This window comes from Pagrus pagrus (genome assembly GCF_965226575.1).
Source record: "Pagrus pagrus genome assembly, chromosome: 21".
Lineage (NCBI taxonomy): Eukaryota > Metazoa > Chordata > Actinopteri > Spariformes > Sparidae > Pagrus > Pagrus pagrus.
In genome coordinates this window covers 17723309-17997114 of record NC_140208.1, presented here as the reverse complement: position 1 = coordinate 17997114, position 273806 = coordinate 17723309, and the positions used below count along the sequence as shown (strand labels likewise).

The window sequence follows — 273806 nt, the reverse complement described above, 5'->3', positions numbered from 1 at the left end:
GTTTCCACATCAGCGCCCTGGTGCTTTTTCAGCCAAGGCCATGCTGAGGGCAGTGACTGTATAGTCGTGACATCACAAACTTACTGAAGTCCTGAGGGTTCATTTAAAGGATAACTACCGTTTTTTACAACCTGGACCTTATTTCTAGCAAAATATATGATCATTTACTCACCCAGATAACTTTGGTGTCATTTGGCGTCGTTCGGACGAAAATTAGATCCAGTGGAGCGCCGATATATCCATATAATGCGAGTGACGGGGCATTGACACACAGCCTCTATATAACGCATTATCTGCCACGAAACTAGTTCATTTCACAAATATTTTGTTATGATACGCTAGTGCTATTCCCCTCTGAGTCCGGGTTCGTCTATTGTCAACATCCGGGGTCTGTAGGTTGACCTACTCTCTCTGAACTGGAAGATGTCGTCTCTGAGCTGCGCGCGCACCCGCGACAGCTCAGCTTGTTTACCTGTAGCTGCTACTGCTAGTTTGACCCCGGATGTTGATAACGGACGAGCCCGGACTCAGAGGGGAATAGCACTAGCATATCGTAACAAAATATTGGTGAAATGAACTAGTTTCGTGGCAGATAATGCGTTATATAGAGGCTGTGTGTCGATGCCCCGTCACTCGCATTATATGGATATATCGGCGCTACACCGGATCTAATTTCGTCCGAACAACTTCAAATGACACCAAAGTTATTTGGGTGAGTAAATGACCATGTATTTTGCTAGAAATAAGGTCCAGGTTGTAAATAAACAATGAACAACAATGAACAAACATGAACACAGATGGTTTCATTATTCTATATCCATTACATTGTGCAATCAGCATTTATTTCATAATATGTTGAAGTAGAAAACTTGTCTATTGGCAATTCAAGTTTGTTTCACTGCTCCAACTTTATTTTGGTGATAGTTTATTGTTAAACTGTAAATTAGCTTGCCCCCATTACGTTTGTATCTTTTCACAAGTGTTTGATAACCACATTTGAGGAATCATTGCAAAGGATGCGTATTTATGTATATTCTTTGTAAACAATGTCAGCCTATCGATTGATATTGCCAATTTTTTAACTCCCCATTTCGGTATCGGCCTAAAGAATCCTGCATCGGTAATTCAATTGTTGTAGTTATTTATTAATCTGCAGAAAATATCTTGCATCAATATGAAAAAAGAGGCAACAATCAAGACTTTTTTCCAATGGTACAAACATACTTTATTGTACAATTAATTTATTGGCAAAAAACAATCAGACCACCAAAATAACTTAAAAAAAGAAACTAATGAAAATGGAGCAACAGTTATTTTTGCTTTCTCTCAGCAAGCACCAAAATTGTTAACAAGAGGAACGAAAAAGTGGTCAAAGATTCCATTTGAATACTAAACAAATATTTAAATAGTCTTATTTCCAGTCTCTTTTAAGGAGAAGAAATGATTAAAACATAACTATTTGTTCAGTTGCCATCGGTTTGTACAGTGATTCAGTATGTTTACAACTATATTCATGTACATGAAACATTTCTTAAAAAGGATGGTATAATATACTCCGCGGCCTCCCCAGGGCAAACTGAATGACTGTCTGCAGTGTCTTTTTGCATCACCATAACATCTTTAATACAAAACAAAACGTGTTTTTATCTAATAATTCCTGTAGCTTCAAGTTTTATTTCCAAAAAATAAAATTAAATAATATATCTATATATAAAAGACAGTTTTTCCTTGTTTTTCTTATAAAATAAGTCTCAAGATATATTGCCACCTGGTTCTGATGCGTCCCCTCCCCATACCCAGCAAGCCCAACATTTTGAGAAAAATAGTGAGTATGTGAATAATGTGTCTTCAGTCCTCTCCATAAAAAGCTAAGTGACCAAATTTAAACTCTTTCAATCACACCTCTAATCAACCTCTGCATCGGCTCGACTTCATGTGGATTCCATGTCTACGTTTCGAGATTGTTCAGGTGTGTGACTTGTTGCAATAACCCCTCCCTCCCTAAAACCTTGTCAAAAATACACAGAAAAAGGCGCATTGGTGCTTGTGACCTACTACACCCCATACTGTACCTTTTAGAAAAAAATCTCAATACTGTACAGTAGCTCAGGAGTACTTTTTTTTCTTTTACAGATACAGCAAATATCCAATCAAACAAGAGGGGAAACGAGCAGCAGAAAATAGTTTCTCTGCTCATAAGGTTTTAAAGTATGTACAGGTTGTTTTTTTTTTTTACATCTTTCACTTTCATTACAAAAAAACAGTATCTAAGTCCACCATTTCTTACTTTGTACAGTACTAACATTGAATTAAATTTTGTGGCTGAGAGGCAGTCATGAGATACAAAGGGGAAGAAGAGAAAGAACTGCTGAAAGGGAAACCGTTGCAGGGGGGGTGAGGATACAGGCAGGATTCTCTTAAACCTCTGCAGCCCAAAAAACAGACAACTTTCTCCATGTCACAGTTCATAAAAAAGGTTGTAATATATGTACACGCACAACCTTTTAACATCAGCCAGCTGGAAACAGGGGCACAATACACCTCTGACAGCTAGACCATCGGACATCAACAGTTCATCCCTCCATTTTTAGCAGGGGGGGTCGGGGGTGGGGTGAGGACAAGGGTAAGGGTAAGGAAGGTGTGCACATTCATAGAAGAACTGAAGATGGAGGGTGGAGAGGTGGCCCACGGGTGCAAGGATTTGTTCTGCGGATCTGGCCATCATTTGCAGAAAAATACGACCAAAACCACGGTCATTGTCACCCACTCCCCAAAACACTGTTGAGGTTTAATTTCAACCTATAAACCCTGTCAAAAAACAAGTAAACTATGAAACCTGGCAAAATCAAACTGCATTTACCGCACCCTCCCTCCCACCTATCAAATTAAATAAATTCTATATGAGTGAATTGTTGCAGTCGCTGTAAAATGTACATTTGCTGTGAAAACTGTCCAGAAGATGACTCCCGTAACAGAAGATATGTTGATGCTTGTTTTTACGATCCATCGAGGGGGAAAAAAAAAAAAAATCAGAAATAAAATATACTTAACTCTCTGCAAAATAGATACAAGTATGACTGGGTATTTGAAGAGGAAAACGGAACAATAAAAAAGGTACATCGTGTCAACTCACTTTAATTTTTAGCCACATTTAAAATCTTAAAAATATTCATAAAAAGGCAAAATTCTCAGTCCCCAAAAATATTGTGTCATAGACTAAGGAAGAAATATCTTCAACCTGAAACACTGCCCTTCCACCTTTTTGTACACAATTGGCAAAAATATATAGATATATATTAACAGCAATAACTTACCATTGTTTTAATTTATTCATTTATTGACTTCTAAGATTTATGTTGCATCTCCCATAGGAAGGAAGCTTCAGTTCTTATTTATACATCACAAAAATATTTAAATAAAAAATAAAAACTTCTAAAACCCCAAAGCCGTAGTCCCACCTCGCTCTCCTTTCATGGCAGTTTGTCGTTTGGGGCAACTGATCAGAGCATCAAGACAGAGAGACAGTATGGAGTCAAGGCTACATCAGGTCTAAACTGTTGTGGTTAATGTTCGTTCCCAGCTCCTGGTTGTTGTTGCTGCTGTTATTATTCCCACCCAACATGTCCGACTGTCCTGCCTGCCCACTATGCATCCCTGTCATCCCGCTCAGCTGGGACATGATGGAGGACTGGTCTGAGCTGAACTGACCGGGATCTACAGAACTACCCGACTGCTGCTGCTGAGATAACGCTTGCTGCTGGGGCTGTGGAGGTTGGGGGGGTGCCATACTGGGGTGGTGTTGGCCTAGGTGACCTGGGTGTGGTGAGCCAGTCTGGGTCTGAGGGGAGATGCGATGAGGTGAGGGCTGAGGCTGAGTTTGGGAGGAGGGCTGCATGCGTGGGGACGGGCTGGAGTGCGGAGGCTGTGACTGCGGCCTCGGCGATGGCTGAGGTGACCTGACCTGACTGCTGAGTGACCCTGCCGGACCAAGTCCTCCCTGTCCTTGGAGATGGGGGTGAGGGGACTGCGCCATCTGCTGTTGGGGACTCATGGGACTGCTGTGCTGGGCTGGAGAGCCCCCACCAAGGTGCTGCTGCTGCAGGAGCCTCTGGTGGATGTTCTGGTGAAGCATGCCTTGGGAAGTCTGCGGCAGTGGGGGCCCGCCACCAGCTCCACCCTGTTGTTGTTGCCCCTGTCCTGGTCCACCTTGTCCAGGCTGGAGTGGAGGTCCCCCAGGTCCTCCAGTACCTCCACCAGGCCCTCCATCCTGTCCTTGATGCCCACCCATTGAATTTTGTTGCTGCTGTTGTTGCTGCTGCATCTGCATCTGATGCTGAATCCTCTGCTGGAGCGCTACAGCTACCTGTGAAATGGAGTTGGGATAGCCCTGCTGCTGGCCTAGCTGTCCTGGCCCACCCTGTGGTCCTCCTTGCTGCTGGGGACCCCCAACACCTCCACCCCCAGGCTGGGGTTGGGAAGAGGGGGGTATCCCTGGTTGTCCCTGGCCAGGCTGCATGAAGCCTTGTTGGCCTGGCTGCTGCTGGAGTCCTTGAGGCTGCTGAAACTGCCCATGGTTCCCCATCTGCTGCTGCTGCTGCTGCTGTTGCTGCTGCTGCTGCTGCTGCTGCAGGTGTCGTCTCATCAACAACTCTCTGAACTGTGGGCTCATGTTGGTCATGTTGCCTTGTTGCCCTGTTTGCATTGCTCCCTGTTGTTGTTGTTGTTGTTGTTGCTGTTGTTGTTGTTGCTGCTGCTGTAATGCAGCAATTTGCTGTTGCTGTAGATTCCCAGGCAACATTGGGCGCTGTTGTTGCTGCTGCTGTTGTAACTGCTGAAGCTGAGCCATGGTGGGCATATTCCCTCCACCTGCTCCACCCTGAGCCATGTTCATCCCCGGTTGTCCTGCCTGGTTCACATTAACCTGCTGTTGTCCATCCATGGTAGCCAGCTGGTTAGCCCCGGGCCCTCCAACACCAGGCAACCCTCCAGCAGCCCCTTGGAACCTCACACCTCCAGGGCCCCCTTGTGGAGGCCCTCCTCCTCCAGGGCCACCCTGACCACCCTGATACCTGGCTGCTCTCTGTCTGATAAAGGCGGCCATTAGGGTTGGGTTGGAACGAAGGATGTTGAGGACTTGCTGCTGTTGGAGGGGTGAGCTCGGAGAGCGCAGTGTTCTCAGGAGGTCTTGTAGTGCTGCCTGGGGTAGGTTTCCTGATGCAGCAGCGCCTGCTAGTGCAGCAGGTACTCCTGCGGCCCCTCCCGATACACCCATTACCTGCATCAGCCCACGGTTTCCCGGTTGCGGTTGTTGCTGATTCATCGGCTGTTGCTGTTGCTGAGCAACTGCTGGCTGCTGCTGTGGTGCCATGTGAGCCATCATGCCTGGTCTTTGTTGTGGGTTCATGGCTGGTCCCCCAGCACCCCACTGCTGGTTTGCTGACTGAAGTTGTCCACCACCTCCCTGCTGGACTTGTTGGAGCTGCTGCTGAACTTGAGGTGGCAATTGCGACTGAGGGCCACCTTGCTGCATCCCTGCTAGCATTCCCTGTTGCTGTGGGTCTAACATAGTCCTGCCAACAACTCCCTGAGCCTGGGGGGGCATGCCCTGGGCCCCAATGTGGGGCATGCCCATCTGGGCCTGGGTGGTCTGATGGTGAGGATGTGGGGGTATCATGCCCCCCTGACCCAAGCCACGAATCTGGGCCTGGGCCTGAGCCATCTGTCTCTGTGTCTCTGCTAGGCGCTGGATTTTTAGGGCTGTCTCTACAGCAGCAAGAGGGGGCCCTTGCTGCTGACCTTGTCCAGGCATGGAGCCCTGGCCGGGTTGTTGCTGCTGTTGGGGTGGGGTGGCTGGACCCAGTCCAGGTTTGCCCAGGGACTGGTGGAGAGGTGAAGCTCCAGGTGGTCTGGGGTTGTACGGAGGCAAACCACCAGGGTGCTGCTGCTGCTGGAGTTGCTGGACATTGGGAGGCTGCTGTTGGAGCTGAGGCACCATCTGCTGCTGGGGAGAGTTTATCATCCCCCCTCCACCTCCACCACCCACTTGCTGAAACTGATGGAGATGGTGTTGTGGGGGCATGGCCCCACCTTGCTGCTGAACCTGCTGCTGTTGGACTGGAGCTCCCATTCCTCCCATTCCACCCATCCCAACTCCCTGCTGCTGGGGAAGTGCAGGCATGTTCCCCTGGGTGGGTGTCTGTGGAGTTGGAGGCTGCGTACCCACAGATGTAGGCGTGCCAGGTCCAGTAGCTCCATTGTTGGCTCCTGGAGAGGGCAGGCCATTACCCCCAGGAGCTCCTCCAGGTGTGGGCTGGCCCACTCTCTGCATGCTGGCCATCCTCCTTCGTAGCATCTGGGCTTGCTGGAGCCTGTGCTGCAGCTGCTGCTGGCGGAGCTTGTGCTTGATGTTTAGGCAGAATGGGACTGGACACTTGTTCTCCTGACAGTGCTTAGCATGGTAGCAACACAACGCGATAAGCTGCTTGCAAATGGGGCAGCCACCGTTGGTTTTTCTCTTGCAGCTTTTTGTGTGCTGAACAACACGCTTCATCTTCTGACAGGACGGTAGAGAGCAGTTTGCATTTCGACACTGGCAGGCGTGGACAAGGGACTGGATGCAACGCTGGATGCTGAGGCGACGAGAGTCTCCAGGGCTCTGAGTCGTAGCGGCAGCCTGGTTGCTGCTCTCGTCATCCAAACCAAGGCCTAACTTCTCCATCTTGTGCTCGTGGCCCTTAGTGTTGTAACATGTGATGCAGAGGTCGTAATCCTGTAAGGGATGGCATGAATAATGGTTAAAAATGTTTAGAAGTGAAAATAAATTCGACAAGCTTCATATTTTCCTACCGGTTATCAAAAATCAACTACCAAAACAACTTTTCCCCATCTCACCTCACAGACGGTACAGTGGAAACGAGTCTCCACATGGTGCTTGCACTCGTTACAAGTGTAGACGAAGCGGTCCTGACTTTGGTTATGCAACTCCACCAACATGCACATGGAGCTCCACTTGGACCTCCTCAGCGAGCTGAACTCCAGGTGTTTGTCCCGGGCTATTGTCAAGAAAGCATCACGGCCATCCATGAGGTCACATGCCATTAGGCCATCAGGGTCGGCAATAGGGGGCAAGGCATTTGCCATGGGGCCTGCAATCAGCCGGATCACAAAGAACACCTAGGACAGAAAAAAGGTACAATGGGTGAGGGATGGGTGAAATGTGCTTATTAAACTTTGTGATGGCACCGATGCCTAAATTAAGAGAAAAATCTGGAAAGTCGAGTCAATGATTGAGCCTTCTTCCAGTCCACTCCTTTCCTTCAGTACTTTGCTTGAAAGTGATGAGTTTTAGGCATTTAAGTATCATTTATTTTTCTCATACCTCTTTGTGTTTTTCCATAGTAGCGTAGAGTTTCTGTGAAAGGTCATTGGAGACATTTGGCATTCCTGGCTTCTTCTTATTGGCTCGGCTCAGGCTACTCTTGTTCTTACTCGTCTTCTTGTTGTTCTTCTTCTTTGCGTTTTTACTGTCACCTTTTGAGTCCTACACAAGAAAGAAGGGGTAATTGTCAATGACACACACCAACAAGCTTTTTTCACTTTTTTCAGCCATGCACCACGTAGCAAAATGTATACTCATCAGGAACATATCGATAAGTCATAGCATTCTTACATCAATACTCTCATTGGAAGTGCTGTTCTCCTCCCGTTTCCTCTCCTCCTCCTCCTGCTCCAGCTCTTTGATGCTCTCCTCCAGCACATTGGGCCAAAAGTCACCCTCAAAGTAAGGCAACTCCTTGGCACTGGTCAAACGATCCTCTGTCGCCTGCTTGAAGATATCCTTTTGGGGTAAATTGAAAATACAGTTAGTGTTTTGCATGGATAGTAATCAAGCAATCATTAATATCATCTATACCATTATACATATACTTTATCACTGTGCTTCTCATAACTTCTAACCTCAAATCTCAAAAGTTACCATTCTCTAACAAATGAGTATGAATATGGCCTCTCTACCTTGTAATCATGCACTATCCGCTCTGCCACAGCTTTGTCTAACATCTTCTTGTACCACTCCTGGAGGCGTTTGGGCTTTGGAATCTTCTGATCAGCAGGGTGACAGTGGAAGATGTAGTCGTCCCCTTCACTGGGAGGGCAGGCCCAGATGTGCCCAGTGGTGTACCTAAGGAGGACACGCAAAAACAGCACACAATAAGCAAAATTGCATAAGCATTCAGATAGTCGTGACCAAAATAAAAATAAATGTTTAATTTGAAGAGCAGCACTCACCCCAATTTCTTGACATACTCCAAGTAGCCAATGAGGACTTCATGGTAGACTGCTGTTCTTAGACTGCGAGGCCGGAAGAAGTGTACACTGTCCAGGTAGGAGATGTATACTCGTCTGAGTGAGTGAAAGAAGAAATATTAATGTTTTAAAAAAACATGACATTTTTCAAGAAAGCACGTGTTTAACTATGCTTCTAATATGGAGATGTCCTTACCTCTGGTTGGGCTGAGGGCAGTCAGATCCGTACTCTTGAACATGCATACCAAAGAAGCAGACTTCTGCTCCGTCAATGTCCTCAAATGCAAAAAGGGCTTTTGTCCTGTATGGAAATGATTCCGACATCTCTCCGCTGTCCACAAATCTGTTGACAAAAACGTGAGTATAAACTTCATGACTGTAAAATAAAAGAAAATATATCTGCATCCCTCAAATCATAGCAAATTACTCAATACGACACAAGTTCTTGAGATTAAAGAACCCTACTATTTAAAAAGGTTCTCACCTGGTGACAGGTCGAACAGAAAATATTTAATTTGATTTTGAATACAAACACGTTTTCTACATTTATATAAAATTCTGAAGGAAAAAAAAAAAAAGTAAAATAGGCTTGTTTCATGATTTATCACATTGAATATGATGACAAAGGTTTGACTTGCTAATAGCTTCCATCTGAATGCAATTTGACAAATCTGTTTATCTATTTGACAAAAATGAAGACATCTCGAACTCTGAATGGGAAGAGCAGGATTTGTTCACGTTCAACTTCGACAATGTGTCTGTTGTTGTACCTGGACTTCATGCCTGGTTTGACCTCCACAACTTTGTCAGAGACGTGGACAACACGGATGGTGACTTCCCCCGACTCCGGGTGGTTCTGTCGCTTCAGAAAGTCGTTTATCCTCGTCTCCAGGTAACAGCCCAACTTTGTCTGTGGCAACCCTGTGTAGGGAAGAGCCAGGCAATGCATTTTAGTTTTAGCTTAGTTTAATTACCTTAACAACGGCTAAAAAAAAACAACAAAAAAACAAACAGGCAGAAAAGTAACTTGTGAAACCACATTTGGAATTCTGCTTCATCCAAATACATATGTAGGTATACTTGTGACAAATTGTGCAAAGCCATTAAGTAACCAAGTTACAGTGTCAGAGACACTACACTACAACTATAATTTTATTTGGTACTGATTTTATACAATTCTCTGGCTAAGCAGTGATGGAACTACAGTTGAAGACTGGTAAATGGTGGTGACATCAGATGATTTTGTGTGACAGGAGTCTAAAATGAATAGGTCACACGTTCAGTACACCAGGTTTCTGTATGAAAGGGGTACACACGAATAAAACAGAACATTTGGATATAACTGGATAGAAGAACAAGAAATATCCAGCTTACTTTTGGCAGAATACTTGTTCTCTTTCCTCGTCTTATTTGCCTTCTTTAAGCAGCCGTCACAAACAAAACTGTAGACAAAAAAAAGAGTTGAATTACATGAATTGAATTTGGCTATTACTATTTCCAGTTGTTCTCAACTCAGGTTGTTTTTCGCTAAACATCGCTTAATGCCTCTCACCCCGCTGGCCAGATTGTGTCATTGTGCAAGACACAAATCTGATGCATCCTGCGCCCACAGTCCATACATTCAACAAGCCTGAAAAGTGGACAGAGATGAAGATACAAATTACACACTTTGGTCCTCTAAACAAAATGAAATTTCATTTTCCTTCCGGAATGCTAAGATTTTATATTTGGAGATCAACTTACAGCTCAGGGTCCAGTGTGTCATTCTTCTTCTTCTCAAACTGCTCCTTGTTTATTGATCTGAAATTAATTAAGAGGGGGTGTAACAATGTGTAGGCTAACAAGAGGAAATTGTCAAAATACAGTAAGAAAACAGTTGAGTACTTGAGTGCTGTAAAAGTTTTAATAGTCGAGTATGATTTAAGAGTTGATAGCACATAGCTATACTATTGGGATAAGATAGTACATGAAAATAAATGCCAGGGTGATCACTTTTCAAGTAGATACAAGAATTTTAAGCTGGGGTTATCTTGCTTAATACATGGACTAATACTCACGTCTGTGGCTGGGTGGGGTCATCGCCCAGGGAAACCGTCTCTCCCTGGATCTCGTTGAAACACTTCTCGCAGAAGTGGTACCTGTTAGCAATAAGCCCAAATGTTGGTGATCTACACCGTTCCCCACAGCACAGTCAATCACAGACAGCGCACGGGAGGGCAGTCACCAATTGGTACAGGACATGGGCATGGTAGGGTGCCACAAGTGGAGCAAGCAGGAAGTAGGAGCGCAGGACAGCAGAAGTCGTCATCGCAACAGCCAGTCATGATTTTGAGGGGTGAGGGTGAGGGGATGGGTTTGGAGGTGCATGGTTGGTCAAGGCAAAAGCAAGCCAATGTTGATATCACAGCCATTGGAAGGGGAAGACAGACAAGTCATATGGACCGGGAACAAGAAGAGACGAACATCCAAGACAACACACAGCAGAAAGCCGAGGCAAAGCACTGATTAGCAATTTGGACATGAGGATGAGCAACAACAACAACCAACATCACAGTTGGCAGAGCAGGAGCAGAATCAACGGGGGCTAAACGTGAGGAGGGAACTGGAGCAGGAAGTTGCAGCAGAGGACGTAATGCAGACACTGAACAAATGTGAACAAGAAAGCACAGACGACTGCTGAGCTGTCCATTCATTCAAGCTGTTCATTTTAAAGTTGGTCCTTTCACATTCCATTAAGACCTTCATAGGTGTGTAAAAAACCAAAGACAGCAAGAACTTAAGATTTTTGCATTATTGCTGCATCTTCCTAAAATAAAGTTTACTGTCTGTTTAAAAGGTAATCTTGTGCAAATGCACACAGCACTAGAGAATCAGGACATTTGTATTGCTTTGTCTGTGAAGCCTTTTTGTATTATAACATTCAGTGCTGAGGTGATATTTATAGTTTCATGACACCAAGAACATCTTAAAGAACGTGAGAAGAGAGGACCGACTGTTAAAATGCCAGTGCATTAGGCGCCACACAAAGGTAAAAAACGGGGAACATGAAGTGAAGGGAAGCGTTTAGAGAAACAATTTATACAATGATGACTTTGTAAGAGAAAATGAGGTGTACAATTCAACATGTACTTTTTTTGTTGAAATCTTTTACAATGAATCCCTTTTAAAATCCCTTCCTCTTTAAGTGACCCATCCATCCACCAATCTAGTTGCCCCTCCACCATTAGTTTCCCTCCATACCTGTTCTGATAGCTGAAGTAAGCAGCGTCTCGGGGAATAGTGCACAGCTGCTTTCCATAGCAGCACAGTGTCTGAGGAGAGAACTCCAGCTAATGGACAGAAACAAAAATGAACATATTACTCTTAACTATCGTGACGCTCACCTCAGCTAATCAAGGGTCAACACACCCGTAGTTAACATTAACTGGTGCTACATATGAGTTTATGCAAAACATAAAGAAGGTTTTCCCAACAAGACTTTTACAGACTTGTTATAATTGTTATAATCCACCTGTATTACGTTATCATTTATACTGACAAAATAATGATTATAAGCACAATGTAAGATTTGTATGGTCAAAAATATTGACGGGAACACGAGCATTGCAAAATACGTGATGATATTTTCAAAATGAAATATCATTAGCGAGGAAAGTCCTGCTGTGTGAGATGAACCTACATCCACATTATAGCTGGAAAAACTCCCCCAGTGGAGTGCTTAAGCTCATTTGTTTTTGGCTTAGTTATTTAAAAAGTAATTAAAGCTACTTTGCGTTTCTCATTGTCAGACCCTTCAGCAGGCCTCTCATAATAAGGGCCAATCAGTTTTGTTATTTGTCTGCAAAACCAAAAATAGCAGAGTCTAATGAGAGCTGAAATGTGATATGGCGGTGGTATGCCCAAGGCCAAATTTAGCTATGAACCCACTTCACTGCTTCCATTTTCAGATGTGAATGATGAGAGTTAATTTCTGTAGCTGAAACATAGTCAAAACATTTCTTCACACCTTATCTAGACATATTCCACTTACAGACACGTTCTCAATATACATAAACTCAAACATTCCCTCTCATAGGAAGGCTCTGTTCACCTGATGGTGAGTTTACAGGCTGAGCAGAACTAGAAATGACTGAAGTTGGTTTAGAGACTTTGAAAAAAGTTTGAGGCTGGGAGAATGAAAACTTTTTGGGTGTTATCAGCCTGTCAATTTATCAAGTAAAGCTTTAATGTGGTGAACAGAGCAGTACCACAAAATGCAAGAAAAAAGTTTAATGGCCTAAAAAGGCAAATCAGTCTATTTTAAAATAATAAGATGAAAATCAAAATCAACAAGTCATCCTTCAAAACTAAACAACATGTTACCTTCAAAACATCCTCACTGATTTTGACAACATTGCCTCTCACCAACATACATTTCAAATTCCACCCATCTGGTAATTAATCCAGCACTCTGTCTCACCTTCCTCCCACAACAGTAGCCAAGGCTCTGCATGACAGGATCAATCTCCTGCTCGAAAACCTCAGCCAGCTTGGAGCAGTACTTGTAGACTCTGGATGTTTTGCGGTTGTACAGCCAGGCGTTGTTGAACATCAGCCAGATATCATCCACATACTGCCAGGGATCCTGGTACTGACCTACGACCAAAACACAAAGCATGGGATGACAGAATGAGAGATCTCTCCAAACTTAAGATATGTGGCTGACAGGATCATCTCCTATAAACGGGCTGCAGGTTGGTTGTACTGGTCTCCAACCAAGAGGGAAAAAAACCTGATGAATTCATGTGAAATTGGCACATCATGTCAAATAAAATAAACAGAAACTGTTCTTTCAAACACAGCACAACAAAAGGAGCAGTAGAAAAAAACCCTTTGGTTTTTACATTTCTTACTGTACATTTCTTCATGTACACAAATTAACTTACAACTTCACTGAATATATCTACATTTTGTTTAATTTTGGAAAGAACCAAAGCAAATTATAATGTGGTACCTGAAGTTTCCCTGGAGTTACGAAACGTTTTAATATTTAGCATCAAGTACAAACCTGTGTCCAGCTTCCGCTTGATAGTAGACAGGTCCATGGGGTTCTTTACTATCTCAAAGTAGTCCTGCAAGAAAACAACAAGCATGTATTACAGCTGAGCAGTAGTAACTCTTGTCCCAGTCTCTGAGAGACAATTATATACACAAGTAAAGAGGGAAAGGTGGAAAGTACATCATTGTAAATATACCACAAGTAAACAGCAGTCAAGGTATGCTGGGTTTTCATCCAAGATCTCACAAAGTGAGGGAACTACACCAAAGACGGTAGAGACAGTGGCAGTTTCAATTAAGCAAACACGGAGAGGAATACAAGCAGAGACATTCGGAACCATGACGGAAACAGTGCGGTTTAAAACAGGAACAAATACATCTCAGCGTCAGCAGGGATACATACAGGTATGCACAGCAGTTGTGGGTCCACAGGCATTCTGAAAGGCAGAGACTCTGGATCTTGTCTGTAGAGAGATTCAAGTGTGGGCATCAGGGCCTGACGGAGCTCCTCTGGCTTGAAGACTGGGAAGAAATAAAAATCAAAGAGGCGAATGAAAAAAATATATATACACAAGGGGACAGTAAGAACGTAAATATACGGTCAGAAGTTTTCTAATAAAAACTTAAATCCTCCTTACTCTTCTTTTTCACTGTGGCCTGTGGTGTAGCTGTCTCCGATGTCTCCTCTTCCTCTTTCACCTCCTTCTTTATCTCTGGTTTCCTGTCTTCTGTCTTCACGCTGGCCATCGGTGTTGTTGTCGATGTATCCATGGGAACTCCTTTACCTCCCTCTCCAGAACACTCTTCCTTTTTCAGCTCTAATTTCACAGGTTTTTCTTCTGTTTTGAGGTTGCTGAGCTTGCCTCCTTTGGAGCAGCTGCCAGTATCACTCTCGTCCTCCTCATCCTGCTGCTTGACCTCCATCTTGGGGTCGAGGTTGGCGGCTGAAGTGTTTGACTGTGGCTGCTGGGAGGAAGTGTCCAGGCTGCTGACAGAGGCTGGAGTCAGGGCCTGACTGTCTGCTGGAAATGAACCCTTTTGGGACAGCTACAGAGGGACAAAGTAACAAAGTCAGGTGCATGGAAATAATGAATATAACACTGATGCACAGGAGTGAACAAATTATTAAATGACAGGATACACTGAGAAGATTATGGTCTTGAGTAAGGCAACAGTAAAATGTTCGGTCTCATGATAAAGACAGAGCAATATACAAGGAAGAGGGAGAGATTAAAATAAACTTGAAGGACATTAGTTACTGCTACAGGATCAATAGGATCTGTGGAATAAGGTGGAAATGTGTAAGATTATAAAAGGTTAAATCCCACTGACCGGAGTGCGTGGCAGCTGGGCACTGTGCGGTGTTGAGCTCGAGGCCAGTCCAGGGTGAGACGGAGTGGTCGAACCAGCTGGCCCCATGTGCTGCTGCTGGAGGGACTTATTGGAGCCGGGGCCCTGGCTGTGCTGGCTCTGCGGGGGGACTGAAGGTGGAGCCAGCTGTGGTGCGTTAGGGGTGTGTGGCTGTGGGGTCTGGGACCCAGCGTGTCTGGGGGGTGTTTGGTGAGGAGTAGGAGATCGGCTGTGAGCAGGGGAGGGCGAGCTGCCGCGCATGGCAGCTAAATGGGGGATGGAGTTGGGTTGCTGGTTTGTGTTCGATGGAGTCATTGAGGAAGCAGGTGCTCCAACGGTTGAGTTGGGACCTCCTCCACCCACGCTCTGAGGACCCATGGGCCCCACTGGTGGGACACTACCTGGACCACTGGCTGAACCTGGCTGTGCTAGAGGACTAGCAACTGGAAGAGAGGGAGGAGTGCCCATCTGCGTCTTAGGATAGAAGAGGATGTGGGTGAAGAGAGGAGTGAAAGAAGGGAGGGTTGCAAAGAAGGAGTGTCAATAAAAGCAAATAGGTCAAGAAGAATAATACGCATTTATACTCACTCTCCGAGGATTCCCTATAAATTCATAATATGCTACAACTTTAAAACAGAAATGCCCAAGGAGAAGAAGTTGTTTACCAAGTCTTCAGTGTTTAAAATTTAGACATTTTTACTATAGGAGCATTTTTAAGAACTATTAACTATATATTTCTATTTGTAGTTCCTGGGCCAAAACTCTTCTCCCTGGGAGACTGATAGTGCTCTCTGATGGCACAGGAATAACTTGGATGCCATTTGCTGTACCAGGTGTTCCTGGTCAACACTTGCATTTTAAAAATGACATAATTTTCCTACCATTACTTTTAAAAACAGACAACAGCATTTTTTTCTGAATGAATATTTGTGCTTCAGTACTAACAACTTGCTACACATCTAACATTAAGATATCTCTAACAGGAAAAATAACTTTATGCCAGCTTACCTGTGCCATGCCTGCCTGTGCTCCGGGTTGACCCATCCCAGGCTGAGCGGCTCCAACTCCTGGTCCTGAGCCAGGAAACTGACCCTGGGATAGATACTGATTCTGAAGCTGATTGACATTGGGCTGCCCCATCCTGGGTCCGACCATACCCATCTAGAGGTATAAAGAGGCATGGGCAGGGTTCTTAGACATGTTTATGCAATGTTTTCTGCCAAGCCTTTTGACTAGTTGGGGTAGCATTTTTGTAAGCTAGTTTGTAACAATTCATTTTCACCTCATTTAAATTCCACTGTGTAAGTGTATAAAACGACTGAGGGCAATTAAGTAGATTCTTAATTGTGTTTATGGGCATTTTAAAAACAAAACACTGTGACACATTGTGAGCTCACTACTGACCTGGTTGCCAGTTGCTCCCATAGGGAGAGGAGGCGTGGACCTCTGGCCCATAGACTGCATCCCCATCTGATTGAACTGATTCATACCTGAGAAAAACGCATGGACTATTAAGATATAACACACAACATTTTATGTGTGAACATAGGTATATAATGTAGTTTTTTCTTGAATAGATCCCATAAATGTGCAGTGAGGTTTTTATCTTGTTATGTGCAAGCGTAAAGTGTTCTGAACACAATGCAGTGTCAACACCTTTTTGACCGAAAGTAAGATTTGGGCTGATACAATAAACACACTGCGTTAAATTGTTGGTCGTTTTATGAACTGATGAATTAAAACAATCTGCCCTGGTTCCCTATGATTCTTTACCTGGGCCTTGCATCCTGTTGACCATTTGATTGGGGCCAGTTGGTCGCACCATTGACGGGTCAGGGAGGGGACCGTCTGTAAACATAGAGATACAAGATTAAGAAAATCAAACTCTCACTGTGAGAACTGGGAGGGGAAGATATGGAAATACCCCCAACCAAGCATGTGTGGAGACAGACAAAATCTGACCCAAATCAAGCAACAGACAATACCAGACAGACTGACACAAGCTCTCTACTCAGAAGACCTAGCATGACAAAATTAAGAGTGAAAAAAACATTGGACAAGAGGAAAGAATCAGATAGATGTCAACTCCCCTTTTCAGCTATAACGAAACTATGCAATGAACAAGCTGGGCAAGTCTTAAATTTCAATGTATGAAGTAAGAGATATAAAACAATGCTAAAATGTCACAGTCTGCCGGGTTATCATCAGTCTACATATACTGTATGTCCACTTACTCGGGGGCAGTCCAGTGGGGGGCTGACCCATGCCAGCCGGACCGAGGCCCAGACCCTGTTTCTGGAGCCGGGTCCGCCTCTTCTCCTCCAGCTCCTTCTGGATCTTATAGATCTTCTCCGCTAGCAGGTGATAGTACTCAGCCTACCAAAAAGAAGGTAACAAAATGAAGAAAATGTGGCAACGGTAAAAGTCTTAAACATAGAAGAGCAGTAGAAAATAACTTTTTGAATATCTACTGTTGAAATAAAACTACAGTAAAAGTTCCTTGTGGACCTCTTATTATTAAGGAAAAAGGGGTTGTGGCAGTATAATGCATGAAAAACTTTAGCTTAAAGTAATTCAGCTGTCAGGCTCCAATGCTCTAGGTCTTTACCCTTGGCCCACAATGGCACATGAATGAAATTTTAAATTTTTAGGCTCAATTTATGAGATAATAAGTGACAGGCAGCCAACAGTTTCCCCGTTCTTTTCTGAAATTAAAGAGACCAACTTACTCTACTGTTGGCTGACTCATACATGTCTCCCTCAACCTTTCTGGCATAGGCCACCAGGTTCTCCATTCGACGGTCCTTGAGGGCAGCAGGATCTGGAGTTGGAAAGATTGCCTGAACACTGTGGGTGGAGAAACAGAGAGGGGAAGCAAAGGAAAAAGGAATGTGTTAACTCCTGTATTTGTGCACCTAAACCTTAATTATAGTCCCTGTGAGAGAGCTTCTATATGGCTACCTCTGTTGTAGCTGGGATAGTAACTCACTACCCCCTGTGCGCACATGTCTCCGTGAAGTGTCAGAGCATAGTCAAAGGCCTGCTGTTTAAGTTAACATTACTGTTCATCAGCAATAAATATCTTGTCAAGCTCTGAATATAGTACAGTTATCAGCAGGTCCATGTGTTGCATTATTTGCCACAGAAGAGGAAAAAATCCCTTGCTCATGTACAACATACTGCAAGAGCTTTGTGTGTGTTAAGTGAATATGAGCATGTAAGAGGTACAAGCTTAACTGAAGTTTTGAATCAAAGACACATACAAGCTAGTTTTGAACAGCAATCATGTTTTTGGCATTGGAAAAAAAAACTACTTGAATTAATGTAATACACCAACAAGATCACATTCTTGTTCAGAGCAAACAAAAATGCTGTCTGTGGTGGTTCTTCTTTAATACTTACAGTTTGTGTACCAAGTGGTTTCGTAGGTCCTGCGTGATGTCCTCATGCCAACTTTTCCTCATGCCTGAAGCTGAGGGAGGGCCTGCTGTGGGCATGGAGCCGACCCCACTGGCATCATTCATCAGACTAGAAGGGGTAGGAGGGCACAATTTTAATTTTTAACTTCTAATAATACCATAGATGGTGGCCTGCAAAACTGATTAGAAGCACCTATCACAGAGCTCAGGAGTTTTATTCAAGGTATCCACAAAATGGCATGTTTGCAATAAACAAGCTGGACAAGTCTTAAACAAGTTTGCGTTCCCTCTTACCCTTGGCTTGTCACGTTGAGGTGCATCATGGTATCCTGCAGCAGGCTGGCTTGTTGGTTCTGAGTGGGAGTTCCCACACCTCCATTGACTCCCATAGGATTTGTACCTATGCAGGGAAAGGACAGGGCATTATTAAGTAATTAGTATTAAGTGTCTATTCCTTTCCTATTGATAATAGCACAGTTATATATCCATCTCTGGGATATGTACCTTGTAGTGTAGTTAAGTTACATGGCATCAAAAACATATCTTTAAGTTGCTGATCAGACTGCTATATCTCCCCTATCTTTGGGCCCTTTGAAATACGCTTTTAGTGGGCACTTTTTAGAGTTCTTTCAGGAGAAACAATCACCGAAAGGTAACTTAAATTCCAATTGTCTAAAACAAAAAATACCTGGAGAGTGAAACAAGTGAACATGCTAGTTCAAGTAACAAGTTTCCAACCTAACTCACCCATTGGGTTCAAAGGCCTCAAGCCTGCCTGGCCTTGGAGGCCTTGGTTGGACATATTAGGCTGGCCAGTCTGAGCCTGGATCTGGTTGCCCTGGTAGGTGAGGCCCAGAGCTGCGTAGGCTCTTTCTATGGAGCTTGGGTCGATCTGGCTCGGCGGGTTGAGGTTGGGAGTAGTTGGTTGGCTACCAGGTACTGCACCAAGGGAGCTGCCCAGACCTGCAGCAGCACTGCCAAGTAGAGCTGTGAGGACATAAGAAGAGGAGAGGTGATGGTTAATAATTAATCTGATCTGTTCATATACATGTATAAACTGTGACTGAATATTCAGACAAAATGCAGCCAAAGATCATGCTGCAAGTCAAATTATCATTTAGTCATCTATAGATTATGTTTAGCTCACTAATAATGCCAAGGTTGCAGGTTCAAATCCAGCAATTTTTCGCAAAAGTTACATAAAATAAGGCAAATTGTGAGAATAAAGGGGATGTATGGCATTGTTTGGTCAGATACAGACACTCACACTGCGGGTTCCTCTTGTCCCCAGCATTCTTCAGCGGCAGACAGACAGGACAGTCGTGTCGCGTACAGTTCTTCCAATGGGAGATAATCTGCCTTGATGATGCACAGTGAGCAACTGAGGAGGAAAAGGGGCAGGAAGAGTTGGGAAACCCAGAGGTAAAAGAAGCAGAAGAACAAGAATGAAACAAAGTGAGGTCAAGGTACAAAAAGATGAAAGATGAAATTAGAGATGCCAGCCTATGACCTAAAAACAACTGCTGAATCAGCAAGACACAGAAAACTGTTGTCTAATGCTGCTGTTATTGTATCTTTTTACTACTACCCAAAATTATAAAAATCTATCAACAAGCGTTCTCTGTGCAGTCACACACTTTTATAATTTACGCCTCCTGTGCTGTTTGCCTAACAGCTATACTGTCACATCGGGATACATATACCTTCACTCGGCCATTGTATTGAATTGCCCTCAGCTCGTCAATCTAGCAAATCAGTGTTAACACTGAATCTCTTCCCTGAGCATGCCAGGTGACATCAGCCCAACAGAGCTTCTCTATAGAAAGTAAGTTACAATTATCACAGTGTTGTTTCAAAATAAACTATGCTGGCCCTACCCATTATAATGAAGAAATATGTCAACAATTTGATATGATTTCCTAATGTTAATATCGTACTTTCCAGACAACAATGGATTTCTATAGCAATATCAAAAGTGGGATACAGACAACATTAGTTAAGTGGATAAATAAAGGCCAATTATGAGCTCACTAGGTTTGGTGGCCAAGATATAAAAGATAAAGTAACCCTGTGTTAGCCATGATAATGTTAAAATATCTCTGTAACAGCCTGCTTGTCAAACACAGAGACAGATCATAGCTATCCACTGAATGCAGGAGCATGCAGCATCCCTTCTACTCACCCTGACAGGACTTGCCAGCCTGGCAGTGAGTCATGTGGTTGAGGACGTTCTTCATAGTGCGACAGTGGGGCAGGTTGCACTGCCGGACTTCACCATTGGCCTGCTCCCGCCGCTGGCACTTGTGTGCATGGAGCAGGAGTACCAGTTGCTGCTGGATGAGCTTGCGCTTCTCAGGGTCGGCTGTGGGTGGTGCAGCAGATGCTGCAGATGCTGCAGAAACCTGGGTACCGGGACCCACCAGACCTGCCTGAGCATTGGGCACCATCCCTGAGGCGCCTCCCACAGGGGCACCAGAGGGACCGCTGACACCCGTCTGTGACTGCTGGGAGCCCTGGTAAGTAAAGTGGGAGGGAATAAGAAGTGAGGGCTCATTCTTGCACCTGACACACAAACATTTTTTCCAAATCGGTTTGTATTTGTTCCCTACCAAGGCAGCCATTCCTTGCAAGGGCTGATTCTTCTTGTCTACATTGAACTGGGCCAGGCTGTTGGCCATGGGACCTTTGTTCTGGAGCTGAGGGCCCAGCCCTGCACCTCCCAGACCTTGATTGCCCTGCCCTGCATACGGGCCACCAAAAGGCCCCCCTGGGTTCCCCATCATCCCCATCTAGGAGAAAAAAGAAGAGGGGAGTTGGTTATAATTATAACAAACCTTAAAGAATAGAAGAGAGTGATGCATCATGCAAAGTAAGACAGGTTAACAATTAATGATGTAGTTACAACCACACTTCACTGATGTTATAAGTGATAGCTTTTCACGTGGATAAACAGTATCTTGTATTCTGGCAGTTTGCAACCTAATTTTCCAGTCTCTTCCAGAGATCTCAAATCGTAGGTGTTAATTGAGCAGGACCTGTAGATATTTCCTCACAACATGAACTTCATCAAAGCCAAAGTTAAAGAAAAGATTTAATTTCACCAGGGGATATTAAATGTCTATTTTTACCACTTGAATTGTCTATTGCTCAAACTCAACAGCCATCAAGTCACACTAATGAAGGGAGAAAATGTACTTTAATTAATTAATCTGGCTACAATATCAAGTTATGTGTAAATAAAGTATTTGAAAATCACCTTAAACTTAAGCAAACCAATTACTTTCATCAACAGCAGTAACATTGACTAGCGGAGTATGACAGCAATCTGACATGAATAGTTCCCCCTTTCTCCCTGCACACTGAGCGGGTTATTTGACTTTTCTTTTTTTTTTTTTTTAAATCACTGATCTATTCATCTTCAGTACCCTTGTTTTTTTTTCTTCCATCGCCTTCACAAGTTCCACTGCATTTTTATTTTATCTCTTCCTATACCTTGCCAGGGAACTCACTGCTTTTGATCTCTATGGCTAACTCAAACATCAGCGTCTCCACCACATTCATTCAGCAGCATCAGCCTGCCACTGCAACATTTCTTCTGTCACTCCTGTGGGACTGTCAATCACATGAGCAGAGCAGCTTTCCTCCACTTCAACTGCAAGCACGAGCATGGTGTGTATCACTCGGTTGTTAAAATACGTTCATGGACCCATAGCAATACTTTGCTGATAGAAAAAAAGCTAGAGTATACAGTAATGTAGCTTAGGTTAAAGGGAAAACAACAGCAAAATATAATTTGCGATGAGGTTTTCTATTGACCTACCATCAATTATACAATAATAAGTTTTTTGCCTGTACCACCTGTACCAAACGATATAATGTAAGCAATGATGATGCCTTTTACGATTATATTATACATTATATGCCTTTTTACAAATTAAATGGAAGATAGCGGGAGTTCTACAAGTAAGAACAACACTGAGCAACTACTTGGAAAGAAGGATTTTATTTTTACCCAATATGGCATTTACTACATTGTTTCATATAAATTTTAAAAGTGCATACAACGGGATAATATGCAATGTTTAAAACATGTCCATAGGAAAAGAACATTTCTATAATTAAAAAGGAGTTCCTACCTTGTTCATCGCTCCAGGTTGCTGGCCTCTCATCCCGGCCTGGCCCCCAGCTCCCTGCTGCTGAAGGGTCTCAGCCAACAGGTTGCTGTTGCCACCCATCCCCTGATTCCCAAAGCCCATCCTGGGGGAGCCATTCATCACCTGGTTCCCAATCATGCCTGGCTGCTGCTGTCCATTATTGCCTTTCTGCTGCGCTCCCATCATGGCCCTGTTCATGCCACCCATCATTCCAGCTGCAGCGTTCTGTTGCTGCTGCATCATGGTGGCCTGCTGCTGAGGGGAGAGGTGTTGCTGCTGCCCCTGGCCCATCATCTGTGGAGGGCCCTGGCCAGGAGACGCCTTCATGTTCGCCAGGTGTTGCCCCATGGTGGTGGGACCACCTGGGCTGCCCATGGCTCCTTGGTGCCCTTGTTGGGTGGAGGTGGGTGCGCCTGAACGCAAAAGCTCGGACAGCTGTTTGTGCTTGGCCACTGCATCCTGACCCCCAGGACCCCCACCAGGACCAAGCCCAAGACCCATTCCTCCTGGCCCTCCACTGCCTCCCCCAGGACCCAGCCCTGCAGGTCCTGCTCCCAGTGTGGTGTGCAACTGGCTGAGGTCCCCACCATTGATCAGGCCGGGTTCATTAGAGCTGATGAGCTCGTCTGGGAGATCATGCTCCAAGTCAAACAGTGAGCCGAAATCTAAAATGGAAAAGAAATACAAAGTTTAGGAGGAGGAGACAATGAGATGGGAGACAGGGAAAGGGTGAGAGGAGGACAAAAAGGGCCACAGCCATGTTAAGCTGGTATAATCCTTCATTTTTCAGCATGACTGACTGAAAATGCAATTGCATGCTTGTCATTAAAAACTGATAAATGCTGTTTAGAGGTGTATGACCAATTTTCTCCCATCAGAAATGAATAACATGCCACCACACACTACAACTGAGCACTAAACTACAGGTGAGATCCAGAAGAAACTTGTGTGTGTGATCATTAAGACATATATGCAAACAAACACGCCCACATGGCCTGTTCGCACACAGAATCCTTGACCAGTAAAATGATTCAACATGTTGGAAAGACAGGTTTGTACAGACATGGTGACGAATAGACCATTTCATACTAGTAGTGATGCCACAAAATGGAGCCATGTCACTAGAAATGCACAACGTTTGTCTGTATGCACAAAGTTCAACAGCACACAGTTTAGGCAATCAAGAAAGATACGCGCTGGGCATCACATATCTTAAAGACGGACATCACGACCAAAAGTACACACCCCCAAATTTCTCATAGCACAGACTTCAGTCTTGATGTCAGTTCTACCATTAATCAGTGTGTCTTCTAACACAGCTAGGTACCACAAAATCAACATTTATGCATCAATTAGTTCTTCAAGTCATTTCTTTAAAGTAACAAGACAATTAGTGTAGATCACAAAAGTGACTGCTTCAGATTTCTGGTTACAGGTCAGATAAGTTAAGTAAGCTACGAAGACATGAATATAGGTTCAGGCTTGTGATGGTCATGTGCCATTAGTGTTTTTTTTAATTCGTTTTGATGAACTGTGACTATGTTAAATGATTGATCTACAGTGAAAATAATCTGCATTGGATGATTTTAGGCACAAGACCAGAAATAAGTGTGCCAGAGGTACACCAATTTCGTGTCTTGTGATTTTATTACTCAAATTAACTACAAACACCTTGCATGTCAGAGTCACAAATAATCTGAGAAGGCAACAAATATGTGTAATAAGGTGCATCCTTTATCCACAGATCATTTACTTTACAGCACAGCTCTGATCGTCAGTATATATCATGCAAGGTAACACAAACGTGTGCGACGTCTGAATGATTTACCAGTTACAGTCCCTTTCCCCAGATGTTGACTGCCACTGACAACCTTAGCTAACTGTACAGCCTTATATGCAGCCGATCGTGGTAAAATGACTGAGTGAATGATCAAGTTATACAATCTGGTTGACTGTTTCGTGCTTGGAGCAGCATTTGCTTGATAACTTGACTCGCTGGTTAACATCGCAGTGGCTGGGCATGGCGCTGTCCATGCTCCACAGTTTTGTTCGCAGGCCACTATTCCAGCTGCTGTCACACGCCATCCACAAAAAACACACCAACAATGGCAAATTGAGCTTAACAATCAGTCGGACCTGTGGGCCTAAATTTAGCTCTCCCACAAGGCTATCACCACCATTGGCAACCTCTGATTTCAGTAATACCATCAGCGGTAGCTAGCTAACGTTAGTTGGGAAAGGGTCCGAGTTATGATGGGGCAACACAACAGATTGTTTCAGACGGTAGAAGCCTCAAAACTCAAATAACAGGATGGGGCTAGCTGTAGCTGACTGTCAATATGGCAAAACTGGAAGATACCAAAAACTTTATCATAAGTTGGCTTGGCATTGCGCTTATTATCAGTCCGGCTAAAGTAGCCATTAGACACGGGACCGTCAGATGAGGACCCGCATTCGGTTAGCCTAGCGTTAGCCGAGTGGCTAACCTCAGCTACCTCCGGCTAAAATGGCTGTTAGCATGCGAGCTAGCTGGGGGAGCTCTTCTTCACGTCCGACACACACTCACTACTAGCAAGCTAACATTAGCAAGCTACGACAAAAACAGAGGAGTAATCCCGCGTCTTCTTCCTCTTTCAAGTAAACCCAAGCCGCCGAAAAATAACAAACTGAACGAATAACACCGTAACAAATGATATCATTAAACAATACTTACCATTTCCATCGCTGGCGGAGGCGGAAAGTGCCGGAGAGGAGAGTTTAGGCCTCTTGGCTGAAGGCGGGCCAGAGTCCAGAACGTTCTCGGCCATATTTTTTCGAAATAAAAATATATAAAGTATCCACAATTGCAGACGTTTTCACGCCGTTAGAAGCTCATTCCTTTTCGTTTCCAATATTGCGACTTTTCCCCCTCCTTTTGGGGGACTCAGAGGGGGAAAGTCCCGTGTACAAATTACTCCTCTTTCCCTAGGTTCGCCTCTCGATTTCAGCCTCGGCGTATATCAACCCCCCTCCCTCCCTCGTCGGATTTTTTGTTCTTTATAAATTTCTGCCAGCGGAGGAGGAGGGGGTCGGTGAAAGTAAAGAGGGAGACACACGCAGCGGCTTCCCTCTAAACTTACACAGCCTCTTCGGATGTAAATAAACTGTCCCCGCGTCTCTCTCCCATGGTTGCATCCGTCATTTCAACCTCCTTTCCAGCGGAGTCTGGATGGAGATAATGTCGGGCAGAAAAGGCTTGTTTGCCTGCGAAGTGATGGTGGTGCTGCTGGTGGCAGCGGGTAAGGATGAGGGGATGCAAATAAAAAAATAAAGCTGACTACTGTGCCGCTGCAATGGTGGATAAAGTAATATGCTTATTCATTAGACTGAAAGGAGAGAGAAAAAAAAAGAAAAGTTATATATCAGGAAATCCATCCGTGCAGCAAACCTGAGCTTGCATCTGCTTTTTGGTGAGGTCTAGTTGCAAAGATTAAAGTTGGATTGTGTTTAACACTTATTTCATGTTTATAATCTAACAGTTTATCACTTTTGCAGCCAGTAAAAAGAGCAAACATAGACAGTAACTTTAAAAAGAGCAGACTGAGGTCGATTCACTAACACTGAAAACTGTATCTGGAAAGATTTGGTGGAACTTGATTCCTTATTAACTGACGTTCACTCAATTACAGACCTAATCCTGTCATCCTTATCTTAACTCAATGCATACATGTGTAATTTTATCATACAGTACAACAGAATTTCCTCAGTCTGGTGTGGTGTCGGCTCCACGACCAGTCCCACAACAGTCACCAGCCTGCACTCTGTCACTTGTTGTTGACTGTTTATTCAGCCTGTAAAAGTACATTTCTCTGCTTATCTTTTTCTCTCATGGACCCCCCTAAATAATTTACTCCAGGGAAAGACTCCAAAATCACCCCATAGTCTTTTCAACTGCAAAACAATGACCAGTTTGAAAAGCCAACATTTTCTTCTCAACCTTCACTTACAGAAGCACAGGAGCTCTAATACACTAATCAATGTAGAGTTACTGCTTCACACCCATTCACTCGCTTACCCATCAATTATCAATGTTTCCCAATATGTTCTCCATACATACTTGTGTTTTTTTATTTTTAGCCTTGATTTTGACACTCGAGATCAGAGAGTTAGACAGGAAAGGGGGAAGACATGCAGCAAAAGGCCACAGGTCAGGATTGAACTCAAGGCCACTGCTGAGGACTCAGCCTCCATAGCACACTCAACCAGGTGAGCTATACGGGCACCACAGAGATGTCATTTTTAAGAGACAGACACAACAAACCAACATCAAAGAACTAGTAGTGCAGAAGGCTGACTGTTACGCTGCCTTACACGCCTGTGTCTCGGCCAAAAAGCTGCATTTGAACACACCACAAAGACCACAGCTGATGACCAACTGCGTAAGAGGAAACACCTCTCTATACTACCAGGTACAGGTAGTCCATAGTGGTTATTCAAAGAAAGGGAAAAGGGACCTTTTGGGCCCTCTCATGACCCAGGGCCCAGGACAACTGACCTGGTGTCCCCCCCTTGTGGGTGGCCCTGATGGGAAAGAGATGCAATGATGAGGAGTAGAGGACTTTACACACACACACACACACACACACACACACACACTGCCAACTGTATCTTTCTAAACTGTTTTTATTCATTATTATGGGGTTGTGTGTTCATGTAAGTTACTAAATGGCCTGTCAGGAGCAGAGTGTAAAAATATACGCTGCATGTGATCATTATTTGAGGAAACATGGGCCTGTGTGTCACTGTGTGTTTTGGTTGCCACACCCAATTTACCATCTTTAATACACATGGCAACATTTCTTTAAGGTGAAATTAATGTGACATAAAAAGGATGACTGCAAGTGATTCCTTTAGTGGACTGCCTTGCAGGTTTTATGAAAAATAACAACTCTTTCTTCACAGATCATGGCCACAAGGTACCAGAGGTCCTCTATCCATAGATTTTGGTTGTGAACAGATTACAACCAGAACTTTTTCTAAAAATCCCATGTATCTTCTAGACACTTTTATGTTATGCTGCTGCAGCCACTGTCTGCTCTACTCATATTTTGCAAGCTGACACAAACATTAACTTGCATTATTGCTATCAAAAAGTGTTATTCCACTGCAAGGGAAAACTATAGGCTTCATCAAACTTGTTTTACCATTTGATAAACATCACTCATCCATGACACTCGGGGAAAGGACCATACAGTCCCCTCCAAAACTATTAGAACAGCGAGGCCAATTCTTCTATTTTGGATGTACACTGAAAACATTTGGGTTTGACATCAAAAGATGAATATGAGACAAGAGATCAACATTTTAGCTTTCATGTCCAGGTATTTACATCTAGATCTGTTAAAAAACTTAGAAGATGGAACACCAAATTTTAGACTGAAAGTAGACAAGAGTGAATAATACTTAAAATTTAGTTGCAAATCCTTTGCTTGCAATAACTGCATCAAGCCCACTGACATCACCAAACCTTTGCACTCTTCTTTTGTGATGTTTTTCCAGGCTTTCACCGCAGACTCTTTCAGTTGTTGTTTGTTTCGGGGGGGTTTCTCCCTTCAGTCTCCTCATTAGCAGGTAAAATGCATGCTCAAGTCAAGTCCGGAGATTGACTTGGCCGGTCTAAAACCTTCCACTTGTTTCCCCTGATGAACACCTTGGTTGTTTGTGTGTTTTGGGTCGTTGTCTCGCTGCATGATGAAGGATCTCCCGATCAGTTTGGTTCCATCTCTCTTTAAATTGGCAGACAAAATGTTTCTGTAGACTTCTGAGTTTATTTTGCTGCTGCCATCATGTGTTACATCATCAATGAAGATCAATGAGCCCGTCCCAGAAGAAGCCATGCAAGCCCAAGCCATGACATTACCTCCACCTTGTTTCACAGATGAGCTTGTGTGTTTAGGATCATGAGCAGATCTTTCTTTTCCACACATTAGCCTTTCCATCAATTTGGTAAAAGTTCATCTTTGTCTCATCAGTCCATAAAACTTTGTCCCAGAACTTTTGAGCCTCGTCTCTGAACTTTTTGGCAAATTCCAATCTGGCCTTTTCTATTCTTATTGCTAATGAGTGGTTTGCATCTTCTGGTGTGGCCTCTGCACTTTTGTTCCCGAAGTCTTCTGCGAACAGTGGATTGTGATACCTTCACTCCTGCCCTCTGGAGGTTGTTGGTGATGTCACCGACAGTTGTTTTAGGGTTTTTCTTTGCAGCTCTCATAATGTTTTGTCATCGACTGCTGATGTTTTCCTTCATCTACCAGTTCGACATCTGTTGCTGAGTACACCAGTGGTTTCTTTCTTCTTCAGGACATTCCAAATGGTTGTACTGGCTATGACCAATGTTTGTGCAATGGCTCTGATTGATTTTCCATCTTCTCTCAGCTTCAAAATTGCTTGCTTTTCTCCCATAGACAGCTCTGGTCTTCATGTCGTTGACACCTTTTTAACTATAAAAGCAGTCTACCAAAGCAAAACCCAAAGCTGAAACTGAGAGAAGACATTCTGTGCTATTTATTGTTTGAATAATTAATTTCATAGGATACACCTGGGCAACAAAAAACACCTGTCAGTCATATGTTCCAATAATTTTGCACACCTGAAAATGGGTGGGTTCAAACAAAAGGTGCTATCTTCTAAGTTTTTCAACAGATCTAGATGTAAATACCTGGAAATGGATGCTGACATACTGATCTCTTGTCTCATATTCATCTTTTGGTGTCAAACCCAAATGTTTTCAGTGTACAGTAAAAATATAAGGAATTGGCCTTTCTGTTCCAATAGTTTTGGAGGGGACTATAAGTGCAAGCATTACACTAGGAATCAACTCGGGCAGTGTATGTATCATGCCCAAGCACAGGATAAGGACCATGGCTGGATGAACCCACTAGGGGGCCCCAGGGCAAAACTCTACTCTGCCCCCAACTCTGCCAGTGATGAGCACTAACTACATTGTTCATATTTCACATAAATATATGTTGAAGCAAAATTATCCAGCCCTGTCTGTAAAATATCTAAAAAATACAATAATGTTTGCTGACCATGTTATTATGTGCTGTTGTTTTGACTAATCTTTACATGTCAGGGCCTCAATCAAGTTTAGAACTTATTCAAGTGGTGCACATTCCAACACAAATGTGCATTTAAGCAAATTATGACAAACCAATTCACCTGCGGCCTTCAGAGCCCTGTGGCAGTGGCCACCTCTGCCAGGTGAGTAATCCAGCCATAACCAGGAACCACACATTTCACAAATGTTAAAATACAAAGAGACTTTTTTTTTTTTAAACCTTCGCCAACTGTTGGCAAATAGCAGTGTATGGAGTCCCAGAAATGACAACAATAAGCTTATCTGACCAGTTAGTAATTACATTAATTAATGACATAATTGAATGAAAAAAAGTTAGTTTAAGGACATGAAAAGCAAACAAAAGTGAATGTGAAGTATTAACATTAGGTTAATTTATGAACAACTGGGTACTGCACCATTATTGAATACTTGAAACCTGAATTGAGAAATGATTCACTTGAAGGAGGCTGGATGGATTTTAGAATTGTTTACAAGAAATGGAGGGACAACATTGTAGCCCCAGTTGCCAGAATAAAATCTTGGGCATTTTACATTTCTGCAAACCACATATATGTTCAAATTTGTACCTATCATATGCTCTATATCAACATTTCTACAATATTAATTCTACATAATGTTCACACAGCACGTATATGAGCTGAAATCCATGTTGTGAGGTGAAGGGGATGGCTGCCAAGCCAGAGACTGGTGTTTGAGACAGCATTTCAACACTTGTAAGTGTGAAACCACTGGATACTTCCAGCTGTGTTTGTGGCAACAAAACCAGGTAATTTTGATGAATTGTCTAAAGTTTCCAGCCCTGGTTGTGGTGAAACAATCAGGTGAGCCAAAACATAGTCTTTGTCTAATCCTGCTCAAGTAGTTTTTGTGCCTAAACCTAACTAGATCATGAGCACAGCATTGTCACAACATAACATTAAAAAATGTTACTTATGCAAAAGCATACATTAAAAACATGTATTGTGGTGATTAGGCTTTGTAACATCACTGCAATGTATTCTAAGCCTGAGTGCTACCTCCAGTCTATAGTAATCAGGTTGCTGATGCATACCATGGTTAGCCGATCATGTATCAGATAGTATCTTCAGATTTTTAAGACACACCTTCTCATTATCAAACGACAAAAATGTGAGATATTGTGAGGAAAATGCATTTCTGGGTTTTCTTCCTGAACATTTTTAATTTCTTTTTTTCCAGAAACTAAAAAGTAATCTTTCCACACATTGTAATCCCTTTGTTCTCACACCCAATAATGTGCTGTGTTGCACCTTTTAACACAAACATTACTGGCTGTTTGGCGCTCAATATATCACACTTGCAAGATGAAGTAAATCACATTATCACATTACCTGCATTTGCAGTGCATTACCAGTGTATTGCTTACATACTGTATGTGTATGAGTGTATGTATGCATGTAGTTTTATATGTATACATATGTGCGTGTGTGTCTGTATGTGTGAGAGAGAGAGTGTGAATAATGGCCTTAAGTAATATGTAAAGTAATCTTTGCAACTGTCTGTGACTGATTTTTTATTGATGATAATGTAAAGTAAATAAAATAAAGTTGACGATATGATTGGTAATGTTGACTTGGAAATGCTTTTTTGTCATCACACAAGTAATGCTATGTTTACAGTGGCATAAATTCCTGTCTAAATACTTATGCCCAATTTAACTTATCATTCCTTGGTTAATTAGATAAAATCAGCAATGCTATTTGGAAATAATTCTTTTTCACAGAAGATATTTTGACATGTCACAACAGGAAAGGCCCAATGATATGAATCAGCTTCAGTGTTATGGTATGCAACCGTCACACTGTCATGGCTTATTGCAATATTTACTACAATAGTAGTGTACATTATTGGATTTAGTCGTTATCTTGCATTGGTCCCTACATCTAAGCAATTTGAGAATAATGGCAGTTTCCAATACTATGTTTATGCCTCCACAAACAGGAGTTGTGTTCTCAGGTTGTCTGTCCATCCGTCGGTACGTCCTATTGTTGTCATATTTTAGGAATTTCTTCAAATTGGGTACAAATGTTCACTTAGAGTAAAGTATGAACTGATTAGATTTTGGTGGTCGAAGGTCAAAGGTCAAGATCATTGTGACCTCATGGCACCCCATTCTTGTGAACGCGATGTCTCAATAACACACTAAGGGAATTTCTTCAAAATTTGTACCAATGTCCACTATGACTCAAGCATTAACTGATTAATTTGATGGTCAAAGGTCGGAGGTCAAGGTTACTGTGACCTCACAAACCTATTTTTATGGACATAATTCAAGAATTCATATGATAAATCCATTCAATTGTCTATTAGGATAAAATGGTGATTTTATGTCATTTGATGTCTAAAAGGTCAGAGGTTAAATGCTCTGCAACATCATGATATTCTGCAAAATATCTTGTGATCATTATTCAACACCACAGCTCTGTAACAGCAACTTGGCTGGTGCGCGGAGGCATACAACCGCAATGCCATAATTCTAGATTTACTTTTAGATCTCAGATTGGACTTTCCATCTGGTACCATGGACAACAAGACTAAAATTCTAAACCCCAAAATCTGAGCCCAAAAGTTTGTGAAACTCTTTAGTGTGGAAGTAAGAAAAAGCATCAGGTAATTTAAGTTTAAAAGGTTCAGCTTCTGGTGGGCATGAATATACTCAGTAGATTTGATGGAAACTGCCCGTTAGATTTTGATATTTCTTGAGTGGAAAAGTTGGCCTTAAGGTGGAAGCAGGGAAGAAGTCTGGGCGTCACCCAAAATATTAGGATTCTTCCTCTGAGGACCATTAAAATGCACAGCAGGTTAAACTGAAATCCTGCCATTAGATTTGGGGGACAGCTTGACTATTAAAACATGTTGCTCAAAGGTAAATTTTTGGGCTGATGGTGGCACAAAAGGAAAGGTCACAGAGTCCACAAAATTACAGGGAGTAAACATAACCATGAAAGCCCTACAAATCCAAGAGCTATTTTAATGTTTCAAAATATAATATCTTGCTCCACACTGAAGTTGTAGACAGACTGACAAATGTTTTCCCTATGGCCTGCCACCAAACGAGAGCAAGGGCAGTTCAGCGCAGAGCCCATAATTATCAAACCGCGTTGATAAAATCCTCTGAGAATAAACTGCTGTGATGTTTGCACAGACAAGAAGATGCTGGAGAGCAGGAGAAGAAAACCATACAGAGATAGCTAACTGAACACCCGCACTTATTTCAATCCCAGGTGTAGATTGAGAGAGCAAAAACTATTTTGTTGCACAGTGTTGCATGTGTGTACAATTGGACAAGTATAAACTAATATGTAATTGAAAATGATATTGATTGTAATTTCAATAATATGTATATTTGAGGCCCAAACTCTAGACAAATTTTCAAAATGCTCACAAAAATTGGCCTAAACACTGCCTGAGTAGTGAATACATAGGTTCCTGTTGGGCTCATGTTAATGTGCAGGCTTTACTATAAGTACATGTAAAGGTTCAAGCTGGGGTTTAGATGTAGTTACACTGGGTTTAATCAATAAGGTATTTCCACTCAAGATGACTCAACCGGAGAAACTGTCTTCATGTTACCAAAGATCTTCTTTTATTATTGATGTACATGTCCTGAGAGAAAAGGAAATATCTTACTCCTCACTGTCTTAGTAGCAGCCAATATGATATGATATGAACAATATGGTAAAAAAAAAAGAAAAAACAACAACATATTGCCATTATTTTGATGGATGTTGCGATAAGATTCAGGATAAGTGGTTATGATAATTTTGGCATCACAATTTATAATCTCCCTGGTAAAGAAAAAAAAATTGAATCATGATGATGTGACATGTTGAGGTTAGTCCAAACAAACTTGTTTTCGGGAGAACAAAATTGCAGCTGAATCTCTGCAGCGCTACCTCATTATGATGCTGTTTTGTCACACATTTTACCTTTATCAAAAAATTGCAGCTTCTTGCAATTACGATATTGCACTTTCCCATATTACAACTACTGCCCAATCCAAAGCCACTTTGGTAAACACCAACATACCCCTGGTGCTCCAAACTCCCAGTCTGTACTGCAAGCTGAATGGATAACTGAGCTAACTAGCTAACAGCAGCTACAGTTAAGCAGTAGTAAGTGGTTACTCAGGTGATTTGCTTCCCCATATTTGTTTTGAGTATGAATCTGACAGGTGGCAGATTCTTACATATTACACCTTTAATTGTGCAGCACTATCAAAGTGCACTATTTATCACTATAAATTATTTTTTTGCAAAAACATAAATTATAATATGCAGTTGTTGCATATTTTGGCTCACTATACAAGCACACAAATAAGAATATTAAGGTGATAACAGATTATCAACAAATATTGTAGACATATACAGAAAGATCAGCATGCAAGTGTATTGTCTGTAAATATGATAATATTGTACAAAACAAAAACATGAATACAATACTGAAGATGCTACAGCATACTGGAGTTTTAAACGGTTTTTTTTATAAAAGGGAGTGTTAATGCTGCTTTTTTGGACTTTTAAACGTTTACCGTTAAAATCATACTTACTGTTACTACTTCTACTTTAATTATTAGTAAATGACGGCAACTTCTTACCACTTTTATAGTTGTACATTCATTCATTTCAGAAAAGAATAGAGAAATGACTGACTGGTGTTGCCTTCCAATTCTCCTAAAACTCCAACTCCCATAATGCCTTGTCCGTGCATAAAGAGTAACTGCGGTGACGTCAAAGGTAGGTGACCACTGTACAGTGCCGGGGACCTCAAAGATGTCGTTAAACAACTTTTATCTATAGTTTAGCAGTTGAATGAAACATTTAAGTGGGTTCCCAGATTAATATTAACCACTTTACATTGCCACGTAAATTAAAAACAAGAAGATAGCAGCTGCACAACCGGACACACGTCCTATTAGCACTGTTAGCACTTAGCTTGTATGTACAGTAGCATGTGAGCCGGACACACTTTTGTTTATGTTTTGACCGGCTTTCTTATGAACCTGTTAACGTTAGCACGAACAATATGCTCATAACAGTGAGGTTAGGAGCAAGATTCATTTCAAAGTGTGTTGTTGTCGTCAGGTCTGGTAATGACACACTTTTTGTTCACTTATTTATATTTTTTCAGTTTACTTACCTTCTTAAGTTCAGGTCTGTTGAAGTTTGTCTTGCCTAGAAATAAACTTTTCGTTGACTATTGTACACGTTTTGATTGTTGATATCAATAACAAAAACAAACTTTTTTTCAGATAGACAGACAGATGGGATGATGTGGATTAACCTTTATCTTTAATATGGATATAATAGCTAGGCCTTAGTTACTGTTCATTTAAGTTATAAATAGCTATCAGTTAACTGCAATGCATTATTTCAGACTAAATCCTATTAAACCAAGAAACAGCATAGATATTATATAAACTATCATCCAGCTCTGCCTTCATTTGCCCCTGATGACCAACTGTTTTCTCATCTCTGGTGTCTGGAATTGGTGTAACCTAAAAGTAAATGCAGAATATATTTTCTGTGGCAGAATTACAAAGTTTAATGGTAACAAACAATCATCATTTTCCTTTGCAGAGCTCACAGAACAACTCAAAAAGGCAAGGATGCATTGGCTGTAGATCCTGCTTTGTCCTTTGTGAGCAGAACACAGGATGCCGTACCACTGTGTGGCCTATGGATGCGGCAAAACTGCAGAAGATGGTGTGACACTCTTTAGATTCCCCAAGGACCCTGAGGAGTTTCGTAAATGGGAGAAGCAGGTGCAGCGCACCCGCACCCAGTGGGTTGCCACACCCAACTCTTACCTCTGCAGTGAGCATTTTGGCAAGGAGTATTTTGAGCCCAGGCCATCCACAGTCACTCCGAAGCTAAGGCCGGGAGCTGTTCCAACAGTGTTTGTCCGTCCTCACTGTTCTTCCTGCAATGGAGTTGGCTGTAGTAAGTGCCTGCCTGCTATCCAGCGGCGGGGCATTACAGCTGAACCGAGAGAGCGCATCGTGGTAAGTGTGCTAAGTTATGATTGTGGGAAGGTCACTGCAGAGAGAAAGCCAAAGTCTCTTGGTTGTTTGCATGTGTGATGTAAAATCAGTCACATTCTTGCTCTTCATTTTCTCTCTTCGAAACACGATAAAATGGTGCCAATTCAGTTTGATGATGCTGATGGAGGAGGTGATGAAGAACGCCCGACAGGAGGAGGGGTGAAGCCGGTAGAAAAAAGCGGAGACGAACGACCAGGTTAGGAGCAAATGAGGAGACAAGAGAACAAGGATTAAGAGACAAAATGTCATGTTTCTGTCTGTTCCTTTAAATGCCATTTTAACATTAGGAGAGTCAAATGAGTGATTGAACTTCTTTGTCTTGAACTGATAAACATCACATCTGTATTAGCTCCAGGGACTGTTAATAAAGTTAGATGATGTGTTTTTTCTGTGTAAATGTATTTATTTCTTTTCTTTACAGTGGTGTGTGAGATGTGTGGCACCAGCGGCTATATCAGCACCTTCTTTTCAAAGTCCAAGCGTTTCTGCAGTACATCCTGCGCACGTTCCTATTCATCCAACTCAAAGAAGTCCTCCATACTGGCACGTCTGCAGGTGAGTCCACAACAAACAACTCTGAATGATGATTTGGTCTGCAGGGAAGTTATTGTATGTGGCATTTTTCTCATATACACAATCTCACATTTTGGGTTGAGGCTTTTCATGAATACCTGCTGGTGTTTGTTCCTTCAGCTCACTTTGTGCAAAGCAGAGCTTTGTTTTTCATTCAAATGCCTCCTGAAGCAAAAGTTTGCGCTGTTTTACATAATTCACACCAAAAGGTTTCCTGCCTGTCCTTTGTGTCTGTGGTTTAGTCAGTGGTTTAGTCAGTTCTTACTGCTGTGCATGCTAATGCTGTACCAGACACTAAGTGACAAAGTCAGTATCCGGATTTAGTGTTGTTTTTCAGTTTCTTGGCTTTTTAAAAGATTTAATATACAGAAAGGTGGTATATTGCCACGGCAACTGCATAACCAATTCTGTCTGCTGCATCCCACCACTACTTGTAGACCACTGACAGTGTCATTAGTAGGTACCACCTATGGAGCAGCAGTGACACCTTACTGGTCTTCATCCAGCTGTTCTTTATTTCCCAACTCTTGTCCTTCCTCTTGAGGCACAGAAGAAGGCTGCCCCTCTCTTAATTTTCTTCAAGCACCCTCACTGCTCTCTTCACTGTCAGCACTGCTGACATTTTTGTTCCTGTTCCTCTCAGAGGCCAGACTGTCGCGGTCTTATAAAACTTTTGCACCGCCTTATATATCAGGTAGAAGCTCTTGAGACCTTTGCCCTTGTAAGCAGCCTCTGTCAGCAAATTAACAGTATAAACAACAGTGGATTTCAATTCCTCAAAAAGTAGTTTCATCAGCATCATATTGATGCTTTTAGTAGTAACAGTGTCAGCATTGACCTTAATAAACATTGAGTTTCAGTTTTGGATGCAATCAAAAATCAGCAGAGCATGTCTTACTTGACAGGTGTGAGCACAGAGATTAATCATTTACTGATGAAGGAAAGCAAAGAAAAACATTGTGAGGACTTTAAGGGGATGTGGGCTGCCACTTCTTGTTTCAGTAGTGAAAAGCACAAGGGTTGAGCCATTTTTGTGGTTTTTGTGATCATTGTCACTTCATTGTTCGTTGAAGAATATTTAGCCAAAAACAGAGCTCTGCTATTCTATCCGGTTTTGTTTTCATGTGATTTGTCACATCAGCTTACAGGTTTGTGTGTGCTGGTCAAAGTCCCCCGGAATTGAACATTTTAATACCTTGAAATCCAGTTTACTCCTTTTGTTACACCAGTGTGTGGGATTTAGTGCCATCTTGCGGTGTGGTTGCAGATTTCAACTAAATACTGTCCTGCCAAGACCCGCCATACGCTGCCTCTGATTGGTTGCCTTCATTAGCCCCATTCACACTGCCCTTTCAACGCGGGAATCATGCGCTGATACTCCGCCTCGCCATCTGTGTGAAAGTTACAGATGTGGAGAGGGGGGACATTTTTTGGTCCGGCTATGATCGACCTCTGGAGGTGTGAGATTGGTTAGGGTTAGGATATCACGGTAAGAATATAAGCCAATCAGAGGAAAAGTAGGGTGGGCATTCGCATTTAAGAAAAACAGTGGGAAATATAAAGACGCCATGGCTCGGCCTCCCCTACAGTGGCTGCTAAAAACATGAAAGGACCTCTCTAGGGTCAGTGTTTGGTTTGTTCTCTTCGGGCTACTGTAGAAACATGGCAGTGCAAGATGGCGGACTCCTTGGAAGAGGACCTGTTTCCTCTGTAGATATAAAAGGCTCATTCTAAGGTGACCAAAACACAATGATTTTTAGTTTCAGGTGATTATACACTGATAAAAACACAATTGTGAATATTTTAGATTTTAGATAAATAGATCACCCTAAATTGTGCACACTGGACCTTTCAAGTAGCTTTATTTCTGCAAAAATGATCTCACTCTACACCATCTGACAGGATCATATATTCCTCTAGACAGTTATTTCTAATGTTCATTAACCTGCCAACTCTTTTCTCGCCCAATCAGTTTATCTTGAATGTCAAAATATTTCCATCACAATATCCTAATACCGAATATTATATCTTTAAAGTGACTCGTTTTATCTGATAGTCCAATATCCAAAGGTATTTGATTAACTTGAAAAATAGTTAAAAAGGTTACTTAATTTTTAGAATGATCTTTTACGCGACTATTCAGCTGTAAATTATGGCAGCACAATTTCTATCGGTTTCTTTTTTCTACACTTTTCCTCCAAATTCAACCTGACATAACAGCTATGATTGGAAACAGTTTTTGAAGTACACTAACATACGTTGATTTTGAGTGCATCAATTTAATTAAATTTTTTGTTTAGCTACATTTATATTTACGCAGTTTATAATTACGGACAAATGGGGGCAGTATTTCGCAAAAAAGCTGTCAACGCCATCACAGAAAAAGGGGGGCGAAGAAGAAGAAGACCGCGCTGTGCTTGAAATCAGTGCACCGACCGGAGAGGCTCTCTGCGGGCATGTGTCTGACTTGTCCCCCTTCCGTTCACTGAAGACGGCCGTCGGGACACCAACACAAATGGTGCACAAGTGTTGCGTTGAGGCCTGCTTCACCTCAAAACGTCGCAGCATCGCCTTTCACCGGTTTCCCCTCGTCGACCCGGTGAGACTGAAGCAATGGCTGTTTGCTCTGAACATGGATGTAAACACTCCGCCCCACGTCCTCAACAAGCTCTTCGTCTGCCAGAAGCACTTCGAGGCGGACGACTACTACCACCACTCCCCGGCCCAGCCGATCCGCCGGGGCCGCCTCCTCAAGACCACCGCCGTCCCCACCCAGTTCAACAACGCATACACCTCCGAGACAGGTGACCACACCGTCAGTGTCCTTTACCAACTGGTAAGTTAGGGTGGTGCAGAGAGGATGGCAACACACGTGACTTCTTTTGCAACTTAAGAGACAGGACCTGTAAAGCAACCAGAAGGCGAATGGACTTAAAAAGCTAAAATATTTCAATTTTTCGCATATTATTAATTATCTGAACTTGAATTTTTTTCTACTTGTCATTAAAAAAAAAAGTTTTTTTTGCAGGATGTTTTTATTTCACAACAAATTGCACAAAAAGATCTGAAACAATTTGTTGACTTGTCCTGCAATTGATTATAGAAAATCCATCTCCAACCTTTCTGATTATTGATTAATTGGGTTAAAAGCTACATTATAGCAAAGTTGACAACATTTACTGCTTCTGGTTTACTTCTCAAATGTCTTAGGGCCGCAACTAATGATTATTTTCATCGTTGATACATCTGTTGATTATTTTCTCGATTCCTCTATCAGTTATTTGGTCTTAAAAATGTCAGAAAATGGTGTTAAATGTCGATCAGTGTTTCCCAAAGCCAAGATAACGACCACATCATCATTGTTTAGACCACAACTCAACATTATTGAGACATTAAAGAGGAGCCAGAAAATATACACATTTTAGAAGCTGGACTCAGAGAATTTTGACTTTCAGCTCTACAAATGTATAATGAAATTCAAATTTGAAAACATTTAAAATCTGATTGGAGTGTTTTGCTGTTTCTTGACATGTCAAAGACCGAAAGATAAATTGATTTTTTGAGAAGTTCACTCGAAGATTAATTAGTTGCAGCCCTGGTCTCAATCTTTTCCGATTTCTAATTATTTGTAACCATAGTTAAAATCTGTTGTGTATAGGCCTGACACACCAAACTGACATCAAAGAACTAGCTGCGACGAAGGCGGCTGTTGTATTGCCTGAAGTTTCTTGTCTCTCAGGCCAAAAAGCTGCACTCGAACACACCGCAAAGACTACAGCCGACGGCCAACTACTTTGTATGTTCTGCATCTGCGAAAAAGGAAATACCTCTCTGTTGATATAAAAATCGTTGTTAGGATTGAGCAGTAATTTTTGACACCACTCTCACTAATATAGCCGCTTCTAATCAAGAATATGTCTGATAAAAAGTTGCAAATTGGTGAGGCGAAAAAAATAAGCAGAAGCCGTGCTAAATGGGTGAAATCATGGATTCTACAGCGACCGGCTCAAGAGGGTTTCCCTTTCTGTTTCCATCTGTGGGTGATTACTCCCATTGACTGCCACCGATTCTACATGCCCAATCGGTCAAAAAGCCGCCGACAAGGTCTGTCCAGTGCCAACGGTGCGGGACACACCACGCTGACTAAAGCCACGGTTGCTCACTGACGGCCGTGACAATGTCCTGTGAAGGGCCTTGGGTGGTGTATGTCTCCTGCATGTTAAATATGTGATTGTATTCATCATCAACATTCTTGAAAAATGTGAAAGAAAGGGAAACAAAAATAATTTTCCTGTGTGAAGTGTTGCAGGAAGAGAAGAGACTTTAGTCCCAAAGAGATTTTTTGACAAATGTTCTGTTCTGCCTTTTTAAAGCTGCTACCAGCCCATGTATAAACTTTCATAATAATGCTCTTCACCTATGACTACTGAGCCAAATGTAAGTCAGAGCATTAGTGTGCACAGATTTGTTTACCACAGATACCGGTGTTTCTATGCCAGACTTCTCTTTACATGTAAGGATACATAACAGAGATTTCACTGAGAAGTTATGGATCTGACTCGTGACTCTGCTGTACATGAAAACCGTTTGAAATAAATAGTCATGTGGCTAAATGTGCTGGAACTTTCTTCAAATGACCACAAAAATGTGGACAATGAGATGTCTTGCACAAACTTTCTTTCTGCCTCTTTCTCTCCAGGGAAAGCCGCCCACGAAAAAAGCCACAGTGCTGAACAAGGTGAACAAAGTCAATGCAAGCCTAACGGGAACGGATGGTGAGGGCACTGAACACAGACACGTAGACACACTGAGGAAAATGAGAGGTGCACACAAACAATGCACAAAATCTTACTTCAGCTCTCTGATTCCTCTGTTCTTTGTGTTGTGCAGGATCTGCTGCAGGTTTTGAGTGGGGAGCTTACTTGGAGAAGGAAACTTCTCTGGCTGCGTCAGTTTCCTGCTTCAGACATGTGAGTCCTGTCTGCCAAATACAGTTAGAAACACTTTCACTTACCGTAATAAATGTTCTGGCTTTTTTGTTGTTATAGGGACATCTGCAGCTTATGTAGAAGTTTATACTTGCACACACATAAAGCCTCTTAAACAGATAATCAAGGTAAACGGTAAAAGTAAATTCTGAGCGATGCCGAGATTAATTATTGAAATTCTTGGAGAAGACATTAATGTGGAGCACATAGAATGCTTAACACTGATGATCTGTGAGGAAACATGTGATCTCCTGCCTGCAGGCTCCCTTGTGTGCCCAGTGGGATGACGTCATGTTAGGCATGAAGGTGGAGGTCCTGAACACAAACGCAGTCCTGCCCAGTAAAGTCTACTGGATCGCTACTGTCATCCAGGTTGCAGGTGTGTACATCAGTCTGTCTGTGTCTATTTCAACAGGCCACAGCAGCGTGGAATGATCAGTTTTATGATTATGAATTTGACCACTTGTCACTTATATTTTCTTATATATAAGAAAATCTATTCCCTGTGAGCCCTTGTATCGCTGTGTATCTGTTTTTTCTATGAGTAGACCCCCGTTATTTTTATCTCATACGTGCAAATAGGCCTACATGCACGCAGGTGATACAGTACACATTCCTGCCTGTGGCTTCACACTATTCCACTGATCTACTACTGGCAGCAACACACTAAGATGAACCTCAATGCCAGTGTACCAGTGTAATATTAGATAAAAGTAATCCATTATCAGATAATACTGCTTCATATATTGGCCGCTCATTTTTTATAATGCAGTGGCATAAATGGTAACTTGACCCTTGCATTGTGTGCAGGATACAAAGTCCTGTTGAGATATGAAGGCTTTGAGCACGACAGCAGCCACGACTTCTGGTGCAGCCTCGTTTCGGGAGAGTTGAACCCGATTGGATGGTGCGCCATGACGAGCAAGCTGCTGGTGCCGCCACAAGGTGAGTACTCAGACCATGGTCACACTCATGTAGTTGAATAAACAAGATTTGGCGGCTTCCTGATGGCATTAGGACAGTTAACTCAAGCTCTTACTGTCCTGGTAAAGAAGATACTGAAGAATAAAGAATATGTCTTGATTGGCCTGGATCAGGTCTTCATCTATGGGATATATTTTTATCTGACATATTGTGTGTTCATAGATGTGAAGCAGAACATCCCAGATTGGAAAGCGTATCTGATGAAAAAGCTGGTGGGGGCCAACACTCTCCCCGTCGATTTCTACCTGAAGGTAAACCTGGATGCTGCCTGAAACAATGATTTAATAAATGGTAACACATCTATCTTGTACATGAATGAAAATTAAACCAACCAGCATCTCATCCCTTTGCCACCTCTCCTTCTGTCCTCTTCCTAGCTGGCAGAAAGCATGAAGACCTCTTTCAGAGTAGGTATGTATGTGGAGGTGGTGGACCCCAAATACGTGAGTCGCACCCGTGTGGCCACCATAGACCAGATCACCGGCGGCCGTCTGCGGCTGGTGTACATAGACCAAAGCGAAGCCCCCGAAAACACCGTCCTTGACTTCTGGTGCCACATGTGGAGTCCCCTCCTGCACCCGATAGGCTGGTCCAGCAAAGTGGGTCACGACATTAAAACTCCTGGTAAGTCGAGGATTTAGTTTGTTCATACTTACGATTGAAAGCATTCAATATATGTTGGTGAAAGTGTCAGTGAATAACACATTTCACACCTGTCTCAATCAAAAATAAGGAATGTTTCTTTTTTAAATCATAGCAGGTGCGGGAGCTGCTTCGAGAAGTAACATGAACAGTTCATTCCTGCTCTTCAAAAAGGTAAGAAGAATGTCCGATCAAAAAGCAAAAGTAGTCGCACCGCTTTTGCACAACTCTTAACGAAACTGTGTGATCTGCAGCCCAGGTTTGTCTACATGGAGGGAGGTTTCTTTGAGAAAGGAATGAAGCTGGAGGCCATTGATCCTCTAAACCTGGGAAGTATCTGTGTGGCCACTATACACAAGGTAAGGCCTGAACAGTCAGTTGTTTATGAATTATAACACATCACCAGCACTCGGAGCACCAGAGTTAAACATCATGTAGTTGGACCTTATCTTAAACAGTCCATACTGACCGCACCACCCTCTACTCCTCCCAGGTGCTGTTGGACGGCTACCTGATGGTGGGTATCGATGGCACCATATCGAACAACGGCTCCGACTGGTTTTGTTACCACGCCTCGTCTCATGCCATCCTTCCTGTAAGCTTCTGTAAAAGGAACAACATCCCTCTTACGGTACCTAAAGGTAAATATAAACATGCCTTTTCATTCAGTCTCCACTTCAGCTCACACTCAGGCACTTTCTACTGGTCCTATTTTGCTTTGCCATTCTTTTCTTGAGAGCTGTTGTCAGTTTATGCCACATTGAAGATAGAAAAAAAACTCCAGCAGCATACTGTTAAACTCACAGGATGTAACTTCTGCCGCTAAGGTGTCCCAATCAGAACAAAACAAAAGAATACGTAGTGTGAGATCCTGGGAGTTGCTGTATTTGTTGTCAAACAATGACCATTACTGATGAAAATCAATTTGACATGACTCAAGCAGAAATGTTTAACATTTTTACACACTTTATGTTTCATCTCGTTCTCCGATCCTCTTAGAGGTTAGAGCCACAGGCAACAGGCCATGATTGAGAGAAACACATTAACAGCAGCCATCAGAAAAGAAACGCCATCGGCCCAACCCTAACTACTGTGTTAGAGACAAATGTAATGTGATTACAGTAATGTGTTACTTTAAATGATCATACGTGCGTATTTCTTTGTGTTTTGGCAGGTTATGACTCTCAGACGTTCACTTGGGACAACTACCTGAATGAGAAGAAGGCTAAAGCTGCACCGGCACGACTGTTTAACTCTGTAAGAAGTGAAGGACTTTAAATCCTCACGCAGCAATTAAAATTGTGTTCTCTGTTTAGCAGCATGTTGATATAATCACACCCAGTTGTTTGTCATGCTAACAATTTGAAACTTGTAATCCTTAAGTACGTGTTTTTTCTCTTGGTGAATTTGGCAAATGAACCCACCGATTCTCTTTTGTCAGGACTACCCAGGTCACAGCTTCTCCCCCAACATGAAGCTTGAGGCAGTGGACTTAATGGAGCCACGTCTGGTGTGTGTGGCCACGGTGAAGCGCTGCGTCGGCCGCCTGCTGCTCATCCACTTCGATGGCTGGGAGGACGAGTTCGACCAGTGGATCGACCACCAGTCACCGGACATCTACCCCGTCGGCTGGTGCGAGCTCATGGGCTACCCACTCCAGCTGCCTCCTGGACTCGGTAAACAACTTATTTAAAAGCAACTCCATTACCAGAAAGTCCATTCTGAATGAGGTGTTCAAACGAGGCATTTTGATTGTGATTCAGCTGTATTTGGATTATTCATTCAATAAAGGACCAAATGAGGGAGAAAACCCAGTAACCCATACCCTTAACAAGTTTGCAATTCTGTCTTCCAGTTGATTTAACCGAAAACCAGGCAACACACAAGCACCGCAAGCCTGGTGTATTTGGAAAAAAGAGTAAGTTTTGACTCCAAACCAGATTAGCCGTCACATCTAGTGTTCTCATACATCTGACAGTTGGAGAACACTTTTTTCACCTCCTTGTTTTTGCTTTCTGTAGGAAGGAAGAATGCAAAAAAGAGGCTTTCTCAGGAACAAGCTAAAGATGACGCTGGTCAGCAGCTTGAGGCCACTGAAATTGATGGTCCTCAAGGTCCAGAAAGTCAAAGTCTGCCTCCAGAAGTGCCTCTCATCGAGCCCAAGCCTGAGCCAGAGGAGCAGGAGAGTAAGTAGAAAAACTTCAGCAACATGCTGTTCACCTTTTCTCATATTTGTAAGACATTTTTGCTAATTTGCTTATTCTGTCTCTGTAGTCTTTCCAGTGCAGGTGAAAGTGGAAGAGGTGGAAATGGAGATGGAGACGCCCATCGATCCTCCAGACCAACCCCAACAAGTCTCTCTGGATATAATTAAACAGGAGGAGGGAGGTGAGCAGATTAAGTCAAGACTACATCCGGCATCACAGGAGAGCAGTTTGGAAAATGCAGCACAGGAAAATATGGAGCGGAGAGAAACCACCGCAGGAAGAAGTGAAGAGTGGGCATTATGGGAAGAGAACCCTACTGTTGAAAGCAACATGGAGCAGAGTAAAAAGAAAAGCAGTGATGTAGAGAAGAGTCAAAAACTGGATGAAGAGGAGGGCAGCAGAGGAGATGACAGCGCCATGGAGGAAATCTCAGAGAGCAATACAGAACAGGACACAACAGGAGAGGCTACAGTAAAATAAAAGCCAGTCTGGTGAAGAAAAAACACAAACAAAGTCATGCTGACATATAAATAAATGTACAGTAAAGCATCAGTAGGGAGAGTGCACCTTTGAATCTCTGTTGGTTTAAAGTTATGATCCTTAAGATTTCAGTCCTGGTTGATTTGCAGATGCATGTGGTAACAGCAAGTGTGCAGGTCGCATGCTTTTGGGGGGCGATGAAACAAACTACTTGATTTAATCCAGTTCTGATACGGCGATGGGAGACAGTTGTACTGGATTACATGCACATTTATCCTGTGAATCTCTTGGTCTAATGCTGTGTTCCAGACAGCATCGGAGGTCCAAATGTCCTGGTTGAAACTTCCAGCACATGAGTTAACAGACGCCATTAAATATTTTAATTTACAGCACTTTAATACTTGGAAACCTATCTAAACATTTAATTCACTAGCGTTTTACAAATACTGTAGTCTACAAATACAGTAGGAATTCAGACTTTGAGTGGCGTTCGACTTTTCCTATAAAGAGGCTGGAAATGTTTAAGCTTCGATTTGTCTGGAATGCAGCATTACATTGGCTTTTGGAATCCAGAGCAGGAATGGCTGACGAAGATGGCCACCATCAATAATAACTACTAAATAGAGAAGTAATTGCAGAATGTAAGTACTTGAGTTATTATTGCTGAAAAACTGACCATAAATAGTACTAAAAGCGGGATTTAACGTCATGAAAATCTTAAGGGTCATAACTTAAAATACTTTATATACATCTATATTACTGACATGCTTCACAAGGACTCAGCCAATTTCAAAACTACCTCACTTTCTTCATGTCTTTAAGTTCCATCACACAGTGACTACGGTTGAATAGTTTTTTTTTTTTACTTTTGAAGGTTCCCAACTGAGTGAAATGACCTGAAAGTGGCATCTATGATAAGAGCTGGTCAGATTCTCTTAATGCCAAGGAAAGGTGCTTCAATTATTCTTATTTGCTTAAGCATAGGATGCACTGGACCATCCTGTACAAAAGTAAAGGAGATAATGCTGTCCCACAACTCCCTGCATCCCTGGTGAATGCAATCAGATTCTCTTAGCACCACAGTTGTCTATAGTTTGTATTAATTCTTCACATCCATGACTGTCCATCACAGCTAAGGAACTTTCTAACTGTTCAACCGCAGCCAATTATATCTGTGCATCGTCTGAGTCTAATATCAAACCTGTAAAAATGACTTGAAGTGTTAGATCATTCTGGGTTGACACAACACAAATATTTGTTGTAAGGTTTTATTTTTTCCTGTTTTATATCCAGATGTGTTCTTTTTGTAAATATGAAATCATTGATTAAAAAAGACTTGAATGTTGTCTCAGTCTATCTTTACAAATGGGCATCAGAGTTTGGTACATTCTGCAGTTGTGCTGTAGTGGTTAAGGATAACTAGCTTAAAGCCAAAGATTGTATCATTTTTGAGCAAATGACAGTCACTTCATGTTTTGCCTTCAAGATGCTAAAATGTCCAACAGAGCTGCTCAGGAGCTTGAGGATCTGGGAATGTGTATCTAATGCTCTGAATGTGAAGCAGGGCGGTGATGACAAAGACCATCTGTGCTCAGAGTACACTCCCTGAATGATGGGAAAAATATCTTGTTGACCTTTTCAACACTATTGATTAAACAGCAAAAATGAAATATTGCAAAAAAAAAACTGTCTATGGGAAACTGCCTCAGCAGCTAAAGCTTCCACTGTCAGCAGAGGTTACAGTTTTTGAGAGTTGAATCCATCGTTTAACCTCCAAATCTTTAACAGTTGCCAGTTTACTGTAAGCTGTGGACTCAAATCGTCAGTACAAAAGGCAGCAGGTTCAGGCCATGCTGCGTATTTTGGTGGTTTTCTTGGCTGCTGCTGCTGGTTTTGTGTTGGGACTTTTGCGAAGTTTGGATTTGGCTTTGAGCATTTTGACTTGCCGAAGGCTGTTGAGGTGCATTGGTTTGGGTTTGGTTGCCTTGGGTGCCTTGGCAGGCTTTGGGGTGACGGTAGGGGCGGAGGGGAGGTTCTCGCCCCCGGGACAGGCTTTGAAGACGTGGACGTCCTTGACTTTGCGACCCCTCAGCTCGGGGGGATTGGCACAGGTGGCTCGTACCTTCAGGTTGACTTTCTCAATCCACCTAGATGGGAAGAAAAATAAACCATTAGGAAGTGAAATGAGGATGACTGAATTACTAGTAGCTAAATATAACAAGGGCATAGCTAAAATTTGGAGTGTAAACAAGTTTTCCCACTGTATTTAAAGGTGCACTTAGTTTTGGAAAAGAAATTCAGAAACTCAGAAGGTCATTTTGTGACCTCCTCAGAACACTGTTGGAAGCTCCAAAGGTGTCAGAAAGACAGTTTGATCAGTTTGTTTAAGCATGAAAATCAGTCAATGAAGATTTTTCTCTTCAATTTAAAATTACTTCCCAAAAACAACCTCCTTTTCTATTTGGTGTAATATATGATTAGTAGTAGTTCTGAAAGAACTTTAAAAAGAAAAAGAAAAAAAAACTCATCATTTCTGACTATACTAAGGTGCTGTGATTGTCTTACAAGCGTAGTGGCAGCAGAGGGCAGTCACACATCAGAGGGTTGTCAGCCAGGTTGATGACCTCCAAAGAAGTGAGAGGGTGGAGGTTAGGCACCTCCTCCAGCTGGTTGCCCTCCAGGAAGAGACTTCTCAACCCGGGGCCCAGACCTGCCAGGGAGTTCTGTGACATCTAGAGAACGAGATATCACATTAAAGAAATTGTTAAATAACCCGATGAAGGTCTAACATAAGGGCAGGTTAGAGATAAATGAAGAGAAAGGTTTAGGTTGCCATAGCCCACTCACCTTCTCCAGCCCCATGTTATCCAGATACAGCTCCTTCAGTGACCTCTCCAGTGTTCGAAAAGCATTCGGCCCCACCCAGCGAATTGAATTCCCAGACAGCCTCAGGTCTCTGAGGTTTCCCGCCCTGCTCAGCGCTTCAGTGGGCACCTCTGTCAACTTGTTTCCTCCCAGGTGGAGCGTATCGAGGTCACTGGCCTGCTCCAGAGCCCTGGGTGACACGTGATCGATGGCATTCCCAGTGAGGTAGAGGGCTCTGAGGCCCTCGGCTCCAGTCAAGATGTCCGGCTCCAGCTTGGTGATGGCGTTGTTTTCCAGGTGAAGCGCGAGCAGGCTGGGCACCAGCTTGAAGGCTCCTCTGGGGAAACCGGTGAAGCGGTTCTTCTCCAGGTGGAGGTAAGTCAGCTGAGGGAGACCTGTGATTTCACATTATTTAAAGTCAGAGTAATGAATAAAGCCTTTTCTACTATTTAATGTTACATTTAAAAGACCTTTAAAGGCGTCAGGGCTGAGGGAAGTGAGGTCGTTCTCCGACAGATACAGGTAGATCAGTCCCTTCATTCCACTAAAAGCTCCACCCTCCACCTCCACAATCTTGCAGCGCTGCAGATGCAGGGACACCACCTGGGCAACACCGGGGAAGCTGTTGCTAGGGATGTAGTGGAACTGGTTGCCACGCAAGTCGAGGAGACGCGTGCTCGGAGAGAAACCCCGAGGAACTTTGGTGTGACCGCGGTTCTCACACGAGGAGTGGTGTGTCTCAGCCTGAAGACAGGGAGACGATGAACAGAGGGGACAAAGAAGAGTGTCGGCACAAATCATTTTATTTTGAAACTTGGAATCATCCAGAAGAAGTTTAAGTTAAATCACAAAACCCTCCTCTCTGGAATCCGACACCCCATAAGCCCCACTCACCTCGCAGGCACAGTTGGCCGGACACTTGACCTTGTTCTCTGGTTCTTGAGTGGGTGGTGGTGTGATCCTGGTCGCCTCCTCGAACTCTGCCTTCAACATGGCTTCCTGGCTCTGACAACGCATCTCAGGAGGGTAAACAGCTTCCAGATTCTCTCCTGACAGATGGGCCGGTCCTCCACATGTCCCCATCAGCTTCACCTTGTTTCGGATTGCCCACTCCCTGTGGTGACGAGGTCATCAAAAAGAGGATTTGTACATTTTGATTGATGGAATTGAAGCACTGTGGTGACAAAGGTCTGCTGTACCTGAGTGGACGCAGATAGCAGTTGCAGTAGATGGGGTTCCCAGCCAGGTTGACGCGTGCCAGGTTGGGTGAACCTTCAGAGAAGGGCTGGATGACACGCAGCTGGTTGTAGCTGATGTCCAGGTGGATGAGGCTGGGGGATTTGGATACAGCTGTGTTGGCCATGTCCTGCAGGGACATGTGGTCCAGGAAGAGGTGGGTCAGTTTGGCCATGGACACCACCTCCTCGCCAAGGTAGGTCATTGGGTTGTAGCTCAGATCAAGACGGGTCACCTCTGGCAGCCTGGATACAGAGAGGGAGAAGTGGGGATAATCAGGATGGGAATTTCAGGATTTATCAGTCATTTCTGCCAAGATACCAGGCAACTGTGAGATTAACAAAGGTTTTGTAGCCATGCTAGCAGCGAGGCTCTAGGTGGCAGTGTCCGGTCGTTAGTCCACTTCTTTGGTCCATATATTTCCACTCCAAGAGAAGGAATCCTGCTAACTTTGGTAATACCCTGACTCCCCTGTAGCGCTGCTAAGAGGCTAACATTTGTTTTGGGATTTGAATTTTGGATTGTTTGCCATGTCACAGATATTCAGGAAGAATTCTAATAACTCCTGATGTTTTATCTAATATTATCATTAAGTCAAAGTTTTCTTTTGTCCAATACTTTGGTTTATGACCACACAGAACCAATGACATTCCCATCAGCCTCAGCTTTACTTTGTAATTAGTGCAAATTAGCTAATGTTAGCATGCTAAGACTAAACTAAGATGGTGAACATGGCAAACATAGCTGCTAAACATCAAGATGTTAGGATTGTCAATATGAGTATGTTAGCATGCTGACGTTAGCATTTAGCTCAACAGCTTACAGAGCTGCTGGCATGGCTGTAGACACTTGTTTGTTCATGGTAGCCTGTCAAAAGTAGTAATTACCCACAACAGTAATTATTTATTTTTGTTAAAATAGTAGGAATTGCTCATTAGCAATAGTTTCCTAAAGTAGATTTACCGTCCACATGAGAGTTCTGTATTGCTCTGCAGCACAACACTCTAACCTAGATAATGGTATGCCAAATAGCCCACCTGGTCATGGTCTCAGAGGGGTAGAACTGCAGCTCGTTGTGGTCCAGACTGAGACGTGTGAGCGTGAACAGACCAGCGAAGGCCTCAGTGTCCAGGTAGTTCAGAGAGTTGTGACTGAGACGAAGCCATTTGATGTTCTGCAAGCCCTGGAAGGAGAAGAGGTTGCCTGTTTAATGAACGTTCCAACACCAGGAGACATTTCTGCATTTCTTTCTAAACCATCTATTCAGTTTGTCATTTTGAAGACTTTTGTGTAGGTTTTACCTGAAAGGCCATGTTGGGGATGTAGACCAGCTGGTTATGTGTGAGGGAGAGCAGGTTGAGAAAGCCAAGCTGAGAGAACGCTCCGGGCTGGATCTCTTCCACACGGTTGCGGTCGAGCATGAGCTGCTTCAGCGAGGACAGTCCATCGAATGACTCCTGGACGAAGGAGGACAGAGTTTGGTTTAATAAGGAGGCTACTGGAGACTTCTAGTTAAAGGGTAACAAGTGTGTTTACAGGTTTTGGGGAGTATTGCTGCATATCTGTGAGTAGTATGAAGCTTTTTGTGGCTCCAGAGGAAGCTGCATGTAATCTGATACACCGCCTCTAGAAATTCCAAATTTATTATGTGTGTGTGTGTGTGTGTGTGTGTGTGTGTGTGTGTGTGTGTGTGTGTTACAACCTGGTAGAGGATCTCAATGTTGTTGTTGGCCAGGTTGAGGAAGACCAGGCGACCGAGGCCGCGGAAAGCCCCCTCCTTCACCCTGCGGATGTTGCAGCGCTGCAGCGACAGGTGAGTCAGGTAGGGAGTGTGTTTGAAAGCCCCGGTGGGAAGTTCCTGGATGTCGTTGCCTCGAAGATCTAATTTAACCGTGATCTATAAAGAAAGGGGGTTACTTATCAGACAGAACAAGATGGGAACTAAATATACTATGGAAATGGATGGATACTTGTGTGAATAAAAGACCTCGTCAACAGTGGGTGGAACTTGGGTGAGGTTCTTGCTGACGCAGGTCACAGTGAGCTGGATCTGGTCGCAGATGCACTGCTGTGGGCATTTTGCTGTGTGTGCAGCAGGGATGCAGAGGAGCAGCAGGGCGGGCAGCAGGACCCAGAGGGTGTCAGGACAGAGCTGGGAGTGCATCTGAGAGGAACAATAATTACTTCATTCACACCATAGTTTTTTAACCTAAAACAGTGACTTTAAGTTATTACATTTTCCATCTAATTCTATTACATGGGTTCAATGTAAAGGGTCACATTTAATGCAAAGTTTTTCAATCATGTTGAGTCAATGTAAATTAAATAACTAGATGTGACTGTGATTTATAACATAGACAACAACCAATTTGAATTGCTTTACTTTTATGTATAATACTTGAATAATAAACACTTGAAAAACACAATATGTTTATGTTGAAGATCCCCTTAACTCTATATTAATAATGGAATAAACAGAACAAGGTTTACGTACAACTAAAACTAAAACTTTGGATTAAATGTGACCATTTACATTGAACTTATGTAATAGAATTAGATGGAAAATTTCCGTTATTAAGTAAATGTTCGAGGCAAGTTTTTTTGAGTGTTGGCCATGTAGGGACACATAAAATAAAGGCATACCCAAACAGAAACAACACTTAACCATTCATTCTTCATTCATTTACTCACTCACAGTTTATTCATCTTATTTGGCCATGGCAGTGTCTACAGAGGAAACACTGAATCGACATCATTCATCATTCACTCTTGTGCTCTCTGCTGAACTGTGTAGTGTTTCACACCTGTAACCGTGTGGAGCTTATTAGAAATAAAGAGTTTGAGGATTAAATGATTACTTCCCTAATGATTAGCTCTTGAACAAACCCACTGTAAAGCCTCCATAACCTGCAAGTCTGTAATAATAATCCAGGCTATTCATATAATTTAGTTATATAAATTAGTTTAATGTTATAGGGCAGGTGCGCCACATGTGCTAGGACCCCAGACCTTCTCTCACTCAGAGCCACTGTTTTTTGAAGTACATCTTCTCAAGTACTAAAGGTAAATACAATTTTAAGGTACTTGTTACTTGAGTATTTACAGTTTGTGTTTCTTTATACTTCTGCTCCAGTCAGTGTGTATTATCAAGGTGGATTTAGGGTCAAATAGAACATAATATTCATAATTATGTTTTCATAAGTGTATGATCACCTGAAACGAAAAGGCGTGATGTTTTCGTTACCTTAGAATGAGTCTTTTATATCTACAGAAAGAGCAGGTCCTCCTTCACGGAGTCCGCCGTGTTTCTACAGTAGCCCAGAGCGGATAAACCAAACAAGGGCTCTCAGAGGGGTGTTCAGTTGGTTGCATCTGCACCACACTGCTAGATGCCACTACATTCTACACCCTGCACCTTTAACCAGGTAAAACTTACACAAACAATACTGTAATCCTGTAAAATGGACTTAAATTCCCCCATGGTAGGGACCAATATCTGTAGAATATTGTATTTTTTACTCCACTACGTTTATTTCATTATTACATTCATGTCATTTTTCAGAAAACAGTTGTTCTCTTTTTGTTTGTTACATTTAGCTGATAATACTTCTATACTTTACCTAATTAGGATCTTACGTGCAGGACCTTGATTGTAATTGAGTATTCTTACAGTGTGTTATTTTTACTGAGGGATCAGAGTACTTCTTCTGTCACTGCATAGTTGATGTAAACAGCCGGAAGAATGTGTAGCCTACCTGTGCAGGTGAAATAAAATATCAAACTCAAACAACCAGGGGCCCCTAGTTACAGAAACACACGGGTCGTGTGATAGAGTATGTTTGGGAATATGATTTAGACTACAGTACATTACAGGATATATAATATTTACTGTATATTCAATTCTAACTCTACCAGATAAAGGTGCGTCACATCATTTTTCATTTCCTTACTAAAGCTCGGTTTAATGAAAATCATCTCCATTATTCTGTGTTTTTTGGGGATTAGTGTCATTTTGGTCAGATTGGGTCGCCCTAGTCTTCACTGGAATGCCTTAAAACCACATTCCCATGTCGGATCAACAGTCTTGATCCGCAGGAATGGACATGAAAAGCTTCGCAGCTCCACACTCTGAAATTCGGAGTCTCAGAATGTTGACACGGTGAAATGGTGCCTACCTAAACCTCTCTGTCAAAACTGCAGCACCAAACCCTCTCAGAGACCTATGACTGTTCAAACCAGAGCAAAAACAGTATCATAAGTTATTTACTGATTCGTTCTGTACATGTGAACTTCACTTTAAGGTTGCATGGACAATAAGCTGACTTCTTACAGTAGCCTCTGTGAAAGAGTCTCCATCATTTAGCGTCATTTTGTCCCTCAGCCCCCGAGTAGAGAGGGGCCTAGAAACTAGAGACGGAGGAATTTCCTCCGGCCGGACTATTTGTCCGCGTCCCCCCGGGGATCAACAGTCCTGACCGCAGAGGAGCTGCCGCGCCGGCCGCGCACAAAGACGCACAGTGTCTTTCTCTGCCGGTGTTGTGCCAAAGTGCGTTTTCCCCTGAAAAAATATGTCTCCTGGCCAGGACAGTGAGAAAACTACTCTTCACCGGCTCTCGTGGGATTAAAAGACATTACATCGCAATTTCTTCCCCCCCATTTTCTACATTATGTTAATGTTGTCCTGTGCGTAAATGTTGATTTAATGACGTCTTGGGAATGACAAAAACCTGCTATATGATATAATGTGGAAAAATCCCACTAACTTGTTTTTGTTCAATTCTCACATTTAATGACAACCAACCTGAACACGGAGCCTACAGTGTTAGCGGATTTTTTAAGCATTTTAACTTTTGACGCTAAAATGCGCAAAATACACCAAAACGTGTCCACGTGATTGGATAACTGAGCAATTCGGGTATTAAACTCTCAATTTGGATCCTCTAGTATTGAAGCCATCTGTCACCATTACAATCACTCAAATAAACGCGCATGTTAAAAATCCTGATCTTTGACCGTGTACAGTAAGTACAGGAATCCATTTTACGCACGGACTCACCTTGGTTTCGTCGTGGTTCCGTCCAGCGGCTGGTCGTTTACTGGACGCTCACTCTCTCACGGTCTCTGCTCCCTCTGCCGCTCTTCCCCTGGCTGTCCCCCATCCAAAACAAACTGCGTTTATCCCCTTCATTCACTGACACTCCCCCCGCAGCCTGCACACACACCTCCCGCCGCTGGAGTCTACACACTGCTCCACTGAGCCTGTCAAAGGAATAACTTGCTGCAAAATAAAGTTACTGAGCTATTTCACCTCACTGTCTCGCTGAAGACTCAACTCTGCAAATCACACACACACACACAAACAAACACACAGAGACGAGAAGAGCCAGGGGTTGTTAGATCAGTTGTATTTTAGAACAAATCAACAACATATCAGTTAAACAACATATATCCAGTCCACATGGTCTAATGTTAATGAGTATCTAAATGCCATTAAAGTGTATTCCATTCTCATCCTGTTTCCCTTTCATGCTCCATCACATCGCCGACACATGAGGTAACACACAGCAGCTCGACTTGTGCAACACAAAGTCATATAAGAGCACATTTTGTTTCAATAAGACTGATAAACAAGAAAGATAACAAACAGGTAAATGCGATCGTGGTCCCCTGAGCTCTGCAGTGGGTCGCACACACATGCTGTGTTTCCAGGCTCGTGGGTGAGTGTGTGTGGGGCTCCATTCCTGCTCACAGTCTGATGCACACAGTACTCTGAACTGACTGGACTTTATGGACAGAGGTATGATGATTGTGAGTGGACAGGATGTCCTAAACGTGTGTTTTCTTTCGCCTAGCCATAGAACTTTTCAAATACGATGTGTAAGAAACAAACAAACATCCTGCCGGTAAAATGTAAGAATAAAGTCAGCTCTTTATTTTGCACTGACTTATTTTGATTTATAGTTTTATCGTTTTTGTTCCATATGATTATCATGACTAATTGTCTTGGATTTCCCATTTCTGTCTCAGCACTCCATGACAAAGTTTTCAGAGCGACAAATGTCATGTGAGATGCAGGTCTAAAAATCCAGCAAATGTGAATGCTGTAAATGTTATTCTGTTGATGGAAACATTTCCATTGCTGTCACAAAAACATGCATTGTTTTATAGTTGTTGAACAGGGAATCTGACACATCATTAAATGCAAGGCAATATGTTGAAAAGGTGCTGGATTTGTTACAGTAGCTCCACTCAAAGTTACAATCATTTTTTAAATCAACCTCAAAAGGTTAACTGATGTGTGTATTTCTATATTTTTATTATTTGTATCTCTATTTTCTATAAAAAATATAAGTCACAAGCATAAGTAGAAAAATAAAAATTAAGAGATTCTGGACAATATTTGTCAAGCCTTCATAAAATATACAAATCAAGAGTGGAGATTAAGGTTAAGTGGTCGTCTGAGTTCAAGTGTAAAGCGCCCCTGTTGGATCTGTTGCTGAAGAGATTAATGTCAGTACAGTGTGTGTCTGTGTCCCAGTGTTGCTACTGGCAGTGGTTGATCAGTGTTGGTCGTTGCACTTCTTCTCCAGAGCAGAGCTCAGCCTCTCTCCGGCACTGCTGCACGACTTGAGTGCTTCGCTGTTCCTGCAGATATTCACAAAGAATATAAAACAACAGGTTACTACAAACTGTTCCAAACTACATTCATGCTTTTATTTACAGTTTCCACAGTGCCAGAGAAGTAAGCCAAAACTTGTGAAAAGATCATCCTACTTTGATATGATGGTGTGAAGCAGCGAGGCGTGGTGCTGCGAGAAGTATTCCTGCTGGACGGCATGCTCCAAACACAACAGCTGACCTGGGACCAGTGACACCTTTTTTAACTTCCCCTCCCCCTGAAACACAGAATGGAAAAGTAGAAACCTAAATGAACTGCACTTTAACCAATATTAACACTATTTTATATCAAACGGTGAAAGACAGGGAAGAAAACCCAGCAAGGATTAACGGTGCCCTAAAGAATAACAGATGTGATTGAATGGATCAGTTGGTTTTTATCTTTTTAACTTTGAGACAAGATAACATCATTGTGAACAAAAGAAATGAGCAGTAAGGTAGAGAATGTGATGCACGTGGATAGAAAGTGCCAATGAAAACAAGATACAAATCAGATTTAGCAACTACTTAATAATATGACATAATAAAAACAAAGTAATAATAACTAACTAAAGAAAACATGTGAACAAAGTCTCTACAGTTGAGGAGGATTCTTCAGCACCTTGGAGAGAGCACACCACCGTGCTCTGGTGAATAAAATGTTCTGGAGGGAGACGATGAACACATCGTTTATCTTCATACACGTGTTGTTGTCACATCCTGTCAGCAGGAATCACTCTGACAGTGTTACATGAACACAAAGTGTTCTGCACGTTATGGTAAACGTTGACAGTCTCACATACGAAGTAGACCAGATAATATGAGTTATTACTGTATGTGTACAACTTTTATGTCACTTGAGTTTTTCCTATTAAAGAAAATTGGTGTCACATTTAAGTAATAAAACATGAGAGTTGCAAACTATTCTAACTCTAATTTTATAGTTTGTGAACTGATCAATTTATAGAAAAGTGTGTATAGTTTAGTGTAGCTATATGCTTAGTGGTGGTGATGTTGAAGTCATGTGAAGGTGGAGTAGTTTGTTCATAGCTTAAACGTTAGCTTTTTACTACCGCCAATTCAGTTACGCTACAAAAATTCTAAAAGTGGTAATCTGTGAGATTTATCATGCTGAACAAAATATGCAAGTTTCATAAACTTGTGTTTGGCCCAGAGCTTATTTTCAGCAATAATCCAAAATCCAATTGCCCATAGGCATTTTGTCGAGGGAACGAGGGTGATGCTAATTTCTGGGTGAGCCTACAAAAATATGTCTTCCCTGCAGCACTCTACAGAAACGATTTGTAGACCTGACATTAGTGTTTTCTAGAGATTGGGGGATTTTCCAAACTGAACAAATGCCGAACATATGAACACAAAACTGACCTACAAGCTCAATCTTGTGGTAAATAAGACATGGTGACAAATAAATGTTTTTGCTACTACGTCCAAAAGCTTCACATGTACTTTTGTTGTAAAATAGCTCATAGTCTATAAAAGGCCCACTGTGGTTCCTGATTTATTTTCATGAATAAAATATTTCAAAAACAGAGCAGGGGTACTTGTAGCAGCGCTGTACCTTGAGGAGTCCCATCTGGACCAGCAGCGTGGAGAGGAAGCAGTAAGACTGGAAGGCTGAAGCAAAGAGGAGCTTCTTTAACACAGCATCTGTGGTGGGACAGTGATTCAGGTCAACAAAGATGGCAGAGGCAACTCTCACAGGCAGGATAAAGACAAGTGTCTGAACCACTCGAAGAACAGTTCATACAACCGTAAAATGTTGTTTGTTTTCAGAAGTAGCAGCGTTTTATTCACCAGTAGTTTCAAGGACAGCTGTCTTGGTCTCTGGTTCCTCACTGTACAAAGAGGCGATTTTCAGAAGGACATCTGCTGCCATGTGTGGGTCAGATGGATCCACCTATCAGAAGAAGAGTTTTATTAACAGATCATATCAATACCCTTAAAAAAAATATCTGTTTTTTAACCTATTCCTGCACACTGACACTTTATTCCCTTGTTTTAAATCCCTACCTGTCGACTGAGGTCTGTCCTCATCTCTCCCAGCTGAAGGAGTTTCTCTGCAGAGGGGCAGCTGAGGAAGGACATGAGCTCTGCCTGAAGGAGGACACAAGGTCACAGTCAGAAACAGGAACACTGAACTAGAAAAACTGTCTGGTAAATACATTAACATAAAATGTGTCTATAGCATATTTAAGGTGTCATCTCACTGGGCACTGTTGTTTTTCAGGACTGTCTTCTTTTCTTATGATTCCGTTTTCCTTCACAATTTCATCGTCCTCCTCATCGTCTTCATTACAGTCGTCACTGGCATCATCACCATCACCGTTTTCATGGTCGTCATCATCTTCCTCCTCATCCTCATCATCAGGTTCTCCCTCATCATCGCTGTGGTTCAAAGATACATCAAGTTATTTGCACTGAAGGAACCAAAAAGAGCTTCAGGAAAGATTAGTTTGATTGCATGACGTTACACACACACACACACACACACACACACACACACACACTACCTGAGTGATGACAGCATGTCTCCTTTGTCCATGTTGTCCATAGCTTCTCTCAGAGCCTCACAGCCCTCCTCTCCCAGACAGTTACCTGTTAAAGTCACATAAAGAATAATGTTCACCACCTTTACAACTGCTGATATTTTAGCTAATTCCTTTGAGCTAATTCCCATTTCCACAATATTTTCACCATATTTAACCATTTACCAAGAATATTTCTATTCGTTGAAAACAAATCCCATAACTTCAACAGGATTCTCATCAGGGAACCTCATTATTTGGTTCAACTTATTTTTATTTTATTAATGTACCCATTTAAATTACGTACTGACATAATTTACAGTGAAATGTCATGTCTTCCTCGTCAAAAAAACAATCATCGCTTTCTAATGTTAACAGTGCCGGTTAACTCTTGCGTCCGAGATGTTTGCAGCCACCTAACACTGGGGGGCCAGCGGCTTTTTAAATATGGTTTATGATATGGATTTAAATGGCTCTTGTAACGCAAGCAATATTTTTTCAAATGATATAATAATGAATAACAATCAGTGTGCGTACCATTAAGATCGACTTTCTCCATATGAGGTTTGTCCATGACAGCCTGAGCCACCACGAGTGCTGCTGCCTCTGTGATCTCACCAAAGGACAGATTGAGCTCCTGAAGACAAGAAACAGAACAGAGTGCTGTGATTAGGATGTGGAAAGAGAAGACACACACACACACAGATATAAAGGCTGTATTTGATGATCTGACCTTGAGGATTGGTAGTCCCTCTCTGAGCACTGCGGCGAGGGCGATGGCTCCTTCAGAGCGGACCAGGCAGTCACCGAAGTTGATCACCTGTACATTCCTCAGGGGTCTCAGAGCCTAAATATCAGACAGAAGACAACATGTACAGAAACAGTTTGGTTGAAACACACTGGCTACATTTCTGCTCTACTTATAAGGATTATGTGACCAGGCCTCACCTGTGCCATGGCCAGCGTTCCCCTCTTGGTGAAGGTGTTGTCATTGAAGTTGAGGACACGGAGCTCTGGGTTGTGTCGCATTGCTGAAGCTAACGCCATCACGCCTGCGTAGTTGATACCATTCTGGGGCATGTGGACTTCTTCCAGGCTGCCGATTATCTTACATGGTAAAACAGAGATGAATGTTAAATGTCTTGTTTTGTTTGACCAACAGCCTAAACTGCAAAGGTTATAAATGTGCAGTGAAAGGAGAGAGAGAAGCTGTAAAACCTCCTATTTGAAAAGCTGACATGACAGAACAATTACCTGATTGTTAAATAGTTCCTCTGTTTATCAACTAATCAAAACGATTTCTGCTCTATTTGAAATGTTGCCTCAATTATCAGATGGTGTAAAAGTTAGTGTTTCATGTTTTCATTCTCTAAAAACATTAATGACACATATTAAAAAATACAGTGTAAATGAAGATTTTGCCAATATTATGAAAAAAAAGATTTGAATGGAAAATACAGTGTTTTTCTCAATTGATAATATTTTTACTGTAAGTGTAATTACACCTATATTACTAATATTTCTGAAGCTTTAAAATAAAAAAAAAAAAGATTTGTTAATCTCCTGTTAATCTGTGTATTAGTGCTTTCTACCTGGAAGGCCTTGGCCAGGGCACGGGCTCCTTCATTTTCCAGGCGATTCCTCCCGGCGATGAACACTCTCAGTTTGAGTGGCGCTCCGTGTGCTGATGACTGTCTGTGGCACTCAATGAGGGCTTCAGCCAGGATCTACACAAACCACAGATACAAATCAGTGATGCAAGTCTTATTTTCTCCCAATTTGTTTGAGGACATCACAAAATTACTATATGAAGTTTGATATTTGGAGGTGCATGTGAGATATTAAGGCATTCAGCGCTGCTGCGGGCTCACCTTTCCCCCTCCGATCCCCATGCCACAGTTGTTGAGCTTCAGCTCCCTCAACGTGTGGCAGGAAGGGCTCTTCAGCAGCTGCTCGATTCCCTTCACACCGTCTGGCCCGAATGCGTTATCGCTCAGGTCCAGCTCAGTCAGTCTGGCCCCTGAACTCATTATTGCACTGCCTAGGGACCTCTGATAAAGCACAGAAAGGGAACGTGTCAATCCGAAATATATAATTCACCAGAGAATTTATGCGTACATAAAATCCCTTGAAAACATGTGGAAATTTGAAGAAATGTGTATACATCACGCAATCACACAGAATCTGCAATTCTCACCAGGGCTGTTGGGATTTCAGAGCGCAACCTTCCGGTGAACATGTCACTCCAGTAGCATCTCTGAAAGACACAAAGAGCTGTAAGAAAAGTGCTGAGTTTCCTTTGCTGTAAAAAAAAAAATAGACTGATAGTATCTGAAAGTATTAATACAGTAAGATTTATATTGTATTGAGCGATGGTACTTTTTGAGCTCTGACCAATTTGTGTGTATTTATTATGTCTTTTATCTAAACAAACACCTTGTTTTGTTATTTAGGTTAACACTTAACACTGATGTGTCTGAGAAGTTTGTTAAATGAGATGGAGAACAGCATTGATGAAACATCTGAAGGATACCCAGCCCCAAGACTATCAGTACTGGTAATACCTTCACTAGTCTTAGGCTACTTGAAGTAAAGCCAGGCTTGAACTGAGGAGTACCTGGAGCAGGTCTTTGTTCTCCAGAGCCTTGGCGATAGCCCTGGCAGCATCCACTCCCACAGTGTTTCCCTCCAGGCGCAGCGCTCTCAGGCCCTGGTACTGCTCTATGTCACGGACCAGCCCCTCCACTGTGAGCACAGATAACAGGTTGTCAGGTCTGAGGAGCATACAGGGACCAGCCCTCTGGTGTAACAGTATACTGATAACACAGAGCTAAACCATCTCTACTGCATCTGACCTGATGCTGCGTTGTCCAGCTTCAGTCCCTGGCCTTTAAAGCTCAACTCTCCATCCCCGACATGGGTCTTTGAAAGAGCATCCGCCAGCTGAGCGATGTCATCTGAGGCCATAATGACTCTGTGGTACAGAAGTCAGACAATAGAGGAAAGGATCAGGCTTTAGTAACTTCCTGAACATATGAAATGACAGAAAAGGCTTTCATTTAAATCACTAACTATAGCCGAGATCGAAAAAAAGTCAATAAAAGATTGTTGACTCATTATAAACAGATCATTATCTAACATCAGTAACGTTAGAAGAACTATCAACAACAGTCAAGGAAGCTATTTAGCCTCACCGGTGCTAGCTAACAGAGGTACCCGACATGAGTAACATTCACAGCACGAGCTCAACTAAAAGTGCTTCATAAAGTGTGTCCTCGTGTCTGTCTGCCATTACAACAATCACACAGCTCACAGTGAAGCACTGAATCTTACCACTGAGTGTATTTTCCAGGGAAGTGATAGCGACAGGAACACACGCTGCTCCTCCGAGTAAGCGCGCCGGTTGCTAAATCGTGTGACGTCATGCTGCCCCGGTTTCTTTCTCGTGGAGTCTGTTGACGTCAGTTAAAATGAGTCTACAGGTGGTTTGGCGCCACCTGCTGTTACCTGTCCGCACAGTCATCCCACTTTGGATTGACTATTAACTGATAAATATTTTAATTAAGGAATTGATTAAAATTGTTAATTCATTCAGGTTAGTTCCGACCCCGTAACTAATACTATTTAGGGATGGAAATATTATAGTAATTGTATGTTTAATTGTTAAAACTTTTTACTTACACCTTTACCTGAAAAACAGGGCATTATCTGAAAGCATTTTGAGTGCAGGGCATATAATTATAAAGGAGTATTTTCACACTATGGTACTACTACTTTTAAAAGGAAAGGATACTTCCCACACCTCTGGAGAAGACCGCAGCACATCTGGAGAAGAGTCAGCCCAGCCTACACAGTGACAGTTTCTGCTGCCCTCTCGTGGACACACTTCTCTTTGAAACTTGTTGCGATCTGCACTGGCCGATGGACACAGCTAGCAGTTAGCTAGCCAGCTAACGTTAGCCAGGCAGTATCTAGCAGAAGTCGTAGCGCAGAGAAACTCGTGCTCCGTCCACATACCAATGACAGGGACACTAAACACACAAATATGCGCCGGGATAGAGACTGATATTTGGCTGGCTGCTTTTTCCTTTCTTTATCGCCAACGCTCTGTGAAGCTATCTCTGTTCTGAAAAAACTTAACTCTCGGTGAGTTGCCGTGCTATGTGAGAGCTTTAGCTGTTAGCTGGGGCTCTACTAGTAAATCAAGTTAGCCAACTTACCTGGTAGCTAGTTAATCCTGGGTTTGTATGCATTGTAGCCACATATGTCAGCTAAACAATCAGTCTTTGTAAACAGTCAAATCAACGATATAATGCGTGTGACTTCGAAGGGAGGCAAATATTTTTTGAAAGCCATTTTCGTTTCTTTAACGCTAGCTAAGCTAAGTTGGTGATTAGCATTCAGACTGAGTGAGCGTGTAGCGTTAGCCGGCTAATCCTACACACCGGTGGGTAAATTCATGTAGCATTAAACACACTTACGCTATTAACAGCCAACCAGATGCAAGTTGTGTATTTTGCATGCATTACTGTTGGTGTAAAGTTAGCGTTTGGTTGGAGTTGACAGTCTGTAAGCCTGCAAATGACACGCTAACGCTAGCTAAGGCTATCATTTCCTCAACATTATTGCTGCCTGCGCTTAAAATCTGAACCTAATGTTCACGTTCAGATGCCTCCTGCCAACAAAATCTGCATTTTTTTGCGTCAGATGTGTCGTGGACTACTGTCATCTTTAAATTGCCAACTGGGTTACGTTAACCAGTAGCCGGCTTCACCGTTAGCTGTCCCCGCTGTTTATTTACGCAAGTCCGATGGTTGCATGGTGTGATGTAGTGGCAGGCCTTTGCTTGTGTAGGACGACTACAAGTAGTTAACAGGTTTTGCAAACGTTATTAATAATTGCTGAACATAACATTATCCACCAGGAGACTAGAGGGGTAGGTGGATTATCTGTGCTAAAAGTGGAGATTCAAACTGTTGCGAGTCAATCCTGTCGTTATGCCCTCAGGCTATGGATCCTGATCGACAGAAACGAAGAGAGGAAATTCAGAAAGCAATGAGCTTCATCCAGTAAGTTAACAAATCATATGGGATTTTAATGTCTACTTTACAGCCACTTGTACTGTCTGTGGAGACGACTGACAGCCTTCTTATGTACTGTCCACAGGTCATCATTGCCCTTCCCAGAGCCAGAGAGTTATGAGGTTTGCATCGATCCTTCTTATTCTCACAGATGATGTCCTTTAACCCCCAAACTATGTGAACATGAGCTCAGCCTTGTCATTTATCTTGTCCTCAATCTTTTTCTCTCTTGCTTCTTTTGTTCCCCTCTTTCTCTTTCTGACCATCTCATATTACCTTCCCGTTATTTTTGATGTCACCCTCTCCCTCCCTCTACCATCCTCATTATTAAATCTCTCTGACCTCCCTCTACACGTTCCCATCAGGCATTTCTGACCCAGTTGGTGTGTAACTTGTTGGACGAGGGCAACGCTTGCTTTCGGGATGGGGACTGGCGCCAGGCGAGCCAGCAGTACGGGGAGGGGATCAGTGTTGCCCGTTACGCTCAGGCCGAGGCCCTCGTCATCCCCCACGAGCTGCTGGAGAGCCTGTATGTCAACAGGGCTGCTGCCTTCTACCAGACGGTGAGAGAGGGATGGAAGAGGGGATGTGTGGCTTGCAGATGCTCATGTGGACAAGTTGCAAACGTAGTAGGGTAGCACTGCAACTACTGATCATTATTATTAGTATTATTTATTAATATTGTCAAGATACATTGATTAATTGTTGATAAAATGTAAATAAATACATTTGTAAGTGAGAAAATGCTCATTACAATTTCCCAGAGCCCAAAGTGACGTCTTCAAATGACTTCTTTTGTCCAACTTACAGGCCAAAACCCAAAGAGTTAATTTTCTACCACGAATGAGAAGGAAAAGCAGCAAATTCATACGATTAAGAGGCTGGAACCAGCAAATGTTTGACTGAATGACTGAAACAGTTTATCGCTGATCGAAAAAGTTGGCAACTAGTAGTTACAGCTGTACAGTAGGAAACGTTAATCAGTTCGACTTATTATTGATCAATTGCTGGTTAACCAACAAAGTAAACAGTTTTTAAATTTTGGTGCAAATTATAGTATTGTGACTCACTGGTTGTAGGTTGCTGTTTTCAAAATCCCAGTCACAACATCAGACAACAACTGCTGAAACTGGCAAGTGAATCTAACACTAACCTGGTCGCTAATGTTATGAACCTAAACAAGCCAGAAGCTCTTACCCTGACTTTTGTGGGGTAATAGCCATTTTAATCCCAGGGCGCTCCTCCCCAAGTGCAAAACAAGTTTCCCCTGATGCTATTATGCAGGCAGGGGCACCCTCGCTGCGTCCTAGGTTTAGCACGGCCAAGATGATTGGGATTGTTTAAAATAAATGTAATCAAGCCAGAATTACCAGAATGACAATTGGTGTAACAAAACCTTTCTCCATCGCTGACGGATGGCTGGAGAAAGGTCGGGTTATGTGAGACTGCGGTTGGGGCAAGGAGCCAAAATCTTTTTCTGACAGAAAACAGCAGTTTTAATGGGAAATGCTATAATTAGAGACACAATATCTGTGATAGTGTTGGGGTGAACTATAGGCTTTTAGTCTGTGAATGTGGTCTCATTTGTGGTTGTTGTATCAAAGTATCGTTACCAGTTTGACAGTTGTGTATGGATGTATCCCTTTTACCAGCAGGAAAGTCTTGCAGATCCGGTTTTCCTTTTGCATAAGACTCGTTGTTCCTGTAAACAACACATTACCTCCAAACCCCTTTGTACTCATCTTACTGTGTATCTCTTTTTGATTTTTTTTTGTCTCAGAGGGAGTACGAGCGGGGCATTCAGGACTGTGACAGTGCACTGTGTGTGTCCGAGGGCAGTCGTCGGGCTTTGTACCGCAAAGCGCTCTGTCTGAGGGAGTTGGGACGACTAAGAGAGGCCTATGAGTGTGGAACCAAATGTCTCCTCACAGCACCACATGTATGTCATCAACAGTAAACAAAATGTCAAAAGATCGATGCAAATAAATTACTTTTTCCTAAATCATCTTGATGTTGTTAGAAATTACCTCTCAGTATTTCCGCCGGGGAAATTAGTTAGAGTAGATAGTAAGCGCTTTAGCAGAAATTTGGCATAGAACCATGAATCTCAGTGTCAGTTTACATATTGGGTCATGGATATGATTTATTTGATAACTTGGACTACAATGTGTTTCTCATAGTTTACTTTTAAGCGAGTGAAACTTGTGTTTGGTAAGTGGGGTCTTGTTTTTGCGATCCATCTTCCAGGACAGGCAGGTGAGTGAACTGGCCCAGGATCTGGCCAATAAACTGGGTCTGAAGGTCCGTAAAGCTTACGTCAGCCCGCAGACAGAGTCAACATCCACAGACGGGGAGGGTCATGGGGAGTCTTCCCCACCCACAGGAGAGGTAGGTGCTGCTGTTGCAGTGCAAAGTTACATACTTGGTGACTGAACGAGAAGCTAATCCTGTCTTGTGTTTTTTCTCTTCAGATGTCCTCCAATGGGCTGGAGTCTCTGGGTGACATTGGACCAGGTATGACAATCCTCCAACTGTTGTTCTGCTCCTACCCAGACTGCCATCTGTTGCCCATGTACATTCCCTTCTCTACATTGCTTTTTTTTTCATCCTCCTCAGCCGACCTGTCAAATGCGCAGTGCATACCTGCTCCTTTGGCCACACCCATCCCAGTCAGTGATGACCCGGCGACCCCTGTGGTGAGCCCCTGCACTGACCTGTCAGAGAGCCCCAGCAGCCAGGCCCTGCCTCCGATGCCGTACTCTGTCCCTGTGTCGGAGCACATGGAGGATTGCAGCAGCAGTGTCATCAAGGACGAGCTCGACAATCTGCTGGAGTGCATTCCCAAGAAAGTTAGTGAGGTGAGTGAGTGATGTGCTCATTTATTTCAGCACATCAGTTGGTCTTTTGTTGTTGGTAATCTGTAAAAATTAGCAGGGCACATGTGTGTTTTTAGTGACTTTAATTGGTAGGCCCTCTTCATGAAGTAATCCTTGCCACTGTCTTCTGGTCCAGAATCCAGTCCAGGGTGCTATCCCAACCAACCTCCCCAACACAGCAGTGGGTCTCCGGCCTCCGTACTCCCCGAGCCTGCCGGCCCCGTCACCTCAGCTTCCCCCAGCCTTCTTCAGCACCTCCATCAATGACATGGCCCCTCTGGAGCCTTACTCGCCGCTGGGCCAGCGGGACCAGGGCTCCACCCAGGCGCAGGACGCACTGGGAGGCTTCCCCAGCGATGGAGAAGGGAAGGGAGTCGCTGCTGGCGGGCTGGACTCATTGTCTGAGTACACTCTCCCTGGTAAGTAACGAGTTAAAGTCTCAAGATGTTCTCGAGAAAAGTGTTGCGCTTACTTGTGTTGTCATGTTGGTTGAATTGGATGGCAGAGAGATGCGTATAATGTTAGACATTTTAAATCCAATCAATAATATATTGTTTGTGAGTTAACAGCACAATAACTTGATGTACTCCATATAATTATTTAAAGTTACTTAGAGCACCTTATGTTTTCTGCTCAAGTGTATGCCTAGACGCTGACTTTTAGCTAAGCACACAGTATTGTTGTTAAAAGCAAAGATTAGCATGCCAGCTCATTATATAAAACATCTACATGTAACTGAATGCTGGTTTAAAGACACACAAGACCATCGCAGTTTGTCTTGTTGTATCATTTTGATCCAGTCATCCAGTCTTAGCTTGCTCGTCCTCAGTTACCAGAGCACAGGTCCTAAAGAGCTGTCTCTAACCTGAGACGTGCGTCAGCAGAAGACAGTGAGTCAGCATCATGACAATATGTCTGACATCAGTGTCCTTGTGTCTTGGTCTTCAGGGGGACGAGTGTGTCACAGCTTCATCCCTGGAATGCGCAACCACAGTGCTGCACATGCAGTGAGTAACAAACACACACTCATAAACATAAACAGTGTCTCATTAGTTTAACTTGCATCATGTCTTGCAGGGCAAACTGCTTTTTTTAAATTAACAATTTCTGATAGGCCACTAAGTAGCCATTGTGTTTAACGTCATATCTCCATGTCCGCTTCGTCTTCCTCAGAATGGTCCAGCAGGGACCAACCTGTCTCTGCTCTCCAGGAATCCTCTGGCAGCCACACATGAGTTTCGGCAGGCTTGTCATGCCTGTTACAGCCGAATAGGTTTGTTCAAGTTGCCGACTTCTGACTCAGTTTGTATTTCTTGCCTTTGAGCAGCGTGTCTTTTTCTTCATTTTTGTCAATTGTTCATGATGGGATGTTGCAGCATTGCCATCTCCTTTGGTACACCAGCTGGGTTTCTTATATTTGAAATATCAAAGTCCTGTTTGTGGATGTATGTTAAAGTCCTAAAAAAATCTAGCCGCTGCTTGTTTTACAGTGTAATTTAAGCATCTCCTTCCTCCTTTTTCCCCTCAGGTCCACGAGTGATGGACTACAAGTATCAGCCAGAGGCAGCACACCGCTGCAAGAGGGATGTGCTGCTGTGCCGCCTCAAAAACACAGATGATCCCACGTGGAAGAGGATCCGGCCACGGCCTGCACGTAACAACTTTCTGGGGGCATTTGTACTCTGTAAAGGTATGTAAATATGTCAATAAAATACCTGAATGTATGTTAAAGGAGGGAAAATCAATTTGGGAAATGTCAAAAAAATTGTTTATATTCTGTTTAAGTCTCTTTCCCTGGGTTCCACAGAGGTGCAGGAGCGTCAGGAGTGCCAGTATGGGGAGAACTGTACGTTCGCTTACTGCCAGGAGGAGATTGATGTGTGGACCCAGGAGAGGAAGGGCGCGCTGAGCCGAGAGCTGCTGTTTGATCCGCTGGGCAGCACAGAGAGAAGAGCACTCAGTGTCACCAGACTGCTGCAGCTCCACATGGGCATGTTCATGTTCCTCTGTGAGGTGAGGCCACAGTCTGTGTTTCTCTTGTTCTTTTTTGACCTCTTTAGACCAGCACTGTTTGAGCACCGGCATCCCTGTCCTCTTTTAACAGGAATGTTTTGACAGTAAGCCTCGCATCATCAGCAAACGCAGCAAAGAAAACTTAGCAGTGTGCTCAAACCTCACAGCTCGACACCCGTTCGACGACAACAAGTGAGTGTGATGAGTTGTGTCTTGATTTTGCTGACAAAAGTGTTCAAAGTTGTATTAGAAGTGTGATGAAACACATAAGATAAATACAATCAAAATGAATTTTTTGTTGCTTAACGATTCCACAACTCTATGCGTTGCAGGTGCCTGGTGCACGTGGTGAGGTCAGCCAATGTGCGCTACAGTAAGGTGCGTCCCCTGCACCCTCTCTGCCAGTTTGATGTCTGTCGCCACGAGGTTCGCTACGGCTGCCAGCGTGAGGACAGCTGCTCCTTTGCTCACTCCGTTATAGAGCTCAAATGCTGGGTCCTGCAGCAGGATACTGGTAGGTGTAACACTCACATCAGGTGTCTTTTCAAGCGATGAAACATTGAAGGTTTTTACATGACTTTGCTCACTATTATCTGCTTTAGGTATCACCCATGAAGAGATGGTGCAGGAGTCCAAGAGACACTGGCAGAGGCTGGAGCAGAACGCACAGAAGCAGCAGAAGGTGAGGCAGGAAAGGGCAGTCAGACATTTAGATATCTGCCACTGTTTTTTGAGAGCGAGGTCACACCTACAGTTTCATTCAGAGTCAGAGGATAGATTTACTCACAAGCTGCTTATTTGTTAGACGGACTTCTGTTACAACTTTAAGGCTCATGTATACCTCAAACAAAATACAATGTTACGTTTTCTCAGACGGTTGAACAGCTGTCTCATACAGTCCATCTTATTCCTCTTTTTCTGTGTGTTTTCAGCCTATCCACATCCCACATCCGAGCAGCAGCAGCATACCTCCAGGAGGAGTAGGGGGGATGGGGGGTGGGGTCGGAGGAGTAGGGGGAGACGGCATCGGTGGGGGCGGTGTGAGCCCAGTGGGTGGGATGGGGGTAGGAGGGTTAGGAGCGATGGCAGGAAGAGGACGCCCACTTAACCTGAAAATGAAGTTTGTGTGCGGTCAGTGCTGGAGGGAAGGACAGGTCAACGAGCCCGATAAGAACCTCAAGTACTGCACTGCTAAAGCACGGCACAGGTGAGGCCTATATCTCACACAACAATACGACACCATGTGATCTCTGCTCAAATCTCATCCTGGGGCTGATGATCTGTGTTGCAGTTTACATACAGCTGACTTGTATTTGTGTATTCAGGGCACATTATCATCTGCTTGTCATATCACTGGTTAGTATAGTAGCGAGAGTTAAACACCAAACTCTTTGTTTTTTTTCTCTGTTTGAATTCCTGTCGGCTCTGTGTCTCCCCAGCTGGACGAAGGAGCGCCGGGTCCTGCTAGTGAAATCATTTGAGAAGAAGAAGTGGGTTGTTGTTCGGCCTCTGCCCTTCTCCCGCACCTATCCACAGCAATACGACGTAAGTTCTTCCTTTTTCCTTTGGTCCTTATACCAGGGTTCGTACAGTCATGAGTCAGAAGTCTGGAAAATGCTCAAATTTAACCGTTATGTTTTCAAGGTTTATGAAAAGGATTGAAGTGGAATATAATGCTTGATTTTCAAAGACATAATCACTCAGGTAAACCAACGATCAACGAAACATAAAGTCCAACTTAATATGAAAAGCTGGTAGAAAAACGGTAGGAAGTGACAGTATGGATTTGCTGTGAGTATAAAGTAATTCTTTAAACTTTATTTTTCGCCATTGCATTTGTACTAACAGTGTAGATGATAAAGGATAAAGTCTCCGAATGTCTTGAAATTTGGTTCATATACATTATATACAGTGCTTAAATTTCATTTAGAAAAACTCTACGAACCTTGTCATACACTCCTTTCTGTTCTCCGCCCCTCCACATCGCTCACGTGCAGAGTACAGCTGACTCTGTTCTTGCCTCGGGGGAAAGCTCGTGCTGTTGTTGTAAAACGCCTTACCCCTGCGTCTTATTATTCTGTAGCTGCCGATGTGTCTTTGACTGTGTTTTCATGTCGACACTGTCAATTGTAGGATTACCACATTCTAGTGATTCTAGTGACACAAATGACACTTTGTGTGAGTTGAAATCTTTGTTAGTGAGGATGCTAACTGGACATGTGTGTACAGGAAAAGTTTTAGATCTTTTACGTCAACTTGTGAAAAATTGGAGCAAAAACAAAACTGTATTGTAAGTTTATATTTTTGTTGTGTGTATTTACCCGACTCACTGGCAACAGGAATTACAACACTAGTTTTCTGACGCACTTAATCATGGCCTATAATTGACATAAACACCAACAAAGTGACATTTTCATAGTGAAGAGGGGTAAGTTGGCTAATTAGATCCAACAGTTGCAATGCTGTTGGCATCACTCCTTAACTCTTTACTTTTGCCTGTTTCTCATCCAGATGTGCGTGCATGTGATGAAGCAGAAGAAGTGCCACTATATCGGGAATTGCTCATTTGCTCACAGTCTGGAGGAGAGGGACGTCTGGACGTACATGAAGAACAACAGCTGTAAGCTCCTGGTTCATGCATTCTGAGATCAGCGCATTACAGCTTTTAAATCTAAAAGTGGTTTGGTAAAGAAAAGGCGGTGTGTGATGTGTTCTTCACACGTTCAGATCTAGATTAAACCGTCATGGTACACATCAGATTTGAATTTATAATTGAATAGTTTTTTTATTTGAATGTAATAATGTATATAAAAATAGAAGATTAGTTATGGTCTTTTTAAAAATTATTTTCTGCCTTTTTGTCGATTACTAATCATGGGCTCTGGTCCGTCTATCTCCTTTTTCTCACCACCATGATGAATTGATTTTTGAAGTGCCTCCCCTGCTCCACTCCCACTGATTGCTGTTCTGCGTAAACATACTCCATTCAAGTTTACAGAGTTCGTCTTCTCTGTGTCTCGTCCTTTTTACCTCTGCAGTGAGAGACATGCAACAGATGTACGAACTGTGGCTCCAGCTCACTAATCAGAGTAGACGCACAGATAGCTCCGCTGTGACCCCGCCCCCAGAGGACAAGCAGGTCACCATAACAGCAGATTACACCGAAAGTATGGTGAGTGGTTATAACTCGATCATTAACTGTTACACCTGCCTGGCCTTCTTTTCAGTGGTCTGAGTATCAAGAAAAAATGGAAGAGAAGATGTTGATATATAGTAATGTATTGTATTCTGCCTTGTAACCTCAGTGGTTAGTGGAAACTAAATATGATTTGTTGCTTGTATTGTTACAGCACAGAATTTAAAGGATAAGTACCGTTTTTTACAACCTGGACCTTTTTTCTAGCAAAAGATATGGTCATTTACTCACCCAGATAACTTTGGTGTCATTCGGCGTCGTTCGGACGAAATTAGATCCAGTGTAGCGCCGATATATCCATATATTGGGAGAGACGGGGCAGCGACACACAGCCTCTATATAACGCATTATCTGCCACGAAACTAGTTAATTTCACTAATATTTTGTTATGAAATGCTAGCGCTATTAGCCTCTGAGTCCGGGCTCGTCCGTTATCAACATCCGGGGTCAAACTAGCAGTAGCAGCTACAGGTAAACAAGGCGCGCTGTCGCGGGTGCGCGCGCAGCTCAGAGACGACATCTTCCAGGTCAGAGGTAGTAGATCAGCCTACAGACCCCGGATGTTGACAATAGACGAGCCCGGACTCAGAGGCTAATAGCGCTAGCATTTCATAACAAAATATTGATGAAATGAACTAGTTTCGTGGCAGATAATGTGTTATATAGAGGCTGTGTGTCGATGCCCCGTTACTCCCATTATATGGATATATCGCCGCTACACTGGATCTAATTTCGTCCGAACGACGCCGAATGACACCAAAGTTATCTGGGTGAGTAAATGACCATATATTTTGCCAGAAATAAGGTCCAGGTTGTAAAAAACGGTACTTATCCTTTAATTAAGGACTTCAAGGCGATTCTGGAGAAAGATAGTTGATCGCTGAATCTCATTCCCAATTCCCGACGCTAAGGGTTAGAATTTTTCCAACCCAAAGCCTTGGTATTTCACGACCCGTGAATGAGATTCACTACCTTCTAAGGTTGAAACAAGTAAGCTAGCTGCTACAGGAACTTAAGTAGTTGAAACTAAATTTAAAAAATGACATTCAATGCACCAAAAATACTGTTACAATAAATGTAGTCTTTAGTGCTTTATAAACTGTGACACAAAGTAATTTTTTGTTTTAATTTGCTTCTGTATTTATTTACTTTTGTATTAATTCCCCTATTTATTCACTTTCCCACTTAACTTTCAGTGCAATGTATACATTTTTAAAGTGCTTTATTTTCCCTTTGCCTTTTCCCTCTATTTATTTCCCCAAACCAATTTATTCATGTGCTTCTGCTTCACTCCCATTGCACTGGCCAGGTTCACTATTTATTAATTTATTGAGTCATTCATTGATTAATTTATTCATGATTTTGGCAGTTAGCGTCCTCCATACTTTAAAATTAAAGGCTGAAAATACAAAGTCATAAAAGAACAGACATTTGTAGACTGAGCCCTCTTTATGAAAGGTTTGGAGACCTGTGCATGTTAGTTTATAGGAACTGACTGACATGTCTGCCTGCTCAAGTCAACATGATTGTCAGCAAGTGCGAGAGATTAGCTTTGTCCATGTGTTTTGTTTCAGGGAGGCCAGCGGTTGTCAGACGGGGACGATCTCTGAGTGACGCTGAATGCGTGGAGGCAGCCAATCGCCGGTGAGCTGCAGACAGACGGAGAGACGGGCCTGCCATACCAGCTACAACTGAATAGTCTGTCATCTCGCCGGTCTGACCTCCTCTAGCATCTAGCCAGCAGTGTGAGAGCAGATTGGCACGCAACAAAATGGTTGACCCCATCACCATATACAGACACACACGAACATGCAAACACACAGCACATAATACACAAATCACAGGCACTGATAAACACAAAGAGAAGGATTTGTAAGTGACAATACAGGATTTGGCTTTAGCGTCATGCTGCAGTTACACACAGCACCTTTAGGTTCCCCCTCAGCAGATTATACCGCAGAAATTCCACAGACAACTAGTTTTGCTCTGACTAAGATAAACACCTAGTATTCCCTAGTGCTCTTTGGACTGAGTATCTCTCTTTTTTGCTTTCATTTTTTATTTTTTAGATCCTCGCAGCACTGACACAATTCTTGGATGGGCGCGCTGGTCGCAGCTCTTACATTTTGCTTGGTGATAGCTCAGAACTGAATTGAAGCTTGGCACTCACATGCTTTAAAGTTTAAATTAGAACTTTGGAGTGCCAACAGTACCAAGCCCTCAGTGCTGTCGATGGCTAACTAGACTGAAGAAAGTATGAAGAATTGCAAAGTGGATCTCGGTGGACACAACCAAATCCCACTCTACTTCCTTCATGATAATAGAGCAAGAGGGTCAAAATAACTTTCAAGAGATTGATGATTTTGAGCATTTCTTTTCTTTTTCCAAGGGGAGTTGTGCTTCCTTGTTATATTGTCTGCCATATTGGTAGAATGCTATGAATGTAATGCCTGCACGGGCCTTTAAAACTAGGAGATTAGTCATTTAAAATGTTGCTGTGGTTGTGGAATGTAATGCAAGTATATTTACAAGCCCAGAAACCAACTTGTGTAACGCGACAGTTTTCCCCCTCCCCCCTCCTTACCAATATAAAAAGGCCCCTTGATAGCTGGTTATGAAATCACACCAGCCGATCCTGCAGGGGACGAACACAGGCATGCACACACACTCACATATTAACCTTGTAGTTAGCTGTCAAGATGAATCAAAGCGTGCGTGAATGTCAGCTCCTCTCAGGTTGACACAAACAGAGGACAAAAAAGGTAAAGTGATCACCTGTGGCTTAAGTAAACATGGTTAATGGCTCAGAGCAATTGTTGCCAAAGCAACCGATCACATCATGTACTTCAAACTGTATTGGAAGGCAGCTGACAGAGAAGTGACTGCAGAACACATACAGATCTCTGGCTAGAGCTGCTCGCAGCATTAGATCAGTTCAGACTGCAGATGCCCATTAATAAATAATGACCTCACTTGGACTGAAGAACAGTGAAAATACTGATCATGCAGAAATCTTCAGTTGAGAGTTTTGTAATAATGAAATGAAATGAAATGTGCAGATGATAGATAATTTAAAGAGTGAAAAGCTGAGATGAAATGTTTTATGCAAGAATTGAAGATCATTATTAAGAATGTATTTTTCTATAGTTTATTGTGAGAATATTTAAGATAATTTGAAAGTAAGGGCAAGTTGCCACTTCTTCAGTTGAACTGGGGTCATTATTTCACTGAAAAACCAATCATGCCCCCGCAGCCTTCAAATGGAAACCTGTGTTCCTCATATGTATCCAAGTGTTCTCTTCCTGAAAGCTAACGGCAGCCCCTAAGATTAACTCTTTCATTACGGGACACCTGCTAGCTTTAGACAGGGAAACGATTCGCACCGCATATTGTGCCTATAAACACATCAACATGTGACACGAACACACATGCGCACACACACACAGACACGCAGAGGCAGGATATCTGTTGCCACCTTGTTCTAGCCTTTTAATGTAGACAGAGACACTATGGAGGTATGTCTATATTCAAGATGCATATACACACATATTATACATATTTACAAATAATGGTATACTACTAATGATAATTGATAACTTAGCGGTTAAGCTTAATAAATATATAACCTGAAAACCTGTATTGATTACATAGAAGAACTTCTTGTTATTGAGGTATTGCTATATGACATGTATCGCTGAACTAGATGACTATAGTGAATTTTTTTTTTTTTAATGATTCTTTTTATTTTGTAATTTTTCCTTCTGTGTGGGTTGTTCCAGACAGGGCTGTATGCAGATAAGATTGATTTAAGTTTCAGGCTGAATGTGTCAAAATGGATAACTGAGGGTTCGATCTTTACACTGAGAGCAGAGGGCTAGGGCTAATCAAATAAGTTGACCTTTTTTTGGTCTTTATTCACAAGTGCAGCAGCCAATCTGGATGTATAGAATATGGAGATGTTGCTGTTCTGCAGTGTGTAGAATAAAATTCAGAGGAGCTGCTCTTTATATTTCAACTATTCATCTAATTTCTGTCCAGACTGACCTCAGCTCAATGTATGAAATCACTTATTGGCTTAAATTCCCAAAATACCAAAGAACATTAAAGTTAATTGGAGCAAAGTGTGGGTTTGGATCAGTGGATAAAGAGAAAAAAATGTGTCCTAATTATCCAGCTCCTAAAAACTGACTGAGGTGGGCAGCCTGGGTTAAGCCAAAAACGCAGCTCTCAGGTCAGTTTTGCTGGTCACTCAGCAGCCATTTTGGGAATTATTGATAACGAGCCCTCATCTGGAACAGCCCAGGTATTAGCTTCTTTGAGGGATCGTATTACTACTACTCCTAGTATTATGATGAATATGATGACGATAATGATTGCTATCTATTGACTATTTCTATTTCTTCTCTATATGCTATTGATATATGTATGTTAATTGCAATGTATAACTCTCTTTATATATGTATCCATGTATGAATATAATAATTGACAGTAAATATGCGCCTGTGTATGCAGCCGTGCACAGCTCTGTCTGGGAGGCAGTGAGCAGAAAACGTGCAGCTTCTGATAGTTCATGTAAGACTCTTGAGTTTTTAATCCTACAGGTGGTGATGTCAGTTATCACGGCTGTAGGCTGTCTGTAGTACAAGACATTTTACACAGTACGATTTAGACCTGCTATTTATTAATGTTGTCTGAGCTCTGTTTGTCGGCCTTAGGATTGTTTGGGCGCTGGTCAAAGGAGATTAAGAGATAGATGATGTGTTAAAGTTTACAGTTTAAATACTGTTAGCTGTCTCCCTGTTTGAAGTGTTGATCCTACCAACAGAGCTCGCTGCTCACTGCCTGTGCTGTGCGTTTTTGTTTAAATGGATTTACCAGGCTAAGACAGATCTGGAAGCAAGAGCATACATAGTAGCCTATATACTCCCGTATAGCGCCTTATTCGATATACTACACCTATAAGATGATACATACCCCTATTGTATAATCCTGCTTACTATATACAGTATATGATACCTGATACCTATTATAATATTTAGACACCCTTATAAGGTAATTTAGATAAGAGATGGTGGAGCTGTTTTTTTCTGTGGCTGTGGAAGAGTTTGCTGTGGTCAGTTATGTATTCCCATCTTGTTTTTCAGGGTGTTAGGAGAGTGCCACACACTCAAATGCTCTTTATCATTCGATTGTTTGCAAAGCAGCTGGGATGGAAAATTAACATCAGCCACTTGCCAAAGCTTGTTAAAATTAGTTTGGTCTGAAAAAGCTGACGCTTGTAAAAAAAACCTGCAAGATGGAGATTCATTTTAAAAGTGGAGAAAAAATGTTCATTGATGTTTGAATTGCTGCGACTAAAGACAGTTAATTAAAGTAGAGCATTTGAGGGGAGGCTCCTCTTCCGTTGTTGGAGAACGGCCAGTATTGATGATATAACTGACACGCACAGAAAACAAAAGAAAACAGTGGATAGCTGTGCTGCATGTTCTGTGTGTGTGTGTGTGTGTTGTTAAACGCAGGCGAATCATGGCACAAACTAAAAGACAGACAGGTTCTGCTGCTTCATCTGTACATGCAACAAGTGTCACATAGTCATTTCACTACAATGGCCTGATAAAAACTCTGTTTGCACATTGTTGAAGATGAGGAAACCAGTCTGTGAGTCCTGAAGTCGGTTGGCAAAGGACTTAAACCCTGGTGGCAAATCACTGTTTGATTCTCGTAATGATAAAACATGTTGCACATTGATAACAGATGTCCTCAGATGTGGAAGAAATTTGGCATTGCGTCTTCCTGGTCTTGTAACCAACCTTAATGTAAACATGAAAACAAGACCATTTCACTTCGAAACACACCTTACAGAATAAGTATTTGTCATATGCGCAACATTTACGGTTTGTTAAAAGACGAGGGCAATCTAAGATCACGGTCCAAATTACATCACTGTTGTCCTTGAAAGGTTATGATCATGTATTAATTGTCTTGGCTTTGATCTTTATCTCAAAGTGTCCGAGCTCTTCAGGCTGGCTGCAGCACCATGCACCTCCACCATGTATAGACTCTCCATCAATAGCTGTTTCCTAAAAGTCAGCTGACTTAAAGATTATCTTTACCTGTTCTCTGACAAGAGTGGCATTTGTCTTAATCTAACCTGATTAAAAGTCTGGTTGTTACACCCTGCAGCAGTTTGATTAAATGACATGGTATTTAGCTGTAAGACAGGTTTGTTAGCTCAAATGTTCATGTGACACACCCTGCCTTTTGTCCTCCCGATACAGTTTGTGTCATTTGATTCCCAGTGCCAGCACACACCTACACAGCCACACAAAAATCTTAATTTATCGATTTTCAATCAGTTAGAAATTATTGGTTATTTGACTTGTTTGCAACAACTCGGATGAAGAAACCAGGGTTGTAAGAAGTGGAAAAAACAAGGCCTCTTTTTGTACTGTATTTTTACATTTCGTTGTTTTATGCTTTGTTTTATCTTCTTGACTTTGTTTTCTCTTTTCTCCTCCCTGGTTGGAAAGTTCATGATCACACAAGTGGACCAAATCTCTTGAAAACATTTAATAAACGGACTGTTTTAGAAAAAAAATAAATGTGTCATGTATTTATCGACGCTCACAATTCACATTATGATCACAGGACCCTGACATGACGTGTTGCTGATATTATTACAGTAGTTATTCATCCTGAGTTTAGTTCATAAATGCTTGTGATTCTGACCACTCACACATGTCCAAAAGCTTGTTTTAAGTTGGTATATATGGAAGATTTCAGTTCAGTTTACAGATCCTTAAATTTCATGGTAAGTAGGTGGTAATTACCTTGTAACATATTTGAAATGTCTTTAGATTTAACCCCAAATTACCACAGTAATTACCTCAACATGATTGAATTAATAATGTTCTGCTATTTTCCTACCGGCAGATGGTAAATAGCTGGTAATTTATCTAAATACCTTTCAAGGAAACTTCCACCTAGTTTCTGCCCAACTTCTCCAAGTCAGTAAATTGAAGTACATCTTTTAACATTTACATTTTTCCAAATTTGCCAAATACAACTTTATCAGAAATCAAGTGACTTACTTCCTTTTTTCAAGGATTGGGGTAACTTTAAGTTAATTTTGGGGTAATTATTAGGGTCATTTCAAATATGCTCCTTGGTAATTACCACCTACTTATCATAACATTTTGAACCTGTAAAATGAAATGTTACCCTTAATAGTTGCTAAAAGTATATTATTTTGAAAAAAATAAAATAAAATCACACTGAGTCTCATTTCAGTTATAAGAAATTTTCATATTTATCTCAAGATATCATATGAAACTTTTAGTTGACATCACTGCTGTGACCTACTTTATTAGTTGGAGAATACAAATGGATTGATTTACATGATTTTACTGAGTTATAGCCTACATGATTGACAACATGTGGTTTGATGCCCTGTAGCAGCCATCTTGTAAAATGCATTTTTCATGAATAGTGTCACTAGTGTTACTTTCCTTATGGGTAACACCAGGTAAGGCTAATTTATGGACTAAAAACACGTGTTAGCTTCAAATTAGCATCTTGTAGCCTCGATATGTTGTCCCATACCTGTCTACAATGCGATTTTAATAAAACGTGTCATTTGTTGGTGATACTTACAGTATTACAGCAATTAAATGTTGTTTTTCGAACAAACAGTGGAGTCCGGATGATTTACAGACGATGTGTGTAACTTATTACTTTCTACATTTTGTAGTTCTGTTCATTGCCCGCTTTATTACATAAAGATCTTTTTTTTTTTCTTTTTTTTTTTTTTTTTTACCTTAGGTAACTCAAACGCAGCCGCCGATTGGCTGTAAGCTCCGTGATGGACACACTTACTGACCTATTGGCGGTCTTTCCGTCGATTCCTTGAGGAAGCCTTGCTTTTGATTGGCTGAGCGGGAGCTTGGGGGTTGGCCTTTGTTAGGTAACGTTTGGAGTTGATAATGTGTCCCACTTCTAAGTTTGGACAGCTCTAACACTTTATGGACACTGTCAGGTTCACGTAAGCGTCGTCGGCCGCCTGGATCTAGTGCAGTCTGATTTTTTTTTTTTTCTAATATTGCTTTCAGTGAGCTGCTGACCAGCTCCGAAACATTTGTTGACCTAATTGCAATTTAAAGGGAAAAAAACATGTCTGCAGAGATTCCGGAGGTTTTCAGGGCTCTTCTTGAGCATCTCCCGAACTTTGAAGATGATGGTAAGTGGCTGCCAAATCAAACAGTGGACTGTGTTTTGTTGAAGTTTTGACTCAAGTTACATGCTGCACCGTGAGCTGAGAGTTTGTCTTGTTTCTGAAGTATCTGCAAGTAACTTAACATGTGTTGCATAATCCCTGTCAGCTGAGCAGCACTGGGAATTGCGCCAGAGGCTGGTCTGCGGGGGTCTGCCTTGGCTTTGGTTAGACTCCAAAGGTTTGCAGAATACATTACACCAGTTCCCCCCAGACATAATGTAGCAGTGTTTTGTGTTTTCAGCACCTTTCAAAAACAAAATTATCTTTAGTGGTCATTGGATCTGGGAAGACATCAAGGTGGAGCAGAGAAATGGGCCTATTGATACTGATTTTGTGATATGAGTGTTTTGGCGATCATCATAATGCCTATTTAAAATGTCCTTCTGGACCTACCTGTTAGGTAACACACTAAATGAATATATCCATATCTGCTTTAGCTGAGTCTGATGAACAGTTAATATTTGTACCTGTCTGACCAGTCTATCCATGTTTTTAGACCCAAACTCAGTCAAACATTGTCACTGTGCAGCAGGTGGACAAATGTCATTCAGTAAAAGAAATGTCAGTGGTTTGTCTGCATAGAGAGAGAACCAATATGTGGTCTCTCTGTCCTGGTGCACCTTTTGTACAACAAATGCTATACCAACTGTATCTAAGCAGCTTTGTCAGGAGCACATGTTTGGTGGGTGATGGGTGAAACGCACTGGTGTTTTTTCCTAAACAAAACCTGTCCTTGGGATATGTCGAGAACAATGCACCCACAGGGTTTAACCAGAAACATTATGGTGCTGTCATTGTCCTTCTGTTTGATATTAGTACTGAGTGAATGTTTTTGGGGATAAAACTAACAGATGGTGAATGTAACTCTGTGCTGATGTAACCCAGTTGGTGCGGATCTGTGCTTGTCACCTGCTTTCATCTGTCAGGGTTAAGTGTGTGCGTGTGTAAGTGTGAAGTGGTTTGTAGGCTCCTGATTAAATCACTAGGTGGCTCTGTTGGTCTTCTCTCTATCATGTTAGGATCAATCAGATTAGATGCAAGTAATATCATTACATTGAGAGGTGTACTGTTACAATCATGTCTTAGTCTGTTGTGTTTGTTGTTACAGGATCCCCACAAAATGTATTATTTATGATATGCCATCATCATTTTTTTCTCTTACATCTTAGAATCGAACAATAATGTAATAAACACGAGGCACTTTGGAAATTGTGGATTCATATTGTGGTAGTTTGGTTACAAAATAATCCAATTGTGCTGCACAAACTATTTGGAGATAATTGACTCGTTTTAAAGGTTTTTAAAGCTGTCCAAAGATGTTCACATCAGTGTGAGATGAAGTCATAGAGGGCATGACTTTCAGTGTCTTTGACGGTCATACAAATGTGGGAGTGAAATTACATTTTTGGATTAACTGCTCCTTAATGCCAATAATTAGATTAAAGAATAACATAAAGTGTGTTGACCATGATCATAGGCTGCAGGGCTTGTAGAGACAGTGTACCATCAGCTGTCAGTCAACACAAAGCGATCCTGACCATATTTTACAGTAAATGTGTAACATGAGACATCGGCACGTGCAGGACAGAGCAGATTGTATAATCCTCTGTGTGTACATTGTGTACTGATCCAGGACTCTAGACATGCAGTTGCAAAGAATTAACTATGTAGGCTTCAAAGTCATGAATTGTGTATTTATAGATTGTGTTTATAACTGTAGCACCTGTGGAACAGTGCTTAACGTATGCACTTAGAGTCACGTTTCTTTATGTGTATGATCTGACAGATGGTTCAATATCTGTTCCCCTCTGTGTTTAAATTCACTGTGTGTGAGTATGGACAGTGACTTATCCGAGCCACAACATACAGAATCTACAAAACAAATAAAAAAACTTTCAAGAGTACAATATGGAGATGCGAGTCTGGACAAGTTGACATGTCTGTGAAATCCTGGCTTTTCAGCACTATCATTTTGCTCCAAACTGCTCAGTCATGCTGACACCCAAGCTTCTATTCAGAGAAATCCATTCACTTTTTATTAACTTAAGCAGTCTGGGAAAAGGCATTGCCAACTGATTAAATTTGTTGCCATGCACCCACCTGCGTCAAAAAGCAGGGTGAGCGGATGTTGCTGTCTCTCCTCCATTGTAGGACTATATGCACGTGCATGTGATGTCGAGAGTTCCTGTAAACTTTAAAGGTGCAATATGTAACATTTTCAGTTTAAAATTTTCAAACATTAAGATTAGGTTAAATTATCAACAGACTTTGAACAAAAAACTGTTTTGACGTTATGTCAAAGACATTTCTTTGTTGTGCTGCAAACATGTCTAATGAAGTTAGCATGCTAATCAGCTAGCCCCAGCCTGTCCTGTCTTGTAATACTTTGTACCTCAAGAGGCAGTAGTCCAATACCATAAATCCTACATTCACCTATTAAGAGTTAAGAAAATATTCTGGCTCTCTCACTGTTTTTCCATGGAGATGCCCAACCTCCTTTTTGCTCTTCTCTTGCTTCACGCCTCACTTGTCCCATGTCTTTATCGTCCCTGAGTCAGAGTTCTGGTTGGAGCTGCTGTAAATCGCCTCTGTACTGTGTTCTCTCTGTCCATCTCTGAGGCTGTGTTCAATCCTGGTCTGGCAGTGTTCACTGAAAGGCTGCTAAGGCCGGTTCTGTTGCCCCCTCGCCTGAGTAAACCCCAACACTGTCCTGGTAGTACAGCTAGCTGCACAGCTAACTGAGCTAACAGCAGTTACAGTCATGCATGTATAGAACCAATTATAATGTTACTACTACTGTAACTTCTAGGTAGAAGACGTCTGCGTCATACACTAGCATACATTCAAATTTTCTTTTTTTCATCGTGTTATTTGCAAAGTATATACGTCTTATTCATCAAATAAAATAAATCTTTGATGCTTTCATATCTCATTACTAAGGACACTTTCATTAATGATAGTTTGGAGACCTAATGTACCTGTTGGGCCACACAATGAAAACTTGAGTAGTTACACAAAACAAGCAGTTAGTCTGAGATGTCGCTGTTGGGTAACTATTAAAGACGCTAGCAAAGCAACACAGGACATAGAATAAGCACAGCAGAAAATCAGATCATACTACCATTTTAAACTATATATCTTTAAATGTTACAGTTACAACTGAAAATAACAACAGAAACCAACATGTCAACTGGTTTTACATATGTCCACAATGCAAACCAACTGCCAGTTGTCCCAGTTGTTGTTATCATGTCACAGGGATTCAGCCTGTAAAGAGATTACAGTTGGCAATTCCTCAGGTAATATGCTGCCACTTATTAGTCTGGAGTATGAAGTCAACAGGTGGCCAATTCTTACACATTGTACCTTTTCTAAAATAAGCCTTGCCTAAATTGTTCTTTTTGTGTAGAGATGTACAAAGGACACATAAGCAAGAGCTTTTTACTTTATTGTGTATGCTGAACATCACGGTGATTATCATTTAGTATTCCAAGATATCAGGTAGTTTAATGGACCGTTCTTAAGGTCATAAATAGGTCAAGTCTTTATCATGTGTTTTCAAGGTGTTGGAGAAAGGAAAAGTCTGGGCATTTTGACATTTTGACTCTCATACTCGATAATATTTGATGTCTGGCATAGTGTAATGAAACCAACACTGCCCCTTGTGCGCTCACTGTAGTAGCTGACCTTGAGGGTTTCGTGTCTTCTCATAATGTTGTGCCAAAAGCAGATAGTGTGTGACACATGCAACATGAGAGGGAAACACTGCCTCCCACCACCACCAGTGTTAAAACCTGAGGTCGGACAGGGTTCGCCACGGTAGTCAGAGTGTCCTTTTGCAATTCATCACGCTGTTGTTTTGCGTTGAAACCGACTGAATAACTCATTTGGTGACAATGATGAACACTTTGGAGGGAACACTGGATGATGTGAAGGACACATTCCTAATACATGTAATCATCTGTCAAAGAGAACTGGATGTACTTGCATTGGAATCATGTTTTGTTGAGGATCAAGTGCACATACATCCTGTTCTGTTTGGAAGTACATACTGTTCTGCTTCTCTATAATAAATGGGAATCAAGTAAAGTTTATTTACCTTGTATTTAATAGGCTTGTGACACGTCAGGATACACTGGAGAAAACATTGCATGATTTTTATGGTTTAGCCCAAATTTGACTTTTATTTTACCGCTTCTTTATTAGCAGGACATGCAGCTCCCTATTCGCTGACTGAAGGTGACAGGGCGAGTGTGGCTGAGTACATATACCGCCGCTCTATTGGTCGGAGCATGTAGATATGTAAGGGCGGCAGCTGCACGTGTGTTTACACGTGTAGACAGCGGCGTGAGCGAGACAGGGACATATGGATTCGTATGTGCGGCGTACTTCTGGGCGGATGTCTTACTTTAAGTTGAATAGTAAAGGAAGTTGCAATGTCAAAATAGTAATTGTTGACATACAACGATGATGTAATGCACACTGCTCCGATATTAATTGACGCTCAACTAATCAGACCTTACTGAAACTTGTGGAGCCCGTCTGTCAGCGTGCGTCTGCGCACACACCGAAAGACAACAAACTTTAGTCGACTGCAGAAACAACCTCGATACAGGTCAAGCTGCAGTGCTAAATATGTAACGTCGATGTTTATAAGTTAATGTATGTATCCTTACGGTGCAACATATATAACTCGGTCAACCAATGAGATGTCAGTTAGCTGCGACGTGACAACCGCCATTGGCTCGCCACTACAATCCCCGCCCCCATTTTAAGTTATTCATAAATGTAGGACGCGGCCCACCAATCAAGATGAGGTACGGTTTGTTCCGAGCACCAAAACCTCCCGACTTGTTAATTTTGCGGAGAAGTGGGCCAACGAAGCGAGCTACAGTGGATGTATCGACGGTAGTTACAGCAGTTAAGTGTAGATTTTGTGGATTTTAAAGCAGTGCTGGACCGGCTGGATAGCTAACGTTATCGAGCAAAGGGGACGACCGCGCAGCTTTGTTCCGTGTTGGTTACTTGTGTTACTCGGACAACAAGGAGGAAAATGTCGGGAGAGCCAATTCTCATCAAGCTGGAAACGGCCACGGGGACAACCAGTTCTTTCCCGGTGGTTTTGAAGAAAATAATGGAAATGCCTCCGCCGAACATACTGGAAGGCGACGACGGTAAGAGGCGAACGATGGAGGCTAAAACGAGCTCAGCCGAGAAAAAGCCGACAACGTTAAAACAAATTGTGTTAAAAAAAAAAAATGAAGTAGATGCCCACTAGGTTAGCTAGGTGTGGGACATCGTCGTGCAACTAAAACTGACTCGTGTAGACTAATACAAAGGCGTTTTTTTTCTCCGAATCGACCCATGGGAGAAACTAAGCTTTCTGAATCACTATCAAACTGTTGTGTTTAAAGGGAAGCTTTTGATATAGTCCAAATAAAGTCAATATAGTCAAATGGCGACATCTGCGGGCCAAACATGTGATATTCGTTTCGTTCAAACGGATGGGTTAAGTCGCAGACCTCCATGAAATATTTTTGTGTGTATATTTGTGTTCGTGAAAACAAAACACTGTACGACTCTGTTTTAAAATACAGAGGTAGATTGAAAGGTCGATACTGTGTCGAGTGGCCCTCGAACGCATCACCAGATCTTCCTCACCATCTGGACTTTTCTAGACACGCCCCTCAATGTAAATGCTGATTTGTGGACAGAAAGTTACCTTCTTCCACTTGTAATTATTTGGTTTTTTTTTTTACACCAATGAGTAAGTTGCAGATACACGAAGGAAAGTGCCACATGTCAAAGTGTGTGCTCCAAGGTGCACATGCACGCTACCTCTTATTTACAATGTGTCTTAGCTATTTTATTGATCGTTCTTCACTGAAGCAAAGGAGGCTTTTCACGGCGGGCATTTTACTTGTCAAGCAGGAAACGCATAGGTGACCATTAACGCTAATAATGAGGACTGTCTCAGTAAGTCACGTCAGCGAGGAGAGCATGCGCCACACCTGAGCCCTGGAACAGGTTTACATGTCACAAACTCCACTGTAGGGGCATCAGGCTCAGAGCATTCACGCAAATTGTACATACTGTGCTGTGCAGAAAACATTTCTTTATGGTTATAAAACTTCCATTTGGTGAACACAATACCAAGAACTTTTTTTTTTAATTACTTGTAGCTAAGTAACAGAAAAGAAGGGCTGAACTGTCTGTTAGTCTTTGCTAGAGCAGTTTGCATAAGAGTAGACACAAAACTGCCTTCTGATTAGGGATCATTTCCAATGCATTCACCCATTTCTGTGCAAAACTGCCTCTCTTAATCTAAATGTATATCTGTCTTGTGTTTCAGACACTGACAAGGAAAAGCTGTGTCTGGGAGATGATGTTGACCTGGGCGTTGGAGGTGGCGATATGGGTCCTTCAGCCGCCCTGACCCCTGCTATCTGGGATAAAACCATTCCCTATGATGGTGAAAACTTCCACCTGGAGTACATGGACCTGGAGGAGTTCCTCATGGAGAACGGCATCCCCACCTTGCCTGAGGTGGACTCCCAGAATGGCAGCATCATAAAGACGGTGAAACCAAAGGCTGCACAGAAGTCAGCAAACGTGTCCCCAGTGGCCCTGCTGCCCATTCAGGAATTGGACAAGAGTGGGGAGGAAGTCTTGATCATCACCAAGAGCGACTCTGATATCATTTGTGATGTTACTGCAGGTGAGTGGAGGTTGGAGGATATTGTTAACTGTTTCAAACAGACCAGCATGAAGTGAACAAGACCCTCAACATCAGTCTTCAGTCTAGCATTAATGCCTTAAGCTGGGTTGTTGTTCATATTAACACATAATTGCTTTTCCAACACAGCGTCAGTTGCCTCAAAAGTCTTTGCATCTGGTTTCCATATTACTATCAGGTGTTGTCATTTGGCTCTGTCACACATGAAGGGCAAACCTGATATGCTGTGATGCTGGAGTGACCTCAGAGTGTCAGTCTATGCATGAACAAATCTTTAGTGGAAATGGTTGATGGGATGACAGAAATAGATATAGATGGTGGTGCCCCTGCATAGCAAAGACAGTCAAGTTTAAATGGGATTATCAGCAGTCTGTACATGTTGAATGTCTAAACACTCACCCACCCTGCCAAAAGATGTAGCCTTGGTGCAGGTCACCTGTAAACCAGCATTACCTCTTAATTTACCAATTAAACAGATATGTAGAAGCTGGATAATTCCCTGTGAAACATCCACAAGTTAATGCACAGAGAGGCAACTTTAACACCAGTCCCTGCATGATTTATTTTTTCCCCACAGCAAATTCCAGAACAATTTTTTTGGGTTATTTTAAAATAAGAATTCTCTCCTTTTGTTATAAGGTGAAATTAAATCAAGTACAAATACGTGTGCAGGTGACTGTGCCCGCTGACCTTCAGTTCTCATGTTCCTCTTCTGTCCACTCAGAGGTGACCACTGAGGAAGAAGAAGAGGAGCCCTCCGAGTCCATCAGTCCCGAGGAGATCGAGATCGATGTGAACTACGAGCCAGACCCCACCGACCTGGTCCTCTCCAGCGTCCCCGGAGGCGAGCTGTTTGACCCCCGCAAGCACAAGTTTTCCGAGGAGGAGCTCAAGCCACAGCCTATGATCAAAAAGGCCAAGAAGATTTTTGTGCCTGAAGAACAGAAGGTACAGTATGTTTAACAGTCCTGCAGTTCTTTTTACTGCATTTGTGTATAGTTTATTTTATGGGGGGAATAACCCCAATAGACAGGCAAACGTGAGCATAAAGTAGGGCTTAAAATTGTAAAGCTGTATGTAGGAAGAACTTAAGGTGCTGATGAATGGTGGCCCGTGCTCATGTTCAGGTGTAATAATAATTTCTAGTTTAGCTGACACCAATATGAAAAAATAGAACATTTTGTCCTACTTCATACAATGTAAGACGACCATGTTTAGAGTAATTAAAATGGTAGGGTTAGGGTCAGTTTCTCGTGTTTGGTTATAGGGCTGTGCTATCAGCAATATTCTCTGAGAATGGAGATTGTTTATAAAGCTCAAAGCATGCTGAAAAGAAAATCCTGGAAATTGTATTATATATCTTGATATTATCTTAAAATTTCCCTGAAGAATGGAATGTACACAATTTCATTGGCCGGTAATTTCATCAGCCGATTTCACCACTCGAAACTGATGTAAGAGCAGAGACCTGCATTTGAGGGTAGAAATCGGGTCGTGTCACAGTGAAGCGGTTGTGGAGACTCACAGTGACTCAGCAGTCTGATAATCATCAAATTGATGTTTTCCTTCCTCCCCAATCTGACTGAGACTGCAGGTTTTGTTTAACAACACAAAGGAGCCTGGCTGCCAGCCATATTACACATTTGGTTGTTTTCATATTTAGGTGGATAATAATATACACAAGGCTGTTGAACCAGGCTTCCTTAGTTGCCAAGCTCAGAAAGCATGTTAGGATCTGGTGATGTGTTACTTTGACTCACTGTAAACTCTGCTCTGTCTTCAGGATGACAAGTACTGGCAGAGAAGGAAGAAGAACAACGTGGCTGCCAAACGCTCACGTGATGCCCGCAGGTTAAAGGAGAACCAAATCACCGTCCGAGCAGCCTTCCTGGAGCGTGAGAATGCGGCCCTGCGGTCGGAGGTCGGTGACCTGCGGAAGGAGTGTGGGCGCTTCAAGAACGTTGTTGGTCGCTACGAAGCCAAATTTGGACACCTGTAAGGGACCCTGGCACGCAAATGCATGAAAGTATAGAAGGATATTCATATAACAGACAGCACAGAGGTCAGGATAGGGATGTAGTTTGGCCGACAGATACCAAATCTACTGCACAGCTGAGAAGACGTGTTTTGTGGGGGTGTTAGCCACATGGGTTAATCTAAGTTGATGGTTGATCTGATTTAATAGACCCTCCTCCTGACCAGAGCTGGGCATGAAACACCCGGGCTAGAAATTAACGCATCACACGATCTCACATGAATCGATAAAATGTGGGTGGCGTGCCAGCTTCTTCTGTATGAAAGTGATATAAGTGACAACTGCAGTTCTGTGGAATGATAATGAATGATACACATAATCTTTACAGAGAAGCCTTACTTCTTCTAAGTCTTTTGTCAAATATTCTACTTTACAATAAGGATTTAAGATTTCATGGTTTGCTGATTTATTCGCAGTGGTGTTCACAGCAGAGCTTATCCGTTAGGTACAAGAATGAAACTTTGTGACTAGTGATCCTACTGTTTAATGTTGACCTCTCCCTTCACCTCCCTTCCTTCTCCTCCCCACCTCCATCCTTCTTTTCTTCTTTCAAGTGAGGTGCCAGAAGACCAGTAAACATTTTGATTTATTCATTTATTTTTCCGATGAATAAATCAAACCGATGGCGATGGTATGCGAAAACTCTATCAGTCAATCAGATGAAGAAGAGGAGGAGAGCATATGTGGGGGGCGTGACTGATGCAAAGACCCAATATGTAGTTTCTTCTTCTTTTATTCTTTTTTTTATGACTTTATTTACCATCCATGTGAGTGAGATTAAAGAGTGAGAGGATATTCAAGTGCTTCTTCTGTGCACCTCTTTGATGAGGTGCACTTGTATCATGTTTTGTACATTGTTGGCCGAATGAGATCATTTGATGTTTATTTTTTGGAAAAACTGGGGATGTATTTTCATTTTTTTTTTAAATGAGATAGGTGATACTTGGGTAGCATATGCAATAGTTTAGACTATATTGTTAGTCATTATGATATTGTAGAAATAAACCTATTTGCAGGTTGCTTTCAGACATTTTATTGAATTCTGAAACCTACATGTCCATCTATATTTTCAAATTTATTTTTAACGTTGCAGATTGTGTGAAGAGCTGGGCTTTTCTTCGCCCACAAAACCTTTTGACTGTGACATTTCCAATAATTTAAGCTTCTTCAGGGGATTGCAGTGACGTGGCAAAATATGTGTAGCCACGTTCACTTCTCGTTATGTACAAATACTCATTAACCAGCAGCACAGAGCTGTATAGAAACTCTGCTTTCCATTCTAAGTGCTGTATCATACCATGACCTGGATGACTGAAAACCTTAGCCAACATCTGCTTTCCATGTTTCAGTGTATCTCACTGTTGCTCTTTTGCCGTTTTTGTCACCAAGAAGGACGCCTGCTTTGCCCTCAACGGGTGGTCGGTGTTGACTCGTCCATTTACGTCAGTAACACTCAGACGTGTTGTGTGTAGAGGCCAGAGATGCATGTACTGTAAATAGTTGTAGCCTACCATTCAAACTCAGACACAGTGCAAGTCAAATTTTTGAACATCTGTTAAGTTTTAGGATGTACTGGCGGATGAATTTATCAGATGTTTATCATCCGACTCTTCTCATCATTTGTGTCTGAACCTGTCCTCTGAGGACTGTAAACTGGCCGTGTCTGTTGCCATTTTTTTTTTTTTTTTAAACAATTTTTTTTGACAAACCAGTAAGCCTCAATAGTTGCAGACTGTATTGGGGCTGCCCTCCTCATCAATAAGGAACTCCCAGAACTCTTGAAGCCATTTCAATGCAGTGCGCAGTCTGCCAGTTTACAGGGGGGCATATTGTGTATTGTAACATAAACCCTCGATTATTTTACTGTCCAATTCTGACAAAAAGCAGAAACTGTTATTTTGATGCTGTGCTTCCATCCATAGACATGGTGACTTTTTACAAAAATAAACTCAATATTATGTGTGAGGAATGTTGTTCAAGGAGAAAATACTTTTAAGTTTAAACTGTTATAAGCTCTTCTTCTACAGCTTTACTCCCAGCATCATTGACTTAAGTCAGAATGAGTCACATTCTCCATCACAAGGTCTCCGTAGTGTAACTTTTTAGATTTAACTTTTAGTCAAATTCTGACAAATAATGAGCTTCCTGTCTCATTTTTAATGGATTTTTTAAAAATGTTTTCTGCTATAATAAAGATTGCATCTGCCTTCTGTCTGGAACCGGTCAATTTGTTAACTTTGAGGGGTTGTTTTTAACCTTCCTGGTTCCATCTTTGTATTTCTTTGTAAAGAGATGTCTTGGCATTTTGAGTGTGGCTACCTTTTGTGTCTTGTATATACAGTATATATAAATAAAGCCTTGTTGGCAACGTGGTTGAGCTCTTTCCTATGGAGATATCGCCTAATATTTCCAGCAGCTTAGGTCCACATTGAGGTCTGATATAAAATGAAAACGGGTTCAAATGGGTTAGGGTCAGGGCTAGGGGGACACCATGCTGAACCCAGTTTTTATTGTTTTCCCTAATAATACAATAAATCTCCACTATTGTCCACAATGGAAAGTTTTTATTATAATGAATTTAACATTTAAACTTTTTAAAAAAACTTTTTAGCGAGTGAAACAGCAGAATAAGCTTCACTTGTAATACAACTATAAAGCTGTATGTTGTAAGAACTTAAGGTACAAATTAGGGCTGCACGATATTGTAAAGAAAATTATTTTTGCAACACAATTTTCATTTTCACTGAAATTTTTTTTAAAAATCATGATGTCACATTTTTTGGGGGGTCTGCACCAAATGTGTTCTTACATCAAAAATTCCAGGCAAGAGCATCTGTGCAGCCCTACAGTACTTCATTATCAGTTGTTTTGTCTCACATTTTACCTCTCAAAGAATTGGAGACTCTGCGATTGGAATATTACACATGGCCATATTGTAATTTGCGGTTTCATAGCAAAAGAGTGTTGCAGCATTCTCCTAAACAGCTGAGCTAGGTGGGGACTTGTAAAATGTAAAAAAATAACTGAATAAAAAACATAAAATGGCTCTATACAGCTAGTCCAGTGTACTCCAAGTCTCCAGATGTCTCAAGATCCCAGACTGATTTGAAAAGACATTATTCACACTCTTTTTAAAGCTGAAATCTTTGCTCACACTCCGTCTGAAGTGGGTGCATGAGCTTGACCTGACACTGAGAGAGTAAATAATGTCTTTTCAAATCAATTTGGGATCTTTGGGAAGTGCTTGTGGACACTTGGATTACACCAGACAAGCTGTATGGAGCCGGTATATGTTAATGTTTTTAACTGCTTTTTTACGTTTTAAAACCAGTCCCCGTGTTCTTCAGTCGTTTAGGACGATACTGTGGCATTTTTTTTGCTGTGAAGCTCCAGAGATGTTTTGTGAACTACAAAATTTCATCTGACTTTCCATCTGCATGGGGGTGAATAGATAATTAGACTTTTCATTTCTGGGTGAATTTATCCTTTAAGGTGTAATGTTGATTTCTAGTTTAGCCGACACCAATACACAAAAAAGAGCTACATTTGTCCCACTTCTAACAATGTAAGACAACTATGTTGTGAGTTGTGAAGACGTGAATTGAGATATAACCAATATGAGCATTTTATGATTATTTCTAATGTGACTTTGGCTCCTTTATTTACATACTGCTGTCTCTTCTGTCAAAACAAAGTGAGTATGGTTATAGGGCTGTGGTATAAACAATATGCTCTGAGACTAAAAAAGGATGCTGAAAAAAATCTTTGAAATTTGATATCATCACAAAACAATGTTTCCCTGAAGAAATGGAATGTAAATAATTGTATTGGCTTGTAATTTCATCAGCCAGTTCACCCCGTGCACAACTGATGTAAGAGCTGTAGAGACTTGCATTTGAGGGTCGAAACCAGGTCGTGTGACAGTGAAGCGCTTCTGGAGACTCACAGTGACTCAGCAGTCTGATGATAGTCAAACTGATGGTTTCCTTCCTCTCCAGCCTGTCACAATGAGAACACTTTCCTCTACATTTTACAATGCACTCAGCATCATAGGACATAAAAAGGTCAGATACAGGGCAACAACTGTAAGAGCTGATCTTTGTGATGAGGTGACATTTGGCACCTTAATGACCGAATGTTTAATGTCTCAAAAAATGGATCTCATGAGCTACTGAAGTACAGATTTGGCATCTCAAAGGCAAACATTGTACTTTTTACCCCACTACATTTGTCTGACAGATTTAGTTACTAGTTACTTTTCACATTATAGGCTCTCATAACCTTCCTGTCCAGTGAAAAACTTTGCTGATTTTTAATGTTTCTAATAAACTGGAGGATAAAGTGTTTATTTATTGGTTGAGAAAATTCTCCTTTCTCGGTACACAGCCCGTAAGCTAAATAAACTACTGAAAAGCCCTCTTACATTGGCTGGAGAATGCATTGTGATAATAAGCTAAAAAAGGGTGTTTTGTTTTTTTTCACAGGACAGCAACACTACAAATAATGATCTTATAGAATATGATGCATGGCTGTAAATTAAACTAAAGTAGTTAAAATGAGCTCAACCTTAATCATCTACAATAATGCAATAAGCATACACATTAATGTAGCAGTTACATTAATCCAGAAACATCATATATGATATTAAACCACTGACAGGGACATTTTACTGCACAATGTGTACTTTCAGTTTTAATTCTTTAAGTCACTTTTGCTGATAATACTCACAAACTTATACTCGTAAGTGTGTTTCTGAATGCAGTACTTTTACTTGTAGTGGAGTACTTATACTTGGTTAAAGGATCTGAATACTTTTTATACCACTGGTGTCAAATGTGCGTTTAGGCCAGACTGTCAGACGCTAACAGGACTTCAATTATTAAAATCAGCTGAAGGTGAAATGTTAAAGGGTAACTCCACTAATTTTACATGTTAAAGTGTGCTTAAAGGTCTTGTGGAGTACTACTTCAGATGTGAAAAAGTAGTCTAAAGCATTTTGTGGCACCAGAGGATGCTGGATGTAATCTGAAAAAATTGCCTCCAATGATGTCACTCTGGATGTTGCATTCTGGGTAGAAAGGAGGAAGAAAGCGTGGAATAACTACGACAATATCTCCGGTTCTTCTGTGTCAATTCTGATCATGTTTTTTTAAATACTGTCCATAATGAGTGCAACTGTGTTATTATAGAGTGCGGTGCAAGACTGGTGGACTGCTTTTCAAAACCTGGCACCCACATAACCCACAATGCGACTTGGTCACTGCCATCTTTCACATATCCAGTAGTACTCCTCGAGACCTGTAAACCCACTTCAGTGTGTAAAGTTGGTGGAATTCTGCTTTAAGCTTAAAATGTCGTCTACAGTGCTAGCATCAGCTGTGAGAGCAATGTGAGGGCACGTTGTCGGTTCATTAAAGTAGTCAAGCTAATTCAAATGAAAAATCATGGAATTATGGACTCCAGGCTGTTGGACCAATAAAAAGACAATATATGAGTACCAGGCTACTTCCTGATTTTATGTAATATACAGAATAACTGTATTATATCCTAGTATTAAGAGTTCTTCAACCTTCTCTTCTACTATCATCTGATTTTAATCAAAGAGTGATAAAATTATGGGTCATAACTATTGCACGATACAAACACTGAATTAAAACAGTGGAGCTTAAACATCAAAATGATGCCAAAGTCTACTCATTCATGCGTTTTGTTCACGTGGAGTTTTGGCTGGCACTACAATTTAATCTGTCATTGCATCAATATTGTCCGGTCCCATGATTGTTTATTTCAGTGGTTCTCTCCAATTTGAATGCAAGTCCACAAATAGGTTTTGGAGTTTAGAAACCAGGCCAGTGTGAGCTGTTGGAGTGGATAAAAGACACAGTCGACAGTGTGAAACATCACCATCTGGTGGAGGAAGTTTAGTTAGAAGATGTAAAGAAAGAAGCTCTACAGTTGAAGACAGAAATATAAAAGAGAGCTTTATTGACAAGTCAAAAAACATTTCTTGAGGTTTCAAAAAAATCTGCAAAAGCTGAAAAACTAAAACAAGGACTGGGCCGTAGAGTCTTCACCTCTTCTTGAAGCCATACTTCTTCCTTTCATAGAACAGATCTGTTTTGGAGCTGCCAAGATTCACAATCTTAGGACAGCCATCCCGCTGTAAAAGAAACAGAGAGGAGAGGATGCCAGTTAAAAAAACATTTTCATTTCAAAGGAGCAAGACAGTTCTTAAAATGTACAGAAAGGTTCAAGTTTAAAAGGTCCAATTTGTAAGAAAAACTTATTTTTGAGCCTCATTCCCAACTCCAAATCTTTTCTTACAAATAGGACCTTAAAATTATTGTTTACTTCCCCAAGGCCGACTAAATTGTAAAAAGTAATGCAGGATAACAAAAACTCGATAAATATGGCCAGTATAACACAATCCCTATTCTACTTAGTTGCCTCAATGCTCAGTGACGGATATAAAGAAAAAGTGAAGCGTGACACTCACATCTTTCTCCTGAATGGTGCACTCTTTACAGTAGTAGGCATCAGATACTCCGGGTCCTCCGCAGATGACACAGCGTCCCTGGTAGGAGCCGTAGTTACACTCATCACAGATGCGCACCAGTGTGCACGGCCTCACATAGGAGTCACAGATGACACATTTTCCATCACCTGGGAGGAGAAAAGATGGATTAGAGGATTGAGAATGGAGTATTTGTATAGTATGACAGAGCCTTTATCACCAATGAGCAAAAACAATGTATAATTGAAGTCTGTCACCGCTGCAACCTGCATTAGTTCAAGATATATGTGCATAATGGCCAATTGAAAAAGTTCAAAAGGGTTTTTAGAGATAAATCTTTTGCTCATTACAATGACATCACCTTATAAATAAATTTGCTTGTTTGGGTGTTTGTCAATGTAAAGCGGCCAAAAATGTATATGGTTGACAATTTAGTCTTTAAAATAACAGATACGAGCACAAGCTGGCTTCAACTCAATGAGTTGACTTTGAGCTGCTTGTTTTTTCGGTGGCTGCGTCACAAAGTACATAATGTACGGTTTATAGTGTGTATGAGAAACTGTGCGATGCTGCATTTCACAGAGCTGTGTATCTTTACTTGAAATATTACTACATTACAACAAAACTAGAATCAATTCAGTTCAGGTTCATCAAGTACTAAATCCATCCAAAACACACTCCACTGGCACCTCTGTAATTAAGTGTTTCTAGGAATGTCAATGGTTGATCAATACAGAAGGTAAGTATTGTTTGTAGAAGACATGAACATACACTTATTCTTTTTACCTAGAAGACCATGATTGGCTTTTGGAGCTGCTGTTAAAGTATGAACAATTGTCTGACTAAATGTTTATTTGGACCCAACGTTGCTGCTACATATGCAGAAGTGAGGACAACATGGACTAAAACAGCAGCAGGTGTTAATAATTACTGTAAAAAACTGTTAAAATATTCAATTTGTTATATTGATCAAAGCTAGAAATACTTACACTTCTCGCAAAGTCTCCCGATTGCTGCGGAATGAAAACAAAGCAGTCAGTCAGTCTGAGTGGCCAAGCTAACTGATTCATACACATCGCTTTGCTAGATTCGAGACAATGATCTTTGCCTTCCTCATATTTACACATACAAGGTATACATTGTCTGTAAAACTGTTACATTAGTTTTTCTAGCGACCTACAGTTTTAACCATGTCTAAGCTAGCTCCATACTTTCAATGAAATCCATGCTGTTACCGTTAGCATAGCAGCTAACTTTATCTCGAGCTAAACAACAACAGACGACATTCAGCTGCAGCAAAAATACCAATATTACATGACGTGCGAGACGAAATGGGTTACAACTTACCGACACCGGCCTGTTTTCTGCAAAAGATCAAATCTGGATGATGTTTAGCCATCGTCGGCTAACATAGGAACGTAAGGCGAGCGCTGCAGTGTTGGTTGAACTTTGAACTCTAAACCGGTAAACTTTGTACGAGAAGTTTCATTACCGCCACCTAGAGTCTCCAAAAGGAAAGAACAAAGAAAACGATTTTTGATTTTACCAAAAACTACATTATTATAGCTTTCTTTGTTGGCATTATATCTTTACAAAATATAAAACTACTACTACTACTACTACTAATAATAAAAAGAATAAAAATATAATAATAAAAAGAAGAAATAAAATAAAAATGGCCCTCATCCTTTCAGTTTTATACAAATCAATCACATATCAAATCTCTATTTTGAGAGGTAAATTTCAATTTGTATTTTTGCAAATGTGGAAGCGATTTAAAACTGAGACTAACATATTTTAAGTTCAAATCACATTTTGAGAACAGTCTAAATATAAAATCCAACCACCGTAAATATTTTGTCCTTAAAGGACCTGCGAGACCGCGGCTTAAATACTTGTGACGTCACTACAGACCGACACATCTTTGTCAGTGAACAAAATGGCAACCTACTGTCTCACTGTCGCCCGGCTCCAGGTAAGAGACCAAAATCGGCTATTTCTACCATATTTATTAACCAGTGAAGGACGTCACCTGATATAAATCTAATGTAACGTTAACCTAACCTAATTAAACCTGTAAGAGCAGTTTCTAAGGATAAATTAGCTGTGAAACAGTCACCGGTTAGCTGGCCAGGTCATCGTGTCCTGACTGCACTGAACGCATTCAGTTGGCAACAGCTGGTTTGCCACTGGATTAATAAAACACGACTAATGTTTTTATTAACAACAACATATTACCGACATCCTCAGTCCTTAAATGAACATAGCTGGGTTCGCTTTAGACACGGAGTTTGGTGTCTAGTAGCAAGGTTAACCACAAGGTTAGAGCTCCCAGCAGGCTCACAGGCGATCAGCGTGTAAAAGACAGAAAACATGTTTGTTAAAATGAAGCAAATAATACATCAAACAATATCTAACCCATTTATTTTTTATTCAGCCAAGATAAAGCAAATTATTCAGTCTGTCTTACAGTTTAAAAAAAAAAAGTTGCAGCGGGGTGCTGTCAAGATTTTGTTACTGACGTATTGATAAGGGCGCACCATATGTAAAAAATCTCAATTTCTGTTCGACACTTTGACATCTACTTTGGGTGATATAGAAGGAAATCAGATCATCCTCTTCTAATGTCGACACAATAAACATACTACAATCTTTAAAAATAAATACATGAATTCCAGTTAATGACGCTGACTGGACTGAATAATGGCAAGAATACACTCATTTGTATTGTCATTTCCAGCTGGAATTGTCAAGTGTTGTTAAATTCTTGAAGAACCTTGAGCCAATAAAAACTGTGCATTATAACTCATAAAATGACTCAGACCAGCCTCAGTTTGAACCCTTCATTGGCTCTGTTATTTCTGTCAAAACAGTGTATTAACTCCTGAAAAAGCTCCTTAATTGATTGACAGCAACTCTCTGCTATTAGCATATTGACAGCAGATGTCAGCAGATTAATGGTTGTAGGTTCAGCTGCTCAGTGTCGGTTCTCTCCCTGAATGACACGCCTTGTCTGGTCATTGAAGACCTTCAGTTGTTTCAGTGTTGGTTCTCTTATGTGTCTGCTTTGATAGCTTAGTCATTTATCTATTTGGAAGGAGCCAACAATGAACAATCTTGCTTTTGTCTGGTAATATTCTGTTTTACAAGTACTGTCAACAAGCAGTGGTCTCCTGGCAGTAAATCAGTAGCTTTTATGGTCTAAGGGCACCTTAACAGTAGCTTGGTCCAGGAAGTTGATTTGGCCCTTGTCCTTATGTCACTTCATCTAATGTGAACAGTACACAATGTAAACCCAGTCACACAAACTGATCTGGAAATAGAATGATGAAGCTTCTCTAACATGTATTATCATCAAGAAATTGGCAGGGAAGATGTCAAAAATGTTTTAGTTGACTGGAGCTGGTGTCTCCAGAGTTTGTATTTGTGGTCGGCCATCATGTCGACCTGGTATCACCCTGATATGTGACGCTTGGGAGTGAACTGCAACACAGCGTTGCATTCACAAGCTGACTTCCAGCCATTCTTCCATGTGAATACAGCTATACTATAAGCTTGAATATTTTCTCAATCTGCTCGCTCAGCTCTATTCCCCTAGTAGATTTTCAAAAGGAGAATACAAAATCGATACCAAATGTTCAGAAATCCTTTGAGTGAGGGCTTATCTATTTGTTTAACCTGATAATGTTTATTTTGCCGTCATCTCCAGCTGGCTCTGGGCCATGGTGTACGGCGCCTGCATGTATCAGCAGCCTACAGAGCCAAGGCCAGTGTGTCTATGAGCCGCTTTGAGCCCACCTCCTTCGTCAACTACGAGAAGCTCCAATCCAACATAGACATTGTGCGAAAAAGGTCAGTGTTCTCCTCGTCTCCTTTACTCTATATTTGCTCTGAATCACATCACTGTTTCCACAAAAACTCTCTTATCTCTGCAAATGTTTAATCTCTAGGGTTTGTTTGCCCTTTACCACAGATTTTTTTTCTATCACAGTTGTAGCCCTTTTACTAACTGTAGTCCGCTGGACCCACAGTGCTCTAATTACTCTAAAGCTCTGTAAAAGTGTTGTTCGTTAGAGGGTGTGTGTGTATGTAAAGGACAGACACGGTTCTGTGGTGAATGTGAAGATTATTGGCTTCTTTTTGTTCAGGCCTGTAATCACTCCTGAAGCTAAGACTGGAATAAACTGCTTATTATAGGACCAGGCAATGAAGAAATATTGTTAGATGAAAAAAACAACTTTACTATTTTACTTAAACCAGAAGAGGAAACCTACAATATTTGACTTTGGATCAAACAACATCATAATACTATAATCTTTTTGTTTCCATAGCAATTTTTCGTATGTAAAAACACCACATTTGTTTATAAATGTTTTAAATATTGTAACTTTATTCTTATCATCTTGCTTTAGCCCAGCTGAAACTTCCTCTCACATGGCAGTGACCTCATATGGATAAACTTGTATATTCTGTTTTCTGTCCAGACTCAACCGGCCCCTTACCCTGTCAGAGAAGATCGTGTATGGCCACCTCGATGACCCCCACAACCAAGACATCGACCGCGGCCGCACTTACCTGCGGCTGCGTCCCGACCGCGTGGCCATGCAAGATGCCACGGCCCAGATGGCGATGCTCCAGTTCATCAGCAGTGGCCTGCCCAGGGTGGCTGTGCCCTCCACCATCCACTGTGATCACCTGATCGAGGCCCAGACTGGAGGAGTGAAGGATCTGGCCAGAGCAAAGGTGAGGGGATCTTATTTTTGAACAGCAATTATGTCTCATGAGTAATATTGTAATGAGTTGCTAACGTGTTGTTGTCATGATTCCCCTTATAGGAAATCAACCAGGAAGTCTACAACTTCCTGTCCAGCGCTGGAGCAAAATATGGAGTAGGCTTCTGGAAACCAGGCTCTGGAATCATCCATCAGGTATTATTGCTTGAAGTTCAAATGCAGTGCCTCTAAATGACAGTTATTAACGCAGCTGTAATTTAAGCGTGCTAACGTTAGATTTCATGTACAAACAGATCATCCTGGAGAACTACGCCTATCCAGGAGTGATGCTCATCGGCACAGACTCCCACACACCAAATGGCGGTGGGCTTGGTGCCATCTGCATCGGTGTTGGAGGAGCAGACGCTGTAGATGTGATGGCAGGAATCCCCTGGGAGCTCAAGTGTCCCAAGGTCAGCAGAATACAATGTTTTTACATGTTCTGTTGCCCGTGTCGTCTTGAGCCTTTGTTTACTCTCACCTCTATCCTAAATTTTCCCTTTCTCTTTCTCCGGACACAGTAGTTTTTTTTTGTCACCTGAAATTCATTACAGCATTTAACAGATCAATCTCTTCCTCCAAGGTGATTGGCGTGAAGCTGACAGGCACCCTGTCAGGCTGGACGTCTCCTAAAGATATCATCTTGAAGGTGGCCGGCATCCTGACTGTGAAGGGAGGCACTGGGGCCATTGTCGAGTACCACGGACCAGGAGTTGACTCTATTTCCTGCACTGGTCGGTGCCAAACTTAATTACACTTTGAAGTTGTTTTTATTTAGCCTCTTAGCTGTTTTGCTCATATCTAGCATTCATTTGTTTTGTTTTGATTTGTGCAGGAATGGCGACCATTTGCAACATGGGAGCAGAGATTGGGGCCACAACCTCCGTGTTCCCCTACAACCACCGCATGCGGACCTACCTGGAGAAGACCGGACGTGCCGGTATGTTTGGGGCTTTGGTCCTTCACGATGACATACAATTTTAATAGTTTTCTTTTTCTCACATTGCATAGTGACAAAGTCAAGAGGAGACAAAACAATTATAAAATCGATAGACAACAAGATTTTTTATTATCAAGATCCATTCATTATTCCCTGAGAAATGAATGAAAATGTTGAAAAACTAACCGTATTATAGAAAGTGAGCTAAATTCTTGGATCTGTCCCTTTTATCCAAATCTGCACTGAAATATTGTCAATTCTGAGCAGAGACTCATCCTCTATCCAAGTTTTGTAGAAATCCTTTCAGTAGGTTTTATATTATCCTGACAAACAAACAGACACAGGTGACTGTTTGTTTGTCAGTCACCTGACAAACAAACAAACTTGGTGGAGGTAATGAACACAAAAAGGTTGTGTTTAAATACTAAATTATGTCCTGAAGATAAATCTGAGCCAGGATCTCTGTCACTTGGCATCTCCCTCCATCACATCTGTTCCGTCTATTCCACACCATGCATCCAGAATAATATAAATCCAGAAAAATAATCAAATTTCAACAGTTTTTGAAAATATGAACCATTTCACCCCCTGAAAAAAGGATGCATGTAATCAAGATTACAAGCAAAAAAGTGTTCTCAAAAGTTCTAGTGTCCTTACGTGTCTGTAATAGCATTTTATAAACTGTATGTGTGTGTTTGTTTGTGTCGCTCCCCATTTTCATGGAAAAGTTGCTTGTAACAGAAGAAAGTCAGGTGTCTTATTCCATTGTCTCAACACTCATCCTCTTGTTTCTCCCCAGAGATCGCTACCCTGTCTGACGCATACTCTGACTTGTTGGTACCAGATGAAGGCTGCGAGTACGACGAGCTCATCGAGCTCAATCTGGATGAGGTTTGTCTATTTTTAAAATAATCTTTTGGTGTGTCTGCCTTTCGTTGGATAGTTCAAAGTGGAGAACAACAGGAAATGCATGAAATGCAGGTCTCTGGTCAGGAATCACTGAACACCAGATTCATTGGTGACTTATGAATTGTAGCCTAGAAGGAGAACCTTAACTTTTCAAATCAGAGGTTACTTTAAATTAATTGCAGAATTTGGTGTATTTGAGGATATCTGAGTTCTTTGTTTCATTCTCTAGCTGAAGCCCCACATCAACGGACCCTTCACCCCTGACCTGGCTCACCCAGTGGCTGATGTAGGTGCTGTTGCTGAGAAGAATGGCTGGCCACTGGAGGTTAAAGTTGGTAAGGAATGACCAGGGATGAACAGGCTGCACAATTTAAATTATAGTCCCACTGTTTGCTTTTAAGAACATGAAAGAAAATGACTAGTAGCTTGTTTTCATTGAGAAGGTCTCTGACATTTGCTCCTTTTTTTTTTTCGTTTAGGTCTGATTGGCAGCTGTACCAACTCCAGCTATGAGGACATGGGCCGCGCTGCCTCTGTAGCCAAGCAGGCTTTGGATAAAGGCCTGAAGTGCAAAGCTCAGTTCACAGTCACCCCTGGCTCTGAGCAGATTCGTGCCACCATTGAAAGAGATGGATATGTGAGTGCTGGTGCACAAAGAAAGCAACTTACACTGATGATTTATTTCTGGGTGAAGTGACTAAAGCTCAGATGTGTTTGTGTCTTCCTGTAGTCAAAGATCCTTGGTGATGTTGGAGGTGTGGTCATGGCCAACGCATGTGGACCCTGCATTGGGCAGTGGGACAGGTGGGTGTAGCTTTGGAATATACATATATCATGACATACTCTGTCAGAGTGGTTACATTTGATAAGTTAATACAATGTGTGTTTGCTCTCAGGCGTGATGTGAAAAAGGGAGAGAAGAACACAATCGTCACTTCCTTCAACAGAAACTTCACTGCCAGGAATGACGCTAACCCTGCAACACACGCCTTTGTTACTTCCCCTGAGGTAAACTTGCACTAAACCAATCCAAGATGTTCAGCCTCAAGCTTACTTTTTGAAGCTAAACGCCTTCTCTGTCTTCCTTCTCCTCAGATCGTCACTGCCATGGCAATCGCTGGAACACTGAACTTCAACCCAGAGACAGATTACCTTACAGCCCCGAACGGTGAGAAGTTCATGCTGGATCCCCCCTACGGAGACGAGCTACCTCTCAAGGACTTCGACCCAGGCCAGGACACTTACCAGCACCCGCCCTCCGATGGCATCAGCCTTAAGGTGGACGTCAGCCCAGAGAGCAACCGTCTCCAGCTGCTGGAGCCTTTTGACAAGTGGAGTGGGAATGATCTGGAGAACCTGAAGGTCCTCATCAAGGTCAGGTCTATCAAAATGGCTGCCCGCGTTTGTAGTTTGTCTTCAAACATTCTTGCAGCAGCTTGTGTTGTGGATGGAAATTATTTAACTTTTTCTGATTCTGCAGGTGAAGGGCAAATGCACCACAGATCACATCAGTGCTGCTGGACCTTGGCTGAAGTTCCGCGGCCACCTGGACAACATCTCCAACAACATGCTGATCGGTGCTGTCAACAGCGAGAACGATGCCATTAACAAGATCAAGAACTACCTGACAGGCGACTACGGTGGAGTCCCTGACGTGGCCCGTCACTACAAGGTGAGACTGCAGAGGGGAAACGGGTACCAGATTATTGGTCCAAAGCTGCTCTTTGGCAGCACTTCATTACTTTCCTCAGGTAGAGAAAATGAAATGATGTAAACACAGTTACTGTGGCGTTTATAGTATAAAAAGATACAGCCTGATCACTTATAATACATCCATCTAGTATTGCTTGATGCTACCAAGAGGTGAACAACGCTATAAATGCTATATACATCAACACGTACATCTAAGATATCTACAGCAGGAATCCTATTAACCCCTTGCATGACACATAAATCCAGCTTAATAATCTTTCCATTGTGTTGTGTGTAGGCCAACGGTGTTTCCTGGGTGGTGGTTGGAGACGACAACTACGGTGAGGGCTCCAGCAGAGAGCATGCTGCGCTGGAGCCCAGGCATCTGGGAGGAAGAGCCATCATTGTCAAGAGCTTCGCCAGAATTCACGGTACTGCATAATAACTGCTAAAGATGGCAGTACTGTCATAAGATTCAGTGTATGAGAAGAAGTCTTAGAAGGCTCCATAGTGGTAATGTGTTTGTAGTTTTGCCTGTATTTATTTAAAGTAATGGTGTTTTTTTTTCCTGGAGTGAAGACTTGAAATCTTGAATTTATACCAGTTATTCTCTCAGTTAAGAAAATGTCTCCCACCTGTCCTCAGAAACCAACCTGAAGAAGCAGGGTGTGCTGCCTCTGACCTTCAGCAACCCATCAGACTACGACAAGATCCGCCCTGATGACCACGTCTCCATCAAAGGACTCAAAACCTTCGCTCCAGGAAGGGTAAGACGGCATTATAGGTAAAAAATGACTTCCCTACAGCTGTTAATAAAAAAGTGTCTAACATGAACTTCTTCTCTTCCTCTCTCTCTCTGCAGCCTCTGAGCGCACTTGTAAAGCACAGCGACGGCAGCGAGGAGACCCTGGAACTGAACCACACCTTCAACGAGACACAGATCGGATGGTTCAAGGCAGGCTCCGCCCTCAACAGGATGAAGGAGCTGCAGCATTGAAGAAGAGGAGGACTGGGTAGACAAAATGTGGGGGAGGATTTTCAGGGGGAAAACAGGGTGGTGAGGATTGTGGGTAAGAAGAGGGATGAAGAATGTTAATGATTGTTCCTTTATTTGCATTTGCACACAGTTTGGACTGAAGTAACGTGTCGGTTATACCTCAGAGTTGTCAGTAGATTACTTCAGACTAAGTGCCAAGCTAATGTTGATGAAGGAACGATAACAACCGGTCTGTGGTCAGAGATTTCTAGAGCCTTCATTTGTCAGTGCATAGCTTTCTTGAAGGTACTATATGCTGCTATGTTTCAAAGTCAAACAGTGATAACAAGTTAGACATCAGAGTCTGTTGTAAAAACAGACACACACACACACACACACACACACACACACTTTGACACACTAAGCTTTGACCCCAAACAGTGATATGATACCCTGCCAGCTGATGTGCTGCCGGTGTTTCTGCAGCTGTTCAAACAGGTTCAGTGCAGCCTGGAGCTCAGCCAGCTGATCACACTCCATCACCTTGTTGCTTTAGGATTGTGTTGCACACTGCATGGCATCGATATCAAGCTTTAGTCGACCTTTTCCATTCACTCTGAACAGATGAACACTGCTGTCGGTTGGGTCCATTTGTTGTTAAGTGTAGTGTTACTTGCTATGATCACATGGATCCAAAAGGAACTTGGCACACTCATTCATTCACTCTCTCACATCGTTGTCTTCCCCCTAGTGGCCATGAGGAGATACTGTAGTTGTACAAGACGCAGTAGCTCGCTAGTTTGATCAAAATGACCACTTTAACGCAGCATCTAGTCGACACAGGTGTTTTCTATGGATTGCTGAAAGGCATTCTGGGTAACAGGAAATTACACAAGTGCGTGAGGCAGTTTGAGAACAGGTGGATTCAACTTAAAACTAAATTAAGCTCACATGGTGTAACTTGATTACTGTATATCCGACAGTGAGAGCATTTAGGGGTCAGTTTTGGCATCCGTCTGTGAGCAAAGTATGATTTTATCCATCACATTACATATTCAGTCAGTGTGACAAAAGGTTGCAGAGAACCACTGCAGAGTCCGCCTCATATACAGAAGGACTTGTATGCTTTAATTTGTGTAATATTACAGTAACAAAACCCTCTTCTTCCCCGACACCATCACCACCACCATTTTAAACTGCCTTCCTGATCAATCCTAACCTCTTTACAAGGTCAAATGCATCATATGGTTTTTCCCATTGTTTATTTATTTATACTTTTTCCTGCAAAAGGTTCAGTTCTTGTGTGTATTTTGCATAAAATATTTTGTTCAAAATTGGTTTTCCTCCTTTTGAACAGGGTAAACTTTGATTTCCTCTTTCATCCCATACTATCAGTGCCCTTTTTGGAGGGTAACAAGTGACTTTTAACCCAATGAACTGAAATTGTATTTCACACTCAATTCTACCGTGAAAAATGTAGAAGAACTGAACACTGATGTGATGCTGTATATTACAACTTGCTTTAATTGGGCAATGTGGCCACTCAGAAGAAACCGAGGTTACTGTGTCAGCTGGCTTTGGTCCTCTTTGGGTATAATTAACTGAATTTCACTCCAAATCCTCAACATTGAGGATCAGTACATCAGATCAGATGATCAATAAAATGTTTAGAAGAAGAAGTTAATCACATGAAGTGAAGTTATACCACTCTCTTCCTCTGACCCACTGTATGTAAAGTGTCTGGTTCCATGTACATTTAAGTGTTTGTGGGGTTTTTTTTTTGCTCCCAGATTATCTTTTCTGTGTTACAGAAATGCCAATGGGTTGTAAAATAAAAATTCACAGATCTCATTTATTTATATTGGCTCCAGTGATGTTACTAAAATCTATCTATAAGGTTGAGTTGCTGGTATATTTGTAGAGATGTACAGTGATATACTGATCTATCCTCTTCCTTAAAACTCAGTGAATATGTACAAAATGTGCAACATAAACCTGAGCAAATGAACAGAGCATTAAAATTGACATCTGGTCATAATTGTCATGTTGGTCTTATTAAGCAGGCTCTAGTAAGACTTTGAAAGAATAGTTAGATTCCAAAATCAAGTGTTGGCGTCCCTGTAAATGTATAAATATAAATCTGTGCAACCTATTTTGAGTGGCAGGGTCTTGACAGCTCAGATGCGTCACGTCATCTGGAAAAAAGGAATAAATATGGTGGTCCACAGAGGAGGAAATTCATATTGTCTTAATACTGGATGTCTTTAAAGAATATGAAAAGAAGTTGGCGTTTGATATTGTTTGATAACAGATGGACTGGCCAAGAGTCTTTTTTAAAATATATATAGCACATAATGTGGCATAATAATATACACAAATGACATGCTATCAAGAGTTTGGACTGTCTAAGTAGAGGTTCTGGCCTGAATACATAAAGTAGTGAATTTGTGTAAAAATGCAGCAAACTAATACAAGATTCTTGCCCCTGATTTAAGTTGGCACTGTTTACACTGATCAGCTGAGGAGATGCTGGATAAACAGGACTGGAAACTAGTCTAAAGAGGATTTAAGCTTTCTACACATGCCAACCTCTATTCATTATCACGGTCCAATGTGGCCTTTTAAGAACGTTGTCATCCCTCCATAATAAGACGCTTGTCTCCACTTAACAACTCTGTTGAAAAAATGTCACAGAAACAAAAAGCAGCTATAAAGCTGGAAACAATTAAATGGAGGAATTTCCACAGTGTCCTCTTTCCTCTTCTCAAAAAGGAGACTATACTATACCTTAACATAGAAAATGTACAATACCAGAGCAGTAACATTAGTTTGTGGAACTCCACCAGACATATTTTAAGAGAATTTATTATTATTATTATTATTATTATTAGTTAAAAAATAATTTGATGTGTGATCTGGGTTTCTTCTTCATAAAAGTCATATGCCTCATTTAAAATTCTTAAAATTACCTATACTCATTGAAACATTCAAAATTATTAATATGCAGATAATCTTCACTTCAGAAGTTTAACTTTAGGACACAAGTTGTCTCCTACTTCAATGAAAAATCTGTTCACAGTGTATGCATGCACTCTAGCTTTAAAGTTTCCACATCACATTTTAACGAGTTGCATAGTGGATCATATTGGCCTCCAAACTTGTTGTGATGCCACTAAATCATCTTGTACTTTGTAACCTTCAGCAGATGATCATGCAAACACACCTCTATGGTCAAACTTTTCGGATGAAGCACAAACATCCAGCTGAAGTAACAGTAAGCAAAAACGCATTTTGAGTGGAGGATTTAAAGGTACAGTTGGTAATCCTGTTCAGAAACACTTTTTGTTATACTGGGTGAAATGGTCTTCTCATCCTGAGAGTAGTCCATACATAATGTGTTCAGAAAAAGGAACAACATAAATCAGACCTCTGTGGCAGCTGCGGGCCTGTAAAAACTCTGACCAATCCCTCCCTCTCGGTCCGAGTTGAAGGAACCAATCAGATGCCTTCATGTCTTGTCCTGCCTGCACCCCCCTCTGTCCCCCCCTCCTCCCTGCGCGCACTCATCACGTGTCACCGTTCCCGGATATACTCAGCACACTCATATGGAGTTAGCAGGAGATCCACACTCCAGGTCAAAAGGTGGCGGTAATGCGCACCTAACAGTTGTTTGCCAACAGCCATAAAACAACAGAAGAAGAAGAGTTAGTGCCCGATCCGTACCCGGAACACGATCCGTTCCAGACGCTTCTGCACATGCGCCAGCATTTTCCCTCAGACGCTTCACGGCTGGACAGCTACATACGGCAACTCCACTTGGACAAACTTTATTAGGGCACTGGCCGTGCAACTGACGGTACAAGCGTACGTCTGTTAAAAGTTAAATGAAGTGAAAACACTGAAAAAATAAATTAATAAATACAAAAATAAAAGCGCCAGTCTGTTTAACTGCCTTTTTACATGTTTACAGGTAGACCGAGACACCCCGTCTGCCGTCTGCCACTCGATAGATAGATAGATAGAAGTGTGGGTGATGAGAAGAGCGGAGTGACTGGGCTAGAGAATAAACCAACCGCCCTGCTCTTAACCACGGGGTGAGAAAGACCGTGTCATGCCACAGCCGCCCGCCGCGGAGTGTGATAGTCCGTCTGCCGAGGCAGACGGGGTGTCTCGGTCTGGCTGACCTGCGGAGCACCAGGACCGAGGGCAGCGAGACCCGTCTGGCGTCTACCTCGGCCATAATCCAGCGAAGCGGCACAACATGTAAAAAGGCAGTTAAACAGACTGGCGCTTTTATTTTTGTATTTATTAATTTATTTTTTCAGTATTTTCACTTCATTTAACTTTTAACAGACGTACGCTTGTACCGTCATTTGCACGGCCAGTGCCCTAATAAAGTTTGTCCAAGTGGAGTTGCCGTATGTAGCTGTCCAGCCGTAAATCGGGGGGGGCAGTGATGGAGGGAAAATGCTGGCGCATGCGCAGAAGCGTCTGGAACGGATCGTGTTCCGGGTACGGATCGGGCACTGACAAGCACAGTTAGCAGGAGAGAACAATGGCAGAGGAAATGCAGCCAAAAGTAGCACTTCCAGAAGTGATGCAGAGGTTGCTGTCTTTCTGTTGGACAAGTAATTATTTGTTTTGCTTTGGGGGGATTTGTTATTTTCATGAAATATGTAACGTTAGCCAACTTAGCTACTTTTGTAGCTTGTATTAGCCCAATGCTAACGGCTCTCCTCTGCCCTGCTGACGGACTGTCTGATGCGCGTTCAAGTTTGTGGGGGCGGGGCTTTGGACGGAGCCCTGACGGGAGAGGGAGAAGGGGGCGGAGCTTAGGCGAGGTGCCACTTTCAAATCTTGCTAGCTCTCCAATATTACCAACGATACCTTTAAAGCTCTGGTCTACGATCTGAGAAAGGTTTGAAAAAAGCATCCCCGCCCACACACACCCCTCCCCTCTGTGCTCCTTAACCCCTCCCCTCCGAGCTCGTATCGCTCTCCCCTAGGAGCCTCCCGCGACACACCCCCTCCCGCAACAAACAACAAGAGCAACAAGCCGGCCAGCAGAAACCAAATACAGCCCAGCTTTGAATGCGGAGTAACGATGTCGGAATCACAGGTAAAGTTATTACAATGCACGTTGAAACTCACGTAAATCTTGTAAGTCATTACAATGTCCACAGCTAAGCTCCACAGTAGGGCTGCCACGATTAGTCGACTAGTCACGATTACGTCGACTATTAAAATCATCGACAACTAATTTAATAGTCGACGCGTCGTTTTTTGTTTTTTTTTAAACTTTGTTTTCTCTCTCTGCTGCGGCACCTTCCACTGCCGCGTCTGCCTTTCTGTCCTTGACACACATGCGCAGTCTGGTAATCTGGGTCAGCCGTGGTGTCACCTGAAGTTATACCAGACGGGCTCTCTGGTATCATGGCTACCCGGCGGCAACGGAGCTCAAAAGTGTGGGAGCATTTTAAGAAAACAAAAGAAAAAAGTGACAGAACAGAACTTGCCTTTCACGGCAGCACAAGTGTGATGCACGAGCTCCTGAAAAGGAAGCACGTTGTGGCTGACAACGACGATGAAGAGGGACCGGCGTCTCGTTAAGCTAACTGGCTAGTTAGCTGCTAACATTAGCGTAAACAGAGAGCTAACTTACTACTTACTCATATTGATAGCTGTAAACGTTAACATTAGCGATGACGATTTGATTCATTAGCTTTAGGAACAAGAGCCTTGTGCAGTTTGGGATTATATAGAGTCAGAGTGTAGTAAAGTTGAATACAGTTGTGAGCACTGAGCACAAAATGCACTTTTGTTATATTCAGGGATGCAAACAGCGCGCCGAAAAGCGCAACTCGCTTTTTTCGTGGCCAATTAGGAGACTTGTGTGAATCGTTCAGATCCGAAGACTTTTGTTTTGGGGGGTGCGTCTCAGCTCGGGTCAGTAAAATTAACAGGCTGACAGTGACAATCGCGTGAAACTGAGGCGAACTCATTCATGGTTGCCTCTGATTATACTGATAATAGCCTACCTATTAGCTTCCAATGTAGACGCGCGAAATGCGCGCTCACAACCCAAAGCGGCTTGTAGCCGCGTGCATTCGGTGCGACGGCGACGCCGTTTTCCCCCCCGTGCATGTCCGTGGAGCTGTGCGCCGCGGACGTGCACGGTTCCCTACGTTGCTGTGTCAGGCAGGTGTTTCCCACGGAGCTCTGCCCCGTTTCAAAGGTGAAGGAAGCCCTAAGTGGAGAGACGTTGCCTCCGCGATGTAGAATGTGTTTTATAGAAGAGAAACACACATTTCAGGAGCTGACTTGTATCATCAGAACAGACACATGTAAACACAGAGAGCTGAAAATCACTGGACATGTCTGTTGGGATTATACAAATCAACAGTGTAAAGTAGAGCTGTCAAGATGTATGCAGTAGTTAATTATTGCATATCCTACTGTACCTATCACTCCTATTGTTTCTGATGTACAGGTGCATTAGAATGTCATGGGAGAGTTTATTAAGGCCTATGTCACTAGTAGTTAGCATATACCTTAAACACTTCAAGCTGAAAGCTAATGATTGTTATATAAGAGCAGCTGCATGCTGGTGCGATAAACTGTATGTTATACATTCAATTTACGTATGATCCGATTAGTCGACTAATCGAAAAAATAGTCGGTGATTAGTCGACTATCAAAATAATCGTTTGTGGCAGCCCTACTCCACAGCCAAGCTAGCGTAACGTCATTAGCACGTTACAGCTACGTTACGTTACAGCTAGGTAATAAGTTACAACAGCTAAGTTAGCCACTTCTAAAAGTTATTGAGGGCCAAGAGACTAACAGATGCTGCCGTCAGCTTTCATCACAACGATCGTTTCCACATTGTGGCTGAAAAATAAACCTGTGTGAGTCTCTGACCAGCTGTGTGTGTCCCAGCTGTTGTCTGAGTAGCACCAGACTGCGACACAAACGTGCCCGTAAACCGTTAACTCTTGTTTATGACAGATAAGACACACAAATACAGACATCGTAACGCCTATATGATAATCCATCATATTGATTTAGCAAAGGCTTCGTTGAAAACAAACGGACAAGACCGGGAGGAGGGTTAGCAAAACAGCTGAGTAGTGACCGGGCAAGAGGCTGTTATGGAGAAATAAATCCGGACAAATAAAATAAAAATCTGGAAATAAATCCGAAACCCCTCCGCGTTGCGTTGGGGTTTCATTCATCCATTCATTCATCTTACTTGCTGCTTCATTTAGCTGCCACGAGCAAATAAATAGGCTGATTTGGTGTAAACATGATAGCAATGTTAGCTTGTTGTTAGCTTACAATGCTAGCATAGAGGCTAACGTCTCCGTCGAACAAGTAAATAAGTGTTGACAATACTGCAGAGACAGACACCGTCTAATAACACAGAAACAAACTAACGGCAGCTTTCACAGTCATAAGCCAGCATCGGCATGAAAGTTATCTGCGTCACAACATCCACAATAAAGACGAAAGATTACCTGCTCAACAGAAACGCAGCTGTATCAGCATCGGGTCCATATCTTCACGGACATTTCGCCACCGTTCAAATGATGTGAAGTGGGTCGGGACCAGACGTGAGCAGGAGCAGGAGAGTGAGCGAGGGGATTGGATCGATCCAATAGGAGCCATCCGGGCCGGATTTTTAAACCTTACTTTGTAAAATGTGTCGACTGTCCCTTTAATTTTATGAAATCTTTCCAGTTCCTGTAACCGTAGCTTATACTCCCATCACTTCATTTAAGATGAACACACAGTAGCATTAAGCTTGATTTATGCTTCTGCGTCGCGGCGATGGCGTAGCTAGCCTGATGTGCGCCTCCAAAAAATCCTGACTACGCGTCACGTCGACGCGTCAAGACGCGAACGGCAAGGACTGGGATTGGTCCGCTCAGACCGTCATTCCGGCAGTTGCTTTTCCGGTCAACAGTATAACAACACTGCCAGTTACTTCTGCTGCTTGCATGCTTGTCTCCTATTGCTTGTGAACTCCATGCTTTGTGAGATCCCAGCAGGCCAGGAGGAGTATTGGTGTTGTGCAGCATGTAGCTTGTAAGCCCCACACTGTGACCAGAATGCTACACAGCATATCCACTCTGACCGCAACTGCAGTGCAAGAGAGCAAGAACCCCCCGAAACCAATTCAACCCCCCCCCCGCGCGCGGCTTGGCGGTGAATTGCAGACCAATGCGTTCCCTCGACGCAGAAATTCGAATGCTCAATGACGGCGTAGGGTCGACGACGTAGCTCCGCGACGCAGAAGCATAAACTAAACTTTACCCAAAAGGACAGGTAGGAAAGTCTGACAGAGCCTGAATTTAAAACCTATTCATTGTTACAGTTTCCAGTTGTTTTCTTGAACATGTCCATGGCTCCCAACCTCCATGTTAAGCGTCTCCAGCATCAGCAACTATTTTCAACTCATTTTCTTCTAACATGCGACTGCTTAATGCTTAACTTTAGTTTGATATCTTGTGTTAGTATTTATTCAACCCTTGTTGTATTATTTTCAATTGCTGTCATTTATTTTCATTGTAAATAGTTTTTGCCAACAGGAAACCTCCTTTTCATCAATGTAAAATAATAAAGGCAAAGTCTACATTGACTTTACTGTAGAACAACCTGAGAACCAACCAGGACAGTTTATCATTCCTGCTGATTAAGAATTGTTGATGTAGAAAAAGGCCAACAGGCAGGTCGTTCATATAGAAGCTGCAGGTTGAATATAACAGGGAAGTTCTGCTACAACTCAAGATACACTGGATTTGGATCCAGTGTTGTAAAAAGTACCCCAAAATCCTACTTGAGTAAAAGTTAAGATATTGTGTTAAAAATATGACTTTGTTGAAAGTGAAAGTGACTGATATAAATAGTACCGGAGTAAATTACATATATTTACATGTATGTATATACTGCATACTATGGGTCGACCCGCTATAGGATCTGATATGCAGTGGGGTTTTTTTGATCATCAAAATCAGTGGTTGTCTGAGGCAGCATCCAATCTGTAAAGTAACTATTAACTAAAGTTAATAAATAAATGTAGTGGAGTGAAAAGTACAATATTTGCCTCCAAAGTGTAGTGGAGAAGACGTATAAAGTAGCAGAAAATTGAAACACTCAATTGAATGAAATTAATATGTTGTTCTGAAACCAACAAGTTGTACATTAGGCAGTGATACTTACTTCATACACGTAGTTGTTGGATTTGTCACATGACCAGTGTGTGCATTTGCAAGATGGATGGATGATGAGTTCATAAAAATATACAAATATTCAGCTTTTTCTGCAAATTTTTTCCCATTCATCCTTATGGGGAATTTCTCAAATTTTATTCTGTAACTACTTCAGCACACGTTCAGCTATAGAAACCGTTCAACTATCAAAATGTTCAGCTTTTTAAGCTCTTTCAGCCTTGTAATTTTCAACCTTTTAACTTTGCAACCTTTTCAAATATTCAGCTTTTTCAAAAAAAAAAATTAATATGGAAGCAAATGGGAAAATCTTCAAATCCTCTTCAAAACTCATCCACTTTCAACCTCTTGTGGTCCCTCATAATTTGAGCTACAGACACCATTCCAACTTTAAAATAGTCACAAGACCTTGAACTATTTGGCATGTGTTTAGTTTTTGAAAATCTTCTATGGTTTTGAAATGATCACAGTTTTAGTTTGAAGGATTTTTAGCTCGTCTTCTGGTTTTATAATGGGTGTGTATTGCGTGAGCTAGAGTGGGTGACATCATTGCTAGAGTGGAGAGCAGCTGCAAAAACTTTAGAAAAAACTCTCTTCAGCTTGATTTGGGTCCCACATCTTTTACTTCACATAGACAATATATACATAGAAATGTAGGAAATCTTGTTGGCTTTCAGATGATGGTCTTATCTCAGATGTAGGACTTAAACTTTTGGCTGTAGAAGCCCTCGAGCGACAAGCACTCCAGCAACTCCCCCATAAGCCGCAGTGTAAACTTTGAGACTAAATCTCTGGAGTGGAGCAGATGGTACTGGTTTTGTCTCTCGCTCTGGCTCCCTCATTTTTCACTCTACAGAAACAAAAAACACATCACATGGTTCAGCAATGTCTCCTGTTACTCACCGTATACATATTTTGGCCATAACCATCACACTTTTTTCTAAACCTGCAGGTGTTTGGGAGGTGTTTTCCCATTCATTCTTATGGGGACATTTTCAACTTTGGTTCTGCTACTGCTCCAGCATATCGTTAGCCTAATAGCATAATTGCCTAAGTCATATTTGAACGTTTTCGGAAAAAGAGAAAAAACACAATTTCTAGCAAGCACATTGGTATTTTTTATTGATAATGTAACACCAAGTTCAACCAGACCTGCGAACAAGTTTGAAAAAAAATAAAAGACACAACATCAACTCCATAACAAATAAAAGTGACTTAGGCAGAATATGTCATGACTTAGGCATTTTTTTCTCTTACAGTACATATGTATATAATGATAACATAACCAAGTCTAACCTTATCTAAGGTGTTTTAAAGTCTAATCTTAACAAAGTTGTTTTAAAGTTTAACCTTATCTAAGTTTTTTTTAACCTTACCTGAGTTATTTTAACAATATCTAAGTTGTTTTAAAGTTTAACCTTAACTAAGTTGTTTTAATCTTACCTCAGTTGTTTTAACCTTAACTAAGTTGTTTTAACCTTAACTAAGTTGTTTTAACCTTACCTCAGTTGTTTTAACCTTAACTAAGTTGTTTTAACCTTAACTAAGTTGTTTTAACCTTACCTCAGTTGTTTTAACCTTAACTAAGTTGTTTTAACCTTACCTAAGTTGTTTTAATCTTACCTCAGTTGTTTTAACCTTAACTAAGTTGTTTTAACCTTAACTAAGTTGTTTTAACCTTACCTCAGTTGTTTTAACCTTACCTACGTTGTTTTAACCTTAACTAAGTTTTTTTACACTCACCTAAGTTTTTTTAACCTTAAGTTGTTTTAACCTTTCCTCAGTTGTTTTAACCTTAACTAAGTTGTTTTACCCTCACCTAAGTTGTTTTAACCTTAAGTTGTTTTAACCTTGCCTTGAACTCCTTTTCAGCTGTCTAATGATGAGGGAGGTCATCATAGTACTGGTGGGCCACTCTTGGTAGTACTGGTTTCATTGCCTGCAAGTCATTGAATTTCCTGAGAGTAATTGGCAGTTGGGCAGGAAAGAGTGGGACCCACTGGAATGATTCATTGGGGAGGCTGAGTCGCTGAGGCAGGTCCTCCCAGTCAGACTCAAAATCCAACTTGTAAAGGATTTGACCATCTGCCAAGTACTGGAGAGCCCGAAGGTCATGGACTGTGGGGTCGCCAACTTTTCTACCTGGTCGAATGTTGGTGACATAGGCCCCAGATAACTTCATGAAGTCTTTGTGGTATAGCTGGGTGACCTTGTATGGGGATGGATTCAAACGCGCAGTCTCAAAGATGACAATGTAATCACGAGGAGTGTGAATATCTTTGACGATGCGCCGTTCAATGAGACTATGCATGGAGTCGCACTCCATTTGGGTATGCCCTGAAACCAGAAACTTTTGTTCTATAGTGACACCATGCTTCATGGCCAGATCTAGGTACGCATTTGTGATGGTACAACACCGATTTTGATATCCACAGCCATCACTCCAGACTATGATTTTTTCAATGGCTTGGTTGGCTGCTAGGAATGACTCGAAGTGTGTGTACTGCAGATGGGCAAAAACCTCGCTGCTGAGGGAGCCCTCATGCTCCTCCCAGGCGTAACAATACGCATCTTTGTTGCCCAGGTTGAAGCAAGTAAAGTTGTGCATCTGTAATTTAGTTTTATAGTACATTGTACTCGCTTTTGTCTTGGGGCACAGAAGGACACACTGAAGGTCCATTGTCCACACTGAGAGTTTGTCACTAGATTCCTCTTTATCCTTTGCTTTTTCAGCTTGGGCTTGAGCCTTTAATTTTCTGTGAGTAGCAAGGGTTTCCTGATCTATATTCCCCACCTTGGCACTGATACATACATCACACTGGTCTTTTTTTGGTACAAACACAGAGTATTTCTGCTCAGTGAACACTTTTCGGAAATATGTCTCACTCACAACACGTGCTCCACTTTTACCAGCAGCTTTCTGGTATTCTTTGTAAAGGTCACTTAGAACTGTTCCCGGCTCCAGAAAGTTCTTATCCTGATAGGAGGGAACCTGACGGCAGTAATGGGATGGAACGGTAGGCAGTCCAGAGAGCCATTCTTTCAGGAAGGTCTGATCAGCATCTGATATGGGCACATGAGGACCTAGCAAGTACAAAGAAAACTTGGAAATTAGAATGGAGATATACTCTAGACTTACAAGGGAATTGAACTAAGATCTTAGCCCTTTAGTCATACTATTCCTGGATAATAATCCACTTACCAGTCTTATTGATCTTGGGTTTGGGCGGATCAGCTTTTGTTTTCATGGGCACAGCTAACCATGATCCGATGGTTCTGGGGGCGATGCCAAGGGTTGAACAGAAAAAACCCTTACACACAGGTAGTTTACATCCATCTGCCAGTTGCAGGTGGTATGAGAGGGACGTGTTTCTCCTTGATGTAACACCACCTTTCTTCTGCTGTATAGGCACCTGCAGTTAAAAGAAAGTAAAATAGGCAATTAAATTGAAATCTGGACTGAAACCAATGAAGTACAAGGTGATGAGCTAAGGAGGCAGTAGAGATGACAAATTTGTTGACCACTTACATTTTCTACTAAAGTCTGGATGTACAGCTTGCGTGTCTCCCAGGAGGGCATGGACCAGAATTTGTTGAAGATATCCTTTCTCTCTTCTTCACTCAGCAGTTCACAACTTCGTTTCTTCGACCTTAAGCAGTGCTGTGATGTGCAGGGTGGGCCCATGGTCTTTGGCTGTCTCTCCTGCCCCCTTGCATTCTTGTAACTCTCCCCCTTAAGGCGCTTCTCTTGAATCACCTGTCGCTTCCATGCATGTGACCTTGGACGCTTATGACGTTTAACAGTGGACGCTTCAAGTGCAGCTCCTGTTTCTTCCTCACTATGTTGAGCCGTGTTTGCATCACTATCATTATCTGGGTGGTCATTTTTCTCAGGTCTATAGTCCTCATCCAAGACGGAGTCATCATGTTCACTTTCTGACCAGGAATCAGGATCAGAATCAGCTCTAGATGCTTTACTGGCTGTTTCTTCTTCAATCTGTTGTGCAGTGTCTATGTCATTTCCTTCTTTCTCAGGTCTACTGTCATCTAAATCCTTCTCTAAATTAGTGTCAAGTTCATTTCCTGACCCTGAAGCAGAAGAAAATAAAGTGCCGCTGAGTGTTAACAGTAAACCATATTAAATGAAAAGATTCACTTCAAAAATCTTACCAATATGAAAGCGATCGTGATCAATATTTAAATTAAAATGCATTTGCAGAAATGCTTTTTCATTTTAAGAATGCATCTGCATCATTTGACTGATAAATATAATTAATCAACAACCATACTAGTTGCATTTTCATTTTCTTCTTCATGACTGCGTATTTTATGCCATAATAAAAAAAAGTGCATTGATAGGGCATTTTGAATTATGTGCACTATTTTGCAGATCATGAGAATGAAAATGCAAATAGGATGATTGATGATTAAATCAAATAATGCAGCCACATTCTTAAAGTGAAAAAGACTTAATCATCATGATGTGATTCCATATTACCAAGAATGCTTCTTTTATTTCTAGTCAAAACACTTAAAATTAACACTTAAAATTAAGTTTTGCTAGCATTAGCTAGCTCTTACACTACATCATATCTTGTTGCAGAATTGTGATTAAAAGTTTAAACACACAGTTCCTAATCTCCTTGATTGACTGAGAGTACATTTACTGTCTAGAAAGTTGAAGGAATGAACCAGCTTACCAGATGAATCGAAGAGAAGATCTAATGCTTCACTTATGTTCAACTTTCTTGCGCGATCAGCCATCTTTGTATATAGCGGCAAAAATGCCTAAGTCAAAAAGATGACTTAGGCAGATAGTGATTTTGGACTCTAAAAAGTGTTCTGATAGGTTGAGGACATAGCCAATAAGGCAAGGTGATGCAGCAGTGGTAGGAGAGGAAAGTTAGGCATATATCTCAATTTGGCCAAAAAATGACTTAGGCAATTATGCTATGAGGCTAACGATATGTGCAGCTACAGAAACTGTTTGGCTGTCAAACTGTTCAGCTTTTTAAGCTCTTTCAGCCTATTACTTTCAGCTTTTCAACCTTTTCAGCTGTTTCAAATATTCAGCTTCATGTTCAGCTAGAGAAACCGTTCAGCTATTAAAGTCTTCAGCTTTTTCAGCCAATTCAGTCTATTACTTTCAGCTCTTCAACCTTTTCAGCTTTTTCAAATATTCAGCATACGTTCAGCTATAGAAACCATTCAACTATCAAAATCATCAGCTTTTTAAACTCTTTCAACCTTGTAATTTTCAGCCTTTCAACCTTTTCATCTTTTTCAAATATTCAGCTTTCTGCCTTTTCAGCTTTTTCAAGTATCCAGCTTCATGTTCAGCTATAGAAACCGTTCAACTATCAAAATGTTCAGCTTTCTAAGCTCTTTCAACCTATTAATTTTCAGCCTTTCTGCCTTTTCAGCTTTTGCATTAGGCAAGTGTTTTCCAGCACATTCAGCAGATTTCCGAAATCACTTCAGCAGTCAGCATTCACACTGTATTTTCGTAGGAAATACAATTTTTCTAGTTGAATAAGATAAACACCAAAAATATGCCTGCATACAAAAACACTTGTTGGATGTGCTAGACCTAAAATTCAACTTAAAATAATGTAAAAAAAAGCATCGTCATACTTGAAGAAAATACTGTATTAAACACACAGAGCAAAATAGTTCCAATTCAATGCCTTTATTTTTTTATTATTTCAAATTATAATTCTTTTTTTTTTTTCACACCAAACACACCAGTTTACCTGGCATGATAGGGTGGTGGGAGGAAACCGGAGTCCCCGGAGAAAACCCACAAGTGTAGGCCCTGAAAATACTTACCTTAAATATACCTACAATTACCTAATTTCCTTCAGGGATTAATAAAGCTAACTTTTTTTTTTTTCACACCAAACACACCAGTTTACCTGGCATGATAGGGTGGTGGGAGGAAACCGGAGTCCCCGGAGAAAACCCACAAGTGCAGGCCCTGAAAATACTTACTTTAAATAAACCTACAATTACCTAATTTCCTTCAGGGATTAATAAAGCTAGCTTTTTTTTTTTTCACACCAAACACACCAGTTTACCTGGCATGATAGGGTGGTGGGAGGAAACCGGAGTCCCCGGAGAAAACTCACAAGTGCAGGCCCTGAAAATACTTACTTTAAATATATCTACAATTACCTAATTTCCTTCAGGGATTAATAAAGCTTACTATTTTTTTTTTCACACCAAACACACCAGTTTACATGGCATGATAGGGTGGTGGGAGAAAACCGGAGTCCCCGGAGAAAACCCACAAGTGCAGGCCCTGAAAATACTTACCTTAAATATACCTACAATTACCTAATTTCCTTCAGGGATTAATAAAGCTAACTTTTTTTTTTCACACCAAACACACCAGTTTACCTGGCATGATAGGGTGGTGGGAGGAAACCGGAGTCCCCGGAGAAAACCCACAACTGCAGGCCCTGAAAATACTTACTTTAAATATATCTACAATTACCTAATTTCCTTCAGGGATTAATAAAGCTTACTATTTTTTTTTTCACACCAAACACACCAGTTTACATGGCATGATAGGGTGGTGGGAGAAAACCGGAGTCCCCGGAGAAAACCCACAAGTGCAGGCCCTGAAAATACTTACTTTAAATATACCTACAATTACCTAATTTCCTTCAGGGATTAATAAAGCTAACTATTTTTTTTTTTTCACACCAAACACACCAGTTTACCTGGCATGATAGGGTGGTGGGAGGAAACCGGAGTCCCTGGAGAAAACCCACAAGTGCAGGCCCTGAAAATACTTACTTTAAATATACCTACAATTACCTAATTTCCTTCAGGGATTAATAAAGCTAACTATTTTTTTTTTCACACCAAACACACCAGTTTACCTGGCATGATAGGGTGGTGGGAGGAAACCGGAGTCCCCGGAGAAAACCCACAAGTGCAGGCCCTGAAAATACTTACTTTAAATATACCTACAATTACCTAATTTCCTTCAGGGATTAATAAAGCTTTTTTTTTTTTTTTTTTCAAAACGAAAACACACCAGTTAATCTGGCATGGTAGGGTGGTAGGAGGAAACCCACAAGTGCAGGCCCTGAAAATACTTACCTTCAATATACATACAATACCGTCCTGTTAGATGGGGGGTTGACCATGAATCCTGAAGTTGTAGAGGCAGGTGTAGTCCGTGTTTCCCCAGTTGTTGTCTACCTGTAGCTTCACATGATGGAAGACACCTTTGTCTTGGTACTGGTAAGAGACAAGAGAGACACATGAACAAAGAGCGTCAGGCATTGCAACAAAACGGATAAGAGGACAGGCCATCAGAGACAATGTTTTGGAATTACAAATGGGTCAATGACGTGTAAGGATTTTCAACAGGCCAAATTTAAAATAAAAAAAATTAGCATGTATTGCAATTGTTCAAACATTAGGAATGTTGTGCACACAGAAATTAAAATTAAAAATTAAATTAAGCATTTTTAGTGGTTTTTCATTCATATGAATTGGCCGTGGCCTTAAAAAATGTCATGACCGTGATTCATCTTAAAATTAGTTATTTTCCATAATGTACTTAACATTTTTTTTACAAGTCCTCAGTTATTAAAGTGTTTAGAAACAAAATATTTGAATTTCTTTTGATTTGTTTTGTCTGAATTTGTCCTACAAATGCTTTGAAAATGTGTACAGGACTACAAAACACAAATCATGCCAAATAGGAAAGAAAATAAATTTGAACAGATTTAGGGAAATTTAAAGACGTTTTCGAAACAACAATTAAGGCCGGACAGTTGTACCACATGATATTTTGACGCATTAAAGAGCACAAAAATTGCCAACAACTAACTGTTTTTGAAAAGTTAAAGTAGGTATATATGTGGGAAATATATTGCATATCTGTGGTTTCTTCTTACGCATTTAAACCTTTTTTTAACTGTAAAAAATAGAGTCGGACAAAAAATTTAGGCGTCATGTCATTGACCCAATTGCATTGCATGTTCATGGGAGTGATGCTGCATCACTTATAGTATACTCACAGGCACTTCGAAGGTCTGTATTGCTGGACCGTCTTCATCGTAAACTAGTTTTCCCAAGTAGATGTTCTCATCTTCTCTTCTCATTCCCTGGAGAAAAAAATACAGAGAAAGTGATTAGTTGAACCGTTGGATGTGCAATGTATGCAGGATATATCTAGGATAATGACAGAAAATGGATGACTTACATAGATAGCGAATTCCCTCGGTGCACTTGCGATGTTGCCATAGGGGGAAAGGCTTTTTGTTATGTGGCTGATCGTCACGTGAGTGATGAAGATCGGGTGGGAGAGAGAGACAACGATATGTCCACGGTCACCTGGAAAGCACCAGCAATGTCCTGGTTGTAATGGTGAATGTCCCTGAGGAGAGAAATGAAATATTTTAGTTTCCACACTCCATAAACTACCACTGTTTCTCTATGATCACATGAACTACTAGAAGTTGCAAAAGTGTAATTTACAATCCACTGTAAAACGATCTATGAACACTGTAAAAAAGCCCTCTCCCTATGTATTTGTAGAAATTCAAACTTAAAATTGTAATATTTACAATATCAATGAGGTAATACAAACTCATACAAATATTATTTCTTCCACTACATAGTGCAACTTTAAGTTTTATAAGAAAAGATTAGGAGAGTTAGTGAATGTGAATTCCTACCTGGATCACACGTCGCTGTGAAATGAATGAATACCACCAGTGATTCAGTCTGTCCATTATGTTCCAGATGGGTTTCCAGTGCCAATATGTGTCCGAGGATAAACTATGCCGAACTCTAGCACCTGCATGCACACAAATCAAGAACACAAAGTTAGAAATCAACCTCCAAACACGTTCCACAGTAACACACATATGAATTATCATAACACTGATGACGGATGATGGATGATAAGATAACTTACCTTGTGATTCTAAGGCAAAGTTGGGCATCGTGTCTGCCAGAGGAATAATCATGTTTCTCTGCTGTCTGAGTGACTGCACCTCCTCTCTCAGCTGCATTATCATGTATGTCATGATTCCTGAAGGATGCAAAGCACAAAGGTTAGACATTTTCCTACATTTTACATTTACATTTTAGGACATTTAGCAGACGCTTTTGTCCAAAGTGACTTACAGTAATTCATACATACATTCCTACTAACAAAGAACTTAACCTAAAACCTGGACCAGGGACTAAAATAAAACCAGCTGTCCCAGGTTTTGATTTGTGTTCTAGAAATTATTATGGCAGAAAGTTTGAAATCACTCACCAAAACCCAGAAGGACCAGCAGGAGGAAAGTGGCATTCATCATGGTGCTGCAAGTAGACCTGAATGATGCCTTAGTCCTTGTCGTCTGTTCTTCAGGGGTCCAAGTCCGACTGGCCTGAGTGCTTTCCTCGTCGTCAGTCACGTCCTGATACTCATCCAAGTGGTCGTCGCTGGCAATAGAGTCCTGGGAGCTGATTCCATTGTTAATTGTGTTCATGTGACCACGATTGTGGAATCTCCTCCTCCGAAAGACCCTGAAGGATACAATGAAAGTTAGAAAAGACTGATACGTGTGAAGATTTTATGTTGTAAGCACACAGAATGTGTTCATATAGCACAGAGAACTGACCTGTATATCACCTCCTTGTAGGAAATATATGGAGTTCCTTCTTCCGTATAATATCCTGACAGCTGCAGGCGCAGGCTTCTTCTCAACATGTATGTAGAAATCCTGGTTGGTCCTAGAGAAATCGTGGTTGGTCCTGTAGAAATCCTGGTTGGTCCTGTAGAAATCCTTGTTGGTCCTGGTGAAATCCTTGTTGGTCCTGTAGAAATACTGGTTGGTCCTGTAGAAATCCTTGTTGGTCGTGGAGAAATACTTGATGGTCCTGTAGAAATCCTTGATGGTCCTGTAGAAATCCTTGTTGGTCCTGTAGAAATACTGGTTGGTCCTGTAGAAATCCTTGTTGGTCGTGGAGAAATACTTGATGGTCCTGTAGAAATCCTGGTTGGTCCTGTAGAAATACTTGATGGTCCTGTAGAAATACTTGATGGTCCTGGAGAAATACTGGTTGGTCCTGTAGAAATCCTTGTTGGTCCGGTAGAAATCCTTGATGGTCCTGTAGAAATCCTTGTTGGTAAATAGATCCTAGATAAATGTCTTCCTTAGTGATATTATAAAGATTATTTTATATCTCCTGCTCCTCTCACACAGCTTTAAAGCACGTGGTGTTCAGAGAATGATTCAGGCTACATCAATATTATATTGTCATGGATACGTCAGATCAAAGCCCCGTGGAAGAAATGAACATTCTATATACAAATTAGGTTTAGATTTAAAAACATCTCAAAATAAACTTTATATTTATGTTTGTTTATATTTAAAAATGGTTCCGTCTGCTTGATGAATTTCTGATTTATTTACCCCCAACACATAATCATCTCATCTCATTTTCTTTTTTTTGCCGCTTATCCGTGAGGGTTGCAGGAGATGTTGCCGCTCTATCCCCCCCTTTCGGGGGGTTGCGGGGTTGCTGGAGCCAATCCCAGTTTCTTATGGCCGGAGGCTAGGGTATATCCCTGGACAAGTCGCCAGTTCATGGCAGGGCCCTTCTGGCGGCAGAGGCTGCCCCACAGGGTGCCAGCTGCATGCCAGGAGCAGTTTTGGGGTTCAGTATCTTGCTCAAGGATACTTCGGCATGTAGCTCAGTTCTGCTAGGGGAGCTGGGGTTCGAACCAGCGACTGGTCGCTGGCCTGCTGCTCTACCCACTGAGCTACAGCCGCCCACACACATAATCAATAAAGTTTTAATCAGTTGTATTATGATGCAGTCGGGCCCCCTTTTTTTTTGGCAGAAATGTGCTTCCATAGCAGTGGGTCCATTGAAATGTAGTAGGAGAGAGAAAAGGGGGATGGATTGCAGTGCATTTTCTGGTTTCAGTACAATAAATAAGCCTACGTACATCTTCTTGAAAGGAAAAAAAAATCAAAATTGCTTCACACCATCGTATGACGGGATGCATAAAACAATGAAAATAAAAAAAATAATGACATTTTATTTTGCTCTGTAAAAGAGAAATAAAGAAAGAATCCATCACTTGTAACATGAGTAGATTTGACATTGAAATAGTATTTTAGAGGACATTAGCTCGAGCTTCACACACAATGCCTGCATGAAGATCCAATAAAAGATACCCTATCCCAGTCCATTCAACACCCAGTTAAATCTCACTGGTCTGATGAAGAAGAAAAAAAATAAAATAAACATTAAGAAACCGTCCATGAGGAGAACAAAGAGTGGACTGTAGTATGGTGAAGCCCGCTGTTGTTTTTAGCACAGTAACCCCCTGCACCCCCGCCCCGTCTCTGCTGCCTCCTTTTCATTTGCTGCTGCCTTTTCATCCCGCCTGTGTGCGCCGCATCCATACCAAGATCCCCTCACTTATTCACCACATGTCCCCGCAGCTTTCGCCGGCTCTAATCAGACATAATTGCCTTAAATCGCCTCAAAAACACGGGGCCGCGTCGATGATCGTGTGACTGACAGCTGATCGGCGCTTTGACGGTAAGCAATCGTGTAATCGATCGGGGTTTATGTGTGATTTTGTAGCGTGGCTTTACACATCCGAGCCTTTTATTCTCCGTGTCGGGCAGGCGGCGTCGGTTTGTGGCAGCATTGTGATGAAATGTCTTCAACCCATAGTGCAGATTTACCAATCTCAGCCTGCATCTTCTTACATGTGTCCCATTTCGAGACCCATTTTGGTGTCACGTTTATTGGCCACCGGTGAAGCATCCTTTCGCCTTGTTGTCTCAAGCTGCCACAGTGTGAGAATGTTCTGGAAACAAGCCGCCTGAAGGGCTTTTATTTTGTAGTGAATTATTAAGGCTCTGACAGCTTCACATTCAAACAAATTATATCACAAACCAGGCTGTGTGTCTCTTTAAAGGCTTAATATAAAGTTTAAAGACTGGCTGGCTCCCTGTGTGTGTGTGTGTGTGTGTGTGTGTGTGTGTGTGTGTGTGTGCAGAGTAGTTGACGTGTCTGCCATGCTGATGCAGGCGAGTACAGACAGCCACAGTGCCCTGGTTTCACAGGGAGGTGCTTTTTGGCCTTTTGTCTGTCTTTTCAAAAGCTCCTCCAGTCAGTCTGTGATCTGGCTTTTTCTGTTTGTTTTTAGCCCCCCCCTGATTAAATGTTAAATGTTTCATCAACTCATCTGACACAGAAGCACTGCAGACTCATCCTAGGAGTCCACTCTCGGCCCTAATAACAGGAGCTCGACCGGTCAAGTTGCTAAATTATTCAGGCTACATGGTTACTGCCTCGTCATCCGTCAGCCGTGGTATCAGTCCTCTCCCCTGTGCCGCCGCGATGACAGATGTGCGTGTTCATCATCACTGCATCAACACCATCCAACATGATACCAGGGGGATAAAAGCCCCACTCATCATCAGCCATTTGCAGGATCTTCTGGCTAAATGAGCTCATAAACCGGAGGGATTAAAACCGCTCCTTTGATGATGCTGGGGACCTTTTGAACCCTTGTACTAGTTTTGGCCCATTTGGATGTGTGGTTGGTCGTGCCTGGAGGAAGCCAACCTAAACCTCACTAGTTCTCTTACTTCTCTTCTCTTAGTTCTCTTCTTTTTAAAATTTGATAGAGAAAATACATTTTTCAGATGGATAATTATTGAGCCACAAGGTCTTTCCAAGAATAGCCATATGAATGCTACCTCACAATTAAGCTACTTACTCATTAGGCCCACGTAATCATAGTGTCACTTATATTAACTGTAAATGCTTTGGTGTCGTAGAATAAGAGTCGGGCTGAATAACAGAATCAAACCAGGGCTGTACGTTAACTTTTTCAGCTCATAGCACTAGTGCTACAGAGGCTGACAGTTTTTTAGCACAGGACCAGAGAGTTGTAGCACACCCTAAAAATGCCCGTCACCTGGGGTCTCTTTAGGTCGTTTCGTGTTCTCAACGCGGACAGATTGGAAAAATCTCTTGAGTAACGTTAGCGTTAGCCACTGTGTGCCAACCCAGCCGTATGGGACAGAGCGGGAGTAAAAGCTGCGAGCGTGAGGAATTGTGGGAATTGGCGTTCAATAAACAAGACATAACATTAATCACTGACCACAGTTGCCTACAACTACCAGGAAGGTAGTTAGGTTTTTTGTGGCTAAATCTGCCCATAGCACCCATGCTACAGGGCAGATTAATTCTTAGCACAGGCATGTTTTGATGTAGCACGTGCGACATATATGTCGCACTGTACAGCCCTGCAAACCTTATATGAACATGAACTGTTACTCCAGTATTGCCCTATATTTCCACAATTTAATAGTTTATTTAAGTTTATCTGACATTATGAGTTGGGAGATGTTAAACCATTGTAGTCCTTCATGTATGCTAGCAAAGATGGCAGATAGGCTAGCAGGTGACCAGGTGATGTCATTCTACCAACAGCAAAGACTGTATTTAAAGGTGCAATAAGTAAAAATTGGCTGCTTTTTATGTAAAAAATATGACTTTTCATCTCAGGATTTTGACTTGTTATCTCAAGGACTTGAGTGGTTTAGCTAATGTCTGTAGCTGCTGTTAGCTAGTTAGCTCAGGTAGCTGTGCAGGTAGTGTTTGGACTGGGAGCACAGGAGCTTTGGATTGGGACGGACCAGAACTAGCTGGTTAGCGTGCTAACTTTAGTAGATATCTCTGCACCACAATACAAAGACAGCACAATGTCAAAACTATTGCTATTTTTTCACTTGACCCAGGGCGAACAAGAGAAATGTCAGCATGCTAACACGGCAAACTACGATGCTGAACATGGGAAACATTATACCTGCTTAGCATCGTCAAGTTAGCATTGTCATTGTGTAGGATGTTAGCAAGCTGCCATTAGCATTTAGCGCAAATAGTTGCTGTTACTCGTACAGTCTCACAGAGTCTTTGGCATGGCTTTTGTTTTAATGCGACTGTTAAAGTTACTTCTGGTTCCACAGAAGCTAAAGGAACAAGTGACTACGTGGGTGTTAAACCTCTGCCAGCTAGCACAAGTTGGCAACATTCGCTCTCATAGGCTGTAACTTGAATTTATTATTCTTAATAAATGTAAAGTTAAACAACTCTACCTTGTAAAGCTCATCATTTGTTCACAATTTTTCTGGAATAAATCCTCCATGATGAGTTGAAAACTATTAAATTGTCAAATAACAAGAACGATTCCACAAAACTGTTTACCCCTGAATTATTATCTCATTTTTTTCTGTTTTCATAGCCTATTTTTGTCATTCTAATGGTCTGTTGCTTTTGTTCATTGGTAATTTCTGTTTACATTTGAAGGACAATTACTCCTTAAATAGTAAAAGGAGGAAAATAATCTTACAATGTGTTATTAGTCATCGACTGACAGCAGATGGAGGCGGGACCACTAAGGGGACTTTCGTTAGAGGGTTAGGTAATGAGAAGTAGTGCCAAATTTGGTAAACAACACAGATCAAAATGAACACTTGAATTGCCCCTGGGGACAAATAAATTTTTTTGAATTGAATTGAATTGAACATTGGTGCTCCCAGTGCAGTAGAAGTTGTTATCCCAGGACGGAAACTTGAACAACTATTACATATCTGTCTCAAACACACCCTCTTCTCAGAAAGAAGTGAAAGATTGGAGACTGGATCTCAGAACTGTTTGTGCAACACCAATCTGCATCTGTGATATGAAGTGTGTATACATCAGGCTTGTTAACTTCTGCCTCAGGACCCTCGTTGTCCAGTGTAAAAGCAGCTCCAATCTCTCTCCACGGACACACACACACACTCTCACACACTTAACCTGCTATATTTAGACTGACAGCGAAAGAGGCAGAGTGTGATATTGAACGGAGCCTGTGGGATTGACTCTGACACACACTGAATTCATCAGTTCCTGTCAAACATTCAGCCTGCAGATGTTACATCAATATTGAGATATAGTGGGAGGTGGCTGCTGATAACCCCAACAACATCCACTAGATTTCAGTGTAGGCGTTCAGCTTGTGTAGAACAATGCCCTGCAGCCCTTTGTGTGTAGTGAGTGTCAAAAATAATGAGCTGCATGATGATACTCATCACAACTCCCACTTATAAAATGATAATTGGGTTTGTGTCAAGGCACGGTGACCGAGCTCATTCGTCCCAAAATGACTGTCTGAAACGGTCCAGAGAGCAGCTTGTTGTTTATACACACTGTAAGGAGCGATCCTCTAATGGATGTCAGTCTTGGGCGAGTGGGGATTTTAATATAATCGAGCGCGATGAGCCGAGGCGAGGTCCTCCGGGGCAGGATTGTTATGCACATCATCTTGGGACCTTTTCAAAGCCAGCAAGATTGCAGGCTGGTGCTGGGTAATCAACTTGCTCTGTTATTTTCATTTTGATCACAGCAGCTTCCAGCTATTGTACACCTGGTGTTATATCTACAACTGAGGGAAAATCCACTGCAAAACACTTGAGCTATAAAATATTTAGCTTTTGCTGTTTTAGAGACAGTGTTTTGAGTTATGTTGTTTTGTGATTCATTTGTTCTTGTAACATTGATGTGACAGTGTACACAGTTTGAGCTACAATGGAGTCTGATTAAACATTGAAACAAGAAATCTGTTGGTGTCAGCCTCTAAAAATCAAAGAGCGCTGGTGTCTTTCTAGACAATAAAGCAAAAGCAAAAGCAAAAGCTATTTAAGCCCTGTATTGAAGGTAACACGGCCTAAACAAACATTTCAGGGTCGTTCAAATCATTGACAAAATCACAACTTGCTAGAACAGATACCATGTGTTGACTTTGCATTTTTACAATCAGAGAATGTAAGAATCATTATAGGCCTACAACACTGATGATGTTAAAAAAAGAAAACCGTTATTAATTTCCATGTGTTTTTTTTTGTCAAAGCCTCTGCAGAGCCACAGGTTGCTGAACCCCGTTCTAGACTCACTACAGTATGTAGCACCAACATTCAGCATTAATGCAGAGAAAAATATATAAGAGGTAGAACAGCTTCAAAGCAAAGCAGTCAGAGGACACGAATTTTGAGGAAGACTATTCAGGGTCAACGATGTATCAGTCTTTTTATTATTAATGGGAAATTATTTCTCAAAAATACTAGTATGTGCTGATTGCTTGGCCTCTTGTATTGCTGCTTGCAGTGTTCTCATAACTCCATACTCTCAGACTCGACACTGCACTTCAGCAACACAGCTGCCAGATGTGAAATCGTTAGCATTATCGGTTGTCGAGACAAAAACGACACCTGATTGGCTGCTGTAAGTCATAGATATGCGTCTGCACAAATGTTTTCTTTTAAAGATATCTTTTAATTTCTCGTCCAAACAGCTTCACACTCAACAATGCACTTTCTTTGGTCCCCAGCCATACACCCACCAAGTGTGAAGTAGTTCTTGTGATATGAGACAGACATACAGAAAGACAGACAGACGAAGATTCCTGGCTTCATAGTTAGATGTCATCCTTGTCGAATGACACCACAAATATGCCTGATATATGACACTATAAATGGTATGTGAATGGTAATTGTGTTCAATATAACAGCTCAAATGTTCTTCCTCAGCTCTGGAACAACACATTTCTAGGTAATCTAATGATTTATTTTTGTCTTAAAAAGTAAAAGATTTTTCTGAACTCATGAAGGAGCCTTTTGTTTATCTGAAATTGTCCATGTTACCATATTTGGAGATATCCGAGGACAGCCACGATAGATGTGTTTCCCTGTGTTGGCAAAAGTCGATATCCAACTTAATGTGCACTCTCGAGATGACGGAAGGGAGCTGATTTCCTGTTTTATGTGAGATAGTCAGCTTCTTACAGGAAAGCTTTTTGGATCCATTAGCTGGATAAGTTCAGACATTAGCTATGATAAGTTCAGACAAGGACTAATAAATCACTGTTTTCCGACATCTGCAACTGCACCAAGCACACAGGTCCAGTTTAGCACATCAGCTTTGCTCATAGAAACTAGATACATAATGAGACTGCAATAAAATTTAAAATATCTGTGTACTCTCCAAAATAACCATAAACACCTTTCTTTCTCTCTCTCTTTACTTCCCTCTCTCCTCTCTCGCAGGGTACTGTTGCTCTTCAACCTATAAGACCTCCTCTCTGATCATCTCCCCACCCTCCCACACACTCTTGCCATGCAGGAGGTGTAACCCTCCGCCTTCTTCTTTCTTGTGCACCATCGGAGGACACCTAAAACAGAGAAGAAGGAGAAAAAAAAAGACCCAAAACTTCTACCTGTAACCAGCTAAGATGTCAGAACCTGATGCCTCCTCACCGGCAGACCCTCCGCTGCCACTCACCTCTCCCCGGACACCCCTGCAGCTGTCCTTCCCCTTCCTGAGGGAGGGCAGCCGGGTTTGGGAGAGGGAGAGGAAACCTCCACAGCCTGGAGAGCTGCCCAGCCCGCTGCCCACCAAACGCACCCGCACATACTCAGCGTGAGTCAGACAGATTCTAGTCTCATCACCTTGACATTCACCTTTTTTGGACATAATATTGCTTTAATAATTGTTAATAAATCATTTATTATTGCTGGTAATGGGTTTAATAATGTAAAAATACAGTAAAACAGCGTGTGGTTTTCTCAAGGTTTGAGCCCACAACCAGAATTCAGAGATTTCCTCTGATATAACAGCTTTCAATTTAATTATAAAATGTCTTCATTAAGAGCTCAGAATAACTGTGATGATGATTTCCTCCCCCCTGTTTCTCTGCAGGACAGTGCGAGCCAGATCAGGTCCAGTATTTAGAGGGGTGTGTAAAAACTTCTCCAGGTCTCAGGGTCATGGATTCATACGCCCCTCTCGCGGAGGAGAGGACATCTTTGTCCACATCTCTGAGTGAGTGAATTTGTTTCGTTTAGTTAACATGGTCGCTAAAATAGCTGATAAACACAATACAATGATTTCAGACAGACTATTATTTAAAGGTTATGATTTTCCATCTGCATTTTTAGCAAATCAGTTTGACGTTGCAGTTTTTCCAATCAACACTAAGTCGCATTTATTATAATCGCTTTTAAGCACAGCACCCATTGCTAAAGAAAAAACAACAGACAAGAAGACAACTAAAGGAATATAGAAGTACTTATATTTTATCATTTATATTAAAGGAGCATTCCCCTAATTTTGAAAATGACCAAATTTCCAAAAGTCTGAAAATATAACCCCTGATGATGTCATGGTGATGTCATCAGGGTTACCTGAGTTTACTCTTAGAGACTAATGTTTTGCTCACACTACGAGTGTGTGACAAGCTACATTGTTGCCAAGTTGCCATTGAAACTTATAGGCTAACTTATGCCTCCTTGTGTCCTCTCACCTCTTGTTACCCAAAATCGTTCCCCCTCTGCCATCATGAAGGATCCTCCAATCCCTAAATGCACCTTTAGGAGACGATGAACAAGGAGAGCAGCCCATTACCTTGAATTAAACTTTGGCAGTTAACGCTTCAGCAAACCACAGATATTTTGACATTTGTATGCGTCATATGAACCATAACAGGATCACAAGCACAGTGTTGTCACAACATAAAATAGAAAATTGATCAGAAAGAAATAAGTTGCAACATAAAGCTGCGTCAATTTAGTTAACTGATTTTTAAATCTTACTTAAGCAAGTTCCCCAACTTTATGTGCAGTAGTAAATTGCTGCATTGCCCATGATTCAATGAAACACATGATGTTGAATTTGTGACTGTTTCCTGTGCAGCATTGAGGGAGAGTACGTGCCTATGGAGGGGGACGAGGTCACGTACAAGGTGTGCCCCATCCCCCCCAAGAACCAGAAGATCCAGGCTGTCGACGTGGTGATCACCCACCTGAATCCAGGCACCAAGCACGAGACCTGGTCAGGTCAGATCATCAGCTCCTAGACCAGCGCTCCAGGCTGCAAGACTTCAAAGGCAAAGGCGGATTTAAATGTGATTTTAGGTTTTATGTTTTCAGTTGTGAGGTTTGGTACCAGGGGAAGAGGGATCGGAGCTTGGCATACAGCAGAGCTCAGCCTGTGGTAGCTCGGTTATGGAAGGGTGAACGTTTGAGTACAAAGGTTAGCGTTGGGAAATAAGCTTTGAATGTATATGTTTGAATGTTTTCCTTTTGAAGGTCATCATTTGGGTTTGAATGTTTGAGTTAGGGTTTGAAGGTTTTGTCAGGGCTTTGTGCTAGCATTTAATTTTACCATAGGAAACATATTTTAGTTGGGAATCAGCGGTTGTTCAAGAAGAAGCGATGTCTGCAATGAGTCGGGATGTCGAAGAGGCCGAATCACATTTTGAGAAATTTGACCCAGTTTAGCTATCTCGCCACTCCACGGTCACATCACAGACAGGAAACTTTCAAGGGACCAGCTAAGTGGAGTTCTGAATCTTAACCCCGATTTTATTCTTTACAACTAAGCAACGGATGTGAATTACGTGCCACTACTGCCAAAAGTCATGTGACAAACATCTGATTGAAAAAAAGTACAATATAGCCATATTGTGTCCGTGTTTACAACGACAGATGTTTGCCTCACAGCAGAAGATGTAATCAAAAGGAAATACAAGAAAAATACATTTGTTTCTGTTGTTTTTGATCTGCGTTGGCTTAACGTTAAAGGATCTGCCTTCATCTGACTGCCTTCAGAAAATCAAAACATTTTCAAGGTGGTTTCACGCACCACCCGGGTTAGTGCGTGGCTGCCAAATGAAAACAATGAATGCACTTAACAGTGGAGAGTAAGTCTGACAAAGATCCAAATGGCTCTTAATGTGCTCCGGCCTCAGGAGCTGTGGTAAGCTCCACATATGAGGAATTATTTTCCTTCTTAATATTGTAGCACTACTGTATTTTGTCTACTCTGCAAATGTAGAAATCCAGTGATCTTGTAGCCAGCTCCTATGACGGTCTTAAGTTTTGGTGGTAGAGACAGTAGCTGGATGTTGTGAGGGCCTGCCACTGGGAAACCAGGCCAGAGGGTTTGGGGTTAGGGAAGGAAACAGAAAAGGAGTGTGAGGAAGGTAAGGGAACGGGCAGAGGATGGAGTGATTACCTGTAGACGTACTTGAGCTCAGACACAGCTTGATTGGAAATGTTATAAAGCACGTGCAAGAGGGAAGACGATAAATGAAAGTCGGCAGTTCTCAGCCTATTGGTTGTCAGGTTAACTTGATAACATAGAGAAATAGTTAGACATTTGGGGAAATATGCTAGGTTTCTGTCTTGCTGAGAGTTAGACGAGAAGATTGATACCACACTTGTACCTGCATGCAAAATATGAAGCTACCACTAGCAGCCGCTTAGCTTAGCTTAGCTTAGCTTTGCTCAAAGACTGGAAATGGAGAAATAGCTAGCCTGGCTCTGTACAAAGGTAACACAATCTGCTTACCAGTACCTCTAAAACACATTACATCTCAGTTTAATCCATACAAAAACTGAAGTGTAAAAATGACATAGTCTTTAGGCTAAGTTAAGCTAACTGCTTATGAAGCTAAAGAAGAAACAAGCTGTAGCTTCATATTTAGCATACAGACATGGGAGTGGTATCGGTCTTTTCATGTTACTCTTGTCAAAAATGCGAATGCGTTTATTCCCCAAAATGTTGAACTTTTCCTTCAAATCCTTTATAAAACTTTATCATTTCGAAGATAAAGCTTTAATGGCCACGTTTTTTTATTGTTGTGATAACTGACTCCCTCTTGTGAAATGCTGTATTTCTTATTTTTCTGGTGCGATATGTAAGAATTTTCCTTTAAAACGAAAATTAACCAAGATTATCAACAGAATGTGAAGAAATATTAGTTTTGAAGTTTTATATTGTGTTGCAAGATATCTACTGAAGTTAGCATGCTAACCAGCTAGCCCCACCAGTATAAGGCTCCTTTACACTGCGGTCCAAGTCTAGCTACATTGCTAACTGAGCAGTTAGCAGTTACTCTGGTGATATGCTGCACCCTGCTTGTTTTGAAAATGAATTCAACAAGTGGCCAATTCTTACATACTGCACCTTTTAATATAGACCAAGTAAATGGAACTGATACAGGAAAATAAGCATCACCACATCAAATTCAAGCTCAGGAGGATGAACTGCTGATTTTAAGGTGGAAGATTGATGACCGGGGAGTCCAGTAAGTTTCATTCATCACGGCAAATGACTGTGAAATTTAAAAAAAAACATAAAAACAGCAGCAAAAGCTTCCTGATGTAATTTTAAAAAGACTATTTATTTATTGACTTATTTATTTTCATTTGTAACTATGAAACCATCAGGTGTTTGGTAATCAAAAGCTGCATTTATAAGTATTTGTGCAAATGTAAGCCTATTTGAATACACTGCACACCTCACTCTAATGATACTACCCTGTTAATATCCCTTTGCTACTGTTGTGTCATCATTGACAGGGAAGAAGAAGAAGAAAACCTTCAGCCTTTCCGAACACAAGTTTCTAATTTCTACATAATCCTCGTCTAATTTTTAATAACTACGTGATGTTCAAAACAACAAGCAGCCTTGTTGTTTTGGAAATCGGCATGTTCTGTACCGTTTGTTGTAATTTGTACGTAGAATGTGTTGATTCTGTTTCTTCATGCAGTAACACGGTCGGAGCCTTCCGAGGAGCATCGTCAGGTCTCCTATGCATCTTTTGATTTCTCGCCATGACTGTGACTTAACATCATTGTAACACACTGTATCTGTTTGGTTTCTTTACTGTGAGGGAAATGAGTTTGATTAAGTTCGCAAGCACTTTTTATTTTTCAAATCACTGTGACACTGTCTTTTGTCATTAAGAAATAGTTTGAATAAAACTTACTACTGTATTCACAGACCTGTGTGTTTATTATTCGGATTATATAGAGCAGAGGACTACTCTGTGCTCATTTTCCCTCAGTCTGTTCAGTCTTCGCTGGTGTCAGTACAAAGATGGAATAACTAGGGCGGTTATTTTAAGGAGCCCTCTTCCACAAAGTTTTCTTGCAGTGAACTTCACCTCAGTGTCTCAGATAGCTGTTTGGAAACTGAAAATGTTAGTCTGGGTTTGTTTTGGCATAGACCACGTTGTGTCCACATGTTGTTTTGTCTCACTGGAGTCCATGAGAGAACACAGCGGCACAGATAATCTGCTTGTTCATTACAAAGGTCAATGGAAAAACCATGGGTAATAAAACAACACAGGTTAAAAAAAAAGGACTTGATGGAGAAAGATAAATCACAAACCAAGTTTTTGCAACAAAAAGTAAAGAAAGCAAATGGGGCTAAATAGACAAAAAAGGTAAATTAGACTGGCTTTCAACTCCTTGAGAAGTAACAGGCAACCACTGACCTGATCTGGCAACCCGCCTCCACAGACTGGTTTCCTACTTATATCAAGAGTAGGGAGGAAGAATTCAGATCATTTACTGAAGTAAAAGAAGCAATATCACACAGTGGAAATACTCAGTCCTTCATTGAAAATGTTTAGTAAGTAAAAGTATGTAAGTATACAGTATGAAGCAAAATTAACTTTATGTAATAAAGGTAAATGTACTCATAATACAATAAAATGGCCCCTCATCATTTTATTAAGTGTGCACACCCTTTAACTAATACTTTTATTGTTTAAGCACCAGCAGATTTTATTACAGCACTCAGTCTTTTGGGGTAGGAGTCTATCAGCATGGCACATCTTGACATGGCAATATTTGCCCACTCGTGTTTGCAAAAACGCTCCAAATCTGTCAGATTGCAAGGGCATCTCCTGTGCACAGCCCTCTTCAGATCACCCCACAGAGTTTCAATCGGATTCAGGTCTGGGCCATTCCAAAACTTTAATCTTCTTCTGGTGAAGCCATTCTTTTGTTGATTTGGATGTGTGTTTTGGGTCGTTGTCGTGCTGAAAGATGAAGTTCCTCTTCATCTTCAGCTTTCTAGCAGAAGCCTGAAGGTTTTGTGCCGACATTGACTGGTATTTGGAACTGGTCATAATTCCCTCCATCTTGACTAAGGCCCCAGTTCCAGCTGAAGAAAAACAGCCCTTAACACGATGCTGCCACCAAAGTGCTTCACTGTGGGTATGGTGTTCTGTTGGTGATGTGCAGTGTTGTTTTTGCGCCAAACACACCTTTTGGAGTTATGGCCAAAAAGTTCAACCTTGGTCTCATCAGACTATAAACACATTTTCCCACATGCTTTTGGGAGACTTTAAATGTGTTTTTGCTAAATTTAGGCGGGCTTGGATGTTTTTATTCGTAAGAAAAGGCTTCTGTCATTGCCACCCTACCCCATAGCCCAGACATATGAAGAATACGGGAGATTGTTGTCACATGTACTAAACAGCCAGTACTTGCCAGAAATTCCTGCAGCTCTTTTAATGTTGCTGTAGGCCTCTTGGCAGCCTCCCTGACCAGTTTTCTTCTCGTCTTTTCATAAACTTTGGGGGGACGTCCAGTTCTTGGTAATGTCACTGTTGCGCCATATTTTCTCCACTTGATGATGACTGTCTTCACTGTGTTTCATGGTACATCTAATGCCTTGAAAATTATTTTGTACCCTTCTCCTAACAGGGGTGTGTAGACTTTTTATATCCACTGTATACACTTATGCTATATTATTGGATTATTATTACTGATGAAAAGAGCATTTTATTGTTGTAATTGGATGACAATGCATCACATTCTATCATTCATTATATGTTTTGAATGTCAAAATCTGAATTTGTAAAGTAACTTCAGCTCTGAACAGCTTCTTTTTCTCAGCCCGTCTCTCCACTAGGTGTCAGCAGTGTGTAAAGTTTAGTTTCACTGGTTTTCTGCTGAGTGAGGAACAGTGAGTCAAACAGGTGAAGTTATCTCAATTTGTCTCTTATTGTGCCCACTGATAAGTGACGAGACTGGACTGCACTAACTATCCTCCATAGATACCCTAACTGGACATGAAGGTTTCAGATGATGCATCCCAAAGGACAATAAATGGAGCTCCGTTGCAGCCCAATAATAAAACTGGGAGATATAGGTGGAGTCATGCCCCTGGTAGGTTTTGGATGCTGCAATTGAGCATGTTTACCATTCCAAATAAATGAAGCAACAATGTATTCTAGTCTTGAACAGATTTTTGTGACTAAAAGTCAGGAATCAGTTGATAAGATACTGATACTACCCACTCAAAGGCGAGATAGGGGGATTGATCATGCTTGGTTGCATTTTCAAATACTCAAGCTTTAATGAAAGAGGTTGAGTTTGTTGTCGGGAATTGTGACTGACAAGTTCCAATTATTCTAAGATGGGACACACGGGGTTCACAGGCTTAAAGTGAGTTCAAATATTTTATCAGCGTACAAAAAAACGGTATGTTCGATACCCCTCCACATGACAGCTAACTAGTGATTATCAGATAGCAATTGTGGCAGCTGCATGATGATGGCAAAAAGGATCTTGCTCAAAGGACACCCGTGATGTATCCCATGATGCAACTCAAAAGTACTGGAATATTAACTGAAAGGGATGCATACAATTATTCTGTTGTTGTTTTGCTCTTAAAGCAGATTATCAGCCAAAAATGTGCCCGCTTTATCACTGTGTAGCATGTTCTCTTGCTCCAAAGTCACTTACTGTCAGTTTGTTCCCCTGTTGGAGGTTTTAAACCACTTTGTAGAAGTCTGCTGACAGAGGTTTTGCATATATTGAATACAACAAAAGAAAATATTTCTCCTGTTTAATCTGCTTCCAGAGCCTCTAGCACAGAGACATCAGATTACTTTAGCGCTTGAAAAAATGAATCTGAAATATGAGTGCTCATTTTTTTGACCAGGGTCTCATCTCCAGTTTCACTTTGGTAAAGCTATTGAAGACCAAGAGGTTAAGACCGTGGACACACAGTGACCTGTAAATGAGTCACACAAAAAAGAATATGCTTTAAAAATGTACAAGAAAAAAAATAAAAAAACACTTACAAACATGTTTCAGGTGTAAAATGAAATCAATATAATAGACAATGATAATAAAACATGAATAGAGGAAAGCAAACATAAGGAAACCCATAATGAGGCAGAAAAGACAGGACTTTGGTCAGATTAATACACACTGTGTTTGTTCAGTTTTAACAAATGACGTTTTGTATTGACCCACATCTTTAAAAGACTGCAGCCATATTTCATAGGAGCCATTGTTTTGGAGTGGTTTTTATTTTTTTAAAATGAAACACTACAGCTTCTGATGTATTTGATTAACATGACCCAGAAAGGAGGAACTCATCAGAGAAAATCAGCGACAGCAGGGTGTGTTTGACCGTCTCTTCATCGGGCTGTTACCACCTGACCCACAGGACACTCATATCACACTGAAACAAGAGAGTATGACGACATGAGAGCAGAACTTGAGCTGATTTGACTGAATACAGAGGCACAGACGTGACTTATTGTTTTGATCTTTGGCCTGATGAAAGAATAAAACAAAAAGAACAGACCACATGTAAGGACAAAAAGGTGTGCTCGCTAATCTCTGGATGAAGCAAGCGTTCCTTGGCAAATTATTAACAAGATATTTAAGTTATCAAGTGTTATCAGGATTTACTAATGACGTGAAGAAACAGGAAACAAGGGTGACACTAATAGTGGAACAACATGCTGAGAATCAGAGCAATGCCATCGGACAAAAATACAAGTAAAATGTTTGAATTAAAGAGGAAGCATGTTTTATTAATTTGATTTGATTTGATTTATTTTCATCCGTTGCCATGCAGACATCCTCAGTATGATGAAACACACACACTTAAACTTTTATGGCCAGGTTCTGGTTGGTTCCCTCGATGTCACGGTGATAGATGAGGAACATTTGACATTTGTGTCGTGGACGAGAGGTGTGGGAAATGTGTGTGTGGCAGAGACAGACAGAGATATACACACACACAAACACATGCACACACACACTCACACACACACAGACACACATACGGAAGGGGATGAAGACATCCTCTGTAAAGTGATTGTTCCAAGTAATGAGCTGATAATTAATTCCTGTCATTAAACTGCGTGTGTGTGTGTGCAATGGGTCACACTGCTCAGACTGTCAGACACCAGAGTTAACTGCCTGCATGTAACCTGATCATTTAGACGTTTAATCAGGCTGAAGAGATTGAAGTAATTTAATGAGGACTGTAATCGGCTGTGGGATTTATGTACTTCCAGTGACTGCAGAGTGCGGCTGTATGTATTGTATATGGAACAGATAAACAGTAGAAAAAGTCTCTGACCTGAAACCCAGGAGTGTGTGTGTGGTTTTACAGCACGTTATCTCTGATGAGTTTTATGGCCTGATCAACCTTTGCTCTTCTCTTTTCTCTCCTGTCTTTCCTTTATCCTGCAATGTCTTTCAGAAATTTACAAGCTGTGTGTCTGTGTTTGCTGTCTGCCTGGTATCTCTGTCATATACAGTAACAAATCCCACTCGCTCACATAGATGAGCTCTGTCATCCGTAATTTGCAGGATGGCGACAGATTTCCCCAATCTTTGTCGTAATACACACTTATTACAACATAAATTAAGAATGGTTTTATTTCAAAATGTCTGTTTTTTTTATCTAACGCACCGTTTTTCATCCCAAATCTCAAGTGACTGGTTATTGATTTGTTCAATCCAATAAATAAAAGCCAACTTGTGGCTTTTCCTCTTAATCTAAACTTAAGTCAAACTAGCAAATCTTGACTGACTGACCTTTCAGATACAGATTAGCCTTACTACCCTGTGTCTATGTCAGCAGGGCTTTTTTTGTCGCATAACCTCCTTTAAAATGGTTAATTCTGGTATTTACACTTTCCGTTTATATGTATTAAACAATCTTGATAATTGAGGTGGTAGTTGGTGGATTTCGTAACTATTAGGAACCCTTTCCCCTGTTTCAGTCTATTCACTATAAGCTCAGCTAAGCTAAGCTATCCGAGTGGTTGAACTATTTCTTTAAAATCTGTTCCAGTCAGAGTATTGCCTCAACTTCTGTCTTTAAATATTAAATGTAAAGGGGCTCTGTGGAATTTCTGTGATATGCTGGAAGCGGATGATAGCTAGTTGATGTTAGTGGACCTAATTTCTAAACTACCATTAGCTGCTGATGCTCTATGTAAGCGGAGCCACAGGCTTTTATAGGCAACCAAGAGAGATGGGGAAGGTCTAATTTTTCCTGTCACATTACAATCTGTTCATCTATGGCCAATACAAGAGTGATTAATATTGTCAATTGCCACAAATTGTTTCACAGAGCCCCTTTAAAGGTGGATTATGTAGGAATTGGCCACTTGTTGAATTCATACCCAAAACAAATAGGGAGTAGCATGTCACCAGAGTAACCGCTGATGGCTGCTAACTGTACCTACTGTTAGCTAGTTTGCTCAGTTAGTCGTGCAGCTAATGGTCTGGACTGGGAGCTCTGGGGGAGTGTTGGTGTTAACTCCGCTAGCACAGATGCTTTGGACCAGGATGGGCCACGGCTAGTTGGTAAGCATGCTAACTTTAGTAAAAATCTTTGCAACACAACACGCTTTAACATCAGTCCTGTTATTTCTTCACATTGTGTTGATCATTTTTGTCAATTTTGTCAGGCACTCATAAGCACACAATGTACAACAGGACTAGTTCCACATACATTTCTAGAAGTTAGACGGGTGTGAGGTCCCTCCTGTTGAAGGTCAGAGCAGCTTATTTTAGGCTTACATTACACTGACATCAGATATCCAGTTATTTTTTCCTTGACTAACCGAAGCGTCTTTGGTGGCATTTCCTTTAAACTGTTCATCTTTTGTCTTCTGTATTTATGACCAACAAGCGAACAACCAGCTTGAATCTGTGCCCTGTGTTTGCATGTTTGCCTTTGTTTCAAGCTCGTAATTCACGCAGACCTTGGCACAACAACAGTGAGAAGGTTATATGGCACGCCTCTGTGTCTTTAAAGGTTGTACATTAACAACTTGGTGTGGAAAAGGAGAGGACAGGTGAGCAGCCACTCAAAGGGAACGTGAATCTGAGGAGTGAACAACTCTGAGGAGAAAACAGACAAGGACTTGGACTCTGAAGAGAGCCCAGACATCGTTTCTTTTCAGGAATTTGCAACAAATTTCAGGAGGAAGTTCTTGGAGAGTTTGCTGCACTACAGACGAACTGGACCCTGGAGCAAGATCATTGAGAAACAGAAGCCTTTATCAGATCATGGACTGAACTTCAGAGCTGAAAATGGGATCAGGGTGGTGGTGGTCGTGTTTGTGTGTCTTGGGGAGTCTTGCTGCTCCATGTCGGGGCACATGTCTGGAAGGGATTACAATCAATGTGATCCTGCTGGATGATAACAAATCTCCCTGGAGTCTGAACTTTGTGGAAGATGAAGTACTGAAAGCGATAGCGATAAATAATGCCATTAATACTTCAGGTAAGCTGTAAGGTAATACACTTTAAATGCAACATAAACACGTCTTTACATGCACACAGAATTATGGGACATTATTCTGTATAACTTTTGCATTTATATTGCTGTGTAACACCACATGTTCAGAGTTGTTTAGGATTGTCATATATGTAAGTAATTTCAAATTATTTCCCCAAAGCTACAGCTTTTAAAGGGTCTTACTGTTTTCATTTCTTGCCTTTCAGCTTGTCCAGTGTTTCCACTGTAAACTAACATCTATTAGATATCAGGGGAGTGAAGTGAAGCAATGATTCAAAACATTTACGGTATTAATCTGTGTAATGAATTACAAGATATGAGCCAACATTAAATGATCATAAATCTTAGCTCATTGTTTTATGCTTGCTCAGTTTGATCTTTGGTCAGTATGAAGACACGGCTGGATGAACCCGCTGTGAGCCCCTTGGTAAAAGTAGCTGTGGGCCCATATTGTTAGCAATCATTTGGTTAAACACAAACCTATATTGATGTCATACTTAACGCTACTGGTGAATTGTGATATTGACATCCAGCTGACTGTTTCCTAAACCTGTACTCCTTAGGCTAATCACTGTTCCTACGCCATTTCTATTCCCGCATGGCAGTTTGACTTTGATAACACAGGTGCTTGATTTCAGACAGTGGTAGAAAAAAGTAGGTTCTCATGTCAGCGATCCTCTCCTTCCTCTCTATTTCACCACATGAACGCAGAGTGGTAAACACCAGACATAACAGCAAACAGGAGGTTCCTGTATTCGTGTTCACAAGCAGACAGGACCGCCTCTTTATGGAGTTCTCTGTCCTGATTGGATAAAGTGGACAGGGATGGCAACATTTCTTTTGTCTTTTACTTCATGCGCAGGGAGAGGAGAGACTGACCAAACACTCTATAACAGTGATTACTGTTGGAATATAAAGCTATTTAGATTTTACAGCTGCAGCTAACTAGCTCATTCAGCTAACATTGCATTCATTAGTTAGGTCCATACCATCTTTGATTGACCTCTGAAATCGCAACCGACTCATAAAAAAAGAGAACCTTGTAAAGAGGGCTAAAGTACATGATCGATGACATGATGTTGAGCTGAAAGCTCAGGCAAGAAGTCTCTATCCCCACAAACTAATAAGGATAAAGAAAGCATTGTTCTTGGATTGCAGTGGAAATAGGAAGTAGGCTATTTGATGTATGATTAGCGTGTCACCGATATGATTCGTTCAACTTTACCTGAAACTACATTAACAGATTGAAGGATGGTTTAACCACTGTATTTGTTGAAGTGACACTATCTTGCATGATGAATAAATGAATGAATGAATGAATGAATGAATTGTATTTATTTCGGTATATATCAAGCTATAAACCAATAGGTTTGGATGGTTGCTGGAGTGTAGGCTTAACTTTCCCGAATCCAACAGAGCATGTCACAGCCCCTAACGATTTCTTACTTATTTATTTAATTTATTTGTGTGCTGTCTGAGGAAGGGATTTAGCAAGCAGTCAGTTGACACCCATTACAAAACTAAAATATCATTTGTTTTTCTGACTTTCTTTCTTTCCTTAACCAACAATGAAGATGTGAATTTAAATTTCACGGCTAACTTTCGAGGGCTCAACCTGACCTATCAACGACAAAAAACCTGCGAGAATACCAATTGTGCGGGAGTGGAACAGCTAAAGAGCATGATCGTAAGTACCACCACTGTTATGCTCATGTTTTATACACTCCAAATAGGCAGAATTCCTTGGCAGTGTGAAGCAGATGCTTGCCTTTTGAGGGGAGGGGCGCAATTAAGACAAAATCGCCTGGACACGCCTCGCGTGTCAGTGGCTCAGTTGGTAGAGCATGCACCACATGAACAGGGGCTGTGTCCTCACCACAACGGCCCAGGGTTTGAATGTGGCCTGTGGCCCTTGGCTGCATGTCAGCCCCCCTCTCTCTCATTCCATTTCCTGGAGAAAAAAAAGTCATCTCTGAGCCTTGCTCCTGTCGATAAACAGCTCCGGTTCAGAGCAGAATCCGATGTGACTCCAGGTGTTTATTCCTCCAGAAGGTCTAGCTCTGCATCCAAATCTCTCCTCGAGAGCTGTCTGGCTCTGAGCAGCTGAGCAGCCCTGTCACTCTGCATGAGTCGCCCTGCACAACACTCGGCAGAGCATGTGCTTTTTTTCCCTGGGTTAATATGTGAGGGACATTCGAGTCTTTGCATTGATTTGTATGTAATCTTGACGCGTGAAGAATTCACTCTTCTTTCTGGAGGAACACACTGTTAGACTGTTTGCCTTTTAACCAGATGTACCCATTAACTTGCCTGTGTGCTTAGTTTGTACCTTGAGGATTAAAAGCTATTTCAGCTATGTTGCTCACATTACTTCCGATTCTTAAATATTGCCCAAATTTAAATGTTTTTTAAAATGATTTGTGAAGACGTGTACGAGCAACGCTGCAAAGAAAGGCAGAACACTTGGCTATCACAGTAAAGAGCTAGTTCAGTACTCACGTAAATCAAACAGCCACAATCACTCACACTCATTTGCTTTCTCTTGCAGAATTCAGGCGAGCTGGGATGTGCCGTGCTCGGGCCAACCTGCACCTTGGCTAGCTTTCACATAGTTAAGTAAGTGCCACTTTTTAAAAAGTAACAATCACCAAGTGCAGATCAATATATCCAGACAGGGTTTAACGTGTAGAAATGTTTTAGTATGGTGCTTGTAGAATTTGCTCCTCAACATGCTTGATAACATGAGGTAGTTTTGTTGTGGATGTGTTTGTAAATCCCCTTCATTGAGACATAAGTGTCTATCTCACTGCCTCCCTTTCCTTTCTGTTTTAATCTCTCCGTCAGTGCGGAGAGGGGTCTGAAGCTCAGTACACCCATCATCTCGGCTGGCAGCTTCGGCACCTCCTGCGACTACACCCTCAACTTGCAGCGTCTCCTGCCGCCTGCACGCAAGCTCTCTGACTTCTTCGTCAATTTCTGGGACGACAAGAACAAGTTCAAACCTCGGTGGGAGTCTGCATATGTTTACAAGAAAGAGAGCAACACTGAGGATTGCTTTTGGTGAGTCGCCTAAGCCTAGCCTAGTCATTCAGGTTCCAGTCTGGTGTTCATTGGAATGTCAGGTCTTCTCTTTTCTAAGAAAAAAATAGAAATTAGAAAATAGAATAATTATTTCCTCTTGTCCAAAACAATCAGAAAAATCTCTGACATGCCTTGCACTTCACATCTCTGTACATTAGTGACAGGATGGCATGTCTTGTGTGTTGAAGTGAAACAAAACAGTGATTTGACTTTCTGTTGCATGTCATGAACGCTGTCCTGATTTTTTTTTTTTCTGCAGGTATATAAGTGCACTGGGTCAAGGCAGTTTATCACTAGCGATTCAAGTAACGGTGCTGCACAAACCCGAGGAACTGAAAAACGTACTTAGATCACCCAAAAACAGGACAAGCAACTGTAAGTCTTTTTTTAAAAAACATAAAAACTCGCATCTCCTTGTCTGATATAAATGCTCAGCTGTTGTCATAGATGGTGTGTGAGGAAGTGCAGTGTGATTCGTGAAAGGCTGCTAGTTTTCTTGGAACAGCATTCGCTCATGTGACAGTGAGAGCACTACAGATTTAACTGACGCCTCGTCAGTAGTCCCACCTTTAATTCTGTGACTTTGTGACATCACACTACATCTCCATGTCAAACATTTGCATAATTTAAGGCCTAGAGGCTAATTTGAGGAGGCTGGGTATTTGGGAGGGGGTCCTCAAAGAGACAGGAGCTCAAACAGAGCGTTTCAGACAGATGTGGAGTACAGTGCTGCAGCAATGGACAGTCTGAGAAGACTGATGTGTTTTAAAGGAGCACTACGTAGTTATGGGGAAGACATTTTAATCAGAAGAGAAAGATCTTCTATGACTGATCTTCTGTGCCTAAACTAGCTAAATAAACAAACTCTCTTTGTTTTCGTCCCTGAATAAACTGAATAAACAAACTGTTTTACTTTGTTTATATTTGGCGGACCCTGCCACTTTTTGAACTTCAAAACTGGGAGTTGTTGGGAGTGTTCTGGGGACCTTATTTTCCTCTGAGAACAGCTTGATTATTCAGTAATGTATTTTATGTGTTAATGTATTATTCAGTTTGTTTTATTACCTCATTAATATTGTTAATATTCAAATTCTGAGGTTCTTTCTTCTCCAAAACTACACAGTGCCCCTTTAAAGCATGTGAACATATTCTAGTAGTAAACCACAATTAAATGAGCACGATATGTCTCCATTAAAGTATTTCTTACAGTAGAGTTTATACACAGGGTTGCCAAATCTCATGCTTTCGGCTTTTGACCTCAAGAAATCTCTCACCAAACAAAAGGAAACCAGCGACCGCTTAATCATTGAAAAATGTATCCACAGGTTTGATAGAAACAATGCTGATGTTCCCCTTTCTGCCAACACTGTTGCTATGTTGTTGATGTCGCTTATATAATGTAGATGAATGGATAATCAACAGGCTTCACTGTCTATTTACCTCCGATAAAAAAAAACAAAGCCCCATGAAAACTGCATATCTGTGTATTTGACTTTCAGAGGTCGGTAATGACATCTCAAGGCCTATAGCTTTAATCCAAACCACTCAAATGTAAAACTAAGTCCAAATCTGTCCCTTGTGCACATACCTCATAGCTTTTCATTTCATGTTGATACAGCTATAAAAGAAGACATTTGGGTTTGGCATTAACTGGTTTCAAGGTTGAAGAGGAAATTTAGATGAAAATCAGGGTCAGACGATTTGACTCCCGCCAAGGTTCCTACATACACTGTTGTTGTTCATTAACAGTTCCTGTGTTTGCAGTGTTCATCATGTGTGGATCACCAATGGACATACTGGAGGTGAAAAGTGGGATCAGAGGGGCGGACAACGGTGATATTCTCTTCATCCTCATTGATCTTTACAAGTGAGCGCTCCTCAGTGACTCAATCTCTTTTTCCATCTCTTAAATCTCCAGTTTGCACTTTCTGTACCGTTCACAAATGCTGCATCTTCTCTTTGGCATATGGAACACTATATGACAAATGTGTAACTTTTCCCTTTATTATGTAAAAAAAGTATTGATTCCGATCACCAGAAAAATGCTGAATATTGGATCCAAAATTTATCAGGCCAATAATTGTTGGACCCATAGTATACAGTATATACATACAGATAAATATATGCACAACTTACTTCTACTTTTGATAATTAAGTACATTAGATATCAGATACTTTAAGACTATTACTCAAGTACTTCATATGGGTGATTTTGACTTTAATCAAAGCAATATTTAAGTATGACTTTTGGGTACGCTGCCTGCCTCCTCTCCACAGTGACCAGTACTACACCAACACATCGTCAGTGTCATCCATGAAGAACGTGTTGGTGCTGACGATGCCCGACACCAGGAGCTACACTATCAACACAGACCTTGAGGGCAACAACACGGTGAGGACACAGGATTTCGAAATTACTCAACTTCCTCGTTCTTTGTAACATTTTTTACATCCCAATTGAATTTTATTTTATGAAATATAATAAAATATGAAAGCATCCTCGAAAGCCTCAGTTGTTCACAAGAGAGGATGGGGTGAGGTTCACCACTGAAAAACTGTGTGAGCAAATAGTCTAATGGTAAGAACATGGCGGGTAACTTGCACATCTGCGAAGGCACCATTAATGCTGAAAGCTACATGTAGGTTTTAGAACAACATATGCTGCCATGCAGATAACTTTTTTTTCAGGGACATCCCTGACAGACAGTGCTAAGCCACATCATGCACATCACAACAGTGTGGCTTCATAGTGAAAGAGTGTAGGTACTAGACCGGTCTGCCTGCAGTCCAGACGTGTCTTCCAATAAAAATGTGTTTTAAAAAAAGGCAACTGGCAGTTGTGTATCAAGCAGGGGAAAAAAAATCACTTTGAAAATGTAAAACTTCTACTGTCTTTAGTTTCTAAACACTTTATGAGTGTCATTCACAGTAAATGTGAAGTAAAACAGGCACAAACACGCCCATATTTTTATTTTTTTGGGGAATGTGTCACAGCCAATCAAATTTAGACTTAGTGTAGCATATATGATTTGTCATGGTCCCGTCATTTCTGCATCCTTTTATGTGTGTTTTCTGGGTTTTGTTGTTGTGTTTTCTGGGTTGTGTGTTCCTGTGCTCCTCCCCAGTCTGCTGTCCCTCCACGCCTGAGCTGCATCAGCTTCGTTAGCCCTGCCCTGTTCCCAGTGCTCTTCTCAGCCCGTCAGCTCCTTCCCTGCTCTTTTGTTGTCCCCTACACATTACCCTCACCTGTGTTTCTCTGCCTCTCTCCGCCTGAACCTCATTTTCTAGTTAGTTTAGTTTGTTTTTAAGTCCAGTCTTTAGTTCAGTCTTTGTTGAGTCGGCTGTTCTGGTCACCTGTTTTTAATTGTGAAAATAAAAGTCTATAGCTTAGCTTGAAGGTTTGAAACAGTAGCCTACTGCAATGACTTTCTGCTATGGTTGCCTTTTATCTAACTTTCAGCGGGAAAGGATACGAGTGTATTTCCCAAAATGTGGACCTATTAATACGTTTAAAAAGTTCTACAGAAACATCTCTTTCGCGCATCAGTGTTCCTGTTACTCTGAAGAAGAAGAAGTTTGTCAACAGCTGTCACAAGAACTACATCCAGACAGTAGTTCTAATCATGAACCTGTTTCCCTCTCTCTGCAGATGAATGATTACATGGCTGCGTACCATGACGCAGTGCTGCTGATTGGCCAGGTGATGAGGAACATTAGTGCAAAGAATCTGTCAGAGATTCAGAACATGGAGTACGTCAATGTGAATTACTTCAGAAACACCTCCTTCAATGGTAAGGAAGGAGGAGGCGATAGCTGGAGAGAAGGAGACAGGAAATGAAAGCATAATGAACTTTAAAGGGGAACTCGAGAATGTGCATAAAGTCACAGCCTTTAAATTTAAATTTGATTTTATTAAACTACTTGAACAAATCGTCCACAGGCTTTTATAGGCAACTGAGAGAGACGGGGGAAGGTCTAATTTTGTGTCAATTAGAATAAGACTGAGTCTAAAAATACTGGAATTATCTCATGAAATACTCACATTTTTTAAAACTGTATAATCATCACTCCTCACAGATAGCTGAAAATATAGTGATGGCACTACCTCCATGTCCACAAACAGCCCTGAGAGTTGACATGAGTTACTGTTGTGGTGTGTGAGGCCTAACAGACTGAAGTTGTCAGCCGCTATCACTGTTGATGAAGTGATGAGGTGTTAAGCCTGCAGGCTGCAGCTGCCTGTGTGTGTGATTGAGAGTTCCTTCATAATTTGATGCACGTCCGTCAGGCTCTTTTGTTCATGTTTTCTGCACTGATGACAAAAAGGTATCTGAAAAATCGATTCAGTTAACTTTTAACAGTAGAAAAGTTTACAGTGGTGATAACTGTGACCAGAAAACAGACACTAGAGGCTGATTTTGCAGTGAACAAAGTGTCTTCAATATGTTTTGTGTGTAAAGATGTTTCTGTGATTCTGCTCAGGAATAGCTGGAGAATACAAGCTAGACATTCATGGAGACAGAGACGTGGAGTTCTCAATCATCTACACCACTACTGACAACAAGGTACTGGTTCACCTGTATTAATTGCTTTGCCTGTTAATTTTTGGAAATATTAATAGTCATATATGTCTCACAAAAAACCTCCAGAGCTGAATATCTTGCTGTCACACAGTGCATACAGTGATTTATGCTGAAATGTGTCATTTTCTCCTGTCATGTGATCCTCAGTTCAGAACTTTATACGTATTTGACACCGAATACAACTTAACCAAAGTGGTTGAGACAGACCCTTTCTTCATCTGGGGAAATCGACTTCCTAACTACAAACCAGAAGGAGGTACACACACACACACAGAGTCAGAATGTGTCAGCTGGCTGTCACAACCTATAATCATAAACTGTCTTCCAACGCCCATTCACACACATAAAAGCGCACAAACAGACACATAGCACACCTGTTAGGTGACAGTGTTAAGCCGACCATCGGCTGTTTATTGCTGATAATAAGATGCGTCATCAGTCTGCATTGGACTGTTGATGAGATTGAACTCCAGATGTGTTGTAAAGAGGGAAATTATATTATTGTTCAAGATTTTACAGTCTCTAAAGTGAAGAAAGAAATGTCCCAGTTAAAAGTTGTGTTTCGGAGGCACAAAACAGATCCTGTGTGTCAGCCCTACACACTGGACCTTTGAAGGGACACTGTGGAGATTTCTAGTAAACAAACAAAAGTTATGTCTAAATTCAGTGCATTTCATTATCATTATTCTATACCTCTTCTGCAGATGGTTACGTGTCCTTCAAGACATAAACTCAAACATTATGGCATCATTAACAATGGGTGACTCAGGATTTTCAACCTTAAATCCCTTAGCTTTAAATTCCATTGTGTATTTTTTGTCATCCTCAGGCCCTGCATATTACAACGTCATTGTCATCGTGTTGGCTCTCACAGTGGTTGTGGTAGCCACCATCGCCTTCATTTTCTACAGGCAAGTGACTCACCAACTTTAGTGCACAAAAGCTCAGATAAAGGACGTCACACTTGTAGTAGAGTCAGTCAATAGGTAAAAGCTTCTTCATACAGGCTTGGTGATCACTTTTGAGACATTTCTGGATGCTTGCACAAATACTTGAAGGTTACAGGACTGCCAACTATAATGTTCTGTAGATGGATATAAACAAGTGTGGCTGCAATGCATGAATATTGTTTTTAAAATCATAATAGAAATTAAAAAAGGTAGATTTCTGGATCTCTTGAAAGAGAGTTTTATGACCCAGCTGAAGAATTTCCAGTTGAATGATTTTCTTTGTCCTGATGTTAGAGCCAACTGTGTCACCCGTCGGGTACACTTGGATGTTTATCTCTGCACTATGTTGCACATCTTCATGGCAAGTTAAAGGAGACAAATTATGCCTTTTTCATTTTCTTTTCTTTTCTTGTTTCTTCTTCAGTGTTTTATAAGGTTCTTGTGAAAGTGTAAAATATTTTGAAAGTTATAAGGTCAAAGTCCGCATCAACAGAAGCTCCTCTCTCCCACAGAAAACACTGCTTCTGAAACGCCTCATCAGTAGTCCCACCTTTAATTCTGTGACTTTGTGACATCACACTGCATCATAGTGTCACTCATTTGCATAATGTATGGCTAGCGGCTAGTTTGGCATGTTACAATTAATTTAGCACAGCTGCTCTGTTGTTGTTATGCTGGCTCAGGTGTGTGTGAGCCGACCAATCGGAGGATACTGGGCATTCAGGAGTGGGGTCTTAAAGAGACAGGAGCTAAAACAGAGGATTTCAGACAGAGGAGGGATACAGTGCTGCAGCACTGGACAGTATGAGAAAACTGATGTGTTTTCTGAGCATTAAAACATGTAAAACTATTCTAGTAGTAACCAACAATAAAATTATGAGCCTGAAAGTTAGCATAATACGTCTCCTTTAATGAAATTAATACCTCTTGATGGTATTTCTTTCCTGTTTAGACAGAACAGGAGAGATCGTCTGATTAGGAATCGCTGGTTCCACATCTCCTCTGAACTCATCACACTTCTGGAGAACAATGAACTCAATGTCGTCTCTCTTAAGGTAAATGAGGTATAGAGTCAGTGTCAACATGGTCTCACATATTATTGATCCGGGCAGGACAGTGAAGTTTATCTGTGATCAAGTGAAAACTTCAACCCAGACTAATTTCCTACCTCTCATCACTCTTCTAACCATTTCTTTTTTCTCTATGAAGGACTCAAATTGACCTTTTGTTCAACATGTATGCACTAGTGCACACGTTAAAGGAAAAGTTCACCCAAAAATGAAAATTCAGTCATAATATACTCACCCTCATGAGTGTCGTAGTCCACAAAATATTTCTGAAGCTTCAAAGCAGAACATAGTTTCTCCTAAACAGCTGAAGTAGATGGGGACTTCAGTTTTTTATTGTGACCCACCCTACTTTCCATCGGCATGGGCATAGAAAATCTGTTTCCACATGTTTGCTCAAGTTTGTACATAATTTCTGTACATGTTGATTTACTGCTGTCTCCAACCTGCAACTTGGTCCTTAAAATGTCCTTCACCTGCCCCAATCAGATTGAAGATGAGAGGAAAAAAGCAGATTTCAAGATCCGCCGTGCATTCTACGATAGGAAGGTAGCTGAACACAACACCTCGCAGTAGTTTTCTATCAATCAACACGCTATTCGAATGCTGGTGTGACTGATCCTGCTGTGATATTTTCAGATTGTGATACTAAAGGAGCTGAAGCACTCAGACGGGAACTTCAACGAAACCCAGATGATAGAACTCAACGCGGTGAGATATAAACGCATACAAACACAGCAGGTGGTTTGTTTGATGTTGACTGATTTGATGTCTTGACGCTCTTCTTTTCTCTGCAGCTCCAGCAAATCGACTATTACAACCTCACTAAGTTTTATGGCACAGTGAAGTTTGATCAGGGTGTGTTCGGAGTGTTTGAGTATGGAGAGAGGGGGTCACTCAGGGTACGTATGGCATATATCAAGTCAATATTTTTAAGGTCGCTGTGTACAGAACAGGCAAGAAAAGATTGAATGTGAGTTCAGAATACCAGATTTAATGTGATTGTCCTTCTTTTCTAAATGCCTCCATTATATAATAATTGAGGGCACAAAGTAGCTGCACCTTACAAATGCCCTCTGTCCCTCTCTTCTTACAGTATGTGCTGAACGACAAGGTTTCATACCCAGAAGAGACCTTCATGGACTGGGAGTTCAAGATCTCCGTCATGTACGACGTCGCCAAGGTGAGACAGAAACGCTGAGCTCTGTGAAGAACGACACATTACGTCACTCTTTATTGTACATTGCAGTACTCTTTTAGTATTATACCAGACTTACCCTGTTTTTTTTTTAATTAAAGGATACGTTTACCCAAAAATTAAAATCAGTCATTATTTTCCCAGCGTCATGCTGATTGAAAATCAGGTTATGTTTCCTAGTCCACAAAACATTTCTGGAGCTCCACAGCAAAACAGCACTAGAACATTCTCCTAAACACCTGAAGCAAATGAGGACTTGTTTTAAAATGCAAAAAAACAATGAAAAATACTTTTTAAATGACTCCATTACAGAACGTCTGGTGTAATCCAAGTCTCTGGAAGCCCAGAGTTCCCAAATTGATTTTTGTTTTGTTGTATACATTTTAAAACTAGTCCCCATCTACTTCAGTTGTTTAGGAAATTGCAACGCTGTTTTGTGGACTACAAAACCTTGCATTGGCATCGAGGTGATAACATAATGGCTAATAAAAGTAATTTTCATTTTCTGGTCAACTTCTCCTGTAATGTGATCAGTGATTGCTAGTTGCCATTTTCTTAACTTGAATTTTGTTTCATTTTTTAAGTTACTTAATTTGTGTTTTGTACATATATAGAAACTTGAACTCTTGAAAATAAAAGCACTGTGTTGCTGTAATTACACAGATTTAGAATTGTTTCTCTTTAAAGAAAGTATCTATACACCTAACTTCACCATTGCTCGGCCATTACTAGGTCATTTTGCTAAAGTTTAACTTTTTAAATGTGTTCAACTAATCTCTTTAATAGGGGATCTTCTCAAAAAACTAGATCTAAACTAAATTGTAACAAGTATATTTCACTAGTTCCTCTCTGATTACACTACTAATTCCTTTTGATTTGCAAACTTGTGTCAGAGAGGAAAAACACATAGGTCCAGAAACATCTTCAGTAATTGTAATGTGGTTATTTAAAAAGAAGTCATGCTTCATTGCTACTCAATTATGGGAGACGTCATGTGATTCATGGTGTGACTGATCCATTAGCAATGGCATCATGTCATAACACAAGTTGAGTACAATACTATTAACTGTATGTTTTTAAGGATCGTATTAAGCTGAATGCTTTTGGTAAGACTTGAATTAAACACATACATCATTAGGAATGTTGTTGTTCCCCCAGCAGTCACTAGATGTCAGTAAAGATCATTTACTGCCCCTAATCCAAACCTTCTCATCTCCTTCTCTTCTGTGCAGGGCATGTCCTATCTCCATGCCAGTGACATCCAGGTGCACGGTCGCCTCAAGTCCACCAACTGTGTGATGGACAACCGCATGGTGGTGAAAATCACTGACTTTGGCTGCAACACTTTTCTCAGCCACGGCAGAGGTGAAACTACAGTCCTTCCTCACTGAGTGTTTGTTCATTCCTTCATTTCATCACTTCCTTACATTTTTAATTTCACCTCCTCCTTTTCTCAGACTTGTGGACTGCTCCAGAGCATCTGAGGCAAGAGGGCACCTCCCAGAAAGGAGACGTCTACAGCTTTGCCATCATCGCTCACGAGATTGTTCTCAGAAAGAGCACCTTTTACACCGAGAGCTGCTCTGACAGAGCAGGTGTGGCAGACTTACACAACCACTGTCCAAAATTAAGCTCCCACACTGACTCTGACCGAAGGCCATAATCTAAATAAAAGAAAGTAATAATAATTTTTGTACACCTCCTTATTTGTGTGAATTAGCAGGGAATTACTGTCTGTGTGTTTCCCAACAGAAAAGCTCTCCAAGGTCGTCATGTCCTACTTCAGACCTGATCTTAACTTTGACACAGCTTCAGAGAAAGAATCAGAGGTAAGTCAGTGACAAATGTGTGACAACTTTATCTGCCAATGTGTGTGTATTGTCTAATACTGTATGTCTTTGAAATTATGTGTCCTCTGTCTCCTAGGTGTACATGTTGATAAAATGCTGTTGGGATGAGGATCCAGAAAAAAGACCTGACTTTAAGAAGATAGAGAACTGTCTGGGGAAAATCATCAGGTAATCACTGTTTTTACCATAAAGGGCTCTTCTTGCCATAAAAGATGTGATCAATCTACAGTATGTTGCCATTTTTAGCCTAAGGAAGCTATTTTTGGGTGATTTAAGTGAGTTTTTAATTTTTCCCTCCTCTCCTTTGCTTTTGCTTTCCTTTCATTGACCTCTAGTAAAATTCATAACCAGGACAATGAGAGCTACATGGATAACATGATCAGACGGCTGCAGATGTATTCCAGAAACCTGGAGCACCTGGTGGAGGAGAGAACGGTCCTCTACAAAGCTGAGAGGGACAGGGCAGACTGCCTCAACTTCATGCTGCTTCCTCGGTCTGTTTACAATTAAAGGAGCATAACGTATTTTCTAGACACTGGCCTGAAAACACAGATACCAAGACCATACATGTACCCTGGTATAAGATTGATTTTGGTGCCGAATGCAAATCATTTGATTAAAGATACAACACACATTGAATCGGCATGAACACCTGAACACAAGAGTGCATGAAATATAGCAAATAAATGGCTAGAAGTAATAAATAAATGGTTTAAATTGATAGTTAAAAATAATGGCTAAACAGTTTAAATCGTAAAAGTAATGGGTATGGTTGACCTAGATAACTAATAGTAATGGATAAACATTTTGAATATGCTAGTTTACTAAAAAGTAATGGATAAACATGTGAAATAATATGCTTATTAGCTAAAAGTAATGAATAAACATTTTACATATATGCTAGTTAGCTAATAGTAATGGATAAACATTTGAAATAAGCTAATTATCTAATTGAAAAACTGTTAAAATAGCCTGGTTCGCTTAAAGTAGCCTAATGGATAAACATTTGAAATAGATAAATTATCTAAAAGTAACAGATAAACAGCTGAGATAGGCAAATTAGCTAATGGAAAAACATTGTAGATGTATGCTGGTTAGCCAAAAGTAATAAACATTTTGAATAGGCAAACTAGCTTATGGATAAACAGCTGAAATAGGTAGCTAAAAGTAATGGCTATATAGGCCTACTTTAAATTGTTAGCTTAAAGTAATGGATATGGTTGAAATGGCTATGGGTAAACAGGCTAGTTTACTAAAAGTAATGGATAAACTGTTGCTGAGAGGAATGGGTGAGGTTGAAATAGCTTATAGTAATGGATGAACTGTTTAAATAGATAGCTAAAATTCATGTAAAAAAAAAAAAAGGGTTGAAAGTGCCAAATACAGTTACACCTGCTTTAGCTGATTTATCTGGAATGAAAGCACAGGTGGATCGTCCTGCTTTGTCTGTCTTTGAACATGTTTCTGTCTGTAGGCCTGTGGTGAAAAGCCTGAAGGAGACCGGTGTGGTGGAGCCGGAGCTGTACGAGGAAGTGACCATATATTTCAGTGACATAGTTGGTTTCACCACTCTGTGCCAGTACAGCACACCCATGGAAGTCGTGGACATGCTCAACGACATCTACAAGGGCTTCGACAGCATCGTCGACCACCACGACGTATACAAGGTATTGACATGGGTTGAATTTAATAGATAGATTAATAGACATCACATATCACAGACACCATCATTTAAACCATTTGCCCTCAGGTGGAGACGATTGGTGATGCCTACATGGTGGCCTCTGGCCTTCCTAATCGAAATGGGAACAGGCACGCGGTGGATATCTGTCGCATGGCGCTGGACATCTTGGCCTTCATGGGTACCTTCCAGCTCAGACACCTGCCTGGCATCCCCATGTGGATACGCATCGGCGTGCACTCAGGTAGATGGCACAAAATCCTTAACTGTGCTTGTTATTACACAGAGTTTCAATAAAAAAAAATACACATTATTTATAAATGGAAATGAATGACTTGGTCTGTTAATTTGCTTTAAAGGTCCCCAAATCCTTTTACAACCTTTGCTCAGTTGATTCACCACATTTGACCTTTCCACTCATTTTCTCTCATGAACTTTGTAATCTGTGATGTAAAACTAACTGAAGATGTGTGTTTTTGCGTTCGTGTGTGTCCAGGTCCCTGTGCAGCAGGTGTTGTGGGGATAAAGATGCCCAGATATTGTTTGTTTGGAGACACAGTCAACACGGCATCTCGTATGGAGTCCACAGGACACCGTGAGTAGAGAAATAAATAAAGAGACATTTAATGAACGAACTGATGTATACTGACAACGTCCATGCTGCTAACTAGTTTGGTCCAGTTATGTTGCTAAAGCAAAGTGCTGCTCAATACTCATGTACAATTGCAGAAGATACAAATGAACTAAATTAAATTAATTTCCACTTCCACATAAAACAAATGAAGCCTTTCTGTTTGAAAATCTCCTCCAGCCCTACGGATCCACGTCAGTCAGCCTACTATAGATATCCTGCAGAGGACAAATTGCAAGTTTGAGTATGAGATCAGAGGAGAAACGTATCTGAAGGTAAACATGAGTCTCTTCATTTTTTTGAATTACTGCACACGTCACATAAATGAACCAGTTTGAAATGAATCCAGAGGCATTCCACTCTGCAGGAAGTGGTGGACTTGACTGCCACACATTGATGCAAAATAATGTAAATTTGTGTGTACGTGTGTGCTTTCTAAGGGTAAAGGCACAGAGACAACCTACTGGTTGACAGGAGAGACGGGCGAAGACTATGACCTCCCAACTCCACCCACAGCGTAAGCAAACCTTCATCCTGTTTAAAATTTGTTTGAGGTGTTTGAGGCTCAGTGTGAATGGACTCAATATATAGATTTACATATCCACTCTCAAATTCTGTATCAAGTATGATCAGTTTACAATAATATAGTTACAAAAATAGGAAATATGCTTATTTGCTTTCTTGCTGGGAGTTAAATGAGACAATTAACACCTCTCTCGTGTCTGTACAGTAAATTAAAAAGCAACAACCAGCAGCCGGTTAGCTTAGCTGAGAACACAGAGCAAAAGCAGGGGGATCTACACTGCTGGCCAAAAGTGGTTGCAGGAGCTCAACTGCGTGCCAGGGGTATAGGTAACGTCTTTTGAATTCATGTTGGGATCTTGAGGCTTCCGGCGGCTTGGAGTACGCTGTCCAAGCTGTACGGAGACATTTCATGTTTTTTGGGGGTTATTTAATTACATTTTAAATCTAGTTGCAGCTCCAGAAATGTTTTGTGGAATATGAAACTTCACCTAACTTCCCATTGGCATGGGGGCGAGTAGATAATGACTGAATTTTCATTTTTGGGTGAACTTATCCTTTAAATCCACTAATGAACATGCTACAGCTTGCTTGTTTTTGTACTTATGTGTCCTAATAAAAGGGGTACTCCATATTGTAGATATGTGAATGAGGACTGTGTCTCATTTGCTTTGACTTAAACCTGGTTCCTGCTTTTCCAGAGAGAACTTCCAGCGGCTCCAGCAGGACCTCGCCCAGATGGTCCTAGTGTGTCTGGAGCGCCGCCTTCGGGGCTCTGTCCGCAGGAGGAAGCCGTTCTCGAGTCAGAGCAAGGAGGACGACGAGGACTGGGTGTCAGAGGCGGAGTCTGAGGAGGGCCCTCCAGAGTACCTGCATCTGGCCACAGTGGACAACACCCTCAGTACCTTCCTGTAGTGCACACCTATTGTAGAAGTCCAGCCCTGTCACAGAATTTCCAGCCTCGTTCTTTGCTCCTTGTGCTGCCTACTGAATCCCTGTTTTGAATCCCAGCAGCAAGGAAAGATGTGAAGATAACAGGGAGTCAAGCAGGGACATGGCCTGCTTTTGTGAAACTGATCCTATTCATTGATCGATAAAGATGTAATTTATTTTCTGCTTGGTCTGAAACTGGGTCATATGGAGCTAAAAGGATCCTGGGCAGCATGAGAGACAATATATTGCTACTTTTCCAACTGCTTGAAATGTCTGTCACATTTTTGAGGGAAAATGGAGAGCATGTGTCTGTTGGTAAGCAGGACAATATGAAGGAATTAATTAGTGGCATTAAAAATAGACACATTTATCCAGCCTACGTGCAGCAACACACGGTAATAACTTGTGCGGCACTTCTCTTATTACATGATTAATCACATGTATGCTTTGAGCAGGAATAACCAATCAGATTTCACATGTTTCTGCCATATTGTTCATTCTTAGAAAAATCGTGACTTGTTGGTCTGTACCAGGGGCGCCGAAAAGGGGGGGGTAAAGGAGACGGATTCTAGGGGCCCATGATTGAGGGGGGCCCAGAGAGGCCCCTAATGATGATGAAATTATATGCTAAAATAGCATCAAAAAATTTCGCCGCTGTATTGGGGGGCCCTGTAAAGATTCTTTTCATGGGGCCCAAAATCCCTAGCGGCGCCCCTGGTCTGTACTCACCTGTCGCTGACATCTAAGATCTCTTAATCTAACTGATTAAAGCGACCTTTGGCGCTCCCTTAAAATTAAATGCATGTTTTAGCTGCAAGAAATTTGATAAATAGTGTTTAGTCTTAAGTTTGTGAGTAGAAGTACAGGTAAAGGATTTTGTTTTTCCCTGATTGCTCTCTTGTTTTATATGAACATTTATTCTACACTGGTTTGTTTCTATGAATTTATATTTCTTACCCAGATAACACACCTGGAGACAACTGCTTTTGACCGCAGTTGCATCTCTAATGGACCACTGGCTGTACAGTTCAGTCACTGAGATTAAGATGAGACGATTTGAAGGGTAATTCCACCAGTTTTACACATTAAAGTGTGTTTACAGGTCTTGGGCAGTACTAATGCACATGTGAAAAAACAGAATAAAGCCTTTTGTGACTCCAGAGGAAGCTGCATGTAATCTGATAGGTTACCTCCAGTGATGTCACTCAGTGGCCAAGTTGTGGGTATTGTGGGTAATGTAGTTGCCAGGTTCCGAAAAGCAGTCCACTGGCTGAGAATTGCGCTCCTATAAGACTGTTGGACTCGATACAGCAGAACCAGAAATATCACATTCATTATCCACACATATTTCTCCCTTTTCAAAATCTGGCCAATTTGTCAGATTATATGCAGCTTTCCTCTGCATTCACATAAAATACAGTAGTACTCACTGGGACCTGTAAACACACTTTAATTTGTAAAATTGGTGGAGTTACCCTTGAAGACAGAAGCTTTCAAAGTGGGAGGCAGGCCTCTACAGGCGGGGCTCCATATGTATTTAATTTATTAGTCATTAAAAGGAGATGACATAGAATAGCCTATGTGTGTGATTTAGTATAAGACACAGTGAGGAGATGCCATATATTTGGTGTAATCTAAAGTTATGTCAAACAACAATATAGGTTATTTTAGCTCAATAGTTGAGTGTCTATTGGAGGGGGTGAACATGCGTCTCTTTCCATGTTTTGTTTGAGAGGAGGCCTGCAATCTCTGACTTTTTTATTTCTGTTATTTAGAGAAAGCGCTAATGTGGGCTCATCATGATCATGTCTTTCTTGCAGAAGTCCGACTCTAAAAAAAACAAGATTTTCAAATCTGTATTTTAAACCAAAGGACAAAGATTTATTTTTGTTGAGAATGGTGACATTCATTTACATTAAATAAAATAAAAAAACAAGCCTTTTTGTCACATTGTTGAAAATGTTGTATGTTGTTCAGGTCCTGATGAAGTACAGTTCAATGAAATCAAAACACAGCGTTTGTCGAAGCCTGTACAGGTTCATCTGAGGCGTTACAATGCATGTGTCACACAGTTTTCTTTATGTATACAGACACTGAGGCTCTATGGACAGCAGAAGAAAGAAACTCCAGCATCAGATAAAAATAGTTTTCTATCCACAGCTGCCTGACAGATTTGTTTTTTTGCACAGAATAATAAAAGAAGACTGCTTTATAGACCTTTACACATCAAATACTATGTAGAAACAACTCTACTGTACAGCAGAAACAATGTGTACAAATAAAAGAATCAAGTGTGATTCCAGCAAACCAAACAAGGTAACTGGACATGTAAATGGAAGTTTTTTTAAACAGACCTAATGCTAACACATTTTCATTTGAGAGGAAAACTAAACTGCACTCATGGGGCAATGTCTGTTCAACAGCATTTATGTGAACTGAGACCAAGAACTGCAATATTTAGTAAACCTGATGAATATATCTTTATACTGATGAAGATCATCAGGTTAGTCAAAAATAAAAGCTAGTCATCAAGTAGAAAAAAGCAAAAGTCACCCAAAGATGACGTTAAACCCCCTCCCCACACCCACACACACACACTAAAAAAAGTCAAATCCCAAATTCTTTTCACTGTGTAACATTCAAAAAGAAACCTCGAGAATAAATTAGACAACTGAACGTACAAAAAAATAAAAAAGGCATGACATTTTATACAAAATAGCTTCAGCCTTCAACAAGAAACAGCTTCACCTCACACATGCAGCTGCATGCTGTGCACATACGTACTTTCTTTGTCTCGACTTGAACGTCTCATGAAAAATAAAATGATCAGAGCAAATATGAACTGGAAGAAAACTACACTAAAACCAAACCTGGACTCTCAGTGAGATTGTTAACTACCCATTCATAGACTAAAATATTTATACAGCTATTTTAAAAAATGCATGTAATAACACCTATGACCATTTTTTGACATGTCAGCTTTGCTGCTTGAACTCAAGGCACCGAATGATTGAAGTTAAAAAGAGCCACAAGAAAATGCTGAAGTAACAAAACAATAAACATAACTGTGTCTCCTTCAGACCTCTCCCTCCTGCCAATATCACTGGTATGATTATCAGAAGCTCGATGAGTAACTGTGTCATCACTACGCGAACATTTACTGTATTCTACTAATCCAGCTAATAAGGTATTGCAAAGAACCTTAAAGGTTCAGGATATCAGTTTCTATTTTACAGTTGAAATTGAAGAGACACTTCATCTTCTGCACACACACACACACAAAAAAAAAAATTGCAGCCTATTTTTTTCAGGTTTAATTATCAAAGTGTTATCAAAAAAAGTCACCAACCATGATGTTAATTTCGATTGTCTCACGTTGTAACTCTAACCGCTTATTGCCTTTTTAAGACAGTTCAAGTGTATTTGTGTGTTTCTCTACTGTATGTTGCCGGTCAGCCAGTTACACAGGAGCTAAACAGCAGGGGGGCCAGACATAAGCTGCTGACAGCCAACGTCTAATATGTCTGCAGACATCTTGGAGGCACAAATAATCTCTCTGCTTGAGGTACACTCTGGTGTGCAGGGCTGAAGATCTGCATATTTTTAAGGTTAGTACAGAATAGTTTCAATGACTAATATGAATGAGACATACTCATTTTCAGCATCATAATTATATTGTGGGTTACTACTAGAATAGACTTTAATGCTTTAATGCTCAAAAACACATCAGTTTTCTCATACTGTCACTGTGTGACATGGTGACGTAGTGTGATGTCACAAAGTCATGGGATTAAAGGCGGGACTACTGACGAGGCGTTTCAGGAGCAGTGTTCTCTGTGGGAGAGAGGAGCTCCTGTTGGTGCGGACTTTGACTTTTTTAACATTCAAAGGAAAGGAAAAAATAATAACTAAATATTAATTTGTCCTACCTAATGTTTTTTAAATCTAAAAAAAACCCCTGAAGAAATGCACTATTTACCTGTTTGAGTAATGTTAGCTGAAAACTAGAGTGCTCAGCTTTTTTTGTAAGGAAATAGCCATTTAAAAAAAACAAATATGACCCTGCTCTATTATTCCACTCATAATTCATCATCTTATCTAAATGTTGGATTGCTGTTAACCAGCTGTTAGCTAACTTTTACTGTTACCATTGTTTGGCCTCAATTATTTTGTTATTAATGCCTCCAAGAAATGGTTCAAAAGAAACCTGCCCCGTTTTTATTAGCATTTATTCCACAATGTAATTTCTATGTTTATGTGGTTAAATGTTTTCTGATCGGCTGTGACTCGACACTGAACTACTGCAGATATATTTTAGGCTAAATGTGTATGTTCACATTTGATTACCTGCTGATAAAAACTGAACACCCTGTTATTTTTCAATTGTGTGCTATCCTGTATTTTCCAGCATTCAACAACTACACCTGCAATGTTTATATGTGAAAGTGTTGTCAACACCTGTCAGGTGTATTTGCTGAATGAGAGCTAAAAAATAATTCATGTCATTACACACCACTATACAAACTACTATCAGGGGTTGTGCCACAGACTTGTGCAGGGGATACAAATCTGATCTGTGGTGCAGTTCCTACAAGTTGCCAATAGAGGTGGTTAAAAGTCACATGTAATCTAACTTACTGCTTCTCAAAACTCTTTTCAATCATCCACCTGCACTGCGGCAGAGGTGCCCACTGTGAGAGTTGACAGAATGAGTTAAGTGCTGTTCCCTATTTAACATCAAAGACAATGACTTAGGACATCGTGGGACTATCAGTGTTACAAAACGGAGATACACCTCGCTCTAATGTCTCACCCTCCACCCTTCTCTGTGATTCTCTGTTACATCCTCTCCTAATTCGCACCAACAGTGCTCTGTCAGCTGTGGCCAAAGCTGGCTCTGGATCCCAGCCAGGAAGACACACTGAGACGACACTGCTGCTGAGCATGCACCAGCACGTGGTGATGCAGGTGTGTATCAGCACACAGCAGGGTGTGAGTTGATGTTTTAGTCAGTGCAGAGTGTGAGTGCGCTGACTGCTCTCGCTTTCAGCTCTGTTGGACAGTGATTGTTTCGGTCTCTGACAGTCTTGCTGTAGCCAGATGAAACATTTGTAATGTAAGCAGTAAAATGCCCTTGTCTGTATTCATCTATCGTGTTTCCATCTGTTAATTTGAAGCCAACTGTCCTGACTCGCAGATGAGGCATCTGTCTATCGTATCTCTAAATAAGGCTAGAACAGATGGTTTAACAAGCACTTGCATGCTTTGAATGTAGTGCCAAGATCTGGTCCAGCCTTAACTACTAAGGGCTGGAGTCCATGTTTTAACCAAACTGGTCCAACTGTACAACGTTTGTGGGGAAAACTGAATCCATAGTTTCGGTTGATTTTGATTAATTGATTAATGCCTCCATGCCATCTGTTTAGGAAATGTAATAATCCAAAGCTCCACAACACCAATGTTATTTGATCTTTATACACCATTCATCAGACCATAGTGACGCACTAACAGCTGTCAACAACGTCAGTTCTCTTCAGGCAGTTCTCCGTCAGGTTTTGGTTGAGCACCTTGGATCAGCCAGCTTTAATCTGGATCTTTGGTTATAATTTACTAAGGTCCACTACTTCCCTTGGCAATGTAACATTTGCTCACATCAACAAATGATTATTTCTACTAATACAGTTAGTTTAACTGAAAAATACTTTTAAAGATATTGCTGCGACTGACTGGGAGATTTAATCGTTTCTTTTTTTTCCTTTTTGGTCATTTGGTTATCTCTCTAACTGGCATTTTGTCAATGAACTGATAGGAATGCTACAGATCTGTTTGGATGACTGTCCATTGACGCAACACACATACACCATGTACAGAATGTCATAATAAGCCTAAAAAAAACAGAAACTCTTGTGATTTCTACATCCGGGACCCATGGATCTGGAAAAGCTGTGAAATGAAAGAAAAAACAGGTATTAGCAGATCCATAGAAATGTATTTTATACAGATTATATACAATCTATGCTATGATTTGGCTGTGATGATGGTGATGATGGTGAAAATGGTGACAGAATGACTTTACTGACATGCATAATGGCTGGAAACATTAACAAAAACATACACAGCCATGTCTTAATCACATTACATGTCTTAAAATGTGTGCCCCTTTGACATTTATTCAATCTGTGTCCATTATATGGTGGTGTAACTGTGTGTGACTCTACATTGAGGCTGTATATACAGTATGTGCACAGACTGGGAAGGACATCTAACACTACTGCTGCACTGAAAGGTCAGAGATATTTCATGTCACAGCATTGGTAATGAGAGCCTATAGAGACACGGTGCCCAATCAATATCTGTAACACTGTGCCGGGTCACTGATAGACCACACTGAGCTTGTCCGTGTTTATCCATATGGTTCAGGTCATAATGACAAACAGCACGAGAAAGTGGCATTTTCATCCAACGGCCTATTATCGAAAAATCATCGCGCATGCCAACCGTTTGATCAAATGAGGGACAGAGGACACATTTTCAGCAGGAGGACGAGACTTATAGAATAGTATTTACTAACTCTGAAGCATAGTGCATCCTCAGTTTGTAGGGAAATTCTTTGAGAGTCTGACATGCTAAAAAATAATCTACTCCCAAATAAAAATAAGCTGTATTACTGCAGCTTTTTCAAATAGATGTGGTTTGTTCCAGGTCAGCCTGGTTCATTAGCGGAGGTCATCAGTAAACAGCAGCAGGACTGGAGGGCTGCAACTGAATTAATGATGAGATTTTTTTTCTTCCTCTTCTTTCATGTGTTCAGTACAGCTGAGCGATAATTCAACATCAGTGTAAATTGTTTTTGTATTGTATTAAAACTCTCATATCAAGATGAAGAGTAGAGATTTATTCTACTCTACATCAGTAAAATCTCAAAATTAGATCTAAAATGCTAAAATTAATAGGTTTTTTTTTAAATACTATGAAATGCTATTGAGTATTGTAATATACAAATATCATGATAAATGATATGAACAGAATTTCATATCCCAATATAGTTCATGTCATATCCAGATAATGGTATATATTCCAATATAGGACATTTTCTGTAAATGTAATGAATAAGTACTTTATGTGAAAAGACTATATGGAAAGTCTATATTTTTTTCATCCCTTGTTTTGTCTTGTTTTTCTTTGTGTTCACACACATTTCCTGCCTGCACCTGTGCCATGCAGAAGAACAAAAAGTGTCGTCCAAATGCAGAAAAATTGTGACAAAACGCAACAAACAATCGAGCTTAATAGGAAACAATAGACGTATGACATATCGCCATATTCGCCACTTCCAAGACGACACAGATAGCTTACCGATAACCTGTAGCTGCACTTCCAGACACTTAACCCTTTGTGCACTTATCCGGAGATGTTGGGTTTTATTTTCTTTTTCAAAGATCCTCTATACGTTTGTTTGCAAAGAACTCGGGATTGAAGAGAAACTGAACTTTGTAACAAACACTTCTTCCTTTTGTTGTTCATTGTTCAACCACTGAAGGGTGGTATTTTTGTTGAACTCGAATCTTTCATTTTGCTGGATATTATTTGAACTTGCCTAACCCTAAAGTAAAAAGCCACCAGGATAAAGTCAAGCTGCTGCTGTGAAACACTATCTTTTTCAATGCTACCTCCTCTGTCCATATCAGCTTTTCAAAATAAAAGCAGTGCTCTAGGTCACAGAGTACTTATAGTATTCTTATACCAACTTATTTTCCTGGCATAGATAACAATTCTTCGAGTATTGTAGTCACAAGCAATATTGAATCTGCAGAAAATGTCAGTGTACTCAGTGTTTCACTGCTATTTGCTTTCGTCTATTAAGCCCATTTATCACAGTGTTCAGTGAGCACAGGGTTGACTGAAACCCAGGACAGCTTAGAGGTCACACTCGATGCTGTGCCGTGAAATACCCCGCATTTCTGTAGACATCACACACACATATACACACACACTAAAATCTACCAGGTCTACCCACTAGCACATCTATCGCACAGTTCCTCACCCATTCCCGCTTCTCTTGGGAACAAAGAAACATGACTCCCTCATTCTCTAAGCCACTCATTTGGTGTGGTATCTCTCCCTCCCTCCTCCTCCTCCTCCTCCTCCTTCGCGGCTTCCTCCTCCTGCATCTCCGCCGGCTTCATTCGGCACGAAGGACGGAGGGGAAAACACAAAGGAAAGGAAAAAAAACAAGACAGAAAACGACAAAAAAATGAACACGCTGATGAGTGTCAGTGAGTGGACAGTGAGAAGCAGTGAGAGAAGTATAGAGATGAACAGATATATATCTATATATCCATGTGAAAGAGGGAGAAATTAGACTGTTACAGTGAGAGATAGACAGGGAGACAAAGTGAGAGATCGATAATAGCAGGAAAGAGAGGGAGAGCTGTGTGAACGATGAGTGAATGATTTTGTGAATGACATTTTGAGGCGAGTGACATTTGGAGCTTTTCAGTGAGGAGCGCAGGATCAAAGCACACTCGTTTCCGCTTCAATGAGAGGAGATACCCCCCTTCTCTTTCAAACACACCGCAACAAAACAGAAATACACACATAATAAACAAGGACAGGACCACACATGGACACACAGCCTGGCAGCCTGCTCCTACAGTGAGTCTTTAAACATACACTTGTGTGTGTTTGTGTGATTCACCTTGGTTTTGTGGCTCTGCTCCGTACCCAGCCCAGATCCAGGAGTGTGCAGCTCCTTGGACACGACACACAGAAACTCAGCTTGGTCCTCTGTTCCGTAGCTGTACGACGAGCCGATGTTCACCATCTAGAAATAGACGGGGACACAGATACAGAAAGATATACAGAGGGGAGAGGGACAGAAAGACAGAGTGAGTGTCAGGAAGAATTAGAGAAAACACAAAGCAGGAGAGAGAAAGCAACTGAGAGAGCCGAGATCCCAAACTACAGCGAGGAAAGAGTCTTCTCATGCATGGTGAGGGGGAGCAGCTTGCTGTTACACACTCGGCAGTGGACTCAACAAGAAGCATCTTTCACTTGTGGGTCAGCTTCTGCAGGAAACTGTGCAAATCATAGCTGTGCGGCATGCAGTGGAGCTTAGTGCCAAAGCAGGGGAAAGGAGGGTCGAAAGTGACTTCTAGGCTACAGTGTGGACAGGCTGACCTATTAAGACTCCACGAGGCTTTGAGTTGAAGGTCTGAGTTTCACTATTGGAGAAGGCATCAACGAACTTAATCCTCTCAACTTAGGAGGCCAGGTCTTTACCTTAAAAGATACCGTTAACGCTGAAAGATTTTTCCCTACTGCTGCCTTTATAGTGACTCAAAAGATCAATATAGTTGTGCCTATTTGTACTGTGTGTTCACACTGTGAGCAATGTTGCAGTGGGTTGCTCTGTTCTAACAGGCTGTTGAAAGTGTGAGAGTAAATACTGATCTGCAGCTACAACGTTCTAAACATTTGTATGCCACAGTTTAAAGTCTAAAGTAGGCGACAACTCACAAATATTTTTCTCAATTATCTGATAAATCCTTTGGTCAATAAAGTTTCAGAAGATAATAAAAATTATCCATCACATTTCCCAGAGCCCAAGTCATCATATTTAAAAGGTGCAATACAGTTTGTAAGAACACAACAGACGCATACATTTACAAATTATTCCGTGTTGTGTTTGTTTTTTTTGCTCACAATGTGAACACACCATTTGTGCTAATAAAGGAATCCAAGTCCTGTAATCTATAGTAGACTTAATTGTCACAAAGTGTACATTTGATTGTTTTTAACTTAAATAAACAGAATGTTTCTCCAAACGTATTTCTCAAACAGCTGTAGACCAACCTCTTTAACAAGGACAGTGACTACCCCAGGCTGCAGCTGGTACCCTGGGTTGGTATATCTGGGTTCTGAACCTTTTGTAAGAGGCTGAAGGTAAAAGATATTGAAGATTAGGGTCTGCTGCATCTTTAGAGGTATGATGTCTTTATGGATTTTGAAGTCTAAGGGAGAATTCTTAAAATTAGCCTTCTTGACTTATCTGTAAAATAATATATGGACTCACTAGACTATTCCCACTTAAGATCAATACATAAAATAAATAAATGCATTCTGGGAGTCCTAAAATCATTTTGGGAGTGCAGATAGCAGGGCTCAGGTTAGGGCCAAGGGGTCAGGCCAAGGGTCAAGATTAAAGGGTCAGCAGCAGCGTGAGTCCAACCCACAGTCCAGAGCAGTCCGGTGCGGGGCTTTCTGCAGGCGCGTACGCTGACCTGCTCAAACTTCCAGCCGTCCGACATCGTGGAGACCATCTGGGTCAACTCCTCCTCCTGGCACTGCAACACTCGGTAGACATGCTTGGGGGGCACCTGCTGGGGAAAGACAGGAGAGGGGTTTGAAGAGACAGGATGGACCAAAAGGAAGGTACATTCAACTTTAAAGAAAACGTAATTGTAATATGAACAAAGCTAAAAGCAAGCTTATGTTCTGCAGTTTTATTTCATATTGCTTAACTTTAACGGGTCAAAAATTCAAGTTAACAGATGCTTGAGGCCCCACAACTGCATAACAGAAACACAATGACCATTTGGTCAATGAACCTTTACAAAGCCGATCCTCAGTCACTTATAGTCCGTATTTATTTGCCTGGACAAAATCTTTGCAGCATGACTCGAAGGCGTTGGACACATTCAAGAGAAATAAATAATGTAGTCGTGGGCTACAAAGCCAGCACCTCTACTTTCATATTTCAGCACCATATTTAACCCCAGGCAAACACGAGAAGTGAGTCCAGTAAAATACAGTACAACGCAGGGACAGTGGGTGTATGTTTGGGATTATGTAAGAGTGAGTGCAACCATCCTGAGAAAGGAAAAGAAAGGAGAGAGAAGCCTGTACAGCAGCGCTCTCTTCAGAGGAGCACAGAAGGGTGAAATAACTCACAAAGCGAAAATGACTGAATAGCATTGCACTTACATCACAACTGTGATGGTTGAAATATGCAGTACTGCAGATATCATAGCTGCTGGATAATAAAAAGGGTAATGGTTTTGGAAGATTAATCTGACTTGAACGTATCTTTAACATTAACATAACATGCACATGATATATTGTATTTAATAGCCTAATAAAAATGACTGCAGTGACTGATATGATCTGTGTTTGACTTTTAAAGCCAAAAAAGCAGAGTGAGGCAGAAAACTCACTCATCGTAAAAACACAGTTCTGTGTATACCTGCGTGGCTTTGGAGTCCCGCTCCACGATCCTCTCCTTGATCAGTTTGATCAGTGGGGTGATGTTGTAAAACTCAGCCTCCTCCAGGACGCCTTGAAACAAAAGAAACACACGACTCAGCTCCTGCGTGTGGACCGGAGCAAACTGGTTCCCAACAGTTTGAGACGGACAGACAAACCTCACAGCCTTTACAGACGAGCACAAGAGCCTCTTCATCGACAACACCAAAACGTGAGCGGTTAATATTTAAATATTGATGATCCAAAGGTGGATTTCCTTTTTTCATACATTTATCTACTACTTTTAGATGAATACTTTGCTGAATATCCTTTGCTTTTAGCTAACTACTCACTGTTCCCCCATTACAATAGGCCAGGCATATCTCGCCCTCGGCTTCACCAGTACAACAGTGGATAATGAGGAGAGACCACAGTGTGTTGTGTGTCTCAAAATATGAAGCCGAACAAGTTAAGATGCCACTTGGACACTTCATATCCCGAACACAAAGAGAAGCCCATTGATTTCTTCAGAAAAAAACTGAGAAAACACAACAGTCGTGCACAACAGAGTTGCTTTACTAAAGCAGCATCTGTGCCTTCAAATGCTCAACTCGCCTCCTACAAAGTACAGAGTTGCTCAGTATAAAAAGCTGCACACAATAGCGGAGGAATTAATACTACCTTTCACTATTGATATGGCTTCGACTATGATTGATGAAGCAACAGCAAGCAAACTAAAGGCTATTCTACTGTCAGACAATACTATCGTGAGGTGAATTTATGACACGTCAAAAGACATAGAGGAGCAGCTTAATAAGAAGATACAACACAACTGTTTTGCTCTGCAGATGGATGAAGCAACTGACTGTAACAAAGGCTGTTTATTAATAGCAAACGTCAGATTCATTGATGGCGAAAATTTGAGGGAGGATTTGCTTTTCTGCGAAAAAAATTAAATACAAATACACTCAAAGGAAGTGTAATTCCTGCAGAGAAAATGTTCATGTTATTGTTTATTCCCAGGGAGTTGGTAAACTTGCCAGTTTTGTGCAGAGGCAATTTTAAGAAAATCTGTTGAAAGCTGTTGAATGTTGAATTTAGAAGATGCATACTGCAGTGCGACTTTTAATGCTTCACTCTAAAGGTGACTTGTTCCTATTTAGATTTTTCAGTAACATGTCACACACTGAAGTTGCAGTTCTGTATTAATTACAGACAATGTTTTAAATTAAACATTTTTTTTATCTACAAAAGAAAAAGTTTGGGAACCACTGCTATAAGCTAAAAGTAATGGATAAATGGATAAAGTTTTAGCTCACTTTTTCTAACCGACTGTCCATTACTTTTAGCTAACTTTTGAACTGTTTTTCATACACTATTGTGGTATTCAGGTGTTATGGCTAAGATATCTTTTAATCTCTGTTTTATAAAATTACATAGATTGTCCAAGTAACAGGGGTACGTGTAACCCTGGTTGGAAATCACTACTGTATTGTATAATTTCATATTTACTGAACTAGAAATTGAAGTACTAAGAGACACTCAAGAAGAAACAACATCACATGAGATAGTATGGAGGCATGTATTATATCCTAGGACATTTTCTTCATTCCACCTCATGCATCCAGGACCCATCTGTGTAGAGTTAACAGTATGTCAAATACCTTCTTCAGCCAGCTCCTTGTTGTAGACCAGTTTGCCATGCCGCAAGTAGTTGAGGATGGGACCAAAGTAGGTAGGGTCTCTGTCAATCACATAGGCGCCAGTCTCATCCTATTACAGAGGGAGATCAGAGACACAGACAGAAAAAACACTGTCCATTATAACATTATCACATCATATGCCTCATCTAACTACATTACCTCACTAACCAGTTTTTCATGTGTTTTTATTTATGTCATGGTGAGGGTTTATTGGCCTGAACTAGGGTGGTACTGAGTTCAATATTATTATATTATAAACTGTTTAAGTTGTCACTTGTTGCAGTGCTTGAAACAACTTTTTTGTGGTTGTGTAATTCAATGTGCTACTTCACACGCATGTATTTAGGTATTTCTCAAATATACTTTTTGTTGCTTCCTCAAGCAGTGGACCTCTTCTGTAATATACTGACTATTTTTAGACACAAAAGTTCACAAGCTGGAGAAAAACATCCTGGTTGGCTATTTTCATGTGGCGTATGCAGTACTGGCTGCCCAGAACGGACGTACGTATGCAAGATGCATTTCAGAGGTCTCCAAAATAAAAGCCCCCTTAAGTGGAGGTTATGCTGATGTTAGAATGAAGTGATGTTTTATTGTTCTTGAGAAGGAAACTTATTTACAAATATTTTTGCAATATTTCGGTGTAAAAAATGTATGCAACTCCCAGTAGTAAGATTAAAGAGTAGCTTTGCAGCCTTTATTGTAAAAGTTCTGTGTTTTCCCAAATATTCAATATTTGCTTCCTGTTTCAAACACAACTTTGCTTTTTCCCTTAAGACTTTCCTGCCACAGCAGCTGTTTTTTGCAGCTGGAACCAGAAGTTACTGCTTCCTGGCACTCCAGAGTAGTTGTTGGTGATTCTGTTATCACACGTGCGTCGACAGCCTGCTTCTCTTCCACCTCCAGGCTACTTCTGCCAAGCCTGCCTGGCTGTTATGTCATGCTTACTGCCCCTCCAACACACACACACACACACACACACACACACACACACACACACACACACACACACACACACACACACACACACACACACACACACACACACACACACACACACACACACACACACACACACACACACACACACACACACACACACACACACACTCATCCTCCCCCTGCTCTTCCTCGTGATGATCGCTTGAAGCGGAGCCCCCTTTTAGCGCTGAATTAACAAAAGAGCCACTAGTCTTGCTCTTATCCAAGCAAAGGGATATAAAGGGGTAAAGAAGACGATTTGTTTGGAATTGTGTGAAAGAGGAAGTTAAATTACATCAGTCGCTTATGCTGATTGTGTGAAATTAACACATAGTTCAATGGTCTCTTTATCAGAGATACATACAGGACAGGCAGGACTCCCAGAATTCAAAAAACACTTTCATCAGTCCACACCAACTACATGTTTAAAAATAGAACAGACCTAAAAATTCAGGAAAGTCATGTGATTTCTGCTCAGTGAAGTCTTTTACACTTCCATCAATTATCACCGGCCGACCAAACCGTATCCTTGTGCAGCTTTTGGGTCTGGGTATATGGGGGAAAGAAACATTTACAGAGTGAGAGAATGAGAAGAGGATGTTCAGCTTAATAAAGAGAACCTGCTTTATTCACATGACTGATTTTTTGTTTTATGGCTGTGTGCTGAAGCAGCAACGGATAACCTTAGCCTCCAGCAGCAGCAGGCGCATCTTTTATTAGCGGGTCCTTACTCATACACACAGAATCACTCAACCTAACAGCAACTGTTATGAACTTCTAGACCAGACTACTTCTAGCAGACCTACATTTCTTCAGTGGTTAAAAAAAAAAAAGAAAAAGAAAAAAGTAATGTAATGTATCTGACATTCATGGTCCTGTTTTGGCTGCTGAAGGTAGAACCAATTAGGATTTAGTGCTGCTTTAAATATTTAAGGGGCTTTCAGGTTGTTTGTACAAATCCCTATTTGTTTATTTGGAGCTGCAATATAATCATCTCCTATCCTCCACCTGAGAGCTCCAGATCACAGATAGGAGCTGGATACAGTTGTCCAACTGGACTGTAAACAAATGAGCTGGCTTACAGCCAGTTTACTTCTCTTGTGTGCCTCCTCCTCCTGTATGGAGGTAGAGGCTTTCAGGTCACTCTGGCACAGCCCTCTGAAGAAGCTTCTTCTACCCTAGGCTCTCTGCTAATGTTTTTGCTTTAAGAGTCTGAGAGCAAACCTGTGCTTCAAACAGCCTGGAGATCCTGCAGGTGGGAGGTGGATGCAGCAGAGCTTCTGCAAATAATATCAATATCATCGTGACAGCTACACCAGTGAGACTCTGTGATGGGAGAACATCACCCTATACACTCCAGCAGAAACGTCAACACCAGAGTCCTCCCTTTATTCCCATCTTGTAGAGCTGGAGGTAATGCTGTTTTGTTCCAAACACTATAACAGTGATTACTGTTGGAATACAGAGCTGTTTAGTACTTATTTTAATAAAAGATATATATCACTTATGGCAACTTTAAACATGTTTATTGTTATTATTTCGCATTTTGTTGTGCAGACCCCGAGTCTGCACAGGGTGTTTTATTATGAAAATTGACCGGATGCTCTATGCCAAAGGCGCCTAAACTTTTTTCCTTGGAGGTTCAATACTGAAACTTAATGATGGGCCATAGTCCAAAAGCAAGCACCTATTATACTGTATTATATTATTAAGATGTAAAATGGTACTATAATCCCAATGTCCCTTTGTTGACCAACTTCCTGCAAAAAGTGTCCGCCAGGCACAAATTAAGAATAATCAGGGATTATAAATATTTTTACCTCACAAAACATTAAAAAGCATAAACATTGCTTTAACTTTTGAAAATATTTTTTTTATTTTTTCCACTAGAAACATTTGGCATGCCAAATTAAACCTTATGGTGGGCCAGCTTTGGCCTGCGGGCCCCACTCTGGGCAGCCCTGCTCTATGCTGTTCCACTGTCTGACTTCCTGCCTGGCCCGATCTGCTCCATACACCATGACAGGGCTGCTGTCAATTTCCACCAAAAATAGGATTGCTGCGTAGTCTCTGCAGAGCAAAATGCAGAGTTGCTTCCGGGACATTTTTGAAACGTGCCATGGATCAGCTGGTGGAACCACAAACATTGTATAGAACGGCAGCGTTCACCTCCATGTTGCATCTGTAACACGATGCAGACGTGCCCAGTGCAATCTGGGGGTTAGCCTAAATATCACTTCAGTTTTAAGTTAGTGGAGATGTATCCATTACACATAAATTACAATTAAATTACACATAGTAGTTCTGAAGTAGTTATTAGTTATTACAACATATTTAAACCCAGTAACTGCAACATGTAACTGCGTAACAGCTAACTGAGCTAACTTGATTGAAAAAAACTAAGGCTAACTTGCTAATATGTGACTGTTACAAGTAAAAGAGGTCATATATGTGGTCAACACATCTGACCTCACTTCATAAAATGCTGTTTAATAATAATATATGCTGTACATTTCACAAAATACCTAAATTTGCTAGGTGAGCTAATTAAATAGCTAGTTTAGCATAAGTGGATAACTCCAACTAACTCTAAACTGGCTGAATGCCACTAACACTGAAAAGCACTGATTTAAAAAGGATCAACACTCAAGTTTATTATCTTTTTTACCATCCTAAAAAAAATCCTAAAAATGTTTTGACGTTATGCTCCAGCTTGTGATGTTACCGTGACTTCCTGTTAACACATTTGATTGCTTTAGATTGGCCAGCAACAGATATTTCCTACAACCAATTTACACATTGCAGGTTTTTACTGTCTAAGATATTCCTTCAGTTTTAATGGTGTTCACAGAAAAACCATTCTACTTTGTTTTGATGAGCTTTAACCCATCATCAGCGTGACAGCCTAGTGGTAAAAGTAAAGAAATACATAGACCGACAGTCAAATGAATAGACCCATTCTGCTAGGAGCAAGAAGACATTTTTGAATGATAACTACGGTGTTGCCAAGCCAATTAATATTAGAAATATCACTTTGTCCCTGACACTCATCCCTTCAAGTCCAACCAATCTTCGCTGGAGTAGCGTGACAGAAGCTTATGATGAACCGTACCGAATGAAACGAATGCAAGGAACGAGGAAACCTACGTACCCAAGTGGACAGATTCAGACTGTAAAGCAGTCTGCAGGATGGAGATGCAGCTGGATGCGAGACGGATTAGTGGGAAAGAAGAAAGATAGAGAAAATGGCGGGAAGACAAATATCTTAGGAGAAACCGTATGACAAATAACCTCCAATTAGAAATGAAGGGTAGACATATTTGAAAAATTTGGGACACTGCCATGGAGACGGAAGATGAAGACACATGGGGTTTGCGTGTGTTTGTGTGACAGAGGGACAGACAGACAGACGGGAGGGAAGGATGGAAAATGAGGACCAACAGGCAGCTTGTGGAGAGTGTGTCTGCACATAAAATCACAGTGATTAGAGCGTAGAAGGGCTGTGGCTGCAGCACAGAGCATACACAGATGCACACACACACACGCAGACACACCATTCTAAACGAGTGGAGGAGCTGCAGTGGAGGACAGGCCGACGCCTCATCAACGTGACTTGACTTGACAGTGTGGGCATGACAACACTGGCAAAAAGCTTCCTCAATGTGTCAGAGGTTTCTCTCTCTCCCTCACAAACACACACACATAATTAGTAGTTATCTGCTACGACAGACCCATTTGCAGCCACAGTACACCAACTCGCACACAAGATAATATTTTCAGTTGTTGAGAAGACAGGGACACTAGTGGTGAGTTAATGGTTTACAGAACATTTGTTCAGGGAAATAGGATGTGTCTCCACAACATCTCCCTGTAGATGTAAATAAATCCCACAGGCTGCAGTATCACCAAAAGCCAAACAAAAGCCCTGTTCACTTCGCAAAACACATACACACACGAACACACACACATGGCTGCTGCATTCTGCTGCTTGCTTGAGCAATGTGTAAACATTTGCAACCGAAAAACATTGTGAAATGTTTATCCATTGTGACATTTTTTAAAACATTACCTGTGTGTATGCCAAGTGTAACTGAAGCTTCATTTGGAAATACTTTATGATTCTAGAGGCAGATCAAAAAGAGAGCATAGCCCTAGCATAACTAGGGCATTCGTTCAATGTTATGGTTGACTGAACTTGACACCTACCCATCAGTCTCATTCAATCAACACTCATTGATTAATCCAGGCATGTCTTACACTTACTGTAAAGTCCTAGCATGGCAACCTTGGACAAAAGCTGCATGATGGCATTTCATTCCTTTGGTCAAGGATTTAGATACATTTGTGCGAGTTATAGTCCTTTATTTCTTTATAGCATTATTGTGTGCAGCACTAGCAAAAGCACCACAGCGTCTGCCACAGTGTGTGTTGCTTTAAATCTGAAGTAATTAACTCATACATCAGATGGACTTAACGGTTATTAGACTCAACAATGAGCTATAAAAAAGCCACACTTAATGTTCTATCTTCTATCAAAATTACTTTATCGAGAACCACGGTGGGTATTATTTCACTTCTTACATTGCGGCCTTTGCACTGTGACTATAACATATGCATACATTGTTATGTAGATGCCCAAATATTATCCTGCCTCAGTGAGAATGTGAAAACACACACATGGGTGGGCTGTCCATGTAGTTCTGATCTTAACATGGACAAGAGTTGTGGGGAAGAATAACTCTGGACATGAGTGTGATTGCTGATTAGGGCTCAGCCTAATTTAATCGTCCCCAGCATCACAGATGGTCTGGCTGAACCACCAACTTGTCAGTGTAGGAGACATGTTTGGTGAAGGAGGCATCATGGCAGCTCTACAAGGATACACACATGTGATTTTATGTGCTTCCGCTCCTTGCCGTGTGAATGAAACGGCCTTGTGGATTAATATCATAAGTTCTCTCACAAAAAACAAACAAACTTTTTGGATGTTCTTCAAAAGTCTTGTAAGTGTTATTCTGCAAACTAAATTTTTAATCTAGACATGAGAATATATTGTTTTTTCCCCCCACATATTACAAAGGATATAACTGCTGCAATTCTCCTGAAATGAAATCTATATTACTTTCATCTGAATTGATTTTGTTACTTAGTTTAACTTAGCAAAGTAGTCAAGGAAATAACTGGAAATACATTTCCCTATCATGGGTTTGCGAATTCCAACCCTAACTATATATCAAACATGCTTACTGTGTTGCCCAACTCATCCTGATAGTTGAAAAGGAACAAGTCCACACAACTATGTACTGTTTTTTCAAATAAAACCCTTGGCTCAAGCATTAACTTCCCATTAGACATCTTGGAGCAAAGATAAAATGATAAAGCGAGTCCAGGCATGTGCTGGAATCCACTGTGAGATGGGACAAACGCTCCCACAGAGTTTAAACAAAAACAATACTCGAATACTTGTGCAGATGACTGAATTAACAACAATTGAACCATCAAAACTCACCAGTATGATCCCCTTGGTATTTAATATGATTAAGCCATCAATAATCATAAATCTGTAGTAATACGATTATGTAGTTATTATAGTCCGCAGCAGGCCGCCTTGTTACACCTGTTCACCTAACATCACTTAGCATCATCAAAGCTGAATCTTAGCTACATTATATAAATGGCTTGGGACGTCAGGTCAGCTTGGGTTGTATTAACAGCAGATAGGCCTGGGTTGGGTTCGGTGCGGGGGCAGGGCATCTGAGGTGCTCTAATCTTATTAAAACAGTCACACACAGCCAGACAGTCTGTGTGTGTGTGCACACGGATTTTAAAAACAGCCAGGAACCCCTGAGCAGAAACATACTAAGGTCAGCGGATTAGAGGGGGACTCCAGCACGGATAAAATCAGCTTCTCTCCTGCGTGACGGATGAAAAACACACAGGCTGGACTGCTGCCCTGTGATTCAGCTTCAGATTGCTCTGTGTGCTAAATAACCCAAGCAGAGGCTGGTTTCTGCATGGTGGGAAAGACAGTATGCAACCCTGTATGCAGTTAACACTATCCCAGTGTCTAATTTCAGGACAAGATTCGAGGCTGTGTGTTCAATTTATTCATTCCCAGATAGCACAAGGAACACTGTCGGCAACAACAGTTTCCACAGAGGTGGTGAGCCACCCAGATCCTGACGCATCTTTTGATCCATTTAGTTCGTAGTTGACGGCCTAAACAAAAGCAACAGTAGCTCTTTTTCCCTGAGGGTTTTTGTTTTCTTTCATAAAAGTCTATTAATAATTTTATGAGGTTAGAGGATATGGTCTTTATTTCAGGCTAGTTCTGCCATAAAACACTGAGAGACATCCTGTGCAACATCATCTGTAGAGTGTTGTGCCAGACTTGGACGATTATTGTTACGTAGGTAGCTAACAAGATACAAACAGGTTCATTTGTTTATCATTACACAACACAGGATTGTACAACTAAATGCTAATTGTAGTCCCTTTATGCTAATCACTAAACAAAAATGATATGAGGGATGAACTGAGGAGTCTCACAGCCAGAGGAAAGAAGCTGCTCTATAGTCTGGTTGTACAGCAGCGGATACTTCTGTATCTCTTGCCATTTGGCAGCAGGGTGAACAGACTGTGGCTGGGGTGGATGTTGTCTTTTAGTATACTTTGTGCTCTGTGCAGACACCTCCCCTCACTGGTATTACTGATGCCTGGAAGGTGGGTACCAATGATGTTCTGCTGTAGTGGTGTGATGTTTGCAGTCAACTAGTCCGTAATATTAGCTTCAATGTGTTGCTGAGAGGAATTACGGTAGCTGAACTTGCAGACAGGTAAAGCTGTATCTTTGTTGCCTTTTCGAAAATGACAATTCCATGAATGAGACAAGATTTTTTTTCCCCTGGCTAACTGTGCATCCAATCTGTTATATTAATCACGCGTGTGTGCATTCACAGCTGTTAAGATCAGTGGGTCTTACCGATTCAAAGGAACATGGTTCGTATTCATCAGAATGCTTTTTTGAGAAAAACACTGATTACAAACAAATATTAAAAACTTTTTTCCTTGCAATTTCACAGGGGGGAGAATTCATTAGCAGTGTAGTGATTATCTAATCAAACTACATTTTCCTTTGGACACTGGACTGCAGCTCTATATACAACTGATGACCTTATATATTTTGCTTAATACAAGCCTCCAGCAAAACCATGTTCTTGATTTTTAAAATCAGAATGATTTGTTTACCACAAAGGAACCTGAGACCTGACAACAGATGATACACATCTCTAGCATCAACTGAAAAGCCCCTTATAATAACCTGAAACATGTCTCTCTCTGGTAGGAACTCACATTCTTTTTATAGTCTTTTTACAGTGCCCCATCTATTAACATATAAATCCTACATATTGACTGAGATGGTTGCATTAAATACCTGACCAAAGCTGTTATTCTGCTGCTTCTCAACAACCATAGGTTACATTCCAGGGAGGATTCAGAGCCTTGCCTACAGCTCACTTCATATTTTTAGGATGACAGCAGTATGATGGAGCCAGAAAACAAAAACACTAAAATGAAGTCCCTCTGTCGTGTCTCTGGAGAGACAAGAGTTTGTGATAAAGAGCAGAAGTAAAAGACGCAGACGAGAAAGGACAAACGTGCGATAAGCGCTCACAGTGAGTCAGCTGCTGAGAGCGAGGATAAGGGGAGGACAGGACAATGATGACAGGGAAGGAAAGAGATGTAGGTGTGTTTGTGCATGTGCAAGAGACAGAGAGAGACGGAGAGAGAGATTTGGTGTGCAACTGTATGTCTTAAGGCGGTGCAGAGGGAGCTCCTGACAGGTCACAGCTGAAGGTCACATGGGAATATTCTTTCCACAGAGCCTAGTCGTGCAGCAGGGGAACAGTCATCGCTGCTGACGGGTGAAAAACCTCCCAACTCTCATTTTGGTGGATGTTTTTTGGCATAGTGGCTTCAGCTACAGAAAGACCTGTTCGTCTACTGAGGTTTGTCCTCTGCAGACCATGGACACGTGACACGATGTGAAACCCACCACCGGATAACATCTAAAGCACATGGTGTTGACGCTAAAGATGAGCTGATTAGGATCAGGACATGACGATGTATGCTGGGAGATGATATAAATTAGTCAGTTAGACAGTCTGTCATCAGTTTGTACTGTGGTTTAGTATCTCTGGGCATGTTCGACCTTGCGGGAGATGTTGTGAATCAATTACAGTATGAGATTTTTGAAAGTACTTTGATTTTTTCTATTTCATTTTAGTTAAACTGACATTCTGATATTTTATCCATAAACCTGGGAGATGGAGCCTGTCCACTGTTGCTCTGTTGTTTCCTCCATTATCAGAATTGGGAAGTCCTTGAGGGAAATTAGTGATTACTGATGTTGGGCTGTATAAATAAAACTGACTCGACTAATCCAACAATTAAAAAGGTGCAATATGTAAGGATTGGCAAATTCATACTCGAAAGAAATAAGGGGCAACGATTTTCCGGGCTCGCAATCAAATTTATGTTGATTTCGGTGATAAGCCTCGTACATTTTACTTGATATGGATTGATCTAAAAGCCTATCGCCTGGCAAAAATAAACGCGGCCGCAGCGAAGGACCGAGCCGGCTAACTTCCGGTTTAGCGCCCGGCTAACTTGAATGGGGATACAATAATTTAATCGGGCGGCTCTTCTAGATTTTGCAAATTTTATTGGACCAAATGGCTCAAATTCTGACAGTATAACGAGTCATTTCACAGGGGTTGTGAATATTGGTTTATTTTTGAGTGTTTTAAACTCAACTTCTTACATATTGCACATTTCAGTTCTTGCATTTTAACGTGTGGTCTATAAAATGTCAGCAAATACTGCCAACCACAAATTTCCATAGCAATTTTGACATCCTCAGATTTTTGAATAAAATAGCCCGCAAATTATTTTGCTTGACCAATGATCACAATCCCCAAAGTATTCAGGTTATTATCATAGAAACAAACAAAGAAATCAAAACAGACTGTAAACAGAATATATTCACATTTGAGAAGATGAAACAAGTACATTTTTGCCAGTGTTGCTTAAAAAATTACTCACTGTCTATCAGCCCTGTTATGCTATCTAATAAAGGCATAAGGTTCTATTTCCAAATTGAGTTAAATTACTGTAAGTACATCTATCTACATCACCCAATCCTATAGATGATATTCTCACAGTTGCTAAACAGAGAACAACATCCAATAAGAGGTTATTACCTGACAGCGAAAAAACTGTCAGCTTACAGCAAACTCCCCTTTCCCTCCCTGTCAGACACATGCATATCAAAGGCTGGATGATAATAGAAATCTGCATTATTCATGAGCCTTTCCAGCTCTTCCACTGTGTTAAGTCTGCATGTGACTGGGAGACGCACAATACATCTCTCTCTCTCTCTCTCTCTCTCTCTCCATAAGATGCCAGCTGTACAGCTACTGACTGTGCAGCTCCCTGCAGAAGAGGAGGCACGTGTTCATCCATCTGACCCAAGCTACATTCACACCACAAAATGATGCTGAGACACACACACACACACACACACACACACACACACACACACAGAGGAGAAACAGAGAGTGGGAGAGCTTCTTGCTGCACATGTACAGTATATCAGCTGGTCATTAGACAACTCTACGCCTACTCTGGAGCTGTGTTTCCGGACCAGAACAGAATTTAAGTAATAGGTTCTGGGAAATGCATACAGATAACACAGTTATGGTATAATACAGTTGGGTGGTTCATTTAAGACTACTGTGATTTCTTAGGAGATAAAGACACCACATTGCACTAATGGGCAATTATCATTTAGACCAAAAAGAGCTTTTCCTTCATGCCAAGACCTGCACACATATTTTAGCCAATCTCTTGTGTCAGGTTAGAGAAAGTGCACCTCTCATACCACAGCAATGCAAATCAAAATGATTCATGGTGATATAACAAATAAAACAAATGTGTATCAAGCCAAACCATAGCCACCTGTCAGGGCACAGCAACGTTATCACGAGGTGTAATACACACGAATGTAAACTCACTACTGAGAGCAACTATGAGTCACCACAGGAATGTTATAAAAGGTTTAAGTGGGTTTTCACCAGCTTTCTTTGGCCATATACTTACAGAGGGTAACGTTACAATTACGGGTTAGGTCTTACACATATGTGTGTATAAGGAATATACAAGGTTAGCTAACTGAGACACAAAATAACTAAGTAAACTTTAGAGGTCAGTATTGTAGAAGGTCAATGACACCTTAATACAACACATTAGCCCCAGTTATGACAAAGTAATAATACATTTTAGCTTCTTGTAAAGTGACTGGGGTTGGTGAACGTGTCCTGAGGGGACTCACCGTGTCTGAGTGCAGGTCCTGTTGCTGGCACAGCCGGTACAGGAACGAAGTTTGCTCCTTGAGGAGGGTCTGCCGCGTCGTGAGGAACACCGTGCCGCCGACGTTCAGCCGGACCCACTTCCCGTTGTTCCCCCCGGTAGGGTTGATGACTGAACCGTTACCGATGCTCTGCGACGCCGTCCCGCCCGGTTCCGTCGCGGTGGCGGTGGCGGAGGTCGCGCTCTCCCCCGCCTCGTTGTCTTTGTTGTTGTTGTTATTGTTGTTGTTGTTATTGTTGTTGCTGTTGTGGTGGTGGCAGCCGGGGTGCGGCGACGGAGCAGCGACGTCCGCCGGTTCGAGCTGCTCGTCCGCCGTCGTTGCCATTTGGAAACAGGCGTTAGACACAAAGTGGAGACGAGCGAGGGCGTCCGTCCGTGTCCGCTGTCGCCTCGGCTCTTTCTCCCCCTTACCAACCAACCAAACGACCGACAGACTAAGCTCCGCCCCGAACCGCACAAACTCAGGATCAGAACTCCGGAAATTAGACATAGTGCACCCGAGAAGTACTTTCAAAATAAAGCTCTACTCTCTCTATCAATGCCAACCCACATTATGAATTTTGTGCATTCATGAGGCAATAACACTTGTTATATTTTAGGTATTTAGGCAGGCTGTACACTTGTTATGTGGGTGATTTGTGCAGCTAACAGTAGACAGTAGGCGTTTTGAGGGGTAATGTTAACCTGCCACCCCTCTCTCCATTCAATAGCAGCAGAGAGAGTGCAGGAGCGAAGGGGTTGTTCAGCTGAATATGTTAGTCTAGTCTTCCTCACTCATTGATCTTTTATCTGACTTAGTTCAGTTTAAGTTAGAAACTGTAGCCATGACCCTGACTCTGAAACCAAAGAACCAAACTAGTCACTAGTTAATAAAACAAAGTGGGTCAATTCCCTCTGTTAAAAATTAATAAATCACCAACTCGCCTTTCTGAATTGTGCGCACAAATCCTTCACACAAATATTGTCGCATTTTATCGTATTTGTTTCAAACTATTTGCAGAAATTAAGGCCGGTTCATGGTTTAAACGTATACCTGAGTTGTGAGCCGACAGGTAAAAGATATTTGGTAGTATGCTGTGTATACAAAGTTCAAAAGTTAAATATATATTTCAGGATAAATGTTGTTGAACCTGATCTGCCATACAATAACTAACTATGTATTCTTAAAGTGTTTGGGTTATTAGTTTGATTCTGTATGCATCAAATTGGCTAACCATTTGAGCTGATCCTTATGTCTAGTTAAACATTTTATTTTGTAAGCAAAAGTTGCCCCATTTCCGGGTTTGGGCTGGTTCTCTTAGGAAAACTTGACAAAACCCAAAAGAACTGGGACTTGTAGTTTTCTTTGTTAAACTATCATTAATAGTGCTGGATAAGGGAGAAAACACCACACACCACAATTTACATTATATGAAAACTTTATCATAGGATATATTTGCATAAATCAGTGAGATGATTTTTGTACCACACTGCGTAAACCTGAGTAAACATTGCATAGAACTTAAAACACAAACAACAAACAAACAAATTAGTATTTATTTCCCCAAATAATAATAGCCTGATGGCTAAAATCCAAATCTGTGACTGTGAAAACACTGCTGATGTATCTATCATGTTAATTCAGAGTACACTGTCATAATAGTGCCACTCTTGGGTTGATAAGAGCAACAGTGATCCCAACAGGAACATCTCACTGTGTCTAATGGCTTATCTTCAGTCAAAACAATCTGATCTATTCCAAAATACATTTTAGGATAATTAACCGATGGATTAGTAAATAGTTTAATCACATACAATCAAGCTGGTGTCTTTCTACCTCAGACTGACATTAAAATTAATGACTATAACACTTTATTTTAATAGACTGCACATTTGACGATAGAGTCAATCAGACTTCCCCATGTCTGCATTTAACCCTTTAATGACTAATTTTAAGTTGTGATAACGCTCAGTGTCTGAGAACTTTACGTTGTTCCCATTAATCACTGGTGTACCGACAGGATATTCAGTGTTGTAACACAAAATACTAGGATTCCAGATACTTTGAACAGGAAAGCATGACCTGTTCTACCTGGATGGGTGGTATTCTTCTGCCTCTGTCATGGCTGACGCAGTGTGGGCCTCATGGTCACGAATGAAAAGTTGTAGGTTTGTGGGAGACCCTGATGAGTAGAAAGGTTAAAGGATCGCCACGAGAACGGACGCAGGCCCCCCTGCGTCGTCGGGCCATTTATTGCCTCTGCAGCCAGGTGGACAGCCATCTGGTAGTCCGTCACCTGAACCATTAGACGGAGATGGAAAGGATGGCACAAAGGAAGGAGTGCATTAGTGAGTAAAAGGGAATAAGTGAATTTATTTAATATGAATGTGCTGATGAACTCTGACCTTAGTGTCATAGCAACCTCCTGGACGCGGCCTCCTTGGTCTCAGGTCGTTACGGCAGCAGATAGTTTTACATGGATGGCCCTTGGAGTAGGGGTCTCTCTTATAGTCTGAAACAGAAGCAATGTGACTATTAGTCATGCTGCTTGCAGTCTAAAAATAGCAACAATATCCTGAATTATTTGGGTTTTCTGTCACATCTCTAAAGCCCTTTGAGTTGAGGAAATTATGAAATATAAAGAATGCAAGAGTTTTTGTTCCACCTACTGTTGTATCTCATGATGTGTTTGAGGGAGCTGAGGTCAGACACCCTGGCCTGGTCCCTGCGGAGGATTTTGGCTCGGGGGCAGAGGTCGTAAGAGAAGTCTTCTCCATATCTCTTCCACATCACGCCATACCCACTCAGGTTGTAGATTTCAACATGAAACGGTATGTTGTAGGATGGCCAATAACCTGCCAATTGTAGCAAACTGAAGATGGCGGTTGTCCAGCTAAAACAGCCATCCTGGATAAAACTGAAAAACCATAGGAGCTGACAAACAAATAGATTGTTTGTTTCTTACCTCTGCGTAAAGCTGGAGACTGATCAGAGTGCATCACCTTCCCAGGAATCTGCTCCACCACAGTGAGAGCTCCAGTCCTGATACTGTGACCCAGAGAAACCCTGCTCAGGTCCACCACCATGTACTGACTGTTGTATGTACCTAAAATACAATACAAAGAGGCGCATGCTCTGTTTCCCGACTGACAGACGCAGAAAATCCACATGGGTGTGAGGGTCTGTATCACTTAACACTAAAAGGACCTCCATGTTTTGGCCAGGTATGTTTTAGCCCGTTAACTACAGACTACACATATTACCATTTCCAAAGCATGCTGTTGGTTACTGAACTATTTGTTATATTTATTATCATTATTGGTCATGGTTTCACCATAGCTGTGCGGTACTGAAATTGTGAGCAGGGATTATCTTCAAAACTCTCCCTGTCAGCACTTTCAAGGATGCTCTGACAGCTGAGAACTGCGATAGCCTGTAGGCACAGTAGCAGCTCTGTGAGGCTGTACTGAGGCACAATGGTACTTGAGTTAAAAGGTCACATTAGCATGCTAACTAGCTCACAACAACAATCCTAAAATGGAAATGTTAAGTAGGCATAATGTTTACCATGTTCACCACCCTAGTTTAGAGTATAAGCACGTTGACAAAGACATATTAGCACTAAACCAAGAGTACAGCTGAGGCTGAGGGCAATTTAGTTGTAGGACAAAATAAAAGAAATTGACCTACTGGTGGTGCTAGTGGAAAGGTGAGCGGATTACCAAAGTCAATAGGATTCATCATCTGGGGATCCTGAACATCTGTATATAATTTCATTGCAATCCATCCAATATTCTGTTGAGACATGTCACTAAATACAAAGATGTCAACCTCTTGGAGGCACTAGATGTAAAGTCAGAGGATCACCAGACTCTGTAGGCTTTATCCTCTGGGGACCATGAATTTCATGGCAATCCATCCAATAGTTGTTGAGATGTTTCAGTCTAGACCGAATTGATGGACCAACAGACTGACATTGCCATTCCTAGCACCACACCGCTAGCCTGGCTAAACATTTGTGAAGCTGGCTGCTCACCAGGTACATACGAACGTAGCAGAACGATCATCAAAATAACCAGATATCAAAACGTCCTTGAACACAGTACACCAACACAGTGTCTCTCAATGTTATGTTCAGTGAAAGCATTACATATCTCTACATCAAGTCCTTGCAAGTACATTGATACTGTATTGGCATATACTCCTGACATCCAAGAAGGAAGGAAATCAATCTAAATACTAAATTGGCCAAACAAACATACAAAATTTGGGCCACTTCAGTATGGTAGCTTTATCTTATGAAATAACAATATCAGACAGTCACATTATCAGTCAAACTCTAGGTGTGTTGCTTCCAAAATATGACTGACACAGGAAATACAACATGCACAGTCTTGCATGTGCCTGGTGGAAAAAAACAGAGTAAACTTCTGGCTCTGGAGTTACTGACTTGCACAGACAATACATTTCTAACCTAACCCTATTTAAGTGAAATGAAAACACAGACAAAGGTAAAGGCTTTCCTGTTAACTGCCTGCAGGCCACCACAACAGTTTGGCAGGACAGGGAGCTTGAATTGAGCGGCTGCTGGAGGATCAGATGAGATGGGAGGACTGTCAGTCTCAAGAACACTCTGTCCTGTTCTCCTCTGCCCTGCCATAGCAACATGACGTGAAGGATCAAAGCAGCTGGCCAATTAACAAACACTAGTGTTGTGTGATGAGAAGGATGGCCTGTTTGAGATGCTGCTAAATCTCTATGGAAACTTGTCTAGTGAATTTTTACATAGCCAGGGTTTAGTTCAAGACCGAGGTCAACGTCATGAAAGGTCTTGTCTGGCATCCTGGACAATCCCTCTCTAACCCGGTGACGCACTGGCAAGAAAAGGAAAGGTCTCTGATCATAAGAGGGATGAGAGGGAACAAAATAAACTTAAATCGACTACACATACAGTAAATGATCATAAATTAATCAGTTAATAGATGCATACAGTATGTTTGTCTTTAAGAAATGTAATGAGAAGAAATGTAACCAACATTTTGTTATTACAGTTACATGTCTCTCATTTCTGGGTTCATTTGCTTGTTGAAGTGATGTATTTTTAGCCATTTTAGTGGCATGACTAGAATGGCAATGTTGTTCTGTCAGTCCACCACTTTGGTCCAGACTGAAATAGCTCAAAAACGCCATTTGGCTCACATTCATGTCCACCCAGGGAAGAAATGTAATAACTTTGGTGGCTTATCCTGTTGTGCCACCAGCAAGTCAAAAGTTTCCACTTGTCTAATGAAATTTCTCAACATCAGTTCAACGCATTGGCACAAGATTTTTCTCACAGACACGCTTGGTTCTCAGAGGATGAATCCTATTAACTTCGGTGATTCCCAGATTTTTCCTCTAGTGTCTACCTCAAGGTTCATACTTGGTTTTAATTGAAATATCATGACTGTTGGATGGATTGTCTTTTGTTTTGAAACATCTACATGTCATTTGGTACAGAAATTTGAGATAAAACCCAATAATTATCCTGTATCCACCTTTACTCTTCCTCAACTGGATGCAATATCACTGTGAATGGTCTCAGCTTGACAAATGCAATACAGACAATCACTTTACTCGATGTGACTGATATTATTCAAGTACTTGAAAAGTGTGTAACACCTGTTTTTTTGCCTACTTTGTTTTGAACAAAATCCTGTCAAACAACATCCTTGTCTTGTCACATCAACAGGATTTTACCTGAGTTGTATTTGGAGAAGATGTGCGCCCACTCCTCTCCACTGTGAGCCAGGCTGTTGGCCAGGCGGACTCTCTGCCAGGACAGCAGGCTGTGAGGGCTGAGCTGGGAGAACAGGGAGACGTTGAAGACACCGATGGAGGTCTGAGTCATCAGCAGGCCGCTCCCGAGGAGGTAGAAGTCATCCAGAGACATCAGGAAGCCTGGAGGAGGTGGAGGAGGAGGAGGGAGTGGTGGTCATATAGTGGCAAAGGGTAGAGGAGAGTGAGAGGTGGATGATTTAAGACTTCTCGCCTACAACCTATGGCTTCCATGCCGGCTGTATGACTAGTTATCAGTAGTGGAAAGTCCTGTACCTATATTGTAATAGTGTTTTCGAGAACAAGTTTGAAGAAATTGTAGTTTACTTCAGGGAAATACTACACTTTTATCTCTTCGACATGTTAGGACTTAAATCCACCCTATACTACATTTCCAGTTAGCAGCAGAGAGAAAAAGTTAGCAACTAGCTGATGAGCGTAGTGGAGCATTTAGCAGCTACAGAGCTGGATAGATCCCTCATGAGTTGGTGGAGACCAAAAACAGAGCTGAAAGGAGAGAGATTTTGGACAGTCACCTGAGTTTTAGTTGTTGTTTTTTCTTGTTTTTAATGTTGAAAGCCTCTCCTAGTGTCACATTTTGCTTTATACTTCCTGTCTTTTCCCGCCCTTTTTCCTGCTCACCTGTGATCCATCAGTTCTGGTGTATTTTTGCCTGTATCTTTCCCTCAGTCTTTGTTGGTTTGTCTGTGTTTCTGCTTTAATCCCTGTGACTTTCCGGTTCGTTCTAAGTTTTTGTATTTTTCTTGGATTTTCCTTTGCCTGCCCTTTTCTTGCCTGCATTTTGATTTTCTGCATTTCAGCTTTGTTAACAAAGATCACCATCTGTTTTAAAACCTGCCTGCCTCGGTGTCTTGTGTTTGGGTCCTTTTGCAAAAACATAACAGCAGCTTCTTTCTGCTGCCAAAAAACTGCCGACCGTTGCAGGCAATAAAATCTAAATACTTCCAACACTGCTATTAGAGGAATAGTTTGGGACAGTTATGTAAAGTTAAAGTTACATAATAATATTGATGCCTCCCTCATATCTTTCCAGTTTCTGCTGTGTGCACTAAATGTTTCACATTGTCAGAGAGAACGCAGCTTAAGATGGCTGCACAGGCCACACACCACCTGCAGTGGCAGGGGTGTATTACATCTCTCATTTTAATGCAGTGAAGTAATATCCTTGCCCCTGCCGCCCTCTAAAAATACGGCTTCAAAACCACTTGTGTTCTGATAGCAATGGAGCCTGTAAGAGGATTTCTATGGCGTGGGCCACTCGGCAAATCTTTGTCCGCAAAATTACTCAGCCTCCCCTGACTTGACAGAGAGGGAATACATTTCATACCACTCTGTTTAGCGTGTACACACACTGCGGTGGATGTTTCCTCGTCACTGACTAAGCCGTGTGCTTAGCAGAAGAATTACTTTCAGTGGAGAATGTTCATTGAGGATTTGGGTTAAGTCCTTGATGTCAGTGTTTATATTTTCCAAGATGAAAACGAAACTGTGTGGATTAAGGACAAGCTGTTCACCTCAGCTCGGGGCTTTTACAAGAAAGCTGTGCTTTGGTGCACCGTAGGTTGACAAGCTCTGCTGTTCAAAATTCAAGTCATTTACTCAGAAAACACTGTTGCATCAACAAGCAGTAAATCTCACTTTTACTTATGCCATGCAGGTCCTCTGATAGTGTGCAGCTCGTGTGTGATATTATACTTTGTGCAAGCATCTGTGTGTACCTGGATAGCTGCTGAATGACATCTTTCCAGTGGCGGTGTGTGTGTCAGACAGCCTGAAGTCCCAGTGCTTATAGATACGCATGGTGGCTGCATATGTGTACCAGCTCGAGTGGCCGAACAGCAGGTTCTCAAAGCCTGGCAGCACCTGAAATACAGAACAGAGAAGGTGGGGTTGATGTGAGGGACGTGTGCATGTTGTGTCTGATGTTAGCATGATTTTCCTGGTTATGGCATGAACCTCCTTTTGAATATTTCACTGATTACTGGTAAATGTGACAATTTTAGTTAAAGGTGCAATATGTAAGACTTTCAGTTTAAAGGTGCTTAGACCTAAAACCTCCTGGCCTTCAAAAACAGCAACACTCCCCCAGTGCTCCAAGCTCCCTTTCCAGACCGCTAGCTGCACGGCTAACTAGGCTAACAAGTTAATGGCTGCTACAGTCCAGTAGCAGTAGCATGAATTTCACATTTGGCCAATTCTTACCCATTGTAGCTTTAAGAACTACGATACGCAGATACAGATTATATGGAAACATTTTATTCAAATAAAGAGAAAAAACAGCAAAATTAAGGTTCCTGTAATTAAATGGGATAAAAAAAAAATCTAAATGAAACCTAATAATATAGGATTTCTGGTTGCACTGCATCACTCAGTGTACTCACTTCTACAGTATTTGCACTTTGTCTTTGTTGCCTGAATGGGTGTAAATGGAAGAAAACATCGGCCTGCAAATGGCCTTTCACAGTCATTGACACATTTTTGAGGCAGAATCCCCATGCACAAGGCCCCACAATCAAACTAATTAGGCACCCGTTGAGGCTTCCCAAGCACTCCCTCAAGTTTGAGCCAAATGGGCTTGGCCTAACCTTGATGAGAGCAGTGCAGTGGCCCATTCCTGGCATCCTGAAAGCGCCGGCCCCTGTGGAGGAGTTGGAGCGAGGCGTCAGAGCTGGGACGAGGTCCAGGAGGTCGCCGACACCATTCAGAATCTGGAGGGCAAACGCTGACAGAGGCTGAACAGGAAGGAGAGAGCAAGTGGCACAGATGAATGAAATGATACTGAGACAGCGCTCTCACCAGCTCTCCAACACACACTCTCACACACCTCTCTGTGTTTGCTTTTGGCCCACAGTGCAGCTCCTGCATGGAGTCCATCCAGCTGGGCCAGGATCAGTCCCAGATGCTTCCACAAGGGGTCGCTGTATCTCCTCAGTTTCACCTGCTCTCTGGCCCACTGGTCCTGTTTGCTGTGGGACATTCAGAGAGCTGAAAGGCACTTTGGGATGTTTCTGTTACCAATTAGTGTATTTTGGTTGAGCAAATCTGCAGCCTGAATTTGCTGAGTATCTAAATTCAGGATCACTGCATGCATAAATATAATTTTTGCATTTAGTATAGTCCTTCACAAACAGGGGACAGTGCAGGTGAAAATTCTCCCCTTCTTTACAAATGTCATTGTTTTCTGTGGCTAAAGGGATGAAACTCTGGTATAATAAGAGGAACACAATAACGTTAGTATCAGACCAATTGCTTCCAACAGACATCGAGTTAATCTTGAACACAAACTGATCTTAAGACCGTACCTTAAAAACCTCTTCAGGGGATTCAGAACCTTCTCATCCTTTATGAGTTGGGGGTACATGTTGGAGTAATGATCGAACATCTGTCTGCAAAGAGACAACAGTGGGAATTAAACCACAACTAAAGTTACTAGCTACACTGTCAGAAATGCAACCCAATCAATTAACTTTGTGTAAGATTATATGAAGATTAGCAACAGGTGCAGCATTTATAAAGGCCCTCTCAGTGTTTTGCTTATGAGTATTCCCATAATTAATACTGTTACTATGATGCTTCTCTCAAGCGACAGAAATTAGAAAATAATCATTTATACATAAAGTAATACAGAATAGAGTTACTTTTCTTGCATTGCCAATATGTTAACTCTAACAACACAACAGTGTACAATATTCCTGTTTTACAGTGGACATATCAGCCTGTCATAGTAGTAAAAGCCCAGACCACACTGATAACATTAACTATTAACTATTTCTAAGTGGAAGAAAACACATTTATGGTAAAACTTTTTTTTGTATCTGCCCTGCATTGTAAAATTTTTGTAAATTCATATAATTGGTATATTTCGTTTGTTGTTATTTTCCTTCCACTGATGTAAAAGGAATAAATAGAATATATGGGCTCAAACAAAGATAAAGGGAGTTTAATGGGGAAAAAATGGAAGAAATGTCAGGAGGAGCAACACTATACTATGTGCTTGAAGTGATGTGTTCAGGTGAGTGTCCGTCGACAGTAAACTGACTCTGTGGGCTCAAAGTAATTCAGTTTGAGTTAATACACTCAGATTTATGTTAATACCAGTTCGCTTACAAGACCTTTGACACTCACCCAGCAGTGAGATAACCTTCCAGGTACCCAGCCAGGAAGAAGGTGGTCTCGTCCTCCTGTGTGATGCCACCATGACCTGCGCAGATCTCCAAGACGCCCCACCCAGACATGAGCAGGGTGTCATTGAAGTAGCCGTAGGCTCCCCCCTCCGTCTCCATCACCCCCTCCCTCAGGATCACACTTTTCTGGGCAGCATCCCAGAACACGGTGGCCTCTTGGAGCTCTACCATTGTAGGAGGATGGACAGGGTTACAGGGTTGAGGTTGGATAACAACTATTATGTAAGATAATGTTATGACACCATTAGAATGGATAATAAGAAAAAACGCAACCTTTTTCCTTTTTTTTAAATTTTTTTTTTTTTTTACGTGTTGCTATTTGTTGCTTGACTGGTTTCTGCCAAATGGATATTAATATTAGACAAGCAAAGCATTAATTCACATGTTGACTTGGACATACAGGTATGTAATTTACTATTTTAAACTAAATCTTATTTATTGTATGTTTGGGTTTTTCAAAGTAAATACGAAACGGGAAAATTACATTTACCAAGAGTATATAATTGCTTCAATATATATTGATTTTATAGGCTATTTCCAGGCTAATTATTATGTGTCATACTTCCAAGATTTAAAGTAGCCTTATATATTTAGATATAGCCTACGTAAATAGAATAGAATGGAGCAGAAGAGGACAAAAACAAAAATTAGCCTTATTGAAAACTTTGCCAGGTGCCACCATGAGCTGCTGCATGCTCCCATACGCGAGTCCCTGGTAAACAAACAGCCTTTCTTCATCAACATTAGTTAAACTGAATTATATTGGATTCAAAATAAGTTTCCGTCATGTACGGACACTCCACGGCGAAATTACTCACGGTGTATTTGCACTGATGCAGCCAGTGCGCTCAGCAGGACGCACAGTGTGGTGCTCTTCCTCGCCATGATAGCTGATATTTTCCCGTGTCATGTATATCAACAGATAAATGTTCTTATGATGGTCACGAGCGACGATGAAATATGACTTCTCAGCTGCCGATGAAAAGGTAGTTTTCGGTTGCCATCACAAATAATTGCTCTTAAATATTTTAGTTTTCATAATCATTCTGGTAAAGGTCCATTAATCGACCTCTTTGTTGAGAGAGCAAAAGCAATCACCCCAGATGGGACTCGAACCCACAATCCCTGGCTTAGGAGGCCAGTGCCTTATCCATTAGGCCACTGGGGCTATATGAAAATGGGCGGGGTCACCGTCGTATTTAATAACATATAGAACATTTATAGTACATCTTGCTTTTAATTGTAGAGTCATTGATTGAAAACATAATTTTGACAGGCTGCGTTTATGAAACATTTTTTAAGCAATTTCTCTGAATACACGATTTGTGCATGAATATAACCGCTTTGAAAGGCGGTCACCATGGTGATGCGTTTACGTTACATGGATGGTTCCATTATCTCCCCTAAATAGGGGTGTTTATGTTATCCTGATGCGAAATTGACTATTACAGTTTGCATACAACGCTCAATATAGTGCACTCAAGCTTAAAGTTAAACCTAAAATGCCTTTAACTTGCTGGTGTGGGCAAATCCCTTGCACTTGTTTTAACTTTAAGTCGTGCGATATTTCAGTGTTGTCTCTTTCAGAGAAATGGAACTTTCACGCTTGCGCACTAGCAAGCATGGTTTTGTTTGGAGAGAAGAATTTCAACCACCAAGCTAAGAATTTATATAAATAGTCTGTATGGAGGTAAATATACAAGTTCTATATTTTCAGTAACACAACAACAACTAACCCACCTGTGAGGCAGTCGACAGTTTCAATTAATTGTCAGGTATGAGTAGTACTCACACCTAGCGAGTGTTAGCCACCTAGCATTAGCTCGGTAATGTACCTTTTAGTAACGTAAACACATACTGTGACTGCGTGTTATTGTTATGTATAAAATATTAATGCTACCCTTTGTGTGCTGTCTTGTACACAGGACCTTAAAAAATCACTAAAGATGCCGTTCTTTGGAAGCACGTTCAGTCCGAAGAAGACTCCACCTCGCAAATCTGCATCTCTGTCCAGCCTTCACACGGTGAGTTAGGAGCACTTTCTGTACTATGGCAGCTAACTGTTTTAATGAAGTGCACTGATGGGTACGTGCAAATAAGTTTAATGAGGTCAAAAGCAAATGGTTGAAAAAAACATTGAGACAGCTGAGATGTAGCTAGACTGTGCAAGAGGGCTGCTATTGTTTATTTCTTTTTCACCTCTTTTAGTTGGATCGGTCAACAAGAGAAGTAGAGCTGGGCCTTGAGTATGGACCTCCTGCAATGAACATTGGAGGTCAGACCTGGAAATTTGAAGAGGGACAGTGGATTACAGGTAATGACTGATACTGATGAACACATACCAGTGCAGTGCTCTGGCGTGTGTTGCCACATCTGCTGGATCATTCACTGCTGGTCTCTGAATGGTCAACACAAAATTGATTCTTGTTTTGTTTGTGTTTTTGTTGAACCAGAATCTGGAGGAAATGCATCGAGTAGAGAATTGCAGCGGCTTAAGAAAAAAAATGTACAGCTGGAGGAAGAGAACAATCTCCTGAAACTGAAGATTGAAGTTCTCTTGGACATGGTGAGAACCAAGCAGCTTTGATTATGGCCTCACAGTCTCAGTCACTTTAAAGATGCAATATACATCTGTATACACTGAGGTAGGAAGGTTTGATTGAATTTTGTTTGTCTTACCAAAGCTGTTAAATAACTGATATTTAATCTTTTCCTTGTAGTTGACGGAGACTACCGTGGAGTACCACCTCATTGAGAAAGAAGTGGAAGATTTAAAGACTCAACATCGAAGAAAGAAATGACTGATCTGATATGATTCCTTCATAAAAGGACATCAGAGTTTAAAGTTTGTTGGTGTAAATCTTTCTTTCTTTTTGTTTTTGTTTTTGCTCATTAAGAACAGATGTAAAAAAAAAAGTGATAATGAGTTTTCTCATAATGAGGACTATTGTGCTGTAGGTCTCCGCCCTGCTTGTATTTATTGGAAAAGCAGGTACCACAGGGTCAGATGTAGTGCCTATTATTAATGTACTGTCCTACATTTGTACAATCACCATGAATCTGAAACAACTGTGAACGTCTTTCTTCAACACACAGCATATTTTCTACATCTTTTACATCTGTACGGCAAGTATAGGCCGATATTTTCTTTGTAATCTTTGTATTTTCTGTGTTTTATATTCAGATCAAAAATAAAAATGTGTTTTCGTTCACATTTTTTATATATTTTATACATATTATCATATTACCCCTTATTCAATTAATACTTTGTTGAGTTGTAACCAGTGACACATTCACAAGAAGACAGGGATAACGACAAAGACTACCAAACTACACACATCTAAATCCAAGTTTGAAGTTTGGAGTCAGAGCCTTGAGCTGAGATTTTTTTGTTAAAATCCTTGTAATATTTGTACAATATTGCAATGAGATCATGATCATGTAATGTGTGTATTTAGAATGTTCTGCATCACTATATTCGCATTACATGGTAATGTTAGCAATATGATTGAATTACCACATCTCTATCCCATGTGAAATGTACTCTTTGTTGGTTTTTGTAAGAGTATACTTTTACATTTTTACGAGCAGAACTATGCGTAATACAAATATGTTGTATAAAACACAGTGCAGGGTCATTTTATGAATTAATTTACGCTCTTTAGCTAATTGGTGGGTGCACACGTCAGTTAAATGCGCAGGAGGCGATGCTCAGTGCAGCGATTGGTTGAATGGTCGTAACTGCGCATGCGCATGCTGTCGTGAGTGAATGCAGCATTTCGACGTTTTGTCCTGCTGACAGCGGGAGAGACGAAGTACTTTCTAGCCTTTTCTTTTAGCACTTTAAACCATCGGCGTTGGTTGTACAACTGTCGGGTCATTCAGCCTTATAATAGCGGACTTCGTCTGTACTAACTTCACTTTCGATAATGCCTCGGGGCGGTGAGTATTATTGTTAAAGTTCACGTTAAATGCTAATTTTCAGCAGGCTAAGTCTAGCTAGCGAATTGTTAGCTGGAGTGGTACGAATTCCCGTTCAACTCTCACATGCTTAGCTGCTAGCATGCTAACCGGGTAGCAAGGTGTATTTGCGGGTCTGAGCGACCGAAGAAAGAAAGCAAATGTACCAATGGTGATTAATAAGCGCCTTTTACGTTAACACATCTTCCAGTTTGACGGTAATTTCAGCATCTTAAACGGTTTGAATGGTTTCGTTTTTTGGCCGTTTGTGTTTAACCGCTAGTACCATGTGGACTGGAGACCGCTTCAGCGATTGTTAATATTACCGGAGACTTTCTCAAATGTTTTGATATGCACTAGCTTTATCTCTGGTTGTTTTTGGCATCATGTCCCTATACAAACCTCTCTTGTTATGACATTTGCCTGTGAAGAGAGCTGGCCCTCATTGATCGTCATGTGTTTCATCACCCACACACACACCTCGCCCCTGTTCACACTTTGTAATAGCATAAGATCTTAATGATGGTGCAGGGTGTGTACATAATAACAGGAATACTTGTTCCACGTAGTGCCATCCACTATTGCATCACCACAAGCTTTGACTTAGGAAATGATCATAGTGTCTAGTCCAGGCATCTCAATATCAACAAAAAGCAAAACCAAGACGGTATATCATATTCCTTCACACATAAATCTTAGCTTGTGCTGGAAATGTTTTACAAACTTTGTAGTGTGCTTGTAGAATGAGAAACTTTAAAAGACAGCTGGATCCATTTGATTCGTCTGTGACAACTCTGACATCTGTGTTCCAGGGAAAAAGGGCCACAAGGGCAGAGGGAAGCAATTCAGCAACCCCGAAGAGATTGACAGACAGATGAAAGCGCAGAGAGAGCTGGTGAGTAACAGGATATAATTGGCAGACATGGAGTTCCCTTCAAAACAAGGTCCGGTGTGATTTGATGTGTGTGTGTTCACAGGAGGAAAAAGGGGGCGCAGAGAAAGAAAGCTCTTCAGAGTCCGACGAAGAGAGCAGCAGTGACAGCGACTCTGAGGTGAGTGAGCGGGTCTGATGTTGACTTGATGGTAGAAGTTGATCTATTGCTATTTAGGTTTAGATTAATCCTTAATATTCAAAGACAGATGCTTAGGTGAAAATGGGTATTGTTCTAAATGACTAATAGCTTCTGAACTGCTAATTCTATCCATATGTTTTAAAAACTCCCTTAAAGCAGAATTTGTCAGCTTTTCAGTGGTATCACACATCTTGTTTGGGCTTTAAGGGACTTCCATAGTGAAGGTAATCATGAAGTCACGTTCTGCAGCATTACATTGTCAAGGATACCCACATATTTCCTACCTCTTTGCCAATGGGCAGTGGTTGTAGCCAAGCTACTTTTGTTGTTCTGTTTCAATGGATAATGTTTCTTTTGCTTCAGTGTCATCTGTTATGATTTGATAATCTTTCTATTTACTCTCTGAACTTTTTTTGGACATGTCTACATGGTCAGTAAATGAAATGAAGGGTTACACATGCTTTTTGCTGAAAAAAGCTAAGGATAATATTAAAATGTATAGCTGTAACTTGCTTAGCAAAGGTCAGATGTAGACAAAAATTAAAAAACAAAAAATAGAAACTTCCTGAGGTTCTCTCTGAGTTCACAGTTTAAAAAAAAAAAAAAAAAAGGTTAATTCATCTGTCCTTAGACAAAACAAATGTAAAATTGGGACTAATAAGCCAGGCTGACCCTAACCCATCGGGCTGAGACCGTGACCACAAAGACAGAAGAAAGAAGCACATCAGGGGAGCACTTAAAACCTGTGGCTACCCAAACTGGACCTTTGTCAAAACCTCTAAAAGATCCAGAGCAGACAGAGAGGAGAAGACGGAAGATGTAACAACATCGCCATTCCTTATGTTGCAAGAATATCTAAGAAACTCAGGAGGATCTTCAATAAACATCATATCCTGGTTCAATTCAAACCTGCCAACACGCTGAGGCAGAAACTTGTCCATCCTAAGGACAAAACACCCAGGCATAAGCAGAAAAATGAAGTTTATTAAAGGAGAAAAAATACTCCTTTTGAGGACAACAAAATAAACATCTTGGCTAGAGAAGACAGATGGGTTGAAAGAGGACTAAAAGAATGATGTCAAACTGGAGCAACCGTCTTTGAACAGAGGAGGTGGCCTATGACACTACCTATCACTCACCTACAATGCAATACTGGGTTCTCTCCCCAGATGGCTTAACAACCATTCACACCTGGGCTCACTTAGCCCTAGCAACTCACATGAAGGCCGGTTGGTTCAACAACCCACAAGTGGCCCTAACAACTCTGAAAATCAGAGCTCACACGTGTCCTTAACAAGTTTAGAGTTTTTTTAACTCCCCTCCAGTTAGTTAGAACTGAAGACGCCTCTTGGATGAGAGGTGAAACGTCTTCAAGAAACTGAAACAAGTCCAGTTGCCTACGATACAGCACTTACAACTGGATAGTCAGCCACCCCAAAACTTGTTCCAGGTCTTCCAGAGTTAATCGAATATATATGGTGGTGAAGTATTCCAGGAATTACCTTGTGAGGAAGTTTGTAATTTAGTGCAGGGAGAACAATGTCGTGATGTCCTTAGTCCAACTGTTGCTCAGATGTTGCTGGTGACGCATGCAAAGATACATTCTGATTCTGGTCTGGAGTTCACTGTTCAGAGATTGACATCTGTGCTCCGTCTATGATGTATTAAGCTTTAACTCCTTGAAAATGCTGTCACTATGCTAATGTTGGATTGTTTACTTTTCACCTGTCGTGAGAGGGATTAAGAAAATTCAAAACTTGAAAAAAATGGGTCTGGATGGAAATGGTTGTGTGTAGCAGCCAGTATACAAACAAGCTTACCAGCCTGTGCCATTATTTACCAGCTCTGTACTGGTGGTGGCATGTCTCCGTTGTGTTATAAAGGTGTTTCTTTTTACTTGCAGTCCAAAAAGAGGAGTGGAGTTGAGGGGCTTATAGAGATCGAGAACCCCAACCGTGTGTCTCAGAAGAGCAAGAAGGTGACTGAAGTAGACGTTACTGCTCCCAGAGAGCTGTCTCGCAGAGAGAGGTGGGTGTCACACAGTCCCCCGGCAAAGGAATGTTACCATTTGTGTTACTGTATTTCTGACTCATACAGTGTCTTCAATAGCGTCAGGCTTTTTGTTTTGATGAAGTAATACTTTGTCTGATGTGCGTGCCCTCCTGTTCTCTCTGTCAGAGAGGAGATAGAGAAGCAGAAATCAAAGGAACGCTACATGAAGCTCCATCTTGAGGGGAAGACTGACCAGGCCAAGGCCGACCTGGCCAGACTTGCCATCATCAAGAAACAGAGGGAGGAAGCCGCCAAGAAGAGAGACGAACTCAGGAAAGGTGAGAAGATTGATCAGTTAATACTTTGAACAGTTCTGTAAAGTTAAAACTTTCTATACTGGATGTCAATTTTTTTTTTATTGTTCAATTCTGTTCAAACATTTGTAGAAGCTGAAAATGCACAGTTTGAACATTTTATATTCAGTTCATAAATGTACTGGACATCTACTTTGTTCACACTGTGTCGGTTAAATTCTTAACAGCAATTCATCGATTAATCCTAAACATCCCTAGTCTGATGATAATTCCAATTTCCAGCAGCAGACTGAAAGATTCTCAGAGCAATTGATTTTCTTTGTACACAAATTGTTTATAGCAATTTTACAGAAAGTTTTACCATATTGAAACTCACAATCCCCTAATTCGCTCCTTATTTTATTTCAGAAAAAGATGCCGAAGAAGCCAAAGGAAAGCGCTAGTCTTCATCTGACAGCTTCGACGTGCACTTAAGTCTCAGCGTGGAGAAAGGGGGAGGGGACCAATTCGAGTGGCGTCAGATCAGGGTTGCTCCTGAACTCCTGTCCCTCATTTCAAATCAGAGGGGCGTGAGTCTTCCATGACAGTGTGGTCAGGACAGGGAAAACGGGTGGAGCGCAGCGAGTTGAAGAGGAAATGCAACATTTGGGATGCCTCTAGTTTTCTTTAATAATCGCAGGTTTTCCAAGTGCTTCACTGCCTCTTTTCTCTTCCCCACTCACGATGGTTTTAATTCTAAAGCTGCTGAAGTTATTTCCATTGTTTTTGATTTATACAACTTTACAAGGTTACCTAATACACGTTTACTTAATGACCGAACAAATATAACAGTGAGTGTGCACGAGAATTTTTTTGGTGCTTTACTTTTCCTTCCACGTCACCTGCTTTGTAAGAATACAAATGGGTGACAGACGGAGAAAAGAACACTATTCAGAGGATAAACTGATATATAGGAATTATACAGTGTAGTTTAGTATTTGGATATGTTGCACAAGATATTGGTATAATTTTCTAAAGATGTAAAAGTTTTTTTCATCTAAACTCAGAATCATCTGCTATTTCCACTAGTTTTATTTTGTCCCCTTCAGCCCCTTTTTTTTTTTCTTTTCAATTCACAGTCAGAAGAATTAGCTGTCCTCATACCACAACACATCTAGAAGTTTGAATATATTTAGCTTCTTTTACTTTGTTATGCATCATTTCCCCAATTCTACACTTTCCTCACCTGAATCATCTTTTTGCTGTCAGTTCTGTTTTGTACTCCTTTGCTCAAAAACAACAGGAATATTACTTGAATTGCCTATAATAAGCATTTTTAAGTTGTCAAACATCAGGGCTGGAAAGCATTGTCTCGTACCACCTCAGTAACTGTGGCCTCGCCCTGTTTCTGATTGGGTCTCTGTGGTTCTATAGGAGGGAGTGTGTCTTTGTTGCCTTTTCAAAGTGTACACAGGCCAGTTCACTGTCACCTGTAATTGAAGTACTACAAAGAACCCACTCTGAGTTAGTTCATTAGGTACACACACAAAGGTGTACATGATGAACTGGTAACTCGGTATGTGGGGGATTTGGATATGCCTTGATCAGGAAATCAGTGTTCCCTATAATATCATAATAATATGGAAGTAGCTGACAGAACAACCTGTTGGAACCACAAAGTGTGAGAAATGTAGCCTCAGCGTAAAATGAATTCCTCAAGTTTTCCATCATGTATTTGAAGTCATTTTTAAAAAATAAATTCATTAATAAATAAAAGGCTGTGTCGTGATTTACATGTACATTGTGATTGTTGTGTCGGTTATTCACCCTGAAGCACTGGGAATTTGTAGTTCTGATTTATTATGTTAAATTCTGTTAAAAGTCAGATGATGCCACTTATTTAAATCAGGGTGGGTATTTAATTGCTGTTTGTCCTCTGCATTTTGCTGTTGCCACCACTAGACTGCAGCATCTGACAGGCACCAGGTTTAACACAACCTCCGCCCGAACATCAGTGTGCTGCTCCTGATACATTGCTGACATCTGCTGAAATTCAAGCCGGATGCCATTATGCCACAGTCCAGAATAAGGATGTATAGACCAGATTTGATTTACTTAACCAAACTTGGCACAACAAGATATCAAGTGGTGTCTTCATACATCTGCAGAACCATGACTTTGGATTAAGAGTTCACTGAAATTCAGGGTTGAGATGTGCACTCCCATCACATCCTGGATGTTTATCTGGATCTGAGTAAAGAAAGTTGAATAATCTGTGAAAAAAAGAGACACTTAATGGAGAATCAAAGTGCTCACTATGAATTATATTTATATAACATGAAATAAATCTTGAAAAAGCACATACAAGATATGTCAAAACCATGACATTGTAAAACAATTTAGGATATTTAAAAAAAACTTAACTTAATATTAATTCATTGTGTGTTAGTCACCTACTCGTGATTTCACTATGTGCAAAAGTAAAAATAAAGTAAAAAAATATTTGAAAATGTAATATTGTACTAAATGTCATTCATATCTTATTCCAGCAATTCTGATCTCTAGATGTCCTTTACCCATTGTATGTTTTACTTTTATGTAGTCATCTTATCAGAACGTCTGTAATCTGTCAATGCTCCGTCTTAATTGACAGATAGAAAACTTAGTAAAAACATCTGGAATGAACTACAAAAAAAAGTGTAATACATAGGTGTTGTTTACATAGGTGACGCTTGAGACACGTCCACACCTCTTTTTGAAATGGCCGATGTCGTCCCCATCACTTTTCAAAAGCATTTTTTGTGAACATTTTTTTTTTTTTCAAGTTTTCAAGTATAGCTTGTAGAATTTTTTTCAAACCAGCATCTAAAATGTAAAGTACACGACAACACACGGCTAAGAAACAGTTAAAACAGTGATATTGCTCATTAGATTACAGATGTGATCAGCAAATCAAATCAGAATGCAACTTTAGATTGTCCTAACCTGCCAGCCCGAAGCGACAGTATTTGATGAGTTTGGAATGAGACTCAAAAATCAACTTTTCTTAAAAGTAGGACCTTTAAATATATAAATAAATGTATTAATATAATACCATGAAATTTGGAGTTGTAATAATTTAAGCTTTGACTAAAAGGTGGTAATATGTTAATGTTGTGTTCATAGCTTGTTTCTGCTGCCCCCAAATGGCCCAAATAATAATAATAATGTTATTGCAGGTGAAAAAAACTTTAAAGAAAATAAAATGTTTAACTCAAAAAATATAATGGCAAGGCAACAGATAATGATGAAAAGGCCTGAGTTCAAGGCTAGCCGTGTTGAAATAAAAATAATTTTCGTACTGACTGAAAATAAAAATCAGTTAGCAGAGCAGCATTGATAGTTTCCTCTTTTGGTCTTTTCACATCCTTTTAACTCTTTAGCACATATTGTTTGAATTTACAGAAGTGCACACTAAACACAACCTGCCAGAACAACATTTTAAGAGTGAGTCACTCTTGTTATAAGCAGACCTTTGGCAAAATACTGCACAAATTATGATTTTTACTGAGATATCAATCTGCAAATGTCATATTTCTGGGCAGAAGTTTTATATAGAGATGTCTCCTCTCGTACACTTGTTGCAAATGGTATTTTTTTTCACTGAGAGTGAATACAAACTAAAAGTTCTGCCATTTTATCTGTATAATCTCAGGGTTAACACCAAATTGCCAAATGTTAGCGGTGTGCCCTCAAAATCTAACTTTTAAATCATAGTGTGGTAGTTACAACCTCTCTTCCCCCTCACAGCTGACACCTCATATGTGCAACTTCCTCATTCACTGGCTTGTGTCAAGAGCTCACTCCTGAAACAAGAACGAAAACTTACGGGCCAATCACGCACACAGAAACAGACACACAAACAACAACCACAGAGGCAGAGGAGACTCGTCTGTGCCTTCTTTCCCTGATGAAGTAACACAGCCGGACCCTGCGTGGACGTTTTTGGAGCAGGATATCTCCTGAGGCTGAGCAGGGCCGAGAAGGTCAGGTAGAAAAGCTGGTTGGACTCCGCTGCCAGCATGCTCCGGCAGTCTCTGAGCATCCTGAAGCAGCTCAGCTCTGGTGCAAAGTAAGTGCCTTGATCTGGTATATACTGTATCTCTTCTGAGGCCGTCACATTGGACATCAGGGCCTTTGGGATCTTGTGTGAATCCAAAAGTGGCATGGTCTGGTGTAGGGTAGGATCTTGGTCTGATGATTTATACATGATCATGTATGTCAGGTTAAGGTATCACAGCAATAACTGTAGATACACAGTATAGGAAGTGTTTTAAAGCAACACTTTAAAGTAACTTTGAAGAAGAAATAACAAAAACTTCCTCTTAATATTTTGCTTTGGTAAAAGTTGTCCATGGGAATAGTACTTGAGTAAAAGTCTTGATATTAAAGTATCTGATATTAAATTTACTTAAGTATCAAAAGTACAAGCGAAAGTGACTTATACATATATGTACATGCAGATGCTGTATCATATGAGTCACCGGATTACAAGATATGATCTTCAGTTTTTTTCTATATATCAGATTCAGTGTTTTTTTTTTTCTTTTTTTATCTGATGGTGTGAAGTTAAAAATGTGCTACTTTGGTTCTGATAAAGAAAAGAAAGATATCTGATGTAAAAAGTAACTAGTTACTTAAGTTATCAATATTGTGGAGTAAAAAGTATGGTATTTGTCTTTAAAAATACAGTGGAGTGAAAGTACAAAGTAGCATAGAATGAAAATACTTGAATAAAGGACAAGTATGTCAAAATTGTAACTCCTTCCGTTGCATTCACGCCACAACAGCACCGTTGTTCGAATCAGTGGTCCCCCCATTAAGTGGTTGCCAGGTCGTTGCACTAGCTAGCGTTGCTAGTGCTAGCCAGCAGACATTAACATTGCTAACGCTACCTAGCTAATACTCATATTGCGAACACTAGCTAACATTAATGTTGGTAATGCTAACTAGCTACCTTTAACATTGCTAATGCTAGCTAATGTTTGGGCCGTAGTATGGTATGCTGGCGCGTATCTCAGGCTTTTTTAGGTCTTTTTCACCGTTATACTATTGGATGACAAAGCTTGATAGAAGTTGAAGAGCTTCTTTTATTCTTCTCTTTCCTACAAGCTCTGTAAATGTAATATATATTTTTTAAAATTATTTGTAACATCAAACTGCTAATATGAACTTTAAGTACAGTATATCAGTACAGGAAACGTTGAATTCGTAGGCATTTAAACGTACCCTCGCTCAAAGCAGTACACTTTGAGGTTTTGCTACAATTCCCTATTACACATCACTTTATATCTAATATAGCTTGTGTTTGCTAATGTCAGCTATAGGTAGCCTATTGGTGCAAAGCTGCCAACTTAGTTGACGTCCCAGCTATGGTGACCTTTGTTCAGTCAAAGTTATCAGTCACTTTTAAGCTGCTACTGTGAATCTAAATAACAGTTGTCTTCAGGAGTGTTGACGTGTGGATGGATCATTTCATGTATAAAAACGTTGAAGGCCTATTATACTTTCCTCAAGTCCAGAAACATTTATCGACTTTCACAAAGCTCCTGTGCATCGTCACTTGTTGTACTGGAGAAGTTTTCATTTCGGCGCCATATTCTGTTTTGAGGAAATGTTGAATTCTGCTTTGGTTTCCCTGTTCTCGTTTTCAAAGTTGCAAACAAGGTGTTGAAAAGTGTGTAAAGCTGACATGCTCACAGTGGCTGGTTCCTCTTTAAAGTGAAGCATGCTGCCTGGGTTTTGAGGGAAACCTCAGGCTCTTCTATGCGTGAAAGCCAGAAAGGTTCAGCATGCCTGAGTAAACTGACTAGTCGGGTTCGTGGTTTATGTTGGCCGCACCTGATGTTAATCTAGCGGTTGTCCAAACTTTGACACAAACGAAGTAATTGCAGTTTATATTATATTTTTTTTTATTGAAGTTTTATCAACTTAATAATCAAAAACCTTTCCCGTGCAGAACAGGTTGAGTACCTCTGACCTAAAAAGTTAGTGCCTGTGACTGACACTGACATTAAACAACTGTCACCCACACCCTGTTTGGTTTTTCTTGGTACACGCTTGCATGCAGCAGGGGTGAAGGTGTGTGTGTGTGTGTGTGTGTGTGTGTGTGCAGGCCATGCTGGCTCTATACCTCTGACGTACCGTGGTGTAATAATAAACCTACACAGCGTGCATCTGCAGCAGAGCAACGTGGGCCTCAACTATCACTGCTGCACTTCACCCAGTTCTCAGTTTGTAGAGACGCTGTGACTGTGGTTGAGATGAACACACACATACACAAATAAAATGCACACTCAAATTATGAACATGGATTGTACATTATGTATGAATTGACCAGTTTTAGACCCCAAAGTGTGACAAAACATTGATTCCGATTGTTATGTCAGTTCTCTATTTGTCACTGTGGTCAGCTCGCTACATCCATTATATGAGCATGCACGCCTCCACAGGCGCTTTTATTTTCCTAAGTTAGCATACAGCACGCCTGCTCACATGCTCTTATGTAATTTCATTCTCCGTGGAATAATCAGTTTTTGTTGAAATGAGAGTGAGAGGTTAAGAAAAGGGAACTGACGAGTGGTTCAAACACACTGGGGAGCTCTCCCTTTTGTGTTTTGAAACGTCAGACGTCAGGCTCACAAGAAACTACACCTCAGAGGTGTTGGAGCTCATGCGACCTCTTTGCGAACTGGGCTGGGTTTCCTTTTGCCGTGAAATGAGCTTGAAGATGTTCTCAGATGGGGGTTGTTGTGTTTCACCTGTTTGTTTATCTCCTTCCCTTCCGATTTAAGAATCTGTGTGCGGCGGCAGAGAGCTAAACCAGGGTGGCAGCCCTCACACTCCAGCTTTAGGTTGTTGGCTTCATGTCACTTCTCAGTCAGTCAGGCCCAAAAATGTCCTCAGAGCTCAGAGCAGAGGAAGTACTTCAATTTTGAACTGCAAAGACACTGCAGCGGCTTATATTTTATTTTCATCTGATTATTATCTGGATTCTTAGGAGGCAGCTTCTAAATATCTTATAAAAACCTGCATCTCTGACTGTCCCACCAGCACATGAAGGCAGCAATGTAGTTTTATTGTTTTCATTGAAAACACAACATAGAAAACATACGAGGTGTGAATGCTAACGTGCTACAGAGCTCTGCAACATAACACGCAGACGTCATAATGACAAAACTGCTATTTGTTTACATTCTTTTGATGATTTCAGTTAATGGTTGAATGTTCTCAGCTAAAATTCTTACATATTGCCTCTTTAAGTCCAGGTTTAAAGTACTTTACTTGAGTACTTCCATTCTATGCTACTTTATACATCTTTATGTATAAATTCCTACTTTTACTGACAGTATGTAAAGGATCTGAGTACTTGCTTAACCACTGAGGCTCTGTGTTTTTATTACCTTCAGATAGAACTTATAAAAGCTGCTCATTTCTATCCAAAACCTTCTTAAGAGGTCCAACCGACAGTCCAAATACCAAAGATGTTTTATTTACAACATCATAAAACAGAGCAAAAACAACAAATCCTCACATCTGAGAAGCAGCAGATGTTTCACATTATGCTTAATGAAGGACTTCAACAGTTATGGTAGACAATAAACAACTTCTTGGTTAATAAAAAGTCGGTCAACAGAAAAAATGACTGGTAACAATTTTGATAATTGAATAATTGATTAAAGGAATAGTTCAACATTTAAAAAAACTGGCTTAAGGATATTATGAGGGGTGTTTTTCACAACCTTGTGACATTTTATAGACTAATATAGAAATCGAGACAATGATCATCGGATTGACTGATATTCAAATAATTATAAATGATAAATATTGGGGAAAAATGATAAATAAGCCCTACATTATTATAAAAGGACATTTTAAATATCATATTGTTGTTGAATACATTTCAAACAGTTGTTTCTGGTCCAGAATTGTTTACCTGTATATTCACTAACCAACACAACATACACCTCCGCAGGACACAAGATGCCACTGATCTTCTGCATGAGGACCTGGTTTTGGTGAGAAAAGAAAACATTCTCCTTTATCTCTACAGCGTAAAACATCAGACACAAGCTCTGCTGGTGAAAAGATCACGTGGTTCAGCTCTAAGTGTTACTGCATGGTTGTGTGTCTCCAACTGAATGAAGGTGGAGCAGCGAGTGGAACCGGCCAAGAAGGCGGCTCAGGTCCTTCACAAGAAGCTGCAGGGCTGCATGCAGAGTCAGCAGGGGCTGGACGCCGAAAAACGAATGGTACTGAAAGTGCTGTCTTAGTGAGGTGGAGGCAGGGAGGCATTTGAGTAGTTGCTTTCAGGTGTTACATCTGCTTCTGTCTCCACAGAAAAAGCTCCCCCTGATGCTGCTGTCCATCAGCATGGCTGAGAGCCTCAAAGACTTTGATGCAGAGTCCTCTATCAGGTGACAGGTTTGATCCTCTGCAGTCCATCCATCCATCCATCCATCCATCCATCCCCTCATGCTCTTGACCTGAACTCTTGACTAACAACTGACTGCAGTCATGTGACAACCTCATGACTGTAGTACGCTGGTTTTCAGTTTTGGATGAAAAAGAAAGAGGATCCCACACACCGTCTACAGCTTGTGACCATTGTCACTAGTCATGTCTGTTATTTTTAGTTTCTGGGCTCTGATAGAGCTACTAGGGTTCACTGGCATTTAGTTCTTGTTGGAAGCTCAATGCAATGTGCAAGATTTTTATATTTTTTTAATTTCTTGTGTGTCAGGAGGGTGTTGGAGATGTGCTGCTTCATGGAGAAGATGTTGGCCAGTATGCTGGCAGACTTTGAGATGAAAATGGAGAAGGCCGTTCTGGAGCCCCTGAACAAGCTCAGCGAGGTGCGAGTGACTCTTACTGCATGTTGTTTACAACAAAAACTAATATAATACTTCCGATCGCCGTGCTTCACATGACCACAGCTGCACTACCTTTGTAAATTTTTATTGTGCTATTTATTGCACTGGTTGGTTTGGTTTTCTAGCGCTTTGGTTGGGCTCTGGGTTCTTGTGTCATTTTTTTTCCATCCTCAGTATGTACTTATCTAGAAGTGCACGTGTAACTATTGTTGTACATTTCTGTCGCTATACGCTGCCTGAATAAACGTATTTACAACTAGGGGAATGGAAATAAAACAGACATACCTTCAGAGTTGCCAGTTAACCTAACCTGCATGTCTTTGGACTGTGGGAGGAAGCCTAGAGGACAAACCCACACAGGCACAGAAGAATATGCAAACTCCACACAGCACTGAGACACAATATTAGGAAATTGATTGACAAACCAGTTCAAATTGCCCCTATGTCTTACTTTTATTCTCTTTTCGCTCCAGGACGATTTACCAGAGATTCTCAAGAACAAGAAGCAGTTTGCGAAGCTCACAACAGACTGGAACAATGCAAGAACCAGGTGAGCTGCACAGACTCCGTTAAGTCTATGTGTGTCCAAAAAGAGGCTAATACACATTATGTATTTTTTTGCGTGCGCCTTCAGGAGCCAAGCCAGCACAGGTCCGCAGGCAAAGCAGGATGGGCTCAGGGAGGAAGTGGAAGAAGCGTGGAGGAGGTTGGAGAGCATCAAGGTACCAGTGTTTCCTTCTTTTGTAGCAAGGATCCACCCCAAGCCATTGAACCTAGTCTTGATCTCTGACCTTTCTGTTTTCCTGTCTCTGTAGGACCAATACTCTGCAGATCTGTATCACTTTGCAACCAAGGAAGAAGATTACGCCAACTACTTCATCCGTGTGAGTTGCAGTTGTGATGGCTCAATATTTTTTCTTCTGAGTGTGATAATTTTAACCTCATCTCACAGAAAAAATGCACAAAGTCTGCATATTCATCTCATTTCAGATTTACCTCTCTTGTTTCTCTGGCTATAGCTTCTCGAGCTGCAGGCAGAGTACCACAAAAATTCACACGAGTTCCTGAACAAAAACATCAGCGAGCTCAAAGAGAATCACAGTCAAAAAGGTGAAGTGACTTCAGCAGCAGTCTACGCATTTATTTGGTGCACTGTCAGTTGCATTATTTCATGTGTTCTGCTTGCATGTGTACTTATTTCCTCTGTGTACTTATCTGATTCTGCAGGGCCACCGCTGAGCCTCTCCAACCAAAAGGTCTACGGGGAGCCTCTGTTGTCTCATCTGTCTGAAAGCGACAGAGAAATTGCTGCACCGATCCAGGAGTGTATTCACATGCTGCTCAGAACGGGCATGAGAGAGGAGGTAGGACTGACAGGATCGGACTTCACACAGATGAATCATAAATCACATTTAAAGTGTGCTTAATATTACCTTTACTTCATAGTTACTAAGACATTTACATTTATGTATTTATTTATTTATTCATTCATTCATTCATTCATTTCTTATTAGCTGAATTCCCTTAATACAAACTACACCTTCCCGGGGTCCAACACAGACGAAGCAAAAGCAGGAGGACAATAAAACAGTATAAACACTCAACAGTCAAGCCAAACACAAGGAAGCCCAGACTTAGAGAAGTTAAAACAAGGAAGCAAAACACAAGATGCAAAACAAAAAATGTAAATATTTTTTCCTTGGCACTGGAAAGGTATTTCCGCTGAAGAAACAGCATGTTCGCAGTCCTTGTGTATACAGTTGAGTATACCTGTATGTTTCAAGGTATGCGAGCGGACGTTTTGCTCGTAGATACTATTTGAAAGGTCTATAACCGTTCTAGCAGCTCTGTGAGGCTGTACTGGCACAGTGGTGCTTTGAACTAAATGCTAACTTAGCATGCTACAATGTTCACAATGACAATGCTAATATGCATTGAAGCATGTGCACCATGACAACCACCTCAGATCAGCATGTTAGCATGCCAATAATTGCTAATTACATGTTACTGGCTTCACTATGTATGTAATATGTATGTAATCTTTGTTAATGGGCTGTGAAGTGTTCTTGACAAGCAGTGCTCTGGTCTGGTCTTTACATCTGATCATGACTAAAACCCCATCAAACCTGGTCCTCAATTTGACTTAAAGTTGTCATGGCTGGTCTTGACTGCAGCTCTCTTTCTTAATCACTTCATCAAATCAATCTTCCTCAAATCATAAAAAAAACTGTTTTTCTCCGCCTACTTGTCCCTCAGGGTCTGTTCCGTCTGGCAGCGGCAGCCTCAGTGGTGAAGAGGCTGAAGACCTGCTTGGATCAAGAAACGCTCGACCACAGCGAGTTCAGCATGGACCCTCACGCTGTGGCTGGTAATCATGTGCCCATTTCTTTTTTTCGTTTGAATTTTCTGTTGTGGGCACTGTTCAGCCAATGTGACTTTCGCGGCCCCCTCTAGCTACCCACTTCCTCTTCTGTTTGCTCCAAATACAGCCCCTGGTGCAGCTTCCAGTAATGTAAAGTGCTTAATTTCCTGTGTGCTGGAGAATTTTTAGAACAGTAATGTGCACGCTGTCATGAGTTGAATATAGCAACAGTAAGAAAACAGCCAATATGATGACAGTATCATGGATTGTTCATTTTTTTGGTCTCTAACAACACAAACATGGGCAGTAATTAAGTGAACATATGACCTTAGCTTGTTTAATATCATCCTGTGACTATTCGTCTCTGAATGTGTTGTGACAGGAGCTTTGAAGTGTTACCTGCGAGAGCTCCCCGAACCTCTGATGACCTTTGAACTCTACAGTGACTGGTTCAAAGCAGCAGGGTGTGTATAATATCTACGTGGTTTATTTCTTATTAAACTCTGGTTTCAAGCCTGTTTCTTGAGTTTCATTTCCTTCTTCACAGAGAAAAAGACCCGACAGAGAAGCTAGAGCAGTTCAAAGCACTTCTGAAGAGACTGCCACCTGAAAACTACAACAACCTCAGGTGTGTTGTAGTGTACATTTAAAAAAAGAATATGACATGATAAAACATTACATTTTATTGTCACTTGGGCAAAAAACTTATCTCAGAGCAGTGTCATTGTGAGCATGTTAGCATTTAGCTCAAAGCAACCCCGTTCCTTAGTAGGCTACACCCTCACAGAGCTGCTAGCATGACTCTCGTTTGGTTATTGCAAAAAGATTAGAAACAGGTTAAAGCAACAATTTGTGATATGCAATAATGATATGCGTAAGATATGGCCAGAATTTTCCAGAAATAACTTACATTATCAACAGAGTGTGAAGAGATAACAGTGTTTTTGTCACTGCTCCTCGGCTAACTGAGCCATGAGCTAATTAGCTAACGGTAGCTAGCTACAGCCAAAGATAGCTAGCACAGAGCACAGAGTTGTTGGTTACTCTGGTGTTATGCTGCCCCCTATTTTTTGGAGCTTCCTGCAAAACCTGGCTATATTTTACAAATTACAGCTTTATAACATTAAAATCGCCCCATTTGGATGTCTCAGTTTTCATCTGATAGCATTAATGTGTAATCTTGTTGGTACCTTTATAGTCCTCTTTAACTTCCTTCCTTTATCCCTAGTCTCCTTATTTTTTATCCCCTCTCTCCCTGTCAGGTACCTGGTCCAGTTCTTGTCTCTGTTGTCTGAGCAGCAGGCTGTAAACAAGATGACGCCCAGCAACATTGCCATCGTCCTGGGGCCCAATCTACTCTGGCCACGAGCCGAAGGGTGCGTTGTGATCAGACGATTTCTCCGTCTTTACACTTCTACATTCACACGTGTTCCCTGTCCTGCCTGCTCCTTCCTCTTTCATCATGTTTGTGTCCTCATATGAATGGATGAATAAGAGCAAATCATTTCATCAACCAGTCCTGCTGGTCACATGCAACTTCCTGTTAGCAGACAGACTGACGGGTGGTTTGCTCGGCTCGCACTTTCTTTGCAGCGAGTGCAAGTGCAGTTTGCATTATTTGCACACTGCACTTATAAATGTTTTTACTTTAGTGACACCCTGGTTAAGTTTGTCTTAAAATAACTGCTGATTAACATGATGACGTTCTCTGTCCCACATATCCATCTTCTCCACACCTCTGCCTCTTTAGAGAAGCTGCTCTGTTCGACATGGCGTCAGCTTCCTCAGTCCAAGTGGTGACGATCATTGAGCCTCTTATTCAGCACAGCTCCAGCCTCTTCCCCGAAGGTACAAACACCAAACATTGATGTACCCCGTCATGTGACATCAGCATTCAGTCTTTAAAGGGTTATTCTTGGATTGTTTTGTTATGGAATTTTTGCATTTCATCATATTTTATTCTATTCTACATGAATGTTTTGTTTTTTTTTCACTTTTTTTCGGTCAGATGTATCCTTTGAGATCCCAGAACTTCCTGAACTCCCAGAAGACACCCTGTCAGCTCCTGCTGCCCAGTCTCTGATGTCAGAAAGGATGAAACTGAGCAGGACAGTCTCCTCCTCGTCATCCACAACCTCCTCCTGCTCCTCTTTTCACCTCCCTCTCTCAAAGACAAACAGGTACTGCTCTAAAAGGGCAGGATTCACAAATTGCATTCAGGGTTAGACAGTTAATGTTGCCCTGGGTTTGAACTCTAAGGCTCCAAATGGCAGCAGATGGGTGGAGATGGGTGTTTGTAATATTTGGACCTCATTCCAATATAGTTACAAAAACATTAACCATTGTCTATTTCTTTCCATCAGCACAGCCTCTCAGGACAGTGGTGGCTTCTTCCTGGTGAAATCTGGCTCTGTGAGTCGCAGTGGCACCACCACATGGGCCAGCCCTGTAGCTGAGACAGCAGCACCAACCCATCAAAACACAACACCCAGCAGCTCACTCTCTGTCAATCCCAGCCCAGTTGTGACTTTCAACCCTACCACTGCCTGTAGCTCGGCAGCAAACCAGGGCCCAGCCCCGGTTCTCAAAGCAACAGGACCAGCACCAAGCACAGGTCAGATCAGGAGTCCCACCCAGAGGCAGTGCTCGGATCAGGGCCAGCTTGAGCCAATTTTGGAGGCCCCACCAGACTCTCCCAGGGCACTTGTGAAGATCAGCTCACCTTATAAACGTAAGTCAAAGTCCACTGTGCCCAGTGGCTGTCTAAACCCCAAATGTTGACTTTGTTCAGAGACACAAATTGGGATCTTCTCAAGAGACATATTTTAGCTGAGAAATCCCCATGTGGGGACCAAAAGCACTGGATCCTACATTTCCCATAATGCAAATCAATAGTGTTTTTGGTACACCCTTCCTGCCCGGCCAATTTTCACTTCCTTCAAACTTAACCACTCAGGGCAACAACACAGATTTTCAGTTAAAGAGTTGAAGTGTTAAGCCCAAACCAAGATAACCCCGATGACATCACCATGAGATCATCAGGGTTTTCTCAGATTTCGTAAGAAGCTCCTTCACAGCCACAGAAAAAGAACATATTTTCCTACAATAGCAGCAGCCCCTTCTCTCATAGTTGTTTTTGGGCTGGGGGCAAAAGCATGTCTTGTTATTAATACAGCATGTTTTTTTCTATTGTGTAATGTCCTGTACAGATTATTTACTTCGACCCTTTTCCTCTCTCAAAGTCATAGTGGCGGCTTGTTGGGTCAAGCTGAGCTGACAGAGAGAAAATAAATCTACTGCTCTCTCTGTAGCAACCAGGAAGTACACAGGAAACAGGAAGTCTCAGACGACTGACCAAAATATCAGTCTCTTTGGTCATGCGTCATCTCTCACATTGTTGTAACTGCCTCGTTTGCCGGTTGAGGCTGAAATACTTTCCCTTATTTTCCCTTAAGTCCTCTCATCCTGACTGACTGATTCCCATGACAAACTATTTCTTACTTTACTTTTACTATCGTCTGATGTTGTGTTAAGCAGCAGTGTTTAACGTATTTTAACATCACAGCCCACTGAGGTATTTTATAATGTTAAACAGAGCATATACCTCCACCTACATTGAACAATTCTCCAAATTTGGGTAAAGTTAGTCTTCCAAGTTGGTTTCTGACAAACAATAATTTCAGTGCAGCACTCTTTGCCAACAGTCAGTCTGACAAATGTTAGACTTCCTTCCCTCAACTTGAGAACAGAATAGTGGTCGTCTAAACAATGACAAGATCCAGACTGATAAATGAGATTGAGTGATTCATCCGCTTAGGACAAAAGTCTGTATATATACTTAACACATTAGACTGTATTACTTATCACAAGTCATTTCTTGCAGATGACCGTTTGGCATCACAACACTTTTCTTAATCTGGTCATCTCAGGTGGCTTCTTGATAATCCCTTTGTTTTCCTTTTCTCATCCCACAGCAAAAAGATCTTTCAACGTGACCAAAGCCAACCAAGCTAACGAGCAGGTGACGGTTCAGTTCACTAAACCGAGACCGCCTGCACCTCCCAGGCTCCAGGCCCCTCCACTCCCCACCACAGCCCCGGCGGATGCCGACACGAGGACCCAGCCCGTACCAGCACCGAGAGGTCAGCCAGCCAACCAAAAAAAGCCTCCTCCAAAAAAGCCTGGACTCAGAGCCCCGAACTGCCCTCCGCCTCTTCCTCCTCCATCACAGCCAAAAGCGGTTCCATCTTTAGCACAGTGAGAAAAGTGACGTATGTGTCATTCAGTAATAGTGTAAATTTTCTTGTGGTAGTTCTTAAAGAGGAACTTTGTCTTGTCTTTGTTGACCTCCAGTGGTTTAGCTTTTCACAGTGATGTACACTTGTACTCCAGGAGCCCATGACATCACTGGTGGGTGTCGTTACAGGTGCAAAGAGCACTTATAAGGGATGCTGGCTGCGGTCAGAGGTGATTCTGAGAAGGCAATGAAACACTGCTTTCTAGCCCTGCTGTTCAGTTACTCTTAAACATTCAAGGTTTTATACCTGGTTGGTTATGAGTGGCTGACATATATTTGTGTATTTTGTAAAAAAAAAAAAAAATCTTCCCTTTGATACATTTGCATTGTTAAAAATATTGTTAATCCGCTGTTCAGTACCTTTCTGTTTCCATTTAAAGTCGTGGAGTGTCGCAGTTCAGTTAATTTTTGGATCCAGCAACTTTTTGTAACCAATATCATTTATTTATTCTTCAGTTATACTGTTTTACTGATACTGTATTTCCCAGAATGCAAAGTTAGTGCTGGAAAGCGAGTCTTTCTGGTCAAAAAACAGCCACACAATAAATGAATCCAAATCAAATTGTCAGTTGTGGTGTTCTTAGGGTGGATTTTACCATCAGTCCACAAAATAATTAGCATTCATGTGAGCAATTATCAATAGTGACCAAAACTAACAAACTTTTTACAACCACGTTTCAGGTCTACCTTTGATTTGGGGTGTAATATTCCTTTAAACCAACCTTAAACGTGAAACCTGAGACACTATGTAAATAAACGGTTATTCAACGTAACTAAAAACATCTTTATTGTCAATTTATATCATCATAGTATATCATTGGTACTGACTGCAGCATATGAATGTGAATTGCTCTTACTGTAAGTACATATTTATAGGAGGTCAGTCGAAATCTTCATGTACACTTGTATAAAAGAACATATAAATGACAATTCTTCTATAAAAAGCAATACAGGAGTCGGACTTCATAATCATAGAAGGTGCACAGGGTATCTATATAGAAAGTTTGCAGCATAAAATGAGCAATTATATGATTTAGGCTTTAGTTGCAGCTAGCAAATACCGGCAATACTTGTCATATTCCCTCAGTCCATGTAGTATAATCACTGAGATGTTTGAATTTCTCTGGTCTTATCGATGGAGGTCTGAGATTCCAGATCTCTTCTTTCCCTTTTTTGTTTCCTGGTAGTGTATTCCTGAGTGAAACGCTGACAAGAGATGGTAGTGAAGGTTGTAAAAAAAAGGTTGTATTAAGATTAAATATATTTTCCTAGTCCCCACTTCCTCTTTGTGTTCTCATTAGTGACCAGGACTCTTCCCCCCTCGTATGTGAGGAAGTGTGTAAAGTATAAAGTGAATGACAGGCGTCGAGTAAATAAAGCTGGTGTTTCCTTTGAGGCCATCTTAAACACGTGCTCTGGCACATCCCCCTTTTACGCGCCTCTTCTATGTTTCAGTCCTTTTAAAGTCACAACCTTTTGAAAAAGTCTTTCACTCCTTTTCGATACATTCAGCAACAGTTCGGCATCAAAAGTGTACATCCTTGAAGCACGGTTGTATAAAAGTAAAGGATCCAACATTAAGGACACTGCATTCACGTTGTAGTTCCCATCCTGTCGAAAGAGCCAGCCTCTTTGACCGTGAAAATATTTTAGATGATTGAGCTGATTAGAGTAACAGAGAAATCATACATCAGATGAATATTTATGTTCTTTAGTGTCAAAACATCTCTGATTTGCTCAGCTCAGACTTTGATTTCATCCTCGTCGTCCATGTAACTGTAGGACATATTCTTCTTCGCCTCGTTGATGATCATCATCTCTGAATCTGCAGCCGCCATCCTGCTCTGTCCCTTTAAGAGGCTGCCGCCATAGTGGCGTGCGAGCACATCTGTAGCACTCTGGAACCGCTCGCTCTCCATCCCCATCCCCAACCTCACTCTTTCAGGAGATCCCATCACCACATCAGGAACTTTAACAGAAAGCCCAACTCCGTTCACCCCCGTCACGCTCCCCTCTTCCTCCTCCCATTCCACCTGATGCGGGCTCTTCCCGCCCCCGCAGTCCTCCCGCAACAGCGAATCCACATATGAGATAGTAGCCGAGTCCATCTCCGATCCCTCAGTGGTCAGCCCGCACGCTGAGCCCACCTCCTCTCCCTCCCAGGCGTGGCTATGCTCCTCAGGGTGGCCGTCGATCAGGCCGAACACCTCGCTCATGAGGGAGGGGCCGAGGTCAAAGGTGAAGGTGTCCAGGGAGGTGAGGGAAGGAAGGGAGTCAGAGTAGGCGGTGGTGGTGGGTTTGGGGTCAGAGGTCAGAATGGAGGTGGAGCAGGTGGATAAGATGGCGTCGGTGGGGTCGGTCAGAGAGCCGCGGTGGATGTTAGGGGAGCAGGAAATGGGGAGGGAGATGGAAGGCTGCTGGCGCTCAGAGCGGGAGAGACGAGGCAGAGTGACGAAACCAGAGTCCAGACCTGAGGAGACACAGATATCAACACATGAAACCAGTAGAAGGTGTTTTGTAGTTTGTCTTATGTGCTGCATTTTAAAGGAATATATCATCATTTTGGGGAAATGTGCTTATTTTTTGGGAAACAGCCACCAAACAAAAAACACCTACCTGCACATCTAAAGTGAACTTATCAACACATTATATCCCATCAGTTTAATTCATGCAAAAAGAGAAGTTGGGGTTTTATAGAGGGTTATGTGCCGGACTATTTCTTCACGGGCAGCACTGGCTTCTTGGAGTCTCCACTAGTTTCCTCACAATTTTATGGTGACAAGGCCTAAAAATGTTCCAGCAACCCCTTGTACAACGACAACTTCTTGTTTTTCTGTCAGTTTTTGTGCATGTTAAGCAAAAAGGATTAGGGATTGGCCAATGATCAGCCTGTCTGATCATCGGATCTGACACTGAGCATTTTTCCAATTATCAGAATCAGTGTTTTTGTCAATATGTTGACAAAATGTGTCAACTTGTTAACATGTACATGTAGAGGAGTATAAAGTACAATGTTTTCCTCCAAAATGTAGTGGACTGGAAGAATAATTAGCAGATAATGGATATACTCAAGTAAAGTGCAGAATACTTGAGTAAATGTACTTACGTTAAGTTACATTCCATCACTAGTTATTCTAAATTTCCAATTATCGGTTTTCTTGATTACTAACAATTACCAGTACCAGTCTCGGCCCTGAAAAAACATACTGGTCTATCCCTAAACAGGATATAACATGTTAAATAGTGAGCTTTGAGGTGCTGGGAGGCGGATTGTTTTAACCGTTGGTCTGTGCTAAGCTATGCTAAATAGCTGCTGGCAGTGGCTCTATATTGACCTTGACAGACATGAGGATGATATTGATCTTCTCATCTAGCTCCCAGCAACAAAGTTTGTTCAAAGTCAAACAAACTTTTCCTTTCAGTTTGAAAACAATCTCCTATTTTTAACACTGAAAATAATCCAGAATATTATGAGTCACACTCTTAACATGGCTTATCAAACAATTCCAACAGGGGGCAGTGTAACCCCATCCTGACGATGACAAGCCAGCAAACTCCCATCCTGCAAAGTGCTGAGTTGTTCCACGCCGTTAACAGTGAATCATCTTCCCGAGCCTGCCAGATCACTTAACAAGTCACACACTCACACACTGCTGCCTTCATGACCCTAACGGGTAAAATTACCGCAGCACCTCTCAATGCCAGCCATAAAGGGCCGAGCAGAGTCTGGAGGTTTTTTTATACCAACCAAAGAAAACAGCGTCTGATTTCACAGATTAACACACTTTAACCAGAGAGTAAGGAAGACAGTCTTTGAAACCAGCACATGGAGGATTTGGTTGGATGAAAACCTGATGAGTCTTCCATCCATGTGTCATTAAAAATAACTACTCCAGAGGGAAGTAGGCTAACTTCAGTTATCACTACAAAAGTGTGTTATATGATTTTTGTTGTAGATTTTTTAATGCACACACAAACTAATAGACTCTAGATTTGGTTACTTACACTCCAAAATGTTTGCTAATCATATTTCAAAGATTAAAAAACTCAGAAATATAATATTGGTTTTCTTAGCGAGCGTGAGATGTAAAGATTGACACCACTATGATACCTGTAGGCTCTCTCCAAGATTCTCCAAGTCCAGTTATTCAGAGGTTATATCTTGTTTGTTAAATTTGTACAAACGTGGTGAAAAAAAGTGTAAAAAATGACACGCTGTGGTTTGACAGGGGACAGAGCCGGGCTCGCTGTCTTCATTGTTTATACTAACTTAAGCTAACTGTCTCCTGGCTAAGTGGCAGCCTATCAATCTCATCTAGACACGAGCGTAATTTCCAACATGTCAAACTGTTTCTTTGACTGTCATGTATGGAAATTAGTGATATTGTGAAAAATGACACAAGAAATTAACTTTCCTCCATGTCGCATTTACATTCACCACTTCAGACACACACACACACAAGCACACACATGCAGGCTGGTGGTCAGACTGTATGAGCCATGCCTGTGGTGTTAATGTGGGTCATTCAAACAGCCTCTCAGACAGCTTGTTGCCAGCACTGTCTGGATCTGTGTGTGTTATCAGTGTGAGCGCTGCTGATAAAGAGCCAAGGTGATTCATAAGGACATCTGGGGCAAATCTGTCTTGATTACTAGGTAGAACCGACGGATGAGTCTCACTGCAGCTCTACAGATATTTGCACCTCTCTGCAGTTTACAGTTAACGCTGTCAACTCATTTGACCATTGCCCACGCGTTTCATCAAGTTTAGCAACGGTGACATTTAATTGGGAGAAAACATCTACCCTTAATCCTAGCGACCGTTTTGGGATTTGATGGTGTACTTTTCTTAATCCTTGAATGACTGGTAAAAATAGATGGCATGACATCGTGTTGGGAAATTTCCAGTGAAGTTGTACAGGAGTTTTTCACTGATCCAAAACAGCTGGTGTAAGACCTTCAGAGTTAAAGAGCAAAAGCTTCTTTCATTCATCTTAAGTGGTGAAATTCATCTCAAAAGAAATTTAACACACACAGGGGCCTCAATGGACCAGTCACAATGCATCTTGAATAACAACAACAAAGTTGTGTTGACACTATGCTCTCCACCTACACATACTGAATACAGCAAGTTCAGGCAGTAATTCCAGTAGCAGAAACAGATTAACGGATTGACTGAAACTACTTGGAGGCGGCAGAAAGAAGCTGTGAATACCTATTAAAGTTAATAGGGCAAACGTGTTGTGCAATTGTTTGACAAAGGACACCTTAAGCATTAATTTCTCTGGCCACCTGATGAATGTAAGCAATATATTCTCTACATTTAGCTCTGTTTTGGTCTCCACCAACCCCTGAGGGATAAACTGGCCGGCTAATTGCTCCTCTATGTTCACCAGCAAATTGCTAACATAGCCTGTCATTCTGTGCTGGCAAGGTACAGGTACTACAGTGGGTTTATCTGAAAGGTATTTCTGAAAACTACTGCCTGCTGCATTAGGAAATAACAGTCAACCAAACAGTAAAGTTAAGGCGGGAAAACCAAAACAATTAGCTAAAAGATGCAAAAGAGGAAATACTTCCTCACTAAGAGCGATCAACTTCACATACACACAGTAGTTTGATCCATTACTGATGTAACACTATTGATGATAGCAGCTTTAGGACTCACCATAAGAGCTTTTCTTCTCCTCTGGCGTGTTTTGAGAACTGCCGAAGAGCAGTTTGGTGGTGGGACTCCCATTAGGCATATCCACATCCAGCCTGGGAAGGGAGATGGCGTTCTTGATGATGGGAGAAACGACAGGCGGTGGCGGCGACAGATCTTTGGATACTTCTCTGGGTCGGTTGTCAGAGCCCCTCCTGATCTGGCGGAGCGTCCTGGAGAAGAACGCCCCGATCTTGTTGTCGGGGCTGGAAATAGAATCCGATTCCCCGTTGTTCGCATTGGCCGAGCCGCCGTGGTTGCTGAGGAAGGAGGTGTCCCCGAATACATCGCCGCCACGGCCCACGTGCATGGTGTGGCGGAAGTCACCCAGAGGAGGGCTGATCATGTCCAATGTGAGGTCGCCTTTATAGCGGCGCTTGCTGTGGGAGTGTGTGACCAGGCCTTTGAGGCCTGACAGCTTTTCCTGAAGATTCATGGTCAAACGAGGTGATTGACTGTTTCTTGAAAATCAGACTGAAACGATGTCCTTAAATCCCACTGAATGGCAAAAATGAACTGGCAAACTTTTCTCCTCTCAAAGGTTATTCCACGATAATTTCTTATGGTAAAAAGTTGAACTCCAGGCCTGCAGCGGCGAATAGTTCACTGGAATATTATCTCTGTTTATCATGTGCAGGCCAAACTCTGTCCCACTGTTTGTAGCTCGTTGTTATGCATAGCTGGCTCAATTAAACAGACATAAATTGAGGAGAACACTGTGCAGTTGTGTTCCTGGAAGCAATGTGGTCAGGTCGCCTGGTTTCCCCCGCTTGCCTCGGGTTTTGGCTTTGTCGACATCAGCTCAGAAATAGGTCTGAGTCCAGCTGCAAACGGCTCTGCGGTCGCACCATGGAACCATCTATTGAGAGTAAAAGCAGGGAAAAAAACATCCATCTTAAAAATACAGACAGGGATGTATTTGATTTTGAGGGATGTTGAGAGAAATGGATGACATTTGCAGTTCATTCTGTGGAAGCTGAGATTCAGCGAGAGACCGCTACCCTGAATGCTGTACGTAGTTGTAAAGTAACCTCACTGCATTTTGAAACAATCTCTTTCCGCAGGTTTTTAGGATTCCGCGTTCCAAAGGTCCGCTGGTCTGGAACCATCTAAATTTAGACCACAGTCACTGCTCTGTGCACCAAACCAAAGTCTGCTTCGTATCCGTAAAATGGGTGGACTTTCAGGGAATTCCTGCTTCCATTTTGTCCTGCTTTGTCTGGCCTGAAGGTTGGACAAAGTTCATTTTACATCTCACTGAAAAGACTTATCATGCTTTTAAAGCCGAGCAGCAGACCTCCTTCAACGGGCTTAGTTTTGTTTATAAACAGGCAAAGTATGCTTGGCGAGATAGGAAGAGATAATGAAAATTTGCTGATAAGAAAATCACCGCTGCTACCAAGAAGACTAGACTGCCTGTGTATGGAGCCCCAGCACCGTCAAAAGACAGTGAAAGAGTTTTGGATGACTCAAAAATGGAATACATGAATTAATTTAATTATGCTATAATCAAAATGGAATTTTAAATCAGTTAGCTAAAAAAAGAGAAATGCTTTGTCTTTTTTTCCTTTGCTTTTTCCTCCCAATATGATGATGAAATAAAATAGAAATCAGTTAATTAAACTTATTGACTTACTTCTCTATTTATTTTTCACTGGCTCAATTTATTTTTCATCTTTTTAGGTGTCGTATTTCAGTGAAAGTCGTTGCTTTTCAGCTAGCTGCGGCTAGCTGAAAAGGCTTGTGCTAATTGCATATTCAGTTCCAGTTAAATTAACTAGCCACACACTCCACAGGAAAATAAAGAATAGGTCAATGACTTTCACTGAAATATTATATTGTATTATTATATATCATTATTATATTATAATAAATAGCTACAACATTATATATTAAATATAAGTAAGCTTTAAAGCTATTTCTTTTTACACATAATTTTAAACATTTGCCTAATAGTATTATTAATTCATGCGTTCAGTGATAATTTGACTTGACTGGCAGCCTTTTGTCTGTTTTGGAGCTCCGTACCTCCATAAGTCTGTAAGTCTGTATTGAAGGGAGACAAAAAATTGGCCTTTTCTCATGTGTTGTTCATTGCCAGCAGAGTAATGGATATCCAATTCTAAAATATTTTGATAGCATAAGGCAGCCCTGACAAGGACCTCTGGTTCTCTTTAAAAGCTTTCCACTGCAGCAGCTAAATGTCGGCGGGCCTCCCACACATGCACGGCCCCGTCTGGCTTCATTAATGACCTGCTATGGTTCAAGAGATGGGGATTGCGTCAGGTCCAAGGCAGCCCTTCTAATTTGCTGCTGACCGCAGTCCCAGGCCCTCCGCTCCACTTCCCCTTGCTGGCGTTTTAAGAGGGGCATCTGGGAGCCGAGAGGGAGGAAACACGCCACATACCAGCACCGAGCAGAGCCATATCAAGGCTCACAAAGGGACGCAAGGGACCAGTATACTGAGGTGTGATGTCGAATCTAATACGGCGTGATCCTGCTGGGACCTTGTGCACGTTCCCATGAACCGCGCTAAAGCGACGGGCCACATATCTGATTACAGCTCCCCAGTGACAGACACGATGTGCTTCCCAATAAGGGCAAAAGTTTGTCTTGCTATAACAAGGTTTGACAAGAAAAACCTCAGTCTAATAGATAACTTACAGTATTACAGGAAAACAGAAGGAGCCATTAATTACTCTGACTGTGTGCTTACGGAAAGCTCTGGTGTTTTGTCTCTGCCTGTAATCCTGTTAAAGACCTTTGACCACAGCTCTGAGGGGGTCGCTCCCTCTGAAACCTCTTATGTATCTGGACCCTCCGGGCGAAGCTCATTTTATCTGCACGTACGCTTCTATCCAACTGAACTCTCCTGAGTTCCCTCCACTCTGTGATCCTTGTTTGCACTTGCTCCTTTGTTTTCTGAGTTACACAAATACAGCAGCCAGCACCCCGAGGCGATAAATGGCCCGAAAAGCACCACAAGGACAAAACCTCCAATATTTTGAGTCTTTAAAAGGTAATAAGTTTTAACCCTATAATCCCAGTAGCAGGCTGCCTGCCTGCTTCTTGGATATCAGAAAAGAGTACGGGACTTCTCAACAGGAGGGACTTGGACCTACCCTGGATTATCCTCTAATCCTTTATCCCCTCCGTTACCCCTGGTAGGGTGCCTCTTTTTGGGAAAGGCCTGGCTGCTACCACACTCCTCGGCTGCTTCACTGGCTCCTGTCAGAGAAGAAATAAAATACAAAAAGAGTTTTAAAGGAGGGTGGGAGTCAATTGAAAGTGAAGCGAGGCAGGGTGAGAAGTGATGGAAGGAAGCAGGGAATGAAAAAACATTAAGTTTCATTTTCACAAAAAGGAGTGAAGGGGGAGGATGGCAACTCAAGGCAGAAATACAGATGACAGGAATGGATGTTGAGAGAAATGAGACAAAAAGGAAAGGTTGGCTGAGGAGAGAGGAAAAGAGGAGAATGTGAGGGGAGCAGGGCAAAATGATAGGAAGAAATATATCAACTGAGACATAAAAGACTTTCAGATTTCAGTGTATGGATGCAATCAGAGAAATACTCCCCCCTTGCTAGCATGGCTATTTATCATGTTATCATGACTTTTGTCCTGAAGTCTTGTAACCTTTGACACTTGTCAAGTTCATTATCTTTGGGGACTTGGACGCTTTTGTAAACCACTGCATTGTTTCATGTTTCAAGACAACCTTCCCCTTTAAATGTCTTCATGACTTAATAAAATTTTTTTTTTAAAAAGTACACCTGCATCATTCTTGCAGGATCAGGAGTGTAATAACCGGAGCCTGACACGCTCTGTCGGACACTGATTGTAAGCTTTTTTTCAACGCTGTCCCAGACAAAATTGTTGGACACCCAGAAATCAGTAGATCAGTAGTACAGACAATGTTGGGGGCAAAAAAACAACCTGCGTTCAAACTTGTTAGTTCATCTTTCTGCTGCATCTTTCGAGTTGCTTTCTTTGGGCAACTCACAATTCAGGGGATTTTGGTGAATTCGTACATCACAGACAGGCTCAATAAAATATTTCCATGTCACTATGTACAGTATTTGCTTGAGGTGGCTTTGCTGGATGTAAACCAGAGTAACCACAGTCTAATAGGAGCCGTGTGTGTTGTGTGTTGTGTGTGTGTGTGTGTGTGTGTGTGTGTGTTGTGTGTGTGTGTGTGTGTGTGTGTGTGTACGAAAACATTCCTGAGCAGAGCATCGGTCGGTTGAGTCTTTCTCTCGATTACGACCATCAAACATCTTTCCTCTCAACCTTGGTTCTGATTGAAACCACGTTTCGAGTGAACCATCTTTTTTTTCTCTTTCATTCTCTTTCCCTCTTTCCTGACTTTTTCTTTCTCTTTCGGCTTCTCTCAATTCTTCTCTCCCTCTCATTTCTTTTCCATACTTGCTTTAATTGTCTTCTTTTATCTTCTCTTTCTTCCTTTCCCCCGTCGCTTAACACCCATTCTGAATCCCTTCCTCTCTTTGTTTATTCCTCCTCTTCCCTTTGCTTATTCTCTGACCCTCTTTTTCCTTTCTTTTTTCTGTTCCTGTTTTCCTCTTTAATTGCTCTCTTCTTCTTCTTCCCCTTTCATTTCTTTTCTTTGCCTCTTGAGTGTTTTGACTGACTTGGGGAGGCTGAAACAGCTGTTGGGCCCACACAGGCACACACGCACCCATTAATCTCTATTTCTGATGACTTAAACTCAAATGTTTACTCTGCTACAGTTTGTCTTGAATAAAATCAGCAGTGAACTTTGTGTTTCATGGGGGGGTTTTCCCCTCCCTTCACCGTCCCTCTCTTCTCATGTCCTTCACTCACTAACCCCGCTAACCAGGTGAACAAACATACAAGATAAGGCCACATTTTTCAGGCTCACCCTTTGACTTTCAATTACGTTCCTATTTTCGCCGTCCATGCTCAGTCTGAGTCCAAGCAAAACACGGCTACACTTCCTCCTCAGCCAAGAAAACATTTTCATGCTTCAACAAATATCCATACTCTCTGAGGCTGCCTGCTTCCTGAATCTGCTGGAAATGGCAGTACCAATTTGCCCTCTTTGTTGCCTCTCTTGTTTGGTTTATATCTCTTCTGTGCTCATACATAAACTTGCTCCTTTTCATCTTGCTTTTTTCCACGACACATGCAGAGTCCCCCTCTCTTCATTACAGGGGTCAGTTTACCTGAGCAAATATAGACACTGCACTCAGACTGAGACATGCATGACTGGTATCATCGGACGATTTTATCTTATCACATATACAGTATATTGGTATCATTGTACATCGAATCAAGAAATTGCGGTGCCAGAATGCAAAGGCATCTCCAAGAGCATTCTGAAACAGTGTCCCCCTTTACAGAGTTTGTCCACCAGAGAGCAGTGACAAGTTTATTTGTGTACTGCAAAATGTCCAGCTCTGTCTTAAAATTGATATTTTGACATATTAGAAAAAAAATCTTTTAATTGCTTTCTTGACGAAAGTTGATGAGAATATAGATACCACTTTCGTATCTGTACTTTGAATATGAAGCTAGAGCCAGTTAGCTTAGCACAGAAGCGGGAAATGATTGGTTGATTAGTGTCCTCAAGAGGTGTCTGTCCAGCCTGTCCTCAACAGAAAAACAACCATAAAGGTTGACTGTGAAAGCAGGTTATTACGATCTTTTTATTTGCGTTTATTGTTGGGTGGCGACCTCAAGTGGCCATAATGACTAGTCCACATAGGCAGGAGGATGTGGTGGATGGATGGGTCAAACAAATGCAGGACTTTCACACTGGAGACAATTGAAACCAAAAGTCAACACTGGGTTATTTTAAATGTACTACTACAAACTTTTAACTGGCGATGACACAATCTCAATGTAACACTAATGCCTCTATATGACCAAAATCAGAAGATGCAACCTGCAGATGATTGGATATTTCTGTGTAGTAATTAAAGTTATCCTTAATGCCAGAGTGCTCAGGATGAATTACTAAAACAATGTTTTCTATATTTCAACATGTTCATCTTTTGTCCACAGGGCGAGCCAGAATCAACCAACAAATAAAGTAAAAAAAAAGTTCCTTGTAGTAGCTTTAACTTAATAATGTAGTCACTTACATGACGTAACTTCAGTTGCATACTTAAAGTATGAAGGTATGTAAGTTAAGTTAAGGATGTGCTTCATATTTGTAATACACACATGTGAGTGATATTGATCTTACCAAGAAAGCAAATGTCGAACTCTTTGTTGGGATTGTTGTCCCACGTTCATATTAAGAAACAGATGTCAGCTGATGTTAAAGGTACATAAAGGTACTTATCCCTTAACAAGAATCCTTGGACCCACTGATTTTGTTGTCTATGTTCTCATCCAACACACTGCCAGCACAAAATACTCTCAGTTTCATATTGAAGTTTCACACTGTATAGTTTCGGGTGGAACAGCGAGAGGCGGAGACCGGCCAGAGCTGGGGAAACTTCACAGTCGTCCACATCAATCATACGAGAAGTTCACATGCAGTCAAAGTTTGGAAAGCTGCCAGTCAACAAACAGACCTCAGCCTATCCCTGTCTTTCAAACTTAAAACTAACGGTGGTTTGGTCAAAAATGTCCTCTTGTTTCACCCACGCAGTCCACTAAACTCTGTTTCCTAAAGTATCTTAAATTCGTTTCAAATCCATGATAACTACTTTAGGTTGGTGAACAGGATTTGGGAGTCGTTCCTCCACACAGCCGACAGCAGTGACCAGTTGTGGTGTCATCCTTTACTGGAGCGTTGTTGTTATAGATGAGCTGTGACCATTTGGTTACATGATGGAGCAGTTTTAACCAACATCATCATGTGTGGCAAAAAAGAGAAAGAAATAAAAGCCAGAGAACCAGGCGGTGTGAAAACAAATACAGCCATCGGACTGAAAGTTCGCACCTCTGCTTCTGACCCTTTCCTGGTTGGTTACGTCAATGACACCCAAAGGTCACAAAAGGTCCCCCTCAGAGGAATGTAGAACTCATGTAAAAAAATGTAAAAAAAGATGGGGAACAGACTGGAAAAACCCCAGGGAAAGTCTGTACTCATTTACTTTGTAAAGTCCTGCTGTATCATTAGTGTAAATCATATGAGGGGAATGTTGATGAAACACATTACATGCATGTGTTAATAATCTGCTGCTGGCTGAGCTGAGAGCATACAGGAGGCCGACACGGAAATATCAAAGCACGCACTCGAGGAGGATATACTGTACGCCTACTCTGCGGAGACTAACTGGGGAATTATGGGTCCAGTTAAACATGAAAAAGCCTCACGCTGTGCAGATCCACTGCAGTTACGAGGGCTGAATTGATCACTTCATGTTGTTCATTGGATTCTGTGTTCTTATCACTACAGCCGGCTGGCTTTTTTATTGATCACCGATGAGCACGTTTGTTTACTGTCGGGCCAACAAGCTCATCGATCAATGTGCGTGTGTGTGGTATTTCACATGGTGGCCTCCCTTGTGGCTTGCTGGCAGGTTGCAGAGGTCACAAGGCCTCTGCCCCCCCCCCCCCCAAGCTTGTAATGAGTCCAGCACTGTGCCCGCCTGTTGGTCTCCATAATTAAAACACCTCAAGGGCACCAACTTCAACTTCACCATGTCGTGTTGCACCAGTAATGTCAGTGACATGTATGAAAATTGATAGGTTATGTCATGTAACTGCTGTAATTATAAGGCAGAGTGATAAGCAGTGGTGGAGTTTATTCTGACCAAGGGAACGTGGGGGAATAGTAATGATATACTGCCGCTGGATATAAATATGTGACAGAGAGGATTGAGTTTCATGTCTGACATCTGAGAAAAGGCTCTCACAGCACTAAAACAACTTACCCACCAGCGTTAACACCATGTCTGATAACAGTCTGAACCTTATCTGAAACTAAACCTAATAAGTTTGCTTTCTTTCTCTGGGGGATTTTTCTTTCCACTTGATGGTTTCAGCAGAGAAAACATTGCTAATAATTAATAACTGCATTATGTGCTGCTAAAAAGAGATGACTGACTGCCCCTCCAAGCAGCATAAAGTACTGGAGGAAATAATACACACAAAACTAATAAAAAACACTTTAAAGAAAATCACAGTAGAGGGATATTGCAGGACATAGGCTATGACATACCCACAATGATTAAATTACACTGTGCGGATAAACTTCAAGTCTCAATATGCACCAAAAAGTCACAACAGATTTTTCCCCATGAGCTTGTTACAGACTCACTGTGTGTCTTTCTTTAAAGTGGTTTCACGTTAAACTTGAGAATAAACTCACCGAAGGAGGCAGCGGCAGGAAGAAGCAGGAGACTGGCTGACTCCGGGTTAATTATCCCTCCAACAGGAGCGTCTTTGAGGCTCGCGCGGTCCGAGTGAGCCGGTGCTGCAGCCGGACTGTCCCGCTGGTGCGCCGGGTGTGCGGAGCGGCGCAGCGCGGAGGATGAGGGGAGGAAGGGGCGGGGCGGGCCGTGGATCAGATACCGATTAAACCATCAGAGGGAGCTCCCACACGCTGTCCAGCTCCGGCCTGATGTCTCTCTCTGCAACATGTCAACTGACTTGTCAACACGATTTGAAAGTAAACATGTAGGGACATCATCTTTTACAGCCAAACTAGGGGGCGCTGTAACATGACTCATTATGATTCTGAGGAGTGATTTACGTCCGTCTTTTCTAATCTGTCAAGTGATAATCATCAGACTTCATCAGCTGAGCCTCTGCTGACACTTAGCAAGAGGGAAACACGTAGTTATGAAATTGTTTCATGGTGACTCAGTTTGTCCAATAGCTTAAACTAGGCTAACACAAGTGAAACTGCAGGTCTGTAGATAACAAACCATCTGTTCACGGTAGGCTAATATGAGCAGTTATCATTTTTGATATTTTCCAATATGTGCTTGTTCTTTTCTTACATGAAAAATAATGATACCACTCATGTTTGTACGCTAGCTACAGTATAAGCTATGGAAACGTTTAGCTTAGCATGGCATAAAGACTGGAAACAGGAAAACAGCTAGCGTTAGCTTGGTTCTGTCCGAAGGTAACCAAATCTGCATGCCGACACTCACTAATGAGCATGTTATATTTCATAAAATTTAGACAGAAATATCATAATATCTGCTATATCTCTTTAGAGGAGCTACTAGGCCTATTTCTTTTTAATGTAGCCATGCTAGCTGTTTCCTCTTGTCCAGTCTTTATGCTAAGCTAAGCTAAATGTCGCCTGGTTGTAGCTGTTTAATGGAAAAGTATTAAGTGGTTTCTTTCAGTTGACCTTTATGCAAAAAAGCAAATACATAGTTCCCTATTCACAATATAATATTACTTTTAACAGCTATTGCATTTAAATCACAGTTTAATATTGCTTTAGGTGTTATTGCCCTTGTTATATAGCTATAATCTGTAGACTCTTTGGCTACCAATAGGCCCACATGGGGGCAGGTGAATATGTATGTTGTTCTTGTGTGTTAAAAGCTGTCAAACTGTCCACATTTTTACTAACAATGGAAGCTAAAATCTGCACTTGGGGCAGTGTTTCACGTTGCCATGTAACTGTTTGAAAACTGAACTGAAATCCCTTGAAAGCTTTAAAGAAATGACGTCAGTCTGCTCATGTTGTGGTGTAATGATTCAACTAAAGGAAACCAGATCAAGAGTCCAGTGAGTCATTGGACAAATGGCTAACGAGTTGCTGCTTATGATACGGTTTGTTTGTTGCTTTTAAGTGACCATACATGAAACATAGTGAATCCCCATTAAAGCATTTCCATTAGAGGGAGATATTGATTTTCCTCTATAACATACACACCTTTTAATCTTATGCTGATGAGGTGAGTAGATTTTTACGTAAAAAATCTCCACAGTTTCAACCTTAAACTTCGTTTAACTGACTGACTGCTGCAAAATTTCATTCAACGCTAGGAGAACAACAGTCGTCAGAGATGTAGTCCCATAAAGTGCACATGCCAGTGGTCCCACTGCTGACCTGTCCAACAGGAAACAGAGCCTTATCAACAGGAACAGAAGCATCCTCACCCCGTCCTCAAAGGCTTCCAACAGGTCTGTCTGTCGTTAAAGCTCCGAGGTGGCCGGTAAGTTTGCCAGCGTATACCACGACCGATCACACCGCAGCCACATGCCACCTCTTAGTGCTACAGTACTTCCCTGCAGTATACCACACACACACACACTTACGAGCTCACACGTAGGCAGGCGGAAGTAAACACAATCACACACCATCGGGAAAACCACCATCCCTCACTGTTTCAGACAACACCCTTCCTCATCGCGCAGCAGCTAACAGTCTCTGTTGACTCATGTTGTGAAAGATTTTTTAAAAAATGAATATTTTAATTAAATGGTTAAATTTGCAGTTATTCCATTTTCAACATTCACTAAAGGGAAGTTTCCTTATGAATCCAGTATACTTGGCATCAATCAGTAATGTATTACTAAAATCTATCCAATCAGGGCACTTTGCTACATTTGAACAAGGTCATGTTCAATCACTAGATTCACCTCTTGGTCACCATATTGTCCATTCAGTCATTTTGTCTTCCCCTCATGAACAACATCTCACGCTGACAGGACTTTGTTGAAATTTTAGGGAATGTGCTGTTTGTCTGTTTTAGTGTTTGGAAATGACAAAACAAAGCCTTGTTACTTGTTACTGATTGGTCTGGGATGTGTGGGTTTTTTAGGGGGGGCAACAGGTTTTCTTGTCAGCCAATCAGGGTCCACCTTTTCTGAGGACTGTGCCTTCAATTGTGTTCAGTATGACTCATTTAATTGTTTAATCCACCGTATCATTATAGCATCAGATGACTCATTGCTTTTTTCATGACAAAGGAGCTGAATGGTGTCCTTTAAGCACAGACACTGTCTAATACCCACCTCTAATCTGTATATACAGTACTGGAGGGCATCTAAAGGATTAGTGTCTGCCTGTGTGTGTGTGTGTGTGTGTGTGTGTGTGTGTGTGTGTGTGTGTGAATTCCATGGCGGTGTGTGTCAAACAGCATGTCTGTATTTGGTCTGTCTTGTCTCCAGCCACCACCTATGCCCACACTTCTCGGGCATGAAGTGTTGGCACTGCCTCTCCAACAGACACTGGTTTGACACTGTCAGCAGCCAGGCTGCACGGTGCTTTCAGCAGATTCACAAGGCAACATTCACTTTGGATGTTTGCTGAACAAATTTCCAGATTTTCTGGCAAAGGTGGCAAAAAAGTTGGCATCCAGTTTCCTTTCAGAATCAACAAGCTCTTTTTCTTACAGAAAATACAGATTTGTACTGGTTTTACAAAACATTCCCCGTGATAACCACCAGCTAACACCTCAGGATGCATGCAAACAGCTGGCACGCTAAACAAATATGAATGTGTTTGTCAAAGAGTAAGGCTGGTGATATGCTATATTTATTTGTATTGTCAACAAATCCTTTGAAGAGACGGAAACATGGAACTATTCTTACTAACCAGTATTGTTTGTTTAGCCAAAGCCTGATATAGCTTGTTCCTCTTTACCATTGGACAACCCCCGCTGTTGAATAATTGAAAACACATTGATCAGCCACATTGTCACACTGGTTGACATTTCCATCATCAACATAAACATGTGCACTGTAGTTGAGTCAATCCCACATACACTATGATGGTGATGCACCCACAAAAGCACCTAATGTGTATTAATCCCCATCTTATTAAGGAAACTACAGTATATATTTGTAACCTTTTTTTTTTTTTTTTTTTTTAAAAGATGAAGAGAAAGAGCCACAAATAGAGTAAGGAAGTCAAAACATTTTGAGAGACAGACTAATGCATTGTTGTTTTTTGTCTTTATTTTGGGATTTTGACAAAAAGAAAAAATGTAGAATAAACAACAACATAAAATATGTAACAAGTCTGCATTAAAATGCCCCAAAAAGATCTTTTGTTATACATTTTATTGAGTTACAGTATCCCAAATGTTTCCACAAATGTTCAAACTCAGAGAAATCCACAAGTTTACTGAAGGTAACGGTGCGTTTCATTTGGTCGCCTGTTCTAACTTCCTAGAGTGAGTCAGAGAGTGAGGAAGGAAGTCGGCAAACAAGACTAAACACAACATGAATAAAACTAAAACATTACCTTGTCTGTGAACATTTGTGCCCAAGTCATGTCAGATAGATTTTAGGTAGCAATAGTGGTTGTTTAATGGTTTATTCACCACCAGCGCCCTGCCAGGTGACTTTACTGTACATTAGCTGTAAGCTAGTGAGCACAGCACAAACCAAGGTTGTGTGTGTCTGTGTGTTTGAATTCAGGTCAATCACTCAACTCAGCACTCACCACAGACTGTGGCTCTCTTTCTTCTTTCCCCCTCTACTCTCTGTAACATTATGTTCATGAAGTAAACATTTCCCCTCCAGCTCCAGTTTGAAGTCAACATTACAGTACACAAAAACCCGAAAATGGAGGTCACCTCCGTGGATCACAGCTGGAGTCAAGTTGATAAACAGAAGTGAAGATAAATTCACACTTTAGTACTGAAAATATTAAAAAGTAATCTCCGAGCTCCAGATTTACCTCCATCTTGGTAAACGGAAACCAATACTTTCATAATGACACCAATATGTAATGTTAAGCTGTCACTTGTGTTGTCGAACCCACAGATAATTATCACTTAACTTTAAACTTCCCCTTAGTTTTAGCTCATTGTTTTGGTTTTCTTGCAGGCAACTTTACTGTTTTGGTTCATTGTCAAGTTTCCAGCATTGGTGGAGACCAAAACTGAGCCTCAAGCGGAGTTAATGTTGGAGTGGAGCGGAGTTAAAAACCAAGCACCATATCCAGTTGAATGCTAACGTTGCTTTGTGCCTGCTGGGTGTGTAAATGTGCAACTGTTAGCTAACATGCTATCCGTAACAAACATACAAGGTGAAAATGTTTGTTGCGTTGTTCCCATTAAAGCAGGTTTAAGCTACAGTTACACCTTTTCTCAAGACTTTCTTTTACTAATATTTTGGAGATTTCCTTTCCTTTGTTTTTGGCTTTGGTTCAATCATGGACTTAATCCAACCTCATACACGTTTAAAAATGTTTGAATGCCTGAGTCATTACAGTGACTAAGGGCTGCTTTTAAGTTTGCCTTGCTAATAGGTCTATATTTGAAGTGTTTGTGTAGTAAATTGTGAACAGTCCTCTTGTTACAGTGGTGTGTATTTTCATTGTGTCATGACTCCTTAGTTGAAAAATGTCTTTTGTATCTAATTGTTCAGTCAGTGCTTTTAAATGCTGTTATCTTAGCTGATATGTTATCTGTAATGATTTCAGCACTTCAGCATTTCAAGATACTACAACTAAAAAATTAGTTTTGTACAACTTTTTTTTTTTTTATGTCTGTCACTTATTCTCCTGCAGACTCCGTGGTGTTGTCCAGTCCTCGTCTGTCTTTCCAAACCACTTTGTTACTGGTGTGTTTGAAGCACTGTTTGACATGTCTTGACTTCACACATTCTTACATTAAGTCTCTGTTTGGACCTGTTGGTTGTCTTGATTTTTAGGCTGCTTGGGTCTTTGTTGCTGTGAGTTTGAGAAGCAAAATATTATTCCTGTAGATCTGCCGAAACTGTCATTTGTTTTTTTTTAAAAGCCTGGTTCCCATGCATCTCATCTCTCTTCTTTCTCTCTTCTATTTCTTTTGCACAATCTCAAATCCTCCTGTCCATCTCTCTGTTCCTGTCCCCCCCCCCCCTTCCTCTCTCTCCCATGCTTTCCTTGCATCCCTCTTCTCTCTCCCCTTCACTCCATCCCAAGATAAACAACCTCTGTTCCGAGGCATGTCAGCTATTTGTTCAAAAAAGCTCACAAGTTTTTGGATGCCGTTCAGATCTGGGTCTCCGAAGGGAGGCAAGATTACAAATTTAGTGCTTTTTCACAATCTCCCCCTCTGTTTTTCATTTTTCTTGGTCTACGCTGCTCTTTTTTTCCCTCCAACTCTCTCACGACTCGTACATCTCTCACTTGAACCCGAGTGATTCCAAGACGTGTGAGTTTCGACGCCCTGCCACCTTTATGTTTGACCTTTTGTTCCTCCTAGTCCGACCAGTTTGACCATACGGAGTCCTCGAATTCCCTTCTTGTTTGTTAAACGCTGATTTATTCTCTTTCAGGAACTTTCATCACTCTTCTCTGATTAACACACGAGGGGAGAACCGAGCACCAGTTCTCATAGCTCTGGGCAGCCCTGTGTCAAGTCCCTTTGAGAGTCGCACACAAACACACAACACACACTTGAGTGACTCTGTGGCGAAACACTCCCACTTTGGCATTTGCTTGTTTGGAAAAGCTTTTATAGTGTAATGAACCTGAAGTGGACATTGTTCTGATGGCAAGGATGCGTGTAAGTGTGTGTGTATGTGTGTGTGTGTGTGTGTGTGTTTCCCCATCTTCAACTGGTGCAACCACAAACAGGTTCCCAGACATGCCCATTGCCTACCTGGTGATGTGTACTGACACACAAATTACATTTCATGTTATTGCACGAAAACACACAGACAGAGACACCCACTTCCATGTGTCACTTACTGGTGATGCACGCTGAGATCTGCTTCTTTTTATATCCCATCTCACACACGCACACATGCGTATGCACGGCAACACAGCGGCTGTGTTTAGACTGGGCCACCATTCCTATATAGAGATACAGATCACTGTTTTGCTTTCCCGAGCATGATGAAGGGGTAATTATATCCAACTAGAGGGAAAACAACAGAGAGAGAGAGTGACGGAGAAAGAGGAGGGGGTTGGTTTTTAGGGTCAGATCTTTTCCCTATGACCACCAGTGGTTGCAATGATTGTGAGAATACATGTTTTTTTTGGTCTGAAATCAATCCTTAAGCCTGCCTCATAAGTAGGTGTGTGACGACAAGCGTTAGCGTCTGACGCGCTTGTTGACCCTTTCACTGTGATTTACGTTTTGTTCCGCAAATGTCAAAGCTGCTCTACTGGCCTCAACCAATTTGTCTGTGGCTTGTTGTCTCGGTGAATCCTTCCAAGTGGTGTCTGGAACAGGCAAAGTTCAGCCATGATCTTTGTCAGCTGGAGTGTGCAGATAATGTGTTTTGTGCTGCAGCTGCTGGCCTGAGGCACAGCATTTTGTTCAGGAACAAGGACAATAATTGCTTTCCTTTTAAACATTGAGCAAGCAGAATTGTTTGTCATGGATATTTATGAACTACACTGACCGCAGGGGAGAAGGGAATTGACCGTTTACTAAACCTCTCTCCTGAACAGTGATTTTCCAATCAAAGGACTTCTCTTTTGACAGCTCTACTTTGAGCTCCCTCCAGTTGTCTAAGCTCCTTACTCAATCTCTAAGGGTGAGCCCAAAAATCCACTGTATTCTGGCAGGGGACCAAAGCTTTGGACTTTTAGGTGCTGTCTCTCATTCCAGCCTCTTTACACTTGGTTGCAAACTGCTTCAATGCGTGCTGAAGATCACGGTCTGATGAAGCTAACATAACCACATCATCTGCAAAGAGCAGAAGAGCAATTCTAGAGTCCCCAAACCTGATGCCCTCCTCTCCCTGGCTGCGCCTTGAGATCTATAAAAATCATTAACAGAATCTGTGATGAGGGACAAACCCGGTGCAGTCCAACACCCACTGATTATGAGGTCCAAAACACTCAACAACAGTACCCTAAACTCCTGCAGTTTCCCCCCACAGGATTGACTAGAGGACAAGGTCATACGTCCTCTTCCATGACCTCCTCTAAACAGCCTTGAAAGGGTAAAAAGCTGGTCCACTGTTCCAACACCCTGGCATAAGCTTTCCCGAGAGACTGAGCAACGTGATACCCTGATAATTGGAGCACACCCTCCAGTCCCTGTTTTTTGAAACATTTGAGAGCTAGCTGCAGCTGATAAAATCTGCTACCAAGAGATGTCATTTAAGCTGGCAAAATCTGAAATAGCTGGCTAGAAATGAGAGCGTGCTTTTGTCTACTTCTGACGAAAATGAATAATGACTGTTTAAAAAATAACCAAGAGTTTAGCGCTAAATGTGCCATTGTTATTGTTGTAAACTGTGTGAGAGAATGGAAATGTGCCGTGAGAGAATGGGCAGGCTGGCAAGAGGTGAAAAAGTAACTAAGGGGTGTGGGGCTTCGCAAACAGTCAATTCAAAGCATCTTATGTCAAGGTGAGCTCTAAAAACCAGACGATGAGATCGAGGAGAAACAGTTTTCGGAAGACAGATTAAGGGAGGCTGGAGGACAAGAGGAGGAAGATGTGTAGGGAGTGAGTTGGTGTGTCAGAACAGGATGACTTTTTCACAGTCAGAACGTGGGGATGTCTTTCCAGGAAATTACTTTCACACAGCGCAAACGCCTGCCAGATATGCTGGAAACATTTCCAGCAGCAAGCCCAAGAAATTCAACCAATTACCAAAGTAATTTTCAAAGAAAATCACCACTGAGCCAGCCATGAACTGTAATATATTTTCATTTGAGACCAGAGACATTTTCAGGTAATGAACAACAGCCCTCTGAAATTATAAGTAATGGTTTGGAAAAAGGTCTTACTCCCAAACTGTGCAGCCACATTAGAGAGTTATGTACTGTATATAATGTGTGTACTTACAGGAATAGTCGTGTTTTGGTAGAGTTTTATTACAATGCCGCTACTTGATCCTATAAACATGCGTGGATTAAGCTAAAACAGACTGATCTCATCATTCAGCATGCCATGAATAGTACATGCTGAGACATTAAGAAAGCAGACATGACTTCTTCTCACTGGTAAAGTAGGAAAAGAGTAAAATCCCCCAAAAATCCAGCTATGCCTTTGAGTGTCCCAGTGTCCTTTGTGTGAGTTTTGGACACCGAAGCAGACGATCTGCCTGCCAACAGACTGTTTTTAAAGCACAAATTTCTCACTTTCAAACAAAACCAAACTTAATTAAATTCAAATTCTCAGTCTGAGTAATATCCTCGTTTTTATCGCAGCGGTGCACATTAAAACAGCGATTGAGTCCCAGTTAGTAAATCCTGTTTCTGCGGCATGATCTGCTCCCCAGAGACCAGACTGGTTTAAATTAGGCCTCTCCAACCTTCGGCGGCCCGTCCGCTAATTTGACTCCTAGAATAACAGCAGCTACTGTGTTTTTCAGGAGTCTGGAACCAAACGTCCGTCTAGGGAGTCTGCAGTGGACACAGGTGCTGGCGCTCTCACTCCCTCTCTCCCTTCGTCTAGGATTTTGGTTGACTTATGTGTTCAGGAGGGGCTGTTTTACTATTTTACTGAAAAAAATCCCAAATGTCTTGTTTTCATCAAGTGTGTTTCCTGAACCAGCCTTCGCTCCCCAGTCTGTCTGTGGATTTGGCAGCACACGTGTGTTTTTGTGCATGTGTGCTCATGTGGATGTGAGTATTATGTTTGGTATATGTGTAGAGTGAATGTGTATGCATGAGTGCATGTCTGTTAAGTGCTCCTTTTTAAGATTACAGATTACTTTCAGCTGTAACTAGCAATTTTAGCTACTTTAGCCTCTGAAATATATGTAAAAATGTTCAGGCTCTTTCAATTTACAGGCAAGAAATTAACATTTTGAAAGAAAAAACGTGCCATAAAATATTTAGTCCAGTCATCCTTACTTCTGTAGGAAAATATGCATGTACACACAAAAGCAGTTATAACACCGACACAGAAACCCCTCAACCTGTTGCACATGCACACATGCACACACAAGAACACACATGCAGTCCATAAGTCCTCTAAACACACAGTGGATGAAAAAAGCTGATCAAAGGAAAATCCAGTGGTTATAGTGGTCTTCAGTAAGCACCGTGCTTGGACTCCAAGCATGCAGGCACATAGGCACAAATACACTCACAGATTGATGGTGTTACCTGGCCCACTTGATATAAGCTGTAAAGTTTATTCATACACATTTAAGTTGCATGAGTTAAATGAGACTACAGACAGAGATGATAGAGACGAGTACCTGAACATCTTATCTGACTCAAAACCTTCATTGATTACCTCTATGAAGCCTGCTGTCTGGCTGTTATAATGAGTGACTTGGACTGGAATTTCACATTCAACATTGTTAAATTGTAAATCTGTTATTTTGCTCAGGAGCTTAAAGTAGTCCAGGTTAAAGTAGTATTAGTAGTGAATAGTTAGACATTATTAAAGTATGCCTCATACGCTTTTTCACCAGGAGTTAGATAAGAAGAGCGATGCAACTCAACAATGTCTGCACGCTACATATAAAGCAACGGGCAGTAGTTGTAGCTGGTTAGTCTAACTTAGCATAAGGACAGGAAGCCAGGGAAAGAGCCAGCCTGACTTTCTTCAAAGGTAAGTTAAAATCAACATGACAACACATCTGAAGAACATGAATTAACAGATTATATCCCGAAAATGACCTGCAGAGCCTCCCAGAGGTTACCACATCTGACATGACATGACAAATAATCAGGAACACAACCCCCCGTAACGATTTATCTTGTCATCTTGTTATCGCTCATCTTGTTCTTGTACAAACAAACATGTTAACTATGCACTTCAGAGGTGGTGGTATGAAGCTCAAATCAGAGCCAGGCTAGCTGTTACATTACACAGGTGTGAGTCAGCTGTTGTAAGGTCACATCTATGGTTCAAGGTGTAAAACTCTTTACGTAGCAGTTTTCTGTAATAACTATGCCAACATTGAAAGGGAGATTTACTTTTTTAACCCAGGCTGCTGAAAAAGAGAGTGATCATGTTTCGACTATATGCTCCCAAACCTAAAAATGTGAAAAGTTTCCCACCAAAGAAAACCAGCATACTGTAAGTGTAATCACGCTCTATTTGATACACTGTAAACCATAAAGCCCTCTGTTGGAAAATCCCCACCATTCCTGGTTTAGTCTCTCAAACCCCAACCCTTCTGCACTCCACCCCTCACCACCTCCTGCTCCAGTCCCCATCACTCCACATTCAAGTGCACACATGCATACTGTAGATGTGGATCTTTTACATGCGTTAAACTGGGATGCGACGCTGATTAGCTTCCTGGCAGGAACGCAACCACCCACCCCCGGAGTCAAAGCCAGGTTCCTCCTGGAGGGCCCGACAGTCGGTGGAGAGAGAGCTGTAGCCGCCGCTGTTTGTTTGCACTATGTCCTTATTTCCGTGAATTCTGACCTGACAGGAAGCGTGTAGGGAGACGGGACAATGGGCTATTGTGAGACCACACTTTATGTCCATGTGAGGCTAAAACAGGAAAACGCACTAAGACGGGCGCATGCATACACACACCACAAACACAGAGACCCCGGCAAAGACCGTCATGTTCCCTGTCCTATTTCTTAATCACGCACACTACTGTACGAGGATGTTCCAATAACAGTACAATTGACTGTCCTGATCTTCCCTTTAAATAAATAGCTAAACTTAAACCCTCATTATAGACCCAATCAAAATCATTAACCTAAATTTTTCCCTTTCCATAGTGAGAAGCAGGGAAATGTTCTCACTATGCTGGATGTTCACTTTCTGTCCATTCATTCATCTATGTAGAACACACTTACACAGGTGTACATCCATCCACATACAGTGCATGGAAACATTACACGTGTGAAAAAAGTGTGCACATACTTAAAGCTGGGGTGGGTAAGATTGTAGAAACCAGCAAAAGCGAGCTACATTTTGAAAGTGTCTCTTCAGGCTTCCCTATAGAGCCTCTCCTCTAAAACACATCAACTGCCAGACTAGACAGACTGTTCTGACGCTCTCGTTGGCCAGCTGGGAGAAGTGTGTGTAGTTCTTTGTGCTCCACAGTCTAATGAATACATTCATAAACAATTCTGTTGAATACAAAAATCTTATAAACACAAGCAAAATAGCCATCATGAACGTACCACAGTCTAAAAAGACTGGCCCAGCAGTTATTACTCTTTGCTTTGGGTGTGTTTTGTGCTAACTGGGTTAGCTGCTGGATGAGGCTGTTGGTTCTGCAGATGCTCTGTTCTTTGACTCAGGGGGTTACTGAGTTAGCTGCTGAACAACAGTCTGTCGCTACTGTGGACCATTGTTAGTATGTTAGTGTTGGGAAATTTAGCCTGCACATTCTCTGTCATTCTTGGGCGCCTAGCTTGAGAATAACTTTAGCAATATATCCACACTGAGCCTTCTGGTCATGCACCGTAGGCTGTCCAATCATTTCATTTGAACCGAATACAATGACTGGATAGGCTTATTGGAGGCCTAGAGCATTTGATTTATTGATTGCTGTCAGGATGTTAATAGATTTCTTACCAACCCTAGTTTTAAAGTAACACACACAAACACGTGTTTGCACAATACACAGCATATTTTAATTGGTGAGGTTTTAAAGTCCCTTTTTGAACTTTAAATTCGACCACAGTGATTACTTCTTTAGGGTTCAGGAGCCTCTAAAATTCTATTTAGACAATGACCAGACCAACTGATGTCTGGTTGTGTGTCAGAGTGACCAAAAGTACAAGTTTCTGAACCAATCCTGGGCCCCAAACAGAAAATAATGGCTTGATATGTGAAAAACAGTAAGTTTTACACATATAAAGGACAAAAAAGTGGTAACAAACAACTCAAATCACAACTTTTACATAAAGCTTCGTCATAAAAAAGCAAATTGTGAACTGCTCCAACCAACACTACCACAGCGTCCATACTGACTGAACATGACATTAGAAGGTTGGATATGCTCATCATGTCAAAGGCACCCAACAGTGATGTCACAGTACACTGATACGCCCTGGAGAACACTTCTACATCACTGCAGCACAGTGAGAAGTTGAAACACACGAGGTAAAGTTGCTCTTTAAAGAAACAAAAAACTTTTCTTCTAATTATACATGATGATTTTCATGGATATACACCCACATCTACCCTCAACTGATTATCGTGGCAAACTTTATGATCATATTTGGAAAGGTCTGCGGTTGCAGTTGTCTAAAAATGACATCTTTTTGCTGCTTTATGCAGCACAGTTTGGGCTGTTGAGCTATTATAGCCTACTGAGCCTCTGCAAACCACATTTAAACTACTTGGACTCCAGCATGGGTTCCTGACCACAATGTCCATGTCTCAGCCTGTGACCTCGGCCATGTCACCTTTCAGGTCAGCTGGGTGTCTCGAGATCTGAGATCTGAATGATTTATGGATTCACACCGGCTGTCAAAAGATGCAAAGGAATGGAATGATACAGAGGAAGGGAGGCTATTTACAGACTGGAGGTATGTGGCAGAGCAATGCTGTTTTCTGTACTCCATGTGTGTGTGTGTGTGTGTGTGTGTTAGGCTGAGAGTATGGATTCTCTCCTCAAAGCCTGTGAATCTGAAGGTGTGATAACAGAGACTCTTATATAAACTGTACGATGTGTTTACACTGTTAATCCATTGTATGGTGGTGACCAAGGCCCCGACATAAGAGAGGTCAGGGTGTGTGTGTGTGTGTGTGTGTGTGTGTGTGTGTGTGTGAGAGAGAGAGAGAGAGAGGCCAGCACACACATGGGTCGGTCTTCCAGGTCAATCATCCATACACAAAGAGCACACAGGTCAGACATTGACATTCCTCAGAGTACAAAAAAACACACACACACACACACACACACACACACACACACACACACACACCTATATGTGTCTTTTTCAAAGCGTGAGCAAAAACATGCTAACCAGAAACCATGCACCAGTACATGCTCTCTGAGTGTTTTCACACATTTGTCAACAAGTGAATGCTGACGTAAGGCCGTCTGTGTGGGGCGGCCGTGTCAGTGTCATTTCACTCACCTCACTGTAATTAGTTCTCACTATGTTTGGTTCAGTGGCATCTAAATGACAGTGTGAGTGGAGCTGCAGCAGCCGGGATGTAAGTGTGAAAATAGTAGAGTGAGTGGAGAGTCTGCTGCCTGAAGTTTCTATTTCAGTATGATGAGGAAAAACAGGGTTAAGAGTAGGTATTTGTTACATTCTTGGTGTTTGTTATTGCTTGGATATATTTGTGGTGGCATTACAGTCTAGGTAAAGTTCTGGTAACAGATGTTTTCAAACTAACAAGACTGTTGCTCCAAAAGTTTCTCTTTTTTGCCACTTGCGGCAGTGTAACTAGCTGCACACACAAATTGACATATTGTTCATTTATAGGTTGATACGGCTAACATATTAGCTAACTGTTGCTTGTTCAGACATCCAGCAAACACCAGCTAGTTGCTAACTTTGTTTGTCTGTTGCTGAGATTGTAATGTACAGTGGGTATAGTAGAGTATTTTTTGCTGAAAACAGCTGCTGGCCACTGGGAACTTGAGAGTGAACCAAAACAGTAAAGTTGCAGGCAAGTAAACCAAAACAATGAGCTAAAAGACAGTAAAACTAAGGGGAAGTTTAGAGTGATAATTATCTATGGGTTCAACAACACAACTGGCAGCTTAACATTACATATTGTTGTCATTATGAAAGTACTGGTTGTGGTAGCTTTGAAGTGGAGGCTGAGGATAACAGAGAAATCTATTTTACTGTATAGTTTCATCATGTTTCTATTTCAGTAATAAGGTACTGTACTTGATGGAATTTTTTCCGTCATAAAATAGAATTTTTCCATTAGTTTGTGATCCAACTATATTTCCCAGTAGAGGAACTGTAGAGGTGGAGACAATGATGACAACAAAGTGCAGGTTTCAAATATAGAAAACTGACAGTGGAGAGAGAACAGAGCCATGGGGTGCTCCTGCTTTAAATTACAAAGGGGCCTGAGTCTGGGCTTGAGTTTCCTTTCCACCAGCGACATATTCAAAACTGATGAAAACTGTGGCTGTGTTGGTGGATTATTGAAGAAAATACAGAAATGTGTCTCTGAGCCTACGTGATCAATATGACTGTTGGAAAATGACAACTCTATGAAGATCAATGTTTTAGATCGCTCAGCCTTTTCAAACTTCAGGGTTGTTGCTTTTTGACTGTCCAGCCAAATGACAGCAGTTATGTTTTGATTAAATAAGTATTCTTCAAGTAATTTTCATGTCTTTAAAATCATGACTCATTATTTGACCTATGCAGATACTGCATTTTGTCTGATAAAGATATTTAAGTAGTGCAATGGCAAAGTGAGGTCACAAATCTTCTTGTCTTCTTCCCAAGAAAATCTAAATCTAATATAACATCATTTTAATGTTTGCATGTTCAAAAAGTTGAAATAGTTGAGTAATTAAGAAGAAATCAAGCAATCCTCTAGTAATATTTTGTGAGGTTTAAATCTGTAGAGATGGCTTGATATTTAGGCTTTTTGTAAAATGTATGTTAACCTATTTTTAGAATGACATGCTGTCATACAATATAACTTAATTTAATAGACAGCTGTCACAGACCACAGTAACTGCAGCTGAAGCTTAGAAAAACCAAGGCAGAGTGCAGTAACTACACTGCCTTGGTTTTTGGTCAGATTTTGTAGGAATGCATCACTTTTCCTCTAAGATAGAGCAAGATTTAAATTAAAAGACACATAAGTTCAGTTTCAGTCATAACTAAAGTTTGACGAAAATTGTAGTTACTGCACTTTGGCTTTGTAGGGCAGTAAAGTATCTCCATATTTTATCAGCAACTGCTATTTAAACTGTTTTAAGGTGGATCTGTACATCACTCAGTCTTTTTTATTGGTTTTTCGTGGACCAGGTTTTCCTTGACATGTAGAGCACAGTGAAAAAGCAACAACATATAGAGACAAAGGTGGGTGAGAAGACGTACCACTGCTACAGTGAGAGGTATAAGCCAAGCAATTAGCAGTGGTAAAGATCTCTGATGTCCTTTCGTGCACTTCTTGTCCATCCTAACTCTCTTTTCGCCGCTCTTTCATTAAGCCTCCTTCTTTGCGTCCTTCCTCCTCTCCTCCTCATCTTTTTCCTGCTCTGCTGCTCTGATTGCCTGTCTCCTCGTGGCCTGATGCCCAGCCACCACTGGGTAGCATTCCTCACCACGAGCCAACGGGAAGAGAGGGATGGAAGGAGGGGGAGAGAGAGAGAGAGAGAGAGGAGGAGAAGGACAAATGGAAGGAATGAGAGAAAGAACCACAGCGGGTCTCCTTATATAGAGTGTGATGTTATATATCTGTGACCTCGCTGTGGGGGCGAGGAGCAATTTCTTCTCCAAATTGTTTGTCGCTTTCCAGCTTGTTGCCCACTGGTCATAAACCTTCTTCTCCAGCCCTTCTGTTTATAGTCACATCCACTCGGTCTTAAACAGCCGCTCACTCGTTACAAAACTCTCACTCAGGCCACAGGATACCCACAGTTTGACCACGCAGGGGTCTACTTAAATACACACAGCATACAAACACACGCAGCATTTCTTTTTTTCTTTCACAGTGGGGAAGGAAACGCTATATGTTGAAGGTAAGTTATGATGCCTGCGCCGCTGCTGAGGTGCAAAAATAAAAGATTTGCTGAGAAAGCAGAACGGACTCCACCCTGCCCTTCAGCTCTTATTTCTTCTGAGCACTTCAGTTCATGTGTGTGCGTGTGCGAGTTTTGAGGCTTGTAGGAGCATGTGTGTGCAGGCCATACAGAGGACTTTGTGTGTGTGAGTGTGTGTGGCATCTCCTCGGGGAACTGCTGGCAGATGCAGCAGTCAGACTGTGGGTATGGAGGGACGGATAAAGTTTGGCTCAGCCTGCAACTCAAGCCACACTGGAACAGAAGAGCCACGCATGCACTCCTTTCTCTTTCACTCTCTCTCTCTATCCCCACTGTTTTCTCTTGTATCATCTCCCCCTTTTCTCTGCAGTTGTCTTTATTGGTTTAACTGGACATTAATCTTCGTCTCCCTCGAGTCAACACACGCCAATCAGATGTTTTACTTACTATACTGAGGAAATAACAGCTTCAATTCATTTCAGTACTTCATTGCCGTGTCAACACAGCTGAAAGGAGTTTGCCTCTAAAAACAGACTAAAAACACACACTTAAGGATATAAAGGATATAAAACAAGAACACCACATGTATGCATTTATAAATTCAGACATACTGTACATAATAGAAAAATTCCTGGTGCTTTGTGCTGCCATGTTTGCTTTGAGATACCTGTGCTCATGAGGAGTAAGGGTGTAATGCATTACTTTACTGTGATGCGATAACACTGTGATTCCTAAGCCAGGGGTACAAGTACTTTGTTACCGTAGGGTACATGGGAAGATCGCAGAGTAGGTCAACTAATTTGAAAAAAAAACAACAACAACAAACAAAAGAATAAAATATTTAATGATAAATATATGCACATACGTGTGTTAAGGATGAAAATAAACTGAATATAATAAGTAAAAAGGGCACAGGACAGCACAGGACATGCCTCCCACCCGCCCCAGTCAGTTACAACCCCTTAACACCAAGTGTTGCAATTGAAAGTGCGTGAAAACTAGCAAGCAAGCGGGCAAAGAAGCATAAAAATGAATAAATGTTCAAAGCATCCAGGTTCTGCCACTCCGAGTGGCAGCGGTATGAATACAACCTTGACAGTAATAACAATATGCCCTTACTGTACATATACTCAACCTAAGAATATGTCTGCAAAGTACGTTCCTGCAAAACCACAGACAAGTTAAAACTTTAGTCTGTTTCTTTATGTTGCAACTTAAGATTTCTACTTCTCTCTTGTCACAATTCTGTGATGCTTATGCTCTGGTTAGATTTAGGCACAAACCCCACTTGGTCTCATTAAAAATATACGGTTTAGTCGGCAAAGACACAGCTGGAAATTGTTCTGAGGTCTCCTTAAACGGTGTCACGCTTACAAATGTTGAAACACCGTGGTCCTGCATCAAAGTATCCAGTGGTTTCATACTTAGAAACGCTGAAACACGGATATGAACTGCTGTCACCAGCTTGACAGCCTTGTCGACTGTGAACGTCAGGTAATACAAGACTGAAAGTGATATGACACATTTTTTACAAATATATATTTGGCTATATTATAGCCTATGACACGTACAAATGGACATATCTGTGGTTTGCAGAAACGTTATTTGCTCAAATTTTTGCTGGCACACCAATATACTTGAAAATACAGTTGCAGGAATAGTGGGACATTTTTGGGAAATGCATTTATTTACTTTCTTGCTGAGAGTTAGATAAAAAGATTGATATCACTGACGTTTGTAGCCTATGCTAAATATGAAGCTAATACCAACACGGTTAGCTTAGCTTCGCATAAAGATAGAGGGAAACAACCAACCTCTGTCGAAAGGTCACAAAATTCACCTACCAGAACATCTGTTGTAAGAATGTATTTTTTATAATCTATCATTGGTATAAATTCTACACTTTCGTTGTAATTATTACTTAATGTTCATAATAGGCTACAGTAAGTAGCACAAGCTGTGTAGCTGCAACTTGTGTTTGAAGTAAGAAGACTGTAGGTTAGTTGGTGGGTAATGTAATAATAATGGCTATGACTTTTGTTATATTCCTCTAAGAACAATTACATATTTATAATCTGCAGTCCCAAGTTCACTGAGGTGGACTCATAACCTGAAGATTGGCAGTTAAAATCCATGTATGGACTGTGAGAGTCTAAGAGTGAACACATCACCCTCCCTTTGCTTGGTCGCACTCTTGACCAGATCCCCACAATGGTCCCAGTGGAGTAGTTCAGTGGAGGAGTGTGGTTTGACTGACTAGTGCCAGTGCATACCCCTCAGCTAAAATAAATGGAATAAAATAGAAAATTGAGGGAGTGCAAACCAAAAGCAAGAGTTTGGTTTGTGCATGCATATTGAAAGAGTTAACATTAAGTACTTAAGTAATAGTCTGCCTTAGATTTGGTGGAGATATTGTGGAATTCACTTCAAAAGCAGTTAAACCAAAGGGAAGGTGTCAATTTTTATAAATTGCAGAATTTCCATATTAGAGAAGGGACCATCTGTAAATGTCTTACAGACAAAGACACACATGTCATCTGATAGGAGGTCTTTTTATCCGCAACAGCTTTACAGCTTATGAATTCATGAAAACTGGAGTGCATGCATGCCAATTTTAATATTTTTTCCCTCCGAGCCGCTGAGGAGACAAAAACAATGTCTTCATTTTAACTGTTTGGGATTTCTTTCCAGCTTCTCTTTGGCAGGCCGTCAGAGGCTCATGTCCATTTCCCACAGCAGCTATCAGCCCGATGGAAACCAAGTCCAGTAAGAGATCATCAGTTGGCTACTCACAACACGCTGAAATAGTCTAACCAAAGATATCTGGAAGTATTTACAAAGTTGTATAATTAGATCAGTGGCTCCAGGCTGCAGTGGAAAATATTCACAGCATAATGTAATGACAGAGAAAGAGGAGAAGAAACGCAGGACGGGCGCTCACAAAACATGGGCACACAGTGCACCAGACCCAGCTAATACCACACATCTTAAGATAATTAGAGAATGGAAAGGCTTTTTTATATTCCCATTGGTGTTCCCTCCACATGCCTCCTCCAGCAAATGATTAATTTAGAGTTCAGGAATGTGTGTTCACTGTTTAGTCTTCAGCCTCCCTGGGTTGTAACCCCTGACCCAACCAGATCACCAGCACGCCTCTGAAAACCATCAGACATCTGCTTATCTAAACTATACAGCACACAAGTACCAGGACCAGCCTCCTCATTACTCAAACTCCATCCATCCTTTCCTCTGTCAGAAGCCAAACTCCACTAACAGGAGACTTCTTTTCCATCAGCGCTGACTCAAACAGCCTGGACAGGCATTTCCTGTGGGTGGGACCTGAGAGCAGAGACATTCTTGGGCCAGGCACCTCCACTTCCTGTCTCTGTTAACACCACACTGAAAGACATACTGTCTGGACCTGCTCTTATTTTACACTTTATTTGATGCTCTTATCCAGCAGTAGATTAAAGCTTAAATTCCAAGATTACTAATGTTGCATGTAAACAATGGTGAGAAGTGCAAGGTCAGAGTGTCAGTGCCCAGATAACAGAGGGAACAAAACAATCCTGTGAGCCTGATGTTATAATCTCAGACAAAGAAGTGATAGGACAAGGTATAAGAGCACATGAAAAGAATACAAACCTCAAGCGACCTCACCGAAAAGTACATTTTAGAGTGGGTAAAAAGTGAGGCAGGGAATGTTTTCTTGTGTGTGTGCATGTTTATTTGCACCATGGGGTGTTTAAATAGGTGTTACAATCATTTGCCCTCCTCCCAGGAGTCAACAGCTGCACCAATGTGTTGGTATTCAACAGCCGGACCATTTTAGAGAGGGAATGTGGATGAGAGTGCCGTGTGTTTGTGTTGTGGGGGGTCCTTATAAATCCATATGTGACAACTGTCAGTTCAATGTTAATCGAATTGTAGTGATGATTGCACCATTTGGTGGCTGTTGCATCTGTCCTAATTGCGTGGGAACATTTAATCATCACAATCCTTGAATGCATAAACTGCCATGGCAAACTGATTTAATTCAGAAAAATATATAATTCATACTTTTACAGTTGAAGACCTCAAGTTCAAATAAATTGCTTTACATTGTAAGTACTTACTATAGACCTGCATCAACCATGTACATAAGGGTGAAACAAAGGGTTTTTTGATGTGAACGGATCAAATATGGAAATTAAAGTTAATAACTACATCAGGTCCCATAAATTTAAAATGCACTAAAGCAAATGTCAAACAACAAATACAAAGTTGGATACATTTTTTTTTTCGTATTTACCTGACACCAAAGCACTGAGCAGTCTGAAATCAGGTTTGTGCTGTATTTGTGTGTTCTTGCTGCCCCCTTATGGCTCATTGTGAACAAGACGACTCCTCACACGTCAAATAAAAACTTGCAACAACACACTTATTCAGTCATTTACATTCAGAGACAGAACCTGCTGAAACTGTCAACACAGCGATTAAACAACTAAACAGATTCAGGCTCCACCACTCGTCCACTTTGGTCCTTGACAAACACTTCACACAATTCTCTGAACAGATGTGTGAGCAGTGCTAATACAACAGTAAGAGTGCTTTCTATTTCTTCTCACAGAGGGAGTAGAGAAGTTCAATCTGCTCTGCATACTCGAATCCTGGCCTGTCGGGAAAAGACATAACAGTCATGTTAAATCTGAAATTAAAAACTTTGAAAGACAGTGGCTCTTCATAAACAGAATAGATGGTGAACTCTTTTCCAGGAGTAATACAGTGCTACCTATCGATAGCGCTGCACAATATTTCTATGCTCAGTTATTCACACACACACTTACACACTGATCTAAAAGCTATAGAGAGCAATTTGGGGATCAGTATTTAGCCAAGATACTTAGTGGAAGACCCGCTATACCTCCTAAGCCACAGCCGGCCCAAGAGTAAAGATATGCTGTTTTTAGATTTCCAATGTAAAGACCACACCTAGCCATTGTTCACAGACAGACCCCTTGCATCTGCACTTATCTCACCGTCCAGGTGTCTCCAGTATCAGGGGGATGTTGTCCAGTCTGGGCTCGTTGACAATGTCCCGAAAAGCAGAGATTCCAATGTGACCTTTCCCGATGTCTTCATGGCGATCGAGGTTGCAGCCTAGTTTGCCTGCAAAAACAAAAAAACAAAAAAAAAAAGACAGAAAGGACAGTTAAGAGTTTACTCAGCAGAGTTGACTTCATAAATGTGATATTTTTGTGTGAAAGTCCTGGCTGTACCTTTGGAGTCATTGAGATGGATGGCTCTAAGGTAGCAGAGCCCCACTTCCTGATCAAAAACGTCAAGCATGGCCTTCACTCCTCCCTCTGCAGCCAGGTCATAGCCTACGAAAAACAACAATTTAACACAAAGAAGAACAAAACTTGCCACCTTCATTGCAATTGTATTATTTCATGGCTCTAATCCTAATTCGTAATTTGGATTGTGTGACGTTAAAGCCCACCTCCAGTCAAAAATGTGTTTTCTTCTTGTTCTTATAGTTGAATGTTTGAGCTTTACTGTGCAGAATGATATACTGTATGTGCAGATTTGACACAGGAAGGTTGTTTTCACACGCTCAAAGTGGGAATTTCCACTGTGCTCGCTGACAATGATTTTGAGAGGCAGGTCTATGAGCATAATAAACGGCTTGGATGCCAAACCTGGTCCACTATTCAGCTCCTACACATGATGAGGAAACTGGACTTATCGATCCTGGATTTTAAATGAAGGAGTTTGAAAGATTTTAACAAAATAAATTACATATTAGACTCAAATTACTTAAAATAGAGCAATTTATTTACATGTTAAAACATGTCTGGAGAGGGAGGAAATGGTGCTGAATGACACTTGATAGGGACTTGATCTGATACGGGAAGATCAACCTCGAGTTTCACTCACCTGCGGCAAAGGCGTGGCAGGTATCAAGACACACTCCCACTCTGGTCTGGTCTCTCACTTTGTCTATGATGCTCTTCAGCTCAGAGAACTTACCGCCCAATGTACTGCCCTGACCGCTCATGTTCTCCAACACTGACCACACAGGGAGCAAAAAGGAAAAGACACTCTCATTCAACCCATCTGCTACAACACCTGATACACATGCAGAATTGGCTTGGCTGCCCTCTTTCATTCCTGAAGCAAAGCCTGAGGGCAGTTTTTCGCAACTGCGTCAGTGTTTTTGCAGGCTTTCCACTGTAGTGCATTCTTGTCACACCGGCGGCATTTGGGGTATGCGAGTCAAAGGACTGTGGTCTGTGCCATGAATCACAAGTAATGTAACACCAGTGTCAAGCCTGCAGTCACTTCTGCAAATTGAAAGTTATGTATTAGAGCCCAGTTTTATCAATTATGTGCAAAGGGATTTGTGATTTTTGTGACAATTGATTTGAATTTGTGTGAAATGGGTTTGGTTGCGACTGCAAATGTTTTCCTCACTATACTGACACTCATATACTATAAAGCATTGTCTTGCAGTAAGTTGCCATGTCAATGAGGCACATAATGTTCTCTGCTTGACAAGGCCGTCAAGAGGTGTAGATTAAAGTGACTGTAATTACTGAGGGAAAATACGCTCTTAAGTGTGAGTCATTGTAAGTGAGGTTCTCCACTGTTCCTCTTTGCTAAAGCAGTTATCCTGTGTTAAGCATGTTATTGTGGTTTGTTCTCACTATTTCCCCTTGCTACATTACATCATTTTGCAGTGTTAGCAACAGTCACTAGCTGGCCTCATTTTGACCTCTAAGTTTCACTATTCATTTTTTATAAAAGGTATTATAAGACCTTGGTTAAAAGGAGACATATTGTGCTTTTTTGTTTTTCTTTTCCTTCAGTGTTTTATATATGTTTCTGTGCATGTAAAAGATCTTGCAAGTTAAAAAGGTCAAAGTCTGCAGAAACTCCAACAAAACACTGCTCCTGAAATGCCTTATCAGGAGTCATGCCTCAAATTCCGTGACTTTGTGACATCACACTATGTCACCATATCAAACATTTGCATAATTTATGTATATTGGCTAGTTTGGCACCTAAGAATTAATTTAGCACAGCTGATCTGTTGTTGTTAGTGGTGCATGCTCAGGTTTGTGTGAGCTGACCAATGAGAGCAGGCTTGGTATTCGGGAGGCAGGCCTTAAAGAGACAGGAGCTAAAACAGAGCGTTTCAGTCAGAGGGTTAATACAGTGCTGCAGCACTGGATCATATGAGAAAACTGATGGTTTTTTAAGCAGTTAAGCACGTAAACCTGGTCTAGCTGTAACTCAAAATGAAATTATCAACCTGACAATGAGCATACGTCTCTAAAGTTGACAAACCGCTGCTTTTGGAATTAAGCTTTTCAGTAGTTCTTTGATGAACTGCAGAAGCAAGGTACAAATGCAGCAAAATGATGTAACACAGCAAGAGGAAGTTCATTTGAACAGATGCTCAAATACACTATATAAATAATACTTGAATTGTATCAACAGCGTTGACAGTCTCAACAATTGCAGACATGTAACTGCATGGCTATCGCAAAATATTGGGTGTATTTGTTTTTTTGCCCACCCCCTGTCCCTGTACCTGTAACCACAGCAGGTGTTTGCTGGTGAGCGTGGTTAATGGCTCCTGCTATCTTGTCCACACACTGCTCGGTGGTGATGGAGCCCAGGGACGAGCCGGGGTGGAAGTTGTAGAGGTTGAGGCCCAGGAGGCTGCAGCGACTGAGCTCATCCACCAGCAGGGCCTGGCTCTTCTCGAACACATCTGTGTGCAACATGGGCACGCAAACCAGACAGAAGAGAAGACAAGACACAGTTGGAAGAGATTAAACAACCAGCACAAGACAAGAGCAGCAGTGTGAGAGAGCCAGGGAGAAAAGTCAAGGACAGAATCTGCAGGAGACATCAATCAGTGTCTGACAAACCCTCTTTAGGAGATCCACAGTTCATCAGGTAGGACCCGTGAGGCAGGATGTGAGCTGGGTCATACCCCTGTAGGGAACATTGCTCCCTAAACTTGGCTGCAGCTGTCTGGTCCAGTGCGGGCCTCTTCCAGGACCGCTGGGAGCCCAGAAACAGGGCGAAACTGCTGCCACCCATCTCTGTGCAGGACTCCACTGCTTTCCATATCCCACCTGGAGGGAAATGAAGATACAGCACAATAACTGAACGTGTTTTTAATGTAGTAATCACTTTAGGAGAGTCTAACAGGATGACATGAGGGCTTACCTTGGATGCCAACATGAGCTCCGATGTACTTCTTATTCCCACGCTCCTTCCTCCTCCTGTCTGCTCTCTGCTCTGCCTCCTTCTCCGCAGGGTCTGCCTCACTTTCTCCTTCCAAAGCCTCCTCGGTTTTCCTCTTCCTCGCTCCTCTCTTTTTTGGACCCATGCTATCAAGAGAAAGTTAGGAGCACCACTTAGGACTGTGCAGCAACAACAACAAAAAACGGATGACGTTTTTCTGTTTATTATCAGTGGCTGCTTTAACACATGCGTTCGGGAGGGCTGTTACATACAAGGCACACACAGTGGTGCTAAGTTGGACTGTCAAAAGTTTATGAAGGTCAAAATCCGTTTTTTTATGCATCCCATTCGGCAGCAGCCAGCCAGTCACAGTGCTTCCACGCAGCTGCCACAGGCTGGCCATTGGAGACGCTTCATGCTGAGCAGCAAAATGGCCGCCCGTCAACCGACTGACTCCACAGCGCTTTGAAATTTAAATTCTTCTGCACATTAGGGTTTACACTATTACAACGTTAGTACTTATTTACAAACCAGTAGCTTGTTACGCGTGTATCTTCATCATCTGCCACTTACTTGACTATCCGCTCAGGCGTCGCTGTTCTTGTAGCCTCGACGAATGCCTCAAAAAGCTAAAAAAAAAATCGCACTGAAGCACTTTAGCTAAGCTAGCTAGCACGCTAGCTTTTCTTCATATGTGATTCCTGAGGTGAGTAACGCTAGCTGGATTTACGCTGAGTTTTTCTAAGCGTTTCGACGTTTCGTAATTTGTATGCATGCAAATGGATGGCAACATCTTAACGAATTACCCTGCCATTGCGCTCGCTAGCCAGGCTAGCGCCGTTAGCCTGGCTACTTTTAGCTGCTGACTGTAGGTAACCTAGCGTACCTAGTTAGCTAACGTTCGATAGCATTAGCACTTGTATAGCATTATAAGAGGTTGAGGTGGATATGTGGCTCAAGGCTCCGTGTATTTGCTGTTAAAGGCTGTTGTGTACACAGAACAGAGTAATTACCTGACTTATGCTGGTTGGCAGCTGGCTGATCTCGTTAACCTTAACATGTTAACGTGTGTGCTAATCTGTCTGCGTATTGTACAAGTATGGGCAAAAACCACTCCTTAATGTTAGCTATCGACGAAATATTTTACCAGCAGCTGCAGCTAAAATTGTCGTCTACATAAACTGAAAGACAGGGATGAAGGTGTTTGGCAATTAGCCCTTACCCGTTTATGCACGGTTCAGTTTAAGCAACTTTGATCACCTGTGTCTTCGATTTTTGAAAAAGCTTTTCCATTTTCTAGCATAAGAAAGCTCAGATCTTTTTGCTGTAACGTTAGCTAGCTAACAGCTAAATGCGGATGAGCTCGTAACAACGTTGACAGGATGGTACAGGTACGTTAACATTAGCTGGTGTAGTTTATATTAGTGATCTGAACGAGCAAATCTGACAGCTCATAATAGCACAATAATCGGGTCTGGCTTTCTGATCCACTAGGCCTGTGGTCAGGAAGGATGTCAGGTTCGTAGTCTTTGAATCTAGGAATCTTGCCTGCTGGAAGTGGCTGTGGCACTTGAGCAAAAACGAAACCGACTAAATCAGCCATCAGATCGTAATCGTTTTTGAGGTTTATATATTTAAACCTTTTGTTCTCTTCTAAAATAAAGTGATTATTTGTAAAGTGGAAACACAAGCTGAGAAATCTTGTAGAGTTTTAAGAATATTAGCATATTCTTATATACTGCTGTTTTCAATATGAGCTTACCTGGCCACATTAGTGACAGTGTCAATATGTCAGTTGGATTTGCCCATGTATTGGGGATCCTAATGACAATGCATAAATTGGTGTTCTTGTTTGAGTTTCTTGTCTCAAAGCTGTCAATGAGTCTAATCCAGAAGATTTGGTCATACTCCATCTTAGGAACATTTACACAGGCCTGACTCTCAAAGCATCAGTTTGCCACTGACATGACCACATGCAGATTCAGTCAGTCTGCTGACGAGATGAGTTGGCAGACTAAATCAAGCCCCTTGTAAACTGTCTAAACTGGAACCTACCAGTGTGATCAGCTTACAGTATTCTGCATGCTTATGATAGGGATAATTACTGTGTTTGTTGCCCACATGTCCAGCAGTATTCTTAGCTCTAGCACCTGATGGCTGATTCATCCAATCAGGCATGCAGTCCATTGTCGCTTGCATACATGGACGGAGGCTCACGTGGCCACACATAGCAACTGTGATGCCGTCTTTTTTCTTTTGATTTTTGCTGCAGTCATCGTTAACTATTTGTCTGTGTTTTTGAGCAGTGATTTACTTCACATTTAAACCCCCCTGGCTATACAAATACAGACTCAGTGGTATTAAAATGCTGAATCCGTGACCATATCTTGGAATATGCTCCTTTTTTCTCTAGAAGAAAGGAGTATCAGGACAGGAGCAGTAGTTCATGGAAGACAAGAAAAGGAAAAAAGACGACAAAAGGAAAAGGGAAGCCTCTCAGAAGGTGAGCATGTTCACAATCACTTGCCAGCTTTTCCATCTGGGTTGGACACATTAAACGAACATTCTTCAACTCCATGTTCATCAACCGTGTGATGAGTCTTGAGAAAAAAATCATACTTGAGTGTATTGTTGGCCTTTAGAGTTTCTCATTGGGAATACTATTTCTTATTATTTTGGGTTGTGTATTTGTTGCAATACTTGATCTAGACTCTTAAATAACGACATTTATTATCCTGGCACTCTTACATTTTCATTTAAAAAACTAACCACAATCACAACCCTATCAACCCTATGCTGTCTCCTGTCCTATGCCTTCTTTACTTCTTTGCACTCAGCACTTGTTGTGCTGATGTGTGATGCTTTTAAGGAATGATTTAATGATGAAAGGTTTTCTCTCTGTTCATTTTAGGTCACAGAACAAAAAAACAAAGGTAAGCAGCACAGTGATGTATGTGAATATTTTAAGATACGGATATCAGGTGTTTGCTCCGTTTACTAAACTTCATCTGTCTTCTGACAGTTATTTGTGGTTGTTTTTGGATTTTATTTTTTTAGCATCATCATTCCTCTGCCATAGTAACCTAATGCTAGAACACTTTGGCTTCTCTAAATGTTTAAAATTTACTTGAGTCTGTATTTTGTATTGGCTGCTTGTTGTAGTTTTGAAAAAGAAAGAAAAGCAAAGAGCAACAATCATCGCATCAGGGAATTCTGATCCCTTATCTACATCATAACAAAAATTTTGTTAGTGTTTACATTTACAGAAAATTAATTGTGCACTGTTCTTCCTAAGATGTCATTGGTTGCGTATAAAATGCTGAATTTAATCCCCTGCAGTGCCAGACTCGACCAAGCCGGCATCTGCCCAGTCTCCTGCCACTCAGAGCAGCTCTGCCTCCCCCAGCCCTGGACCCACCCCCTCTGCCTCCCCATCCCCAGCCACCTTGGGCCCTGGCAGTGCTGCCACCCCGTCACAGGGCGGCAACAATGCCAAGCGCCTGGCGGTGGCCAACGGACAGCCCACCTCCAACACCATTTCTTCCTCCACCGCTGGCGGCCCCAGTGCTGCCGGAAACGGCAGCACAAGTAGCGGAGGCGGAGCCCAAGCGCCTCAGCAGCAGCCACGCTACATGCCGAGAGAAGTGCCGCCGCGATTCCGCTGCCAGCAGGACCATAAAGTGCTACTGAAGAGGGGTCAGCCGCCACTGTCCTCCATGCTGCTGGGAGGGGGAGGAGGAGGGGATGGCCCCAATGCAAACATGGCTGCTGTCTCAGGTAAGTGTTAGCAATGCTGTATGTCAGATTAAGAATAGATACAATCTATGTAAAGATAATTTAGATCATCTCTTCATTTTGACCCCTAAAGTCACTCTCTCTTGTGGGATTTTCTTTCTTTGTTTTCAGATTCTGGTGCAGCTGCCTCCTCATTGGCCCTCACCTCATCATCAGTTGCTGCTTCTACTACTACTTCTAATTATGCAAATTCCATGTGGGGGGCGAGCTCAGGCAGCCAGGCCTCCTCTCAGGGCAGGGAGAAGGTGATTGTCGATGGCAACGACCTGGAGGAGTGGCCTAGCATCGCTGGCAGTGATGGTGGAGGAGCGTCTTTCACCGGGGCTGGAGGGGGCAGCAGCAACAACGGAATGCCTGTGAACAGCATCAGTGCCTCTGGCAACCAATCCTCACCCACTTCCACGTTCTCTTTGCCCAATGAATGTATGCAGTCGTCCAACGGTGTGGCGTGGGGGATGGCTGCCTCCCAGGGTCATCTTGGAGGAGGGAATGCAGTAGCTGCAGCTGGGCCTCTGCTACAACAACCCTCCTCACTTTCCAAAGCCTCCGCTGTGCCAGGGAGCCATGATGCCAGTGGCCCCGTTGACGGCAGTAGTGGGATTCCAGGTGCCAATTTCAATCCAAATGCCAACCCTTCGGCCTGGCCTGCCCTGGTGCAGCAGGATGGGCCCGCTGCTGCAGGGGAAGGAGGTCCGTCTTCCTTCCATCACCAGGGCCCTGGAGGGTCTTTGTCTGCCAACAACTCTGCTTCCCTGGGCCTGGGCCTGGGAGGTGGGGCAGTCGGGGTGCTGGGGGGTCACCCACCTTTATCTGTGAATCAATCAAGCACCCATCAGCGCCAACTTCACCAAATGCAATCCAGAGACAGAGAGATGGGAGGAGGGAGCAAGTGGGACAGCGAATCAGCGGGACCAAAAATCGCAGGGGGGGAAGGGATGGGGGGAGGAATGGACCGTGGTGTGGGAGGAGGCGAGATGAGCGTGGGAGACCACAGCCTTGCCTCCTCATGGAGAGGCCAGCCTTCTTACCCTGCAGCAAACTCCAAAACGGGTGCCTCAAGGACTGATGGTTGGGAGGGTGGAGGAGGTGGCACAGGGGGATTCGGGGCTGCTGAAGGAGATAATGGGACCTCGGGTTGGGGGTATCCAAGTTCAACTAGTGGGGTTAATGCTTGGGGCAGTGCTGGAACTGGGGGAAACAGTAGTCAAACCTCCGGAGCATCTCAGGGAGGGTGGGGGTCATCAGGAGTAGGAGGGGAGAGAGGAGTTTCTGGTGGTGATTGGGGTGGGAGCTCCACTGGTATTGGAGGAGCTAATCCAGGAGGTGAAGGAATAGGAGGACCCTGCAGTAGTAACAGCAGCAGTAGTGGGGGCAGCACAGCTGGCAATCCCCCTGCCACCTCCTCCTCTTCCTCCACAGCCACCACTATGGCCAGAGCTTGGGACAATCAGAAGGGAGAGGGCGAAACAGGGGAATGGGGTGCGGGAGGAGAAGGACAGGGAGCACAGGGAGGATCTTCATCCAGTGGTGGAAATTCCAGAAACGGGAGCGGGCCTAACAGCAGTCAAAGTCGTGCTCGACGCCCGGCACCTAATGCTGAAGATGCCTTACAGAACCTGCTCAGTCGGTCTGATCTGGACCCTCGGGTTCTGTCCAACACAGGCTGGGGACAAACACAGATCCGACAAAACACGGCCTGGGACTTTGAAGAACATGGAGGACAAAATAAAGGAGGATCATCATCAGCTATATCAAAACACCCATCTTCTCTAGGTGGTTCTTCTCAGTATTCTGGTGGACCTAGGACCCAAATTACTGATTCTATGGGTCCTGGGGTCAATCCTTCTCTGGCTCCGTCTGCTGGGTCCTCCGGAGAGGGCTGGGAGAGCAGCAGCAACAGTAGCAGTAGTGGGGCCTCTTTGTCGGGGAGAGCCCCACCAAGTTCAGGCCCCAACATGAGAAATCTTGGCGTCTCGCAATCTGGGCCAGTGACCACAACAGGACCTGGTATGGGGTCAGGAGTAATACCGGGACATAGCCAGCAGGGGAAGGCTACAGGCTGGGGTGGAGGAGGAATGGGGGCTGGGGATGGCCAGGAGGCAACTGGTTGGGGGAAAGAGGAATGGAGAGACAGTAGTGGAGGAGGATGGGGTAATCTTAGGCAACAGGGTGACCCAGTGAGTGGAGGCTGGGGAGGAGGTCAGGAGGAGAAAGGGACAGGGGGATGGAAAGAATTGGGAGGGAATGGAGGAGGAAGTGGGTGGGGATCAGGACAGAAGGCTGGTGCAGGTAGGGACTGGGGAGAGCAACAGTCCAAATCAAACAGTGGAGGAGGAGGATGGGAGGATGAGAGGAATATTGGAGGAAACTCAGGTGGGGATTCAGGTGGGGGTGGTTGGGGGAGCTGGGATGATGGTGCTCCCCGTAGAACCTGGGGAGGAGGGGGCACAGGGGGAGGAGGGAGTGGAGGAGGGGGGGTGGGTGTTGTTGGGGCCATGGGGTCCAAACCCCATCAAAGTTGGAGTGGAGGAAACAAAATGCACCAGATGCCAAACAGCCAGTCGGGTTCCATCACAGGCCCACAGGCACAACTGCAACAGCAACAATCACAGCCCCGCAATCAGCATCCACAGCGACAGCAAGCGTTGGACCAAGGGGCTATGCAAGGGGGCGGGGGGAGGAAACCCATCTCTCAAGCCCAGAATCAGAACCAAAGCTCAGGCTGGACCTCTGGGCCCATCCCTGGTGGCTCTGGAGGAGGTGGAAGTGGATCTGAACCAAGCGGTTGGGAGGAACCCTCACCGCAGTCTATAAGTAGGAAGAACGAGATAGACGATGGAACATCAGCATGGGGAGACCCAACCAATTACAACTACAAGCCGGTCAACCTGTGGGATAAGAACAGCGCACCTGCTGGCCAGCAGCCACACGGCCAGGGTCAGGCTCAGGCTCAGGCTCAGGCTCAGGCTCAGCAGCAGCAGCAGCAGCAGCAGCAACAGCAACAGCAGCAACAGCAACAGCAACAGCAGGGACCTCCAATACAGCAGCAGCCTAGCAGGCAGGCTGCAGGGCTTGGAGGTAACAGAGACTTCAACACTGGCCATGGACCTGGAAAAACTTCAGCTATGGGTAAGACACCATAAACTGTGAATTCGACCATAACACTGATTGTGAAGTTACCATGAAGATATTTTTCTTTTTCACAAACCTTGTGCATTCACACATGCAGGCTTACCTTTGAGGCTCACTGTAACCGCAGCTTTTTCACTGCTGTTTAAAGGTAATGTGTGAATCAGCTGTGGCAGTTCGACAGCGTGAGATGGGACAAATGTTCTTCATTGACTGTTGCCGCGAAAATTACGGAGATGTTAACGACTCATATATGCACTGCTAAAACTTATGCCTTTACAGGAATGGAAACATTTTAAAGGTTTGTGTGGAAGTGCAGTGTGTCAAAGAGACAACTGAGTCATGAGAGATGAAGTTGTTTTTCAGCCAGCCACCTGCTTGCTATCTCTGCAGTTTCATTTCAAAACCACATTAACAGTAGTCAGGCAGGGTACTGCAGCTTCAGTGGGTGCTCCAACTGAGCACAGCTGAGGTGAAAACACATTTTCTTTCACTGAATATTCTCTGGGTAGTACTGTGACTGCAGAGAGCATGCTTTGATTTTAGATCAATGTGCCAGACCATATCAAGCCAAAAACTTTAAAGGTTTATGAGAGGAAGAGAGCTGCCATAGCCCTTTCCTAAGCACTTTTAAACCACTGTGCCATTGCTAACCCATGTAAACACGCACAATGTTCAAACTACATGAACAAAGCTTAGTGACCGCCCAGTCCGCATGTGCAGAGTTGAGGAGTTGGACTTGCACTGAGAGAAATGTTTGTGTCCTTAACTCAAAGAGTTTCTACCAGGTTGTTCCATCTTGACCTTTGTTGTGCATGTGTGTCTGCAGGTCCGTCAGGTTGGGGGGGTACTTCTCCAGCTAGTCCTACAGTAGACAATGGCACGGCAGCTTGGGGAAAGCCTACTGAAACCCCCACTGGCTGGGGAGACTCAGACGACGTGGGAGGGAAGACAACAGGCTGGGGAAATGCTTCACCCAACCCCGTCAAATCTGGTTAGAAAATCAAATAAAAACTAAAGCACATGTGGATTGAATCACAGCTGTTATCTGTGGCATATCTTCACAATCGGATTTTCCAAAATGGCATTTTGGACGTTGGGATGCTTAATCGTCCACGAATAGAAGACCTAGAAATATAGGATATCAATTTCAGATGTGTTCTCTTCTCCTGCAGGTCCAAAGTCTATGCAAGATGGCTGGGGGGACAAAGAAAGCTCTGTGGCTGCCTCGCGTCACTCAAGCTGGGAGGAGGAGGAGGAGGGAGGCGGCATGTGGAACAGCACCGGCTCCCAGGGAAGTGGCTCGTCTTGGGGACAGGGAAGCAACGGGGGCTGGGGACAGAGCCACCCTGGGAAGAAGCCCAACAACAAGGTGGGTTACTGGTGGGGGAAAATAATCTGATAAAGGAAAAGCACAAAAAAAATTTAATCTATTTAAAAAAACAAAGCTGGGCAGCATCCATGTGAGTAAATCATTCTTAAAGGGATAGATCTGATTTTTGTAGTATATTCGGTTTATGTCGTGGGTGAACTTTATGTTGCTACTTAGCCTATTTTTGATCTCATGGAAATCTCTTGTGCCTCTGCTTACTTCTGTAAATGTCTTTCAGGGTCCACTAAAGGCTGGTGGAGGAGACTCTTGGATGAGCCCCATTAACAGACAGTTCTCTAATATGGGGCTGCTGGTAAGGCTATAGATATCATGGATGTATATATAGATATTTCCTACATGATGATGATGATGTCAATGATGGTGGTCTTTTCTGCTGGACAGAATGATGATCCCAGTGGTCCAAACATTGACCTGGCTCCAGGCTCTCACCAGGAGAAGAAGATGGATGTAGAGAAAAGAGGCATGGGGATTAACGATTACAATGGCGATATGAGGAAGGGAGGAAGAGGAGGAGGGGGGATGCCTTATCGTCCGCCTGTTTCCAAAGAGGCAGCACCTGGGGATGCTGGGTCCTACTATGATAAGGTAATGCCTCTCTGTCCAGTCAACAGTCTTTGTGTCTTATGTCTTTCTCACGTCTGGATAACATTTTGTCCTTTCTCACTGTTCTTTATTTCCTCTTGTGGTTCTACCTTGTCTTCCTGGTGTACCCCATTCCTCCCTATCTCCCCCTCCCTCCCCGCTTCAACACCACTGAAATTGGTCTTCCATTGGCTGTCACTGTGACAGACCTTGCCTTTGACCAATCAGGATTGGTGCCTTGGGGAGGAGGGTCCTTGCTCTTTGTACTCACCACCCACTGTCTACAAGCCCCATTCCCTCTTCAACCACACTATCCCTTTTAGACAAGTAAGATAACTGCTCCTCTTGTTTCTGTCCAGCCATCTTTACATTAGGTTCTTGTAGTTTTCTGTTTTCCAGAGATAATTACAATTATACCCCCCAAAAGTCGTCCTGTCTGTTTTGCTTAAACTGCATGTTTTTCATAAATATGTCTCCACTGTTATGGGCCCTCTAAGGTTTCACTTTCCATCTTCAATCACAGGGCGGTCACAGTATCTTTGGCAGTGGTGGAGGGATGGCTCAGTCAAGACACCAGCCAAGTGTCCCGCCCATAAACCAGTCCCCAGGGATACGAGCGCAAGTGCCTCATCAGTTCCTGTCACCTCAGGTACTAATGCTTTTGCGTGGATTCTGCGATCAGTATTCTTTACAGCTGTATTTAACGCCTAACAGTGAAACAGGAAGTATGTGGGTTGACTGTGTAAAACAGTGTGGGTTGTGGGGTGAGTCATCTTTGCTGTTTATTTTGCTGCTGAGTAACCAATTAAAAACAGAATTACTTCAGCTTGGAAATTTGTTTAACGTAATGCCATGCCAATTCTACATTCTTGCATCTAAGCACAATTTCAGTAGATCTTCCTGTTACGATTCGCTTGTGTTATATCGGCTGGTATATCCGCAGTTTAGCCTGGTCGGATCTGAGGTTGATTGCGTACTTCACAGACTTGTATTTGTGCTGTGAACTTTCTGGCATAGTGTATAATCGTCTGATTCTTTCTTTGTGAGCTCACACATGGCCTGCTGTTTGTGTGCATGGCGTATATTAGTCAGTCAGTCAGTCCCTAGAGTGCATAATCACTCTTCAGGACAACATTGGCCATGTTTCCCTGCTTACTTCTAAAGAATACAAAGTGAAACGCATGTCTTTTCCAGGAATTGAATCAATTTTATTCACTCACTGAGGTCGAGTCACTTGTTAACACCAGTAAATGAGAACATGAAAGAGAATCAATGATAATCGGGGAGAAGCAGTAAGCTAATGTGGTTGCTAGTGGTTACAGCACCAAAACGTTTCTGTGGTAACAGGTGTGCCTTCCTGTTGTCTGTCTCCAGGTGCCAGGCTCCGTGCTGAAGCAGATGCCCCCTCCCAGCGGGAGCGTGGGGAGTGTCGGTGGCGTGGGAGGAGTGGCAGGATTGGGGGGAGGTGTGTTCCCTCCACAGCTGTCCCCCCAGCATATTGCCATGCTCAGCAGCATCTATCCACCTCACATCCAGTTTCAGCTGGTGAGAAGCAGCATTATATTAATCTCTGAGAGCCACTGCAGGGTTGCATTACAGTTCTTCTGGACATTTTTCAGTCCTGAACAGTGTTAGGAATAATTTAGGAAACAAAAAGATTTTATCAGACATATGATTGTGTACGAACATACAATGAATTTAAACAAATCGAGATTTTAAGCCACCTGCATCTCACATTTTTTGATGTTGAATAATCTTATATAGAGTGACGTGGTTAGGATTCCTTGAAATCACATTAAGCAATTGGGTGAAGAATGTTTATTTTGGAAATTGAAGCTGTGTAGGAACCCTGTCACCATCAAATCAGGATCGCTTACTGCAAACCATACGTTGTACAAAATTCAGTGATACGTGTATTTTTTTATGAAACTTTTTCTGCCTTTGCTCTGACTCATTGACCAAATATTTGGTGAATGACGATTACCTCCCATTGGAGCCAATAACTGACACTCAGTCTTAGCATTCAGTTTGTCTGTGCAAAGCTTGAAAATCGTTGTGCAGTGTGCATTTTTTTCACTGTCATCTCACTTCTCCTTTGTGTCTTTTTCTGCTTCGTTCTGTCTGTGTTTGTTCAGGCTTGTCAGCTCCTCCTCCAGCAGCAGCAGCAGCCACAACAGCAGCAGCAGCAGCAGCAGCTACTGCAAAACCAGAGGAAGTTCACACCAAATGTGCGGCAGCAGGCTGACCCTCAACAGGTACACATGAAATTAACTTAAACGTAATCTCTCACTCCTTTGTAGTTTCTTTACTTCCTCCTCCCACTCACTAACTCTGTTTTGTCATGTCTCCTAAGCTGGCCAGGATCATGGCGGTGCTCCAGCAGCAGAGGCAGCAGCAGCAGGTCGGGGGTTTAGGCGGCAGCTCCAAACTCTCCCCCTCCCACCATGTTGGAGTTGGCGGAGGGGGTCCCAAACTGCCCGGGGCTGATCCCCTGCCCCATCCAGGTCTGGCGGGATCTGTGGCTGACCTGCACCAGAAAACTCTCGGGCCATACTCCGGTGAGTGATCGTTAATAGATCGTCTTTTATAAAAAATACGAAAGATGAACATAAGCTAACTCAATGTTGTAGGCATGCACTACATTTCCCAGTGATCCTGTATTTAGCCATAATAAATGAAGCGCTGTAAAATTCTTTGATTTTCTGGAAGTGAATTAGAAGTAGGTTTCCATGTTATGTTTCTGTTGCACCAGGTGTTTCATTTAACTGCATGTCTCCCTCTGCTCTCTGGCTCTCTTTCTGTGAGCAGGGTTTGGTTCTGGGGTAAACCTCCCTGGTCTGGACCTGGGCGGCTCCGTGGTGGGGGGCCCTGGGAGCATGAAGGACCTTGGGGGTCAGCAGTCCCGCTTCAAATGGATGATGGAGGGACACTCTTCTCCAGACACTTCCTCACCTGAAAACGCATTCCACAAAAATGGTGAGTTTATTGAATTTATTTCCATTCATACAAATGTTGTATTTTACAAGATGTGGAATGAGAGGTTGTTGAGGCAGATAGTGTGAATGGGATTAGATGTGAAGTCGCATATTTAGATGATCAGTGAACCCATCTGGTGTTCAGTGCTGTAACATACATTATCATCACCCTTTAACCTTCCAGGTCCTGTCACCCCCATGAAGATGCCAGGGGGCTCGCCCTACTCTCAGTACGACATGATGGTTGGAGACGGGCTGGGTGATAACTGGCATCGCACCCCTGGCAACAAGATGGTTTCCAAGCCTCCCACCACGCCCAGCTGGCCCCCTGGTTAGTGACAAGTTATAGTTAAAGTGATAACCAGAGCTAGAGGATCCCACAAGGCTTGAAATAAGATTAAAAACAGAATAAATCATTTCCATACCCAGGAGCATGAATGTGTTTCTCTATAACTCTTCAAAGTTGCTGTTATTACTTGTGGTAATTGAGGTTCGATGCATCTAGCGTTGAGCTTGTCTCATAAAACTGGCTTCAACCGACAACCCCTGTGTTTCCTCTTCAGAGTTCCAGCCTGGTGTGCCCTGGAAGGGAATCGACCGTGTCGACCCTGAATCTGACCCCTACATGACCCCAGGGAGCATGATGGGAAATGCAGTGTCCCCCAACCTCAATGATACTGAGCACCAGTTGTTACAAGATAATACTGGTGAGCATTTAACACCTCAAATGCCGAATTTTCCCTACCATAAAGTGTGTGATGACACAGCAAAACAAAATATCTAGCAGTTAGTTAATGGCATTTCTTGACATGTAGCATAAGTGAAGATGTTTACTAAGTTTCTTTGGGTTTTGACCTGATTTTGCCTGTGCTCCCTTTTGTAAAATAAATACATTTCTTAAAAAACAACATTGCCAAGCTTAGCTATTGTGTGGTTTTTGAGAGCCATACCATAAAAAACACCTCTCCATAGATGAATTTGATCTTGGAACAATCATTTGTAATTTATGAATGGAAAAAAATGGCTAACTCGGTTGGTTGGTGCCTTTTTTGTTTGCAGATTCCACCCCTCCCCTCAACACCTTGCTGCCTTCACCTGGTGCCTGGCCCTACAGTGCCTCAGACAGTCCCCTGAACAACGCACACAACTCAGGTAACCACACACACACACACTCAACATGGCGTTAGCTTGTGTGATGCTTTTTCTTTTTTTTTGATTAGGGCAAAAACACTGATTTGATTAATTGATTACTTGACGAGAATTAATCAGCAACTTGACAATTTGATTGTTTTAAGTCATTTTTCAAACATAAGTGGTAAACATTGTCTAGTTCCAACTTCTCAGTAGGGAGGCTGTTATACTTTAATTTGTCTGTTGTAAACTGAATATTTATTGGTTTTGGACTGAAATTTGAAGACGTGTCAAGAAGGGCTTTAGGAAGTTGTGATTTTAAGAAATTGTGATCTTTCACTATCTATTTCATCGGCCAAACAATTGATTAATTAAGAAAATAATTGCCATAATGAAAATTGTTACTTGCAATCTATGTCCCACCCGCCGCACAAAACTTAATTGTAGAAGTCACAACTTATTCATAGCTCTACTTGATTGCTCATAATCTGAATTTGCTTATTTGAGACCTAATAATTTTACCACAGCAACTTTGCTGGTTTGTAGTTTAAGCTAGACCCTGCACCATCTACTGAATGTGCTTCAACAAGCTGGAGAATTTTAATGCCCGGAAAGTTTTTTGATGATGTTAAACAAGAGAAAGCCACAGGAGCTATAAAGAAGCCTTTGAGAGTCAGGCCTTGTGAGCAGTCTTTTTATTGCTATGATATTGTTAAACAACCCCACTAGAGACCCTAATCTACCTTTCTGTTGCTCTCTAGCAAAGTACACAGACTACAAGACCAGCTGGCCCCCAGAGCCCATCGGACACAAGTCCTGGAAAGCCAGCCGTGGCAGCAGCCAGTCACAGCTGTCCCGCCCACCTCCAGGACTAGCGAGTCAAAAGCAGCCATCACCTTCGCCTTGGTCTGGAGGAGCCCCTCGAATGGCCAGCCGGGGCTGGGGCGGTGGCTCGAGCACCACTGGTAATGCCCCAGTGCATTTTTCATGTTGTTTGGGTTACATGGTTGTCCCTTCTCCTCATTCAGGCACAGTACTTGTTGAAAAATTCAGCTGATTTAAATGTACAAAGGAGGTAAAACAACTGGTTCTGATTTGCTGGGATACAACAGAGTGCTCCTTTGAACTTAAGAGTCCATTTATATTTGATCTTGAAGAGCAGCCAAGCCTCGGTGGAAGTTATTCATCATTTAGTACATTTGAGAAGCCAGGGGTAAAAACAGAGAAGGATTGTGTTTACAGGGAATGTGGAAAACTCCCACTCAGATTTTTTTTTTGTCTGTTTACTCTCTCTCTGCAGGCTCGACCTGGAGTGACGGCAGCTCTCGAGAAAGCTGCTGGTTGGTGCTCAGTAACCTCACACCACAGGTAAAACACAAACACTATTTATAAAAAAGTACTGTGCAAAGACAGACTTTTTTATGAGTGGATTTGATTGTTTTGATGTGTTTGTAAAGATCTAGAGCTGTAACTGTTCTAGTACTGCCAGGCTGGCTTTTTTTTTTCTATCTGACTTCATGCATGCAAAAAGCTTAATCATGCACAAAAAAGTAATTCCACATGGAAACACTGCTCTAAATGTCATACCACCATCTTGCATATTCCTGCAGATCGATGGTTCTACTCTGAGGACCATCTGCATGCAGCACGGCCCTCTGCTGACCTTTCACCTTGGCCTGACCCAGGGCACAGCTCTGATTCGCTACGGCTCCAAACAGGAGGCAGCCAAAGCCCAAAGCGCACTACACATGTAAGACTCCGTCCGTTGTTTTGATAATTTCGTAATATCACTAACACGTGTCTATGGTGAGTATTCAACTGAAACCAGGCGCTTGTTAACTTATCTTAGCATAAAGACTAGAAAAGGGTGGGCGATAGCTAGCCTGGCTCAGTTGACAGGCAGGAAACTCGGCTCACCAGCACCTCTAAAGCTAACTAATTAAAACATATCTCATTTGTTTAATCCATACAAAAACTAATGTGTATAGATGACAAGTTGCCATACTATTTCTTGCTGGTGACCAGTTACTAAGCAACCAAGTGAGACTCCAGGAAGTAACAGCCACCCAGCCAAGAAATACTCCATGACATAACCCCTGTAAATCCATAAAGTGTTGCTTTTCTGCGTTTGTACGGATCAAACAAACAGGTTGCAAACATATTAATTTTTGAACTTTAGACGGACTGGTAGGTAGATTTTTTTACACACTGACTTGTAATGGGAGGTGCTATAGCTAAAGCAATCTGTACAGTGAATGACCTCTGTCCTTAGACCCTCCATTTCGAGTGAGGAAAAACTTGAGAAAAGAAAACCCTTTTCACAGGGGAAAAAAAAGATGGAAGAAACCTCAGGAAGAGCCACAGAGGAGGATGGGACGGACAAGCAATAGATGTCGCATGTACAGAACAGAACAACAAAATCACAGTTTACTGAAGTTGATTTTAAGTTATTAACTTCTACACAACTGTTATGTTTTTTATGAAACTTGCTCACTTCTTACATGTTTAACAGTATCATTTATTGTCACACACTGTGTAAATTGTTAATAATAGTTCATGCGGAGGGAAAAGAAAATAATCTTTTATTGAAAAATATAAAAAATGATTATTAATTTGAGAGTGACATCATTTTTGTTTGTACCAGGTGTGTTCTGGGTAACACCACCATCTTGGCGGAGTTTGTGAGCGAGGAGGATGTGGCTCGCTATATTGCACATTCCCAGGCAGGAGGAGCAGGGAGCGGGGGAACCACAGCCGGTTCTGCAGGCTCCGGGCCTACAGCGGCCTCTGCTGTGGGGGCTAATAGTAACGGAGGTAGCTGCGAGAGAGGTGGAGCAGGAGGCAGCAGCACGGGAGGAGGAGTGGAAGGAGTTTCCACCGGTGGAGGAGCAGGAAATGGAGGAGCCGGGCATTCCAGCTCAGGGTGGCAGAGTCTGGACAGCACAGGCAGCTCATCGGACCAGTCTGTCACCCAGGGGCCCGGGCTTGGCATCTTCGCCCAGTGGAGCAGCAATGGGACCGGGGTGGGCGGAGCTGGAGGTGTGGAGGCTGGAAGGCAGGGTCTGTGGGGGGGAATGGGAGGGATGAGCGGGGCGGGGTACCCCAGCAGTAGCCTCTGGGGTTCCCCGGCACTTGAGGATCGTCACCAGATGGGCAGCCCCGCCTCACTGCTGCCAGGGGACCTGCTGGGCGGGGGAGCCGACTCCATCTGAGGGGCTGACTGACACACACACATGCACACACACATTTTACACCCAAGTTATAATACATATGTCACATTCTGTATTTATTTACATGTAGAGATGACATGAATTAAAGCTACACTGGTCACCCAACATGCAGATATTTCACATTCATACTACACACAGGCTACATGCAGTAAATGCACACATTATTTTCACACATACACATTAAGCCGCTTAACTTTAAATGAAGACAACAGTAAAACTTGAACCGGGGGAAAAAGGTGAAATCCATTAAACTCTTAGGACTCAACTGGATAGCTCTTTGTCTTTTTACTCCAAATCCCACCAACTGCATTCAGAGACCCGATCACTCAGGCATGCACTGTAGACAGGCTCAGCCAGAGTCGTACATGTCAACAAGTTTAGCTATTGCTGTTTTTAGTGTGCCACATTTTTTTTTTTCCTTTTGTATTACTATTTAATGGTTGAATCTCAAAATTCAGACTTGCAGACTGAGCCCTCGTAGACCTGGCTGGCGTATTTCTAAGTTCTCGTGTTTGGAAGCTTGAGAGTGGGGAAGGATCTGGAGTTTGTAAAAAAAAAAATTGGGACAGCGCCACACTACTGAGTCAAACGGACGATCAGCAACCTTTGAGGTCATGAAAAGGAAAACGTTTTTAGAAGGTACCGACACCTCTACCTTGGTGGAAATATACCATCAACATGGGACCCAGGGTCAAAAAAAAAAAAAAAAAAAATCAAACAAAAACAACATTAGCCAAACTTGCACTATATGCCTCTGGGTTTGTTGTTGATACATCCTCCACAAATCCCTCCATTTTTTGAAACAGAGCTACAACACAACTACACAGACCTTACAGGACAACTAAATGTTACAACAGCAGTGGCCTTGGCTAACACCCAGCGGCCGCCCGCCCGCCATGTCAGCAGCATCACACCTTCTCATCAGTTACACACTGCTCTTATATTTGACAAGCAAAATTGTAACTCCTTGTTGATGTACGTTGGTTGTTTTATCATTTATTTTTCTGTTTTAAAAGAAAAGAGAAATGTGTGAAACTTTGTGGAAATCCAGAGATGTCCTCTTTTTTTTTTTTTTTTTTTTTTGCCCTTCAAACACTGACCTCGCTATTGTATTTTTTCTTACTCGAGAAATCAAGTTGGTTATTATATATTGTCATGACGTTAATGATGACTATGATCACTTATTTACTCGCTGTACAAGGTGCCCTCCTGCCTGCCTGTGTGTGCATGAAAGGAGTGATGACAGTATGACCGAATGGAGGAGGATGTGATGAAGATAATGGTGATATCGGGAGTGTCTGTGTTATTGCTACAATGTTGAATGTTTCTTTCTTTCTTGTCCATGAGAGATTCATGAGAAATGTGTGTTTGTGTGCGTTTGTGTGTGTGCTTGCTTTTGAACACTTATCTGCTCCAGTCAGGGAAGTGAAAAAGATGTTAATCTGACAGCTTGCATTTGAGAGAAAGGGGTGCGTGTGCGTGTTTGTGTGGATGTGTACACATGTTTGCGTGCTCGACTGTGTGGATATTGTGATAGCTAAAAAGTTCAAAAACATTGGCACTATTGCATATGTCTATTAAGTTGTGTTTTTTAGCAGCATTTTGTTCCTGTTTGTATTTTTTTTTCTGCCAAATGCAATAAGAGAATATTTTGTTTTTAAGACGAAGCAACCAACTGAAGGCATTTCTATTAAGATGCCAAATCCTACCATACCAAGCTGAGCTGGAACAGTGTTTTACAGACACGTTAAAGACATTACCTGTTATATTTTACTGTTTGTTTTTTTGTTATTATGTATCAATTAAATTAAGTCAGTCTTTATTATCACTCCTGTTCAGGATGTTTTCGTTTATTTCAGATGTTACAAAAAGGAGAGGAAATTAATTTAAAGCGGAAAAGAACAAGATAATAAAGGTTGAATTGAAGTCTGCAGTGATTTGGTGTTTGATTTGTGCGAACGAGTCGTTAACAGTTGACCTACAGGATGTCGGGTATTCATAGCACATTTTCCTTCGCTGTTTCAGGTTAAATGCCAGCCATCTCATGAATTCACATTCACATCCCTGTGCCATGGGACTGTGAAGTCAATATGACTGTCTAGCATTGTTCCACACACAGTGAATGGAGCAGTGACTTGGTTTACTGTGGCGTTTTTCTTGCTTCTGAATAGATTCAGAATCTACGCTGTACTAGTTAGTAGTTCTACAAAAGTAACTTGTAAAGTAAATGCTGCTTTTATTCTGGAACAGCTGCTAACTTTTCATCCCACCTCGCTGTAATGTTTTTTCTTCTTTTTACTTATTGTATTTTAAATGAGTAATGAATGAATTATAATGCAGAAAAGAACCTCTCAAGTTTAAGGTTTCCCTCTGATTTACAGATCTAGGACCGAATCACAAACATGGACTGATCTATGCTCAATGTTGTTTTTTAAAATTATAAATTTTTACACAGGCCTATAACTTTAACCAGGCAGACAGGTGGAACACGCATTTCTGTGGATAGTTTTGGTTTTCTCTGGGAATTTTGAATTTTAACTTCATTTTATTCTACATATAAAAAGTATAAACACAGAAAACCAGGTAAAAGAAGACTAAAAATATGAGATTTGTCGTGTTTTATACTGTTTCATAAGTTTCCTTACCATGGTCTATTGTTTATAAATGTGACTTATTCTGGCGCATGCGCAGCATCTTGTTCGCGTTTTCTCTTTATTCCTGTAAAGTTTCTGTCCTATAAATGATTTCATGACCTGTGCACACAAGAGAACCAACTTACTACTGTTAATGGTGAGCTGCTTGGAGAAGAAAACTCGGTTGGAATTCTGAATGAAAAACCTTTTAAAAAATGCAATGATAATATGTTTTCTGGTTGGTATTTTCATGACAGTATAAGGAAAGCTAGGAAATATGTACTGTTGCTAACGTTTAGCCTGCGTTAGCCTCCTCACACCTCATAGCTCTGGCAACATGTCATGTTTGCTGTAGCTTTGCAAAAACTAATGTATGCTGGCAAAAAATGTATTGAGTGTGTTTTGATTAACGTACAGTAGCAATACGCTTTTAGTCCAACAGACGTGGCGTCGTTTAGCAAATGAAGTTTGCACTTGAAGGCT

General features: G+C 41.7%; 19 protein-coding genes and 1 long non-coding RNA gene across 36 annotated transcripts; 11 read left to right on the top strand and 9 right to left on the bottom strand.

Moving 5' to 3' along the window:
- Window positions 1-1124: 1124 nt before the first annotated feature.
- Window positions 1125-25511, bottom strand: ep300a (EP300 lysine acetyltransferase a). Of its 4 annotated transcripts, none has more exons than XM_084342830.1 (31): window positions 24978-25511; window positions 22247-22929; window positions 20720-20899; window positions 20293-20623; window positions 19372-19491; window positions 18858-19097; window positions 18405-18510; window positions 18094-18219; window positions 17421-17538; window positions 16926-17067; window positions 16465-16539; window positions 16096-16181; window positions 15700-15852; window positions 14674-15165; window positions 13980-14388; window positions 13745-13863; window positions 13352-13415; window positions 12764-12939; window positions 11545-11633; window positions 10362-10472; window positions 10048-10104; window positions 9857-9934; window positions 9679-9746; window positions 9075-9225; window positions 8501-8647; window positions 8287-8400; window positions 8014-8179; window positions 7670-7837; window positions 7379-7540; window positions 6892-7173; window positions 1125-6769 (listed from the first exon to the last, which is right to left on the bottom strand). In XM_084342830.1, the coding sequence occupies exons 1-31, from the start codon at window positions 25069-25071 to the stop codon at window positions 3539-3541; spliced, it is 8538 nt and encodes a 2845-aa protein (XP_084198956.1). In that variant the 5' UTR covers window positions 25072-25511; the 3' UTR covers window positions 1125-3538. The 4 variants fall into 4 exon arrangements, with proteins under 4 accessions (XP_084198956.1, XP_084198958.1, XP_084198957.1 ...); XM_084342832.1 differs by having other exon boundaries at window positions 10362-10442; XM_084342831.1 differs by having other exon boundaries at window positions 19378-19491.
- Window positions 25512-34985: 9474 nt separating this feature from the next.
- Window positions 34986-46665, top strand: l3mbtl2 (L3MBTL histone methyl-lysine binding protein 2). Of its 2 annotated transcripts, none has more exons than XM_084343022.1 (17): window positions 34986-35406; window positions 35554-35641; window positions 35867-36000; window positions 40718-40793; window positions 40909-40988; window positions 41268-41385; window positions 41817-41951; window positions 42153-42241; window positions 42368-42614; window positions 42751-42806; window positions 42887-42991; window positions 43126-43273; window positions 43807-43889; window positions 44074-44308; window positions 44488-44550; window positions 44654-44818; window positions 44907-46665. In XM_084343022.1, exons 1-17 carry the CDS (start codon window positions 35059-35061, stop codon window positions 45317-45319), a joined length of 2583 nt encoding a protein of 860 aa, XP_084199148.1. In that variant the 5' UTR covers window positions 34986-35058; the 3' UTR covers window positions 45320-46665. The 2 variants fall into 2 exon arrangements, with proteins under 2 accessions (XP_084199148.1, XP_084199147.1); XM_084343021.1 differs by having other exon boundaries at window positions 42748-42806.
- Window positions 46666-47017: 352 nt separating this feature from the next.
- chadlb (chondroadherin-like b) lies at window positions 47018-54734 on the bottom strand. The gene is made up of 11 exons (XM_084343023.1): window positions 54477-54734; window positions 51408-51584; window positions 51123-51317; window positions 50722-50877; window positions 50458-50603; window positions 49384-49665; window positions 49079-49298; window positions 48655-48928; window positions 48167-48579; window positions 47885-48051; window positions 47018-47466 (listed from the first exon to the last, which is right to left on the bottom strand). Exons 2-11 carry the CDS (start codon window positions 51582-51584, stop codon window positions 47163-47165), a joined length of 2334 nt encoding a protein of 777 aa, XP_084199149.1. The 5' UTR covers window positions 54477-54734; the 3' UTR covers window positions 47018-47162.
- Window positions 54735-54810: 76 nt separating this feature from the next.
- On the bottom strand, window positions 54811-62075 carry rangap1b (Ran GTPase activating protein 1b). Its single transcript, XM_084343024.1, has 16 exons — window positions 61957-62075; window positions 61479-61597; window positions 61241-61368; window positions 60821-60880; window positions 60495-60674; window positions 60216-60350; window positions 59572-59730; window positions 59357-59470; window positions 59161-59260; window positions 58609-58693; window positions 58306-58483; window positions 58109-58192; window positions 57893-57995; window positions 57657-57745; window positions 56195-56316; window positions 54811-56065 (listed from the first exon to the last, which is right to left on the bottom strand). Exons 2-16 carry the CDS (start codon window positions 61588-61590, stop codon window positions 55981-55983), a joined length of 1734 nt encoding a protein of 577 aa, XP_084199150.1. The 5' UTR covers window positions 61591-61597; window positions 61957-62075; the 3' UTR covers window positions 54811-55980.
- Window positions 62076-62452: 377 nt separating this feature from the next.
- zc3h7bb (zinc finger CCCH-type containing 7Bb) lies at window positions 62453-77969 on the top strand. Of its 2 annotated transcripts, none has more exons than XM_084343019.1 (21): window positions 62453-62769; window positions 63631-63692; window positions 63790-63826; window positions 64070-64267; window positions 65485-65643; window positions 65952-66092; window positions 66176-66218; window positions 66321-66562; window positions 66717-66999; window positions 67529-67587; window positions 67754-67853; window positions 68109-68270; window positions 68388-68593; window positions 68685-68785; window positions 68926-69107; window positions 69196-69275; window positions 69526-69800; window positions 70033-70138; window positions 71105-71213; window positions 71632-71765; window positions 73364-77969. In XM_084343019.1, the coding sequence occupies exons 2-21, from the start codon at window positions 63634-63636 to the stop codon at window positions 73397-73399; spliced, it is 2712 nt and encodes a 903-aa protein (XP_084199145.1). In that variant the 5' UTR covers window positions 62453-62769; window positions 63631-63633; the 3' UTR covers window positions 73400-77969. The 2 variants fall into 2 exon arrangements, with proteins under 2 accessions (XP_084199145.1, XP_084199146.1); XM_084343020.1 differs by lacking the exon at window positions 62453-62769 and adding an exon at window positions 62785-63070.
- A 1817-nt stretch (window positions 77970-79786) lies between these two features.
- tefa (TEF transcription factor, PAR bZIP family member a) lies at window positions 79787-91204 on the top strand. Of its 2 annotated transcripts, none has more exons than XM_084342968.1 (5): window positions 79787-80025; window positions 86414-86779; window positions 87522-87745; window positions 88581-88792; window positions 89387-91204. In XM_084342968.1, the coding sequence occupies exons 1-5, from the start codon at window positions 79959-79961 to the stop codon at window positions 89406-89408; spliced, it is 891 nt and encodes a 296-aa protein (XP_084199094.1). In that variant the 5' UTR covers window positions 79787-79958; the 3' UTR covers window positions 89409-91204. The 2 variants fall into 2 exon arrangements, with proteins under 2 accessions (XP_084199094.1, XP_084199093.1); XM_084342967.1 differs by lacking the exon at window positions 79787-80025 and adding an exon at window positions 84835-85235.
- A 3596-nt stretch (window positions 91205-94800) lies between these two features.
- phf5a (PHD finger protein 5A) lies at window positions 94801-96823 on the bottom strand. Its single transcript, XM_084343112.1, has 4 exons — window positions 96694-96823; window positions 96336-96359; window positions 95329-95495; window positions 94801-94992 (listed from the first exon to the last, which is right to left on the bottom strand). The coding sequence occupies exons 1-4, from the start codon at window positions 96743-96745 to the stop codon at window positions 94903-94905; spliced, it is 333 nt and encodes a 110-aa protein (XP_084199238.1). The 5' UTR covers window positions 96746-96823; the 3' UTR covers window positions 94801-94902.
- A 403-nt stretch (window positions 96824-97226) lies between these two features.
- aco2 (aconitase 2, mitochondrial) lies at window positions 97227-106486 on the top strand. The gene is made up of 17 exons (XM_084342800.1): window positions 97227-97321; window positions 99056-99198; window positions 99831-100089; window positions 100182-100274; window positions 100373-100531; window positions 100702-100852; window positions 100954-101058; window positions 101858-101949; window positions 102197-102302; window positions 102447-102604; window positions 102698-102771; window positions 102864-102975; window positions 103063-103341; window positions 103448-103639; window positions 103958-104090; window positions 104305-104426; window positions 104522-106486. The coding sequence occupies exons 1-17, from the start codon at window positions 97286-97288 to the stop codon at window positions 104654-104656; spliced, it is 2349 nt and encodes a 782-aa protein (XP_084198926.1). The 5' UTR covers window positions 97227-97285; the 3' UTR covers window positions 104657-106486.
- A 3173-nt stretch (window positions 106487-109659) lies between these two features.
- On the top strand, window positions 109660-135737 carry csdc2a (cold shock domain containing C2, RNA binding a). 2 transcript variants are annotated; one of them, XM_084343233.1, is made up of 4 exons: window positions 109660-109754; window positions 131004-131376; window positions 131656-131778; window positions 132649-135737. In XM_084343233.1, the coding sequence occupies exons 2-4, from the start codon at window positions 131189-131191 to the stop codon at window positions 132809-132811; spliced, it is 474 nt and encodes a 157-aa protein (XP_084199359.1). In that variant the 5' UTR covers window positions 109660-109754; window positions 131004-131188; the 3' UTR covers window positions 132812-135737. The 2 variants fall into 2 exon arrangements, with proteins under 2 accessions (XP_084199359.1, XP_084199358.1); XM_084343232.1 differs by lacking the exon at window positions 109660-109754 and adding an exon at window positions 125227-125439.
- LOC311250997 (SUN domain-containing protein 3-like) lies at window positions 118904-124127 on the bottom strand. The gene is made up of 7 exons (XM_084343231.1): window positions 123504-124127; window positions 123155-123408; window positions 122807-122923; window positions 122565-122686; window positions 122090-122263; window positions 121905-121991; window positions 118904-121116 (listed from the first exon to the last, which is right to left on the bottom strand). The coding sequence occupies exons 1-7, from the start codon at window positions 123590-123592 to the stop codon at window positions 121003-121005; spliced, it is 957 nt and encodes a 318-aa protein (XP_084199357.1). The 5' UTR covers window positions 123593-124127; the 3' UTR covers window positions 118904-121002.
- A 6375-nt stretch (window positions 135738-142112) lies between the features above and the next one.
- gucy2cb (guanylate cyclase 2Cb) lies at window positions 142113-159340 on the top strand (the record flags this gene model as incomplete). Its single annotated transcript, XM_084341789.1, has 27 exons — window positions 142113-142305; window positions 143895-144007; window positions 144869-144936; window positions 145165-145380; window positions 145661-145776; window positions 147166-147268; window positions 147679-147793; window positions 149051-149192; window positions 149884-149966; window positions 150132-150240; window positions 150814-150895; window positions 151887-151989; window positions 152491-152550; window positions 152641-152712; window positions 152799-152903; window positions 153098-153184; window positions 154432-154564; window positions 154657-154794; window positions 154952-155028; window positions 155126-155217; window positions 155385-155543; window positions 156524-156716; window positions 156800-156974; window positions 157227-157325; window positions 157542-157636; window positions 157802-157878; window positions 158585-159340. The coding sequence occupies 27 exons, from the start codon at window positions 142113-142115 to the stop codon at window positions 158796-158798; spliced, it is 3219 nt and encodes a 1072-aa protein (XP_084197915.1). The 3' UTR covers window positions 158799-159340.
- Window positions 159341-160671: 1331 nt separating this feature from the next.
- Window positions 160672-183609, bottom strand: kctd17 (potassium channel tetramerization domain containing 17). Of its 5 annotated transcripts, none has more exons than XM_084342895.1 (7): window positions 183138-183609; window positions 171725-171833; window positions 170062-170153; window positions 169052-169195; window positions 167515-167640; window positions 166861-166996; window positions 160672-164759 (listed from the first exon to the last, which is right to left on the bottom strand). In XM_084342895.1, the coding sequence occupies exons 1-6, from the start codon at window positions 183498-183500 to the stop codon at window positions 166901-166903; spliced, it is 930 nt and encodes a 309-aa protein (XP_084199021.1). In that variant the 5' UTR covers window positions 183501-183609; the 3' UTR covers window positions 160672-164759; window positions 166861-166900. The 5 variants fall into 5 exon arrangements, with proteins under 5 accessions (XP_084199021.1, XP_084199023.1, XP_084199020.1 ...); XM_084342897.1 differs by having other exon boundaries at window positions 169100-169195; window positions 183138-183608; XM_084342894.1 differs by having other exon boundaries at window positions 169052-169198; window positions 183138-183607.
- A 1035-nt stretch (window positions 183610-184644) lies between these two features.
- Window positions 184645-195128, bottom strand: plbd1b (phospholipase B domain containing 1b). Of its 3 annotated transcripts, none has more exons than XM_084342338.1 (11): window positions 195078-195128; window positions 193119-193341; window positions 192296-192379; window positions 191818-191959; window positions 191579-191725; window positions 190712-190856; window positions 188895-189095; window positions 186121-186261; window positions 185825-186010; window positions 185561-185667; window positions 184645-185451 (listed from the first exon to the last, which is right to left on the bottom strand). In XM_084342338.1, exons 2-11 carry the CDS (start codon window positions 193274-193276, stop codon window positions 185275-185277), a joined length of 1488 nt encoding a protein of 495 aa, XP_084198464.1. In that variant the 5' UTR covers window positions 193277-193341; window positions 195078-195128; the 3' UTR covers window positions 184645-185274. The 3 variants fall into 3 exon arrangements, with proteins under 3 accessions (XP_084198464.1, XP_084198462.1, XP_084198463.1); XM_084342336.1 differs by lacking the exon at window positions 195078-195128 and adding an exon at window positions 193996-194291; XM_084342337.1 differs by lacking the exon at window positions 195078-195128 and adding an exon at window positions 193996-194291 and having other exon boundaries at window positions 191579-191701.
- On the top strand, window positions 194772-196389 carry cby1 (chibby 1, beta catenin antagonist). Of its 2 annotated transcripts, none has more exons than XM_084342339.1 (5): window positions 194772-194867; window positions 195103-195201; window positions 195386-195491; window positions 195631-195743; window positions 195898-196389. In XM_084342339.1, the coding sequence occupies exons 1-5, from the start codon at window positions 194862-194864 to the stop codon at window positions 195976-195978; spliced, it is 405 nt and encodes a 134-aa protein (XP_084198465.1). In that variant the 5' UTR covers window positions 194772-194861; the 3' UTR covers window positions 195979-196389. The 2 variants fall into 2 exon arrangements, with proteins under 2 accessions (XP_084198465.1, XP_084198466.1); XM_084342340.1 differs by having other exon boundaries at window positions 194774-194952.
- A 531-nt stretch (window positions 196390-196920) lies between these two features.
- Window positions 196921-202294, top strand: pdap1a (pdgfa associated protein 1a). The gene is made up of 6 exons (XM_084342473.1): window positions 196921-197119; window positions 197950-198032; window positions 198115-198189; window positions 200114-200238; window positions 200389-200540; window positions 200925-202294. The coding sequence occupies exons 1-6, from the start codon at window positions 197107-197109 to the stop codon at window positions 200957-200959; spliced, it is 483 nt and encodes a 160-aa protein (XP_084198599.1). The 5' UTR covers window positions 196921-197106; the 3' UTR covers window positions 200960-202294.
- A 2058-nt stretch (window positions 202295-204352) lies between these two features.
- On the top strand, window positions 204353-217010 carry sh3bp1 (SH3-domain binding protein 1). The gene is made up of 18 exons (XM_084342738.1): window positions 204353-204606; window positions 208510-208552; window positions 208682-208786; window positions 208875-208951; window positions 209278-209389; window positions 209881-209957; window positions 210042-210129; window positions 210223-210291; window positions 210427-210517; window positions 210635-210771; window positions 211664-211775; window positions 212152-212233; window positions 212317-212397; window positions 213032-213145; window positions 213520-213617; window positions 213778-213949; window positions 214133-214500; window positions 215744-217010. The coding sequence occupies exons 1-18, from the start codon at window positions 204557-204559 to the stop codon at window positions 216028-216030; spliced, it is 2163 nt and encodes a 720-aa protein (XP_084198864.1). The 5' UTR covers window positions 204353-204556; the 3' UTR covers window positions 216031-217010.
- On the bottom strand, window positions 216837-230362 carry cdc42ep1a (CDC42 effector protein (Rho GTPase binding) 1a). The gene is made up of 4 exons (XM_084342739.1): window positions 230079-230362; window positions 224893-224998; window positions 221735-222629; window positions 216837-218536 (listed from the first exon to the last, which is right to left on the bottom strand). The coding sequence occupies exons 3-4, from the start codon at window positions 222204-222206 to the stop codon at window positions 217809-217811; spliced, it is 1200 nt and encodes a 399-aa protein (XP_084198865.1). The 5' UTR covers window positions 222207-222629; window positions 224893-224998; window positions 230079-230362; the 3' UTR covers window positions 216837-217808.
- A 57-nt stretch (window positions 230363-230419) lies between these two features.
- Window positions 230420-250139, top strand: LOC311250744. 2 transcript variants are annotated; one of them, XR_014621315.1, is made up of 5 exons: window positions 230420-230649; window positions 231722-231891; window positions 242929-243044; window positions 248903-248977; window positions 249507-250139. It is a non-coding gene; the product is annotated as an uncharacterized lncRNA (long non-coding RNA). The 2 variants fall into 2 exon arrangements; XR_014621316.1 differs by having other exon boundaries at window positions 248903-250139.
- Window positions 250140-250225: 86 nt separating this feature from the next.
- LOC311250743 (putative endonuclease 4) lies at window positions 250226-254862 on the bottom strand. The gene is made up of 8 exons (XM_084342740.1): window positions 254728-254862; window positions 254438-254601; window positions 254134-254343; window positions 253791-253973; window positions 252131-252262; window positions 251470-251574; window positions 251230-251359; window positions 250226-250865 (listed from the first exon to the last, which is right to left on the bottom strand). Exons 1-8 carry the CDS (start codon window positions 254856-254858, stop codon window positions 250805-250807), a joined length of 1116 nt encoding a protein of 371 aa, XP_084198866.1. The 5' UTR covers window positions 254859-254862; the 3' UTR covers window positions 250226-250804.
- Window positions 254863-255070: 208 nt separating this feature from the next.
- tnrc6ba (trinucleotide repeat containing adaptor 6Ba) lies at window positions 255071-272616 on the top strand. Of its 2 annotated transcripts, XM_084342736.1 has the most exons (22): window positions 255071-255161; window positions 256869-256958; window positions 257367-257388; window positions 257795-258232; window positions 258362-261379; window positions 262209-262373; window positions 262555-262751; window positions 262990-263064; window positions 263154-263357; window positions 263562-263681; window positions 263878-264003; window positions 264729-264899; window positions 265490-265609; window positions 265708-265912; window positions 266163-266330; window positions 266514-266660; window positions 266893-267036; window positions 267389-267481; window positions 268222-268425; window positions 268761-268828; window positions 269071-269210; window positions 270105-272616. In XM_084342736.1, exons 2-22 carry the CDS (start codon window positions 256902-256904, stop codon window positions 270670-270672), a joined length of 6450 nt encoding a protein of 2149 aa, XP_084198862.1. In that variant the 5' UTR covers window positions 255071-255161; window positions 256869-256901; the 3' UTR covers window positions 270673-272616. The 2 variants fall into 2 exon arrangements, with proteins under 2 accessions (XP_084198862.1, XP_084198863.1); XM_084342737.1 differs by lacking the exon at window positions 263562-263681.
- The last annotated feature ends 1190 nt before the right edge of the window (window positions 272617-273806 follow it).

Excerpts from the sequence above, each read along its gene's own strand:
- csdc2a (XM_084343233.1), top strand. The coding sequence starts at position 131,189 with ATGTCAGAACCTGATGCCTCCTCACCGGCAGACCCTCCGCTGCCACTC. Across the intron at positions 131,377-131,655 it reads CGCACCCGCACATACTCAGC|GACAGTGCGAGCCAGATCAG; the intron begins GTGAGTCAGACA and ends GTTTCTCTGCAG. Across the intron at positions 131,779-132,648 it reads ATCTTTGTCCACATCTCTGA|CATTGAGGGAGAGTACGTGC; the intron begins GTGAGTGAATTT and ends TTTCCTGTGCAG.
- cdc42ep1a (XM_084342739.1), bottom strand. The coding sequence starts at position 222,206 with ATGAATCTTCAGGAAAAGCTGTCAGGCCTCAAAGGCCTGGTCACACAC. Across the intron at positions 218,537-221,734 it reads GGAGAAGAAAAGCTCTTATG|GTCTGGACTCTGGTTTCGTC; the intron begins GTGAGTCCTAAA and ends GTGTCTCCTCAG.
- pdap1a (XM_084342473.1), top strand. Across the intron at positions 198,033-198,114 it reads TGAAAGCGCAGAGAGAGCTG|GAGGAAAAAGGGGGCGCAGA; the intron begins GTGAGTAACAGG and ends GTGTGTTCACAG. Across the intron at positions 200,541-200,924 it reads GAGAGACGAACTCAGGAAAG|AAAAAGATGCCGAAGAAGCC; the intron begins GTGAGAAGATTG and ends ATTTTATTTCAG.
- zc3h7bb (XM_084343019.1), top strand. The coding sequence starts at position 63,634 with ATGGATCCTGATCGACAGAAACGAAGAGAGGAAATTCAGAAAGCAATG. Across the intron at positions 63,827-64,069 it reads CAGAGCCAGAGAGTTATGAG|GCATTTCTGACCCAGTTGGT; the intron begins GTTTGCATCGAT and ends CGTTCCCATCAG. Across the intron at positions 71,214-71,631 it reads GTACATGAAGAACAACAGCT|TGAGAGACATGCAACAGATG; the intron begins GTAAGCTCCTGG and ends TTACCTCTGCAG.
- tnrc6ba (XM_084342736.1), top strand. The coding sequence starts at position 256,902 with ATGGAAGACAAGAAAAGGAAAAAAGACGACAAAAGGAAAAGGGAAGCC. Across the intron at positions 266,661-266,892 it reads CACGCCCAGCTGGCCCCCTG|AGTTCCAGCCTGGTGTGCCC; the intron begins GTTAGTGACAAG and ends TTTCCTCTTCAG. Across the intron at positions 267,482-268,221 it reads GAACAACGCACACAACTCAG|CAAAGTACACAGACTACAAG; the intron begins GTAACCACACAC and ends GTTGCTCTCTAG.
- kctd17 (XM_084342894.1), bottom strand. The coding sequence starts at position 183,500 with ATGGCAACGACGGCGGACGAGCAGCTCGAACCGGCGGACGTCGCTGCT. Across the intron at positions 171,834-183,137 it reads AGGACCTGCACTCAGACACG|GATGAGACTGGCGCCTATGT; the intron begins GTGAGTCCCCTC and ends CCTCTGTAATAG. Across the intron at positions 169,199-170,061 it reads GGGACTCCAAAGCCACGCAG|CAGGTGCCCCCCAAGCATGT; the intron begins GTATACACAGAA and ends GTCTTTCCCCAG.
- sh3bp1 (XM_084342738.1), top strand. The coding sequence starts at position 204,557 with ATGCTCCGGCAGTCTCTGAGCATCCTGAAGCAGCTCAGCTCTGGTGCA. Across the intron at positions 209,958-210,041 it reads TGGAACAATGCAAGAACCAG|GAGCCAAGCCAGCACAGGTC; the intron begins GTGAGCTGCACA and ends GTGCGCCTTCAG. Across the intron at positions 210,292-210,426 it reads ACGCCAACTACTTCATCCGT|CTTCTCGAGCTGCAGGCAGA; the intron begins GTGAGTTGCAGT and ends CTCTGGCTATAG.
- chadlb (XM_084343023.1), bottom strand. The coding sequence starts at position 51,584 with ATGCACTCCCAGCTCTGTCCTGACACCCTCTGGGTCCTGCTGCCCGCC. Across the intron at positions 48,929-49,078 it reads CGGCCAACTGTGCCTGCGAG|GCTGAGACACACCACTCCTC; the intron begins GTGAGTGGGGCT and ends CCCTGTCTTCAG. Across the intron at positions 48,052-48,166 it reads ATAACATGGGGCTGGAGAAG|ATGTCACAGAACTCCCTGGC; the intron begins GTGAGTGGGCTA and ends CTCGTTCTCTAG.
- ep300a (XM_084342830.1), bottom strand. The coding sequence starts at position 25,071 with ATGGCCGAGAACGTTCTGGACTCTGGCCCGCCTTCAGCCAAGAGGCCT. Across the intron at positions 16,540-16,925 it reads CCCCACTGGACTGCCCCCGA|ACGGTCCCCTCCCTGACCCG; the intron begins GTAAGTGGACAT and ends CTATGTTTACAG. Across the intron at positions 13,416-13,744 it reads CACAACTGCTGTGCATACCT|GACTACTTTGAGATAGTAAA; the intron begins GTATGTATCCCT and ends GTTTTCTTGCAG.
- LOC311250743 (XM_084342740.1), bottom strand. The coding sequence starts at position 254,858 with ATGGCCAGCCTGTGGCAGCTGCGTGGAAGCACTGTGACTGGCTGGCTG. Across the intron at positions 251,360-251,469 it reads CCATCTCAATGACTCCAAAG|GCAAACTAGGCTGCAACCTC; the intron begins GTACAGCCAGGA and ends TTGTTTTTGCAG. Across the intron at positions 250,866-251,229 it reads ATACTGGAGACACCTGGACG|GCCAGGATTCGAGTATGCAG; the intron begins GTGAGATAAGTG and ends TTTTCCCGACAG.
- LOC311250997 (XM_084343231.1), bottom strand. The coding sequence starts at position 123,592 with ATGTTGAGAAGAAGCCTGCGCCTGCAGCTGTCAGGATATTATACGGAA. Across the intron at positions 123,409-123,503 it reads TACAAGGAGGTGATATACAG|GGTCTTTCGGAGGAGGAGAT; the intron begins GTCAGTTCTCTG and ends TGTATCCTTCAG. Across the intron at positions 122,924-123,154 it reads GCTGGTCCTTCTGGGTTTTG|GAATCATGACATACATGATA; the intron begins GTGAGTGATTTC and ends TGCATCCTTCAG.
- phf5a (XM_084343112.1), bottom strand. The coding sequence starts at position 96,745 with ATGGCTAAACATCATCCAGATTTGATCTTTTGCAGAAAACAGGCCGGT. Across the intron at positions 95,496-96,335 it reads CGGGAGACTTTGCGAGAAGT|GTGATGGAAAATGTGTCATC; the intron begins GTAAGTATTTCT and ends TTCTCCTCCCAG. Across the intron at positions 94,993-95,328 it reads GCACCATTCAGGAGAAAGAT|CGGGATGGCTGTCCTAAGAT; the intron begins GTGAGTGTCACG and ends TTTCTTTTACAG.
- plbd1b (XM_084342336.1), bottom strand. The coding sequence starts at position 194,062 with ATGGCGAGGAAGAGCACCACACTGTGCGTCCTGCTGAGCGCACTGGCT. Across the intron at positions 189,096-190,711 it reads GTCATTCAGCAGCTATCCAG|GCTTCCTGATGTCTCTGGAT; the intron begins GTACACACAGAT and ends CACCTCCTCCAG. Across the intron at positions 185,452-185,560 it reads GAGGTTGCTATGACACTAAG|GTGACGGACTACCAGATGGC; the intron begins GTCAGAGTTCAT and ends CTAATGGTTCAG.
- tefa (XM_084342967.1), top strand. The coding sequence starts at position 85,115 with ATGTCGGGAGAGCCAATTCTCATCAAGCTGGAAACGGCCACGGGGACA. Across the intron at positions 85,236-86,413 it reads CATACTGGAAGGCGACGACG|ACACTGACAAGGAAAAGCTG; the intron begins GTAAGAGGCGAA and ends CTTGTGTTTCAG. Across the intron at positions 88,793-89,386 it reads GAAGCCAAATTTGGACACCT|TGAGGTGCCAGAAGACCAGT; the intron begins GTAAGGGACCCT and ends TCTTCTTTCAAG.
- l3mbtl2 (XM_084343021.1), top strand. The coding sequence starts at position 35,059 with ATGCCGTACCACTGTGTGGCCTATGGATGCGGCAAAACTGCAGAAGAT. Across the intron at positions 35,407-35,553 it reads AACCGAGAGAGCGCATCGTG|TTTGATGATGCTGATGGAGG; the intron begins GTAAGTGTGCTA and ends GTGCCAATTCAG. Across the intron at positions 44,309-44,487 it reads CCAGCTGCCTCCTGGACTCG|TTGATTTAACCGAAAACCAG; the intron begins GTAAACAACTTA and ends TCTGTCTTCCAG.
- aco2 (XM_084342800.1), top strand. The coding sequence starts at position 97,286 with ATGGCAACCTACTGTCTCACTGTCGCCCGGCTCCAG. Across the intron at positions 100,853-100,953 it reads TGACTCTATTTCCTGCACTG|GAATGGCGACCATTTGCAAC; the intron begins GTCGGTGCCAAA and ends TGATTTGTGCAG. Across the intron at positions 103,342-103,447 it reads ACCTGAAGGTCCTCATCAAG|GTGAAGGGCAAATGCACCAC; the intron begins GTCAGGTCTATC and ends CTGATTCTGCAG.
- cby1 (XM_084342339.1), top strand. Across the intron at positions 195,492-195,630 it reads AGAGGGACAGTGGATTACAG|AATCTGGAGGAAATGCATCG; the intron begins GTAATGACTGAT and ends TTGTTGAACCAG. Across the intron at positions 195,744-195,897 it reads TTGAAGTTCTCTTGGACATG|TTGACGGAGACTACCGTGGA; the intron begins GTGAGAACCAAG and ends TTTTCCTTGTAG.
- rangap1b (XM_084343024.1), bottom strand. The coding sequence starts at position 61,590 with ATGGCCTCAGATGACATCGCTCAGCTGGCGGATGCTCTTTCAAAGACC. Across the intron at positions 59,261-59,356 it reads AGGGACTACCAATCCTCAAG|GAGCTCAATCTGTCCTTTGG; the intron begins GTCAGATCATCA and ends TCTTGTCTTCAG. Across the intron at positions 57,996-58,108 it reads GGACAGACCTCAGTCGACAG|GTGGATCCATCTGACCCACA; the intron begins GTAGGGATTTAA and ends TTCTTCTGATAG.